This window comes from Pan paniscus, chromosome 18, assembly GCF_029289425.2.
Source record: "Pan paniscus chromosome 18, NHGRI_mPanPan1-v2.0_pri, whole genome shotgun sequence".
NCBI lineage: Eukaryota > Metazoa > Chordata > Mammalia > Primates > Hominidae > Pan > Pan paniscus.
Genome location: NC_073267.2, coordinates 4,094,865 through 4,379,207, shown reverse-complemented (window position 1 = coordinate 4,379,207; position 284,343 = coordinate 4,094,865). Strand labels below are relative to the sequence as shown.

The 284,343-nt window shown below is 47.7% G+C and overlaps 4 protein-coding genes across 19 annotated transcripts in view; 3 read left to right on the top strand and 1 right to left on the bottom strand.

Moving 5' to 3' along the window:
- CREBBP (CREB binding protein) overlaps positions 1–127,858 on the top strand; it is a 153,981-nt gene extending 26,123 nt beyond the window's left edge. The window contains exons 2-31 of one of the 6 annotated variants that reach the window (XM_008968016.5): positions 3,563–4,275; positions 43,390–43,566; positions 60,706–60,946; positions 62,238–62,351; positions 71,377–71,619; positions 72,991–73,093; positions 73,418–73,564; positions 75,471–75,588; positions 76,106–76,277; positions 76,631–76,675; positions 79,729–79,853; positions 80,492–80,671; positions 83,401–83,817; positions 85,033–85,212; positions 86,470–86,659; positions 95,457–95,575; positions 96,378–96,617; positions 97,050–97,138; positions 102,612–102,692; positions 104,736–104,792; positions 109,070–109,147; positions 109,463–109,530; positions 113,869–114,019; positions 114,694–114,840; positions 115,746–115,859; positions 117,608–117,773; positions 118,220–118,387; positions 122,517–122,678; positions 122,981–123,262; positions 124,580–127,858. In XM_008968016.5, the coding sequence (XP_008966264.4) occupies positions 3,563–4,275; positions 43,390–43,566; positions 60,706–60,946; positions 62,238–62,351; positions 71,377–71,619; positions 72,991–73,093; positions 73,418–73,564; positions 75,471–75,588; positions 76,106–76,277; positions 76,631–76,675; positions 79,729–79,853; positions 80,492–80,671; positions 83,401–83,817; positions 85,033–85,212; positions 86,470–86,659; positions 95,457–95,575; positions 96,378–96,617; positions 97,050–97,138; positions 102,612–102,692; positions 104,736–104,792; positions 109,070–109,147; positions 109,463–109,530; positions 113,869–114,019; positions 114,694–114,840; positions 115,746–115,859; positions 117,608–117,773; positions 118,220–118,387; positions 122,517–122,678; positions 122,981–123,262; positions 124,580–126,736 (7,244 nt within the window). In that variant the 3' untranslated portion in view covers positions 126,737–127,858. Of the gene's footprint in view, positions 1–3,562; positions 4,276–43,389; positions 43,567–60,705; positions 60,947–62,237; positions 62,352–71,376; positions 71,620–72,990; positions 73,094–73,417; positions 73,565–75,470; positions 75,589–76,105; positions 76,278–76,630; positions 76,676–79,728; positions 79,854–80,491; positions 80,672–83,400; positions 83,818–85,032; positions 85,213–86,469; positions 86,660–95,456; positions 95,576–96,377; positions 96,618–97,049; positions 97,139–102,581; positions 102,693–104,735; positions 104,793–109,069; positions 109,148–109,462; positions 109,531–113,868; positions 114,020–114,693; positions 114,841–115,745; positions 115,860–117,607; positions 117,774–118,219; positions 118,388–122,516; positions 122,679–122,980; positions 123,263–124,579 lie in introns of all 6 variants that reach the window. The other 5 variants (XM_063598312.1, XM_034939693.3, XM_034939692.3 and 2 more) reach the window with 5 other exon arrangements.
- Positions 127,859–136,596: 8,738 nt separating this feature from the next.
- On the top strand, positions 136,597–196,348 carry TRAP1 (TNF receptor associated protein 1). Of its 2 annotated transcripts, none has more exons than XM_034939687.3 (18): positions 136,597–136,990; positions 163,336–163,494; positions 165,176–165,258; positions 168,171–168,311; positions 174,513–174,584; positions 176,642–176,802; positions 178,159–178,268; positions 178,907–178,980; positions 179,810–179,965; positions 181,517–181,637; positions 182,547–182,616; positions 188,195–188,342; positions 189,853–190,038; positions 190,745–190,883; positions 191,340–191,425; positions 192,174–192,319; positions 195,520–195,592; positions 196,155–196,348. In XM_034939687.3, exons 1-18 carry the CDS (start codon positions 136,903–136,905, stop codon positions 196,254–196,256), a joined length of 2,115 nt encoding a protein of 704 aa, XP_034795578.3. In that variant the 5' UTR covers positions 136,597–136,902; the 3' UTR covers positions 196,257–196,348. The 2 variants fall into 2 exon arrangements, with proteins under 2 accessions (XP_034795578.3, XP_054956736.2); XM_055100761.2 differs by lacking the exon at positions 136,597–136,990 and adding an exon at positions 144,327–144,716.
- On the bottom strand, positions 188,147–242,593 carry DNASE1 (deoxyribonuclease 1). 9 transcript variants are annotated; one of them, XM_063598308.1, is made up of 12 exons: positions 242,257–242,538; positions 212,916–213,437; positions 211,152–211,282; positions 199,170–199,253; positions 198,699–198,846; positions 198,282–198,370; positions 198,034–198,117; positions 197,634–197,749; positions 197,273–197,385; positions 197,043–197,197; positions 196,569–196,665; positions 188,147–191,661 (listed from the first exon to the last, which is right to left on the bottom strand). In XM_063598308.1, the coding sequence occupies exons 5-12, from the start codon at positions 198,843–198,845 to the stop codon at positions 191,548–191,550; spliced, it is 915 nt and encodes a 304-aa protein (XP_063454378.1). In that variant the 5' UTR covers position 198,846; positions 199,170–199,253; positions 211,152–211,282; positions 212,916–213,437; positions 242,257–242,538; the 3' UTR covers positions 188,147–191,547. The 9 variants fall into 9 exon arrangements, with proteins under 9 accessions (XP_063454378.1, XP_054956738.1, XP_054956740.1 ...); XM_063598309.1 differs by lacking the exon at positions 188,147–191,661 and adding an exon at positions 195,690–196,479 and having other exon boundaries at positions 211,138–211,282; positions 242,479–242,593; XM_063598310.1 differs by lacking the exon at positions 188,147–191,661 and adding an exon at positions 195,690–196,479 and having other exon boundaries at positions 242,479–242,593.
- Positions 242,594–242,641: 48 nt separating this feature from the next.
- SLX4 (SLX4 structure-specific endonuclease subunit) lies at positions 242,642–272,487 on the top strand. 2 transcript variants are annotated; one of them, XM_034939686.3, is made up of 15 exons: positions 242,642–242,703; positions 244,696–245,830; positions 247,559–247,783; positions 251,909–252,098; positions 253,025–253,237; positions 256,202–256,404; positions 256,506–256,822; positions 257,810–258,050; positions 258,490–258,578; positions 259,584–259,730; positions 261,321–261,487; positions 262,876–265,181; positions 268,801–268,900; positions 270,159–270,572; positions 270,976–272,487. In XM_034939686.3, the coding sequence occupies exons 2-15, from the start codon at positions 245,296–245,298 to the stop codon at positions 271,325–271,327; spliced, it is 5,499 nt and encodes a 1,832-aa protein (XP_034795577.3). In that variant the 5' UTR covers positions 242,642–242,703; positions 244,696–245,295; the 3' UTR covers positions 271,328–272,487. The 2 variants fall into 2 exon arrangements, with proteins under 2 accessions (XP_034795577.3, XP_003815181.4); XM_003815133.7 differs by having other exon boundaries at positions 268,798–268,900.
- Positions 272,488–284,343: the final 11,856 nt, after the last annotated feature.

The window sequence follows — 284,343 nt, the reverse complement described above, 5'->3', positions numbered from 1 at the left end:
CTGTGTTTAATCTGAGTGGGAACTGAGGTGAGTTTTAGAATGAGAGATTCAAGAAGAAAGATTCCCAATGCCTGTGCCAGCTCTCAGTGTTGTGGCTGGAAAGTAGGGGACATCTGGTGTTGTCCTGTAAAGGAAGGCCAAGAAGATAGCCTCACGTGCCATGAGAAGGTGTTTGAACTTCTTCCATAGACATGATGGGTCTGTTAGGGTTAGGGTGAGGTTAAACTCCAGCTAAAATGGCTTAAGTGATAGTAAGTGTATTTTCTCACATAACATGAAGTTTGAAGGTGGGGAAGTACTAGGGTTGCATCACTCAGCAGTTCAGAGATGATCTCCCCACCCCACGTGTTTGTGTTTTTGGCTACAGCCATCCTTAGCGTGCAAGTGGTGTCTGCTCTCCTGGCTACAGGGTGTTTGTCACCTGCCCATGACGAGATCTGGTGAAGAAGAGGAGGGAGATTTCTTTCTGAGCATCCATTGCTGTGAGGAAGGAACACCTTTTCCACAATGGTCCTGGTTCAGTGTACCTTCAGATTCCCTTAGCTGAGATTGTGTCACTTGCAAAGGGGAACGTGATCGTGGTGGTGGGCTTATCTGGTTACTCTCCCTCCTGTGGCCAGGGAACGTTCCTCAGAGGAACCTCCCAGGCACCCACTTCAGATCATGTGGGTGTTGCCAGCAGCATGGGGCCAGGGGTATTGGGTGAGCAGACATTAGGGTCTGCCACCATGCAGAAAAAAGGTTTTAATTTTCTTTTTCGTGTGTGTGTGTATGTGTGGGTTTTTTTGTTTTTTTTTGTTGTTGTTGTTGTTTTGAGACGGAGTTTCGCTCTTGTTGCCCAGGCTGGAGTGCAATGGCGTTATCTCAGTTCACTGCAACTTCCACCTCCCAGGTTCAAGCGACTCTTCTGCCTCAGCCTCCCGAGTAGCTGCAATTACAGGCGCCTGCCACCACGCCCAGCTCATTTTTGTGTTTTTAGTAGAGATAGGGCTTCGCCATATTAGCCAGGCTGGTCTTGAACTCCTGACCTCAGATCGTCTGCCTGCCTTGGCCTCCCAAAGTGCTGGGATTACAGGCATGAGCTACCGTGCCTGGCCGATGTATGGTGTTTTTTGTTTGTTTTTTTGAGATGGAGTCTCACTCTGTTTCCCAGGCTGTCATCCAGGCTGGAGTGCAGTGGCGCAGTCTCGGCTCACTGCAAGCTCTGCCTCCTGGGTTCACGCCATTCTCCTGCCTCAGCCTCCTGAGTAGCTGGGACTACAGGCGCCTGCCACCACACCTGGCTGATTTTTTATATTTTTAGTAGAGACAGGGTTTCACCGTGTTAGCCAGGATGGTCTCAATCTCCTGACCTCATGATCCGCCTACCTTGGCCTCCCAAAGTGCTGGGATTACAGGCGTGAGCCACCGCGCCCGGCCTGATGTTTTAAAGTATTATACAGCAGCTTATTAAACCTCCTGTTATGGATAGCAGTAATAATAATAGACAGTACTTAGCATTTACCACCCATAGGCACTGTTTGTTCTCAGTCGTGTTTTACACTTATTTATTCATTTGGTCCTCACAACAGCGTTATGAGGTGTAGGGGCCATTGTTACCCCTAGTTTCCAGATGAGGAAACTGAGGCAAAGAAAGGCTGAGTAACCTACCAAGGTCACATCACTAATGAATAGGGAGCTGGAGGCAGAGCTGGAGGCAGAGCTGGTGTCCAGTGTGGGCAGCCCCAGTCTAGAGTCTGTAACCACTAGGAAAAACTGCCTCTGGGTATTTTTTGTGCTTTTTTTTTTTTTTTGGATGCTACAGATAATACTAAGATGAACATATTTCTACATACCTCTTCCTTGCACATACATGAATAGCCTGGCCGTTGTGGGTTAGAGTGCATGGGAAATGAGAGGGTAGAGATGACATGTGTAGACCACGCTTCAGAGAAAAGTTACTTTGAAAGGGACCAGAAAAAAGGGGTTGTTTTAGTTCCCATTTGTTTCCTTATCAGGAAGGACGGATTATTTTGTTTAGTCTTTTATTTCCCTTTGGGGTGAAGACCTGCTTATGTCCTTTGTTCATTTATAGTCGGGAGTCACTGTGCTTCTCATCTTCCTGTATGATTGACATTTACCCCTTTCATATACTACAAATACTTTTAGGCTCTTATTTTTAACTCTTTGTAGTTTCTGTGTATGTCTTTATTATCATTTGCTGCAGCTTCAACACTTTTAAGAAATCACTGATTTCATTTTGCGTTAAAGCTAGTTTACTTCTTGTATTTTAACTTTTAAATAATGTAATCGGCCGGGCGCGGTGGCTCACACCTGTAATCCCAGCACTTTGGGAGGCTGAGGCCTCCCATGGTGGATCATGAGGTCAGGAGATCGAGACCATCCTGGCTAATACGATGAAACCCCGTCTCTACTAAAAATACAAAAAATTAGCTGGGCATGGTGGTGGGCGCCTATAATCCCAGCTACTTGGGAGGCTGAGGCGGGAGAGTGGCGTGAACCCGGGAGGCGGAGCTTGCAGTGAGCCGAGATCACGCCACTGCACTCCATCCAGCCTGGGCCACAGAGTGAGACTCTGTCTCAAAAAAAAAAAAAAAAAAAAAAAAAAAAAAAATTTAAGATTGGCTTTACTGTCCCCAAATTGCTGTTCATCTAAGTCAAATCTAAGTCAATGCCCAGTTACTTTGTTACACACATACATTCTTTTTTTTTTTTTTTTTTTTTTTTGAGATGGAGTCTCGCTGTTGCCCAGGTTGGAGTGCAGTGGCACGATCTCAGCTCACTGCAAGCTCCGCCTCCCAGGTTCACGCCATTCTCCTGCCTAAGCCTCCTGAGTAGCTGGGATTACAGGCGCCCGCCGCCATGCCCGGCTAATGTTTTGTCTTTTTATTAGAGACGGGGTTTCACCGTGTTAGCCAGGATGGTCTCGCTCTCCTGACCTCGTGATCCGCCTGCCTCAGCCTCCCAAAGTGCTGGGATTACAGGCGTGAGCCACCAAGCCCGGCCACACATACATTCTTAAAAGCATTTTAAAATTATAATTCAGTGAATTTGGAGTCTTCCCATTGTTTTCTTTTAATTTGTATATCTGAGTTTGCCCTCAATACCACACTATTTAATTATTGTTTTAGAATATGATAAATATAGTAGGGCTGTCCTTCTCATCTCTGTTTAACTTTTCTGTCTTCAGAATTTGAAGGGTATTTTTTCTTTATTTTCCCAAACAAACTCGTAAATCATTTTGACATTACTCTTTTTTTTTTTTTAATTTCTTTTTTTTTTTGAGACGGTGTTTCGCTCTTGTTGCCCAGGCTGGAGTGCAATGGCGCGATCTTGGCTCACCGCACCCTCCACCTCCCGGGTTCAAGCTATTCTCCTGCCTTAGCCTCCAGAGTAGCTGGGATTACAGGCATGCGCTACCACACCCAGCTAATGACATGACTCTTAAGACATGCTAGTGTTCGTGCTGAATGCCCCATTAGGTTAAGATCATAGAAACATGGCAGTTGGAGAGCTGTAAAGGTTGCTTAGTTTCTCATTTCCATTTCTGTTTAATTTCTAGATTTTGGATCATTGTTTGACTTGGAAAATGATCTTCCTGATGAGCTGATACCCAATGGAGGAGAATTAGGCCTTTTAAACAGTGGGAACCTTGTTCCAGATGCTGCTTCCAAACATAAACAACTGTCGGAGCTTCTACGAGGAGGCAGCGGCTCTAGTATCAACCCAGGAATAGGAAATGTGAGCGCCAGCAGCCCCGTGCAGCAGGGCCTGGGTGGCCAGGCTCAAGGGCAGCCGAACAGTGCGAACATGGCCAGCCTCAGTGCCATGGGCAAGAGCCCTCTGAGCCAGGGAGATTCTTCAGCCCCCAGCCTGCCTAAACAGGCAGCCAGCACCTCTGGGCCCACCCCCCCTGCCTCCCAAGCACTGAATCCGCAAGCACAAAAGCAAGTGGGGCTGGCGACTAGCAGCCCTGCCACGTCACAGACTGGACCTGGTATCTGCATGAATGCTAACTTTAACCAGACCCACCCAGGCCTCCTCAATAGTAACTCTGGCCATAGCTTAATTAATCAGGCTTCACAAGGGCAGGCGCAAGTCATGAATGGATCTCTTGGGGCTGCTGGCAGAGGAAGGGGAGCTGGAATGCCGTACCCTACTCCAGCCATGCAGGGCGCCTCGAGCAGCGTGCTGGCTGAGACCCTAACGCAGGTTTCCCCGCAAATGACTGGTCACGCGGGACTGAACACCGCACAGGCAGGAGGCATGGCCAAGGTAAGTGAACTGAAGCACTTTCAATACTTCTACCTAACCGCGGGCTTTCCCTCCGAGTAATGCGTAAAATGGGACCACGTGGCCCACTCCTGTTTTTCCTCTTGGGCTCTCCACGTGCCACTCATGCTTGGAAGAGACAGATTTCTTTCTAGGATAAAGATCTCTGCCCCATTTCTGTCTTTAAAATGAGAATTCTTAAAGAAGTAGGACAGCTTGCAGGTCAGGCAGTTGGAAGGTACAGGGCCTAATGTGTCCGTGAACCTGGTAGAGGTTGCTTCCTGCCTGTGTACTGCCCACTGAGGAGGTGATCACTGGTCTGTATGCTCCTCTGTGGCCATGCAGTGAAGTATCTGTTGGCACAGTATCCATTTCACTGAACGAGAAAGCTGTGTTCCAGGGTTGTCAACTCACTCTCTGCTATGTTAACAAGGAAGAGGTGGCAGAGCCGGGGAGAAGCACAGGCATTCGGGTCCCAGAGGAAACACCAGTGCAGTGGTTCTTCAAGTGGGGTCCCCTAGACCAGCAGCAGCAGCAGCATCCCCTAGAAGCTTGTTAGAAATGCAGACTTCTTTATTGACTCAGAAGCTCGGCGTGGAGCCTGGGCTTTAAGAAGCCTCCAGATGGGTGCTGGACACAGTGACTCACGCCTGTGATCCCAGCACTTTGGGAGGCCGAGGTGGGTGGATAGCTCAACTCTAGGAGTTTGAGACCAGCCTGGGCAATGTGGCGAAACCCTGTCTCTTAAAAAAAAAAAAAAAAGCAGCAGCCTCCAGGTGGCTCCAAGGTCACGCACATCCCCCCAACACACACACACACACACACACATACACACGCACACACACACGGCCAAGAGCTCTGCTAGGGAAAGGCCTGGACTGGGATTTGCAGCCACCAGCCTTGCAGCTGCCTTCTAGAGTAGGAACTGAACTTGGAGAAGGGGGAAGGCAGATGCCTGGATAGATGTGAGACAGCTGGAAGAGCCCAGGACTGACAGGGAGGAGCGCAGAGAAGGAAGGGCAGCCTATTCCCACTGAAGTGACAAACACTGTGGATGCTCTGCGGCCAGAGGCTTCTCAACAGCAGCCACCAGGCACGTCTTCAGGCAGTGGAATTCAGCACATCCCAGAACAGAAAATCAGTTTGGGCTGTTCTTTGGATTTGTTTAGTCCCAAGTAGGGGTGAGGGAGAATAAGAGTAGAACACAGTTTCCCCAGAAGGTTGATGAGAGCATTGGGTGACGGATCCAAAAACCTGTGAATGTCGGAAACGAGAGGATTTTTTTTTTAACTTAAGAAATGAAGATGAAGTAATGCTCAATGTTTAAATTGCATTTGTCTTTTTTGAAATGTTAGTAGAGGGGAACGTGAACTTAAGTTTTACTTGTACCTGGCATTTGAAGAAGAGTCTGTATGAGTGTGTCGATTGAGAAGGAATTTCTCATGGGTTTATGGTTCCTGGAGAGATTGATCCTTGTTCCTTTTCCCAATTCATTCATCACTCTACTCCTTACTTTTAAAACTCTGTCTATTCTGGAGAGTTTAAATCATATGAAGTCGACATAATAGTATAAAGCAATGATTCCCAAACTTTTTTTTAATCTCAAGACTCCTGAATAATCTTAACAATTACTGAGGACCCCAAAGAGATTTCTTTAACGTGCAGTATACCTCTCAATATTTACTATATTAAATAGTAAAACAGAATATTGAAACACATTTCATCATCCGTCCAGTGCAGTGGAATCAAACATCACAAAGTAACTAGAAAACTAGATCTACTGTGTTCTTGGGAGAGAATCAGAGGGAAAAGGCAAATCATACCTTAGGATTTTATGGAAATAGTTTTGACATCATGGTCCCCCTGAAAGGTCTGGGACCCTGGACTGCACTTCAAGAGCTTTTGATAACATGTATGTAGAAGTTAGACTTTGTACACCTAAACACAAAGCCATTATCACATGTTAACAGATTTAACAGTAACTTCATGTCAGCCAGTATCCACAGAATAGTCACGTTTCCAGTGGTCTCATATGTTGTAATTTTTTTTTTTTTTTTTTTTCTGAGATGGAGTTTCACTGTTGCCCAGTGTCTGGAGTGCAGTGGCACCATCTGGGCTCACTGCAACCTCCGCCTCCTGGGTTCAAGTGATTGTCCTGCCTCAGCCTCCTGAGTAGCTGGGATTACAGGCGCGTGCCACCACTCCCGGCTAACTTTTTATATTTTTATTAGAGACGGAGTTTCACCATGTTGGCCAAGCTGGTCTCGAACTCCTGACCTCAAGCGAGCCACCTGCCTCTGCCTCCCAAAATGCTGGGATTACAGGCGTGAGCCACCACGCCCGGCCTATAAGTAGTTTTTATAGATTTTTACTCAAAATCTACATTTCAGTTAGTTGATATGCCTCTTAAGAATCCGTTCTCTGTTGGTCTGTGGGATCCTTACAATTTATTTACTGAAGAAACATGTTTTGGTTGTTGTCTGCTATTTATCCTGGAGAGTGTCTTCCAGAAGTTGGACTTTGCTGATTACACCTGTAACACTTCATGCTTCTCTGTCCACCCAGGCTTTTCATTCCATCCTGGGGTTCCTTTATACAGAGTGGTCTTTCTTTCAAACAGCAACTCGTGGATGACACTGTTTGGAAAGTGAGCCTCGTTAGCGTGCTGGGGACAGTTGTCTCTTGTTTCCTATAGGTATCTCAAAGCAGCCCACTAGAGGTGGATAGAGTGCATTTTTTTAAAGATGTGTCATTGCCTTTGGGTGGAATGAAAGACCAAGTAGTGGTGGGCAGAAAGTAAGAGGGAGAGACAAGTCCATTTTAAACCATTCCCTCTCTAGAACCTTACGATAGCAGAGCCAACTAGATTTTAAGATGCATAGGGAAAAGGCGCTTTTTTAAAGATAATTTTGTTTTAAGAACGATTACACAGGAAGTACATCCTATGAAATAATTAAAATAGTAGGAAAAAAGCAACATCCTCCTTACAGATAAAGATTTAAAATACATAATGAAACCAGACTACATAAGCACCTTGCTGTTTTACTTGGCAGTGTACCTTAGACGGCCTTCTGTGACACTGCACAGAGATTTTTTTTTTCTTACTGATAGCAAAGTATTCCATTATATGATACATCATAATTTATTGATCTCATCCTCTGAGGATGAACATTTGGATTGTTTCTGACTTTTTACTAGTGCAACAATGCCTGTACACATGTGTCATGGATTAGATTCTGAAAAGGAGAATGGGTCACAGACTTGTTTAAAGTTTGTTTTTAGAAAGTAAACATGCACATGGTTTAACGACAAACAACCATAAAAATACTCTTAAGAGTAAGAACCAGAGAGTTAATTCTTAATTCTTGAATTTTGGTTCTCCCAAATTCTCACCAAAGGCAACTATTATTTCTTATCTGACCTGCCAGTGATGATGTATGCGTATAGAGGCGTAGAGAGAGGGGTGTGGGTATGTGTGTGCTATCTCCCCAGACATAAAGAGTAGCATTACACAGCGTTTTCTTGTGAGTGTAGATGTTCCCCTCCCCACCCACCACTTAACAATACAAGTTGGAAATTCTTCCATGCTCCGCGTAGCTGTCAGTCATTCTTCATAGGTACAATAGGAATTCCTGATTTGGGTATATCATAATTTAAGGACTTGTGCCATGTAGGCTGAGCATTTAGGTTATTCCCAGTATTTTGCTGTTTTCACAGTTTTGCTTTGAACACATTGTACATACATCTTTGTACAGCTGAGTGACCATATCTGCTAGATAATTTATTGCACATGCAATTTCTGAATTAAAAGATACTGAGATTTTAAATCAGCATAGATAATCTCAGATACTCTTCAGAAATATTGTGCAAATTACACCTTCATCAAGAGTGATTGAGTCTCTGTCCAAATCTTGACCAACACTGAATATTACCATCCTTTTACTTCCTTGACATTCTGTTAAGCAAGTTGTCTTCTTTGTTAAGTGTGTCTTTTCATAAGGTCATGGGCAGTTGTATTTTACTGATTGTTCATAATCTTTGTCCATTTGTCTCTTGAATTGTTTGTCATTTTTTCTCATTAATTTATATTCTTAAGTCTCTTAAAACATGTTTTTCCCCTTTGTTATTTGCCATAGTCTGTTTCACCAGGAATATGGTCACATAGGTTTACAATATGTTTTTACCAAGTGTATGTTTTCAGTTTGTATAGAAACACATTTATCCATTTATTTCCTTTATGGCTTTTAGGTTTTATGTCACATTTTAGAAGTGCTTTTCCTATTAAAAAATTAAGAAATATTTTCCTGTATTTTTCTCCTTATTACATGACTTTTTTTTTTTTTTTTTTTTTTTTTTTTTTTTTTGAGATAGGGTCTCAGTTTGTTGCCCAGGCTAGAGTGCAGTAGCATGATCTCAGCTCACTGCAATCTCTGCTTCCTGGTCTCAGGTGATCCGCCTGCCTCAGCCTCCCCAGTAGCTGGGACTACAGGCGCGCATCACCACACCTGACTAATTTTTGTATTTTTTTGTGGAGACGGGGTTTTGCCATGTTGCCCAGGCTGGTCCTGAACTCCTGAGCTCAAGCGATCCACCCACCTCGGCCTCCCAAAGTGCTGGGATTGCAGGCGTGAGCCACCGTGCCTGGCCTCCTTGAATCTTTAACTCAATTTATTTTGGCATAAGGAGTGAGACACAGAGATCCAGCAGTATATATTTTTTCATGTTATAATCATCTTAGTACCGTTTATTTAGTATTGGTAATCCATCTTTTCTCCCACTGATACGATATGCTGTTTTTGGTATACACTTTATTCTCTTTTCAAACATATAGGATTTGGGTCTAATTTCTGAACTCTTTTTCTTTAGTTCCATTGACCTTTGCTTGTTCCTGTGCCAGAAACCTATTAACCTAGCTGTGTGATGAATTTTAGTATATGACCTCACTAGTTATTTCTCACACAGGTGGTTCTCAACTCTGTCTACACTTTATCAGATTTATCTGGAGAATTTTTAAAAATATGATGCCTGAACCCCACTACAGAGCAATTAAGTTAGAATCTGGGGGATATGGTAGAAGCATTCGTATAGTGTGTAGTTCCTCAGATGACTTTCATGGCAGCCAGGGTTGAGAACCCCACTGTGTTAGATAAATTTAGGACTTTTTTTCAAATTTTAAAAACAAAAAATCTTTGGGATTTTGGATTTATAAGATTCACTACAACTTTATAAGTCATTTTAGGAGGGATGTGACATTTTAACAGTTTTGTGACTTCCTGAGTCTTCTTATACATATAAATTATCTTTTCTGGGGGTCTTATGTTGCTTGGAAGCATAGTATGGTTTTCTTTATCTGTGTAATAAATCTTTCTTACTAAGTTTATTTCTGGAGGTATTATGTGGTTTTTGTTGCTGTTGGTGATGAGTTATATTTCATTATCCAACTGGCTATTTTAATATAGGAAAGATGTTATGTATATGCTACTCTGGTAATCTGGCTGCTTTATGGGGTTATCTTAATTATTCTAATACGTTTTCAGGAGATTCTCTTGAGTTTTCCAAGGAGATAGTCATCTTTTGCATTATTGATACTTTTATTTTCTCCTTGCCAATATTTTTTGCCAGTGTTTATGCTCTTAGGCATCCCTGTCTCGTATCCTACTTAAATGGAAGTGTATTTAGTGTTCTGTTATTAAGAATAATGTGAGCTTTGGTTTGTAGTCAGTAGTATATTTGTTTTAAAATTGGGGCATAATCTATTCGTCATAAAATAAATGATAATATCTAAATGTTAGGTTTTATCAAATTTCTTTTTGATACCTACCTATGTTGATTAACCTGTGATTTTTCACTTTCCATTTATTTATGTGACAGATTATCTGTGTAGGTTTTATAATATCAAATTGAACCATCTCTGTAATTGTAAAATCAAAAGTTAATGCTGAGTTTTAATTGCTAGTGCTTCATTTAGAATTTTGTTTCTCATTTATCAGTGATGAAATTGATCCATAGCTCTTTTTGTGCTTTGTCAATTTTTATATCAGTGTTACGTTAACTTGGTCAAAAAGAGTTTGAAAGTCTTTCATATTTATTCTGTGAAACAGTTTAAATCGATTTGGAATTATCTATTACATGAAGAATTGAGAGACTTCACCCCTACAGTGATGTGGGCCTGAAGCCTTTTTTTCCCTAGGAAGTGACTGAAGATCTTTGACAATAGTGCCGGGCGTGGTGGCTCACACCTGTAATTCCAACACTTTAGGAGGCTGAGGTGGGAGGATTGCTTGAGCCCAGGAGTTCAAGACCAGCCTGTGAACATAGGGAGACCCTATCTTTAAAAAAAATTTAAGAATTAGCTGGTCATGGTGGCACATGTCTGTGGTCTCAGCTACTCAGGAGGCTGAAGCAGGTGGATTGCTTGAGCCCAGGAGTGCAAAGTTGCAGTGAGCCATGATCACACCACTACAATCAAGCATACCAACAGAGTGAGACTCTGACTCAAAAAAAAAAAAAAAAAAAAAAACTTTGACAACTTTATTGCTATTTTCTATAAATATTGGCTCTTTAAGGCTTTTAGTAGTCTCTTAGGTCAGTATCGTTTTTATTTAGTAAAGTCTAAATTTGCTTTGATTTTGAGAAAAACTAAAAGATACTTAACTTTTAATCTTTGTTTAAAAAAAAGATAGGAGGTAGGCAAGTCCCATGTTACAGATTAAGAAGTGGAGGCTGCCAGTGAGTGGCAGAACCAGGCTTGCATCCACACGGTCTGGCCAGAGGCCTGTTAACACTAATGCAATGCAGCCTGTTCTTTCGTAAGTTTTACAGTTTCTGTTTTAGTAGAAAATTCTTTTCATCTAATCTTTAAAATTTGTTAACTTAAAGCTGTGCAAAAATGTGTGCAGTTCTTTGTCATTTTTGATGTTTGTGATTATTTCTCTTCTCATTCCTAATTTTTTTTTTTTTTTTTTTTTTTTTTTTTTTTTGAGATGGGAGTTTCGCTCATTTTGCCTAGGCTGGAATGCAGTGGCATGATCTCAGCTCACTGCAACCCCTGCCTCCCAGGTTCAAGCGATTCTCCTGCCTCAGCCTCCTGAGTATCTGGGATTACAGGCGCCCGCCACCACGCCCGGCTAATTTTTTGTATTTTTAGTAGAGACGGGGTTTCACCATGTTGGCCAGGCTGGTTTTGAACTCCTGACCTCAGGTGATCTGCCCACCTCAGCGTCCCAAAGTGCTGAGGTTACAGGCATGAGCCACCATGCCCTGCCATCTCATTTCTAATTTTATGTGACTCTGAAAATATTTACAGTAGGAAAAACATGACCCTTGTTGACAACATGGCAATATTAACAATACATGATATTACTATTTTTTTCTTTTGTTTACTTTTGTGATAGAAGGCATGATAAGAGTTTTTTAAAGAAAAAACAATTTCTTTACTTCAACAGTAGCAAAACTTAACATTTCGTCTTATGAGGGGAGCATGTTCTCGTTTTCTACTGAAAATAACTCATACACTTGTCCTCTAGAAAGAAAGCAAAAAAGACCAATTTAGGTAGGATTTAGAAGCCGTACAGACACTCTCTTTCCTGGCTACGGGTGTTGACAGATGTTGCTTGGCACAGAGATGACTGAAGGAAGCCAGAAGCTGGTAGAAAGAGGAAGGTGTAATTTCGGGTCAAGGGGTCCGGAGGCATTCTGATTTTAAGGTTGATAAGAATTTGTTTTTGTGACCTTAGAAATCTTTTAAGTACTTTCTTTTAACTAACAAATCTGAAACGTGACCAAAATAGTTTGTATGGTAATCCATCTTCATAGGGGGTCAGATTAGGACTTATTTTTTGAATAAAGTTTTTGGAATATTCGTCTTTTTTAGAAGGTGGTCAGAAAACCCCGGGGTTGATTTTTGACTGGAGGTGTTCCTGGAGTAAAAGTTTTAAATTAGATCAGCTCCCAGGACTCAGTCAGCCATCATTTTGGTCAGATACTATAAAGCAGTGATTCCCAAACTTGAATATTCAGCAGAGTCACTGCAGGCTTGTCAAGACAGATTTCTGCCTCCAACTTACCAAGTTTCTGATTCAGCAGATTTTGGTTGGGACCTGAGAATTTACATTTCTAACCAGCTCACCGGTGACCGTAATTGTGGTGGTCAGGGACCACACTCTGAGAATCTGTGCTCTAAAGGAATGGATTAGCAGAATATAGTCAGTAAAGAATTAATAGAACCAAGTTGGCTAAGAAATGACTAATCTACCTTCTCTATTTTGGGTAGATTATTGGAAATCTCTAATATTATTTATTTATTTTGAGACAAGGCCTCACTCTGTCACCCAGGCTAGAGTACAGTGGCGTTATCATGGCTCCCTGCAGCCTTGAACTCTTGGGCTCAAGCAGTGCTCCAGTCTCAGCCTCCTAAGTAGCTGGTACTACAGGTGTGCACCATCATGCCTGGCTAATTTTTTTGATTTTTTTTAAAAAGTTGATTCTCTTATATACACCTTTATTTGTACTAAAAATTGTAAAAAGAGCACAAAGTTTCCTCTTATTGCAACCCAAATTTTTCTTATTATTACGCTGTAGCCAAACTACCCAATGCTTTCTTTACCCACAAGTGACTTTGCTTCAAATTCTCGATGTTGGGTTTCATCTCACTGGCTTTGGGCTTCTAAAACACATGGGGATGCTTATGTCCTCTTGGCTTCGAGTCAAATTAAGCAGTAGAGCTGAAGTATACTGAAGTTATTCAGATACGTTCAAACTACACAGACCCCTTATACATCACTAGTATCATGGTAGAAAGGAAAAGATACAAGAAAAATACATCCTAGAACTCATTATCAAAATTTTTGATATATAGTCTATTGTAGCATAAGGTAGCTTTCTCAACCTGCTACATAAAATTACCAGCAAGAAAAAAAAGTACAAGAATAAGGTTTATGGCTGAAGTGGCTCAGTGTTGTAATTCCCTATTCTAGCACTCTCAAAAGTACTCCATCTGTTACACATGCAGAAACTGCAGCAGCATCTGAAATGTCCACTTCTTGATTCATTCTGAACTCCCTTAAGCCCAGTGTTTGTTAGTTCTCGTTCAAGTCTAGGAACTCTGCCGAGTAACAGGTATCTCAATTTTGCCATCCTTTCTTTCTGCATAGACAGCAGTGTTCTTAAATCTTCTCCTGTAAAGCAAGTCATCTCTGATTTCCCTGAGGATCATTGCTCCCGTATACTGTTGTTGGGGTGAGCCTTCTGGTAGAGGGGAAGAGAATTTGGTACTAGGGTTGATAGTCAAGTTACTAAGGTTCTTTATCAACATCTCAGAGCAGAAGTTTTGAGAGGCCCCTGAATCGTCCTGGGAATCTTCTTCAGTGAGCATTTTTGAAGACTCTGGGACCAGGGTTGGATTAAACTTTTGTGATGGGTCCATTGTGTCTCAACACAACACTGAGCTTCTCCTGGATCTTTGAAACCCAGCAGAAACTGATGCTGGACTCTCAAATTGCCACAAGGTAGACCAGAAAGAGCCTGAAAACCCGAACTCCAACCATCTTTTTCTTTCCTTTTTAATGCAGACATGGTGTTGCTATGTTGCCTGGGCTGGTCTTGAACTGAACTCAAGCCGACTGCCGTCTTGGCTGCCCAAAGTGCAGGGATTACAAGTGTGAAACTATCATGCCTGGCTGGAATTTCTAATATTTAATAGCAAGAGAAATAATACTGTATATTTGTCTGTTGCTTTTCACTTTTTCACGTGAAGTCATCTGATTCTTAACACAAAGAAATAAGGGAATTTTATATTAAGCATATCTTAATTTGGCCTCTTAAAAGATCACAACAAAAATAGTTTGTAGATTGAAACTATGTAGTGCCATGAATTAATACAGGGTAATGTGGGATGTATATAATTCCTGTGGGCACAGATGTTTAGTAGACATGTTAAGTAGTCTAGGACTGTCTCAGGGATCTTATTATGACTCTAATGAGAGATGATCATAGGTGTCCTATAGAATGTATGATTCAGGATGTACCTACCTTCCCATGATAATTAATTATGAATTTATTTTCTTTTTTCTTTTCTTTTCTCTTTCTTTCTCTCTCTCTCCCTCTCTCTTTCCTTCTCTTTCTTTCTTTCCTTTCTTTCTTTTCCATTCCTTTCCTTTTCCTTCCTTCCCTTCCTTCCCTTTCCTCCCTTCCTTTCCTTCCCTCCCTTCCCTCCCCCTCCCCTCCCCTCCCCTTCCCTTCCTTTCTTTTTCTTTCTTTCTTTCCCCATAGTTTCACTCTTGTTGTCTAGGTGGGAGTGCAATGGCGTCATCTCGGCTCACTGCAACCTCTGCCTCCTGGGTTCCAGCAATTTTCCTGCCTCAGCCTCCTGAGTAGCTGGGATTACAGGCATGCGCCAGCATGCCCAGCTAATTTTTTGTATTTTCAGTAGAGACAGGGTTTCACCATGTTGGCCAGGCTGGTCTTGAACTCCTGACCTCAGGTGATCCGCCTGCCTCAGCCTCCCAAAGTGCTGGGATTACAGACATGAGCCACCTCACCCAGCCTTATGAATTTCTTTTTTAAACTTTTTAATTTAATGAGATTGCATATGTATATTAAATGGATTGACACACACATAGTAGTTAGTGTACTTACTGCAGCAGCAGTAGTAATAGCGGCAGCTCAGACTGCCTTCTGCAGATGTAGTGGCTAATTGCTTTCAAGCCTGGCGTGGGCTCTGGAATAAGCTGACTCAGTTCACATCCAGGGTTCACTAATTATTAGCTATGGGAAACTTATTTAATCTCTCTGGGTTTTAGTTTTTTTGGCTTTTAAATGAGGATAATAGTAGCTGCCATTGAGAATTGTTCTATCAATTAAAAATGGATAATAATCTCTATCTTACAGAATTGCATGCCAATTAAATGAGATGGTGTATGTAACATTCTTAGTATATGCATAGGTTTACTGAAAACCTTCCAGAGAATATTGAGTAGTGAACTGGCGAGGTGCTTTGCCACATAAAATATTTGAGATAGCCACACAACATTTGAAGTGATAATGAGACTGCTTTTCTAATGTTTTCCGAAAACATTTTTTGGTAGTAAAAGTAGCTGTTGAGCTTGGTGGCTCATTCCTGTGATCCCAGCTACTTGGGAGGCGGAGGTGGGAGGATTGCTTTAGGCCAGGAATTTGACACCAGCCCGGGCAACAGATCAAAATCCTATATCAACTTTTAAAAAGTTGATGTTTGTTATACAAAATTAGCACAGAAATGTCTAGAAAAGAAAATCTTGCCTGTAAGCCTATCATCCAGTCATAGTTAGCGCTAAAGAAAACATACTCCTGATGTTTTCTCTACCAGTCTTTTATCTAAAATTATGTATCTTTTTTAAAGTCATAGTTGGAGTATTTCCAGTTAACTTTTTGGCTGATTATTTTCTGTAACAGAAACCGAATGAATGTTTAGCATAATAACAACAATGAAGATTTTCATTTGACATGTCTCCCAGGGGACCATCTTGAAGAGTAACTTAGGCATGTGTCACTTAATGATGGGGGTGAAATGCATCGTTAAGTGATTATGTTATGCTAGGAACATCATAGAGTAGTTATGCAAACCTAGATGGCATAGCCTGTTACACACCTAGGCTATATAGTGTACCCTGTTGCTCCTGGACTATAAATCTGTACATCATGTTACTGTAATGGATACTTGGGCAGTTGTAACACGGTGCCACAATGCTAAGTGTTTATAAACCTAAACATTTCTATACATAGAAATGGTATAGTAGAAAATACTGTATAAAAGATTTAAAATAGTACACCTGACCAGACACTCAGTCCCATGCCTGCAATCCCAGCACTTTAGGAGGGTGAGGCAGGAGGATCACTTGAGCCTGTGAGTTGGAGAACAGCCTGGGCAGCATAGATCCTGGTGTGTGTGGCAGGGGTGGGCGGGTGTGTGTGTAAAACACATCTGTATAAGGCATTTACTATGAATGGTGTTTGCAGGACTGGAAGTTGCTGTGGATGAGTGAATGAGTGGTGAGTGAATGTGACAGCTGAGAACGTTGCTGTACACTGCTATAGACTTTATAAACACTATATACTTAGGCCATGCTAAATTTATTTTTAAATTGCAGTAATAAATTAACCTTAGCTTACTGTAACTTTTCACTTTATAAACTTCAGTTTTTTAAAAACTTTTTTATTCTTTTGTATTAACACTTAGCTTAAAACACAAACACATTGTACAGCTGTACAAACGTATTTGTACTTATTCTATAAGCTTTTTCTATTTTAAAATTTTTTATTATTTATTTATTTATTATTATTATTTTTTTTTTTGAGACAGTCTTGCTGTGTATCCCAGGCTGGAGTGCAGTGGTGCAATCTCTGCTCACTGCAACCTCCGCCTCCAGGGTTCAAGCAATTCTCCTGCCTCAGCCTCCCGAGTAGCTGGGACTACAGGTGCATGCCGCCACGCCCACCTGATTTTCTGTATTTCAGTAGAGACGAGGTTTTACCATGTTGCCCAGGCTGGTCGTAAACTCTTGAGCTCAGGCAGTCTGCCCGCCTCGGCCTCCCGAAGTGCTGGGATTACAGGCATGAGCCACCGCGCCCGGCCAGTTCTTTAATTTTTTTAACTTTTTTGTTAAAAGCTAAAACATAAATGTACACACATACAGACACACATACACACACTAGCCTAAGCCTGTACAAGGTCAGGATCATGAATATCACTGTTTTTCACCTCCACATCTTGTCCCACTGAAAGGTCTTAAGAAGCAGTAACATGTATGGGAGACTGTCATCTCCTATAATGACAATGCTGCCTTCTGGAATACCGCCTGAAGGACCTGCCTTGAGGCTGTTTTACAGTTAACTTAAGAAAAAGTAGAAGGATTATACTCTAATAAGTGTAGTAAATACATAAACCAGTAACATAGTCATTTATTATCATTATCGACTATTATGTGCTATACATAATTGAACCATGCTTTTATACAGCTGGTAGTGCATAGATTTGTTTACACCAGCAGCATCAGAGACACCTGAGTAATGCCTTATGCTATGACAGTTTCAACAGCTACTACGTCAGTAGGCCACTGGAATTTTTCAGTTCCATGGTAATCTTCTGGGACCACTGTATATGAGGTCTGTAGTTGACTGAAATGTTGTTATGCAACACATGACTGTTCTTGTACGAAAAACCATTATCTTCGTTGCTTTATCAACTAAAGGTAGCTATTAAGATTTGGAGTTAAAGACCTACCTATATTTTTAAAATATTTTTATTATTTTACTTTGATTATTTTTGGAGTTGTAATTTATATAGCATGAAATGCACAGATCTTATATTTGTCAAAACCCTTTACCCATGTAACCCACACCCCTATCAAGATTCAGGACATTTCTCTTAGCCCAGAAAGTTCCTTTGTATGCCTCCCTTTTTCTGTCCCCACTCATCCCCCCACAATTACTGCTAATTTCTTTTTTTTCTTTTTTTCTTTTTTTTTTTTTTTGAGACAGAGTCTCGCTCTGTCACCCAGGCTGGAGTGTACTGGCGCAATCTCGTCTCACTGCAGCCTCCACCTCACGGGTTCAAGCGATTCTCCTACCTCAGCCTCCCGAGTAGCTGGGACTACAGGTGTGCACCACCATGGCCAGCTAGCTTTCTTCTTTTTGGTAGAGATAGGATTTCACCATGTTGGCCAGGCTGGTCTCAAACTCCTGACCTAGTGATCCGCCCACCTCAGCCTCCCAAAGTGTTGGGATTGCAGGTGTGAGCCGCCGCGCCCGGCTGCTAATTTCTGTAACCATGAATTGCTTTGCCTGTTCTCAGACTTCACGTAATGGAATCATGTAGTGTGATGACTTACAGTATGTGCTTTTTTATAAGGCTTCTTTTGCTCACAGCTTGTTTTCTGAGATTCATCCACGTTGTTGGCATGAACTAGTTCTTTTTTACTGCTAAATGGTATTCTGTTTTGTGACTAGAGCATAATTTGCTTGTCCGTTCTCCCATTAATGGACATTGGGGTTGTTTCCAGTTTGAAGCTATTAAGAATAAATCTTCTGCCGGGCGCGGTGGCTCACACCTGTAATCCCAGCACTTTGGGAGGCCAAGGCGGGCGGATCACAAGGTCAGGAGATCAAGACCATCCTGGCTAACGTGGTGAAACCCCCATCTCTACTAAAAATACAAAAAATCAGCCAGGTGTGGTGTCAGGCGCCTGTAGTCCCAGCTACTCGGGAGGCTGAGGCAGGAGAATGGCGTGAACCTGGGAGGCGGAGCTTGCAGTGAGCCGAGATCCCACTACTGCACTCCAGCCTAGGCGACAGAGCAAGACTCCGTCTCAAAAAAAAAAAAAAAAAAAAAAAGAAGAAGAAATCTTCTGTGAGCATTTTTGTACAGCTTTTTTTGTGGGCATAGAAGTTTTCATTTCTCTTAGATAAATAACTAGCAATGAAATTCACTGTACAAGGAGGTGTCTGTTTCTGGACTCTGTAGTCTAAGGGCAAACTATAGCCCATGGACCACATCCAGCCCCATGACCTGTTTTTATATGGCTTGCCACGTAAGGATGGGTTTTATATTTTTTAAGGATTGTTTAAAAAGAAAACAATCTGGGATGGAAACCACAGGTCATCTGCAAAGACTAAATTATTTATTAATTGGCCCTTCATAGAAAAAAAAAATCCCTGTACCTCTGTTCTAGTCTGTTCTATTGATCTATTTTTCTATTCATTTAGTTTGTTTTTTAAGAAAAGCTTTTTTGTTTGTTTGTTTTGTTTTGTTTTGTTTTGGAGAAGGAGTCTCGCTCTTTTGCCCAGGCCGGAGTGCAGTGGCGTGGTCTCGGCTCACTGCAACCTCCACCTCCCGGGTTCATGCCATTCTCCTGCCTCAGCCTCCCTTAGTAGCTGGAAGTACAGGTGCCTGCCACCATGCCCGGCCAATTTTTTGTATTTTTACTAGAGACAGGGTTTCACCGTGTTAGCCAGGATGGTCTCGATCTCGTGACCTCGTGATCCGCCCGCCTCGGCCTCCCAAAGTGCTGGGATTACAGGCGTGAGCCACTGCGCCTGGCCCAAGAAAAGCTTTTAAAGATTTTGGGTTTTTTTAGAGTAGTTTGAGCTTCACAATGAAATGAAGGTACAGAGATTTTCCATCTGTTCCCTGTTCTCCTAGTTCATAGTCTCCTCCATTTTCAACATCCTCCCCAACTCCACTGTCTAGAATGGTACAGTTTGTCACAATCAATAAACCTATATTGATACATCATAATCCGAAGTCTGTAGTTTACACTAGGGTTCACTCTTGGTGTTGTACATTCTGTGGACTTAGACAAATGTATAATGATGTGCATCATTATAGTGTCATGCAGAGTATTTTCACTGCCCTAAAAGCCGTCTGTGTTTCACCTCTTCATCCCTCTCTCCTTCCCAAAACCCTGGCAACCACTGATTGTCTCCATAGTTTTGCCTTTTTGTAAAGTTACAGTCACACAGTGTGTAGCCTTTTCTCATTGGCCTCATTCGTTTAATAATATGTATTTAAGGTTCCTCTGGGTCTTTTCATGGCAATTATCCCTTTACCTACTGAAGGACTTCATGGTTGCTTCCAAGTTTTGGCAGTTATGAATAAAGCTGCCATAAACATCCATGTGCAGGTTTTTGTCTGGACATAAGTTTTTACCTGTTTTGGGTAAATACCAGTGAGCACAATTGCTGGATCATATGGTAAGAGTATGCTTAGTTTTGTGAGAAACTGCAAAAATGTCTTCCAAAGTGTCTATATCATTTTACATTCCCACCAGTGATGAATGAGAGTTCCTGTTGCACTACATCCTCGCCAGCATTTGGTGTTGACAGTGTTCTGGATTTGGCTGTTCTAATAGGCAAATAGTGGTATCCCATTGTTGTCATTTGCATTTCTGTGATAAGATGTGGGTCATCTTTTCATACGCTTATTTGCCATCTATGTGTCTTCTTTGATGAGGTATGTGTTAAGGTCTTTGGCCCATTTTTTAAACAGGTTGTTATTGTTGAGTTTTGAGAGTTCTTTATATATTTTTGTAAATAGATCTTTATCAGATGTTTTTCTTGCACATATTTTCTCCCAGTCTGTGGATTGTCTTCTCATTCTCTTGACATTATCTTTGAAGGGGCAGTTTTAATTTTAATGAAGTCAATTTTATCAATCACAAAAGTTTCATAGATGAAACTTTCATAGTTGTACTTTAGCTTCACAGTAAGTATTAAAGTCAGGTTGCTTAGTTTCTCGTTTTCATTTCTGTTTAATTCCTAGGTTTTAGACCATTATTTGTTGCTAGTATGGAGAAGTATAATAAATGTTTCTGTATTAATGTTGTATCTTGTAACCCTGCTAAACTCACTTATTAATTCTATAAGATGTCTTAGAATTTTCTGGGACATGTTGTCTGAGAATAAAAATAGCTTGCTTCTTCCTTTTTCATCTGTATGCATTTTATTCATTTTTCTGGCTTTAATGTTCTGCCTAGGACCTCTAGTACAATGTTTTGTTTGTTTGTTTTGGGTTTCTTTTGAGATGGAGTCTCACTCTGTAGCCCAAGCCGAAGTGCAGTGGTGCTATCTCGGCTCACTGCAACCTCCACCTCTGGGGCTCAAGCGATTCTCGTGCCTCAGCCTCCTGAGTAACTGGGACTACAGGCTTGCGCCACCACACCCAGCTAATTTTGTATTTTTAGTAGAGATGGGGTTTCACCATGTTGGTCAGGCTGGTCTCGAACTCCTCACCTCAGGTGGTCCGCCCATCTCAGCCTCCCAAAGTGCTGGGATTATAGGTGTGAGCCACTGTGCCTGGCCAGCACAATGTTTAATAAAACCAATGACAGTGTTCTTCCCTTGTCTTATTCATGATCTGTGGGAAAAAAGCATTCAGCCTTTCGTTAAGTATGTTAGTTGTAGGCTTTAGGTATCATTCATTAGGATGAGGAATTCTGTTTCTAGTTTGCTGAGTCTTTTGATCATAAGCGATTACTGAATTTTGCCACATCTTTTTTCATTTATTGAGATGAATCATAGGGTGTTTTTTTTTCTTTGAATGTGAATTACGTCTTTCTGAATGTTGAACCAGCCTTGCATTCCTGTGAGATAACCCCACTTGATTGTGGAGTGTTATCTTTTTTATATATTACTGGATCGGATTTATTAAAATATTGTTCAGGATTTATGCTTCCACAGTAATGTGCTACATAACGAATTTTGGTCAGCAGCAGACTACATATACAACAGTGGTCCCGTAAAACTATAATATATTTTTACTGTGCCTTTTCTATGTTTAGATACACAAATACTTACAATTTTGTTACAGTTGCCTCCAGTATTCAGCACAGTAACAAGCTGTACAGGTTTGTAGCCTGGAAGCAGTGGGCTATACCATACAGCCTAGGTGTGTAGTAGGCTACACCATCTAGGTTTGTGTAAGTACACCCAAAGTGTAAGTTCCCACAGTGACCAGAATCACCTAATGACACTTTTCTCAGAAGATGTCCTTGTCTTTGGGCGAAGCATGATTGGTATATTCATGAGTGATATGGGTCTATAACTTTCTGTTTTTTTGGAGTGTTCTTATTTGTTTTTGGTAACAGTAATATACTGGCTTCATGAAGTTATCTGGGAATTGTTCCCTTTGTTATGAAAGTTCATTTAAGATTAGTATTATTTATTCATTAAATGTTTGATAAAATTCACCAGTGAAGCGATCCAGGTCTGGAGTTTTCCTTGTGGGAAGGTTTTAAAATTATGATTCAGTTACTTTAAATTTGAATAGCTAATAGGTATTAGCTATTCAAACTTTCTGCTTCTTGTGCTAATTTTGGTGATTTGTATTTTTAAATAATATATCCATTTTAAGTTCTTGAATTGATTTGGCATGAAGGTGTTCATAACATTTCTCTACTCTTTTCTTTTTTTTCTTTCTTTTTTTTTTTTTAACTGAGTCAGAGTCTCACTCTGTTGCCCAGGCTGGAGTACAGTGGCATCATCTCAGTTCACTGCAACCTCCACCTCCTGGGTTCAAACAGTTCTCCCACCTCAGCCTCCCAAGTAGCTGTGCTTACAGGCGCACACCACCATGCCTGGCTAAGTTTCGTATTTTTAGTAGAGGAGGGGTTTCGCCATGTTGGCCAGGATGGTGTCGAACTCCTGACCTCAAGTGATCCGCCTGCCTCAGCCTCCCAAAGTGCTGGGATTATAGGTGTGAGCCACCATGCCCGGCCTCTGTACTCTTTTCTTAATTTGGATAGAATTTATAATAATGTCTGGTGTGCTCTCTTGTTTTTCTCTCATTGATCTAGGTTGGGGTTTGTCCATTTTATTAATATTTTCAAACAGCCAGCTTTTGTTGTTGTCAACCTTTTCTTGTTTGTTTTCTATGTCATTTATTTCTGTCTTTATTTTCTTCTGCTTATGTTGGCTTTTCTTTGGGGTAGAAGTTTGTATCACTGATTTTAGACTTTTCCAATATTAACATTTGGGCAATAAATTTCTCCTTAAACCCTATGCACCTTTTTTATTTCCCCATTTCTTTGAATCCTTTAAATCCATAAACATAAAAAAGTACCCCAAATACTGTTGTTAATTGCATCTCAAATTTTAATACATTTTTTAAATTAGTTTAAAATATGTTTATATTTTACATGTGATTTATTCTTTGACCCATGGATTATGCTGAAGTGTGTTTAGCTTTTAAATATTTAGGAATTTTGCAGATATTTTATTGTTGGTTTTTAACTCCACTGTGTTCAGAAAACATGCTTTGTATGATCGTTGTCCTCTGAAATTGAAGGCTTGTCTTACGGCCCAGCAAATGGTTTTTCTTGACGAATATTCTATCTATACTTGAAAAGAATGATCAGGCGCAGTGTCTCATGCCTGTAATCCCAGCACTTTGGGAGGCCAAGGCGAACAGATCACTTGAGTTTTAGACCAGCCTGGCCAACGTGGTGAAACCTATCTCTACTAAAGGTACAAAAAAAATTAATAGCCAGGCTTGGTGGTGCGCTTCTGTAGTCGCAGCTGCTTGAGGGGGCTGAGATACAAAAATCGCTTCACCCCAGGAGGTAGAGGTTACAGTCAGCTGAGATCGCGCCACTGCACTCTAGCCTGGGTACGGAGCAAGACTCTGTCTCAAAAAAATAGAATGTGTATCCTACCGTTGTGGGATGTGATGTTTCATAATTGTCTATTAGAATAAGTTGGTTGATGGTGTTCAAATCCTTATGATTTTTTTGTTCTATTGGTTACTAAGAGAGGATTATTAAAATCTACAATTACAATTTTAGGTTTGTCTGGTTTTTTGTTTAGTCAGAACAAAATGTAAGTACTTGTTTCATGTGTTTTGAAACTGTTTTATTAGGTTAATATGTATTTTGGATTGTAATGCCTCTGGTAAATTTAGCCTTTTATCATTATGAAATATTTGTTTTTGTTAATATTCTTTGTCTTTATCTCCTTTTTCTCATATTTAATGTAGACTCCTTATGATTAGCATTCACATTTTTTTTTTCACTCTTTTTGTTTTGTTTTGTTTTGATACAGGATGTCACTCTCACCTAAGCCGCAGTCCAGTGGCGTAGTCTGGGCTCACTGCAACCTCTGCCCCCCACCCCGGGTGAGGTGATCCTCCCACCTCAGCCTCCTGAGTAGCTGGGACCACAGGCACACACTACCACGTCTGGCTATTTTTTTGTATTTTTAGTAGAGACAGGGTCTCGCCATGTTTCCCAGGCTGGTCTCAAACTCCTGAGCTCAAGCGATCTGCCCACCTCGGCCTCCCAAAGTGCTGGGATTACAGGCATGAGTCACCACACCCAGCCCACTCTTAACTTTGTCTCTTAAGTATGTCTCTTGTAAGCAGTGTAGCATTAGATCTTATTTAATTTATTCTGATAACCTTAGTCTTTTAATTGTAGTGTTTAGTTTATTTATATTTAATGTTGATAATTGTTGGGTTTAGGTTTCTCATCTTATTTGTTTTCTGTTTGCCGCTTCTGTGTTTTGTTCCTTTTTTTCTCCCTTCCTGCTCTTCTTGTAGAGGCAAATTCCAACATCTCTGTCATCTCTGTATCTGTTTCATTTACAGTCTTGTTTGTTTAAATATAGAATTCCTGGTTATGGGTCACATCTTCCTGCTCCTTGGCATGTCCAGTACTTTTAGACTGTGTAGTGGAAATGGTGGATGATAATGTTGTTGAATATGGGTTTTATTGTCCTTTATTAGTTTGTTTTGTTCTGGCAGGCTCTTAATTACTCAGATCAGTTTGATTCTCTCAAAGCTTGTTTTTAAACTTACTTAGGGCAGGTCTTGAAGCCCTGTTCCTTAGACATGGCCTTGGGGTCTCAGTTTAATTCCTGGGATGTTCAGCAAGATCTTGAAACTCCAACTGATCAGAACTTCTATGTCTCTAGCACTGTGCCACCTCTGGAATCTGTTCAATTCACAATTCCTTCGTAGTCCTGCACACTTAGTTACAGCTCCAGTAAGCCCTAGGAGGTGTTGATGATGTGATTGTTGTGTGTGGTCGCACTGGGAGATACTCTCCATTTTAATGGTGTGAACGTAACATTATGATATATAATGGTTGTCCCGTAGTGACTGTGTATTTCACACTTTAAATGTTAGCTCTCGTCTTCTGAATCGTCTGAGGATTAAGTTCACTGTAGAAACTTGGGAAGTGCCACATCTAACATTCTTAATGTAAATGGGTCCAAATCATAACTTCAAGGACCAACTTTTCCAAAATATTTTTGCTATATTTTAAAAAGAGTTATATTTATACAAATTACCATAGACAGTAATTTGCTGTCCATCTGTCACCAAGTTAAAATATCTAAGGGTTTTTATGTTGATTACCATGTAATTTTTTTTTGCATATTTCAAAATTACGTATATGACTATAGCATAAAATTTCAGTGTGATCCAGGTATGAGCAAGGATAACAATTACTATATTTATTCTTCCTGAATTACAGTAAGAGGAAGAGCAGAAAAGGACATGCCTATTGTACTGGGCACTGTGCTGGGTGCTTTGCAAACATGATCTTGCTTTTTCTCATTTTTAATAATCCTGTGAGGTGGGTGCCATATGTCTTTTATAACAAGGAGTAAAATATTCTGAACCACTTTCCTGCCTATGCAGAAAATTATTCAAGATGACACATGTTTGAAAGTGGTAGAATTTTACTTAAAATCCACCTGTGATTGACTCCAAGCCTGTATTTTTTTCGACTGCATCATTTTGTCTGTAATACAGCTGTATTCAAACTATGATGGTGAAATACATCAGACCTTATTTTCTGTGTGTGGGTCAGGTTTTCCCCCATGCACGAAATTTATAGAACAGGTAACCTGGAGAGTGAGTCTAATTTCCCAGGAGTATTTTTGTCAAATGAAAAAATTTACTGCTTATTCCTTTTTAGAAACATACCCTTGTATGCTGTAAGCTTTGCCTGTGGTCTGATTGGGTTATGGCTCTTAATCTGAAATACTAATTCAGCCAAGCAATTTTTGTAAGACCCATAAAGAAGTCAGCTTTCGCCGGGCGTGGTGGCTCACGCTTGTAATCCCAGTACTTTGGGAGGCCGAGGCGGGTGGATCACCTGAGGTCATGAGTTCGAGACCAGCCTGACCAACATGGAGAAACCTCATCTCTACTCAAAATACAAAATTAGCTGGGCATGGCACATGCCTGTAATCTCAGCTACTTGGGAGGCTGAGGTAGGAGAATAGCTTGAACCCAGGAGGCAGAGGTTGCGGTGAGCCGAGGTTGCGCCACTGCACTCTAGCCTGGGTGACAGAGCGAGAGACTCTGTCTCAAAAACGAAACAAAAAAAAAGAAGTCAGCTTTTCTGGCTAGAAAAATGTGCCTTGGCCTATGTGCAAGAGGCCAGCATAATTAATTTTCTTAAACATTATTTTTTAAAGTGATCTTGGCCAGGTGCAGTGGTTCACACCTACAATCCCAACACTTTGGGAGGTTGAGGCAGGAGGATTGCTTGAGCCAAGGAGGTTGAGACCAGTGTGGGCAACACAGTGAGACTCCATCTTTACAAAACATTTTAAAAATTAGCTGGGTGTGGTGGCACGTGCCTATAGTCCCAGCTGCTCAGGAGGCTGAGGTAGGAAGATCGCTTGAGCTCAGGAGGCCGGGGCTGTAGTGAGCCATCGTTGCATCACTGTACTCCAGCTTGGGCTACAGAGTGAGACCCTGTCTCTAAAAAAATAAAAAGTAAGTAGCCAGGCATGGTGGCTTATGCCTGTAATCCCAGCACTTTGGGAGGCTGAGGTGGGTGGATCACGAGGTCAGGAGATCGCGACTATCCTAGCTAACATGGTGAAACCCCGTCTCCACTAAAAATATAAAAAATTAGCCGGGCGTGGTGGCGGGCACCTGTAGTCCCAGCTACTCGGGAGTCTGAGGCAGAAGAATCTCGTGAACCTGGAAGGGGGAGGTTGCAGTGAGCCGAGATTGCATCACTGCACTCCAGCCTGGGCAACAGAGTGAGACTCTGTCTCAGTCAATCAATCAATAAAATAAAAGAGTAAGCAAGATCACTTTTTGAAAAATATTTTTCTTACATTATGGTAGCAAGGAAAGGTTTGATTTTTATGTTCTGAGTTTTTTAAATTTTCAACACAAGAACAAAGGATAGTATAACCAACACCTGTGTTTTCATTAGAATTAATGCCTGTTGATACTTATCACATTTCCTTCATAGTTTTTTTTCTTTTCATTTTTTAAGTAGACTTAAATTATTTTTAGAGAGAGAGATCTTGCTATTATGTTGCCCAAGCAGTGGCCATTCACAGGCTCAATTATAGTGTACTACAGCCTTGAATTCCTGGGTTCAAGCGATCCTCAAGCCTCAACTTTCTCAGTAGATGAAACTACAGGCGGTGCAACTGACTGAGTAGACTCTATGTTGAGAACAGTTTTAGACTTACAGAAAAATTAAAAGATAGTACAACAGGGTTCTATATCTCCTCCCCACCATCCACGCACTTCCTATCGTTAGCCTCTTACCTTTCCTGTGTTGTGTTTGTCATAAGTAATGCACCAATACTGATACTTGTGATTAACTGAAGTCCATACTTTAATCAAATTTCCTTTAATTTTCCCTAATGTCCTTCTGTTGTAGAATACCATCCATGATACCCCATTAACTTTTAATCGTCCTGTCTCCTTAGGCGCCTCTTGATTGTGACGTTTTCTCAGCCTTTCCTTGGTTTTTAATGACCTTGACAGTTTTGAGGAGAACGAGTCAGGTGTATTATAGGATGCCCCTCTGTACAGATTTGTCTGATGTTTTTCTCATGGTAAGACTGGGCTTATGGGCTTTTGAAAGGAAGATCTCAGCAGCCAAGGGCCATTTTTACCACGTCACTTTGAGGGTGCATTGTGTCATGGTGACTTACCACTATGGTTGATGCTGTCCACAGCCACCTGGTTGAGGTCGTGCCTCTCAGGTTTCTCCACTGTAATGCTCCGCTTCCCTCCTCCATGCCATCCTCTTTGGAAGGACTCACTATGTTTAAGGATAGGGGGTTTATACTCTACCTTCTTTAGGCAAAGTGTCTGCATAATTTATTTAGACTTCTTCAGTGTGGGAGATCTGTCTCTTCATAGTTTTTTACTAAATGAAATCAATTTTAACAGGATAAATTAAAGTGTCTTTTACATGATATGTATTCATCTTGCTCCCCGCCCGCCGAGACTGGGTCTGGCTCTGTCACCCAGGCTGGAGTGCAGTGATGTTATCTTGGCTCACTGCAGCCTTTGCCTCTGGGGCACAAGCAGTCCTCCTACCCTAGCCTCCTGAGGAGCTGGGACTACAGGCTCATGCCACTGCACCCGGCTGTTTTTTGTAGAGATGGAGATTTGCCATGTGGCCTAGGCCAGTCTCAAACTCCTGAGCTCAAGCAATCCACCTGCCTCAGGCTCCCAAAGTGCTGGGATTACAGGCATGAGCCACCACGCCTGGCCTCATCTTGCTTTTTTAAGAACAGTATTAAAATTCATACATAAAGATTTGATTCATTTATTCTAACCTGTTCATATGATTATGAATTCTTCCTTGTATTTTTTTCTGTTACAGTTTTCTCTATGCTTTTGAAGATACACAATGACATTTTAATGAAAACTTTGTCTCTTATAAGAGGTTCAAATGGTGTGGCTGAATCTCAGAAACAAGAGATTTTGTCTTAGTAATTTTTAAAATAAAGGCAAAGTTACTCACAAATTAGGTTTCCCCCCAGCATCTTTAATCATCTTTGATTACTTGATAAAAAATGCCTTCTAACTGTGATGTAGATCTCATTTTCTTTTTTTTTGTCAGAAGAGGACTGAACCCCTTTTCTGAGTGCTCTACTGAGGCAAGTGTCCAGAGCCCTCCACTTAGAGCTGGGAACTGAATGTCAGTGACATTTTCTTGTCAGCAAGTATAAATGCTTATCAACTAATTGCAATTCCAAGGCCGTACTTCCATAGATATACATCTATGTAATTATTACATATTTTTGGATAAGAATGTGGCACTGTGGTTTGTGGCTTTCAAAAAATGGCGCATGGTCTGAAGTAGTGTGATTGCAGGGATTGCATTTTTATTTACTAAGTAAAAACTTAATGCCCTTAGCAGTGAGTCATATTATTCATTTCATGTTTTTCTACCAAGTAATGAAGAATGAACTGGAAAACAAGCCACCTGAAACTCTTCCTAGAACAAAGCAAGAGATAGATAATACTGAGAAATGCCAACTTTAGACATTGTCTTGCAGTTATTGACTTTAAATTATTGTAGTAAGGATGCATGCCTGTTTTAAGTACTGTAGAAAGTCTGTTCATTTTATAGAGTCCTGTCTCAGAGATTTTCTGTGCTCTATTTTTGCAAAGAGATCTTAGAGCCACCTCAAGATTGCACAGTGCTTTGTGGTTTTCAGAGCATTTTCCCATGTGCTATCCCATTTAAACCAGAAACCGCAAGTTAGAGCGGCCCTGCGTGAATGGCAAACAGGAGTGTATATATCAGCGATGAGTGGGCACACTGTTGAGGCACAGGGAGTGATTGAGGCATAGAGATTGGGGACAGTCCAAGGAGGGGACTGAGTGTGTTTTCTCCCCTAAAAACCTGGCACATTTTGCTTAGAGAGTTACAGTAGAACGGGAAGCACTGGCCTGCTTGGCAGTTGTAGTCTCCAAGTTGACCGGGTATGGTTCAGCCTAGGCGTGCTGCTGCCGCCGCGTGTGGGCTCGGTGAGGCAAAGGCGTGTGGGGATGGGAGTGGCCAGAGGTGGGAGGCCATCACTCTTGACTTGAGTCCATCAGGATTTGAATGCAGAGATCAGAGCAGCGTTTGTTCCTGTCTGTCGATGTTATGAGTGATGCTCTTCTGAGACAGTGCTTGCCTTCTGTGACTAACCATCAGCATGAATAACCAGCTCTCTCCTGAGCTTTCCGGTTTCCGTGTTCATTTTAATTAACACGTTAGCTCTGTCAGTTAACCCCCAGCCAGATGGCTGCACATCCTACCACTTTTTTGTGGACATTTAGATTATTTGATTAGAGATAGACTTTGAAACTGCAAGATTCATGGCTATCCAGGCCCATCCCAGAGGTGTTTTCCCCCATTCCTGTTTATGACGAGGTTGCAGAGGCGTAGCCTCAGTCAACTGTGTCTGTTACCATGTAGCTCGCCTTTGCAGGCCCAGCTCTTGACCCCCTTGTTTGCCTCCCAGTCAGGACCCCTCTCCCTTTTGAAACTCCATTTAGCAGTCGATGTTGGTGGCACCTGTTAACCGCACATGTCTGATTTCCTTGTGGCTTGTGTCTCTTACCTTTGGCTTGGGAGAACGTGGCCCTGTGTGCGTCACCACTGCACAGTACCTCCCTCCTGAAAGACCTTAACACACTTCGCGTTCCTAGATGAGTGTGTGTGTGTGTGTGTGTGTGTTGCCACAGCCTTTTCAACTTCCAGTGTCCTAAAGATAAGAGCATCACTGCTGAAGAGAGCTAGGGGCGGGTGGCAACGTGATAGCTGCCTAGTGGTCTCCTTGCTGGGAAGGTCTGCTGCTCGATAGGAACTGTCTGACTAGAAGTGTGCCTTGCCATGGAAACTTGGGAACTAAATGCATTCAGGTCCATCCCTCATGCTCCAGTCTCTTGCTTGCTGCTCCCTGAAGCTCAGGCCAGATAGATCAGGATGAAGGGGCATCCCTTGCTGCCTAAACTTTGAACCAGAGTTCAAACAGCAGGGATCATTGTACCTTTGTGGTACCAAGAGCCAAACGTGGGATTTCTGAGGAGAAAAAGCAGAAGCTGTTAGAGCCACGCCTGGCTTTTTGTGTCCTGAGTAGGTGTCGACCTTGTTTGTTTCTATTTTCTTTCCTCCCGCCCTCCCTGCAGAGAGTGGTGGGCCTGTGCTGAGGCTCCTTGAAATGTCTTCTAGCCACAGGTATAAGGCATTCGAGCAAAGCCTGGCAGATTACGCGGCCACGTTGTGACCAGGGCAAATTTGATTTCAGTTACCACTCAGCGGCAATCTCTGTCACCAACAGTTTGATCTACCTAGTTTTATTCAGTGTTTAATGACAGTTTAATGTTTTAAGTAGAGTTGTGCAGCCTAACAGGGTCGTCTTGCCATTTTGGGCACTCAGAATGTTTGAATAGAGAACGACTTTAAGAAACAACTTTTCCTTCTTAAAATAATGCTTTGTATAGAGAATTTGAGTCATAATAGAAAGTATTAAGAAAGAACATTTGCTTACAAGCCATCCAGAGAAATCACTATGAAATATTTTGGTGTTCTGTCCTCCTTGCTGTGTATAGGTGTGTGTTTTATGGGGATTATACATTTGTGTCCTTTTTTTCTTTTTAATTTTGTAACTTAGAAGGAACGTTTTCTCTGTCAGTAATCAGAGTCACCTTTGTGGTACCAGTGGTTCCTTATGTTGGCCTCACCCCTCTCGCTTTTCTAGGCGCTTCCTGTGTATTCTCTCAAAACAAGGCACAGAGACTGCAGCGGACTGAGCCAGCTCCTGGCTCCCTCAGCACCCTTCCCTGTTTTGTCTCCTCGCTGACATCACCAGTCAGGAGGGACGACTGTATTTAAGAGCACTTTACTTTGCTAATTATGTTTTTGTTAGGACTCTGTACACCTCAGCTTTTGTTAAGAGGTAGAGCCACGTATTTTTGATAACAGTATATCTTCGAGTGTGCTTTACACTTTTAGATTTATGGCATTTAATAAGCTGGGCAAGATCTTCTTTGGCTGCTGCAGTCCTCCTCTTGCCACTGAGGTCCAGGAGATTCGCCATGAGGAGATGACACAGAACCCTCAGGCAGCCTCACGTCACCTCCCAGGGCTCATCCCACGAGCTGTTCTTCCTGCTCCCACAGTAGAGCTGACGGCCTGCCCAGTTCAAGAATTAGTTCTGTTTTCCTGCCCCAAAGTAGAGGAGGAACACAGTCCTCTGAAATGTCATCTTTCTTTCTCCTTTAAATTTTACTAGAAATAGTCAGCGGCTGTCTGTCTTAAAGCCTTGTGAGTTCTGTCCCATCTTTATTTCTCCTTTTCTCTGAACTGTTGCGTTACCTATACACATTCACGCCTTCCTTTATTGCCGCCTCCTTTACTGTGTGTTCTTGACGTCCCTTTTTATGAGTGAGTGGAGTGTAGATCCGTGGAAAAAGGTGCTTCTCTGCCTTGCATGAGCGCTCTATGTGGAAGGTCTGGGGAAAACATCGGGTGGCTTTGTCAGGTGACTTATTGAGGCCCTCTGTCCCACTGGGCCATAGTTGGATTGCAGTGTAAATTAATTTCGTCTTTACAAAGATTCACTCTTTTTTGTGTGTGTGTGACAGAGTCTTGCTGTGTTACCCAGGCTGGAGTGCAGTGGTGCAATCTTGGCTCACTGCAACCTCCGCCTCCCAGGGTTCAAGTGATTCTCCTGCCTAAGCCTCTCCTTAAGCGATTCTCCTGCCTAAGCCTGTAGCTGGGACTACAGGTGTGTGCCACCATGCCTGGCTAATTTTTGTATTTTTAGTAGAGACAGGGTTTCACCATATTGGCCAGGCGGGTCTCCAACTCCTGACCTCAGGTAATCCACCCGCCTTGGCCTTTCAAAGTGTTGGGATTACAGGCATGAGCCACCACGCCCAGCCAAGATTCAGTCTTTATAGAATAAAATTTTTCTCACATTTTTTATCACCTTTTCTTCTTTTTTCCTCTTTTTCCATTGCCCGTGTGAAGTTGGCTTGGATTGGCATGAAAGGGGCACTTAATCCTGAAGAGAGTCTACTCTTCTACCTAAAAAAAAAATATTAGGACTTAAAAGAATTAGGAGAAACAGTGCATCCAAATTTTATCTCCCTTTTCTTGGATCATTTTGCCTCAGATTAGCTATTCTTTGTGTAAAATACTCTGGGAAATGGTGTCCAGGGTGCAGGGCTATGGAATCCCAGTCCCTGGGCAGTGGGGATGGAAGACCTTGCTCCACGAACTCCCCAGTCTCCTGGAAAGGCTGCTGGCCATCCACTCTGGGCCCCACAGGGAGGATTGCCATGGTGAGGGCCTCCCAGTCCAGGGGTTGACAGTTAAGTCTGCAGACTCAGAACCCTCAGTTGTCACTCACTGCGAGTAGCTGCATCTCCCAGGAGTGTAGCCTTTATGTGAATCAAGCACTGATGGTTTGAAATAAAAAATGTCATCAGATTTTTAGAATCAGAAAGAACTTTAAAGATCACCTAATGATAATCTAAATGCTTCCTATTTTATAGATAAGGAAAATTGAGGGACCAAGAGGTTTGTCCCAGTTACATGGCTGATGAGGGGCAGAAACAGGATTAGAAATAGTTTCTCCAGTGACCTTGACCCGTTGTTTTTGCTTATGCATTAATGCAGACTGCACCTTGGGGAACCAGCGTCTCTAACTGTAGGGACCTGCCAAGGTGTACCAATAGTATTAGGGTGCCAGTTTCACTGCTAGAAGTTTCTGGAGCAGTTGGGTGACTAACAGTGAGGATACAGGCCTGCATTTCCACTCTTCTTCTAAGTCACATTCTGGTCGTGGCTGTGTGTGTGTGTACACAGTGGCTCAATTATGGATCACTACATCCTCGACCTCTTGGGTTCGAGCAGTCCTCCCACCTCAGCCTCCGAAATAGCTGGGACTACAAGCACACGCCGTCACACCTGGCTAATTATTTTTTGTAGAGAAGGGGGTTTTGCTACGTTGCCCAGGTTGGTCTCAAACTCTGGCCTCAAGCGATCCTCGTGCCTGGGAGGATCTTAACCCAAGAAGACGAGGAATGCTTCTTGAAAGACATTATCCAAATGAAATACAGTGAGAGTTGCTAAATACTTTGTTACTAGTCTTCCAGTTAGGACTTATCCTTCCAGGGCAAATGTTCAGACCTGGGGACCGCACATTTTCCTGAATGCATTCCAGGTTGGCAGCACATAAGACTTCAATTGAGGGGGAAGGTGGGCTGTTCACCTGCCCAGGTGCTTTAGCCCAACTCTCCTGCGCCAGGTGCACCCTGGACAGCCAAGTGCTGTCTGTGGCACTGTAATCAGTGGCGTATTTCTCCTTACTCTATATTTACCAAGTTGATATACTGGAAGGATTCCAAGAGCAAGCGAGTGATAGCAGACAACTGAATGCAGTCATGTCTTTCCATGAAAACTGCTTTTCTTGGCTTTCTTCCAACAATGGTAGGTTGCCAAGAGAAAATGCTTTTGGCTTTACAAATGATCTGGCCGTAGTCTGGAGTGGTTCTGGTTCTTTATGTCATTGAAAATGATAAATATTTCTGGCTATTCAATTATTTAGCAAACTTTTGCTCTTGATGTACTGAACTGTGTTGTTTTTTTACACCTTATATGAATTTGTGGTTTTACGTGTATACCAACTTGTGGAGAAAGATGCTGAAAAAACTCCAGCTTGAAAAATATGTCGGGTTAGGCTGAAGCCACATCAAATGGAAGTTTGTTGCTGTGTCGTGGCTGGGTTATGAGTGGTAGTTGCATCCATTTCTTTTTTCGTGGGAGTGTTCTTTCATGTTCAGTTCTTCTATGTTTTGGTTTAAATTTTAACCCAAGAATGTTAGGCTAGGGTATTTTAATCATATGTCATTATTGCTTATGATTTAAGTTTGAAATAAACACCCTGAGTTTATTGTTTTTAAAGCTAAAAAACAATGTAGAATGAAAACTGGAAACGCTTATGATTTACCAGGACAATTAGAAAATAATGGCCTTTTCAGAGTATTTCTACAAATAGCAAATGCACAAGATTGTTGTTGTCACAATGTTTTTCTGAAAATGTCCCATAATCAAATGCCAGTAATCCCAGCCGGTCTCTCCCTATCGTCCTACATGTTGGAACCACTCTCCACCATTACACGTTCTCTGTAAAGCATTCCTTTATTTCATTACTGTTTAAGCATGGTCAGGAAAGAAATCATATGTAGTGTAGAATGATTGCTCCCAAAGCTGTCTCTCACCTCCTCACCCCTAGTACTCACTGTGGCAGCTGCTCATCTTAGTGCTTCGCATATAGGAACTTGTTTAGTTCTCACGCAACCCTTAGAGGAGGTGCTGTGATCTCCATTTTACAGATGATAAAACCAAGGTGCAGAGAGTAAATCCCTAGCAAGTGGTGGAGTCGCCATTCAGATATCCCCAGAGCCCACATAGTTGACCGCAATGGCATACTGCCTCTATAGATGAAATTGTATTTGTGGCTGTGTTCCAATAAGAAAAATTTGTTTTTTTCAGAAAGAGGCATTGGGCTGCCTTTGGCCCACAGGCCGCACTTTGCCACCCTGTTTTCATAGACAGATCCTGTCTCTGTCCCGGCTACTGGTGTGAGGCCGGTGAACTTGAAGGAGACAGAGTTTCGTTAAGCGGGGAGGTGATGAGCCCCCGTGCAAGGGTGAAGCCTCTAGTGGGGGCTGTGGGGAGCGTCTGCTGAGTTCTCAGGCTGATTTAGTGTGTCCCTGCCCTTTCCGGGGGGCCCCTTCCTCACCTATAAAGTGGTAGGTTTTAACTAGTCTTATTTCTCCACTTGTCTTTGCAAAGCTTATTACTGAACATCATATTTTGGTTCCTTTTTGTGTGTTTCTGACCAGCATCAGTGACACCCCCCAAAGCCCACTTCCTCTGAGTGCTCTGCTGTGTATTGTGGCTTGAGGCGTGTCTTGAGGTGTGAGGAAAACTGCTGAAGTAGTCAGCTGCTGCAAAAATGGACTTAGTGGGCTCCTCGGAACCACCTTAAGGCCAGGTGCGGATAATCCCACCTGTGCGGATTACGCCTGTAATCCCAGCCCTTTGGGAGGCCAAGGCGGGCGGATCACTTGAGGTTAGGAGTTTGAGACCAGCCTGGCCAACGTGGTCTTTAGTAAAGATGGGGAAACCCCATCTCTACTAAAAATACAAAAATTAGCCAGGCGTGGTGGCACGCGCCTGTAGTCCCAGCTACTCAGGAGGCTGAGACGGGAGAATCACTTGAACCAGGGAGGCAGAGGTTGCAGTGAGCTGGGACGGTGCCACTACACTCCAGCCTGGGCAACAGAGTGAGACTCCATCTCAAAAAAAAAAAAAAAAAAAGAAAACCCAAACATCAAACTCGGCACTTGTTGCACTGAGAGTTTCTGATGGCCTGGCCAACTCTAGGTCAAGTTCTGCATCGCAGTGCCGTTTCTGGCCGTCCTCCTCCCCGGCCCCCCATTGGTCACATGGTGGCCCCCTCCGGTGCATACTCATAAGTGGTTATGGTCAACCCCTTCTTGTGAGTGTGCACTTCAAAAGGACGTTTGGAGATGAAAACTGGGGGAGTTTGTTCGTCGGAGTGGTTGTTCTTATGAGTGGTTGATGTCTCTGGAAGTGGACTATTTGCAAAGGCTCCCATACGTGGCTCAGGGTTGTGTGAGATGAGGAACCAGCTTGCCCTTCCCTGAAAATGAGGGGCATGGAGGAAGTTTCCTTCCTCCAAGGACAGGTATTCTTAATCTTTAGGAGATCTTAGAGTGACCCTCAGAAATGAACATCACACAAAATTGTGAACTGGTGCCCACCCAAATGCTCCCTCCCCTGCCCCCATGGACTGCCTGGCCCATTGCCTCCCCCCAGTGGAGTTTGGCCTGCAAAGAACGTGTTTCTCTGACCTTTTCGACAGAAGAGCCAGAAAATGGATGCTTGGCTTGCTACTATTGTAGAAACCTGTTCTGGGGAAATACTTCTATTTTGATGATTTCTTCTATAACCTTTCAGTCTAAACCCCTTTTCAATATCAGGAGTTTTTCTGATGATATTGAAGGACTTGACTTGACTTTTCTCTCTCCTTAAACCCTTAATTAGTTCTTGGATTTCCATTTACTAACTTTTTTATGAGACTAGATCTCACTTGAGAGAAGGGGGAGTTAGGTGAGTAGTAGAGAGATTCTCCTGGTTAGTGAGTGGAGAGAATCTTTCTGGTCTTTCTGAGCCTGGAGCTTGTTTTCTTACTAATGTTTTGATAGCTGTCATATCATTACAAGTAGAAAATGATAGTATTTGTCCCACACACTGAGGTAAACAGAGGAGGCTGTTGGCAGCCAGAAGTGACCATGGAGGCTGATGGGTCAATAATTATGTGTGCAAGTGGAAAGCTCTGGGTAAGGGCATGAGTGGGGCCTTGTACCAGAGTCAGGGTTTTCCTGGCCCAAAGATGTAGCACAGAGGACCCATTTTATAGCCAGACTGGACTTGTGTATCTGCTGTGATCACACACACCCGTTTCACCATTCTGAAAACCAACTCCGAAGGCCTGTTCTCGTTCTTCCCGACTTTTCAGCATGGGAAAGTAGCTGTCCACTCCTGTCCACTCCAACTGGTAGCTGAGATCCTTGTTTGGAAGTTTTGAAGATAGAAAGAGGACTGTTCCTGCTGCCTCTTCCGATGCCCCCTCCAGCCATTGCTGACCCTCTTTGTGCCTTGACTTTGGTCACTTGTTTGTGGTTCTTTGACCACCTCCTTCCTGGCTCTATTCCTAGGGGCTGCGTGGCATGGTGGTGCTTTGGTGTGTTCATTCATTTGGGTCCTTCCGCTGCATCCCTGGTATGTTGCAGGGGATGCAGAGAATGTTCCAGGAAGGTGAGAAGTTTTATCCTAGTTTCGTGACCTAAACAGGTTCAGGATAGATTATTACAAACATTTATGTGACAGATAATCCTCTAGAGCCGTGTGGTACTTTGTACTTTCCGTGGTATCCATGTCTGCTGGAGTAGATGGACAGTCACATTCTGCCTTTTCCCTCCTCTTAGTTGATGATGGTCACTCACCTACTTGCCAGACAGTTCAGGCCCGCAGCCACAGGATTTAATGGATGGGCCAGGCTCAGCACCAGGATTTGCTGCAGGTGCCTCTTTGTATTGTTCTTGGGTTTTGAGCTGAACTTAAAGAGGAATTTCCTCATCAGAGCCCACACTGCAGTCATGTTAAGGCTAATCCAGTTTCACCCCCATTCTTTCTTGGGGGCAGTGGTTGGAGTTGGGGAAACCTCAGGATCTGGCTTCAATATTTTTCTTATACACAGGGACTATGGATTACATATTTTTACTCTCTGAGTGAAGTGATAGAAAACAGAAGTAGGTTCTCAAAACAGTTAGTTGATTGATACGCTTGGTCACAATGCTTTTTAATGGGAAACCTGGGAGAGCTGTGAGGCATTGTTTAATTTAGTTTCATTATGGAAGCTCTTGTTCTTTTTTTGGGTACTTACTATAGTTAACTTTTCCTATTTTCTGAGATTAAACTTGAATTAAATGCTTAAAGGAGTTCTGTTAGGAAGAATAGAGTAAAAGAAACTTCTAATATGTATGGGCTGTTGTTGAATGAGGCAGAATATAAATACTTTATGGGTTTTAATTTGTTAATATATAAATTTTACTATTAACTGAACAGTTGCCTATTCTCTGTTCTGCTTTTTGAATTTTATTTAGAAGAGTGTATGGAATACAAAAAAAAAGAATGAATAAGACTTTGTATTTGCTAGCACAACAGGGTGACTATTCAAAAATAATTTAATTGTACATTTTTAAATAACTGAAAGACTGTAATTGGATTGTTTATAACACAAAGGATAAATGCTTGAGGTGACGGACACCCCATTTACCTTGGTGTGATTATTACACAGTGCATGCCTGTAAAAAAATCTCATGTAACCCATAAATATATATACCTACTATGTACCTCCCAAAATTAAAAATGAAAAAACTCTTTAAAAGATTATGTAGAGGTTCTCTAGCAGCATTAAACCAAATCCTGATGAACCTCCATTGAAAATAAAGCCAGCTTTACAAAAAAAAAAAATTTTTTTTTTTTTTTTTTTTTTGAGATGGAGTCTCCCCTCTGTCATCCAGGCTGGAGTGCAGTGGCAAGATCTCAGCTCACTGCATTTTCTGCCTCCCGGGTTCAAGCAGTTTATTCTGGCTCATCCTGGGATTATAGGCACGCACCACCATGCCTAGCTAATTTTTGTATTTTTAGTAGAGATGGAGTTTCACCATGTTGGCCAGGCTGGTCTCGAACTGCTGACCTTAAGTGATCCGCCTGCCTTAGCCTCCCAAAGTGCTGGAATTACAGGCATGAGCACCCAGCCTACCAAACTATTATCAAGTACCTGTTGGGACGTTTAAAGAAATGTAGATTTTCATTAATTAGAGTTAGACATCTTGATTTTAGTATTTCATTTTGGGCATTGGTCCTAAAAAGTATATGTTAGCCTAGTGTGGGGGACCACAGTGCTCAGTTTGATTAATGGAGAATAGATATATACTAGGAATTCAGAAATCTAGAATCTCTAGAAGCAAATGGTTTTTATTCATAACTGCAGGCTAGGACCAGTGCATGGCTCTTGAGTTCTGCCAGGAGATGGTTTGGCACCAGGAGGTAGCCTTACCTGGGCAATGAGCAGTGATACCCTGTGAGAGAGCTGACCTCTTTAGCCTGGTTATTAACTTTCTCTGATAAGGAGAGGCTGGGGCTGGCCCTGGGGCCAGAGATTTGAACCCTAACCTCCTGCATGTAGTCTGGGTTTTGTTTTTATCATAGGCTAAGGACGGGAATTTTTTCCCCTATTTTTGAGAATTGTGTAGATCCCTATGAGCTGGACGTTCCTTACATACCGTTCATGATCTTTGACTTGCCATCTTTTTTACCTTGTGAGAATCAAGGTAAAAACTTGTTGAGACTGTTTCCTTCAGTCTTTTATCTGATGGCCAAGAAGAAAAGGTACAAACACGTTTTTGATGAAATCTGTCAGAGCGCTTCCAAACACTGGGTTACCCTTTGAAATTGACCAGTTATGGCCAGGCGTGGTGGCTTATACCTGTAATCCCAACACCTGGGGAGGCTTGAGGTGCATGGATCACTTGAGGCCAGGAGTTCGAGGCCAGCGTGGCCAACATGGTAAAACCCTGTCTCTACTAAAAAATAAAAAAATTTGCTGGGTGTGGTGGTGCATGCCTGTAAACTCAACTACTTGGGAGGCTGAGACACGAGAATTGCTTGAATCTGGGAGGCGGAGGTTGCAGTGAGCTGAAATCATGCCACTGCATTCCAGCCTAGGCAACAGAACGAGACTCTGTCTCAAACACACACACACACACACACACACACACACACACACACACACACACACACACACACACAAAATAAACAACATTGACCAGTTAGAAAAGGGCCCCAGGCCAGGCAAGTATTACCCATCTGATCACACACTCATACTCACCCTGGCAGGGCTATCTTAGGAAAATTGTCAGAATATCTGGGAAGTTTTGGAAATAAACTTTCTGAAGCAAGTCAGGTGAACTTTGAGGTCCATGGGACCCCTTTCAGAGCGCGCTGGCCTCTTGGTACTTAGGTCCCCTCTTCTCTGGAGCCAGGGTGCCTGGGCATTTGGTGTGGAAGGAAGATGGTTACTTGTTCCCTTCCCCACCCCATCAGCTGTCACCCACTTTGGTTTGTCAATGCTGGGCCTAATTAATTAGAAACTTCCAAAAGACGTTGATTTTTTTGTTTGTTTGTTTGTCAAATTGGTTGACATAAGGTGTGAGCTCTGTGACAAGTGGGAAATGCATCTACGCAGCCTCAGAACTGGGCTTGGCTCATAGCAGGCACTTGGTGAATACCAGTTGACTTCGAGGATGAATTGATCGAGGGAAAATGAGTGCGGGTGTTCTGTCATATTTTGTCCGAAGTGAGAAATTTAGGAACTGGGGGGAAAAAAACTATATTTTTTGTTGTTGTTCGTGTTGTTGTATTCAAATTCTAGGCTTCTAAGAACAATGTTTCAGCGGTTTGGTTATATGTAATAAGACAAATTCTGAGAGTAGTAATTGTTCCATGGAATTAATTTAGTATAGTGGTTTCTGAAAATATAAATTCCTGCTTCAATTAAGTTTCAGATGACAGTTGAAGGAAGCTTCTTGCAAATCAGAAATGTGCTTAATATTTATCGAGCTACCATCTTGCCCAGATTAAGTCATTTGAACTTGAAATTGAGTCTGGTTTGTGGACTTGGAGAAGAATTAGTGTCTCAGTTCACTTAAGTAGAGCACCTAGTGGTGGCAAGAATGTGATTGCTTTCCAAAAGGTGAGAAATGTCACCTAGGAGGACTACATGGGGAAGGAAATCACCTGCGTATGAAATTCACAGAGCTAGAACTTTCTGGTTATACTCCTTTGGTTTTTATTTGTGTTTCTGTACAGGCATTTCAGCAGAAAGGGCCAGTTGTGTTGAGTGTTGATTTGTTTGTAGCCTAGACTTTTAGAGCTGAAAGAAATAATACGATCCATCTTGTTCAAGACGCTCATCTTACAGGCGAGGAGTTTGAAGTCCATAGAAGGAATGTTAAGTTACCCAGAGTGGACATGCTGGCGTGGCAGTCACCAGGTGAGGCTGATGGAGAGAACTGAGCTATGATTTCTTAACTGGAAACTCACCCCTGGGAGGTTTTCCCTATGCGGGGACCTTCCCAGTCCATCAAACTGACCACTACTCCAGAAATACAGAACACACAATAGACAGAAGGTGGAATATTAGAGCTTTGCAAAAAAGCAAAGACAGGCAGCCCAAGCATCCAGTTTCTTAATTAGTCGTTGTTTCTCCACAGGGAGAAAGATAAGCACTGGGATATTGCCATGGCAATTCCTGAATTGACCTGTGGAGGCTGGAGCTGGGGGTCATCAGGGAACTTGGCCCACATCTGTTGATGGAAGGAATTCCAGTTGGTTGCAGGCCCTCACGGAAGCATAGCTGAGGGATCCTCTTTCCCATTCCTGCCTTTATCTAGTATATATTTGATTTCAGTGCACTTTAATTTTATAAAAAACTTTATTATGGAAAATTTTAGGCCGGGCGCAGTGGCTCACACCTGTAATCCCAGTACGTTGGGAGGCCAAGGTGGGCGGATCACCTGAGGTCAGGAGTTCGAGACCAGCTTGGCCAACATGATGAAACTTTGTCTCTACTAAAAATACAAAAATTAGCTGGGTGTGATGGCACGAGCCCATAATCCCAGCTACTCAGGAGGCTGAGGCAGGAGAATTGCTTGAACCTGGGAGGGGGAGGTTTCAGTGAGCCGAGATCACGCCACTGCACTCCAGCCTGGGTGACAGAGTGAGACACTCTCAAAAAATATAAATAAATACATAAATTTTACACCTGTACAGTGGTAGAGAGGATACTATAACCTCTCTGTACCTATCGCCTACTGCTTGGTTAGTGATTATCAGTACCTTACCAGGCTCTCTCCATCTATGCCCTTTTCCTGCCACCTCCTCCTGCCCAGTGGATTAGAGGTGACCCTTAAGCAACTCGGGTTAAGGGTGCTGACCCTGCCAGTCGAAAGTCTGCTTGTAACCTTTTGACTCCATAAAAGTTTAACTACTACTAATCCCCTGCTGTTGATCAGAAGCCTTACCAATAGCATACACATTTGCTTAACACAAATTTCATGTTTTATGTGTTATAATACTGTATCTTTACAGTGAAGTAAGCTAGAGAAAAGAAAATGTTATTAGGAAAACCGTAAGGGGCCGGGCACGGTGGCTCATGCCTGTAATCCGAGCACTTTGGGAGGCCAAGGTGGATGGATCACCTGAGGTCAGGAGTTTGAGAACAGCCTGGCCAGCATGATGAAACCGTGTCTCTACTAAAAATACAAAAAAATTAGCCGGACCTGGTGGCACGTGCCTGTAGTACCAGCTACTCAGGAGGCTGAGGCAAGAGAATCGCTTGAACCCAGGCGGTAGAGGTTGGCAGTGAGCCGAGACAGCTCCACTGCACTCCAGCCTAGGCGACAGGGCAAGATGCTGTCTCTATTAAAATAAATAAATAAAACCATAAGGAAAAGAAAATATATGTACCATTCATTAAGTGAAAGTGGGTCATCATCAAGGTCTTCATCCTCGTTGTCTTCACGTTGAGGAGGATGAGGAGGTGCTGGTCTTGATCTCTTGGTTGGCAGAGGCTGAGGAGTTTGAAGAGGAGCAGGAGAGATTGAAAAATATTTCCATATATGTAGACCCATGCAGTTCAAACGCATGTTGGTCATGGGTCAGGTGTATTTTAAAGGAGATCCCAGGTGTTGTATCATTTCATTGCAATATTTCCACTGTGTGTTTTGAACTAAGGTAAACTTAGTTCAAATCTGATGGGGAACCTAACAGAAACTAGATACCTATAGAGTAATTAAGGATTAAAGTGAAAGAATTCCCCTTGGGTAGCAGCTTTGGAAGGTTTTGTTTTCCAAATGACTTTCTTCGGGTGTTGGTGCCATTGTTGGGGCAGGAGGGATTGAGTGAGGAGAGTGGCTGAGGGTGGGGGGAAACAGCTCGTCTACTTGCGGGATGGGGTTTAGGGTGAGGAGAGAGTGGCTGCTGGGAGCTGCTTCATGAGCCTTCTGCTTGGAGCATGTGAACCTGATAATGAACCTTGAATTTATCATTGCAATGAGTATTTCATAGGAAACTGTGTGAGCATTTCCCAGGCCCTTCCTTTTATATTGACTGCGTCACCACAGCTGATGTTACCTCTTTTTTGTTTCAGATGGGAATAACTGGGAACACAAGTCCATTTGGACAGCCCTTTAGTCAAGCTGGAGGGCAGCCAATGGGAGCCACTGGAGTGAACCCCCAGTTAGCCAGCAAACAGAGCATGGTCAACAGTTTGCCCACCTTCCCTACAGACATCAAGAATACTTCAGTCACCAACGTGCCAAATATGGTAAGTTACCCTTGGCTCTCAGTGTTATGGCTCTCCGGTGGGTGCTGTGGTCTATGGATTTTTACCATTCTCACAGTGAAAGTCTATAACTAAAAGTGTGTCAGTAGGTGATAGGAAGAGAACCCAGATTTCTCATGAGTAGCTCTCTAAATGAGTTTAACATTTTCTGTGATGAGCTAGCAACAGGAGAGATAGGTGAGGATGATTCAGCCACTCTTCCCAGGCTCCTTTTGTTGATGGAGAGAATTCACGTGCACGAATCACTTTACCTTTCTCTCCAGAATCATGAGAACCAGAGATACTGGCTTTTCTTACACTTCCTGTTTGTTAGTGGCTTGATGATGTCAGTAGAAGCCCATTGATTTGTATTACCGTCAGACGATGGACATTTATCTTCCAAAGACAGTACTCTGTTGATGAGATGCATATTATGTCCAGCACAATAGATGATTCCACGTGTCTTCATCCTCCCTGAGGTTTGAAGGGATTTTATAGATGGGAAATCTATAAAATGGGAATTATCCTTATCACTTCTCAACCTGATGAACCAAGATATTAATGGGAAAATATCTCCTTTTGCACCACCAAATAATAGAATCTCTTTTATTTCAAAACACTGAGGGGTAGTGCGTTCTTTTGTCCAGCCTCTCTTGTTCACCCCCGCTGCTGCATGTCTGGTGTGCTCTTGGTGGTGGGTGAGGACCACAAGCAGCCATCTCTCCCCACTGTGCTTGTTGCTGAGAGCCTGACCTTCCCAGCTGCCGTAGTGATTTGGGAAGATCACAAGAAAGTGAAAGGATTATGTTCAGAAAAAGTTGCTTTTTGTCTTTCGGTTTTTTACGCTTTTTATTTTGAAGTATTTGTTGTAAAGATAGCACAGAGAATTCCTATATATCTTTCACCTCATCCAGCTTCCTCTGATGCATCTTACATAACCTTGGTCTTTTCTCAAAACTAAGTAATTAACATTGCTTACAGTGCTTAGAAGTTTTGAGGTTGCTGGGAAGCAGAGAGAGCCAGATCTCTTTCTTTACTTGTTTGATAAAATCAGGAAATGGGAATAATGAGGTGTCCTGTCAGGTGCTGGCTCCCTGCTGTATGGTACCTCCATTTAAAAAGGTGGTTGAGGCCGGGCGTGGTGGCTCACACCTGTAATGCCAGCACTTTGGGAGGCTGAAGCGGGTGGATCACGAGGTCAGGAGTTCGAGGCCAGGCTGGCCAAGATGATGAAACCCCGTCTCTACTAAAAATACAAAAATTAGCTGGGCATGGTGGCGGGCACCTGTAATTCCAGCTACTCAGGAGGCTGAGGCAAGAGAAGCTCTTGAACCTGGGAGGTGGAGGTTGCAGTGAGCGGAGATTGCGCCACTGCACTCTAGCCTGGGTGGCAGAGCAAGACTCTGTCTCAAAAAAAAAAAAAAAGGTGGTTGGGTATGTACAAGTAACAAAACTTGCTCTCAAAACTGTGAAAACAACCTAACGTTCTTAGGACTTCTTTATTTCTTCTGATAATCCCCTTGTAACTTTCCTTGATATGCTTCTTTCTTTCCAATAACTTTTTGTTGCCAGGATTGTCCTGTTCCTGATAGTGCAGGTCCAGAACCTGAAACAGAGCCCAGAGGACCCTAGGTCAGCCCCTCAAGTTCAGGGAACGGTACTGACCTGCATAATGCTGGGCTCTGGCACCACACAGATCCCGTTCTCTCCTGTGCTTCCTTTTCCAGTCCTCACCGAAAGGACAGTAGTGTGGACTCTGGGGTTGGCTGTCATCCATTATGCCTGCTCAGTAACCAGGAGCACATTTTGGCTTCATAGTGAAAGCATTTGCTTTTTCCAAGACTTCTTGTGTTTTACAGTCAGGGAAACCCTGACCTAATATTTTGCTCCCTTTTCTCTTTTAAAAGATTCTCCAGCCCCACTTCCCCATCCCCTCTCCTTTATCTACAACTTAGTGACAGAATCTGTGCTCCGGGCCCCTCTGCTGCCTCCACTGCTGCTCCAGAGGGCTGAACTTGGCAGATGTGGTATGCTTGTCAAGGGCAGTTTCTGCCCGGGACTGCAAAGAGGCTGCTCATTCCCTTCACCTGCAGCAGGGCTGGAGCCGTTTGGTCTGGGGCAGGCTCCCCTCTGCCTCTGCGCTGATGGCAGTTCTCTGCTGTGAGCCGGTTGTGCCCCAGAGGATGTTCGGCAGCATCCCTGGCCCTACCCACTGGGTGCTTACAGCCTTCTCCTCTAAGCCATGATAATCAAAAATGGCTCTAGGCACCAACATATGTTCTCCAGGGCATAGTCGCCCCTAGTTAAAAACTCCTGCTCTGGAGAACTGGATAGTAATTAGGAGAAGCAGTAGCAACAGCATCTCATCCTTTTGCTTGTCTTCCAGACATCTGACAAAAGTAGAACCACTTCTGTTCCTCTCTGCCTGTCTCTCTCCCCCTCTGCTCCCCCTTTCTTTCATCCCTCCCTCTCCCCTTCTCTCCCCACCCTCTCTCTTTCTCTCTCCCTCTCTTCCTGTTTCTTGGTCTGTCTCTGGTCTTCTCAGGGTAAACTGAGAAAGCATTTTTGTCCATGGGAACTGCATTGCTTGCCTGGTGGCCACTGTCTCACAAGAACCCCTGTGGACTTTGAGACAGATCCACAAATGCCTGTTGGGGGTAAACTGAATGACACCACTGACCCTGGAGGGCACAGATCAGATGGGGCTGTGCCCACGTGTGCCTTTGTGAGGCAGCCTGACCCAGGAACAGCCTTCAGTGCTCCACATAGTGGTAGGAACCAGAGGGGCTGGTGGGAAAGTGGGGTACCAGCACACATGGTCTCCCCAACATCTTTCTAGGTAATTTTTACCATATTCCTGCAATAGCCTCTTGAGAGACATCATTCCAGGTCCCATTTTACAGCTGAGCAAGTTGAGACTCTGAGGAGTTTGGGTTGTTCAAAGCTACGTAGCTTCCTGTTTGCGAAGCCTGAAACTCTTCAGTTATGTTCTGAGGTCATGTTTTTGCAGCCCTGAGCCTGCCGGGAATGCTTCACCAGCCCGTGCTTACACAGTTTGTCTGCAGTTCCTCAGATGTGTTTTGTAGTCTTTTTGAATTTTCAAAATTATATCTGGCCTCAAAACCCACAGACTTTTGCATACTGAGGGCAAACACTTACAAAGAAATCTAGGTCTATTTACTGAAAAACTGAGGTGTCAAACATATTTGCATTTATTGTCATGCTTTAGGGGGTACCCAACTAAATTTGGTGTCCCAAACAATCCCAGTCAGGACTCCGGTGCCAAATCACCTGGTGCCCTCTGCAGCTCTTTCCTGGAGTGATTTAGCCATGTGGTCTTGGGCCAGGGAGCTCTTGTTCCTCTCCCCTCCTAGTTTCTATAGGAGTCCAACACTGGGTAGCATTGAGGAAGGGAAGGATATGATCATTCAATTAATTTGTCACATGTGTTGAAAGCCTTTTGTGGGCTCAGGTGCTGGAGTCGGCTCCCCAGAGGGCAACTGGGAGTGACACAGAGCTCACTCCACTTTTGTGAAATGGAAGATGTAGTGGCCACGGAAAACAAATCATTACAAACTGCTCCAAGAGGTCTGCGTAGCACTCAGCAGTTCAGATTGTCATAGGGACCTCTTTAGATGGAGCCATCAGAGAAGGCCACGTTGAGGAAGGAGATTTAAAGGCAAGATTGGAAAGTTGAGAAGAAGCCACAGAGACCCCAGGGTATTGGGACAGCACTGGCTTGCGTAGGAACTGGTAGAAGTCCAGAAAGGCCACCATGAGGGAAGGGAGCAGGGCGTGAGTGGAAGCTGGGGGTTGAGCAGGAACCATTTCAGGGGGCCTTGGAGGGAAGATGGGCCATCGGCTTACAGGGTGGGGTGTGATGCAGGAAGTTGAAGCCACTTTAGCTGAGTGAGGAGGAGAAGTTCAAGGGCGATCCTTCTGGAAGTGGAACCCACCTGATTCTTGGTGACGTCTTGCTTAAGCTTTGGATTGGGCTTTCTGACATTTTCACAAAATGCCGTGTAGAAGTGGGATACGTCTTAGACTGAGAACATTCAGTGACCAGAGGGGCCTCATCTTCAGGTTCTCCCACGTGGTCTCCTGCAAGAGTTATTTCTAATGTGAAGTTCGTAGGTGTGATTTTTTTTTTTTCTTTCTAAGAACTGCATTATGGAGACTTCACCATTCTTAAAGTTGAGATGCAGGAGATTCATCAGTAGTGCTGCTTATTTAAAATTGCTCATGAGAGTGATGTTACGATTTGTTGTGACTGAGTTTCAGAATTTTGGAGTGGAGGTTGTGGACAGGGCCCACGGCAGCTGCTGATCTACGTCTCTGAATGGAAGGGTGGTGTGACTGGAAGACTGTGTAGACGGGAGGATGGGAGAGTAGTCTTCTGTGTCCTGCCAGAATATCACAGCTGCGGCAGTGACACTGGTAGCACCCGAGTGGCAAGCCATGTGCTAGGATGCCCTCCAGGGCCCCCTGTATCCAGGGGTTCATTCCATTGCTGTGTCTCAGCACCTGTCCATGGCCCCACCTGCATCCGAGTGACTGGCAGTTCCTGGGCCTCACCCAGTCCTCCCAATTCACAATCTCTTAGGACGAAGGTGCAGAATCTGTGTCTTATAGTCACTCTTCACTTGTGAAACTTCAGCTTTTTTCTTTCTCAATTTCCCAATTCCACCTAATTCCCTCTAATTATAACTCAGATAATTCTTAAATACATGGGCTTGCGGTTCTTTGTGTTTTGCTGGAACTCGTGGTTTTACATGAGCTGGTCTAGTGATTCTGATGTGGAATAAAGATCATGAAAGCCACTGTCCACTGACACCGTGAGCCATTGGCGTCATGACCAGCTGTCCCACTGTGGAGTGGACTTACTTTGTTGGTCTTCATGTCCACTTTAGTACTTCAGAAGGCTTCACTAATCTTCCCCCACTCCCCACCCTTGTTTGTCATATTTTCATAATTTTCTGTCCCGTGTCTAGATGGTGATCATTGAGGGAGCAAGACTTAAACTGGCTGCATAGGGTTAAGCTTCGTGAACGCCAGGGTCTCTCTCTGTTGTCATCTTTGATGAGCTCCTCTCAGTTTTGGTTTCCTTGCACAAATGCCTGTGTTCCCTAACATTATACACAAGCTCCTTTCACTGCACAAGTAGAAATTGTAAAATCACTGCTTGTCTAATACCTCCCTCTATCCTAGGACTAAAGAGAGTCCTTACAGAGTTCTGTGGAGACGGCCCAAGACCACATGGCTAAATCACTCCAGGAAAGAGCTGCAGAGGGCACCAGGTGATTTGGCACCGGAGTCCTGACTGGGATTGTTTGGGACACCAAATTTAGTTGGGTACCCCCTAAAGCATGACAATAAATGCAAATATGTTGGAGCATAGGTTTGGACCCTGTTGCGATGTGGAAGGTTGAGGACGAGCAGCAGGAATATGAAAAAATGAGGTGTCAAACATATTTCATCATATGTCATCTCTTTACCATAACAGTGTCTATAGAAAAATTACACCATGATTATGAATTGTGTCTCACTAATTGAACTGGAAAACGTGGGGAAGGTTTGGAAGTAAGCCCTTGTCTATAATTATTAGTGATTTAAGTGTTTGTGTATTCTTAAGAGTTTACATCTATTGACTCCATCTGTATCTTGAAGATCACTGAGAAAACATGTATGCAGGGCCTTCAAATGCCGCTAAGTATAAATCTTCTATTCAAACTTATCCCCATTGGTTTTGGCAATAAGTATCAGCTGGGAAACATAATTTAAGCACAAAATAATGATATGTGATGTGTTGCAAATGAGAAGAAACTATAAATTGAGAGAAAGTAGCCAGTCCTTTGGTATTAGGGGTAGCCCCACATATTACAAGGCCTCAGTCAAGGTTATTTAACTTACTTTCTAGTATGGGTTTCCCATTAACCAGCAGTATCTTTTGTAGAGTCTGATTAGTATATTCCTTTCTTCAGCAAAACCTCCTAGGTGGAAGCATAAATCATCTCAAAGATACTCATGTAAAGTGGAGGCCTAGCCAGAAGGTTTTTTTTTTTGTTTTGTTTTTTGTCTACACAAGATGTGCTGCATACTTACTAACAGCCAGCATTGCAGCCTCTGCCTGCCTGCTGGAAGTGTATAATGAGGATAGCAGGCATTTCTGAGAAATGAAGTGACTTTTAGAAGAACCGAGTAAATACACCGCAGTAGTCCTGCAAGAAGCAACAACTCAGTAAACAGCACAGGTCATGGGTCTGGGTGAGGTCAGTCGTAGCTAGCAGTAATGCGAATATAATACTTCACTTCCTCTGGAGCGGTGTGAGCTACATCAGTCTCTGCACAGCCCAAATCACCCTAACTTCCTTTTACCTTTTCCACAACCCTTTGAGATGGCCCTGAGGTTCAAGTCACCAAAAAGACAGTCTGTCCAGTAACTAATTTGCCAAGTTATCAAAAAATTATTGTGTAAATTTTTGTTTATGTTCCTTTTTTTCCTCTAATCCTTAGAACCTGTAAATGTCGTAAGTATTCTTGAAGAATACATATGTATATATCAACAGTATTCAAGAAGAGTATTCTAAAAACTTTAAGTTTTTAGTAAATTGGTAGTTCTCTTGAACTTGGTCATTCGACTCCTGGTCTGGTCCAGCAGTCACTTTGACCGTAGGAATAGATCTGGTGCCTTCTACCTTGCAGGTTGTCTTTTTTGTTGTTTCTTTGGTTGGTTGGTCGGGTGATTTTTCTTTTTTAAGCTGGGGTCTCACTGTCACCCCATTTGGAGTGCAGTGGTGTAGTCTTCAGCTCACTGCATCCTCTTCCTCCCAGGCTCAAGCGATCCTCCCACTTCAGCCTCCCGAGTAGCTTGGACCACAGGCACGTGCCACCATGCACAGCAAATTTTCTGTATTTTTTTTGGTAGAGACAGGTTTTGCCATGTTGCTGAGGCTGGTCTCAAACTGCTGAGCTCAGGAGATCCACCCACCTGGGCCTCCCAAAGTGCTAGCATCACAGGTGTGAGCCACCTCTCCCGGCCACCTTATAGGTTTTCTTTGTGCTGTAACAAGTAACTCCCACCCCTTCTAGGTAGAATGCTGGGTTCTGAAGGCTGTGGCTGTGGGTCCAGGAAGAGAGTGGGGAGGGAGTGGCAAGTCCCTCACCCTTGGCCACATTTCTTAGGCTGAGCCTTGGCCTTGGGCTCAGGCCTTCCTGCTCCACTTAGCCATTTGCTTTCTACTTTAAATCACAGCTTTAAGATTACTTATAAATCATTCTGGATTATTTCCCTATTGAATTTAAATGTTTTGTTTTTTGTTGTTGTTGTTGTTGTTGTTGAGAGAGAGTCTCGATCTGTCGCCCAGGCTAGAGTGCAGTGGCGCGATCTTGGCTCACTGCCACCTCTGCCTCCCAGGTTCAAACTATTCTCCTGCCTCAGCCTTCCGAGTAGTTGGGATTACAGGCGCCCGCCACCGCACCTGGCTAATTTTTGTATTTTTAGTGGAGACAGGGTTTCGCCATGTTGGCCAGGCTGGTCTTGAACTCCTGACCTCGTGATCCACCCCCCCTCAGCCTCCCAAAGTGCTGGGATTACAGGCGTGAGCCACCTTGCCCGGCCTGAATTTAGATCTTAAATTTTAAGATAATCTTATTTAAAAAAAAAAATCAATAAACACAAAGCAAAAAGAAGAAAACACAAGAAACATTTCCTCTATGAAAATAGCTATGTTGTGTTTCTTACCAGTTTATCACCTCTGAGGTGATTATCGCTTCTTCCCAGGTTGGCAGCTGTGTACATTTAATGAGCATTTTCTTTGTTTTATGGCGCCACAGCTTTGCATACCCAGATGTTGTAGGTCCTTATGAGGGAACCTGAGCAAGCGGTTATTGCAGAGCCAGCCCTTGTTCTGCCTGATGTTCGCTTTGGTATCGTTTTCTGATTCTAGGTGGAGGTTGTGGAGGAGTCAGGTTTCCAGGTGGGTGGGGGAGTATCCGAGGAGCATAGGTTTGGACCCTGTTGCGATGTGGAAGGTTGAGGACGAGCAGCAGGAATCCCAGCCTGGTGTGGATCTGGGGCAGTGGCTGCACAGAGGGGTGACACTGTCCTTCCTTATTCTTTCTTGGTCAGTCTCTTGCTGTTTGGAACACAGGGTCCTTTGAAGACATGATAACCTACTCTTGGACACACAGTAAAAAATGACTTTTTTTTTGTGAGAAATGTGAGGATAAGCGTTATTATGCACATTCTGTATGCACATCTCTGTTATGTCCTTAGCATAGAATACAGGCACTATAGGAAAAATGGCATTGGGGCTAAATTGCCCAAAACCTATGTAGCAATAACAGTCCTAATAAAAATGCATGTTAGATTCTTTTAAAAATTAAGGAATAGGCTGGGCGCGGTGGCTCACTCCTGTAATCCCAGCACTTTGGGAGGCCAAGGCGGGTGGATCACTTGAAGTCAGGAGTTTGAGACCAGTCTGGCTAACACGGTAAAGCCCCGTCTCTACTAAAAATACAAAAATTAGTCAGGTATGGTGGCACACGTCTGTAAGTCCAGCTACTTGGGAGGGTGAGACAGGAGAATTGCTTGAATCTGGGAGGCAGAGGTTGCAGTGAGCCGAGATCATGCTATTGCACTCCAGCCTGGGTGACACAGCGAGACTCCATCACAAAAAAAAAAAAAAAAATTAAGGAATACCAGAGTAAATATAAAGAGTTTGCTTTTAAAGGTAGTTTGACAGTGGAGTATACACAGTGGTTGAGGCTGCCAATTATGTAATAAGCAACACATGCAAAGAGCCTGTGGCTAAACCGAGTGAAGATGACGGGTGGGGTGAGTGGGCTCAGTGAGCTTTGTGTTAACCTCCCTTTACTCAGTGGCTCAAAATAGTAACAGGCAGGGGAGACTAAGGTTTAAACCAGTATGGCTCTCACACCATACTCACCTCCTCCTTCCACATTACAAATTGCATGTGAAATGATCCTCGCTCCAGAAACACATATTGCATATATTTTAAGGCTTTTGACAGATACCATTGTAGTGCTTTCCAACAAAAGCCATGTACCCGATTACCAGCATCACACCATCTTCCCAAGGCTAGGGACTGTTACCCCGTCCTTTTGTTTTTTTTAGACAGAATGTTGCTCTTGTTGCACAAGCTGGAGTCCAGTGGCGCAATCTCTGCTCACTGACGCCTCCACTTCCTGGGTTCAAGCGATTCTTTTGCCTCAGCCTCCCGAGTAGCTGGGATTACAGGTACGAGCCACCACACCCAGCTAATTTTTTATATTTGTAGTAGAAATGGGATTTCACCATGTTAGTTAGGCTGGTCTCAAACTGCTGACCTCAAGTGATCTGCCCACCTCAACCTCCCTAAGTGCTGGATTACAGGTGTGAGCTACTGCACCCAGCCCACCCTGTCCTTTAATAGGAGAAAATGATGTCATCTTACTTTGATGAGCATTTCTCTCATGAGTAAGATTTAAAGTGCTTATGTTTAGAGACATAGGCATTTATTTGAGTTGCTTTGGTCCTGTTGTTCACCAGTTTTCCAGTCAGATTCTCTTAGAACACTTTATAAAGCAAGGTGGTCAGCCCTCTGTGGAGGAGGGGCACAGAGAGCTGCAGGATTGGTACTTTGCTGCTAGTTGGTTGGCTCATCACCCAGGCAAGGCCCTTTCCTTGGGGCCTCAGTTACTTCACCTGTCGTGTGTGGCTAGTCCCCAGAGTACTCTTCCCTCGGGGATGTGTGTGTCTTCAATGAACTGCTGTACCTTGGACCCTGAACACAGAGCCTGGCGCAGAGTGAGGAATAAAGATGGACTGGGAGGAGAAAAAATAATAGCTCCATCATGATTTGTTTTGTCTTGTGTCTTTCAGATTTAATTTTTCCTAGTTCATCAATGGCCCTTACACTTGTTCCTAGTGATTTTAGTCATAGAAAGAATGCCAGTCTTTATGTAATCTAGCCTCTCACACCTATTTAATTGTACAGTCTTCTCCTGCATTGGAGTCACCCATGGGGCTTTTGTTCTTTTTTCTCTTTTCTCAATGTTTTTGATTTTGTTTTTGTCTTTTTTTAGCAACAGGGTCTTGCTATGTTGCCCAGGCTGGGATACAGTGGCAATTCACAAGCACAGTCATGGGACACTATAGCCTTGATCTCCTGGGTTCCAGCAGTTCTCCCACCTTCGCCTCCTGAGTAGCTGGGACTACAGGTGTACCACCACTCCTGGCTTCTTAAATGTCTTTATTCTCATTGTAAAGGCACATATATGTTAGTTTTGGAAAAATTGGGAAAAGTCTAAATTAAAAAAACAAAGCAGGCTCGTCTCTTAGGGGAAAAATGAGAGGATCTGTATTTTAAGAATTTTTACTGGAAGGCCGGGTGCAATGGCTCATAGCTATAATCCCAGCACTTTGGGAGGCCAAGGTGAGATAATTGCTTCTCCAGGAGTTCAAGACCAGCTCGAACAACATGGCAAGACTCTGTCTCTACAAAAAAATTTAAAACTTAGCTGGGCGTCGTGATGCACGCTTCTGTCATCTCAGCTACTCAGGAAGCTGAGGTGAGAGGATCGCTTGAGCCCAGGAGGGTGAGACTGTGTGAGCCATGATTGCACTACTTCACTTCAGCCTGGGTAGCAGTGAGACCCTGTCTCCAAAAATAAAAAGAATTTTTACTGGTAATAGTGAGGAACACTGCTTTATGTTCTGTGACTAAAGCCTTTACTGCCTTTACGTAACAAAGCACTCACCTTAATTACCTTCCCATACTTTTACAATTTAATTTTTTATATTTAGTTCCTCATCATTTTCTTACTGATTCTTCTGATTTTGTTTTCTCAGGAATTTCCCCCCAAAATGGAATGCTTTTTGGTATTAAAATAGTAGTCACTTAAACAGCTTTTTGTTAAAGCATAAAGGTCTACCTTGTTGTTTGTAATTTGTTACCTTAAATAACAGTCATTGGATGTTTTCTCCCACAAATTCAGACAGGGCTTGGCTGGCCCATTCCCCTGCTCCACATGGCTTTGACAGGGGTTATTTGAGGTCTGCCTTATTTTTCATGGCTGCCTCTTGTTTCATTGTAAGTCTGTAGCCATAGGATGTTTAATTAGTCCACCTTTAATAGACATTTAGAATTTTTTCCAGTTTTCAATATTTAATCAGAATGTGATGCATTATCTTTGCACACATATTTTAACATACTTTTCCAATTACTTCCTTAACAATGAATAATGAGAAGTGGAGTTACTGTCAAAAGAAATGCATATTTTTCTTTTTGATACATGTTGCTTTCCAAAATTATACCGAATTGCCAGAGTACTTGAGAATTGCCGTTTCTTTATATCCTCATCAATACCAATTAGCATTTTTTAAATCTTGGCCATATAGATAGATTAAACATGCCTCATTGTTTTATTTCTATTCCTTTAGTGATTAGTAAGAACTTTTTAAAAACAGCTTTTTAAGATATAATTCATGTACCATATAGTCCTTGCTTCAAGTGTACAGTTGAGTGGTATTTAGTATATTGTGTAACCATCACCACAGTCAATTCTGAAACATTTTCGCCACTCCAAAGAGAAACCTAGTACCATTAGCAGTTATTCCCCATTTCCCCTGAACCCCCATCTCCAGCCAACCGCTAGTCTTTCTACCCCCATGGATGTATCTATTCTGGGCATTTCCTAGAAATTGAATCACAGAATATGTGGTCTTTTGTGACTGGCTTCTTTTACAAAGCATGTTTTCGGAGTTCATGTTGTAGTATGTGTGGTTACTTCCCTTTTTACGGTTGAATAATATTCCGTTTTGGATATATACCGTGTTTTGTTTTTCCCTTCATCACTTGATGGGCATTTGAATTGTATCCACTTTTTGGCTATTTGTAAAAGGCTGTTGTGAACATTTTTTACAGTTTTCGTGTGAACGTGCATTTTCAGTTCTTTTGGTTGTATACCTAAAATAGGAATTGCAGAGGTCATGTGGTAATTTTATGTTTGACCTTTTGAGGAATTGCCAGACTGTTTTCCAGAGTGGCTGCTGCCTTCTACATTCCCACACCAATGTATGAGGATTCCAGGTTCTCCACATCCTGGCCACCCTGTTGCTATTGGTTAGCATTTGACTTTTTATTATAGCCATGTGGTGGGTGTGAAGTGGTATCTCACTGTGGTCTTAACTTGCATTTCCCTAATGGCTAATAAGGTTCAACATCTTTTCATGTGCTTATTGGCCATTCGTGTATCTTCTTTGCATAAATATCTATTCAGAGCTTTCACTTATTTTTTAATTGGGCTATTAGTCTTTTTATTACTGAGTTGTAAGAGTTTTTAAAATATGTTCTAGATGCAAGTGCTTTATCAGACCTATGATTTGCAAATATTTTCTCTTTCACTTTCCACTTTCACAGTTCATTATTTTGTAATGGTATCCTTTGAAGCATAAAAGTTTTTAATTTTTTATGAAATCAGTTTATTTTTCTTTTATCACTTGCACTTTTGGTGATGTAGTAAGAAACTGCCTAATCCAAGGTTGTGAAGATTTATTCTCTGTTTTCTTCTGTGAATGGTACGATTGTCACTCTTACGTTGAAGTGTTTGCTCCACCTTGAGTTCATTTTCGAGTGGGAGGTAGAGAGGAGGCTGCCTGCATCCTTCTGCCTGGGCTGTCCAGTGCCTGTGCTCCTCCTCATTGTCATTGAGAAACGATCCCTCCCTCCCTTGCGTTGCCTCAGCACCAAGGTGTAGAACATTTTTGTATTTGTCGTTTCTTTGTATTTTGTGAGGTGTCTGCATTTTCTTTGCCCAATTTTTTAGTGGGATAGTATCCTTTCTTTCCTGAGAGCATTTGCATAAAAGATCAACCAATTTGCTCGCAGTTTTTCACTTTTTAAACTCCATTTTGTTTATGTTAAGAAGGCTTTCTCATCCTCATGTCCTAAAAGTTTTTAAATTTTTTTCTCCATTTTAAGCCATTTTTAATCACTTTAGTTCATATGAATTTTTTTTTTTTAATAAAAGGGAAGATAAGGATCAAAGATGCCTCACCACTCTTGAATGTAAAGCACCACCTTGAGGAGACAATCGTCCTCTCTTATCTGGGGTTTCACTTTCCAGCAATCACAAAATAAGTGAGTGCAGTACAATAAGGTGTTGAGAGAGAGAGAGACCACATTCATGTAGCTTTTATTACAGTGTATTGTTAGTAATGGTTCTATTTCATTATTAGTTAATGTTAATCTCTTACTATACCTAATTTATAAATTAAACTTTATCATAGGTGTGTGTATAGGAAATAATACAGTATATATAGGATTCAGTACTATCTGAAGTTTCAGGCATCCACTGGGAGTTGGAACCTGAACTCTGAGGATAAGGGGGGACTTCTATATGCTAATTTGATATACATGTATGTCTGTTTCTGGACTTAAGTAAAGAAATTAGCTTTATAGTATGTTTCAGTATCTGGCAATATAGATTGCCCCTTTATTTTTACTGTTTTTCAAAATTTTCTTGGCTCTTAGAAAAACAAAATCGCACAAAACGTAGTTTACTTTTGGGGCAGCTTCCACCACGATGGCTTTGTTCTGTGCTTTAAAGGGAGGTTCCGAAGTACTCTCCCTCCATCCTCAGTGCCTGCCTGCCAGTGGGAACTGGGCAGGGAGGTTGGGAAAGTCTGAAGGATGCTTCTGACAGATTTGGGGGCCACCTACAGTTCACATCTAACTCTCATGGCTCATTGAACACCAGCCTGGGAGAGGAGGAAATTAAGTGTGCCCCTGTATTTGTAAGTACTTTGCAAAACTAAGCTAGTCCCAGACAAATATACAGAATTCCATGGGGAAGGACAGACACAGGGACACAAGACATTTTCCATTCCACTGTTGACTCAGCTTCACCCTCAGAATGGCTTTTGAGATGCATGTTGTAAACAATATGTAGAGCTCATTAAACTGTGCATTTGTCCTCCATCCAGAGGTAGACAAATAACAGACCAAATTTTAAATTTGCCATATAGTTTCCAACCATCCTGTTTTGACATATGGTCAGGTGTAGTGCAAAAGACACTATTAAAAATACATGCCAGGCTGGGCATGGTGGCTCATGCCTGTAATCTCAGCACTTTGGGAGGCTGAGGCGTGCCGGTCTCTTTAGGTCAGGAGTTCGAGACCAGCTTGGCCAACATGGTGAAACCCCATCTCTACTAAAAATACAAAAAGTAGCCAGGTGTGGTGGTGGGCATCTGTAATCCCAGCTACTTGGGAGGCTGAGGCAGGAGAATCGCTTGAACCCAGGAGGCAGAGGTTGCAGTAAGCTGAGGTGGCGCCACTGCACTCCAGCTTAGGCAATAGAGTGAGACTCCCATCTCAAAAAAAAAAAAAAAGTACAAGCCAGTTAGGTGGCACCACACATCTGTGATCCCAGCTACATGGGAGGCTGAGGTGGGAAGATCAGTTGAGCCCAGGAGGCCAGCCTGGGCAACATAGCAAGACCTTGTCTCTGAAATTTTAAAAAAAGAATATTTTTAAGTCCCAAATGAAATCAGTGTGTTAATTGTTGGTGAATTAAGAACAGTCTGGTTATAATTTACTTGTAGAGCTAAATTTTTTGCCTAATTTTTATATAATTTTTTTGGTATGTGATATTTCTGTACTTTAAGACACAGTGAGAGGACAACTGTGTGGTCTCTTCAACAAGGTAGTGTCAGGAGTAAAAAAAGGGAAGATACAATAGATTAAGAACCTTAAAAACAACCAAATACAGGATGTGGGCCTTCATGGAGTCCTGATTTGTGAACACCAGCTCTAAAAGCCATGTTTTGGACAACCAGAGAAATTGGGATATGACTCAGTATTAGCTGATGCCCAAGAAGGATTGTTCTTTTTCTTAGGTGTAAGGATGATATCCTTTCCTTTCCATTTTTCTGTATGTTTGAAATTTTCATAAACGTAAAAGAAAGAGACCTAAATGAGGCTCATTTTGTGTTTCTCCCATTCCTCCATATCTCCATTCCTGTTGATTTCTCGATGGACCTTCCAATCCACAGGGATAAGCCAGTTGAGCAGTGGACTTAACACCAGTACTGCATGCTTGCAGGGGCAGCTCAAGGCCTGTTTGCTTACTGAAGCTTTATTTACAATTATAAAAAATAAAGGAGGGGCCAGGGATTCCAGTTTATGCCCCATAACAAGAACTAGTTAAATGAGTATAAAGTTAAAAGAGTAGCATGCTGATCATTACAAGTCATTCCAGCCCACTATCTGAGACAGTTTAGTGGTATGGGGCAGAACATGGAAAAAACACTAAGCAAAACATGTGTGTTGCAGGGGAGATACGAGGCTCTATTGATTATGGTTCATACGTAAACATTTATAGAGAAAAAAGAAGGGAAAAAAACCTATCAACGCTTTAGTAGTGGACTCCTGGATAATGGGATTTTAATTGTTGTTAATTATTTCTGTAGTAGTTCTCTGGCTTTCCAAATTTCCTGCAGTGTATATATATACTTTTATAATCAGGAAAAAATAAACATAAGAGGCTATTTTCTCTTAGGGAGTTGAGCCCTGCATTCGTGGTGTTCTGCTTCTCAGCTAGGATGCTGATTTTGCTCTGGGTCCTTCTCAGAATTGCTTTGGGTCCTTCTCAGACTTCCAAGAGTTTTGCTCCCAAGCCCAGCCACCCAGCTTTTCTATGTACTTATTTTCTAGTTCTCATAAAGGTAAAATCAAAACAGAAAACTCTATAAACTTTTAAAAGTGAGCTTTGATTCATTAAAAATTATTTTTATACTTTTCTCTCCTCTTTGTGAATATACAGTTTTGATTCATACGTTTTTAAAAAATCCGAGTGGCGTACTTTAGGGGAGGTAATGAGGGTCGTGGAAGCAAGCTGGAAATATCAGAGTACTAGAGAAAATTGGAAATCCCGGAACTGTGGATGATACTGTTGCACATTAGGAACACTTGTCTTACTGCCTAAGTCTTTTTCAGTAAGTTTATCTGAAGAATGCTTATAGTTTGTAAAGAAGAAGACTCTATGGGTCCCCTTTTCCATTTTCCTTGCTGTTAAAAGGTTTGTTTGGTCTGGCTTGTTATTTCAGGCAACTGAAAGCAAACCCTTTCTGTATTTTTAGCAGATCACCAAATCTTTGAAAATGGTCAGCTGTCTGAGTGGAAATTTTAATGAATAACAAAGCATAGGACAAGAATGCATTTCCCATTGCAGTGGGTGGTTGTATTAAGGCTAACTGTCATTATTCTTTTAGGAGAGGTAATGGTTACTGTGAAATCAAGCTGCAGGCATTGTCCTTCTAGTCATGTGATAATGAAATCCAAAAGGTGGCCCTGATTCTTTTTGCTACATCAAATGTTTGTAGTACATTGCAATTGGTCAGGCCTTGGCAAATCTTTTTTTTTGTTTTTTTTTGAGACGGAGTCTCGATCTGTCGCCCAGGCTGGAGTGCAGTGGCGCCATCTCAGCTCACTGCAAGCTCCGCCTCCCGGGTTCACACCATTCTCCTGCCTCAGCCTCCCGAGTAGGTGGGACTACAGGCGCCCGCCACCACGCCTATAGTCCTAATTTTTTCTGTTTTTTAGTAGAGATGAGGTCTCATCGTGTTAGCTAGGGTGGTCCCGATCTCCTGACCTCGTGATCCGCCTGCCTCGGCCTCCCAGAGTGCTGAGATTACAGGCGTGAGCCAACGCGCTCGGCCAGGCCTTGGCAATCTTTTTAATTAGGTTGTACCCTATGAAATTACCAGTGTTTGGCCATTTGGGACCTACAGAAACAGCAGTTTCATATGGTCCAGCTGGTATAGTACACAGCTTTTCCTGTAGTTGTGTATATTGTAGAGTGAGTTGGATTTTGGTTGCTACAGTGAAGAGCCAGCCATTGTCTTGCTTGGATGATAATTGTATACAAGTGAACTTGAATCAGCCTTGCTGCTGAGTTGGGTTGATTTCTGTGCTGCTGGATCTTCTTAAAGTCATCAGTGGGTTAGAGAACTACACCAGCCTTCTCTCTGTGGTCGGTATTATCCATCAGCTTTTGCTTTTGTTTGAGAAATAATTAATGAATATGACTTGGAACTCTGAGAGGTTAAAGTATTTTTATTATTTTGCTTTATTTTAGTCTCAGATGCAAACATCAGTGGGAATTGTACCCACACAAGCAATTGCAACAGGCCCCACTGCAGATCCTGAAAAACGCAAACTGATACAGCAGCAGCTGGTTCTACTGCTTCATGCTCATAAGTGTCAGAGACGAGAGCAAGCAAACGGAGAGGTTCGGGCCTGCTCGCTCCCGCATTGTCGAACCATGAAAAACGTTTTGAATCACATGACGCATTGTCAGGCTGGGAAAGCCTGCCAAGGTAAGTGCTGTTTTTGGAACTCCTAGTGGTAGAGGTCAGGAAGAATTTGCCTTTATTGTTCTTACAGCAGCTCTCTGGTTCATAAGGCTCCGGCAGCCTGAGTGCTGCCTTCCATTGGGTGTGGCAAGACATGTTGTGCTCACGTTCCCCACGCGACGACAGTCAGGTGCTCCAGGAAGTCTTATCTGCTGAAGAGAAAGGCGATTTGGTTTTCTGATACTCTGTGAACTTCTGCTGCTTGAAGCTGTGCCCCGTATTTGTTCTTTTCCTCCTTCCTCTGTCACGGAAGACATTGGTCACTTCTTGAGCACTGTCTTTGTTGTGAATGTCTAGATTGTGGTTTTCTTTTGGGCAATGAACATAGCACAGGCACGTGCAGGCACACGCCCTTCCTGCATCCCAACATCTGTCTTGGTGGCCTGCGGCCTTGCTCCTCTGTCCTGTGTCTTGAGGCAAGTGCGGATGACAGCGAAGTTGTCCTGGGTGACTGGCAGTGACATGGGGAACTATGCACTGTATCATCCCAGGGGAGGTGGTGAACTAGGCACTTCACGTGCCCTCTGTCTCCCCTTTTACCGCAGACACCTCATTTCTACCGAAGGAAGTGTTTCTTATTAACAGCTGTACTTTCCTTTAATCTTTATTCTCTTTCCTTCTCTTCTCATGCTCATAAACTTTAGGGGAATCTCCCCCTGGTCTCCCCGTCTCCCGTTGTGACATTTGTGAGTCCCCAGAGTAACCCTGTTGTAACAGAGAAGCAGAGAAGGGTAAGGTTAGACCTTTAGAAGATGAAGACGGAATAACCAGGGTCAGTTACCCTCTCGAGTACTTCTTCACCAAGTGCCCAGAGTCCCTTTCAGAATCTCTACAGACTTCTCATTTGCTTCTCTATCTGTATTTCTTCACTGTAGTATTTAGGTGGTTTCATCTTGAAACATAATTGAACCTTTTTATTTTAAATAGTGACATCACAGAACTATTATTTGTTCTACCTTTCATTGCAGTTGTTCGCTATTCCAGGTTGAATAGTTTTTGTTTTGTTTTGTGGGCTGCCCTTTATCACCCATCCTTCATAACATTGCTTCTAGGGGAAGTTTTGTTTGGATTTCTCAACAGTCAACTTACAAACTTTTTGGAAAACAGCCTGTTTGTAAGTTGAGGACTGCCTATACTGTGTTATGGTTACACTTGTTACCATTTTCTTATGGAATCTGGCATTATAATTTAGGTATAATTGAAAGTGTGACGATTTGGATAGAAAAATAACATCTCGTTGTTTTTCTGGTCATAGTTGCCCATTGTGCATCTTCACGACAAATCATCTCTCATTGGAAGAACTGCACACGACATGACTGTCCTGTTTGCCTCCCTTTGAAAAATGCCAGTGACAAGCGAAACCAACAAAGTAAGTGAGCACGGGGGCAGAGAAGCTTGGAGATGAGAATAGAAGTTGTTTCTAAAGAAAATTCAGAGAGTAGGTAGGGAGTGGGCAGGGGTTATGAGCCACGGAGTGCAGGGTGAGGTAGGGCGGACAGCAGCCCAAGGTACAGCCAAGCTCAGAGGGCAGGCGGGCTCTCCGTGTCAGGAACGGCTGTGATAATGTTGGACCCTGACTCACTCACTGCCTCTCCCTCTCCCTGCCCCCTGCATACACGCACTTGAAGCAGCATGGAACAGCAGAGTCACTTTGTTCACTGAGCCAACACGAAGACATGGTATTTCCTGACAGTTACTCCATACATGAGAATTTAAATTCCATGTCGCTATAATGGCAGTGACGTCTTAGGGAGGGGGATAGAGGGGATACTTCTTTTGGAATTGGAAAGCCCTTATCCTGAAGTAAATTTTGAAGGCTCTGTCAGTCAGTCTGGGTCAGTATAAAATCCCACACAGACATTTGTGAAGGTTTCCCTCTACGTGGAGCTATGGTCCCCAGAACTCTTTGTATAACTAAACATTCACTCTGCTTCACAGTGAGAGCCTCTGCCCTAGGGCTGCTGCATTGTGATCACCCCAGTCGTTTTGCCGTTGTCTAGGTTGTCTGTAGCCCTCGGCACGGCTGGTTACGCAGCGATCCCTGCTTGTTGGGAGGTCCGCCTGGGGCTCTGGGGCTCCCTGCCATTTGTAGGCTTCAGGCAGTAAGAAGGATGAACCTCCCTCCCGTTTTTCAACCATCTTCCTGTCATTTTAGAGGTAAAACTGTGGTCTTTGGGTGTGTCATTCAGTTTCGGACAGCTAGGAAGTGCCCTTCAATCTCCTGTCCCCTCTGGCTGGAGCTGTACCCTTAGCGACCCTTCCAGCACAGCACAGTCTTCCTCATCTTCCTCCATCTCGTCTGTGCCATCTTGCCACCCTCCCCTGTTTTGTGTATTACGTGTTCATTCCTCTCATTCTTCTTGATCATCCTTCCTCAAGACCCCGCAGCTGCCTGGAGAACATGTGCTGCTTTTCTTTCTGGTTGTTTCTGAGTGGCCCAGGGAAAGATGGAAAAAGTGCTTTGTTCCTAAGAGTACTGTGGAGTGGCGTGCCAGTGACAGCCCCCGTGGTTTTCCTTTTACTGAGTCCAGCCCACCTCCCTCTGGCGGCGAGGGAGTAGGCAGCGAGCTGACGCTGACCCTGCTTCCTTTAAAGCAGGGTGTCCCTGTCATAGAGAAGAGAAATGCCAGGGTAATGGGGCCTGTTATCTGCCTCCCTACAGAAGAACCACAACGAGTTTCCTTTAAAAGCCAGTTTCCTGGCCAGGCGCAATGGCTCACGCCTGTAATCCCAACACTTTGGGAGGCCGAGGCGGGCAGATCACCTGAGGTTGGGAGTTGGAGACCAGTCTCTACTAAAAACACAAAATTAGCCGGGCGTGGTGGCGCATGCCTGTAATTCCAGCTACTTGGGAGGCTGAGGCAGGAGAATCACTTAAACCTGGGAGGCGGAGGTTGTGGTGAGCTGAGATCACGCCAGTGCACTCCAGCCTGGGCAACAAGGGCGAAACTCTGTCTCAAAAAAAAAAAAAAAAAAAAAGCCAGTTTCCTAAAAGTCAGTTAAATTATTCTTTGATTGACTAAAATTTGAATTAATAAACAATTTCCCTGGACATTTTTTATATAAAGTGACATTCTGGAATCCTGGGTCTTCTAGAACCAGATATTTGGGACAGTAGTTCTAATGGAATACAGTCTGTTTTTCCTCCCACGTTACTGTAAAAGTTTTTTCTTTAGTATATTGTGATGGCTAAATTTCTTGTGTTTTAGGGCACATTTCAGTAATAGGCTCTTTAAGTGCCAAAATATTCATTGTCAAGTTTGTAGTTATACAATATTCTATGAATAATGAGCTAGAATTTTACTCTTAACTTTAATTTGGGGGTGTGGCTTTTTGAGGATCTTTTGTTTTTAGTACATACTACCATGACAGTTGTAAACTTTGGTGATTTCTCTTTTTAAGAAACACTTATGTGGTTTTTGTTTTAAAAGAAAAAAGAAGCGTATGTGGTTTTTTTTTTTTAACCATCCTTATAACTGCCTGAGTGTTGTGAAAATTGATTCTGTGCATGCTCTGTCAAGTGGTAAACCACAGGTTTTCTACTAGTCAGAATGTAAGATATTACCAGGATGATTTTATAAAGTCACAAGGAAGATTTAGATTAACTTGCTGCAAGGTTTTGGTAGTTTTTTTTACAAAAGTATGATTGACAAGGTTTCAGCAATATCCTTTTTGTAAATTTTATTGTTTTTTCTCTTCTCCCAAAGCAAATTATGCTTATCGTGTGTGAACTCTTGAGTTAGGAACCCAGAGAGGAAAATGTGAATCTGACCCTACGTTGGCTTAAGGTTGGGTTTTGAAGACAATATATATGTTAAAAATAACGTAAGGGTGATCTCCCTCAAAGGACTGAAGTAGAGACAAGTCAGTGCAATCGGCATTCTTTTCGAGGAGAATTGGAGCGCACCTGACTACTTTATAGAGAAAGGTGGGACTTGGTGGAGCCCAGTGCAAACAGAATAACAAAGGAAGAACATTTCAGACAGTGGTGACAGTGTCTGCACAGTGCACAGCTTGTGAGGGCATGCATTTGACTGGACTGGGGTTCCTGTGCAAACGAGGTGAACAGAAAGGTGGACTGTGATGAGCTCCTGGAAGCCTCAGGGACTCTGCCGAGACCCACCTGTGCTCGCTCTGTGGAGACTGCCTTAGGGGCCCCGGGACTCTGCTTTTTAGGCAGTGTTTCCCACAGGCCAGCGCTGGTCTTACCTGATGCACACTTCCTTGGTCAGCACATGCTCCACTCTCTTAACTTCTGTGATTAATGTCTCCACTGAGAGAACCTTCCAGAATCACCTGTGGAGCTAATCTGAGGTTCTTTGAAATGAAGCCCAGACCATTGATTACCTTTTTGGTCTGTGTTGAGTTTTGTTTGGTTGGTTGGTTTGTTTTGAGACGGAGTCTTGCTCTGTCATCCAGACTGGCATGCAGTGGCATAGCCAAGTCTCACTGCAGCCTCAACCTCTCGGGCTCAAGCAGTCATTCCACTTCAGCCTCCTGAGTACCTGGGACTGCAGGCATCTGCCACCATACCTGGCTAATTTTTGTATTTTTTGTAGAGATAGGGTTTCACCATGTTGCTCAGGCTTGTCTCGAACTCCTGAGCTCAAGTGATCTTCCCACCTTGACCTCCCAAAAGTCCTGGGATTACAGGTGTGAGCCACCGCGCCTGGCCTCATTCGATTTTTCCTTGAATTGTTTTTTAAAGATTCTGTAATCACTGATCTCGAGTTAACCATCCCTTATAGCAATATTCAATTTTTGTTGAATAATTAGGACTTGCCAAGATAAGTATCTTATGTCAATCCTGGCATCTGACCTCCAGTAAATTCAGTGCACAGAGTGGCATGGAGGACTGGGCTTTGGGACCCGTGAGCAGGTTCCCCTCTTGGGGCTTATGCTGCCTCACTTGTGAAGTTCTTGCTGCTCAAAGTGTAGGCCTCAGGGAAGCCATAGAGGTGCTCCCGGGTTGTAAGCAATAAAGAAATTGGGCCCCCATTTGAGACCTCTTATATTAAAACCTGCATTTTTATAAAAATCCTGGGTGATTAGTGTGCACATTAAAATCTGGGATGCACTGCTCTGGATGCCTTGAAAGACCAGGTATCTGGGCCAGTGCTGGTGAGAGGGTTTGAGTCATTCTCTGAGAGAGAGACCAGGGGTTTTCCAACCTAGAGTCCCCCAGGGACTGTTGAAGCAAGTGCGCAGGGTCGGCCCCAGAGCCAGCCTAATGCACGCACTGTCCCGGCTGCGTCAGCCGTGGCCCCAGCTGCTGCCCGGCATCTCCATGAGTGTAGCTCCCACTGCTTCACCTGGCAACATGTTCCATCTGTAGGTGCCTCAGATTGTTTAAAACACCTCCTTTTGGCCGGACGCAGTGGCTAACGTCTGTAATCCTTGCACTTTGGGAGGCTGAGTGAGACAGGCGGATTGCCTGAGCTCAGGTTCAAGACCAGCCTGAGCAACACAGTGAAACCCCGTCTCTACTAAAATACAAATAATTAGCTGGGCATGGCAGCATGCGCCTGTAGTCCCAGCTACTCGGTATCCTGAGGTGGGAGGCTGAGGCAGGAGAATGACTTGATGAACCCGGGAGGCAGAGGTTGCAGTGAGCCAAGATCGCACCACTGCACTCCAGCCTGGGCGACAGAGCAAGACTACGTCTCAAAAAAAACAAAGCAAAACAAAAAACCAAAAAAAAAAAAAAAAAAACCTCCTTTTTTTATATGGAGTCAGGATCTCCCTCCTTTGAACTGCCACTCATCGAATAGCCCATCAGGTGCCCAGTGAGTGTGTGTGGAGCAGGCCCTTTGTTCACTTGAGGGCCCTTCAGAGATTTTCACCTCTTTTGACAGACTGTAGTGGGATGGGGGACAGCAAGGAGCAGAATCTGAAGGCTGTAGAGAGAATGGTGGGCTTGATTGACCCTGACTTAAGCACCAAAGGGTCGTGGGTGATGTGTTTCATCTGAACAGCTTTTCTCCTTGCTAGCAAGGAGCAGTGTCACTGCGCCAGTGTCACTTGGCTTCTGAAGAAAGCCTTTTGCTTGAGGGTTTGTGGCCGTGCCTGATAGGAGGCTGAGTCTCCAGCCTGGCAGTGCCTGGGTTCCCCTCAGTGCTTCTCTTCACTGTCGTGCCCCACGCAGTGCATAGGAAGGTGCCAGGTAGGAAGTAGGTCCTGGCCCACGCAATGCCCGCAAGGTACGGTGGTGCCACCAGCAACTTTGTAGAGATGGCTGCAGGTCTGAATAAATTCTTTTTTTTTTTTTTTTTTGAGACGAAGTCTCACTCTGTCGCCCAGGCTAGAGTGCAGTGGCGCGATCTTAGTTCACCGCAACCTCCGTCTCCCTAGTTCAAGCGATTCCTGCCTCAGCCTCCCGAGTAGCTGGGATTACAGGCACATGCCACCATGCCTGGCTACTTTATGTATTTTTAGTAGAGATGGGGTTTCACCATGTTGTCCAAGCTGGTCTTAAACTCCTGACCTCAGGTGATCTCCCCACCCTCATACTCCCAAAGTGCTGGGATTACAGGCGTGAGCCACCTGTCTTGTGTCTAAGTGTCTTGGTATCCTTGGGAAACTGGTTCCAGGACACCCCAGGTATACCAAAACCAGGTGGACTCAAGCCCTACAGCTGGCCTTCCCCATACACAAGTTTCGCCTCCCGCAAGCACTGTGTTTCTGGCCTGCGTTGGGTGACCCCGTGGCTCACTCTCGTGCTGCTGAAGCATCAGCTGTAGCAACTACTGCTCTGCTTCATGGTCTGTCTCCCCCTACCCTCACAAAGTTTGGAGATTTGATTCGTGTCCGTTTTCACTGAATTTCCAAATGGAGTTCAGTTTTATTGAGAATGATTAGGGGCTTAAGTTGTCTGAGTAACTGAGTGCTTTGCATCAGCAACATAGACTGTACAGAAAACCTCTTAGTGGAACATTCCTTTTTTCTTTTGTTTTTTGAGACAGAGTCTCTCTGTTGCCCAGGCTGGAGTGTAGTGGCGCGATCTCAGCTCACTGCAACTTCTACCTCCTAGGTTCAAGCGGTTCTCCTGCCTCAGCCTCCCAAGTAGCTGAGATGACAGGCACGCACCACCACACTCAGCTAATTTTTGTATTTTTAATAGAGATGGGGTTTCACCATGTTATTAGCCAGGCTGGTCTCGAACTCCTGACCTCAAGTGATCCACCTGCCTCGGCCTCCCAAAGTGCTGGGATTACAGGCATGAGCCACTGCACCCAGTTACACTTGGCCGTACCCGGCCTCTTAGTGGAACATTGTTTGTGCATGAAGAGTGGCAGGTGAGTCCGAGAAAGAGCCTGCTATAAAACCTGGCCTTTTGTTCATAGGTCATAGGCTCCTTCTTCAGCAACATCAGAAGGGGTGGTGAGACTAGGGGATGTTGGGGAGCTTTAAAGAGGTCAATATCCAGGACAGGAGTGTTGCCTGATGGGCCCAGAAGAACCCAGCCACTGTGTTAGTGCATTGCAGGTGTGTTGTGACTTCCTAAAAGTTAGAGCTTTATGCTCTAGCGAGGAAGAAAGATGTAGAAATGGCCAAATGAGCACACGGCCTTGACATTGGAAGAAGTTAAGTGGCAATAATACAGAAAGGATAAATAGAGAAACTTCATCCTTAGGGATGCCAGGTAGATGGACCAATCTCCGTGCATTTCTGTTCAGTTCCAAGACACTCCATGGGCTGCGCTGCGAGGGCCCATGGTGTGCTGGCCGCTGTGCTATAGCTGGCACGTCCCCTGGACTCTGCACAGCAGGTTACGTGGCCCATGTGGCAGGTGGTGAAGAGCAAAACCGAATTTGACATTAATCCCACCTTTCAGGGATGCACAGGGAACGTGACATGAGCCTGATTTTCCCTGTCCCAGGGTTCCAAGGTGCAGTTTGGGTGCATTAGGTGATTATTAGATAATCTGTTGTCCCTAGGCTCAGGGAATGCAGAGATTGTGCCCACACCATGTCTGGGAGCCTGGCAGAGTGTACTCACTGAGTCTGTCACGTGAGTGAGTGAATACACGAAGGGTCAGTGTCTAAAGACAAGCAGGGGTACAGGAGTCACTGTGGGATTTCAGAGAGGGATTGGGAATACCACCATGGAGCACTTGGAGCACCTTGAGGTTGCAGTACAGTTGATGGTGGCTTATACATAGTGACTCCCCTTTCAGTCAGCCATCACCCTGCAGTGAATGCCTGAGCACCCTTACCCTTCAGTATTTGTGTCATTTCATCTAATAGCATCATTTGGACTTCAAATTCAGCCATGCTTAAATGGCAGAGACCTTCTTTATTTGTTCATAATTAATTTCCTTTGCTTCTGAATTTTAGAAATGATGAGTTCCAAATGCTTCTCATGGGTATATTTTCTTTTAAAATAAAAATATAATAATGTTTACGTTTAGAAAATGAATGCCTCTAACACAAAATGCAGTGAACATGTCAGCAGCTTCCGTGGGAGGCCTATGTGAGTATGAGGCGTTGGCTGCCCTGTAAGTGGCTGTGGGCTTAGGAGTGGCATTCACTGTAAGGTGGGGCATTTTAGTTAAGTAGATGGCACTTGGGGAGGTGTGGATAAAAGAGAAATGTAGTAGGAACAAGTCAATAAAGGGTTTACGGGAAATGGAAGGCTCCATACTTGGTTTCTTTTAAGTTCTTCTCCACAGTCCATCACCATGTGTGTTAAATATAGCGTAGCCCTGTTCTTCCTTACATCGCAAGGTTGTAGAAAAATAAACAATCCTACCACTGTTAACTTTGATTTCTATACCATAGTGCTTCTTAAAAATGTAGGATGTCGGTTTCAGAAGTATGGTGGACACATGTTTAAAGTTTTGGGGAGTAGTAAGTATTAGAATACTTTTAAAGGTATTGTGCATGACTTACTTCAGCTACACACTTGTCATAAAGTGCACCTTGGGAGTTGCTTTTCATTTATGTTAATGAGTGCTTGGTGTATGTAGTTGTGTCTGATGAGTGTTAATGAGTTGATCTGAATATCATTATTAGAAAAGTTAATAGTATGGAATGTATAATTACCAGGAATTTTTTTCACACATTTTAGTTTAATTAAGTTGCTCTGGTAGGTATTGGGGTTATTATAGGTGTGCTGATGGTTGAATGTGAGAATATTACTGTTACACGTAGTGGTTGGGATTTGAAAGAAAGGCTTTGTGGTCGTGTTTTATGTATCAAAAATGGTGTGTTATAGCAACAACACTATAAGATGCTATTTTTAACATGACTCTAAAATTTGTGGAAGTTAGAAAGGAACTCAAAAATACGAATAAATGGTATCATATAGAACTTCTGCCATATGATAAATTTTCACACAACAGCATTTGGGTTGTTGCGACAGATGAGGGGGCAGGCAAACAGGTAACAGGTGGGTAGGTAGGTGGGTAGATGAATTGACCTTGAAATGTCCAAGTTGATGCAAGTTTGGAGTTGTCTCTCCATTACCTTGGAAGCCCTTTGGGATGGAGCTCCTTATGTTGACACCAGTTTTTCCTTTAGTCTCCTGGGGTTAGCTAGCTGGATGGGGCAGCTTCCCTGCCAGCCAGCAGTGGGCCTCAGTAGCAGAAGCTGACTTTGGCCACGTGAGGCAGAGCCACCTCCTGAATATCAGAGGTGCTGAGGTAGCCCCTGGATAATAAGACCCATGCAGAATTGCGAAGCCTCACTCCAACCTTAATTTCAAACAGTTCAGTCAGTCAATCAATCAAGTACAGTATTTCTTGAACAGCTTCATGTAGCTGGAGAGCTCAGCATGGTGCTCTGCTGCATAGGAATCCCATCAGAAGGATATGTCCATGCTGTCATTGTTTGTGTACGTTTCAAGGACTTGCAATTATGTGATTTGGAAGAGCACATTATAGATTTATTAATCAAAACTGACCAACCAGGTATCATCTCTGCTCCTTCTCTTAAGCCCTCTGTGCCTGTGCAGGTGAGCAGTGAAGGACAGGGTTGGGGTCAACAGGAGGGGGCTCCTCTGTTCATCTCAGAGGTGTCTGCTGGTCCCCAGAGAATCAGACGTTTCCCTTGTCATACATTTGCCACTCCCTGGAACTGACTTCTTGAGGAGTCTCTAGGTTATAAGACATAATAATTTTTTTCAAGTGTTATCTGTGAGATTTTATGGTCTGTTGCATGCTAAGATAGAAACTTGACTTTTCTTTAACTTTTTGTTCCTCACTTACTGCTAGGCAGAATAAATGAGTCCTTCAGCACAGTTCCTTTCTCCCTAGCCTTGTTTACTGCTTTATGATATTCATGTATAGTATTTTGATGAAATGTATTTGCTTCTCAATAGTTTTTAAATCATTCGTGGGCTTCTCCCTTTTACTTACCTCTCTTTTTTGTCTGTCTGTCTGTTTGTCGTTATAGCCATCCTGGGGTCTCCAGCTAGTGGAATTCAAAACACAATTGGTTCTGTTGGCACAGGGCAACAGAATGCCACTTCTTTAAGTAACCCAAATCCCATAGACCCCAGCTCCATGCAGCGAGCCTATGCTGCTCTCGGACTCCCCTACATGAACCAGCCCCAGACGCAGCTGCAGCCTCAGGTTCCTGGCCAGCAACCAGCACAGCCTCAAACCCACCAGCAGATGAGGACTCTCAACCCCCTGGGTAGGTGAAGGAACTCTCAACTTCGTTCTTACTTGTCCAAATGCGGCAAAGGGAATGGAGTGATGGAACCCAAGGCAGTTTTCAGTTTGTTTTGTGTTTTTTACTACAGTGGTTGAAATAAAAAATCTCCCAGGAAAAAGCTGAAGTATCTGATGCAAGGAAAATGTTACATGCTTATAAAAAGAGCAGCATTTGCAAATGAAGCAGTGTTTTTGTTGCTTGCTGTGCCACTTCTTTCTGGACAGTTTTCATAAAGAATGTGCCATGTGCCTCAGAATGCAGATCTCACAAGTCAGGATGCTGACTGGACGCCTCATGCTGACTGTTGTCATTTATTTGTTGGAGTACTTGTGTTTGCCAGTTTCTCACACATCTTGGTTAGGGTCTACCCCTCAGTTGGAAGTGACCAGCCTGGACTTCAGCAGGTTAATGACAGGAGTCCTGGAAACTCTTGGCTCAGGCTGCTGGACATGTCAGCATTTCTTTTGTCACCCCAGCCCATTATTTGCCAGCCTTTGATCGTTTGCTCACACATCGCCATGATTTTGCCATGTCTGCATATGGTTTCCTTAATATTTTTCTTTAAGTGGACACAGTCCCTTTACATTTAGGCTTAAGCTAAGCAGTGATGTCTGTGAAGTCAAGACTGGCTGACTAGTTGTGCTAGTTTTGTTCTTTCCCTAATAGAGTAACTATTTTACACTTAAAAATTACTCCTTAAAATATGCCCAGCTAAAGTCATCTTACTTGTTGCTTTCTGGAAAACAACTGCCCTAATGAATGTCTAACTAATACTGGCCAGGAGACTGAGTTAGAATCCTGAGACCCAAGTGTTAATCTCACTCCTCTCCTGTTGATGGTATAATTTGGGACTAGCTTAACCTTTTTTAGTCTCAGCTTTCGTTTCGTTTAATAGGAAGATTGTAGACAAATTGACCTCTATATTTTTTTCCTGAGCTTAATTTCTGTAATTTTATTTTCTGATATTGGGGGTGGAGACACAGAGGTGTGTGTCAGTGCAGCTGAGTCACTCAGGAGCGATACTAATGAAGCAGAATGAAAGTAAGAGGCTGCATATGGGTCATTTATAACTTTTTCACTTAGATACCAGCTAACCTCCATAAACACACCTTACTTTGGTTACAAAGTAGAGTGGGGAGAGTGTCTACTGATTATTTGTGCACGTTGATTACCATTATTGAAAATATGACACTCAGAGTTCCTGCCGCAGTGCTTACTATAACTGGCCAGAATCACTTATTTAAATAATCACCAATTGTTTATATGGTGGCATGTTGGTTATCTGTCATCAAAACTTTGAAGTATATATTAAAATTTAACTGTTGATTGATTTCTTTTCTGTCTTTAAAGGAAATAATCCAATGAACATTCCAGCAGGAGGAATAACAACAGATCAGCAGCCCCCAAACTTGATTTCAGAATCAGCTCTTCCGACTTCCCTGGGGGCCACAAAGTAAGACCCTGTTTCAGTTCTGAGTGACAGTCCAACAGGAGCATGGACTGAGAACCACACAAAACTGATTCTTTCTAAATGTGTGGCAGAGAAAATAGTTTAAATGGGGTGGTGAGGGGTGAATGCTGTTTTCCTTTTTTTCTTTAATTATAAATGTAGAGCAGATAATAGATTAAACATAGTTTAAGTTTTATTTATTTACATCACTTGGCTCTCCTGACTTAAACTTTTAAAAGTCACATGTGGTGGTAGAAGAACCTTACTAGACAAAGTGTGTTTGAGTCACTTCAGTAGATGGATGAAGTGTCTTTATTTCCTCCTTAGCCCACTGATGAACGATGGCTCCAACTCTGGTAACATTGGAACCCTCAGCACTATACCAACAGCAGCTCCTCCTTCTAGCACCGGTGTAAGGAAAGGCTGGCACGAACATGTCACTCAGGACCTGCGGAGCCATCTAGTGCATAAACTGTACGTAACAGTTTTGCAGTTTCATAGATGTTTGATTTTATTCCTGTGTTGCCCATTGGCTACCAGATGACAGTACCCTAGGAGCCTATACAAGTCACGTGCTTATTTAGGGAGCCACTCTCACTGCTGGTAGAGTTCTGGCAGCCCTAGGCAGGCCAGAGATTCCCACACTGTATGTCCTCGGTGAGCGGGGGTGACAAAGAGAGCATTGGTGGCTCTGTACTGCCAAGGGGCACTGACTTGCAGCCCCTATCACCGAGGCAAAGACCCTCAGTGCAGCCTGGCCTTAATGTGCTTCTGCACTTTAGGCTGCGTGAGGGGGCTGGGGTTAGCTCAAGAGCCTCACCTTATTTTGTAGTTCCAGATTCTAGTTGTGGAGACCCCTCAGAATTGGAAAAGTTTAGAGTATAGATGGGATGTCATTATCACCTTACAGTTAGTTAACATAACGGAAAGTTAACAGTTAACTTTTTTTTTTTTTTTTTTGAGACAGAGTCTCGCTCTGTTGCTTAGACTGGAGTACAGTGGCACAGTCTTAGCTCACTGCAACCTCCGCCTCCCAGGTTCAAGTGATTCTCCTGCCTCAGCCTCCCGAGTACCTGGGATTACAAACACATGCCACCACCCCCAGCTAGTTTTTGTGTTTTTGGTAGAGACAGGGTTTCACCACGCTGGCCAGGCTGGTCTCAAACTCCTGACCTCAAGTGATCCGTCCACCTCAGCCTCCCGAAGTACTGGGATTATGAGCCACCGCACCCGGCCTTTTTATTGTTGTTGTTGTTGTTGAGAGAGAGAGACGGAGTCTTGCCAGGTTCCCCAAGCTGGTCTCAAACTCCTGGCCTCAAGTAATCCTCTTGCCTTGGCCTCCCAAAGTGCTGGGTGGCATGAGCCACTACACCAAGCCTAACTTTGTTGAGCTAGTTATTTTAAATGAGCTAGACTTACATTCCCTTTGAGTTTTTTCCCTTCCTTATTTTGATCAAATTTTTTTTAGTAATAAGTAGTTTAAAAATTAGGGATTTGAAAATCGTGTTACTCTGGAAATGACCCAGCACATACTTGTTAATAGCAAAATATTGATGTGTTTGATGTGTAGATAAGTTGATAGGTCAGGATTGTCTCCAGGGAGTTAACATCATTCATGTATTGATATGCTAGGCAAGAGAGGCTTGGCATTTCTCTCCACACTGTATTGCCACCAGAGATACATGATCCTGATTTTGTAGTGCTTATTTGACGGCATTGGAAGTAGCTTCAGGCCAGGTGCAGTGGCCCCCACGTGTAATTCCAGTGCTTTGGGAGGCTGAGGTGGGAGGATTGTGTGAGCCCAGGAGTTCAGGCCAGCCGGGGCAACATAATAAAACTCCATCTCTACAGAAAATTTAAAAATTAGCCAGGCATGGTGGTGTGCACCTGTACTTCCCAGCTTACTTTAGAGGCTGAGGTGGGAAGATCATTGAGCCCAGGAGTTCAAAGTTGCAGTGAGCTATGATCATGCCACTGTACTCCAGCCTGGGCAATAGAGCAAGACCCTGTGTCTTTTTTTTTTTTTTTTTGATATGGAGTCTCACTCTGTCGCTCAGGCTGGAGTGCAATGGCACGATCTCAGCTCACTGCAACCTCTGCCTCCCGGGTTCAAGCAATTCTCTTGCCTCAGCCTCCCGAGTAGCTGGGATTACAGGCATCCACCACCATGCCCAGCTAATTTTTGTATTTTTAGTAGAGACAGGATTTCACCACGTTGGCCAGGCGGATCTCAAACTGCTGACCTCAGGTGATTCTCCCGCCTCAGCCTCCCAAAGTGCTGGGATTACAAGCATGAGCCACCGCGCCTGGACGAAACCCCATGTCTTTAAAAAAAAGAAGAAAGAAAAAAAGTAGTTTGATAGATGTGTTATCCTTTCAGCGTCCAAGCCATCTTCCCAACACCTGATCCCGCAGCTCTAAAGGATCGCCGCATGGAAAACCTGGTAGCCTATGCTAAGAAAGTGGAAGGGGACATGTACGAGTCTGCCAACAGCAGGGTAGGTTGCTGTTTACCGTGCTCTGGCCTCTACAGCATCTGTAGTAGACAGCACTACATTTGTCTGCTTTGTTATCTGGAAATAGTGGAATCTATGTAGTTGGGACAGACTCCTCACCTTGAGGCCACTGACCAAGGAGACTTCCCAGATAAGACACAAATTTCCTGCAGAACTCTCTTGATTAGCTACATTGGTGCATGGAGTATATAAATTTACATTATATCCATGGGATATATTTTTCATAGTAGGTGGTGGTGTAATATTGTTAGCATCAGCGAATATTCAAGAAGTTCATTTGAATGAAATGGAACATGTATTAAGTACCTACTATTTGATATGTCCTATAAAGTCATTGGGAATTCAGCAAGAATGTGGGCTTCTGGTGTATCAGGTATTTGCATACTACTTTTGCCAGTGTACTCAATGAGGAAGTTCATTAGTTAGAACCTACAACACAGATCATTCAGTTGCTTTTTACAGTTTTAACTGTTTCATATTGAATATTATTGCTTTTTAGGATGAATATTATCACTTATTAGCAGAGAAAATCTACAAGATACAAAAAGAACTAGAAGAAAAACGGAGGTCGCGTTTACATAAACAAGGCATCTTGGGGAACCAGCCAGCCTTACCAGCCCCGGGGGCTCAGCCCCCTGTGATTCCACAGGCACAACCTGTGAGACCTCCAAGTAAGGATTTTATTTCCTACTGCCATCCCTTAGCCTGTTTCCTTGGTTTTCCTTCGTGTTTGGGGTGTATTTCTAAGAACAGAGAATTAGAATATCTGATGCATGCCCTGCAGAAGCTGTTGATGTGGCAGTGGCCCTGACCACCTGCCTCAGGCTGTGTTGGGACACTGAGTTTCTCTCTTGGGAAGGCCCTTTACAGGGTGCGCTGGCATTGGAACACACGTGCTTTTGGACCTATTGGCTGTTTTCCCTTTTAAGTTTGAAGTCCTAATAAGAAATTTCCTATTCCTGAATCAAGGATTATATTAAATAACTAGGGTGGTTTTGTTTTTGTTTTTGTTTTGCCACCATAGATGGACCCCTGTCCCTGCCAGTGAATCGCATGCAAGTTTCTCAAGGTATTGAACTGTTTGTGGTGAATCATATTTTAGTTTTACATTCAACAGCCATAACTTTCACTGTTTTTTCCTCTCCCCCTGTATATTTCTTTCTAACCCTTTCTTCTTTCCATTCCTTTTTGCTGATAAGCAGAATTCAGTTCTACAGGTAGTATGGATATGTTTATAGTATGAAGTTTGGAGATTATAGGAAAGATCTTCCAAGAGATAAGAAGCAGTATTTAGCTATTTATTTATTTATTTATTTCTATTTTATTTTATTTTATTTTTATTTTTTTGAGATGGAGTCTCGCTCTGTCGCCCAGGCTGGAGTGCAGTGGCTCTATCTTGGCTCACTGCAAGCTCCGCCTCCTGGGTTCACACCATTCTCCTGCCTCAGCCTCCTGAGTAGCTGGGACTACAGGCGCCCACCACCACGCGTGGCTAATTTTTTGTATTTTTAATAGAGACGGGGTTTCACCGTGTTAGCCAGGATGGTCTTGATCTCCGTGATCCGTCCACCTCAGCCTCCCAAAGTGCTGGGATTACAGGAGTGAGCCACTGCACCCGGCCTTAGCTTTTTATTTTACTTTATTTTCTTTTCTTTTCTTTTCTTTTTTTGAGACGGAGTCTTACTTTGTTGCCCAGGCTGGAGTGCAGTGGCACCATCTCGGCTCACTACAAGCTCCGCCTCCCGGGTTCACGCCATTCTCCTGCCTCAGCCTCCATAGTAGCTGAGACTACAGGCGCCCGCCACCACGCCCAGCTAATTTTTTGTATCTTTTTTTTTAGTAGAGATGGGGTTTCACCATGTTAGCCAGGATGGTCTCAATCGCGTGAACTTGTGATCCGCCCACCTTGGCCTTCCAAAGTGCTGGGATTACAGGCATGAGCCACTGCACCCGGCCAGCTTTTTATTTTTTTAATGGATGGTGAAGGGGGCGTGGTACGTTACTCTTAGGAAGAGTCCGAGAAAGAAGCACCCTAGATGTGGGGAGGGAGTGCTTCTGAATGCTGAGAAGGAGAAGCATGCAAGACAGTCCTAGACTGCTGAGCACTTGCAGAGGCTGAAATGGGGACGGCACGGGCTGCTCTTGGCCCTAGGGGTTAAGCCCAGCTGGATGTCAACTTCTGGAGAGAGTGTACACACAGGTCCTGTGCCAGGTTGGGGTGTCAGCAGCTGTCTCAACAACCTTGAAAGGTTCTTAAGTAGAGAGCCTCTGGTTTTTGGTTGGTTGAAGCAGTGATTTTTATTTTAGGGCAGGGAGCATTTGAAAACCTTGTAGCTCTTGACCATTGAGACCCAAGCAGGAGGACATTTTTCCAGGTTGTGAAACAAGGTGGTGACATTATCCAGAAGACTCTGAGGAAAGAGGCTTTGCTGTGGTTTGCAGAGTAGTTTGGGAGGGAAGGTAGAAGAGATAATTTTAAAAGTTGTATTCGTATTGCATCCTGGAAAAGACATAGTAGATAAGCTGATATTATGGAAAAAAACTTACCAGGGACTTGTTTTGATGGTCTAGATTTGAGGGGTGAAAGAAATCAAGGAGTCAGGCTGGGCACAGTGGCTCACACCTGTAATCCCAGCACTTTGGGAGGCCGAAGCAGGAGAATCACTTGAGGTCAGGCGTTTGAGACCAGCCTAGCCAACATGGTGAAACCCCCGTCTCTATTAAAAATACAAAATTTAGCCGGGCATGGTGGTGCACACCTGTAATCCCAGCTATGCGGGAGGCTGAGGCAGGAGAATCTCTTGAACCCAGGAGGCGGAGGCTGCAGTGAGTTGAGATCGCACCACTCCACTCCAGCCTGGGCAACAAGAGCGAAATCTCATCTCAAAAAAAAAAAGAAAGAAATCAAGGAGTCAGAGAAATTGAGCCTTGGGAAAGTGGCTGGATGCTGTGTTGGGGATTGGTCCAGGACTTCAGCCTGGATAGGAAGATGCTGCTGGTGTGGGGTATGATGCTCCTGCTGTTTACCAGCAGAATATTGGAATACATGTTTTCTAGTTATGCACTTAGCAACCTCCCTACCAGCACATCTGGGTAAATACAGATTTCTTTAAGTGCTGTTCCTTAGTAATTGTTTTTCATTGTGTTTAAAAAAATTCTCAAGGAGGGGGGAAGCTTACATTATAGACTCCCTGGAAAGTCTTCCTGGTCTGCATCGGCACTCCGTTACTTGAGGGTACCATTGCTAGGTAGCCATTGAAGGTAGTGCTCCGTGAGTCATCCTTTGAGCCTTCTCATGACTACAGCAGCGCTAAGGCAGCACCTTCCAGAAATTCTCTAAAGGGTTCTGTCAGATTCTAGTGTTGGTCCTAAGACTAATTTGAACTGGTGTTTCTTTAGAACTCAGAGTTTACAGAGTATTATTGGAAATTGGAAGGAACTAGACACCGCAGTCTGGAGACACTTACTGGCTGTGAAGTGTCTTTCAGTGATGTGGTGTTCCTGTAAACTACAGGAGGCTAAGGTTGAGGACGGCTGACCCTTGGGCACTTCTTAATGCTTAAGGTGCTTGCAAAATTAAAAGAACATTTGGAGTCTTAGCACAGATTCTAACAATGAATGTAAACCCAGCAAGGAACTGGGAATCCTCGGATGATGGGCGTCAGCTGCTCCAGAGGCATTAGGTATGGGTGTGCACAGAAGCTTGCCCTGGTCTCTGGAAACATCTCTTCTGTAGACTGTGGGGGTGCTGTCCTTTCAGGGCACCTCCTCACCCTCTTTGTTGCTATGACACTTTGGTACTGTGCCCTCTGGCTCAGCTCTACCACAGCCTCGTTTAATGTCTCACTTGTTCCTGTCTTACCAACCTTATGCCTTCATGTCCTCGTCCTTCCCTGGTACCCCTCACCATGCCACCGTCACCACCCCCACATTGATGCCGTTTTCTCTGGATATGGAGAAGTCTGTTCCTTCATCATCTTCATTGATTAATTGGGTGATTTCTTTTCAGTTTTCTGTTGCCTGTGCGTTCCATCTTATTTTACTTAGAGTTTATTTAGCAAGTTGTAATTCTGTTTTCCTGTGGGTGCTTTTCCTAATGAACCGTTGTGGGTACATTTACAGGGATGAATTCATTTAACCCCATGTCCTTGGGGAATGTCCAGTTGCCACAAGCACCCATGGGACCTCGTGCAGCCTCCCCAATGAACCACTCTGTCCAGATGAACAGCATGGGCTCAGTGCCAGGGGTGAGTGTTCTCTTTCGCTGTGCTGCAGATAGCCCTCCCTCTCACATGGAACATTATCTAAGCAGCAGAATTCATGTCACTTGAGAATCCTGTGGTTCTTGTTCCTTTGAATTTGGGTTATGCTTTATTTCTTTCATCTCTCATTTTAAAAAAATTATTACTACACAGAATTATTTGACTGTTAGTTTTTTTATTGGAATAACAAATTCATAGGAATGTGTGGCTTTGTGAGAATGTGGGAGTTCCAAGGCTGGAGAAGGCAGCCTCAGATATGTGGCCAGCAGGGAATTGTCAGCATCTGTTGACTGAGAGCTCGCTGTTCCGAGGCTGCTTTCTAAACACTTTAGAGAACTCATAGGCATGTCTTAAACTTTAAATTATAGCCTGCTATTGATTTCTATTCAGAGGACATTTTGAAGCTGGCTCATTTGAGAGATTGCCTGAGAAAGTGTGTAAGGTGCCCAGGAGCCCGGGAGTTCTTAGCAAGTGGTGGTCTCTTCCCATGAGGAAGGGCAGGATGTGAGCCCTGTGCTTGCCATCCTCTGGGGTTGTGAAGCCTTGGATCATTCTGGCTCACCTTGAAAACTCTGGCCGTCAGCTTCCGAACTACAGCTCTGGTGGTGCTTGTTGTCTCGTAGATGGCCATTTCTCCTTCCCGAATGCCTCAGCCTCCGAACATGATGGGTGCACACACCAACAACATGATGGCCCAGGCGCCCGCTCAGAGCCAGTTTCTGCCACAGAACCAGTTCCCGTCATCCAGCGGGGCGATGAGTGTGGGCATGGGGCAGCCGCCAGCCCAAACAGGCGTGTCACAGGTACTGTGCCCCACTGGGATCGTGGCTCCCTAGGAAATAAAATTCTTGTGTTAAGTTTTGGTTTTTTTTTTTCTGTCTTCCTTCGTGGAAATTAAAATTCCAGAATGCACATTTCATTTCTTTGTATCAGCTTCTCTTTATTTTCTCCACCTTTGTCCTGTAGTCCTTAACTCGTTTGGAATTTCTCTTATCCTTTCTGGGTTAACTATATGCAAAAGTGGGAATGGATTTAGAATTTTTGGTTTGTATGCTTTTGTGTTTTGATCTTTGAGTTTTTGTTTTCTTATTTTTTTGTTTGTGTATTTTAAATTCTAACTTTAACGTGACCCTGAGAGGCATTAGGATTTTAAAAAGCGAGTGAGAAGGACCCATGAATTCACTCTTGATGATTTGGCTTTAGTTTCTTTTGACCTGTCTCCACTGCCAGGTGAAATCAAGCTAACAGAATCATTTCAATAGTTCCCTTCTTGTTAAATGTTTTTAATTTCTCAATCTAGAGCTGAAGAAAATGATTTTCCATTTATTCCTTCCTTTTTTCCTCTTTTGTTAGTTGTAGTGCGTATCATTGCTACTGTATACAAAATCTACATGTATTTAAAACACACCAAATCCTCCCTAAAAGATAAAATTGTTGTTTTAAGTTTTTTTTTGTTTGTCTGTTTTAAGACAGGGTCTCGTTTTGTTGCCCAGACTGGAGTGCAGTGGTACAATCTCGGCTCTGCAACCTCCGCCTCCCGGGTTCAAGCGATTCTCCTGCCTAAGCCTGCCAAGTACCTGGGGTTACAGATGCCCGCCACCACACACAGCTAATTTTTTTTTTTGTATTTTTAGTAGAGACGGGATTTCACCATGTTGGCCAGGCTGATCTTGATCTCCTGACCTCAGGTGATCCACCCACCTCGGCCTCCCAAAGTGCTGGGATTACAGGAGTAAGCTACTGTACCCAGCCTTGTTTTGAGTTTTTAATGTGAAATAATGCTGCATAAGTCATTATTATATATTAGATTTCCTCACTAAATGATTATTCTTAACTTTCCATAACATTTCATTTCTCTAGAACAAGGATTAGCAAACTTCGTGTAAAGGGCCAGATACTAAATATTTTCAGCTTTGCAGGCCATTCAGTCTTGGTTTTCATCACTTCTGTTCTTGTAGTGCAGAAGCTGCTGTGGTACATAAATGAGGTGGCTGTGTGCCAATAAAGCTTTATTTACAGAAACAAGCAGCTCAGTGTGTTTGCCCTGGGAGATTGCCAACCCCTGCTCTAGAACAGTGATTCAGAATCATTTTTAAAATGTTCACAAATAATTCTGAAGTGTATCCCCAGTATAGAACCACTGCACTGAAACAGTTCTCTTTCAGTAACTAACGTGTGTGTGTGTGTGTGTGTGTGTGTTTCAGAGAGAATTTTTTTTTTAATTTTTAATTGTTAAGGGTACTTATGGATGTATATATTTATGGTCAATAACTTTTATTCTTATTTTTATTTATTTATTTTATAGTCCCCAGGGAAGAAGCAACTTAAAAAAAAATACCTTTTTCTAAGCTAAGCTTAGAAAATGTTCAAGAACATTGGGTACATGTTATAGAACATGAAGCTTATAGGCTGGGTCAATGTACAGTAGCTCCCCCAATCTGTCATTTCACTTTCTGAGGTTTCAGTTACCTGGGGTCAACTGTGGTCCAAAAATATTAAATGGAAAATTCTGGGAATAAACAATTCATAAATTTTAAATTAATTAGCTAGGCATGGTATTGCACGCCTGTAATCCCAGCTACTGAGGAGGCTGAGGCAGGAGAATCACTTGAACCCGGGAGATGGAGGTTGCAGTGAGCCAAGATCATGCCATTGCACTCCAGACTGGGTGACAGAGCGAGACTCTGTCTTTTTTTTTTTTTAAAAAAAAAAAAAGGTTTTAAATTGAGTGCCATTCCAAGTTGCATGATGAATTCTGTCACCATCCCACTCTGTGCCCCCAGGGATGTGAATCATTTATTTGTCCAGCATTTCCACACTGTAGACACTACCCACCTCTTAGTCACTGAGTGTCCACCTTGGTTGTCAGATCCAAAAATCTTGGTAAATATTGGATTCAGTACTATCCGCAGTTTCAGGCGTTCCAAGACTGGGGGTCTTGGAATGTATCCGAGTGGATATGAGGGGACTGCTGTAGATGTGTGTGTTTAAGCCATAAGTTTCAATGGTTGTTTTAATTATATAAATCAGACTATAAGAAACGTGTGTAGTTTTACCGTTATTGAGGAGTGCCCATTACAAGTGTATAGCTCGATGAATTTTCACAAGCAGAACACTCCCAAGAAAATGTGATTAAATTCCCATACATTTGGCTGGGCGCGGTGGCTCACGCCTGTAATCCCAGCACTTTGGAAGGCCGAGGCGGGAGGATCACTTGAGGTCAGGAGTTTGAGACCAGCCTGGCCAACATGGCAAAACCCGATCTCTACTAAAAACAGAAAAATTAGCTGGGCGTGGTGACGGGCACCTGTAATCACTGCTACTCAAGAAGCTGAGACAGGAGAATTGCTTGAACCCAGGAGGCGGAGGCTGCAGTGAGCCAAGATCGCAACATTGCATTGCAGCCTGGGCGACAAGAGTGAAACTGTCTCAAAAAAAAAATTTTTTTTTTCATACATTTAATTTTTCAAATGTTTCATCACATTTTCAAACGAGGGAAATAATTTTACCATACTCTGTCCATTTCTGGTAGGGACAGGTGCCTGGTGCTGCTCTTCCTAACCCTCTCAACATGCTGGGGCCTCAGGCCAGCCAGCTACCTTGCCCTCCAGTGACACAGTCACCACTGCACCCAACACCGCCTCCTGCTTCCACGGCTGCTGGCATGCCATCTCTCCAGCACACGACACCACCTGGGATGACTCCTCCCCAGCCAGCAGCTCCCACTCAGCCATCAACTCCTGTGTCGTCTTCCGGGCAGACTCCCACCCCGACTCCTGGCTCAGTGCCCAGTGCTACCCAAACCCAGAGCACCCCTACAGTCCAGGCAGCAGCCCAGGCCCAGGTGACCCCGCAGCCTCAAACCCCAGTTCAGCCCCCGTCTGTGGCTACCCCTCAGTCATCGCAGCAACAGCCGACGCCTGTGCACGCCCAGCCTCCTGGCACACCGGTAAGCCTCTCTCTCTCTGCTGTTTTTGGGCCAAGACTCTTAGAAATAATTTTCCCATAAAAATTGTCTGTCAGGCCAGGCGCGGTGGTTCACACCTATAATTTCAGCACCTTGGGAGGCCAAGGTGGGAGAATCACTTGAGCCCATGAGTTCAAGACTATCCTGGGCAACATAGTGAGACCTCGTCTCTAGCAAAAAAAAAATTTTTTTAACCAGACAAGCATGGTGGTGTGTGCCTGTAGTCCTGTAGTCCCAGCCACTCAGAAGGCTTAGGTGGGAAGATCACTTGAGCCTAGGAGGTGCAGGTTACAGTGAGCCAAGATCACGCCACTGTACTCCAGCCTGGGCAACAGAGCGAGACATTGTCATCTTTTGTTTGTTTACTTAAAACTCCATTGAGGCTGGGCGCGGTGGTTCACGCCTGTAATCCCACCACTTTGGGAGGCTGAGGCGGGCGGATCACCGGAGCTCAGGAGTTCGAGACCAGCCTGGCCAAAGTTGTGAAACCTTGTCTCTACAAAAATACAAAAATTAGCCGGGCATGATGGCGGGTGCCTGTATTCCCAGCTACTCGGGAGGCCGAGGCGGGAGAATCGCTTGAGCCTGGGAGGCAGAAATTGTGTCGAGCCGAGATTGCGCCATTGTACTCCAGCCTAGGTGACAGAGTGAGACTCCGTCTCAAAAAAAAAAAAATTCCATTGAGTAAGAATTTGCAAATTAGGAATTCTTTTAGTGGTTCCTTCGTGTAATGTTCATTTACTCCACCAGCACCCGTGTTCCTACCGTTCACACAGGCTGGGTAACACTGTCTTTGGGTAGGCACTTGATTTCCCTCCCTTCAGATGTGCTTAGGCATTCATAATTCAGCCTTTTACCATACACGTTAACCACCATATTGAAGGGAATTAATTTCAAAATATGAGATTTCATGATTTAGCTAGAAAACTTCGAGAAAATAAATTTATGTCAAAGTTTGAAAAGCTCTGCTGTTTCCTCTGCCTTTGTGGCAAGACCTGAGTTGTGCCTCTGGCTGCTGTTACCTCCCTCTAGAACTCATTCCTACTTTAACCTCTGTTCTTCGGTTTCACAGAAGGGCACCTGCTGGATCAGTATTGAGAAATGTTAACGGGAAATTGTAGGTTGCATGAGCAGCATAGTTGAAGATCATTTATGTTACCTTGCTTACTGAAGTCAGTGCTTTCGGTTTTTTCACAGCTTTCCCAGGCAGCAGCCAGCATTGATAACAGAGTCCCTACCCCCTCCTCGGTGGCCAGCGCAGAAACCAATTCCCAGCAGCCAGGACCTGACGTACCTGTGCTGGAAATGAAGACGGAGACCCAAGCAGAGGACACTGAGCCCGATCCTGGTGAATCCAAAGGGGAGCCCAGGTCTGAGGTGGGTGCTGCTCCCTAGGAATGCATTGACTGCGTATCGCAACTCTACCCAGGTGTCCTTGGGCGAGGCTTGGAGCCTGCCATGGTGTCCCTGACTTTAGTTAAAATATTCTGTTTGAATGTGGGTTCGGGGTTTGGTGTATAGGAAATTGATTGAAAACAGCTTGGTTTTTCATTTTTAAATATGAGGGGTGGGTTTATTTTGCCTGAAATGAAGAATACTGGCTTATATTTGAAATACTTGAATCATCCAACAGCCTTTTATTTTATGTTCTCCATTCATTTCTAGTTCTGCAGAGGTAGACTACAGAAGGGGTGGTGGATTCATTTACTAATTAACCTATGGCAGAAGCTGAAAACTGGCAGACCGTGGGCTGGATCCAGCCTGTAAATGTGTTTGGCCCACACAATACCTTAAAAATCAGGAAATTGCAAATAAAACTCTAGATTTCTGGCTTTTCTTGAAAAATGAGATGCTTTCAGCATTGTGCCTGCATCCCTGTGTGACAGCAGTCTGGTTGTGAGCACCAACTGTAGTGGGCTCTCCAATTAGCCACAGTCCCCACTGCTCCTTCCTGTCTCATACCACACCTCCTGCCTCTGAGAAGGACTTTTGGTCCCTGCCCCAACTTTCAAGGAGATTCTTATTCCAAATTAGAAATATCTGTAGTGAAAAATCTGAGTATGTGCAATTTTTAAAGCAGTTTTACATTTTAAAACTTTTAAATTAGGCTGGGAGCTGTGGCTCACACCTGTAATCCCAGCACTTCGGGAGGCCGAGGCAGGTGGATCACTTGAGGTCAGGAGTTCGAGACCAGCCTGGCCAACATGATGAAACCCCATATCTACCAAGAATATAAAAAATTAGCCGAGTGTGGTGGCACGCACGTGTAATCCCAGCTACTCGGGAGGCTGAGGCAGGAGAATTGCTAGAACCCAGGAGGGGGAGGTTGCAGTGAGCCAAGATCTTGCCATTGCACTCCAGCCTGGGTGTCAGACTCCGTCTCAAAAAAAAAAAAAAAAAAAAAAAAAACTTTTAAATTTAGGACCATAATTGCACTGACTCTGTGCTGAAGCGACTTAATGAACACCAAGTACTTTATTTCTTCTTCCGGAAGAGAAGAGGAATCATAAATGCAACTCTGACTAGAGGAAGGTTTTAACAAACCTGTTTTAGGCTTGTAAGAGTCTTCCGGTGAGGTTGCGGTAACATAAAGGTGTTTGATATTCATATGTTATCTGTAATGTTTTTCTCAAGATGATGGAGGAGGATTTGCAAGGAGCTTCCCAAGTTAAAGAAGAAACAGACATAGCAGAGCAGAAATCAGAACCAATGGAAGTGGATGAAAAGAAACCTGAAGTGAAAGTAGAAGTTAAAGAGGAAGAAGAGAGTAGCAGTAACGGCACAGCCTCTCAGTCAACATCTCCTTCACAGCCACGCAAAAAAAGTAGGCCATTTATTCATTACCTTATTAAAGCATGCTGCTTTTCCACGGTGTTAGGATTCCATGTGGAGGATTAAAAGCTAAAGTAGAAACATAATTCTATCTGCCCTTTTACCTTTCTTGCCTGCCATTCCCCAGACTTTCCCCTGCAGAAACACTCAGGCTGAGCAGGACCCCTGCCCTGTGCCTGTGGGGCTCATGGCAGGAGTGAGAGATGAGCTGCTGCTCCGAGGGCACCCAGGCTGCAGAGCTGTCTTCTGATGGTGCTGGCAGGTGCCGGGTTGAAATGTGTCTGGGTCCTTGAGCAGGTTAAGGAGCTTGGCTTTACTCATAAAAGTTTAAAGAACCAGTGATGTATGTGAGTAGGAGAATAACCAAAAAAGCCATAATTTAAGGAAAATGATCATTATGACAGCACAGGGTGACTTGGAGGCAGCAGGTTTCTGCAGGTGCAGTGAGGAAGCTGAGCATGCAGAGTGAGGGGCAGGGTGGCGCCTAGGGACCCCGTGTAGTGAGACATGGGGGAGGGGTAGGTTAGGCATCTTTGGGGTCTGAGGTGTGTGAGGTAAGCCCGCCTCACAGTGGAAGTTGGATGGAATCCATTTGAGATGTATCCACAGTAAAGAGATAACAGGATATCAGAAAATTGTCAAGTGAACCTTAGAAATGGGAGATGGGACTCAGAAAGTCCAAGGCTGCAGATGACACTTTTGGGAAAGATTGCAGAGAAATGTTAGAGACTGAGACCATGTTACTCTGCAGCTGGAAGGGACCCTGGAGAGTGTGGAGTACAGTGAATCTCAGGGCTCTTTATACTCTTAGAAATTGAGGGCCCCAGAGAGTTGTTGTGTGGATTATCTATCATTGCTTACTCTACTGGAAACTAAAGTTGAGAAATTTGAGTACAGTGGCTTACACCTGTAATCCCAGCACTTTGGGAGGCTGAGATGGGAGGCTTGCTTGATGCTGGGAGTTCAAAACCAGCCTGAGCAACATAGCAAGGCTCCATCTCTACAAAACTAAAATAAAACTAGCTAAGTGTGGTGGTGCACGCCTATAATTCTAGCTGCTCGAGAAGCGGAAGCGGCAGGATTGCCTGAGCCTAGGAGTTTGAGGCTGCAGTGAGCCCGGATCACATCACTGCACTCTAGCCTGGGAGACAAAAGTGAGATTATTGTCTCAAAAAAAAAAAAGAGAAAAATTTTAAAATATTTAGTTCATTTAAAATAGTCTGTTACATGGCACCCATAGAAAACATTTATATGAAAAACAATTTTTCCAAAACAAAAATAAGTAAGAATAGTGACGTTATTAAGGGTATCTGCCTCTGCGTTTACTGTGTTGTGATTGGTTATTTTGGTTGAAGTGTATGAAGAAAATCCTGTAGTTGGTAAAGGGAGAAGTATTTTCATAGCCCTTTCAGCTGATTGTGGATATTCTTTGATACTATACCAAAATTCAGCCAGTGAAGGTTTCTTAAAGGTTAGTTGCGACATTGAACCAGAATCTATAGCACTGGATTTTTCATACTCTGTGACATTAGAATCCATTGATCCATCTTGTACTTGGAATGGATCTTTTGTGCTTGCATGATTTTTTTTCAATTGACACTTAAGTTCTGCAGATTTTCCATATGTTGACATATTTCACTATACAGTGTCAAAAAAAAATCAACATTTGTTAATACCACCATCAGTCTCTTCAAACAAGTCTTACCAACTTAGAAAAGCAGGGCGTGCGTGGTGGCTCACACCCGTAATCTCAGCATTTTGGGAGGCTGAGGGGGAAGGATTGCTTGAGCCCAGGAATTCAGGGTCTATGATTGCACCACTGCACTCTAGCCTGGAGCTCAGGAGTTCGAGAGCAGCCTAGGCAACATGGCGAAACCTAATCTCTATTAAAAAAAAAAATTAGCTGGGTATGGTAGTGCATGCCTGTAGCTGCAGCTACTCGAGAGGTTGAGGTGGGAGAATCATCTGAGCCTGGGAGGTCAAAGATGCACTGAGCCATGATCATGTCACTGTACTCCAGCCTAAGTGACAGAGTGAGGCCCTGTCTCAAAAAATAATACTAATAATAAATTTTGAGAAGCTGTGAAGCCCATGTACAAGTTTTCCAAAACATTTGATTTTTTTATGAAAGCCCAAATTTTAGCATTGGCAACAAATACTGTCAGTTGTCCTTGAAGTAACTGGCCCTCTTTGTTCATTTCTGAGAAAATGTCTGACATATAACCAGAGCTTAGTAACTATAGCTTATCTCTCAGTCATTCCTGAAAGTTTTAATGTGTTCCACGAGGGCAGGCAGCTTCTTCAGCTGTAAATTCCGACACTTGCACAAGTACTGCCTCCTGATGTGGCCACTGTGCATATGCAGCGCACATCTTTTATTCTGTGTGAGGAGATACGCAGAATGTTTCATCACACAGAATAAAAGACATGTACCAGGTGGCCAGACGCGGTGCCTCACACCTGTAATCCCCGCACTTTCGGAGGCCAAGGCAGGCAGATCACGAGGTCAGCAGATCAAGACCATCCTGGCTAATACGGTGAAACCCCATCTCTACTAAACAAAATACAAAAAATTATCCGGGCGTGGTGGCGGGCGCCTGTAGTCCCAGCTGCTCGGGAGGCTGAGGCAGGAGAATGGTGTGAACCCGGGAGGCAGAGCTTATAGTGAGCCGAGATACTGCACTCCAGCCTGGGAGACAGAGCGAGACGCCGTCTCAAAAAACAAAAAAAACAAAAACAAAAACAAAACACACACACGTACCAAACGCTTAAGATTTAATACAAGGAATACTTTTTACTTTCTCATCAAGAATATTTTTTCAGCCAGGTGTGGTGGCTCACATCTGTAATCTCAGCACTTTGGAAGGCCAAAGTGGGAGGATCACTTGAAGCCAGGAGTTCAAGACTAGCCTGGGCAACATAGTAAGACCCTGTCTCTACAAAAAATTAAAAATCAGCCAAGTGTGGTGGTGCATGCCTGTAGTCCTGGCTACTCAGGAGGCTGAGGCAGCAGGATCACTTGAGCTCAGGGGTCCAAGGCTGCAGCAAGCTGTGATGCCACTGTTGGACTCCAGCCTGGACAACAGAGCAAGGCCCTATCTCAAAAATAAATAAATTAATTAAGAAATGAGTGGACACAGTGGCTCCCACCTATAATCCCAGCACTTTGGGAGGCGAACACAGGAGGATTACTTATGGCCAGGAGTTCAAGACCAGCCTGGGCAACGTAGTGAGACCCTGTCTCTACAAAACAATTTAAAAATTAGCCAGGTGTGGTGGTGCACCTGTGGTCCCAATGGCTCAGGAGGCTGAGGTGGGAAGATTGCTTGAGCCCAGGAGGTTGAGGCTGTAGTGAACCATGATTGTGCCAGTGTGTTCTAGCCTGGATGAGAGAGTGAGACCCTGTCTTAAAAATAAAGAATATTTTGCGTGTTGGGGTCATTGGTGTTCTTGTAGTTGAAATAGTGTTCTTGTAGTTCTTGTAGTTTCTTGGCTGGGAGCAGTGGCTCATGCCTATAATCCAAGGACTTTGGGAGGCTAAGGCAGGAGGAATACTTGAGGCCAGGAGTTCAAGCAAGCCTGGGCAACATAGCAAGAACCCATCTCTACCCAAAAAAAAGAAGAAAAATTTTAAACAAATTTTCTTAAGCATGGCTGGTATTTTTTTTCTTGTGACTGTACAGCAGCAGCAGTGTGTGTGATAACAGTAGAGTTTGGTGATGTTGGCTTTCTTTTCCTTTGTTTTTGCTTTTTAGCTGGGTGTGGCAGCATGCGCCTGTAGTCCCAGCTACTCGGAAGGCTGAGGCAGGAGAATCACTTGAACCAAGGAGGTGGAGGTTGCAGTGAGCCGAGATTATGCTACTGCACTCCAGCCTGGGCAACAGAGTGAGACTCCTTCTCAAAAAAAAAAAAAAAAAAAGATTGCTTTTTTCCCATCTGTGCAGATGTCCAACATAGTGCAAAAGGCAAATGATAATTTAGTGTTATAAAAATTGTTTCAGGCCGGGCGCAGTGGCTCACACCTGTAATCCCAACACTTTGGGAAGCTGAGGCGGGTGGATCACCTGAGGTCAGGAGTTCCAGACCAGCCTGGCCAACATGGCGAAACCCCGTCTCTACTAAAAATACAAAAATTAGTCGGGCCTGGTGGCGCATGCCTGTAATCCCAACTACTCAGGAGGCTGAGGCAGAAGAATCACTTGAACCCAGGAGGCGGCCAGAGGTTGCAGTGAGCTGAGATCGTGCCATTGCACTCCAGCCTGGGCAACAAGAGAGAAACTTCGTCTCAAAACAAAATTGTTTCAGGCTGGGCTTTGGGGTTCACACCTGCAATTCCAGCACTTTTGGAGGCTGAGGTGGGAAGATCACTTGAGGCCCAGAGTTCAAGACCAGCCTGGGCAACATGGTGAGACCCTGTCTCTGTAGAAAAAAATAAGAAAATAGCTGGTTATGGTGGTGCATGCTTATAGTCCCTCATGCTACTCATGAGGCTGAATTAGGAGGGTTGCTTGAGCCTAGGAGGTCAAGTTTGCCTGCAGTGGGCTGTGGTTACGCTAGTGCACTCCAGAAGACCTCGTCTCAAAAAAAAAAAATTGGTTTCAGTTTTGGTGAAATAATTTTCATCCTACAGCACATAGAAGGGCCTAGGGCAGTGCTATAACTTGAGCACCTAAAATGTGACCAGGGTGGCCGGGCGTGGTGGCTCACCCCTATAATCACAGCACTTTGGGAGGCCGAGGCGGGCGGATCACGAGGTCAGGAGATCGAGACCATCCTGGCTAATACAGTGAAACCCTGTCTCTACTAAAAGTACAAAAAATTAGCCAGCCATGGTAACAGGCGCCTGTAGTCCCAGCGACTCGGGAGGCTGAGGCAGGAGAATGGCATGAACCTGGGAGGCGGAGCTTGCAGTGAGCCGAGATCGCGCCACTGCACTCCAGCCTGGGCAACAGAGCAAGACTGCGTCTCAAAAAAATAAAAATGTGACCAGGGTGACCGAGGAACTGAGTTTTTTATTTTTTGTAATATTATTCATTTGGTAAAATTTCAGTAGTCACAGGGGCTGGGGACTGCGATATGAGACAGCAGCCTCCAAGGGCTCGAGAGCCGCGTTTTTGGGAGATGCTGGTGCGCTGCAACAGCCCTGCCGCGTGGAGCAGGTCCTCGGGCCAGAGGAGGGGAGCAGCGCAGTTCACATACACTCCTGACTTCACTTCTGCACATATGGGATCTTCTTACAGAAAGGTGCTGGTGAAGACAGGAGTCTGAAAATGCTCTCCTCGGCCAGGCACCGTGGCTCACGCCTGTAATCCCAGCACTTTGGGGGCCAAGATTGCACCACTGCACTCCAGCCTGGGTGACAGAGCGAGACTCCATCTCAAAAAAAAAAAAAAAAAGGAAAGAAAATGCTCTCCTCAGCACGGAATTTGAATAGTTATTTAATGAATGAATAAATGATCTACCAAAGTGACACTTGTTTCAGGCCCTGTCACTCCCGATTACCACTGGGGCGGTGACAGGGTCTGCAGGCCTTCTCCGTGCAGAGGCCCAGTGATCCACGCTGTGGGCTTTGTGCGTCCTGAGGCCTCTGTTACCACTCCTCAGTGCTGCCACTGTGGCACGGAGGCAGCTACAGATCCTATATAAACGAATGAGCACAGCTATGTGCCAATAAAGCTGTATTTTTGGAGACTAACACTTGAATTTTGTGTGATTTTCACATGTCATGAAATAGTATTCTTTTCTTTTTCTTCTGCCAAACATTAAACAATGTGAAATCCATTGTTAGCTCTTGGGCCATACAGAAAAGCAAGCAGCTGGCCACATTTGGCCTCTTGGTCATAATTTGCCAACCCCTCATTCAGAGAAATCAAAAGGCTATTCGTTACATAATTGTTTTCTCATAAAGAGTTATTCAAAGACTAGCAAATGCTGCTTCGTCTGTGCATAAAACAGAAGAAAGGAGTTAGTGGGAAGCAAGGCTGTGTGTTTCCGACACTTCCCACTGTGAAGGGTACGTTTGCACCCTGGACCAGGCCTTTGCACCTTCAAGTGCTGGGGACCGGGTGCGTGAGGATTGCTGCGTCGGGGTTTTTACCTGGTTGCCCGGACCTCAGGCTGCTGTCGGAGGTCTGAAGCAGCCACGTGCCCTGGAGAGGAGGCGGTGTCTGCGGAGGTTGGTCAAGAGTCTGGATCCTGGGCTCTGATGGGAATGAGCCCTGAGGCATGTTCTTGGTGCGCCTGTTTTCATCTCTAAAGTGAGCCTGTTAAACACATGGGTTTTTCCTTCCAACTTTTAACTTTTGCTTTCACCAGTTAGGAATCAGATAGCGCTTTCCAGAATTTGTCAAGTTAGACCATCCCCACCCCACACAGAATTGATGGCAGGTCCATGTACCTGATGCTTGCCGCTTCCCAACTGGAACTTTAAATGTTTACCATATTTTAATCTGATTTTTAAATTACAGTTTACCACTTACCTGTTGTAAGAAATCTTTTCAGCCGGGCATGGTGGCTCACACCTGTAATCCCAGCACTTTGGGAGGCTGAGGCAAGCAGATCACATCACCTGAGGTCAGGAGTTCGAGACCAGCCTGACCAACATGGAGAAACCCAGTCTCTACTAAAAATACAAAATTAGCTGGGTGTGGTGGTGCATGCCTGTAATCCCAACTACTCGGAAGGCTGAGGCAGGAGAATCGCTTGAACCCGGGAGGCGGAGATTGCAGTGAGCCAAGATCACGCCATTGCACTCCAGCCTAGACAACAAGAGCGAAACTCCGTCTCAAAAAAAACAAATCTTTTCAAGATACAAAAAACAGACCAGGCCCAGTGGCTCACACCTATAATGTTATTGCTTTGAGAGGCTGAGGCAGGAGAATCACTTGAGGCCGAGAGTTCAATACCAGCCTGGGCAACATAGTGATATCACAAGATCACTTGAGCCCAGGAGTTTGCAGCTACAGTGGCTATGATGGCGCCACTACATTGCCCTCCAGCCTGGGCGTTGGAGCAAGACTCTGTCTCTAAAAATATAAAATGAGATGGGCATGATGGCTGGGTACAGTGGCTCATGCCTGTAATCCCAGCACTTTGGAAAGCCAGGGCGGGTAGATCATTTGAGGTCAAGAGTTTGAGACCAACCTGGCCAACATGATGAAACCCCATCCTCTACTAAAAATTACAAAAATCAGCTGGGCGTGGTGGTGGGCACCTGTAATCCCAGCTACTCGGGAGGCTGAGGCAGGAGAATCACTTGAACTCAGGAGGCAGAGGTTGCCGTGAGCCGAGATCGTACCACTGCACTCCAGCCTGGGTGACAGAGCAAGACTCTGTCTCAAAAAAAAAAAAAAAAAAAAAAAAACCTGGGCATGATAGCTTAGTGCCCGTAATCTCAGCACTTTGGAAGGCTGAGGCAGGGGGAGCGCTTGAGCTCAGGAGTTCGAGACCAGCTTGGACAACATAGTGAGACCTCATCTCCATAAAAAATTTAAAAATGAGTCAGGCATGGTAGCACACACCTATAGTCCCAGTTACTCCTGAGGCTGAGGCAGGAGGATGGCTTGAGCCTGGGAGGTTGAAGCTGCAGTGAGCTGAGATGATGCCATTGTCCCCCAACCTGGGCAACAGAGTGCGACCTTGTCTCAAAAATAATAATTAAATTAAAAATTAAAGAACACCAAGAAAAAATACATCACTTATAAGCTAAGGCATCAGAATGCCTGAGACATCTTTGCCTCCAGTTTCTTCTCTGTGTGAGTGAACATGAGCCAGGTGGGGTCGTGACACGCTGACTGCTGACTGGCCGGCCTCCCACACCGAACAGCTTCCCTGGCACCTGTTCCCATACTTGTTGAGAGTTTGTATGAATGTACCATCTTGAATGTATTTGGCAGCCAGTATTTTATGTTTGTATTAGTGAAAGCAAAGAGTGTAGTAGGCAGTAAGGTGGCTGAGGGGTTGGAGAAATTGGCATTAGTAAATGTGGGAGTAAGCAATATGAAACTTTTTATAAAAATGCTTTATTTTGTAGCTCTATTACTATTTACATTTATGAGATTCAAAACCGTTTGTCTCCAGTGGCCTGAATTTAATTTAGCCAAGGATAAAAAACTTTCCTCAGAGGATCTTTTAAGGTCCCTTCCAATGAAATGGTCTTTTTTTTTTTTTTTTTTTTGGAGACAGAGTTTTGCTCTTGTCCAGGCTGGAGTGCAGTGGCGCAATCTCGGCTCACTGCAACCTCCGTCTCCTGGGTTCAAGCAATTTTCCTTTCTCACCCTCTCGAGTAGCAGGGCTTATAGGAACCGCCGACACACACCAGGCTAAATTTGTGTTTAGTAGAGACGAGGTTTCACTATGTTGGTCAGGCTGGTCTTGAACTCCTGACCTCAGGTGATCTGACCTCCTCAGTCTCCCAAAGTGCTGGGATTACATGTGTAAGCCACCATGCCCAGCCTGAAATGGCTTTATTTGCCACCCAGTTTGATGAATGAGACAGATTTGGGAGTTAGCTTTACTTTCTTTTTCCGCCAAGTTTTTAATGTTGGAAACCTTTCATGGAAGAAGCAAACTTCTCAGTGTTGTATTTTGCCTCACAAGCTGAACGCAGTTCTGACACTAGTGCGTTTTCAGAAGCTTTAGTCCTTAACGGTGATGGACGAGAGCCCCTCGAGTGCCTTAGGAGCATCGTGGCTGGGATGTCACAGCAGCCAGGATTCCGTTTTAAATGTGAGGTAGGAGGGATCTGAGCACCTTTTACAAAGTGTCTTTTCTTGATGTTTTCTCTGCAGTCTTTAAACCAGAGGAGTTACGCCAGGCCCTCATGCCAACCCTAGAAGCACTGTATCGACAGGACCCAGAGTCATTACCTTTCCGGCAGCCTGTAGATCCCCAGCTCCTCGGAATTCCAGTAAGTTAATTCATAAAAATAGATTATAACTTTGCTGGTGTGACTTCTGAGTGTCCATTGTTTTATCTCTTGAAATTAGATAAAATAATCCCCCTGCCTTGAAGATTGTTCTCCTAATATAAAAAACTGTTGTCTGTTAACAGTTATCAGTGAAAGTGTTTATTTTGTTTGATTTCACCTGTCCATGAAGCCCTGGTCCTTGGAGGAGGGGTGCACTGAAGCAAGGGAAGCACATGCCCCTGAGACTTCACTTTATATTTGGGGCCTTGTGTCACTTTTGTCTGAAAGAATTTGTGAACATGAACTGTAAAAAAATATTTGGGCTTCTCTCTTTTATATTCCTGGATAGCCTTGCAAAGGCCATGGGGACTCAGCCGATTCTATGTAGCAGTCATTACTAGCTTTGTGTTTATATTTGTCTTGTAATTTCATTTTGCTTGCTAGGATCAACAGTGAATATCTAGAAATACACACTGTTTGATAAACTTGTTCACTATTTTAATTCAGTGGATTAAAGATCTATTTTTTAAATTTTTTGTTAGAAGTATCTTTTAACAATTTTTCTTTACTTTGCCTTTGGAGTATTATAATGTGATCATACCTGAAAATACTAATTACACTTTTAGTGAGTAAAATCAGTTGCGTCAGAGGTTATTTTCTGTTCATTTCCCATTTCTTACTGTTGGGAATGGAAGTTATTTTGGTGCTTTCTGTTTCTATTATTTTAAAACAAAGCTGCCAGATGAGACTGGCATTTGGATATTGGGGGATTCCCTATACTGAGACCATTTTTTTTTTTAAGGACTATTTTGACATCGTAAAGAATCCCATGGACCTCTCCACCATCAAGCGGAAGCTGGACACAGGGCAATACCAAGAGCCCTGGCAGTACGTGGACGACGTCTGGCTCATGTTCAACAATGCCTGGCTCTATAATCGCAAGACATCCCGAGTCTATAAGTTTTGCAGTAAGCTTGCAGAGGTCTTTGAGCAGGAAATTGACCCTGTCATGCAGTCCCTTGGATATTGCTGTGGACGCAAGGTACAGTTTTAAGTTTTTCCGGAAAGTGAATTTTCCTGGTTAATCCAGCCAGAGGGGTGTTATACTAATATGAGACCACGCCTGTATACTGGGAGTGCATATGTGCAATCTGCTGTCTGGTGACACAGTTGATGCCTGAAGCGATGTGATGGGTGATCAGAGCTGGGTGTACAGGCGCTTACTGAGGGAGGCCATGGGGAAGCGTTTCTGGCTGCCCCTCTCTGCCTGTCGTACCTGTCTGTAGTGAATGTCTCTTAGAGCCAGTTCTATCACATGCTATCCCAAAATGTCTTTAAAGCTACTAAAATTGTTAGAAAACTGTCTAATATACTAACAGAAATAATTTACTAGTCTCTATAGTAGACTAGAACATTATAGGACAGTAAATGGAATGTATTTTTATATAAAAGTATTTCTCCTTTATTTTTGCAGTATGAGTTTTCCCCACAGACTTTGTGCTGCTATGGGAAGCAGCTGTGTACCATTCCTCGCGATGCTGCCTACTACAGCTATCAGAATAGGTAAGCGTCAAGCAGCATCCTGCATTATGTCTTAGGGCAAGGCACGTTCATCTGGTTATAGTTCGTGTACATTATTTCTTCCCTGAAGTTCCAATAAAAAGTGGCCCAATTTCAGGCCGGGTGTGGTGGCTCACGCCTGTAATCCCAGCACTTTGGGAGGCTGAGGTGGGAGAATCACTTGAGCCCAGGAGTTATGTTATCAGCCTTGGCGACATAGAGAGACCCCCATCTCTATTTGAAAAGAAAAAAAAAGAGAAAAAGTGGCTCGGTTTCAGTGTCTTGTTAGTCACTTAGGCCTATGGCCTCTTAGTTAGTTATAAAGCATACTTTTACAGTGTAAAAACTGTAACCTCAGAGCCAAGTCTTGCCGTACTACTTGGATTAGGTACGTTATTTCTTCAGCCATGCCCGTTCTAAAACGCAGCCCTAGAAGCAAGCGTCTGAAGTTGAGAGTAACTCTGATAAAGGTTGGCATGCCTTTTTCAAGATGTTCATAGAGTAGAAAATGTGGATTTTACTATTCTACCTGCAAATATTTGCCTGGTAATTTGGCCTGATCAGTCTCATGGAAAGACTTGCACGAGTGCTACTTCCTTTAAGGCAGAGGAAAAGGGTCCATGATCTTTATTTTTAAATTTTACACCAGCAGCACGATACAAAATGAGATCTGGTGTTTTAATTGAGTTCAAGAATGTGATTCTCTTGCCTCCTATTAATGGCCTCCTATTATAAGATGGCCATTTCAGGGTTTTGTGAGTGGTGGATCTGCTTAAGAAATACTTGCCATTCTTTTGGAATATGAAGATGGCTAAAGAATAGATCTCCTGTCTTAAAATAGGTAGAGAGTGAAAATAGTATTTTTTGTTGTGGTTTCCCACAAAATACAGCTTGCGTAGTTTTGGAGTTGTTTGAGAAGTCAGCTTATCTGTACTGCAGCGTGTAAGTGTCCATGTGCCGCCGCAGTGTGAGCGCACCATGCGTGGAGGCACAGGTCAGGAATCCTGCTCAAACTGTGACGTTGCCTCTATTTTATGAGCCAGCAGCTGGATTCTCTGTGGCCAAGATAGAGGTTTGTGCCTGTTCTTTGTCTTTAGGTTCAAATAATAAGCGTCAACAGTGGGGTTTGGCGTTTTTTATTATTTTACTCTCGTTTGGTCAGAGTAATTATGTCCTATACTTCAAAGAAGACAGAAGGCTTTTTGTTATCTGTTCACAGGCCTGAAAATTTTGGAGTTTTATGGTTATGTGTTTTAATTCTTCTATTTTTTTAAAAAAATCCATATTCAAGATAAGTAATAACTCCCATCAAAATCCTATTTAAAAAAAAAATCCTTTTGACACAAAAATGTCTCAAAAAAGGTTCCTAAGCCTTTTCTATTAGGAATAAGCCTGGCCTGCTTATTCCTAATACTGTTCAGTGTAGTGAAACACTGGTGCAAGGGGGAAGGACAGACCCTAAACTGCATCCCTGCTAGAAGTGCAGCGTGTGCAATTGTCCTGCTGAAAATAGTTTAACATTCAGAGTCTGATTTCCATCTCAACTTCCCCTTTATCAGTAGAAACATTTTATGACCAAGTTTAAAATGATACCATAGCCCCTTCCTAATGGGATCTCTCCCATAGTGACTTGCTGCTCTTTTGGAAGTTCTGGCCACTCCTTTTATGCTTTTAGCCCCATGACCTTCAGCAGACCCCATGATGTATTAATGTATTAAGCTTAGCCTTGTCTGTGATACAGACAATAGCGTCTTCCCTCGCAGCCTCATTTTGTCAAGTCCTCAATGATGAAATAATGAATAGGAATGCACTTTAAAAACCATTTGTGCCAAGCAAAATAAAGTTAATGATATCTTAAGAGAAAGGTTAATATTAACTACACCCAGAAAAATGCCACCCCTGCTACGCTGCCCAACACAGTTTTGGTCTAGAAGGAAGGTAGATTGTTTACCACTGTCTCTAAAGTGTTGTGGGGCCTGTTCCTGGGTCCGTTGGTACCCTGCCTTTGCTGATTTGCACAGATTTTGGTCTTTTACATTGAGAGCAATTAAAGTTACATGGAATTGGTAGGATCAAAGAGTCATTGATGGCATATAAAGTCATTGATGGCATGAAAGTTCTGAAACGTCTAATTTTATTTCTGTATAGAACTTCATTTTTACTAAACAGAAGTAATGTATTTTTAAGAGTGGAAATGCAAATAAAGGAGTTCCATTTTATTAGTGATAATTTTTAAAGCGTAGGCGTAGCGTTCCTCAGCCGATCACAGGCATGCTCTCTAGAACAGTGTATCTGAGTAGGTTAGCATATTATCATCCTAAGAAAGCAGTGGCCTGATTCTGTAACAAATACTTTAACTGCTTATGTTTTTATTTTCAACTTTGACTATTTATGAACACTGCAGTGTTCTTATGAATAATTGTCTTGGCACTTGTAGTCCTAAACTGGGCACTTAGAACAATAAAAAATCCTACAGATCATTTAAACAAGTGAAACCCTAATATATAAGTGAGCGTATGGTTACATTTTCACTTGTTTTCATACTTTGCAAATTTGAAAGTAACTCATGTTGGAAAAACTGTTCTTTAGCTTTCCCAGTTAGTATCTGTAGATAATATAAGTATTATCTATAGATATCCCAGTAATATGTACTGATATGGTACTTAAAACAATCTGCATTTGAAAACTTAGTCCATATATTAAATTACCCTTACAGATAAACTATGCAGTTACATTGTACTAACTTTAGCAACCCTGAAATGCATCATCACTGGATTATGTGAAGTATTTCTCCTTTGCAATTCCATATTCATCAAGCTGCTTCCTTCACACCAGGCAAAATGTCATCTAGGCGCTTCAGTTGAAAAGTGAATTTCTAAATCTTTATGTGTTTCCAGGGAGAATAAAGTGTGGACTAGGTAAGAAGGTAGGGGCAGTCTGGCAATAACATCTATCACTCATTGACTGCCAGGGTTGCTTTAGCTGATTTTACTAGTTGGGAGTGACTGCTCCCTTTTCTGTGTGTTGTCTTCCTCTCTCAGAACAGTAATAAAGTGAAGCCACGGGCCCCTCTTCCTCCCCTTCTTAAACACGAACAGGCTAAATTGTCCGTTTCTCCAGCAGTTTTGAGGCAGACAAGGAGTCTGTTGATATGCTTTGCCTCCCCGGTTCTGATCCTGGGATTTTCCAGGGTGGGAGTCAGTCATACAGGAAGAGCCTCAGTTTCCCAGCCACTGCATGGGCTGCCATTCCACCACCAGTGCCTCCCTCTGTGTCACTTTCCTCGGTGGGAAAAGATGGGTTTATGGTTCTTGTTTCCTGGATGTTGCTGGGCTTGCTGTCCTTAAATAAAAGCAAAGGATTTCTCCAGGATTTTAAAACCATTTAGACTCACCTGTGATTACGGTGGGAGTTTCATTTCAGAATGTCTTGAACAGTCCCTTCTAGTTGGCCATAGTTCTGCGTGTTTGATTGTATCATGAATGGGGCACTCAATTAGGAGTTTTACTTATAAAAGGGAAGTATTGGGGATTGAGGGAATGTCTTTTTTGTGTATTGTTTTGGTTGCCACTGAATTGGTTTATAGTTTCTGTACTTTAATTCCTTCTTGCCAGTGATGACCATACCCTCCTGCACACGGAAGTTCTTCTCCATACAGGATTTTAGGATATTTACAAAATAGTGAATGGCCAGAATATTGCTATAGTTCATTCAGGGAAAAAAAAATACATATTGAAAGAAAAACATTAATCTGCCTCTTGCCTGTCAGAGTGTTAAATCCTGACATAATTTATTAATTGAGTTAGTGCCAAATAAATTAGTCCCAGCAAGAAACCTTCATTAATCTAGTGAATCTGTCATGTTCCTCATCAACCAAACACAAAAAATTGGCTCACCTTGAGATGTGCATGCACTGAAGTTGTATGCCTTAAATTTTGCTGTATGTGTGTGGCTAGTGAAATACAACAGACAAAATGCTCAATGTATTGAATTCAGACTAGATTTGGGACTTGTGGGGGACCTGTCCTAGTGGTAGTGAACTGGGCACACGGTGGCCCACGCCTCAGTCTTCTGTAGCCGTGTGAGTGCGCAAGTGAGTGAGACTGCAGCTGCCGCGTCCCATTCTGCACTTGGTGGTTCAGCCTGGCGCTCGAGTCCTGTCGCACTGTTTTTAATACTAATCCTTCCTGGCATCTTGTAGACATAGTTTTGAGCACTAAACCGCATTCGTGCTGCCGTCGCTACCTGACACTCATTCTTCTCGCTTGTGTGATCCACCTCCACCCGCTTGTTTATTTTTACGGTATTCTTGTGTACTCATCTTGTTTTATGCAGCATCAGCCTGCATTTCTGTTGATTTCTCATTTATGTCCTTTCCAAACATTTAGTAGTTTTTATTTTAATTGTTTGTATTTGATAGCTTGAGCCCGGGCTCTATATTGTCTTACAAGAAATTGGGGTGATGGATAATTTCTCAAATGCAGATTGTTCTTTAAAGATTAACTCTAAATTCACTTAACTTGGATTGCCCCCAAGTCAGAACAGTCATTCGCTAAGTCTTTCAGATTGATGAATGATTGGTCCCAGTACCAAAAATGTCAAATCAAAGCTTAGAATTGAATTTTCAAAGATTGTTCATGGATTTACATATATTGTATTTCTTATACAATATATCACATTTCTTACTCTGTATATTCATATTGATAAATGGGTGGAAAGTCTTTGACCCTGACTGCATTTATGTTAAATGTTTGTCTAGAATATGGATTTGGTTTCATTTGTATTGTTACACAATTATTAACTGAATGATTAACATGAAAAAAAAAACAGGAAAAAATTAAAATCAGTTCTGGGTGCTCAGCATTTTCATACATTTAAAGATCTGGCTTAATACCGGAAATAAAATCTCTGAATTGCTGTCAAGCATAAATTTTCCATTTTGAAAAATAAAGCTATTTCAGTTTAAATTGCTTTTTTAAGGCCTTTTGTCAGACTGTTTTGTTCAAGTAAATTTTTCCATCTCAAACCCTGGAGTTATATTTGACTTTCTCTGAGTAAGAACAAAATTCAGATTCCTAAATTTGGGCTCCATGCAATTCTAGTATTAACAACTCCTTGAAAACATTTGCCTCTTGGAGCCGGACCGAGCCTGTCGTTGTTAGTGATGATGGCCTGTGATGTGTGCAATGAGACCGAATGCTAATCAATGCTTTGCCTTGGCTTTCTGCTCTGTGTTGTCTTGGTGTCTGCGTCTTACCTCTGTGTCTGTGCTATTTGTTCCCTTCCCTGTTTTCTAATCCTGCCTTTCCCCACCTGCCCCCTGTTCCTTTCATTGTCCTCACTGACCCATCAATCAACCAACAACGCCCCCCCTTCGTCGTGGTGCTCTGCCCTGCTCTGATTGGTGGCTTCGTTGCTTGGGTGGCTGTGTGTTATGATGGACCAGTTCACCCAAGTATGGCCTTCTTGCTGACAGGTATCATTTCTGTGAGAAGTGTTTCACAGAGATCCAGGGCGAGAATGTGACCCTGGGTGACGACCCTTCACAGCCCCAGACGTAAGTACCGTCCTGTCATTTTCTCTGGGGTGAGGGAGGGTGACCTTAAATTGTTTTTTCCTCTTACCAATGACTATAAGGAAGGTACCAGTGCCATTTTGACTTCCTTGCAGTGTTTTTTGGTTTTTTGTTTTTGAGACAGGTTCTCATTCTGTCACCTGGGTGGTGTGCAGTGGCACTATCTCGACTCACTGCAGCCTTGGCCTCTTGGGTTCAAGCGATCCTCCTTTCTCAGCCTCTCAAGTAGCTGGGATTACAGGTGCACGCCACCATACCCAGCTAATTTTTTTGTATTTTTTGTAGAGACGAGGTCTCGCCATGTTGCCCAGGCTAGTCTCAAACTCCTAGACTGAAGCACAATCCACCTGCCTGGGCCTTCCAAAGTGCTGGGATTACAGTCTGTTGTGTTGTGGGGTTTGTTTCATATTAACTATGATCACATTTAATTTGAATATGTGTATACGTATACATTTACACTGAAAAATGTGTTTTGGCTGAACCACAGTGCCACCTCTGCCTTTATCATTCAAGGCGGTGGTACTGTGGCCTACCACTGGAGACCACTGGTCTCTCTTGACCTTGGTCTGTCTTTTTTTCTAAAATAATTGCTTTTTCCTAGTGGTTCCATTTTGGGGAATTATAAATGTTCTTTATTTTAATTTTTTTTTTGAAATGGAGTCTCACTGTTGTTACCCAGGCTGGTCTTGAACTCTTGCCTCAAGCAGTCCTCCTGCCTTGGCCTTCCAAAGTGCTGGGGCCACCATGCCCGACCATGTAAATTTTCAGTTATACCTGAGAAACCAGGTATCCCCATTTGCAGAACTGGCAGTAGCAAAAAATGAGTTTGGTGTACATGCCCTGCCCTTTACATTTAGTTTATCTCCACTTAAACCTCCATCCTTTCAGTTACTGAAGTCTAATCCAGATTAATGGATTCCAGTGTTCTCCAACCCCATTTTTTGGCCTAAAGTCTAAATGTGTTTCCTTCCTTCACTAGTGCTTTACCTGTTGTTTACCAGCTCCAAAGTGGATGGGTATGACTTTGTTAGTTCACTCCTGCACAGGGTTAAACTTGTATTTCCAGTGTTTATTATCCGGCAGAGTTACCTTTGAGTGTTAGAATGGCCACTGTGTGGCAAGAAAAAGCAGATGCACAAATTGTGTTATCAACTCATTTCTATACTTAAATAACTAAAAACCTGCCAGCCACCCACCACATCTGCCCAGGTCTGCCGTTCCCTCTTTTCGTCAGACTGAGTTCCCCAGTCTTCCATGATTCCTACCACCCTACCACAGTGTGACTTCCCCCAACAGAAAGGAAGGCTTTGCCACGGGAGCTTTTTCCAGCAGTGTAGGCACTTACGCTCTACCATTTTCTTTGTTCAAATGCAGAAAAAACCTAACTTGTAAGACAAACAAACCAAAATGACTGAAATTCTACATTTTCCATTTATTTCCCTTGTCATCCTAATTCTCTTTAGTCTAGTTGTGTGATTAATAATTGGATTGTTGCCTGAGCAACATAGTGAGACCCCATCTCTACAAAAAATAAAAAAAACTTAACAGGGCGTGGTGGTTTGTACCTGTAGTCCCAGCTACTCAGAACCGGGGTGAGTTTGAGTTCAGCCTTGGCAACATAATGAGACCCCCATCTCCACAAAAAATCAAAAAATTAGCCAGTCATGGTGGTGCATGCCTATAGTCCCAGCTACCCAGGAGGATCACTTGAGCCTAGGAGGTTAAGGCTGCAGTGAGCCATGATCACGCCACTGCACTCCAGCCTGGGCAACAGAGCAAGACCTTGTCTCTGAAAAAACAGAAAGAAAAGAAATGAGAGTGGAATATGTAGAAAAAGACATTGTAGTGTTCTGCGAAATTAAATTTTCTGTTCATTCCGTTATTACATGTACTTGAGATTTTAAGGGGCCATCATGTCTTTTTGTTTGAAGAACTAGTTACAAAATAACATTCCAGAGACCCTATAGTTTATACTCAACAGATAAATTTTAGTTAATAAAACATGTTTTCTTATTTTAAAACAAGGACAATTTCAAAGGATCAGTTTGAAAAGAAGAAAAATGACACCTTAGACCCCGAACCGTAAGTATATAGCTATTTCTTTTTTACTTTCAGTTTTGGTTTGAAATCGGTAAAGTTACTCCTTATGGAGTGGGTTGTGGGTAAAAACATTGGAAATATGTTGCCGTAAGTGGAATTTCTGGTGTGAGGTTATCTTTTAGGTATAGATTCCTTTTAAACTTAAACAAAATATGTATGTCTCTGTAACATGTACTCTAGTTACTGGATTTTAACAATGATAAGATTAAATGGATGTTTTAGTTCTATGAGAACCTCTCTAATAATTTGGTCATGGGTGTCTTTAAGAAGCCATTTAGCATGAATCTTTAGAGACCAAAGGTAGGAGTATTTGGTGGGGGTAGTACTAGTAGTATCGTTTAAAGGGAAATACCAGAAAGAAAACCTCTTGGAAACTGCTTTCTCAAATAATGTAAAGCTTGGCACATGTTCTTGCCATTGTTAAGCACTTTTTTTGTTGTTGTTTTTGTTTTGTTTTGTTTTTTGAGACAGTCTCGCTCTGTCCCCCAGGCTGGAGTGCAGTGGCATGATCTCGGCTCACTGCAGGCTCTGCCTCCCGGGTTCACGCCATTCTCCTGCCTCAGCCTCCCGAGTAGCTGGGACTACAGGCGCCCACCACCACGCCTGGCTAATTTTTTGTATTTTTAGTAGAGACAGGGTTTCATTGTGTTAGCCAGGATGGTCTCGATCTCCTCACCTCAGGTGATGTGCCTGTCTCGGCCTCCCAAAGTGCTGGGATTCCAGGCGTGAGCCACCGCGCCCAGCCCTGTTAAGCACTTTTCTACAGTGATGAGTGAGAGTGCTGCATTTGCTAACCTTGCTTCATAACAGCCCTTAAAGAGACTTCAGATTTTTTTCAGTGTGGTAGCCTCTTCCCAGGTCCCCAGTGTAAAGTTCTGAGGGCACTCCAAATTGGCATGGCGATACTGGCTATTTTTTGTCCCCACGGTGAGCACAGGCTCCAGGAGCGTTGGCTACTTGGGAAATGTGGGCTGTGACTCAGCCAAGGCAAGAAACAGATCCTGCTCTCCCTATCCTGACCCTCTCCAGGGAAGCCAGTGGCTAGAGTGGCAAGCACAGATTTCTACCCAGGCCACCTCTGGAAACCCAGCTTGACTTTTGGCAGGTTACTTCATCTCTACCAGCACATGGTACACAGACAGGACGATGATGTGAAATCCTAGAGCTGTAGTCTTGGCGAGATGCCAGGGCAGAGCGCCCACCCCTCTCATGACCATCGGATTGTTTTTCCTGACTTTCCACCTTTCTTTTCACATTGTGTCTTTCTCTCCTTGGCTTTATAGTTTCATTGTTATTTATGTCTACTTTTCTTTCCTTTTTTTTTCTCCCCCTGAGACAAGTCTTGCTCTGTCCCCCAGGCTGGAGTGCAGTGGCGCGATCTCGGCTCACTGCAGCCTCCGCCTCCCAGATTCAAGCAATTTTCTGCCTTGGCCTCCCAAGTGGCTGGGATTACAGGTGCCCGCCACCACACCCAGCTAACTTTATGTATGTATGTATGTATGTATTTATTTATTTATTTTTATTTTTGAGATGGAGTTTCACTCTTGTTGCCCAGGCTGGAGTGCAATGGCACAATCTCAGCTCACTGCAACCTCTGTCTCCCGGGTTCAAGCGATTCTCCTGCCTCAGCCTCCCGAGTAGCTGGGATTACAGGCATGTGCCACCACACCTGGCTAATTTTTTTGTATTTTTAGTAGAGACGGGGTTTCACCATGTTAGCCAGGATGGTCTCGATCTCCTGACCTCGTGATCCACCCGCCTCGGCCTCTCAAAGTGCTGGGATTACAGGTGTGAGCCACCGCACCCAGCCTGTATTTTTAGTAGAGACGAGGTTTCACCATCTTGACCAGGCTGGTCTTGAACTCCTGACCTCGTGATCCACCCACCTCGGCCTCCCAAAGTGCTGGGATTACAGGCGTGAGCCACTGTGCCCGGCCAATTTACATCTACTTTTTAACTTCAAAATATATTACATTCAAGTAGTAGGTGCCAGGCAGAGGGAACACATGGATGAGTGAAGGGGTCTCTTTCCTGCTGGTTGTAGTCTAGAGAAACAGCTGGGTAATGGCACAGCCTGCAGCAGGAGACAGTACAAGTGAGTCCCAGACAGAAGGGACCCTGCCTGGGCAGAGCGGCATCACCACAGTTGCGCCTGGTTTCCTGGACAAGGTGACGTTTACATTGAAGCTGCAGAGCATTCTAGAAACAAAGGCATGAAAGAACACAGGTTGCTCAATAAAACTACAAGGCCCCTAGAGTGGGTGGTTGGTAGGCAGAGGTTAACTTCATGAAGGGCCATTACACTGTCTCTTGACGTTTAGACTTTATCCTATAATGTGCTGAGGAGGTTTTGAAGAATAGCATTGGTTCTAGTGTAAGAGGATCATCTTTGGTCTATGAGGTGAACTGAACAGAAGAGGAGAAGACATTGTTCTGTAGTAGAGAAATTAGTTAAGAGACACAAAGCAGGAGAAGGCAAGAAGCTGAAACCCCAATTAAAGCAAGAGCTTTTGGAGCCAGGCAGGGGGGCTTGCTGGGGGACTGAGGGAAGGGGAGACATCTAGTTGGCCCATAATAATTGGGAGTGGGAGAAAGGGGGAAATTCAAAATGGATGTCATGGGGTCTAGAATATGCAGTGTTTTGTTTGTTTGGATTTTGTTTGTTGTTTTTGAAACAGGGTCTTGCTGTGTCACCCAGGTTGGAGTGCAGTGGTGCAGTCATAGCTCACTGCAGCCACAACCTCCCAGACCCAAGCAGTCCTCCCAGCTCAGCCTTCTAAGTAACTGGGACTACAGGCACACACCACCATGCCCAGCTAATTTTTAAATTTTTTGTAGAGACGGGGTCTCCATATTTTACCCAGGCTGGTCTCAAACTCCCAGTAAAGCAATCCTTCCACCCCAGCCTCTCCACATGCTAGGATTACAGGTGTGAGCCACTGCACCTGTCCCCAGTGTAGTTTTGGGGGGCACTCCTTTCCCCTGACATGGGAGGGAAGAGTTGAGAGCAGGGGACCTTTGGAGACGGCACAGGAAGTGAGGAAGTTCTTGGCCGCAACCTTTGAAATTCTTAGCGTTGGGGATGAGCTCAGTGGCTGAGTTGTCAAAGACAGAGCTTGTGGAGGATAAGCACTGGAGGAAAGGAGTGCAGATTCAGAGCAGCTGCCACGTGGAAGGGAGAGGTAGCCAGACAGAGCCAGGCTGTCAGAGAGTGCCATAGGACCATGAACGGGTGCCGCCATTTTTGTGTGTGTGTTTTTTTTTCACAGTTCTGTGTGTGTGTCTTTTCTTTCCCTCCAGCAGACTGGGCAGAGAAGCCAGATGAGGGTAGACCCATGGCTGAGGGCTTGCATAGCACGTGCAATGGACAGATTAAGGGGACAAGGGCAGGGGCACACTGTAGAGGAGCTGTAGCTCAAAGCTCAGGAGCACACAGGGAATCACATTACTCACCAGTCCCTTCAGCCCCTCCTCGGAGGTATGCATTGTGGTGGCAGCAAGGGAGGGAGCTGACAAAAACCCAAGGTCTTGACCTCAAAATGTCATCTTGGCATTTAAGATTCCTGGGTTGAGGCGGTTCCTGGGGGTGACGGAGCCCTGGTGGGCCGTGGTTGTGGGCTGCCGTAGAACAGTGTGGAGGATTCGTGGGGAATGGGTGGTCCATTCTCTCGCTTCACCAGTGTTTACTTGAATAAACCCTTGTCAACTTGCCAGTAGGCCTGACACATTCCACCTTTTGTAACTGACTCAGAACTGGTGTTTTTGTGCCTCGCGCCTAGCGTGGCTGCTCTGAACTGGCCATGTTTCCCATTAGTATCCTCAACAATTTTAGACTTAAGAGCACATGTTTAGAACTCAGAGTATTGTTCTCTATTTTTTAAGTCAGTTTAGGCATGTGAAATCACCTAGAGAAGGCATTGTTCTTGCAAATGTGTAGCAGTGTCAGAAATACCGGCCTGTGAAATATGTATTTGTCGCAGCAATTTTTAAAAATAAAGTTTCCTTTCTGGTTGCAAAGGGAGATTGGGAGAAAAGAGGAATGAAGCGCTTGTACAAAGAAAAGAAGAAAGCTTTTTCCTATAGAAGATATCATACGGATGCATTGTAAAATATAGCTGAATCAGCCAACACATGCATTAATGTCAGCACTACTCACAGTAACCCAGAGAACAAGGTGTGGACGCACACACAGACTTCTACAAGTGACTCTGGTCTTGTGGTTCCATGTGCTTTAACAGTGCGCCTTCTTTGTCTCCTAGTTTCGTTGATTGCAAGGAGTGTGGCCGGAAGATGCATCAGATTTGCGTTCTGCACTATGACATCATTTGGCCTTCGGGGTGAGTTGTTTCCCCTGGCCTGGAGGGCAGTTCTGCACAGAGCCAGTGGCGGGGCAGTTGCAGTGGCTACTGCATCTCATTCATTGTTGTCAGCAAGAATTCAGCGATTAAGAGAGATGGCAGTTGGTTCTAAATTTAAGTTCTGAGCGTTTGTCCGCTTTAGGAATTGTGGAATCAAAGCAGTCTGCCTCTTCACTCTTTAATTTTATAATAATGTGATTTAAACTGCCAACAAAATATCTGAATGCTGCATTTTGTTGGTTTGACAATTTACATCATTATATACAGTCTCATCATACCACTATTATTTTGCAGTTTTGTGTGCGACAACTGCTTGAAGAAAACTGGCAGACCTCGAAAAGAAAACAAATTCAGTGCTAAGAGTAAGTTTCGGGAAGCTTTCTGTTTCCTGGACTGCACATTTTAGAAACTTGTAGAAGTCGTCCCCATTGTTCTTTGGTTCCTCTCAACACATGGTTCTGAGGTTCGGTTGTCAAAGATTTTCGTTAGTTTTTTCCCCAGTACTTTGTATTTTTCTTGTCTCATCCTTAAGGAGAGCCAGGCCAGTCATGAGGGTAAGAATGCAAGAATGTTCTTCAGGGGCTTCACTGAGAATAGGCAGCACAGCTGTGAGTCCCTGAAGTCTGTGCTTCTCAGAATGGTCATCTCAGCCACGGGGCTGCTGAGCACAGAGCTCAGAGCAGGACTCGCAGCCTTGGGCTGTGGATCTTCATCGAGTGTAAAACATCTCAGTCCACCCTTAAAGGGAATATTTGGCCTGATTGTTATATGAAAGTCAGCGTTTATGATCAGCGCATGTTTTAGATGAAAGGTTAGATGTGCAGTAAACTTTGTAAATTCTGAGAAAATTTATCAACAGATTATTCTCAAGTGGTTTAGACCTAAGACCCCTCACCCCTCGTGCGTGCATGTGTGGTGTAATGTTGGCCAGCACTCTCTAACCCTGGGCCCTATGTGGGCTGCCGTGGGTCTGTCCCATGGGTGCTGGGTTCTGCTACAGTGGGGCATGAGCCATGGCCTCTGGGAACCAGCCACCACCCCAGGAGTGGTAGGAGCCTGGCCTGCATGTGGACTTGGCTGGACATGTTACTGCAGCTGGTGGTGCCTGTGCAGAAATAGAAGGAACAACCTGTTACTGCTCGAAGTAACTTTGCATGAGTAGACTTTCTTTTTTTTTTTTAATTTGAGACATTCTCGCTCTGTCGCCAGGCTGGAGTGCAGTGGTGCAATCTCAGCTCACTGCAACCTCCACCTCCTGGGTTCAAGCGATTCTCCTGCCTCAGCCTCCCAAGTAGCTGGGACTACAGGCGCCCGCCACCTCGCCCAGCTAATTTTTGTATTTTTAGTAGAGACGGGTTTCACCATGTTGGCCAGGAGGTCTCAATCTCTTGACCTTGTGATCCGCCCGCCTCGGCCTCCCAAAGTGCTGGGATTACAGCCATTAGCCACCGTGCCCGGCTGACTTTTTTTTTTTAAGACCACATTATTATCAAAAGTTTATGGTTATTTAATCTTTATAGAGTTAATTCTCAAGTCTTGGGATGGCCTTCTGCAGCTTGACGCGCCAGGCTGGCCTTTTGCTGAGTTAACCAGCAAACCCACACAAGAACGGCAGCTGCAGCAGCGTTCTAACATTGACTTGCCGGCTGCTCCCTACGGCTGTCACCTTTCTCTGGCAGGACAGGTGACTAGCATGTTGCTCAGGAGATCCCCAATAGAACCAGGGTCATTTGGGGAGCTCAGAGTAGAAGAGAGATGGAAATGCTAGGATGGACCATGCACTGGGGGAAGGGGAGAAGGAAGCCACCCTGTAGACTTGAGACTGAGTCTAAATTCAAGTTCAAACTCTGTTGTTAACCAACATCCAAAGTTATGCAATAGCTTACACTGCCTCTGTTAAAAACTTTTGAAATATCACTCATTGATAAACTATTGTAATTCTTTTCCTTAGCTCAGTTTCTCAACTGAGGCACTGTTGACATTTCAGGCCAGGTGATCCTCTGTTTTGGGGGCTGTCCTGCGCATTATAGGATTTTAGCAGCATCCCTGGCCTCTGCCTGCTCAGTGCCAGTAACACCTTCCTCAACAATTAATTATGTCTGTCAGAAATGTCTCCAGACATTGCCAGATGTCCCCTGGAGGGGCACAGTTGCCTCCATTTGAGAGGCCCTGCTTCAGAGGATTCATTCTGAGTGAGTTCGCTAATGCATTTGAGCAAATTGGAAGTTCTTCCCTGGGCCAGAGGCTCAGTAGCCAAAACAGAATTACCCAGAGAACTAGGCCTCCATAGAACAGTCATTGCCTGAAAGGGGCAGGAGGTGACTGGGCGGAATGGCACAAGTGGCCCCAGAGCAGGTCCAGCCCCCCTCCCACCGCAGCATCCAGAAAGACCCGTGGGCATTCGGTGGATGAGCCCAAGATCTAGAAATGGAACATTACTGGAGAAAAGGGCCTAGGAGACTAGAGGTAGCTCTACTCTCAGTGTGAGCATGTGTCAGCACAGACGTTGTGGTGTCTGATCACAGAGTAAAGGTATGCTTCCTTAATCTTGCATTGAAAACCATCTCCTTCGCATACACCATATGCAAAACCAAATTCAGGTAGATTAAAAGCGAGAAAAGTACACAAAACTGCAGATGCATTCAGGATAAAAGTAAGATAATAATTTTATTGTGTTGAGTTATGAAAAGCCTTCCTTAAAAAGATACAGCCCAGAGATGAGAAAGGAAAAGGCACAAAAGGCCCCTGTCATGCGCCATGGATGAAGATACAAGTTGAATGCCAGAAAGCGAGGGGCACAATTTAAAGTGTTCATTTTTAGATTTAGCAAGTCTACTTTCACACATGTATCCTATAAAAATATTTGCACATATGCATAAAGGCACATACAAGGACATAACTGCAGCAATGGCAAGGAGTGATGAAAAAGTAGGAACAGTGGCCAAATCGAGTGATAACAGAAAAGGAGGCAGCACCGTGAGGAAGGTGGCGCAGCGTGCATCGCAGTGAGCACGGCCTGCGCCTAGACCCCTGTGCTGTCTGAGACCACCTCTGGAGTATGCAGCCATGTATGGATCACACGTGTCAAATAGCGAAGTTACTCTGGAAGAGTTTTTTTTGTTTGTTTTTTTGGGGTTTTTTTTTGTTTTTTTGTTTTGTTTTGTTTTTGCAGACAGAGTCTCGCTCTGTCGCCCACACTGGAGTGCAGTCACGTGATCTCGGCTCACTGCAAGCTCTTGCCTCCCGGGTTCACGCCATTCGCCTGCCTCAGCCTCCCGAGTAGCTGGGACTACAGGCGCCCGCCACCATGCCTGTAGTCCTAATTTTTTCTGTTTTTTAGTAGAGATGGGGTTTCACCGTGTTAGCCAGGATGGTCCCGATCGCCTGACCTCGTGATCCGCCTGCCTCGGCCTCCCAAAATGCTGGAATTACAGGCATGAGCCATCGCTCCCGACTTAATTTTGCATTCTCAGTGGAGACGGGGGTTTCACCATGTTGGCCAGGCTGGTCTCGAACTCCTGACCTCAGGTGATCCACTCGCCTCAGCCTCCCAAAGAGCTGGGATTACAGCTGTGAGTCACCGCGCTCAGCTTAATTTTGTATTTTTAGTAGAGATGGGGTTTCTCCATTTTGGTCAGGCTGGTCTTGAACTCCTGACCTCAGGTGATCCACCTGCCTCGGCCTCCCAAAGTGCTGGGATTACAGGCATGAGCCATTGTGCCCGGCCACATTTTTCTTTTTAAATCATTTTTATTCAGGTACAACTTATCCAAAAATCAGCAGCACTGGTTTGTTTATTGCAGAAAAATGAAATTTAGAAGTTTGGTCTAAATTTTCTAGCTCGCTAAGGAATCTTCTAAAATTCCCAATTTTCCTATTTCTCACTAATGTAGGAAATATTTAAAAGCCAGCAAAGAAGAAAATATCTTTTAAAATCTCATTGTCTATACGTAATCACTAAGAACCTTTTGCAACTTTCCCTTATAGTTTTTTAACCTGTATATGAGGCGTTCTCTGTCCTGAAGTAATGTCCTGCCTCTGGCTAGCTCCTGTGACAGTAGCCCTCCCGGGGCTGGCCCTGGGTGAGGAGGGGTGGCGGCGGGGAGGTGAGCCCAGGAAAGGCTGCCCTCACCAAGGCTCGGAAACTTCATTCATGCACCGCACGAGGCGATGGCTCAGGGCAGGCTTGGACGCCAATACTTTGCCAGCTCCTGAGGCACCGGACAGGCTCTGGCCAGAGCTTAATTTGTTAGCCCTAGAACATTCCACGTTCACGTCAGACTCCATAGTAGGGACTTTCTCCTCAGAGCTGGGCAGGAGGAGCCCACTGAGGGTGTGCCATCTCTGCCCTCCAGGGAAAGCAGGAAGCAACAGGGAAACATCCATCTGCTCCGCCCTAGAGCCCCTGTCAATTTTGGACCCACCGCTATAGGTCTTCTGCCCCATACTGTTAGAAAAAGATGCAGGTTACCTGGGCACGTAAATGGTTTTCAGGAGTGGAGTGCCTGAGATCCCAGAGTCCACCTTTCCCTTATATAACACTTCTGTCACAGGACAGATTAGATTTCTTCCGTGTTTGGAGAACATTAGTCCTTTAAAATATCAGCCTGTGCTGCAAAGTGGGGTGGATTCTCTAGTCTCAGTCACTGTCTCAGCAGTGCTATTGAAGCCCTCTCACCTGCTCCTTCTGGACTTCCTAGGGCTGCAGACCACAAGACTGGGAAACCACTTGGAAGACCGAGTGAACAAATTTTTGCGGCGCCAGAATCACCCTGAAGCCGGGGAGGTTTTTGTCCGAGTGGTGGCCAGCTCAGACAAGACGGTGGAGGTCAAGCCCGGGATGAAGTCACGGTCAGTGTGCCTGCTCTCTACAGTGCTCTGCGAGCAGTCCCCACGCCCGCTTGCCAGAGCCTGCTCTCTGCAAAGCTCTTGAGTTTGAGGTCATCCTTCCAAGACTTTGCAGCAGCGAATGCGTGCAGTAGCCCCCTCAGCTGCGGTTGTCCTGTCTGGGGTTTTAGTTACCCTATACAGTGCAGTAAGCTATTTTGAGAGAGAGACCACATAACATATTATAGTATACTGTTTATAATTGTCTTGTTTTATTATTACTTATTCTTGTTAATCTCTTGCTGTGCCTAATTTATAAATTAAAATTTTGTGACCAGTACAGGTGTATAAGAAAAAACGCATAGAGGTTGATACTGTCCACGGTTTCCAGCATCCACTGCTGGTCTTGGAACATACACCCCGTGGATAAGGGGGACTGCTGTATAGCCAGTCCTCCTCAGAATCCCGTATTTCATTCACAGAGGTGCAGTTCCCTAGTGAGGGAAACTGGTCAGAAAGCAGGTGCTCCCTGCTCCGGGGCTGACTGGCCCATAGGGAGGACTCCAGGCCACGGTCTGAGGAGGTGGCCATGCCTCCGCTCGTCTGCAGTGGCCAGAGTTAGAGGAGCAGGCCTGGTGTGCAGAAGCACCTTGTCAGCAACAGCCTTTGTAAATGTCCGGCTCTGGCTTTTGTTTCAGGTTTGTGGATTCTGGGGAAATGTCTGAATCTTTCCCATATCGAACCAAAGCTCTGTTTGCTTTTGAGGAAATTGACGGCGTGGATGTCTGCTTTTTTGGAATGCACGTCCAAGAATACGGCTCTGATTGCCCCCCTCCAAACACGAGGTAGTTTTCCAGCTCCTTCCAGGGCGTGTCATTCAGTGAGCTGTGTTAGGATAGACCAGGGCTCTTAAGTGTCCCAGAGGAGCCTGTGAGCCTTCATAGGGGATTAAAGTAAATCAAACCACAATTAACTAACCAAAGTAGTTAGTTTTGTTTTCCATTAAACTAGCGGGAAATGAACTGTTGAGATGACTGCAGTGAGCGTGTTTTGTGTGGCGAGTCTGTGTGGGACCCGCTCTTACCTAACGCAGGTAAACCTGGGGAGTTGGGATGGGAGAGCCTGGCACCTGAACAGAGGAAGTAGCTCTGCCACGAGGGCTTCATGTGCAGTCAGGAATCTGGGCAAGAAGGAACTAAAAGTGGCTTTTCTCAGTTTGCCCTAACTGTGGCTCTCTGTGCCGAGTGGTGCCATTCATCCTTTTGTTCAGTGACGAAAACTGAATTCCATTTAACTCATTGGCAGCAGGGTTGGTGACTGGTTGGTTTTTGGGTTTTGGTTTGTTTATTTGTTTATCACATCCTGTTTGGTGGCCAGTGTAAATACCATCAAAACAAAAACTGGCCAATCACAGCACTGTGGGAGGCCGAGGTGGGAGGATAACTGGAGCACAGGAGTCTGAGACAAGTCTGAGCAACAAAGTGAGACCCTAGCTCTACAAAAAATAAATGATCTGGGCATGATGGTACATGCCTTGTCATCCTAACTATGTGGGAGTCTGAGGCAGGAGGATTGCTTGAGCCCATGAGGTTGAGGTTGCAGTGAGCTGTGACCGCATCACCGCATTGCAGCCTGAATGACAGAACAAGACCCTGTCTAAAAAGTAAACTTCCAGGGTGGTGTTTGTTGCTTGTGTTTGATTTCAAATTTGAGGGATACCCTGAGTTAAACATGTGCCTCCTTCCCACAGGCGTGTGTACATTTCTTATCTGGATAGTATTCATTTCTTCCGGCCACGTTGCCTCCGCACAGCCGTTTACCATGAGATCCTTATTGGATATTTAGAGTATGTGAAGAAATTGGGGTGAGTTTGGATTAAATTATTTGGAACTAGTAAGAACCCTTTATTTTGTACTGTATGTTTATTCCGTGAAATAATGGGTATTTTAAGTTTTATGTGTTTTTATTTTTACATCCTAAGATCAATTCAGAATCTTCAAAGCTCCTCTTTCCAGGTGCTCCCTGAGCCTCACAGGTCTGGCTCCTGGGCACGTAGCAAGCTCTTTCCCTACCTTTACTTCCTTTTCATTCCCTTTTTTTTTTTTTTTTTAACTTTATTGAGGCAAAGTTTACATATCATAGAATTCTCCTTTTTTGGATATATGATTCAGTGGTTTTTAGTAACTTTACCCATTAGTGCAACTATCACAAGTCAGTTTCAGAACATTGTTATTGGCCTGTAAGATCCCTCCTGCTGCGGTGGATCACCTGAAGTCAGGAGTTCAAGACCAGCCTGACCAACATGGTGAAACCCCGTCTCTACTAAAAATTAAAAAAAAGGCCGGGCGCGGTGGCTCACACCTGTAATCTCAGCACTTTGGGAGGCCGAGGCGGGCGGATCACAAGGTCAGGAGTTTGAGACCAGCCTGACCAACATGGTGAAACCCTGTCTCTACTAAAAATACAAAAGTTAGCCGGGCATAGTAGCATGAGCCTGTAATCCCAGCTACTCAAGAGGCTGAGGCAGGAGAATTGCTTGAATCCAGGAGGCGGGGGGTTGCAGTGAGCTGAGATTGTGCCACTGCACTCCAGCCTGGGCGACAGAGCAAGACTCCATCTCAAAAAAAAAAAAAAAGAAAGAAAAGAAAAGAAAAAAAGAAAAATACAAAAAAAATTGGCTCACCTAGTCTGTAGTCCTAGTACTTTGGGAGGCCAAGGCAGGTGGATCACCTGAGATCAGGAGTTCAAGACCAGCCTGACCAACATGGTGAAACCCTGTCTGTACTAAAAATACAAAAAATTAGCCAGGCGTGGTGGCGGGTGCCTAGCGTAATCCCAGCTCCTCAGGAGGTGGGGGCAGGAGAGCCACTCGAACCAGGGAGATGGAGGATGCGCTGAGTCGAGATCACGCCATTGCACTCCACCCTGCGCAACAACAATGAAACTCTGCCCCCCCCGCAAAAAAAAAAAAAGAAAAAAGAAAAAAAATGTTCCTCCTGCCCCTTGCTGTTAAACCATCCCTGCCCCAGGCGACCACTAATCTACTTTGTCTCTCTGAATTTGTCTTTTGTGAATCCTTTGTGTAAACGGAACCCCGCAGTGTATGCTGTCTTGGGTCTGGCTTCCTTCTCTAGCACTTGGTTTCTGTACTCTAGACCTGCCCCATTCCCTTCTGAAACTTGAAAAGGTTAGGGGCATTTGATCAAAGTGTCTTGAACAGAATGAATGAGGTTTATGTTGACATTGACCCTCGGAGAAAAAGAGTCAACCGAACTGCCTTTACGGCGCACAGGAGGAAGGGGATGGCATTGCCTTGATGAGCCATCATATTCCCTGGTTCTTTAATGAGGCCTCAGGTTTCTTTTGCAGCCTCGGCCCTGCCCTGTGTGTGCACCCTAAGGGAGAAGTGTTTCAGGGCTAATTTGCAGGCTTGCATTTGCTCAGGATAAAGTTCCAGCCTTGCCCCCACCACACCCAGCCTTGTGGGCATTCATTCTCTCTCTCTGGTTACTTCTGTCCTGGCTTTAGTCCTTGCTCCTCTGCTATAACTCCTTAAAGGCAGGGCCGATTTCACTGGCACGTTCATCTGACGTGTGTGCGTGGGTCCTGCAGGTATGTGACAGGGCACATCTGGGCCTGTCCTCCAAGTGAAGGAGATGATTACATCTTCCATTGCCACCCACCTGATCAAAAAATACCCAAGCCAAAACGACTGCAGGAGTGGTACAAAAAGATGCTGGACAAGGCGTTTGCAGAGCGGATCATCCATGACTACAAGGTACCCGGCGCTGAAGGAAGGTGGTGGCTTTTGTCACAACTGAGGGGAGGATATTTGTGTGCCTTTTTCTTGCATTCGCATACTTGTTAATTACCTTCACTTATGAGGATTAGAAAGCAGAAAAATAAAAGCCTAAAGTGAGAACTTAGAAGCATTTTCTTCAGCTGATTGAGGCTTTCCCCTGGCCGTCTGAGAGCAGCACAGTTGGAGCTGTTTCCATCAGTGGGCATTGGGGCCTGTGCATCACTGTTGCACACATAGGGGCTCCAGCACTGTGGTGGGGGGTGCACATGTGTGGGGGTCTGCTGCACTGTGGTGGGGGGGCACACATGCATGGGACTCTGCCACACCGTGGTGAGGGGCACGCTTGCGTGGGGGTCTGTAGCACCATGGTGGGGGGCACGCGTGCATGGCCCTCATCTCACTGTTGTGCTTTGCCCACTCAGGATATTTTCAAACAAGCAACTGAAGACAGGCTCACCAGTGCCAAGGAACTGCCCTATTTTGAAGGTGATTTCTGGCCCAATGTGTTAGAAGAGAGCATTAAGGAACTAGAACAAGAAGAAGAAGAGAGGAAAAAGGAAGAGAGCACTGCAGCCAGTGAAACCACTGAGGTACAGACCCTTCTCCGAGCTCCATTGCCCACGTGTCCCGCTGGAGCTGCAGGGTGGCAGGCTGGGAGGCGTGTGTCGACTGTTAGGTCCTTCCTGTGGTGGTGTCTCCGTTCACACACGCACATCGACACCACCTGCAGCACAGGGCGTTGGTGGGCAGCAGTGTGGGCTCTGCACTCTCTGCACAGTGGATGCTCTGGGGAGCTGGGGGTCCACTTAGACTCGGAGAGGGAAGAGAGGAAGACAGAAAATGGGACATGTGGCAGTCAGGACACAACCCGCTGATGTAAAAAGTGAGTCGAGGAGGCACAGGGTTGCCAGGCCTTATTCCGTGTTTGGTGGCCACTCTGCACATGATGCTCATGCCCTGCTGCCCTCTCTCCTTGGCGCTGCCCCTGAGTGCCAGGCAGTGCAGACTGAGCCAAACAAAACCCCATCCCTGGCCAGGCGCGGTGGCTGACACCTGTAACCCCGCACTTTGGGAGGCCGAGGCAGGCGGATCACAAGGTCAGGAAACGGAGACCAGCCTGGCTAACACAGTGAAACCCCATCTCTACTAAAAATACAAAAATTTAGCCGGTTGTGGGAGGGGGCACCTGTAATCCCAGCTACGAGGGAGGTTGAGGCGGGAGAATCGCTTGAACCCGGGAGGCAGAGGTTGCGGTGAGCCTAGATCGCGCCATTGCACTCCAGCCCAGGAGACAGTGCGAGACTCCGTTTCAGAACAAACAAAACCCCATCTCCACCCCCAAGGGAGTGGCTGTGTCCTGGTAGGATGTGAAACAAAAAGAACCCAGACCCAAGCATGGTGTGCTGTGAGCGTGGCAGAGCTCTGAAGGGGAAGGAGCCTTGGGGAGGTGACGTGTGGGCCAGACCCGCCCACCACAGGAAGGTGCTGGAAGAGGACCCGCCAGGCAGTGGGAGGAGGCGCGCTGTGTGCGGGTTTGTGCGGCTGTCTGGGGAAGAGATGATGGTGGCGTGGGTGTGGGCTGTAGCTGTAGGTGCAGGGAGAGCGATGACGAACGTTGAAGGCTGCAGCCCCAGAACTTGGGACAGGCGATTGTGACCAGTGAGGAAAAGCGGTGAATGGAGGTGGCTCTTGCGTGGGCTGCTGCCATGGGTGAGGCAGCCGGGAGCCGGCTGGGGACATACTGCCACTCTGGTGCCTGTCCCATATGAGAGCAGGTCTGTGAGGTGGGTGCCGCATGGGCTGTAGGCGGAGCGTGGGGCCTGGGCCGCTTCCGCCACACACACTCGTGCTCACTGCACAGGTGGTTGAGAGGCAGCCACCTGCTGGACGGCGCCCCAGAGTGTCATTCGCAGGACAGAGGAGGCGCGGGCAGGGGGTGGCGTGGGTTTACGCCCTAGGTGGCTCCTAAGCAGAGCTCCTGGCCTGTTGTCTTCGGACTTGCTCCCGCTGGAGTGTAGCTGGTCTCACTGGTGTCTGGTGAGTTAATGCTTGAGTTCCATCTCCTAAGGGTGACACGGGAGGTTACCGCGTCCGAGACAGGCTTTGCGCAGCTGAGTTCCACCCCAGGAGGGGGCACCTGCCTGTGGCATGGCAGCAGTGGGGTTGTCCAGAAGACAGGCCTGATAGGGCCTCCTGCTGGGGCAGCCTTCCCTGTGCACCGGGGACATGCATGTGTTAGGAGGCAGGATGTTGAGGTGTCGGCATGTAGACCTGCTGTCCCTTGTGTGTTTGGTTCATGGACAACAATGGGCAGGGACATGCCTTCGTCAGCAACACCCCAGGAGCTCGCTCTGGGGGTCAGCCTTAGTGAGGGCTGGTGCGTGGGGTGGAGCACTGCTTTGCCATTAGCTCTGCTCTGCATCATGCTGTCAATTCTGGGAAATGGGGAAAGGCTCGCGATAGTGTCAGGTGGGGCGAGAAACGGAACCAGCTCCCTGTGTGCAGTCCCAGCTTCGTGAGGAATGTCGCAAACACGGAGACAAATGTGCCCAGGGAAAGCTCCAGAACACAGAACACTGCTGCTCGGGAAGACCAGAAAAACAAAACTTTTTAAAATTACTTGTCTATATTTTCTTAATTTCATGAACATATTTATTTTATAATTTTGTAAAAATAGACTTCCAGGCCAGGCGTGGTGGCTCACGCCTGTAATCCCAGCACTTTGGGAGGCCAAGGCAGGTGGATCACTTGAGGTCAGGAGTTTGAGACCAGCTTGGCCAACATGGTGAAACCCCGTCTCTACTAAAAATACAAAAATTAGCCAGGTGTGGTGGCGCACGCCTGTAGTCCCAGCTACTTGGGAGGCTGAGGCAGGAGAATCACTTGAACCCAGGAGGCACGGGTTGCAGTGAGCCAAGATTGTGCCACTGCACTCCAGCCTGGTGACAGAGCGAGACTCCATCTCAAAAAAAATAGGCTTCCTTTGTTTTAAGGCTGACACAAAAATTGAGCACAGAGTTCCAGTATATTGCAGCACCCAGTTTCTCCTGTTACTAATGTCTTACCTTAGTGTGGCACATTTGCTGCCACGGTGAGCCATTTGTTGATGTTGATGCATTATTGTTAAGTCTACACTTCGTTCCAATTTCCTCAGTTTTCCCCTGACATCCCTTTTCTGTCTCTGAATCCTGCGGAGGACCCACGTGATATTTGGGCTCCTCGGGCTCCTTGTCGGTGGGGTGGGAATTTTTTTTATTTTCATTATTTATTTATTTTTTTTTTTTTTGAGATGGAGTCTCGCTCTGTCGCCCAGGCTGGAGTGCAGTGGCGCCATCTCAGCTCACTGCAAGCTCCGCCTGCCGGGTTCACACCATTCTCCTGCCTCAGCCTCCCGAGTAGGTGGGACTACAGGCACCCGCCACCACGCCTGGCTAATTTTTTGTGTTTTTAGTAGAGACGGAGTTTCACCGAGTTAGCCAGGTTGGTCTTGATTTCCTGACCTCGAGATCCGCCTGCCTTGGCCTTCCAAAGTGCTGGGATTACAGGTGTGAGCCACCCCGCCCAGCTGGATTGTTGAATTCTCTCTGGACTGACCCCTCTCTTTGAACACCAAGAGTCTCTCTCATCTTGTTAAAAATGAAACACTCTGGCTGGGCGCGGTGGCTCATGCCTGTAATCTCAGCACTTTGGGAGGCTCAGGCGGGCGGATCACCCGAGGTCCGGAGTTCAAGACCAGCCTGACCAACATGGTGAAACCCCATCTCTACTAAAAATACAAAAATTAGCTGGGTGTGGTGGCAGCACCTATAATCTCAGCTACTAGGGAGGCTCAGGCAGGAGAATCACTTGAACCTTGGAGGCAGAGGTTGCAGTGAGCTGAGATCGTGTTATTGCACTTCAGCTTGGGTGACAAGAGCGAGACTCTGTCTCAAAAAAAATGATAAGTAGCCGGGCATAGTGGCGGGTGCCTATAATCACAGCTACCCAGGAGGCTGAGGCAGGAGAATCACTTGAACCCAAGATGACACCACTGCACTCCAGCCTGGCAACAAGAGCAAAACTCCGTCTCTCAAAAAAAATTAAGCTCTCTGTTAAAGTGTGAGTGAGTGGCAATCCTGCGTTCTTTCCAGAGGAGGAGCCTGTGGGCTGAGAGCAAGCCCACCTTCAGCCAGTCAGGTGCAGCACTGATGGCCCCAGCAGGGAGCCAGCCTGCTCTCGGTGGGCCTTGAGTGGACCCCGCAGGGGCCTCAGAGTCCCTGCTCTTGATGGGGCAGCTGCTTTTCCCATCAGCAGCTTTCCTGTCTCCTGGAAGCTCTCATGCTTTCTCGGGTGTGTAGAGCCTTCCTCAAGGCAGACAGCTGCTGACCACAGTTGTGACGTGGAATCTTCCGCATCTGGTTGTGGCACAGTGGAAACAGCCCCCACTGCCCTCATTTGTTAATTTCTGAACTCGCACTCTGGGTCTCTTTTCCCCTTTAGAGGCAGCGTGGCATAAAGCTGATAATGACACCAGCCTGGCCGAGGACAGGCCCTGCTCTGTCCCGAAGGCTGCAGCACCTACAGCCACCTGTAGCCGTTCACGTATGGGGTCTGCCTGGTGGTGACCTACTTTGGCCTGAGCTTCCTGATGCCCACGGCCTGGGAGGCCTGGGAGCTGGGCGCCCATGCCATGTGTGGAGGGGCACTTGCCTGGTCTCACAGCCTTGCGTGTTGTTGCAGGGCAGTCAGGGCGACAGCAAGAATGCCAAGAAGAAGAACAACAAGAAAACCAACAAGAACAAAAGCAGCATCAGCCGCGCCAACAAGAAGAAGCCCAGCATGCCCAACGTGTCCAATGACCTGTCCCAGAAGCTGTATGCCACCATGGAGAAGCACAAGGAGGTAGGCGTGGGCTGCGGTGCTGCAGCCGTGCCTCTGGCCGGGAGGAGGGAAAGACTCGCAGCTGGCGGGCGTGGGCCCGTGTGCAGGTCTGTGGTGGGAGGGAAGTGGCCCCCAGGAAACCAAGTGGACCAGTTGGGTGATATCATGCAAGGTGTCACCAATTTTGTTCCATCCCAAGGCATCAGGGCCATCAGGCTCAGCCACCTGCCTATTCTGCAGGCTGGGTGGCTGCGCCTGCCCTGAGCTCACCACTGGAGGTGCCATGTCCCTTGTGTGGGACTAAAGCCCCTCCTCTCCTGCAGGTCTTCTTCGTGATCCACCTGCACGCTGGGCCTGTCATCAACACCCTGCCCCCCATCGTCGACCCCGACCCCCTGCTCAGCTGTGACCTCATGGATGGGCGCGACGCCTTCCTCACCCTCGCCAGAGACAAGCACTGGGAGTTCTCCTCCTTGCGCCGCTCCAAGTGGTCCACGCTCTGCATGCTGGTGGAGCTGCACACCCAGGGCCAGGACCGCTTTGTCTACACCTGCAACGAGTGCAAGCACCACGTGGAGACGCGCTGGCACTGCACTGTGTGCGAGGTAGGCCCTGCCCCCACCCCCACCCCCGCAGCCGGCCTGGGGTCTGACGAAGCATCCTGTCCCTTTGCATGGGTGCCAGGGTTGGTGTCTATACCTGATGGTGGCTGCACTGACTCCTCCAGAACTAGGACAGCGTCACAAGGCAGAAGGCGTTGCTGTGTGTGTGTTTCCTAAACCTGCTCTGTGTAGCCACAGCCACAGGCCTGACCCTGGGGACAGCCAGAGGGAGGCTCTGCTGGGAAGTCTGGCCTGTCTGTGCCCAGTTCTAGTCTTGCTAAATGGCTGGAAACACCCGCTGTCCTGTTGGCAGCTTGGGCCCCTCTGGTCACTTGTTCCTGAAGGACCCCCTGGTCATGCTCCCTCACTCCCCTCTAGGAATTTTGACCTCCCTGTGAAATGACGTGGGTGTCCCTTGCATGGGCCGAGTCAGGCTGTGCAGGGCAGGCAGGTGACAGATCCCACCATCCCCCTCCCAGGACAGTCACCATCACCTGCCAACCCAGAGCCTCCTCACTTGCTGTGGTGTCTGTAGCGGGGCAGAGCGGGTCCTCAGCAGAGCGAGGGCCTTTCCTCTCTCCCCACCTTCACACACTTCTTCCGCTTTCCACCTTTCTCCAGTCTCCTTTGTCCTCTTTCTAGTTTCTGAATGCGGCAGTTTTCATATCTTTTTGTGAACACAGTCATGGTACCTGGTCCTAGGGCTCCATCAGGTTGCCAGGTGCGAGCAGTTTTCAGTAACTTGGGCTTGCGCGTTGGGGAAGTCCCACTGGTGCACTGCGGATAGCCCAGGCCTTCCCAGAGGCACTTCACGGCAGCTGTCGGCGCTTTGGGAGGGACCGGCCTCCCTCAGCCTTTCACTGTCTGGCTTCATAGTTTGAGTACAGGAGTTGGACAGGCTGTGGCAAGGGCTGATGTGACTCCCAGGTCAGAGGAAGTCGGAAGGAAGGGGGCTGGTGTCTACTGTCCATGAGCTTGCAGGCCAGGGGTTCTCGGGGCATGGGTCAGGTTATCTTTGAGCCTTCAGGGCTGTTGCCAGGAGTGAAGGTCCTTGGGAGCAACACATAGGCAGTCCATGCCCCCGTCCTGTCCATGATCCCATGTTGTCCATGATCTCATCCTGTCCATGATCCCATCTTGTCCGTGCTCCCGCCCTGTCCGGGTCTCCCACCTGTCCGTGCTCGCATCCTGTCTGGGTCTCCTATCCTGCCTGGGTCTCCTGGCACAGACCCAGACTTAGCGGTGGAGGGAAGCAGCCAGGATGCCTGGTGGTACTGGGTCCCATGCTGACACCGGTCTGTCCCCTTTCCTTGCTTGCAGGACTACGACCTCTGCATCAACTGCTATAACACGAAGAGCCATGCCCATAAGATGGTGAAGTGGGGGCTGGGCCTGGATGACGAGGGCAGCAGCCAGGGCGAGCCACAGTCAAAGAGCCCCCAGGAGTCACGCCGGCTGAGCATCCAGCGCTGCATCCAGTCGCTGGTGCACGCGTGCCAGTGCCGCAACGCCAACTGCTCGCTGCCATCCTGCCAGAAGATGAAGCGGGTGGTGCAGCACACCAAGGGCTGCAAACGCAAGACCAACGGGGGCTGCCCGGTGTGCAAGCAGCTCATCGCCCTCTGCTGCTACCATGCCAAGCACTGCCAAGAAAACAAATGCCCCGTGCCCTTCTGCCTCAACATCAAACACAAGCTCCGCCAGCAGCAGATCCAGCACCGCCTGCAGCAGGCCCAGCTCATGCGCCGGCGGATGGCCACCATGAACACCCGCAACGTGCCTCAGCAGAGTCTGCCTTCTCCTACCTCAGCACCGCCCGGGACCCCCACACAGCAGCCCAGCACACCCCAGACGCCGCAGCCCCCTGCCCAGCCCCAACCCTCACCCGTGAGCATGTCACCAGCTGGCTTCCCCAGCGTGGCCCGGACTCAGCCCCCCACCACGGTGTCCACAGGGAAGCCTACCAGCCAGGTGCCGGCCCCCCCACCCCCGGCCCAGCCCCCTCCTGCAGCGGTGGAAGCGGCTCGGCAGATCGAGCGTGAGGCCCAGCAGCAGCAGCACCTGTACCGGGTGAACATCAACAACAGCATGCCCCCAGGACGCACGGGCATGGGGACCCCGGGGAGCCAGATGGCCCCCGTGAGCCTGAATGTACCCCGACCCAACCAGGTGAGCGGGCCCGTCATGCCCAGCATGCCTCCTGGGCAGTGGCAGCAGGCGCCCCTTCCCCAGCAGCAGCCCATGCCAGGCTTGCCCAGGCCTGTGATATCCATGCAGGCCCAGGCGGCCGTGGCTGGGCCCCGGATGCCCAGTGTGCAGCCACCCAGGAGCATCTCACCCAGCGCTCTGCAAGACCTGCTGCGGACCCTGAAGTCGCCCAGCTCCCCTCAGCAGCAACAGCAGGTGCTGAACATTCTCAAATCAAACCCGCAGCTAATGGCAGCTTTCATCAAACAGCGCACAGCCAAGTACGTGGCCAATCAGCCCGGCATGCAGCCCCAGCCTGGCCTCCAGTCCCAGCCCGGCATGCAACCCCAGCCTGGCATGCACCAGCAGCCCAGCCTGCAGAACCTGAACGCCATGCAGGCTGGCGTGCCGCGGCCCGGTGTGCCTCCACAGCAGCAGGCGATGGGAGGCCTGAACCCCCAGGGCCAGGCCTTGAACATCATGAACCCAGGACACAACCCCAACATGGCGAGTATGAATCCACAGTACCGAGAAATGTTACGGAGGCAGCTGCTGCAGCAGCAGCAGCAACAGCAGCAGCAACAACAGCAGCAACAGCAGCAGCAGCAAGGGAGTGCCGGCATGGCTGGGGGCATGGCGGGGCACGGCCAGTTCCAGCAGCCTCAAGGACCCGGAGGCTACCCACCGGCCATGCAGCAGCAGCAGCGCATGCAGCAGCATCTCCCCCTCCAGGGCAGCTCCATGGGCCAGATGGCGGCTCAGATGGGACAGCTTGGCCAGATGGGGCAGCCGGGGCTGGGGGCAGACAGCACCCCCAACATCCAGCAAGCCCTGCAGCAGCGGATTCTGCAGCAACAGCAGATGAAGCAGCAGATTGGGTCCCCAGGCCAGCCGAACCCCATGAGCCCCCAGCAACACATGCTCTCAGGACAGCCACAGGCCTCGCATCTCCCTGGCCAGCAGATCGCCACATCCCTTAGTAACCAGGTGCGGTCTCCAGCCCCTGTCCAGTCTCCACGGCCCCAGTCCCAGCCTCCACATTCCAGCCCGTCACCACGGATACAGCCCCAGCCTTCGCCACACCACGTCTCACCCCAGACTGGTTCCCCCCACCCCGGACTCGCAGTCACCATGGCCAGCTCCATAGATCAGGGACACTTGGGGAACCCCGAACAGAGTGCAATGCTCCCCCAGCTGAACACCCCCAGCAGGAGTGCACTGTCCAGCGAACTGTCCCTGGTCGGGGACACCACGGGGGACACGCTAGAGAAGTTTGTGGAGGGCTTGTAGCATTGTGAGAGCATCACTTTTTTTCCCTTTCATGTTCTTGGACCTTTTGTACTGAAAATCCAGGCATCTAGGTTCTTTTTATTCCTAGATGGAACTGCGACTTCCGAGCCATGGAAGGGTGGATTGATGTTTAAAGAAACAATACAAAGAATATATTTTTTTGTTAAAAACCAGTTGATTTAAATATCTGGTCTCTCTCTTTGGTTTTTTTTTTGGGGGGGGGGGTTCTTTTTTTTCCGTTTTGTTTTTGTTTGCGGGGAGGGGGGTTTTGTTTGGATTCTTTTTGTCGTCATTGCTGGTGACTCATGCCTTTTTTTAACGGGAAAAACAAGTTCATTATATTCATATTTTTTATTTGTATTTTCAAGACTTTAAACATTTATGTTTAAAAGTAAGAAGAAAAATAATATTCAGAACTGATTCCTGAAATAATGCAAGCTTATAATGTATCCCGATAACTTTGTGATGTTTCGGGAAGATTTTTTTCTATAGTGAACTCTGTGGGCGTCTCCCAGTATTACCCTGGATGATAGGAATTGACTCCGGCGTGCACACACGTACACACCCACACACATCTATCTATACATAATGGCTGAAGCCAAACTCTTGTCTTGCAGATGTAGAAATTGTTGCTTTGTTTCTCTGATAAAACTGGTTTTAGACAAAAAATAGGGATGATCACTCTTAGACCATGCTAATGTTACTAGAGAAGAAGCCTTCTTTTCTTTCTTCTATGTGAAACTTGAAATGAGGAAAAGCAATTCTAGTGTAAATCATGCAAGCGCTCTAATTCCTATAAATACGAAACTCGAGAAGATTCAATCACTGTATAGAATGGTAAAATACCAACTCATTTCTTATATCATATTGTTAAATAAACTGTGTGCAACAGACAAAAAGGGTGGTCCTTCTTGAATTCATGTACATGGTATTAACACTTAGTGTTCGGGGTTTTTTGTTATGAAAATGCTGTTTTCAACATTGTATTTGGACTATGCATGTGTTTTTTCCCCATTGTATATAAAGTACCGCTTAAAATTGATATAAATTACTGAGGTTTTTAACATGTATTCTGTTCTTTAAGATCCCTGTAAGAATGTTTAAGGTTTTTATTTATTTATATATATTTTTTGAGTCTGTTCTTTGTAAGACATGGTTCTGGTTGTTCGCTCATAGCGGAGAGGCTGGGGCTGCGGTTGTGGTTGTGGCGGCGTGGGTGGTGGCTGGGAACTGTGGCCCAGGCTTAGCGGCCGCTCGGAGGCTTTTCTTCCCCGAGACTGAGGTGGGCGGCTCAGCGTTGGCCCCACACATTCGAGGCTCACAGGTGATTGTCGCTCACACAGTTAGGGTCGTCAGTTGGTCTGAAACTGCATTTGGCCCACTCCTCCATCCTCCCTGTCCGTCGTAGCTGCCACCCCCAGAGGCGGCGCTTCTTCCCGTGTTCAGGCGGCTCCCCCCGTACACGACTCCCAGAATCTGGGGCAGAGAGTGCTCCAGGCTCTCGAGGTGCTTTCTGACTTCCCCCCACATCCTGCCGCTGCCGCGCAGCATGTCCCGTGTGGCGTTTGAGGAAATGCTGAGGGACAGACACCTTGGAGCACCAGCTCCAGTCCCTGTTACAGTGAGAAAGGTCCCCCACTTCGGGGGATACTTGCACTTAGCCACATGGTCCTGCCTCCCTTGGAGTCCAGTTCCAGGCTCCCTTAGTGAATGGGTGAGACAAGTTCACAAAAACCGTAAAACTGAGAGGAGGACCATGGGCAGGGGAGCTGAAGTTCATCCCCTAAGTCTACCACCCCCAGCACCCAGAGAACCCACTTTATCCCTAGTCCTCCAACAAAGGCTGGTCTAGGTGGGGGGTGATGGTAAATTTAGAAATCACGCCCCAAATAGCTTCCGTTTGGGCCCTTACATTCACAGATATGTTTTAAATAGCTGAATACTTGGTTTGGGAATCTGAATTCGAGGAACCTTTCTAAGAAATTGGAAAGGTCCGATCTAGTTTTAGCACAGAGCTTTGAACCTTGAGTTATAAAATGTAGAATAATTCAAGTAAAAATAAGACCACCATCTGGCACCCCTGACCAGCCCCCACTCACCCCATCCCAGGAGGGGAAGCACAGGCCGGGCCTCCGGTGGAGATTGCTGCCGCTGCTCGGCCTGCTGGGTTCTTAACCTCCAGCGTCCTCTTCATCTTTTCCACCCGTAGGGAAACCTTGAGCCATGTGTTCAAACAAGAAGTGGGGCTAGAGCCCGAGAGCAGCAGCTCTAAGCCCACACTCAGAAAGTGGCACCCTCCTGGTTGTGCAGCCTTTTAATGTGGGCAGTGGAGGGGCCTCTGTTTCAGGTTATCCTGGAATTCAAAACGTTATGTACCAACCTCATCCTCTTTGGAGTCTGCATCCTGTGCAACCGTCTTGGGCAATCCAGATGTCGAAGGATGTGGCCGAGAGCATGGTCTGTGGATGCTAACCCTAAGTTTGTCGTAAGGAAATTTCTGTAAGAAACCTGGAAAGCCCCAACGCTGTGTCTCATGCTGTATACTTAAGAGGAGAAGAAAAAGTCCTATATTTGTGATCAAAAAGAGGAAACTTGAAATGTGATGGTGTTTATAATAAAAGATGGTAAAACTACTTGGATTCAAAGATGGTTCAGATTGGCTAATGACTTAGAGTTAGCTCAACGGCTCGTCATTATAGGATTGCAGATGCGGGCCGGGTGCGGTGGCTCACGCCTGTAATCCCAGCACTTTGGGAGGCCAAGGCGGGTGGATCATGAAGTCAGGAGTTCGAGACCAGCCTGGCCAAGAAGGTGAAACCCCATCTCTATTAAAATACAAAAAAATTAGCCGGGTGTGGTGGCAGGCGCCTAGAATCCCAGCTACTCAGGAGGCTGAGGCAGAGAATCGCTTGAACCCAGGAGGCGGAGGTTGCAGTGAGCCGGGATCGTGCCACTGCACTACAGCCTGGGCAACAGTGAGATTTTGTCTCAAAAAAAAAGATTGTAGGTGGTGCTGGCCGGGCTTGGTGGCTCATGCCTGTAATCCCAGCACTTTGGGAGTCTGAGGCGGGCAGATCACATGGTCAGGAGTTTGAGACGAGCCTGGCCAATATGGTGAAACCCCATCTCTACTAAAAAAATACAAAAAATTGGCCGAGGTGTAGTGGCTCACGCCTGTAATCCCAACACTTTGGGAGGCCAAGGCAGGCAGATCACGACGTCAGGAGTTCGAGACCAGTCTGACCAGCGTGGTGAAACCCCGTCTCTACTAAACATACAAAAATTAGCTGGGCATGGTGGCGCACGCCTGTAATCCCAGCTACTCAGGAGACTGAGGCAGGAGAATCACTTAAACCCGGGAGGTGGAGGTTGCAGTGAGCCAAGATTGCACCACTGCACTCTGGCCTGGGCGACAGAGCAAGACTCTGTCTCAAAAATATATATATATATATATTCAGCCGGGCATGGTGGTGTGCACCTGTAGTCCTAGCTACTAAGGAGGCTGAGGCAGGAAAATCGGTTAAACCCAGGAGGCGGAGGTTACAGTGAGCCAAGAGCGCGCCACTGCACTCCAGCCTGGGCAACAGAGTGAGACTTCATCTCAGAAAAAAAAAATTGCAGATGTTCAGTGGAGTTTTTCTCTACAGAGCATGTGTTTGATGCTATCTTTGAAATTCTAGCATGTTAGAAACATAGAATGAGCTGTCCCTGGATAATGTGGCATGGAGAGGCTTCTGCTTCTAAGATCTCAGGTTGGGCTGGGCATGGTGGCTCACGCCTGTAATCCCAGCACTTTCGGAGGCTGAGGTGGGCAGATTGCCTGAGCTCAGGAGTTGACAACCAGCCTGGGCAACGTGGTGAAACCCCGTCTACTAAAATACAAAAAATTAGCCAGGCGTGGCAGCATGCACCTGTAGTCCCAGCTACTCGGGAGGATGAAGCGGGAGAATCGCTTGAACCCGGGAGGCAGAGGTTGCAGGGAGCCGAGATCATGCCACTGCACTCCAGCCTGGGGAACAGAGCAAGACTCTGACTCAAAAAAAAAAAAAAAAAAAAAAAAAAATCTCAGGTTGAAGACGTGTAACTGTCTTCCTTTTTTCTTTTTGAGACAGAGTCTCCCTCTGTCACCCTGGCTGGAGTGCAGTGACGTGATCTCGGCTCACTGCAACCTCTGCCTTCCGAGTTCAGGCGATTCTCCTATCTCAGCCTCCTGAGTAGCTGGGACTAGAGGCATGTGCCACCATGCCCAGCTAATTTTTGTATTTTTAGTAGAGGCAGGATTTCGCCATGTTGGCCAGGCTGGTCTTGAACTCCTGACCTCCAGTGATCCACCCGCCTTGGCCTCCCAAAGTGCTGGGATTACAGGCGTGAGCAAACATGCCCGGTCCTTTTGATTACTATAAAATAGAACCAAAGATTTTATTTGAGCCAAAACATGCTTGGAGCATTGCATGGTGAAATAAGCTGTTTTTAAAAAAGAAACACACCTTTTATGAAGGAGAGGATTGCACATCAGTGGCCATTTTGCTACCAGAACGTTCTCAGCACAGGACAGTGTGTGCCGGGAAGCAGAGGCTGCGCCCACAGCGCCGTAACAGACGGGCAGGGGCATGTAGGCACGAGAATAACTTCATCTCAGACCATGAAGACATCGCAGCCTCATGGACGTATGGATTTTATGTGTTAATTCCACATGAATTACTTGTATACACTTCATAATAAATAGGCAGAGGTGGGAAAACATAGGTCCCTTATAAGACACTGAAGAAATTTAAGTGAGTGTAATGCCCAGACTAGCAAAGTAGATTCTGAGGAGCTTTGATGAGTAGATGACAGTGCTTTGCAGTTGATCTAAATTGTGCATAAAACGGTGCTTTTGATGGGCTCACATCTTTTTATAGAGGACTCCTCGAACTCCTGACCTCAAGTGATCCACCTGCCTCGGCCTCTCAAAGTGCCAGGATTACAGGTGTGAGCCACCACGCCCGGCCACTTCCTTCCTTTTTATGGCTAATATTCCATTGTATGAATAGACCACATTTTGCTGACCCATTCGTCTGTTCATGGTTACCTGAGTTGCTTCCACGTTTTGGCTATTGTGAGTAAAGCACCGGGCATTTTTCACGGCCCTCAGCTGACCCCAGTGGAAGGCAGTGGCTTCATATGGGCAGCCTCGTATCGGCCATAGAGGTGGGCAGGAGACTTGGGGGTTCTTCCCTTTCCCTCCCCAAGCAGCTCCCAGTCATTCTCCACTAATTCAAGTCAAGTACGTCTGCGTGTAAACATTTTTTCCTCTTTCTAGATTCTTGGTTTACGCGGAGCCTGAAGTCCATGTGTGGCCACCTTAGGACATGCCTTGGATCCCTCAGTACCTTACAAAGCCACAGGTCCAGCCGGGCGCGGGGGCTCACGCCTGTAATCCCAGCACTTTGGGAGGCCAAGGCAGGCGGATCACGAGGTCAGGAGATCGAGACCATCCTGGCTAACAGGGTGAAACACTGTCTCTACCAAAAATACAAAAAAATTAGCTGGGCATAGTGGCACGTGCCTGTAGTCCCAGCTACTCGGGAGGCTGAGGCAGGAGAATCACTTGAACCCGGGAGGCGGAGCTTGCAGTGAGCCAAGACTGCGCCACTGAACTCCAGCCTGGGTGACAGAGTGAGACTCCATCTCAAAAATAAAAAAATAAAAAAAAGTCACAGGGCCCTGGGCTAGCAGAGGCCCCAGGACCACAAGGCTCTGAGGCTGAGGGTTTGTCTCTGAAGGCTACAGGCCAACAGGACAGAAGGCTCTGGGGGTTTTTCTGGAACTTGGTAGATTTGCCCTCCACAGAACTTGGGGCCTGCCAGTCTTGACAGAGGCCCCCCCACCCTTAACTAAAGCCCAGGTTTCCCTCCTTTTGCCAAATATCACTTCCCCTTGTTGAAATTGGCCTGGTGTGGTGGCTTAAGCCTGTAATCCCAGCATTTTGGGAGGCCGAGGCAGGCGGATCACTTGAGGTCAGGTGTTCGAGACCAGCCTGGCCAACATGGTGAAACCCCGTCTCTACTAAAAATACAGAAATCGGCCAGGCATGGTGGCGGGTGCCTACAATCCCAGCTACTCAGGAGGCTGAGGCAGGAGAATCACTTGAACATGGGAGGCAGAGGTTGCAGTGAGCCGAGATCACACCACTGCACTTAAGCCTGGGCAACAAGCACGAAACTCTGTCTCAAACAACAAAAAACAAAACAAAACAAAAAAAGAAAAGGCCTAAGCCAGATATATTGCCCCATGGGCCAATGTGACAGCTGTTACAAAACAGAGGATTGGCCAGGTGTGGTGGCTCACGCCTGTAATCCTAGCACTTTGGGAGGCAGAGATGGGCGGATCACGAGGTCAGGAGATCGAGACCATTCTGGCTAACATGGTGAAACCCCGTCTCTACTAAAAATTCAAAAAGAAATTAGCCGGGTGTGGTGGTGGGCGCCTGTAGTCCCAGCTACTCGGGAGGCTAAGGCAGGAGAATGGAGTGAACCCAGGAGGCAGAGCTTGCAGTGAGCCGAGATCACACCACTGCACTCCAGCCTGGGCAACAGAGCAAGACTCCGTCTCAAAAAAAAAAAAAAAAAAAAAGAGATGATTTCATGAATGGAGCGAAAAAGGGATGAAATGTGAAGCCGAGACACCCCCCCACCCACCCCCATTCCCTGAGGACATGCTGGAAAGGGCTCTGCCTGGAGTGTGGTGATAGGGAACACAGGCAGGCCCATGCAGGCCTATAGGAGGAGGCAGAAGGAGTTTGGAAAGGATTGTAAATATGTGCATGTGTGTTGGTAGGGGGACCACTGGAGGATCTGAGAGATGGAGTATGATCTGGCTGCTGTGGAGGATGGGAGGCTGGCAAGAGCGGAAGCAGGGGGCCTGTCAGGGCTGCTGGAGTGGTCTGGGTGAGAGGACCCTGCTCTTCCACCCAAATCTGCCCACCCTCTTTCCATTCCCTTCTCAATTGCTTAAGCTGGGAGCTTGCCACTTTCCACCTGGAAGCGTTTCCTGACACATCCTCTTCCACCCAGCTCTGTCCCAGCCCCACTGAAGGTCACTCTCCTGGCTCCTGTGCTTCTCTGCAGCACGTGCCACGAGCTGGAGTCGCTATTTTTGTACAGTTATTAGAGTGTGGCAGTGAATCTTCAGTGTGCCTCCGAATTACCTGGGAACCTCAGTGGAGCTGCCTGGGCCCCACTCCAGGACTGAGGAGGTGCCGGGAAATCGGCATTATGAGGCTGCAGCTGGGTCTGGACCAAATGTTAGACCAGGGTGTATGGTCTGAGTCTCCAACTAGTCTCTAACCTCCAGCAAGGTGTAAAGCAAAAACAAATTCTTTTTTTTGTTGTTGTTGTTTTTTGAGATAGAGTCTCACTCTGTTGCCCAGGCTGGAGTGCAGTGGCACGATCTCAGCTCACTGCAACCTCTGCCTCCCGGGTTCAAGCGATTCTCCTGCCTCAGCCTCCCGAGTAGCTGGGATTATAGGCATGTGGTGCCATGCCCGGCTAATTTTGTATTTTTAGTGGAGACAGGGTTTCTCCATGTTGGTCAGGCTGGTCTTGAACTCCCAATATCAGGTGATCCGCCTGCCTCGGCCTCCCAAAGTACTGGGATTACAGGCGTGAGCCACCATGCCCGGCCGGCAAAAACACATTATAAGTCCCCCAACCCATGGAATGGATCATTCCTCTCCACCAAGGGGATTTCAAAGAAACCTAAAAAACTAGTTCAGGCCATAATTGGAAGGATGGGGTGGGTCCTGCCTCATTATACCCTCCACCCCTTGGAAATGAGGCACAACTGACCAGCGTTAACATTACAAAGGACTTTTTTTTTTTTTTGAGACGGAATCTTGTTCTGTTGCCCAGGCTGGAGTGGGAGTGCAGTGGTGCGATCTTGGCTCACTGCAATCTCTGCCTCCTGGGTTCAAGCGATTCCCCTGCTTCAGCCTCCTGAGTAGCCTCCGCTGTACACAGGTGCACACCACCACACCCAGGTAATTTTTTTGTTTTTGAGACAGACTTTCACTCTTGTTGCCCAGGCTGGAGTGCAATGGTGCGGTATCAGCTCACTGCAACCTTCACCTCCTGGGTTCCAGCAATTCTCCTGCCTTAACCTCCTGCGTAGCTGGGATTACAGGCATGCGCCACCACACCTGACTGATTTTTTGTATTTTTAGTAGAGACGGAGTTTCTCCATGTCAGTCACGCTGGTCTCGAACTCCCAACCTCAGGTGATCTGCCCGCCTCAGCCTCCCAAAGTGCTAGGATTACAGGCGTGAGCCACTGCTCTTGACCTAATTTTTGTATTTTTAGTAGAGATGGGGTTTTGCCATGTTGACCAGGCTGGTCTCAACCTCCTGACCTCAAGTGATAAGACCACCTTGGCCTCCTGAAGTGCTGGAATTACATGCGTAAGCCACCATGCCAGGCCACCTTTGCAGGTCTTTTCCTGATGCTGAGGGTCTAGGAATTTTTAACGGTCTGAATAAAAAATATTTGCGAAAACATTTGCCATCTATTACCTGTAAGGGTGGTCATCTATGAGACTTCCTCTACGTAATAAGAACCTTGGTCTTCACAACCTGTTTTTTGTTTGTTTGTTTGTTTTGAGACAGGGTGTGGTTCTCTTGCCCAAGCTGGAGTTCAGTGGCACGAACTTGGCTCACTGCAACCTCTACCTCCTGGGCTTAAGCAATCCACCCACCTCAGCCTCCCTTGTAGCTGGGATTACAGGCCTCTGCCACCACATCCAGTACAGGTATGTTTGGTACAGACAGGGTCTCACCATGTTGCCCACGCTGGTCTCCAACTCCTGACCTCAAGCAATTTGCCCACCTCAGCATCACAAAGTGTTGGGATTGCAGGTGTGAGTCACCGTGCTCGTGCCCACAACCCCTTATCTTCACCCAGACACTCTTTTTATTGATTCCAGGTCTGTATAACTCAACTCTTTTTCTTTTTCTTTTTTCTTTTTTTTGAGACGGAGTCACAGCTCTGTTGCCCAGGCTGCAGTGCAAGTGGCACGATCTCGGCTCACTGCAACCTCAGCCTCCCGGGTTCACGCTATTCTTCCCCCTCAGCCTCCCCAGGAGCTGGGACTATAGGCATGTGCCACCTTGCCCGGCTAATTTTTTGTATCTTAGTAGAGATGATGGGTTTTCACCATGTTGGCCAGGCTGGTCTCGGACTCCTGACCGCAGGCAGTCCGCCCACCTCAGCCTCCCAAAGTGCTAGGATTACAGGCGTGAGCCACCGCGCCCAACCAGAACTCAACTCTTTTAACCAATTGCCAATCAGAAAATATCTGAATCCACCTATGACCTCTAAGTATTTCACCCTTTGAGTTGTCCTGCCTTTCCACACGGAACCAACCTATGTCTTACATGCATTGACTGATGTCTTATGTCTCTCTAAAGTGTATAAAACCAAGCAAGCTGTAACTCAACCACCTTGGGCACAAGTTCTAAGGACCTTTTGAGACTGTGCCTCCCTCCATGCACACTCATATTTGGCTCAGAATAACCTTCTAAATACTTTAGAGTTTGACTCTTCTAGGCAAGGACAAGAAAAGTGGAATAAACGAATAACCGCAGTTTTCCTGGTGGTATTGGTCACTGGGTTCAGGTTTTGGTGTAGTAGCCAGTCAAGCCTGGAATTCCCTTCCTCATTCGCTTTAGCTTTTTGGCCAGTCTTGGTTTGCAAGAGACTTGCAGCGGCCTAGACGGATGGCCGGGATTCACAAAGGTCGCAGACACAGGAACTGCTTCTTCCCCAGCGTCGCCTCCACACCCTCGCGTGGATACTGACATCCGCCCCATTCCAGGAATGCGCACAGCTAGGCGCAGCCGGCCAGCGTGGGCCGGGAGCGGCGGGGCCACCTCCCCCACCTCCGCGCGCAAGGCCCGTCGCCCTTGACAACGCGATCCAAGGTCACGGAGGTCCCACCCCCAGGCCCGACCGTCCACGAGGCGGGTAGTACCCCGCCACGCGCCCGAGCAGGCAGCTGCCCGGACAGCCCGGCGCCCGCCGTGACGTCACCGCCCCGCGCCCGAGGAAGGCCCCGCCCCGCGCGGCCCCGTCCCGCCCCTTCCCAGCGTGTACGGTCCCGCGTGGCTGCGCGCGGCGCTCTGGGAGTACGACATGGCGCGCGAGCTGCGGGCGCTGCTGCTGTGGGGCCGCCGCCTGCGGCCTCTGCTGCGGGCGCCGGCGCTGGCGGCCGTGCCGGGAGGTGAGGGCGTCCTGGCTGGACGGGCAGCGGGCGGGCCGGGCCACGGAGACGGCAGGGGCGTCCCTGTGCTCCGGGGAGCGAGGCGCCGGCACCTGCTTCACAGGCGTGGGAGGTCGGCGAGGCCAAGCGCGGCAGACGCGTTTCCTTTCGCTCCACTCCTCGCCAGCTCCAGCTTGGCTGCCTTTTCCTCGGCTGGACTCCCCTCGCCACCCGCCCATCGGAGCCCTGAAGGAGGCTGGGGCTTGGGGGGTCGCGGGGTCGGGCGGAGCGGCTGCGGGGTCGTCCCTCCTGGAGCTTCGGTCCAGTCAGGTAGCGCACGTGCAGGTGGAGCCGCTGCGGAGCGCGGAGTCTTTGCGGGTGCATGTGGCGGGGAATGGACTCACTCGGGGTGATCGTGCGAGTTCCATGGATCGTGCTTTACCCCTTCCCGCCCCCCAGTAGCGCACTGACGGTTCATTTGTTAATTCGTTCATTGGACGCACATGTGAGCGCCCGCTCAGTGCCCGGCGCCGTGCAGGTTCTGGGGACGCCACAGTGAACAAAACCTATAGCAGTCATCCGGGTCCCCAGAGCAGGTGGACTCGATGTCGTTGACGCAGCTGTGTCCTCGGGGCCTGGAATTGATGGATGCGCCAATAAATGTTTGTAAAAAAGAGAGAATGACCCTAACCTCTGCTTTCCCAGTCCCCACTCGGAGGTAACAACAGTGAAAGTTTCGGCATTCCTTCGGGGCTGTACACAGTGTTATACGTGTAAATATAAATGTCTGCGTATAAGTATTTTTATTCTAAAAAGCCTAAAGCATGTATGCATTGTGCTACGTTGTACTTAAGAAAATTTCAACGCTCCCAGCATTCTTTCCACATCTTTTCATGTCAGTGTACACCGGTCCATGTGCCTTCCAGTGACCACACAGTATTCTGTATGATGGACGTGTCATTTGTTTAAACATTGTCCTATTAGTGGACGCAATAAAGGTTATTTCAGGTTTTACTTTTTATTACAATGCTGCATAGAATGGGTGAGTACTTAAATATTTGTTCACGTGCGGTATTTCTTTAGCCTTACATAATTAGAGTTTTAGAATTGATATTTCAGAGCCTATGCATTTTTGAAATGTTAGCAGATACTGCCAAATTGTCCAAAAAGCCCTTATCAATTTATATCCCCTTTAGCAGGCATCAAGACTGCCTATTCCAAAGGTATTTTCTTCAACGCTGAATCTTATGTCTTTTCAAAACCAGTGGTCTATAAAAGATACCTTGTGGCCGGGCGCGGTGGCTCACGCCTGTAATCCTAGCACTTTGGGAGGCTGAGGTGGGCAGATCAGGAGTTCAAGACCAGCCTGGCCAACATGGTGAAACCCTGTCTCTACTAAAAATACAAAAATTAGCTGGGTGTGGTGGCGCGCGCCTGTAATCCCAGCTTCTTGGGAGGCTGAGGCAGGAGAATCGCTTGAAACCAGGAGGCAGAGATTGCAGTGAGCTGAGATTGCACCACTGCACTCCAGCCTGGGCGACAGAGTGAGACTTCATCTCAACAACAAAAATAATAATAATTTTCCCTCAGAAAGTGATGCTGTTGCTCTCTTCTAGCACCAGTGTCTGATCAATTATTTATTTATTTTTTTGTCTTTATGAGGTGGGGTTTCACTGTGTTGGCCAGGCTGGTCTCCAGTGCCTGACCTCAAGTGATCTGCCTGCCTTGCCCTCCAAAATACTGGGATTGCAGGCGTGTGTCACCGTGCCTGGCCAACTGTTCTATTAATTTGGTTCTTGTTTCTTTTGTAGCTGACTCGGGTTTTTTCCCCCTTGGAGGTTAAGATTTTTTCTCTTTGTCGTTTGTGGTCTCGCGTCCACAGGTGTTTGTGATTCATGCTTTGTATCATACACTGTCCCTTCCATTTGAAAAATACGTCAGTTTTTAGCCCAGGGACATTTTAATTCTGTTTATCTCTTTTTCTTTTTCTTTTTTTTTTTGAGATGGAGTCTTGCTCTGTCACCCAGGCTGGAGTGCAGTGGCGCGATCTTGGCTCACTGCAAGCTCCGCCTCCCGGGTTCAGGCCATTCTCCTGCCTCAGCCTCCCGAGTAGCTGGGACTTTAGGCGCCCACCACCATGCCTGGCTAATTTTTTGTATTTTTAGTAGAGACGGGGTTTCACCATGTTAGCCAGGATGGTCTCGATCTCCTGACCTCGTGATCCGCCCACTTCGGCCTCCCAAAGTGCTGGGATTACAAGCGTGAGCCGCTGTGCCCGGCCCTTTATCTCTTTTTCTTAAAAATTCTCTCTCTCCTCTCCTCCTCCATCTTCTGGTGCGGTGGTTCAAGCATTCCTCTGCCTGAGTCTAAGAAATGGAACGTGTTCTTGGCAGCCTTCTGTGTTGCAGGTGCCCTTGTCATTGTCACCTGTGTGGATGAATGGGAAGGTAAATTGTTTGGATTGATTGAACGATGAGAGAATTTAGCTAAGAAAATACATGTCTTGTGCAACAGGGGAGAAAGAATAGTTTAGGCAGATCCACCTATGTAGAAAATCCAGACCTCTTGAAATTTTTTTCTCTTCTTGGGAAAGTGTTTCCAGGTTCTAGCATGTGCCTGGCTTCAGGTGTGCATGTCTTTTGTCTGTGGAATCCTCTCGCCCATGCTACGCTGCCTCAGTCACCCATGAGCTCAGCCCTCTTACCCTTTCAGACCTCACTGACCCCTGACACTGCCAGCCCTGTCACTTGCCCTCAGAATATCTTATTTGATTTTTTTTGAGCCGGAGTCTTGCTCTGTTGCCCAGGCTGGAGTGCAGTGGTGCAACCTCAGCTCACCACACCCTCCGCCTCCTGGGTTCGAGTGATTCTCCTGACTTAGCCTCCCACGTAGCTGGGACTACAGGCGCATGCCACCACACCCAGCTAGGTTTTGTATTTTTAATAGAGATGGGGTTTCACTATGCTGGCCAGGGTGGTCTCGAACCCCTGACCTCATGATCCACTAGCCTTGGCCTCCCAAAATGCTGGGGTTACAGGCGTGAGCCACTGCGCCTGGCCTACCCTCAGAATATTTCTGTGAGGGGTGGGCTAGGCTATCTGCTTGTGGACTTTATATTTGTCATTTTTGCCCATTACAGTTTATTCAACAAATACATTTCAAATGCCCCCGAGTCTTCAAAGAAAATGAGACCCTGCTGTCTGCAGTCATAGGTGGCTGCTGAGCAGTGTACCAGGGCCATCTTGGTGGCCTGGACAGCACGTTAGAGAAACAAGAGCTGCTTGCCCCAGGGTAAGTTTCACAGATGAGGAGCGATTTGGGCCGAGTGTCCAAGGCTGTTTTCACTGGAGGGGAGGGAGGAACGTTCCATGTCTGGAAAGCTGCAGGTGCAAGGGTAAGGAGATAGCTCTGAATAATTGGTTTGATGAAAGACTTGCGGGAGTGTGCAGGAGTGATGGTGAATGAGGCTAGCAGTTGTGTCTTTTCTGTCAGATATAAGCTTGTGCGTAGGAGCCTCATCCTGCATTCCTCAGGACAGTCACAGAGCCAGCCCTGGGCCTGGTGTTTGGGGAGCCCAGCCACGTGGCCCACCATGAGAGCTTTTCGTCAGAGCTCCAACTGTCAGAAGTGTCAGATGTGCCTGTAGAAGGATGAGGCTGCCTCCTAAAGGAGAGGGAAGAGCTGGAAAGATCAACAGCAGACGCAGTCTCCCAAAGCAAACGTGATTCTGTGGTCAGGCAGGTACGGTGACGGGTTGGTCATTTTGCATGACGAGGTGACTGCCACAATCACCAAGGGTGCCGAGTCCAGTCTCCTGGTCATGCCAGATGCTCTTGTTTTCGTGAAATTGCCAGAACATGACTGAGGCAACCACGATAGGACTGGTTGGTGCAGGCGTTAAGATCTTGGGCCTTTTTGTTCTCTGTAAGCTGGAGCCTTTGCTGGAACTTCCTGTCTTGGAAATCAGAGTTATGAGAGTAGGTCCGCTGCCAGCACCAGGAAGGTCGGGAGAGCTGGTTTCCTCACTTTGCTCAGGGCTCAAGCACTAGCTAGTTTGTTTCATCTTCCAAAAAGAGCCTCACCTGGACCCCGCTCCTGTAGGTGGTGCCTGCCTGCTGCGCCCTCCCCTTCAGTACTTCGTTTTGTTGACGAGTTTTGCCTCCTCCCTCTGCTCTCCCTTTGTTTGGAGCCTGTGCTGTTTGATTTCCGTGTCTTGTGTGCTGCACCCTTCAGGAGAATTCAGGTGAATTTCTGGTGCTCTCCGGCTGTTCTTTTCAGAGTGGAGGGGAGTAGTACTTGCTGGTCAGTTGCGACTCTGTCTGTGAAACAACTCTTTGTGTTGCTGAGATGACGCTAGAGGTGCAGCGTCCATGACATGTTTGTCGTCTGATTAAGCTGTGGTGCTGGCACTTAGACGGCAGAGGAAGGTGTGGCCCAGATGCCCAAGGCCACCAGGAGGACCTTCAGCTTAGTTAGGACCAAGGGGACTGAGTTATCTGAGTGCCTGAAAAAGAACACATCAGGCCGGTCGCGGTGGCTCTTGTCTGTAATCCCAGCACTTTGGGAGGCCGAGGTGGGTGGATCACTTGAGTTCAGGAATTTGAGACCAACCTGGCCAACATGGCGAAACCCCGTCTCTACCTAAAATACAAAGAAATTAGCCAGGGTGGTGGCAGGCGCCTGTAATCCCAGATACTTGGGAGGCTGAGGCACGAGAATTGCTTGAACCTGGGAGGTGGAGGTTGGAGGTTGCAGTGAGCCGAGATTGTGCTACTGCACTCCCTCCTGGGCGACAGTGCAAGACTCTGTCTTGGAAACAAACACATCAATCCGAATGTAAGAGATTAGCAAAGCGTTTATTGGTTACTGGGTGAGTAGTTGGCCTAAGCTAAGACAAAAGAGGAATCTCCAAGTATTTTGCTACCCCTTGGCAGGAAGAGAGGGAATGCAGGGGTGGGGGTGGGGGTGTCAGGTTGATAAGAAAACTGTAGGAAAATAAACATTTACTCCTGCCCCCCATGTCAGTAAATACCATGTGACAAAGGTGAGTTCCATGAAAGAGGCTGTTACTGAGGCCTGTGATACTTGCTTGTCTCAAAATACTGACGTATCTTTTTTTTTTTTTTTTTTTGAGACAGATTCTTTCTGTCGCCAGGCTGGAGTGCAGTGGCATGACCTCAGCTCACTGCAACCTCCGCCTCCTGAATTCAGGCAGTTCTCCTGCCTCAGCCTCCCGAGTAGCTGGGACTACAGGTGCATGCCACCATGGCCAGCCAATTTTTGTATTTTTAGTAGAGACGAGGTTTCACCGTGTTGGGCAGGATGGTCTCAATATTTTGACCTTTTGATCCGCCTGCTTTGGCCTCCCAAAGTGCTGGGATTACAGACATGAGCTACCACGTCGGGCCTGACAAAGAATCTTGATAGCGATTGAAAATGTATCCATTCACACTCAAACGAAGTAAAAAGTGCTTTTGGGTTCAAAGCCAGAGAATGTTCATGGATTGCGTTTTTGGTGCCTCAAGTGTAGCCAGCTAGAACTTTTCTTAGCACCGTCCTGCTTAGTCCTACTGAAGACCTGCCTTCTACTAGGAAGCTGCTCTTAGTCCACAAAGTGGCTTCCCTGTAGTTCCACAGCATTTAACAAAATAGATTTCAGGGAGTTTATTTGTGGTGTGGCTGGTTATTTCTGCTAAAACCACTAGGAATTACCATAAAAGCTGTCGCTTGGAGAAACAGTATCTACTTGCGGGAGTATTACTGCCACCTGTGTTTTTTTTTTTTCCAAGATGGAGTCTTGCTCTGTTTCCCAGGCTGGAGTGCAGTGGCACGAACTCGGCTCACTGCAATCTCCACCTCCCGGGTTCAAGCAGTTCTCCTGCCTCAGCCTCCCAAGTAGCTGGGGCTACAGGCATGCACTACCGTGGCCCGGCTAATTTTTGTATTTTTAGTTGAGGTAGAGTTTCACCATGTTGGCCAGGCTGGTCTTGAACTTCTGACCTTGTGATCTGCCTGCCTCGGCCTCCCAAAGTGCTGAGATTACAGGTGTGAGCCACCGTTCCCAGCCCTGCCATTGGCTTTTTAACCAGGTGAATTCCTGGAGATCAGGTAAATTGAAAGGACATGTAGCTGAATCATTGGTTTTAAAAGAATGGCTCAGTTACTTAATAGCCATATAATTAAGAAATGTGGCTAGAAGGTAAAAAATTGGCCGGGCCTGGTAGCTCATGCTTGTAATCCCAGCACTTTGGGGGCTGCGGCGGGAGGATCCTGTGAGTTTAGGAGTTTGAGACCAGCCTGGGCAACCTAGAGAGACCCCCATCTCTACCAAAAAACCCTTTTTTTTTTTTCCAATTAGCTCGGTGTGCCTGTGGTCCCAGCTACCCAAGAGGCTGAAGTGGGAGGCTCGCTTAAGCCTTGAGAAGTCGAGGCTGCAGTGAGCTGTGATCACGCCACTGCACTAGTCTGGGTGACAGAGTGACAGTGTCTCAAAAAAAAAAAAAAATATATATATATATATATATACACACACACATATAAAAGAAATTAATTTTGAGATAGCTAAATTAAATGCCATATTAAGAGCAGGAGGCTATTCAGCAATGCTGCTGAGAAGAAGACAGAAGGACGTGGGTCCTTCTAATGTAACTATGTGTGTCGGGTTAGTGATGCGCACCTCAAAGGAGAAATTAAGACAGCACATTGCCATGTTGGTTCACACTTGCCAGTATTTCAGCATTTGTCAGGCAATGGAATGTTCAAGCGAATTTTCCATGAGGCTGACTTTAAAACATTTCATTTTAACCATTATGATGAGAAGTCTTTCTAGAACACTCCATCATTTGATGGCCCATGACTGAACCTCTCTTGGATGTTTTCAGGGTCATTATTACGGGTGTTAATGTTTGGTCTTCTGTTTTAATACGTAGGCTCCCGTAGGGCCATTGAAATGTGAAGAATCCTTCGTCTATGAAGTGTCCCCACATCAAAACTGCATTGTGAGTGTTTATATTTTTGGCCTCTTACTGTGGCCTTAACTTGCAGGCCTGTCTGGAGCCCTGTTCTCTCCTTTCCCAGTTTGCAGATGTGGCTGGGAAACTTGTTAGTGTCAAATTGTTAAAAAGAGTGAGATGGATTTCATATGGGGCCAGTAGTCTTCCATGAGCAAAGCTCAGGGTGAGGGCTTCAGGCCCATATTTTGACTATTCCGAGGTGCCCTTTCGCTTTTTGTTCTTTTTCTTTATGTTCAAGGAGTTATGTTTCCTGATGAATGAAGTATCAGTATATCATAGTAGAGAACCATTAGACCAGGTCCTGGAACACAGGAAACCTCAAGAAACAGTGAGTGTTGAGAATGCCAGAGCTAAGAACTCAGACATTTGTGAGGGAATACAGGTCTTTCTGTTCAGAATGCTCATGTACTTAAGAATCTTCTCGCCGGGCGCGGTGGCTCATGCCTGTAATCCCAGCACTTTGGGAGGCTGAGGCGGGTGGATCACCTGAGGTTAGGAGTTTGAGACCAGCCTGACCAACATGGAGAAACCCTGTCTCTACTAAAAATACAGAACTAGCCGGATGTGGTGGCGCATGCCTGTAATCCCAGCTACTTGGGAGGCTGAGGCAGGAGAATCGCTTGAATCTGGGAGGTGGAGGTTGTGGTGTGCCGAGATGGCGCCACTGCACTCCAGCCTGGCAACAAGAGCGAAAACTCCGTCTTACACAAAAAAGAAAAAAAAGGGAAACAAAGGTAAACTGGGAAGGAACCGTGTGTAATCTTCCGTACCTTGCATTTTCCACTTATATTCTGGGGTTTGTTTCCTGTCGCCACAGAGCTCTGGTTTTCCATAGCGTGGATGTTTCGTAATTTATGTAACCCTCTCATGGCGGACGTTTAGGTTGTTGCTGAGTTTCCCCAAGATAACAGACGGCATTGCCAACAGTTTCTCACACCTTCACCAATGCTAGAATGACAGTATTTAAAACATCTGTCAATCTGGTAGTGAAAATGCTATCTCGTTTTAAAGTGCATTTCCTTAGTTATGAGTGTGGTAAAACATCTTTTACTAGGATGTAAAGCCATTGATGTTTCTTGTTTTTGTGAATGACCATGTTTCTCTTGAACCAATGGCCTTTTTCTTTTTTTTTTTTTTGAGATGGAGTTTTGCACTTGGTGCCCAGGCTGGAGTGCAGTGGCGCGATCTTGGCTCACTGTAACCTCTGCGCTAGGCCTTTTAAATAATTTTTAAAAATTGAGACAGAGTCGGGCCAGGCACGGTGGCTCACGCCTGTAATCCCAGCACTGTGGGAGGCCGAGGCGGGCAGATCATGAGGTCAGGAGATCGAGACCATCCTGGCTAACACGGTGAAACCCCATCTCTACTAAAAATACAAAAAATTATCTGGGCATGGTGGCAGGCGCCTGTAGTCCCAGCTACTTGGGAGGCTGAGGCAGGAGAATGCCGTGAACCCGGGAAGCGGAGCTTGCAGTGAGCCGAGATCGCACCACTGCACTCCAGCCTCAGCAACAGAGCAAAACTCCATCTAAAAAAAAAAAAAAAAATTGAGACAGAGTCTGACTCTGTTGCCCAGGCTGGAGTGCCGTGGCGCCATCTCACCTTACTGTAACCTCCGCCTCCCGAGGATAAGCAGTCCTCTCGCCTCAGCCTCACAAGTAGCCAGGATTACAGGCACGTGCCACCATGCCCGGCTCATTTATTTTTGTTTATTTATTTATTTATTTTGAGGTGGAGTCTCGCTCTGTCGCCCAGGCTGGAGTACAGTGGTACAGTCTTGGCTCACTGCAACCTCCGTCTCCCAGGTTGAAGCATTTCTCCTGCCTCAGCCTCCCTAGTAGCTGGGACTACAGGCGCCCATCACCACGCGCGGCTAATTTTTGTATTTTTAGTAGAGATGGAATTTCACCATATTGATCAGGCTGGTCTTGAACTCCTGACCTCATGATCCATCCGCCTCAGCCTCCCAAAGTGTTGGCATTACAGGTGTGAGCCACTGCTCCTGGCCGTCTGGCTAATTTTTGTGTGTGTGTGTGTGTGTTTTTAGTAGAGACAGGGTTTCGCCATGTTGGCCAGTCTAGTCTCAAACTCTTGACCTCGGGATCTGCCCACCCCCGCCTCCCAAAGTGCTGGGATTACAGGCGTGAGCCACGGCGCTAAATTTTATTTTAGAGGCAGGGTCTTGCTTTGTCATCCGGGCTGGAGTGCAGTTGTGCGATCCTGGCTCACTGCAGGCCTGACCTCCTGGACTCAAGTGATACTCCTGCCTCATCCTCCCAAGTGGCTGTGACCTCTTCCTCCCAAGGAGCATGTGCCACCATGCCTGGCTAATTAAAAAACTTTTTTTTTAGAGATGGGGTCCCACTATATTGCCCCGGCTTGTCTTGAACTCCTGGCCTCAAGTGATCCTCCTACTTCTGCCTGCCAAAGTACTGGGATTACACGCAAGAGCCGTTGTGCCTGGCCCCCAGTTTTTTTCTTAATGTGTTTGTCTTTTTTTTTTTTTTTTGAGTTAGAGTCTCACTCTGTCTGTTGCCCAGGCTGGAGTGCAGTGGCACGATCTTGGCTCACTGCAGCCTTCGCTTCCCGAGTGCAAGCAAGTCTCCTGCCTCAGCCTGTGGAGTAGCTGGGATTACAGATGTCTGCTGCGACGCCCGGCTAATTTTTGTATTTTTGGTAGAGATGGGTTTTCACCGTGTTGGCCAGGCTGGTCTCGAACTCCTGACCTCAAGTGATCCACCCACCTCAGCCTCCCAAAGTGCTGGGATTACAGGCATGAGCCACCTCACCCGGGTGTGTGTCTTTTGACTTAAATTTTTATGTGGTCCTTATATTTATGGCCTTTTGGGTTATATATTTTGTTTAGAAAGATTTCCTCTTAAGGCCAGGCGTGGTGGCTCATGCTTGTAATCCCAGCACTTTGGGAGGCTGAGGCAGGTGGATCACGAGGTCAGGAGTTTGAGACCATCCTGGCCAACACGGTGAAACCCCGTCTCTACTAAAAATACAAAACATTAGCCGGGTGTGGTGGTGGGTGCCTGTAGTCCCAGCTACTTGGGAGGCTGAGGCAGGAGAATGGTGTGAACCTGGGAGGCGGAGCTTGCAGTGAGCCGAGATCAGCGCCACTGCACTCCAACCTGGGTGACAGAGTGAGACTCCGCCTCAAAAAAAAAAAAAAAAAAAAAAAGATTTCCTCTTAAATCATTTTTTTAAAAACTCAAGAGGCCTGGCAGTTTAGGAACTGCAAAGCAAAACTACAGTGAGTTAGCACTTCCTACTCACTAGGGTGTCTATAATTAAAAATTAAAGAAACAGCAACAAAAAAACAGGTGATACAAAATGGATAACTAGGATGTGGAAAAATCAGAACCCTCCCACACTGCTGGTGAGAACGTAAAACGGTGCGACCTCTGCAGGAAAACATTCTGGCAGCTCCTCAAACAGTTAAACCGAATTACCATATGACCCCACAGTTCTACCCCGAGGCACATACCTTGTAGACATGAAAACATGTCCACAGAACAGCCTACACATGAATGTTCATAGCAGCATTATCCATAATAACCCGAAAATGAAAACAATCTGAAGGTCCATCAGAAGGTGGAAACGAGGCTGGGTGCGGTTGGTCATGCCTGTAATTGCAGCACTTCAGGAGGCCAAGGCAGGAGGATTGCTTGAGGCCAAGAGTTGAATGCCAGCCTGGACAACATAGTGAGACTCCATCTCGAAAAAAAATTTTTAAAAATTGCTGGGTGTGGTGGCACATGCCTGTGGTCCCAGCCATTTGGGGGGCTGAGGTGGGAGAATTGCTCGAGCCCAGGAGTTTGAGGCTACCTTGAGCTATGATTGTGCCACTGCACTTCAGCCTGGTCAAAGAGCAAGAACCTGTCTCAAAAAAAAAAAAAAAGAGTGGAAATAGACCAGGAGTGGTGGTGCGCCCTTCTAATCCCAGCTGCTTGGGAGGCTGAGGTGGGAGGATCGCTTAAGCCTGCCAGTTGGAGGCTACCATGCACCATGACAGTGCCTGTAAACAGCCACTGCACTCCAGGCAACATAGTGAGACCCCCACCCCACCCCAAAACAAAAGTTACAGTAAAAAGTTGGAAGCTGGGCCTGGTGCAGTGGCTCATGTCTACAATCTCAGCACTTTGGGAGGCTAACGTGGGTGGATTACTTGAGGTCAGGAGTTTGAGACCAGCCTGGCCAACATGGCAAAACCCGTCTCTACTAAAAATACAAAAATTAGCTGGGCGTGGTGGCGGGTGCCTCAGCAGGAGAATCACTTGACCCTGGGAAGTGGAGGTTGCAGTGAGCGGAGATTACACCACTGCAGAGTGAGACTCCATCTCAAAAAAAAAAAAAAAGGGCCGGGCCTGGTGGCTCACGCGTGTAATCCCAGCACTTTGGGAGGCCGAGGTGGGCCGTTCACCTGAGGTCAGGAGTTTGAGACCAGCCTGACCAACATGGAGAAACCCCGTCTCTACTAAAAAAAAAAAAAAATATATATATATATATAAAATTAGCCGGGTGTGGTGGCACATGCCTGTAATCTCAGCTACTCGGGAGGCTGAGGCAGGAGAATCACTTGAATCCGGGAGGCAGAGGTTGCAATGAGCCGAGATCATGTCATTGCACTCCAGCCTGGCAATGAGAGTGAAACTCTGTCTCACAAAAAATTTGGAAGCAACCCAGTTGCCCGTCATTTGATGAATGGAAAAAAAAATCTACACAGCGGAGTGCTCTTCAGTTATAAAAAGGAATGAGGTGCTAATACATGCTATATGTGGATGAACCCCAAAGACTTTATGCTAAGTCAAAGAAGCCAGACAAAAAACCATATATTGTATGATTTCATTTCTGTGAAGTGCCCAGAAAAGGCAAATCCATAGAGACAGACATAGATGAGTAGTTGCCAAGAGCTGGTGGGAGAGGGAAAAGAGAGTGAACATGAGTGGCTGTAGGGCTTCTTTTGGGGTGATAAAAATGTTCTGTAGTTGTCCGGGCGCGGTGGCTCATGCCTGTAATCCCAGCACTTTGGGAGGCCGATGCGGGCGGATCACGAGGTCAGGAGATCGAGACCATCCTGGCTAACATGGTGAAACCCTGTGTCTACTAAAAAAAAAAAATACAAAAAATTAGGTGGGTGTGGTGGTGGGCGCCTGTAGTCCCAGCTACTCGGGACGCTGAGGCAGGAGAATGGCATGAACCCAGGACGCAGAGCTTACAGTGAGCCCAGATGGCGCCACTGCACTCCAGCCTTGGGCGACAGAGCGAGACTCTGTCTCAAAAAAAAAAAAATGTTCTGTAGTTAGTGGTCGTGGCTGTACAACTTTGTGAATATACTGAAACCACTGAATTGTGCACTTTAAATGGGTGAATTATATGGCAGATGTGTTACATCTCAATAAAGTTATTAAATCTTTCATGTTTTCTTTCAGTACTTTTAGCTTTTATTTTTGCTTCTATGGTCCATCTGGAATTCATTTTGACTTAATAAGTGACAGCGGAAATTAAAAAAAAAAATAAGAGGTTGGTCTTGCTATGTTGCCCAGGCTGGTCTAGAACTCCTGGCCTCAAGTGTTCCTCCCAACTTGGCCTTCCAAAGCACTGGGGTTACAAACATGAGCCCCTGTGCCCTGCTGGAAATTAATTTAACCTTTTTGTGTGTGTGTTTACTTTTTGAGAGTTGGGGGGGTCTCCCTATGTTACCTAGGCTGGCCTCGAGCTCCTGAGCTCGAGGGAGCCTCCTCCTGCCTGGATCTCCCTCCCAAAGTGCTGGGATTACAGGTGTGAGCAGCCATGCCTGGTCTGGAAATTTATTTTAATATTGTAGCTTTATATTAATGTTCTTTATTATTTGATGAATTTCCTCACTTTTTTCAAAATTTCTTTGGTTATTTATGTACACTAACTTTTCCACATGAATTTTAGAATGAGAATAGTTTAAAAATGTGTTTGAAATTTTGTAAATGTGTTTATGTTTCTCGTAAGTTTTTAAGTGTTTTTTATAATGCAACGTTTTGTTTGTTTTGAGACAGAGTCGCGCTGTCGCCTAGGCTCGAGTGCAGAGATGCGATTTCAGCTCACTGAACCTCTGCCTCCCAGGTTCAAGCGATTCTAGTGTGTTGGTCTCGCGAGTAGCTAAGATTACAGGTGTGCATCCCCATGCCCAGCTAATTTTTGTATTTTTAGGAGAGACGGGTTTTCACCATTTTGGCCAGGCTGTTCTCAAACCCCTGACCTCAGCTGATCTGCCTGCCTTGGCTTCTCAAAGTGCTGGGATTACAGGCGTGAGCCACCTCACCTGGCCTGTAATGTAACTTTTGTAAATAGTTTTGTTTTTTTTTTTTTTTTTTTTTTGAGACGGAGTCTCGCTCTGTCGCCCAGGCTGGAGTGCAGTGGTGCGATCTCGGCTCACTGCACGCTCCGCCTCCCGGGTTCACTCCATTCTCCTGCCTCAGCCTCCCGAGTAGCTGGGACCACAGGCACCCGCCACCACGCCCGGCTAATTTTTTGTATTTTCAATAGAGACTGGCTTTCACCGTGTTAGCCAGGATGATCTCGATCTCCTGACCTCATGGTCTGCCCGCCTTGGCGTCCCAAAGTGCTGGGAATACAGGCGTGAGCCACCGCGCCCAGCCTAACTTTTGTAAATAGTTTTATAAGTAGGGTATTTATTTTGTAGATAGACTATTGATATATATAGTCCAATATGCAAACGATACAGAGGTATATCTGATGAAAAACTCGTCTCCGACTGACATGCCTCAGACAACACCCCTCCTGGTGGCAAGTCCATTAGCCAGTTTTTGGGTGTCCTTGCAGAGATCTGCCTGGCATATGAGAATAGCTATGCATGCATGTATCACATAACATGTATATGCATTTGAACACCATGGTAGTGTGTGCAAACCACTGTTCTACCTCTAGTGTTTTTTCTTTGTGTTAGAGGTAATTCAGCATCAGCACACATTACACAGCATTGTCCCATTTCTGTATAATCCCATGCTTTCCAAGTGTTACCTTACGTCTGTAGTTTACTTGTTAGCCCTCCGCTTGTGAGTGTGTAGCATATGTAACAGTCTTAGGTGGGTTATTTAATGACAGTCTTTGGCCCTAGTAGTGTTTCAAAGTTTTCTTAAAAGATCTTGCCAAAAAAGAAAAAAAAGGAAAGATTTTGCTTTCTTGGTAAATGCATTCTTAATTGTTTAGTTTTTGTTCCTGGGGTCTCTTATGTCATATTTTCTAACTAGTTTTCTGTATATAGGATGGGTGTTGATTTTTGTATTCTACCATCTTACTGAATGCTTTTTTTTTTTTTTTTTTTTTTTTTTTTTTTTTTTTCAAGACGGAGTTTCACTCTTGTTCTCCAGGCTGGAGTGCAATGGCAGCATCTTGGCTCACCACAACCTCCACCTCCTGGGTTCAAGCGATTCTCCTACCTTGGCCTCCCAAGTAGCTGGGATTACAGGCATGCACCACAACACCTGGCTAATTTTGTATTTTTAGTAGAGATGGAGTTTCTCCATGTTGGTCAGGCTGGTCTCAAACTCCCAACCTCAGGTGATCCGCCTACCTCAGCCTCCCAAAGTGCCAGGATTACAGGTGTGAGCCACCGCACCCAGCTTTTTAAATTTCTTTTAAAGACAGGGTCTCACTTTGTCACCCAGGCTAGAGTGCAGTGGTGTGATCTCGGCTCACTGCAGCCTTTACCCTCTGGGCTCAAGTGATCCTTCCGCCTCAAGTACCCCAAGTAGCTGGAACTACAGGTGCGTGTCACCATGTCCACCTAAGTTTTTGTATTTTTGGTAGGGACGGGGTTTCACCAGTTTGCCCATGCTGGTCTCAGACTCCTGGGCTCAAGCGATCTGCCTGCCTCAGCCTCCTAGAGTGCTGGGATTACAGGTGTGAGCCACTGCCCTGGGCCTTATTCTTTATAATGATCTCCCTCTTGAAAAATGAAAGTCTTTTCTCAAAAAACTTCTTCCCAGGTCTGTGAAGCAGCACAGTGGCCCCTTCTGGCTCTCACCTTGTACCTCGTCCTTGTTTGCCTCGAGCATAGGACCTTGTCTGTGTTTGTACCTCAGGCTCCCCTCCCTCTGTGTTTGCTGGGTCCACTTAGCCTAGTCATTGGGCCTTGGCTCCTAAGAGGCCCCTAGACTGAATTCCTCATCCGATGTGTCCATACCAGCTTTCAAGTGACCTCAACATTGACAGCAGGGGAAACATTAGCACTTTTGTGACAGCCTCATATTTTCCCCCCCCCCGAGATGGAGTCTCACTGTGTCGCCCAGGCTGGGATTACAGGTGCACGCCACCACACCCAGCTAATTTTTGTATTTTTAGTGGAGACAGGGTTTCACCATGTTGGCCACGCTGGTCTCGAACTCCTGACTTTGTGATCCACCTGCCTTGGCCTCCCAAAGTGCTGGGATAACAGGTGTGAGCCACCGCGCCGGGCAGCCTCATATTTTTAATAATTTAATATCTGTTTTGAAGAAATAAATATGGTTTGATTAACCAAAACCATGTGAACAGGTAAACCTTGAGAAGTCTTGGTGCTGTTCAGAGCATCTGCTGTCTTCATAACCACTATTAGTTGCCTGTGGGTCCTGCCACTACTTACTTGTATGACTGTAGTAAGTGCAGATGTACATATTCCCTTGGGGACGCACCCTTCTCTGTGTTCTGTTACTCACTACATAGCTCGTGGAGAGCTTGCTGTGTTCGTATATAGTTTGCTGCTCCTTTGCTTTCTGTAGCCACTGTGAAATGCCGTTCATATCTTTTGCCCCAGGTTTTTCTTCTGGACTGTCTGGCTATTTTTTCTTTTTTTTGGGACAGGGTCTTACTCTGCCACCCAGACTGGAGTGCAGGGGCGCGATCTCAGCTCACTGCAACCTCTGCCTCGGGTTCAAGCGATTCTCCTGTTTCAGCCTCCCAAAGTGCTGGGATTACAGGCGTGAGCTACTGTGCCCGGCTTCTGTTTTATTTTTTGGTTAGATTCTGTCAGTTATTGAGAGAGGAGTGTTAAGATCTCCAGCTGTGATTGTGGAATTGTTTTGTCTTTAATTCTTTCCGTTTTAACTTCATATATGTTGAAGCTCTGTTATTAGGCAAATACACACTTGTGATTACATTTTCCTGATGAATTGTTCGTTGTAGTATTCTGAAATATCCTTCTTTTTTCCTAATAATATTTTTTATTTTGAAATGTATTTTACTTGATATTAATAGAGCCACTCCAGCTTTCTTAAACACACTTTTTGGATGGTATGTATTTTTCCATTCATTTGTCTTAAGTGTATCTTTTTCTTTATGTTTAAAGTGTCTTGTAGATAGCATGTAATCAGGTCTTCCTTTACCAATTCTGACAATCCTTGCCTTATAATTAGAGTTCAGTCTGTTAATGTAAGAGTAAATATTGATGTGGCTGGATTTATTGCTACCATTTTATTATTTGCCTTTTATTTGTCCTTTTGGATTTTTTCCCTGTTTTTCCTTTCCTTATCAATGAAATATATTTGAGATTTCTATTGTGGTTTATCTAATGCTTTTTAAAGCTATTCTTCTTTGAATTATTATTTTAGTGGTTACTCTGGTGTTTGAAATATGCACCCTTGGCCAGGTGTGGTGGCTCACTTCTGTAATCCCACCACTTTGGGAGGCTGAGGCAGGAGGATCCCTTGAGCCCCAGAGTTTGAGACCAGCCGGGGCAACATGGAGAAACCCCATCTCTACTAAAAATATAAAAATTAGCCTGGCGTGGTGATGTGCATCTGTAGTCCCAGCTACTCGGGCGGCTGAGGCCCGAGAGTGGCTTGAACCGGGAGGCGGAGTTTGCAGTGAGCCAAGATTGTGCCAGTGCACTCCAGCCTGGGCAACAGAGTGAGACTGCATCTCAAACAAACAAACAAAAAAGTCTGGGCGCGGTGGCTCACACCTGTAATCCTAGCACTTTGGGAGGCCGATGTGGGCGGATCACCTGAGGTCAGGAGTTAGAGAGCAGCCTGACCAACATGGAGAAACCCCGTCTCTACAAAAAATGCAAAATTAGCCAGGCGTGGTGGCACATGCCTGTAATCTCAGCTACTTGGGAGGCTGAGGCAGGAGAATCGCTTGAACCCGGGAGGAGGAGGATGGGGTGAGCTGAGATCGCGCCATTGCACTCCAGCCTGGGCAACAAGAGGGAAACTCCATCTCAAAAAAAAAAGTTTGTAAAGAGTAGCTTTTGTGATAGATACTTTGGCATACCAAGAAATATGGATGTTCCTGTCTTCAAAGAGTGTTACTGAGAAATACAAGCTTATTCCTGCCCTAATTTGGTGAGATAAATTATACATTAACCAAAAAATTAACAGTGGGAAATGTCATATGCTGGCATATAGCAGCAGTTTCAAATGAGCAGCACAGGCTGGGCGTGGTGGCTCAGACCTGTAATCCCAGCAGCTTTGGGAGGCTAAGGTAGGAAGATCGATTGAGACCAGGAGCTTAAGACCAGCCTGGTCAACATGGAAACACCCTATCGCTAGGAAAAAAAAAAAAAAAAAATTTAGTCCTGTGTGATGGTGCTTACCTGCAGTCCCAGCTGTTCAGGAGAGTAAAGCAGGAAGGTCCCTTGAGCCCAGGAGTTCAAGACTGCAGTGAGCCATGACTGTACCACTGCACTCCAGCCTGGGTGACAGAGCAATCTCTTTTCTAATAAAGAAAGAAATAGCAAATACATGAATAAATCTTTTTTTTTTTTTTGAGACGGAGTTTCACTCTTGTCACCCAGGCTGCTGGAGTGCAATGGCACAATCTCGGCTCACCGCAACCTCTGCCTCGTGGGTTCAAGTGATTCTCCTGCCTCAGCCTCCCGAGTAGCGGGGATTACAGGCACCCAGTGCTAATTTTTGTATTTTTAGTAGAGATGGGGGTTTCACCCTGTTGGTCACGCTGGTCTTGAACTCCTGACCTCAGGTGATCCACCCGCCTCGGCCTCCCAAAGTGCTGGGATTATAGTGTGAGCCACTGCGCCTGGCCAGTATAAAATTTTTTTAAATGGGCAGCATAAAAAGTTAAGTGCAGTGAACTCATAGGAAGAGATTATTGTGAACTGCTGGGGCCAGGGAGGCCTTAATGGGAGAGAGGGCCTGCAGCCAGGCCCTGCAGCAACTCGGATGGGAAGGAGTCCCAGCTACTGGGACTGCAGCTGCAGAGTGGAGGAGCTGCATGGGCACTGGCAGTAGTGGGTAGGGATGTGGGGGGTGGAAGGGGAGGGGTGTGTGGTGTCACATTCAAACTATCAGTGCTTCCCATTTTGTGCGACCCCAAACCACCAGGTAGTTTAACAGTAAGATCTTGTAGCCTGACATTGAGGTTTGTGGTTTTTCCTTTAGGGTGTAGGAGAAACACAAAGACGGAAATTGTACAGCTAGCGTGTTTGGTATCTGGTTCAGGCAGATTTATTCCTCTAATGGTTTTTTTTTTTTTTAATTTTTAATTTTTTTTTTTGAGACAGGGCCTGGCTCCATCTCCCACGCTGAAATGCAGTGGCGTAATCTTGGCTCACTGCAACCTCTGCCTTGCAGGCTCAAGTGATCCTCCCAAGTAGCTGAGACTACAGGCATGCACCACCACACCTGGCTGTTTTTTGTAGAGATGGAGTTTTGCCATGTTACCCAGGCTAATCTCAAACTCCTGAGCTGAAGCGACCCTCCGGCCTTGGCCTCCCAAAGTGCTGGGATTACAGGCATGAGCCACTGCACCTGAGTTAGTGATTAAAAGTTGTTGTAGAAGCCGGGTGCGGTGGCTCACGCCTGTAATCCCAGCACTTTGGGAGGCTGAGGCGGGCAGATCACGAGGTCAGGAGATCAAGACCATCCTGGCTAACACGGTGAAACCCTATCTCTACTAAAAATACAAAAAATTAGCCGGGCATGGTGGCGGGCACCTGTAGTCTTGGGAGGCTGAGGCAGGAGAATGGCATGAATCCGGGAGGCGGAGCTTGCAGTGAGCCGAGATGGCACCCTGCACTCCAGCCTGGGCAACAGAGCGAGACTCTAAAAAAAAAAAAAAGTTGTTGTGGAAAGTTTGCATAACCTGAAATCAAATCTGCTTTTAAGAATGCTGTCAATTCAATTAATGTAATCTTGGCGTTATGATACTAAGTCTTGCAATTCTGGCTGGAAATATAGATTTCTTATTTTTTTCTTTTTCCCAATTGTGAGGACTTCTATATACTCCTCCCATAATGAATATTATATTAAGTCCTTTCAAAAATATAGGCTGGGTGTAGTGATTTGTGCCTGTAATCCCAGCACTTTGGGAGACTGAGGCAGACGGATCACGAGGTCAGGAGTTCGAGACCAGCCTGGCCAACATGGTGAAACCCTGTCTCTACTTAAAAAAAAAAAACCACAAAAATTAGCCAGGCATGGTGGTGCGCACCTGCAATCCCAGCTACTTGAGAGGCTAAGGCAGGAGAATTGCTTGAACCTGGGAGGCAGAGGTTGCAGTGAGCTGAGATCACGCCATTTCACTCCAGCTCTGGGCAACAGAGCAAGACCGTCTCGAGGGAAAAAAAAAAAAAATTCTGCGTATTAATTGGGGAAAAACCAAAAAGATTAGAAAAATGAAACATGAGGAAATCATGTTTAATCTTAGAGTGAGGAAGGCTTTTACAACCAAAAAACTAATTTCCTTTTTTTTTTTTTTTTTTTTTTTGAGACAGAGTCTTGCTCTGATGCCCCAGGTGGAGTGCAGTGGCGCGATCTCAGCTCGCTGCAAACTCTGCCTCCCAGGTTCATGCCATTCTCCTGCCTTAGCCTCCCGAGTAGCTGGGACTACAGGCGCCCACCACCATGCCTGGCTAATTTTTTGTATTTTTAGTAGAGACGGGATTTCACCGTGTTAGCCAGGATGGTCTCAGTCTCCTGACCTCGTGATCCTCCCGCCTCGGCCTCCCAAAGTGCTGGGATTACAGGTGTGAGCCACCGCTCCTGGTGACTAATTTCCTTAATATATAAAAAGCTCTTACAAATCAATAAGAAGATTTAAAATGTAGTAGAAAAATTATCAGAGGATACCAACAGTCCCTTAACAAAAAAGGAAATAGGAAATATTTTAAAATACGGGACAGTGCTCAGTTTTGCTTATAATAAGAGAAATGTAAGTGAAAACTACAGTGAAAATTTTATCTGACCAATAGGCAAAGATCCAAGAGTTTCATCTCAACACTGACTTGGCAGGAATGTAGGATGATATGCACTTTAGTACATTGCTGTGGGAACGTAAACTGATAGGATCTCTGTGGAGTGTGACTTGGCAGTATCTACCACTGCTTAAAATACATAACCTTAGGCTGGGCGTGGTGTCTTACGGCTCTAATCCCAGCGCTTGGGAGGCAGAGGCCGGGGGATCACTTGAGCTCAGGAGTTTGAGACCAGCCTGGGCAACATGGTGAATCCCTGTCTCTACAGAAAACACAAAAATTAGCCGGGTGTGGTGGCATGAGCCTGTAGTCTCAGCTACTCGGAAGGTTGAGGTGGGAGGATCACTTGAATCTGGAGGGTTGAGGCTGCTGTGAGCCAAGATCACTCTACTGCACTTCAGCCTGGGCGACAGAGTGAGACCCAGTCAAAAAAAAAGAAAAAAAAAAAATTAGCTAGGAGTGGTAATACACTCCTGTAGTCCCAGCTACTCAGGAGGCTGAGGTGGGAGGATCACCTGAGCCCAGGAAGGTCGAGGCTGCAGTGAGCTGTGATTGTGCCATTGTGATCCAGCCTGGGCAACAGAGTGAGACCCTGTCTCAAAATAGTAGTAACTTACACCAGCCAGTTATTGCTGTGGTGTTTCCTGATGGTGTGCTTTCTGTTTTCTGCCATTCCTTGTGTTTATTCATTGGAATTCTGCTGTGATGAAGAGCTGCTGCTCCTCCTCTGTTTAAGTGTGCACCGATGTTTGCTTGATTTGCCGGGTCACAGCTTACAATCCATTATTGTCGTTCGTTATTTTGCCGCACAGATTGTCCTAGATTCTGCCACTGGGAGCCCTTCTGGCTGGGCTGTGTGTTCTCCTGACACACCCCGTCCTTTCTCGTCCTTCTGCACACCACTGGGTGTCCTAGGCTCCTCTGTGTGCTCCACAGGGATCTCTGGTTCCTGTTTTTGGAGAGAGGTATTCACAAACCAAGATCTGGCTGCCAGGTAGGGTGACCAACCGTCCTAGTTTGCCAGGACAAAGGCTTTCCCTGGGACGTGGGACTTTAGAGTGCTGAAACTGGAACAGCTTTTGGACTTTGCTCTCTGTAGCCTAAGTGGGGGGTCATCGCGCCTGGGCCCTGTCACGCGTCAGTGGACAGAGCTGGGAAATGTGTGTGTGTAGATGTTCCGGTATCGATTTCTGCATCCAGTCTGTACACATGGGAAAGGTCGTGAGCCTGTACTGATGCCTGCACCTCCAATGCCGCCCTGCAGGGTTTATTCCTGCCCCCTTCCTTATCAGTGACTTTTCTTCAACCGTGAGGACACCAACTCAGTAGCCACAATCACCTTTTCCGCTTGATCTTGGCACATGCGTAAATCGGGCTCAGACCTGCTGACTCCACAGGGGACACATCTCCTGCCCGAGCCTGGTGATGGCGTGCTGTCCTCCGAGGTTAGTTTTACAGTAGCAGTCAAAGTGCTATTTTCTGAAGTCTCTTAGGTTAGTTCTTCTTTCAGAGTGGTGATGGCATCGTCACAGCTCTGCATATTTGCTGTTTGTATTTCATTTTGTGTTCCTGTGCGCCCTGTTTTGTTTTCACGGTTTCTTTTTCTTTTCTTTTCTTTTTTTTTTCGAGACAGAGTCTCACTCTGTCGCCAAGTCTGGAGTACAGTGGTGCGACCTCGGCTCGCTGCAACCTCCACCTCCTGTGTTCGAGCAGTCCTTCCACCTCGGCCTCCCGAGTAGCTGATAACTAGAAGTGCGCCACCATGTCTGGCTAATTAATGGTTTGTTTTTTGAGTATGAGAAACCTGACCATGGTTCTAAGAGAGACATACGAAAAGATGTATGTGGAAGTGTCATGTTCCCTCAGCTCTGCCAGCCCTCTCCCCTTCCCGCTTTCTTTGCATTCTCTGTACATATGCTGGTTGGGGGTTGAATTGTGTCTCCCCACAAAAGATGTTGAAGTCCCAGCTCTCAGTACCTGTGAATGTGACCATATTTGGAAATAGGGTCTTTGCAGGTGATCAAGTTAAGATGAGTTCACTTGGGTGGGCCCTAATCCAGTATGACTGTGTCCTTCTAAAATGGGGACATTTGAACAGACAGACATGTGTAGAGGGAGAAGGGCAGACGTCCTGAAGGGAAGACACAGGGAGAAGATGACCACCCACAAGCCAAGCAACGCCAGAGGCTGCAGAGGCTGGAAGAGGCGCAAACAGAGCCTCCCTCCCAGCCTCAGGAGGAACCAGCCCTACTGGCACCTTGATCTTGGACTTCTTGCTTCCAGGACTGTGAGAGAATAAGTGTCTGTTACTTTAAGCTACCAGGTTTGTGCCACGGGGAGTTTAATACACACCTCCTGTAGGTAACCAAGCTGTGGGGTTTGAAGGCCGGGTACAGTGGCTCATACCTGTCATCCTAGTGTTTTAAGAGGCCAAAGTGGGAGGATTGCTTGAGTCCAGGAGTTCAAGACCAGGCTGGGCAACAAAGAGAAACCTTGTCTCTATTTTTATTCTTTTTTAAAAAGAGGCCAGGTATGGTGGCTCACGTCTGTAATCCCAGCACTTTGGGAGGCCAAGGTGGGCAGATCACTTGAGGTCAGGAGTTGGAGACCAGCCTGGCCAACATGGTGAAACCATGTCTCTTCTAAAAATAAAAGCCAGGCATGGTGGTGCGTGCCTGTAATCCCAGCTACTAGGGAGGCTGAGGCAGGAGAATCGCCTGAACCCAGGAGGCAGAGGTTGCAGTGAGCTGAGATCATGCCCCTGCACTCCAGCCTGGATGACAGAGCGAGACTCTGTCTTAAAAAAAAAACAGATATGTTCACGTCCTCATCCCTGGTACCTGTGAGTGTGAGCTTATTTGGGTCATTTCAGATGTATCAGGTTGTGATGAGGTCACACTGCATGGGGGTGGGGCCTAACTCCAGTATTCCTGGTATCCATATAAGAAGAGGGAAATCTGGACACAGCCAGGACTCACGTAGAGAAGAGCTTGCCGTGTGACAAGAGACAGAGCCTGGAGGGTCTGCAAAGCATGAAACACCAAGGATGCCGGCTACTGCCAGAAGCTGGGGAGAGGTGCGGGATGGACTCTCCCTCGGCGCCTCCAGTGGGAACCACCCCTGCCCAGAACCTGGGACCTTTTTTTTTTTTGAGACAGGGTCTCGCTGTCTCACCCAGGTTGAAGTGCAGAAGTGCGGTAGTGTGATCTTGGTTCACTACAGCCTCAACATCCTGGGCTCAAGTGATCTTCCCACCTCAGCCTCACAAGTAGCTGGGACTACAGGTGCACACCACTACACCTGGCTAGTTTTTGTGTTTTTTGCAGAGATGGAGTCTCACTTTCTTGCCCAGGCTGGTCTTAAACCCCTGGGCTCAAGCGATTCTCCTGCCTTGGCCTCCCAAAGTGCTGGGATTACAGGTGTGAGGTTGTGTGCCTGGCTCAGAACTGTGGACCTTTTTGAAACTGCCTAGTTTGTGGTGCTGTGTTTCAGTAGTCCTAGGAAACAAAATACACAGTCACATCAGTTTCTGGTTTATCCTTTTTGTGTTTCTTTTACACAAATGGTGAGAAACACTGATATGCTCTGTGGGCAGGTGTTGGCACTTGGACACTTCCCTCCTGTGCCCCCAGGGCTGGCTGTGCTTTGGAAGGAGGCACAGAGACTTCAGCACCCTGGTTTGGTGTAGACTGTTCGCGAACTCCTCTAATGTCAAATACCATTTAATTCTAGAAGAAATGTCCTAGGATTTTTTTTTTTTTTAACTGTATGAATAAAGTGAACAATGCAATTACATAGGCCCAAATAACTGGATGTTTACATGGTTTGGAATTTGAATACTTTCTGAATTGTGGTAGATGTTTTTAAGGTATCTGCATAGAGATAAAGACAGGCTAGGGTTGGCGGGGCATCGTGGCTCACGCCTGTAATCCCAGCACTTTGGGAGGCCTAGGTGGGTGGATCACCTGAGGTCAATAGTTCCAGACCAGCCTGACCAATAAGGTGAAACCTCGTCTCTACTAAAAATACAAAAATTAGGCATGGTGGCTGGTGCCTGTAGTCTCAGCTACTTTGAAGGCTGAGACAGGAGAATCGCTTGAACCCGGGAGATGGAGGTTGCAGTGAGCCGAGATCACTGCACTCCAGCCTGGGTGACAGAGCGAGACTCCATCTCAAAAAAATAACAAAAACAAAAGGCCAGGTTTGTGCTGTTTGTAAGTCCAGGAATAAGCCTAAAGATTAGGCAAGTTTTGGCTGGGCACGGTGGCTCATGCCTGTAATCCCAGCACGTTGGGAGGCTGAGGTGGGCAGATCGCCTGAGGTCAAGAGTTCGAGACCAGCCTGGCCAACATGGTGAAACCCTGTCTCTACTAAAACTACAAAAATTAGCTGGGTGTGGTGGCAGACGCCTGTAAACCCAGCTACTCGGGAGGCTGAGGCAGGAGAATCGCTTGAACCCGGGAGGTGGAGGTTGCAATGAGCCAAGATTGCACCATTGCACTGCAGCCTGGGCAACAAGAGTGAGACTTCATCTCAAAAAAAAAAAAAAAAGCCAAGTTTTTGTACCTTTTAGGAGTATGAAAGTTGACATGTTAATTTTTTTTTTTTTTTTTTTTGAAGCAGAATCTTGCTCTGTCACCCAGCCTGAAGTGCAGTGGCACGATCTCGGCTCACTGCAACCTCCACTTCCCAAGTTCAAGCCGTTCCCCTGCCTCAGCCTCCCGAGTAGCTGGGATTACAGGTGCCTGCCACCATGCCCGGCTAACTTTTGTATTTTTAGTACAGATGGGGTTTCTCCATGTTGGCCAGGCTGGTCTCGAACTCCTGACCTCATGTGATCCGCCTACCTCAGCCTCCCAAAGTGCTGGGTTTACGGGCGTGAGCCACCGCACCCCTGGCTGATATGCTGATTTTTAAAACCTTGATTCCTGGATATTCTGTGTCCTTCCTTTCTACTTGTTACAAATTTGTGAAGAACAGGAGAGGCTCCCAGTTAGATGTGGTTCATTTAGGCTTAGACTGACACGGCGTGGCTGGCTGGCCACATATCCTTGACGCCATCATGTATTGCAAATCTACTGACCAAGGCAGGGTCCTGGTACGTGGTCTCTGGGGTCAGTGGGTGTTGGTGTTGGGTCGGTCCGGTCCTGTGTTGGAGTGAAAGTGTCTGGTTTCTGGGCCTGCGTCGGTGAACTGCGTGCGGCTGGGGACACATTGGCTGCTTTCCTCCCTCGCTGGGCTCTGCCGGCAACTTTCTCAGCCCACTGGACTGAGCAGGAAGTTACAGAAAACAAGTCTCCTTCCTAGTTACGAGGTAGAACCCATCGTCAGCTGTTTTTCAGTTTTTAAAGTACACAAATTTTTTTTTTAAAATCTGTTTTGGATGAAAAAGCAATGGGAAAGAATCAACTTTTAGAAGATGAGACAGTTTCAGAATATTAACATTTAAATATTTGGATCCCTTTTGGGAGGATTTTTTTTTTTGCTTGACTGTCAAGAGCAAAGAAGTGTGGCCCATCGGGGGCTTCTGCAGGGGCTGCGAGGGTCGAGACAGGTTTCAGTTTGGTAGGTTGATGCGAGGTGTCACCTGTGAGGCGAATGTGGGAAGTGCTGTCAGCAGGCATTTGCCAGCTGGGCATGGTGGCTCACGCCTGTCATCCCAGCTCTTTGTAAGGCCAAGGCAGGAGGATGGTTTCAGCCCAGGAGTTCGAGACCAGTCTTGGCAACATAGCAAAACCCCATTTCTACAAAAAATTTTTAAAAAATTATGGGGGCATGGTGGTCTGTGCCTGTGGTCCCAGCTACTTGTGAGGCGGAGGCAGGACTCAAGTCCAGGAGGTTGGGACTGCAGTGAGCTGTGATCGCAGTGACAGAGCGAGACCCCCTCTGAAAAGAAGGCAGCAGCCCACCCCCTCCAGTTTCGCTTCTGCGGTTCTGAGAAGACCCAATATCTTACACTGATGACATCTGTGAGGCCTCCTTGCCAAAACCACACCCTGACACTGTGGCATTTGGTCCTGTGGATTTCTCTTTCAGCAACAGCCCGACTTAGAGATGTCCACGCTAGCTTCTGCTAGACACCCTTGATGGGACGAATTACCATATTGTTTCTCGTGTCTTCCTAATTCTCATTCTTTCTGCATATTTTGTCTTTTCAGGAAAACCAATTCTGTGTCCTCGGAGGACCACAGCCCAGTTGGGCCCCAGGCGAAACCCAGCCTGGAGCTTGCAGGCAGGACGACTGTTCAGCACGCAGACCGCCGAGGACAAGGAGGAACCCCTGCACTCGATTATCAGCAGCACAGAGAGCGTGCAGGGTAGCCTTGGCTCGTGCTTTGGTCTGGGAGGGCTTTTTGGTTCACTGCTGTGCGTAAAGGGGCATTTTCAGGGTGGAGGCAGTGATTGGTAGAGCCACCGCCTTAGGTGTGAAATCAGAAGGTCTTGGCTGTAGGGAGTGCTGCGCCCTCCATTTCTGTCCCAGCGAGGGACTTCTGCCAGTGTCGGGTGTGTCTTGCCCCCTCTGGTGGCCACCCGTGAGTTTGCCGTCCGGCACCTCCCCTGAGTGGCGATTCATGGCACATCTGCTAATAATCATGGAAGCGGGAGGGGAAACTCAGCATTGGCCCAGTCTGCGCAGGACCGAATTCCGGAGCTGTCTTTTCATTCCCTCTGAAGTATAAAAAAGCAGTCTTTGGAGCCAGTCCTGAAGTGGCTCCATTTCTGGCTTTTAAGTGGGTCGACAAGAGTAGAATCTTTGAAGTTAAAAAGAGAAGTGAGGTTTTCTTGTTATTTTGATTTCTAAATAATTAATTTGGAAACCGCTTTTTTGAAGAATATAGTCCAGGCACAGTGGCTCACACTTGTAATCCCAGCACTTTGGGAGGCCGAGGCAGCAGGATTGCTTGAGGCCAAGTGGTCGAGACCAACCTGGGCAACATAGACCCTTTCTCTACAAAAAAAAATTAAAAAGTTAGCCAGGCATGGTAGCACACACCAGTGGTTCCAGGTACTTGAGAGGCTGAGGCGGGAGAATCGATTGAGCCCAGGAAGTTGAGGCTGCAGTGAGCACGATCCTGCCACTGCATAGCAGCCTGGGCAACAGAGCCAGATCCTGCCTCTAAAAAAAAAGAAAGAACATATAATCTGGTTCTCAGAGGCAGCCCAGTTCTCATAACCATGCACATTGGGAAACCAGGCTCAGCATTCCCTCGACGTAGCCCGAGGCATGTCTGGCCTCAGCAGTGGGAGGATTTGTCCTGCCCTGAGACCTCCTTTCTGAGAGACTTTTTGTTTTGTTTTGTTTTGAGACAGGGTCTTTCTCTGTCGCCCAGGCCGAGTGCTGTAGTGCAATCATGGCTCACTGAAGCCTCGACCTCCCTGGCTCAAGTGATCCTCCCACCTCAGCCCCCTGAGTCACTGGGACCACAAGTATGTGCCACCACCGTCAGCTACTTCGTGTATTTTTTGTAGAGATGGCGGGATCCCTCTGTGTTGCCCAGGCTGGTCTTGAGCTCCTGGGCTTAAGTGATTCTCCTGCCTTGGCCTCCCAAAGTGCTGGGATTACAGGCATGAGCCATGGTGCCCAGCCAGACTTTGTTTCTGTCTGCTTCTTTCTTTTTGTTCATCATCTTAAATGTTTGGGAGGCCGAGGCGGGCCAATCATGAGGTCAGGAGATCGAGGCTATCCTGGCTAACATGGTAAAACCCCGTCTCTACTAAAAATACAAAAAGTAAGCCGGGCGTGGTGGCAGGCACCTGTAGTCCCAGCTACTCGGGAGGCTGAGGCAGGAGAATGGCGTGAACCCGGGAGGCAGAGCTTGCAGTGAGCCGAGATCGTGCCACTGTACTCCAGCCTGGGTGACAGAGCGAGACTCCGTCTCAAAAAAAAAAAAAGTTTAAAACTCATAAACTTAAGCGTTCTTTGGAATGTGACGTAGCGTATTCTTGCACAAAAATAGAAGTTAAACTTTGTTGGTTGTGTCTGTGTTTCATTACTAGGTTCCACTTTCAAACATGAGTTCCAGGCCGAGACAAAGAAGCTTTTGGACATTGTTGCCCGGTCCCTGTACTCAGAAAAAGAGGTGCGTTCCCTGCTAACCATGCCCGATGCTAGCAAAGTTTCTTTTCACAAAGCTGTTTTTATGCCATTCTGGAGAATTGCCAGATAATATATTAGCTGTGAGAAAGCATTAAACTTTGGACAGGTCCTCATCTTAAGCTACCAGTGAGAGGAGTTTTACCAGAGTCTATTTTGGTTTCCTGGATAAGTGTATCCAGATGGTTCTTTGGGCTGGATCAACTCTGGGAATTAATTGAATTTTGCCAATAATTTTAAAAGTTCCCGAAATACAGGCCTGGTGTGGTGGCTCATGCCTGGGAACTCAGTGCTTTGGGAGGTCAAGGCAGGAGGATCACTTGAGCCCAGGAGTTTGAGACCAGCCTGGTCAACACAGCAAGACTCCGTCTCTACAAAAAATTTACAAAATTAGCCAGCTATGGGGGCACTGACCTGTGGTCCCAGCTACTCAGGAGGCTGGGGTGGGAGGATGACTTGAGCCTGGCAGACTTTGGGGCTGCAGTGAGCCATGATTGTGTTACTACACTGACCTGCACAACAGAGTAAGACCCTCTCTCCAAAAAAAAAAGTCCCCCAAATCCTAGCGTGCAGCTCTGCTGAATTCCGTCTCTGTGGAGCTTTGGATACGCTCTGAGGCCCCTTTTCCTGGTGGGACTACCTGCAGGTCTTGGCGGCTTTGGCTGCCGGAGGAAGAAGGTTCCCCAGTCCTGTGTGTATGGAGCAGGGAGGAGTTACTGAGGAAATTAAAACGCATTTGGGGCCAGGTGCGGTGACCCACACCTGTAATCCCAGCACTTTAGGAGGCCAAGGTAGGAGGATTGTGTGAGTCCAGGAGTTTGAGACCAGCCTAGGCAACGTGAAGAGACCCCATCTCTATTAAAAAAAAACCCACAAAACTCATTTGGGGTGACAGGACAAGGAAAAAGAAAGATGAAGGCCACCATCGTTGACATGCTGATTATTGCTGGAAGGCAAATGAGAATCCTGAAGAAAGTTTGTAAAGCAGCAGATTTCAAAGCTCAGAGGGGCTTCCAGGAGCTCTTTCCGGGTTTCGTACTGATGAGTGCTGCATTCCTGACTCCCAGTGACCTCCAGCTTCCACCCAGATCAGCCACCGCTTCCTCTTCACCTATGTGCTCTTGCGGACTTAATTTTTCTATTTTTATTTGTGTGGGGTTTTTTTTTTTTTTTTTGGTTTTTTAATTTTTTGGAACAGGGTCTGGGTCTGACGCCCAGGCTGGAGTGCAGTGGTATGATCTCGGCTCACTGCAACCTCCGCCTCCTGGGCTCAAGCCATCCTTCCTCCTTAGCCTCTGGCTGATATTTGTATTTTTTTGTAGAGATGGAGTTTTGCCGTGTTGCCCAGGCTGGTCTTGAACTCCTGGGCTGAGGTGATCTGCCTGTTTCAGCCTCCCAAAGTGCTGAGATCACAGGTGTGAGCCACCGCACCCGGCCTCTCTCACTGATTTTAAATGGAAGGTCTGTTTGAGGTCAGTGTGCTTTTCAGCTCCTGAGGGACAGCTGGGCCCTGAGGCCCGTTTTTCTCCGGGTGTGGTTGACCTGGTGTTTGGTGGTCCCCACTAGATGAGATGAAGCTAGGGAACCTGTTTTTGTGGAGTAGGAGTGTATTAGTCCATTTTCACGTTGCTGATAAAGACATACCTGAGACTGGGCAATTTACCAAAGAAGGAGCTTTAATTGGACTTACACCTCCATGTGGCTGGGGAAGTCTCACAGTCATGGTGGAAGGCAAGGAGGAGCAAGTCCCGTCTTACATGGATGACAGCAGGCAAAGAGAGAATGAGCAAGACACAAAAGCAGAAACCCCAAAAAACTGTCAGATCTCATGAGACTTACTACCACGAGAACAGTACTGGGGAAACGGCCCCCATGATTCACTTATCTCCCACCAGGTCCTTCTCACAACACGTGGGAATTATGGGAGTACAACTCAAGGTGAGATTTTGGTGGGGACACAGCCAAACCGTATCAAGGAGAAATGGATGTTTGAGTGATATGCCGTCATCCCTGTGCAGGAGTTGGGAAAGAAATTGTTCCTCGCAGGCCTCTTTTGTTTGTTTTTTTGAGACAGAGTCTCTCTCTGTCGGGGCTGGAGTGCAGTGGTGCCATCTCGGCTCACTGCAACCTCCGCCTTGTGGGTTGAAGCGATTCTCCTGCCTCAGCCTCCTGAGTAGCTGGGATTACAGGTGTGTTCCATGACGCCCAGCTAATTTTAATATTTTTAGTAGAGACTGGGTTTTACCATGTTGGCCATGCTGGTCTTGAGCTCCTGACCTCAAGTGATCCACCTGCTTCAGCCTCCCAAAGTGCCTGGATTACAAGCATGAGCCCCCACCCCCAGCCAGAGGGCTCTTCTTAAAGTTATAATTAACAGATGGACACATAACTTCAGGCTTGATTAAAAATCCTGAAAAGGGCCAGGCACCGTGGCTCATGTCTGTAATCCCAACACTTTGGGAGGCGGAGGCACAACGATCACTTGAGCCTGGGAGATCAAGACCAGCCTGGGCAGCATAGCGAGACCCTGTGTCTATAAAAATTTTAAAACAATTAGCTGGGTGTGGTGCATGCCTGTGGGCCCAGCTACTTAGGAGGCTGAGGTGGGAGGATTGCTTGGGTCCAGGAGGTTAAGGCTGCAATAAGCCGTGATTGCAGCCTCCAGCCTGAGTGACAGAGTGAGACTCTCAAACAAATCCTGAAAGGAAAGTCAGCACCTTCAGTCACTTTGTGACCGGCCCAGAGGAACTGCCTTTGACTAAAGCAGCAACTCTTTATGCTTTGAGAATTGACTATTCTCCTCTACCTTTTAACAGTTATTGGAAGTGCAGCTGACCAGACAGATCCTGCAGGATGAGTGTCCTTCATTGTCTGTGCCTCCCATTTCTATTCCTGTAGGTGTTTATACGGGAGCTGATCTCCAATGCCAGCGATGCCTTGGAAAAACTGCGTCACAAACTGGTGTCTGACGGCCAAGCACTGCCAGAAATGGAGATTCACTTGCAGACCAATGCCGAGAAAGGCACCATCACCATCCAGGTACCTCCCTCAGTGTCCAGGCGTGTGGCAGGCCCGGCCATGCAGCAAGGACAGGATCTGCCTTCTAGTGATGTCTCGGGTCCCAGGGACGTACTGGCCGTCCGTACCACCAGGATAACTCTGGCTATAATTTAGTGTTACAGTAGCACTCATTCATTATAGAAAATTTTGGAAAAGCAGGTAAGCAGAAAAGAAGAAAATTTGAAATCACCCCATCATCCAGCAATAACTACTGGTAACATCCTAGCATATGGCCACACAGGGTTTTGGTATATGCAGGTATTAACATATCTAAACATATCTTATTTTTAATGTACTCTTTTCATATTTTTAACTGCGTTTTCCCCTCAAAATGCCGACGAAGCAGTGCTGTGGCTGCTGCTGTAGCCTTGTGGAAATTTTAAGGCTGAAAAGTTAGGCCAAAGAGGGTCAGGTAGGGGCCCTGAGAGACATTGCATCCAAAGACAGCTGCCTCAGGACCTGTCATCCCAGGGTCACGGCGTCATTGCGGGGGTGTCTGTATCTGTGGAGAGGTGGACAGACTGGCCTCGGTGGGATCTGAGTATTCCCTTTTAGGGTGCTGGCTTGCTCTGAAGGTCATGCCACATAAATGAATGCAGGCACGCGTGAATGAATGGACTTGTGAAGGGATGGCTGTTTTAATTAAAGGAGGGGCTTTTGTGAGGTGTCAGCTTTACGCACTCCCTCTTGGGTTTAGAGAATCCAGACTGAGCCCCGTGGTACGTGCCAGCTGTTTGTCATAGCCCTTGGTCATAAGGATTGGGTGGGGAGTGGGTTTCTTCTCTCCCTGCCTTTGCTGAGCTGGCCTGGCTGTGGAATGGGCCCTGTGGGCAGGGCTGCAGCGCCCTGTGCTTCCCTCCTGTTTTCAGCACAGAGGTTCCTTGCAGATGATTGAAAATGGATGTGCTGGGGCAAGGGGTCATGGGGACATGATTCTTGGTCTTTAGCAGAGGGGCCAGTCCTCATGTGCCAGTACTTCCTGGTACTAAGACTATTTATGTTACAATAATGATTTTTGGTTTTGTCTTTTGTCTTCTTTTTTCTTAAAGAACAGTTCTAGATTTACAGAAAATTTGAGCAGGTAATTTAGAGCTCCATTATATCCTTTGGGACCCAGTTTTTCTATTCTCAATAGCCGATGGGAGCGTCATGGTCCATTTGTTTCATCTTTTTTCCTTTTTTTTTGGAGACAGAGTGTGGCTGTGTCGCCCAGGCTGGAGTGCAGTAGTGTGATCTCAGCTCACTGCAGCCTCCGCCTCCCAGGTCCAAGCAACTCTCGTGCCTCAGCTTCCTGAGTAGCTGGGATTACGGATGTGTGCCATGATGCCCAACTAATTTTTGTATTTTTAGTAGAGATGGGGTTTCACCATGTTGGCCAGGCTGGGCTTGAACTCCTGCCCTCAAGTGATCTGCCCGCCTTGGCCTCCCAAGTGTTAGATTACAGGCATGAGCCACCATACCCAGCCCATTTATTACAATTAATTAACTAATATTGATAGATTATTCTTACCTAAAGTTTTAGAAAAGGAAGCTTTCTTGTGGGGTCTCAGAGATATTATGCCATTCCATCTCTTCTACTGATATCTCAGCTACATTGCTTTTTGTTATTTTTAGGGGATTTTTTAGGGAATAAAATATGCAGCCTTAATTTATCACTGTCTAGCTTGAATTGATATTTAACACTTCAATGTAAGAATCTTACAACAGTATCATTCCGGTGGCAAAATCATCTTTTTCTTTTGATGTCAAATATTTTATGTATATACCTCTTGTAAACCCTCACAAATTCCTTTTTACTTTTGTTTGAGACAGAGTCTCATTTTATTGCCTAGGCTGGAGTGCAGTGGTATGATCTCACCTCACTGCAGTGAGGCCTCTGCCTCCCGGATTTAAGTGATTCTCCTGCCTCAGCCCCCCAAGTAGCTGGGTTTACAGGCACATGCCACCACACCCGGCTAATTTTTGTATTTTTAGTAGAGATGGGGTTTCACCATGTTGGTCAGGCTGGTCTCAAACTCCTGACCTCAAGTGATCTGACTGCCTTGGCCTCCCAAAGTGCTGGGATTACAGGCGGGAGCCACCGCGCCTAGTCTCACCATTTCCTTTTAAAATCACATTGTGCGGGTCGCCTGGCAACAGATGATTTCTGTCTACATCTGAAAAATCTATAGTTATTATTTTTTTTTTAGTAAATATTTTAGAACAGATTTCAATTTTCAGAAAAATTTTAAAGATAGTACAGCGTTGCCATCTACTCCAACACCCAGCTTCCCTTATGATTGAAATCTTATGGCCGGGTGCAGTGGCTCACGCTTGTAATCCCAGCACTTTGAGAGGCCAAGGTGGGCGGATCACCTGAGGTCAGGAGTTCAAGACCAGCCTGGCCAGCACGGTGAAACCCCATCTCTAATAAAAATACAAAAATTAGCCAGATGTGGTGGTGCGCACCTGTAATCCCCGCTGCTCAGGAGGCTGAGGCAGGAGAATTGCTTGAACCCGGGAGGCGGAGGTTGTGGTGAGCTGAGATCGCGCCATTGCACTCTAGCTTGGGCAACAAGAGTGAAACTCGTCTCAAAAAAAACAAAAAAGAAATGTTAGTATATTACATTGGTTACAGTTAATCAACCGGTATGGATATATTATTCTTAACACAAGTCTATTCAGATTTCCTTAGTTTTTACCTCATGTCCTTTTTCTCTCCCAGCATCCCACATGACATTTAGTTGTCCTGGCCCCTTAGCTCCTCTTGGCTGTGACAGTTTCTCAGACTTTCCTTGTTTTTGATGACCGGGAAGATTTTTTTTTTTTGAAATGGGGTTTTGCTCTTGTTGCCCACGCTGGAGTGCAATGGTGTGATTTCAGCTCACTGCAACCTCCGCCTCCCGGGTTCAAGCAATTCTCTTGCCTTCAGTCTCTCGAGTAGCTGGGATTACAGGTATGTGCCACCATGCCTGGCTAATTTTGTATTTTTAATAGAGACAGAGTTTCTCCATGTCGGTCAGGCTGATCTTAAACTCCCGGCCTCGGGTGATCTGCCCACCTCGGCCTCCCAAAGTGCTGGGATTATAGGCATGAGCTACCGCACCCAGCCTGACCTGGAAGGTTTTTATGTTTGTTTAGAGTCAGGATCTTCTTCCGTCTCCAGGTTGGGGTGCATTGGTGCTATCAGGGTTTGCTGCAGCCTTGACCTCCTGGGCTCAAGTGATCTACCACCTCAGCCTCCTGTAGCTAGGGCCACAGGCACATGCCACCATGCCTGGCTAACTTTAAAAAAATTATTTTTTTTGCCAGGCATGGTGGCTCACGCCTGTAATCCTAGCACTTTGGGAGGCCGTGGCGGGCAGATTGTCTGAGCTCAGGAGTTCAAGACCAGCCTGGGCAACGTGGTGAAACCCTGTCTCTGCTGCAAATACAAAAGAAATTAGCTGGGTGTGGCAGCGTGTGCCGGTAGTCCCAGCTACTCGGGAGGCTGAGGCAGGAGAATTGCTTGAACTCGGGAGGCGGAAGGTGCAGTGAGCGGAGATCACACCACTGCACTCCAGCACTCTAGCCTGCATGACAGAGCAAGAAATTTTTTTTTTTTTTGTAGAGGCAGGGTCTTGCTTTGTGGCCCAGGCTGGTCTCAAACTCCTGGGCTCAAGCAATTTTCCCACCTTGACCTTCCAAAGTGCTGGGATTACAGATGTAAGCTGTTGTGTCCAGCCCTATGTTTTCTTCTAGAGGTTTTATAGCTTTAGCTCTTATATTTAGATCTATGGTCCATTTCAAGTTAATTTTTGTGTATGGTGTGAGGTAGGGGTTGAGGTTTATGTTTTGCTTTTGGGTGTACAGTTGTTTCAGTACTATCTGTTAATAGACCTATCATCCCCCATTGAATTACCTTGGAATCTTTGTCAAAAATCAAGTAATACACTCTCTGTGCATCTCTGTTCCTGTGCTCTGTTTGGTTCTTTGATCCATGTGTCGATCCTTAAATGCCCACATCGCACTGTCTTAATTATTGTAGCTTTATAGGAAGTCTTAAAACTAGGTATTTTAAATTCTCCAACTTCGTTCTTCAAAATATTTTGAAAATTTTCTAAGTTCTTTGTATTTCCATATACATTTTAGAATCGGCTTGTCATTTTCTACAAAACCTGTGAGGATTTAGATTGGGATTGCAGTGCAGATCAGTTTCGGAAGAAATAAAAATAAATTGAAAATAGGAGCTATTAGTTGCATTTTTTCCTTTACCTTGGTCTAACATTAACCTTTCCCTTAAGGACTCTATTTAAGTTTCTGATGTATTAAACACTTAAATGAAACTTATATTTAATGACTGATATCAACTAGATACTAATTTTAAGTAGTTTTTTATTCATAATTATTACATGATCTACAATAAATGAATCAGGCTGGATTTTGGACTATTCAAACCAGCACCTCAGAAATAATTGCCCAGAAACCTCTTGGTGCCATGTTTCTTGTTGGCTGCTGGGGCCCGTGAAACATGCACACATGTGTGCACTGCAGTAACTGGTCGTGATGTGGTTTTGGCACCCATTCTGCCTGTGCTGCCTACAATGGGAAGGCTGACAGCTGGCCAGTCTCCCTGGCCTGCTGCTTGCTGTGGATTATTTGCTGAGTGGCACTGACCACCCTTGCTTTGCCAATGGAGACAGCACTGACGCCTGGTGCTAGTGGGCTCCCATGGTTCCTGCAGGCTGTCCTGGAGAGGAAGTCTTTAGAAAGGAACTTCCTAGAAGGAAGTTCAGAAAACTGTTTCTGAGGGCCTTTGTCCCAATTCAGAGATGTGGAGGCTTGGAGTGAGCTCTTTTATTTAAGGTGGTCTGCACATCATAGCAGAGCAAGCTGGGGCTGTGGCTACATTATGGGCATGTTGAGCGAGGATCTGCAGATGGGAGTCTGACGGGCTTTGAGGAAGGAGGAGCCCATGGTCAGTAAGGCCTTGTGTGTTCACCAGCGCGTTGGTCTGTATTGTGATTCAGGCTGCTATAGCCGAATACCTCAGACTGGGCAATTTATAAACAACAGAACCCTATTGCTTACAGTTCTAGAGGCTGGGAGGTCCAAGAGCAAGGGGCCAGCAGATTGGGCATCTGGCGAGGGCCCTTTGTCTCAGGCAGTGCCTCTTGCATCTTCATACAGAAGGTGGAAGGGGCAGACAAGCTCCCTCAAGCCTGTTTTCTAAGGGCCCTACTCCCATTCATGAGAGTGGAGCCCTCGTGACTTGATCACCTCCCCAAGGCCCCCCTCCCAGTGCCATCCCCTTGGGACTTAGGTCTTAATATATGGATTTGGGTGACACTGGCACTCAGAGCAGAGCAGCTGCAACACGATAGGCCAGATAGAGGCTCCAACGCAAGGGCTCTGCCTTCCCGCAGGAGAGGCGTCCGTGCCCGCTGTTCCCATGGTGGTAGGGTGGGAGTAGGGGCCGCGTGCAGAGCTGCGTTCCCAACACCTGCTTCCTGGTCTCCTCAGTCAGATCATTCTGCTGGATTGAGAGAGCCACCAGAGAGGATCACTGTTCCCCAGAACCACAGCCAGGGAGAAGGCGTGGGGGCCACATCTTGATGGTGGGAGAGCTGTGCTTTTCCTAATTGCTGGTGTAATATTTTCTTTTCGGAATGGTTTTTAACAAGCAAAGCAACTTTCTGCCGTCCCTTCCTGTTTTCTCTGGTGAGGCCAAGCTGCTATGACTAGAATTAGTCTTTTCGTTTTTTCTTTTTTTTTTTGAGATGGAGTCCCACTCTGTCACCCAGGCTGGAGTGCAGTGGCGCAATCTCAGTTCACTGCAGTCTCTGCCTCCTGGGTTCACTGGGCTCAAGCAATTTTCCTGCCTCAGCCTCCGAGTAGCTGGAACCACAGGTGCTCGCCATCATGTCTGGCTAATTTTTTTTTTTAGTAGAGATGGGGTTTTATCATGTTGGCCAGGCTGGTCTTGAACTCCTGGCCTCAAGTGATCCGCCTGCCTTGGCCTCCCAAAGTGCTGGGATTACAGGCATGAACCATCACTCCCGGCCCCTAGAATTAGTCTTTTCTGATGAGCATCTGGTGCTACCTGGCTGGGCCCTGTCTGGCCAATGTCATTGACACCACTTGAGTCCCTGGGACTGCTGGTGCACTCACCCGGCTCCCCAGGTGCTGGGGGCTTGGCACTTAGTGCGTCTCTCTCCTCAGGATACTGGTATCGGGATGACACAGGAAGAGCTGGTGTCCAACCTGGGGACGATTGCCAGATCGGGGTCAAAGGTAAGCGTGGGCCCCCCACACAGCCTCCCCCTTCCCCTCAGGGTGCAAGGATCCCTCCAGTAGGGGTGGCCCTGGGTGCCAGATTAAGTAAGAACGTTGTCAGTTGCATGCCACGCAGTGGGTACTGTGGGAACACCTCATGACATGACAGCCATCCCTCAGTATCTGGGGGTTGGTCCCTCAGTATCTAGGGGTTGGTTTCAGGACCCCCCTTGGATAGCAAAGTCTGCAGATGCTCCAGTCCCGGATTAAATTGGTGCCGTATATTGTAGACACATCTTCTTGTGTGCTTTAGATGGTCTCTAGGTTACTTATAATACCTGATAGAATGTAAATGCTAAATATAGATATAACATAGTTATGTTTTTTATACTACTTTTTATCATTGTGTTGTTTTTTATTTTTTTTCTGAGTATTTTCGATCCTTGGCTGGTTGAATCTGCAAATGTGGAACCCGTAGATAGGAGGACCAACTGTATTGGCTCACTGCAACCTCTGCCTCCCGGTTCAAGCAATTCTCCTGCCTCAGCCTCCCAAGTAGCTGGGATTACAGGCACGAGCCACCACGCCTGGCCAATTTTTTGTATCTTTAGTAGAGACGGGGTTTCACCATGTTGGCCAGGCTATCCTCCAGCCTCAGCCTCCTGAGGCGTGACTACAGGTGCATGTCACTATGCCCAGACCCACAGAGCAGTTCTGACCAGAACCATCAAACCCACAGACGTCGCATCCCAAGCCCGTTCTCATCATGGCGCTGTGTGAGAGGGGACTGATCCCTCTGACCCTCTCTGCATCAAGCCCTCAAGGCTCAGGGAATCGACTTTGCAGAAAAGTGCTGTGAGGCAGAGCAACACATTTGAACTCAGACCAACAGCCTGGGAACCTCCAGCGGTCGCCCTTTTCCAGCTATGGGCAAAGCACTTACTTCAGTCTCCTCATCTGTAAGATGAAAACACTAGGTCGGGTGCGGTGACTCATGCCTGTAACCCCAGTACTTTGGGAGGCCGAGGCAGGTGGATCACGAGGTCAGGAGTTCGAGACTTGCCTGACCAACAGGGTGAAACCCCATCTCTACTAAAAATACAAGAATTAGCTGGGCGTGGTGGTGGTACCTGTAATCCCAGCTACTCGGGAGACTGAGGCGGGAGAATCACTTGAACCGGGGAGGCAGAGGTTGCAGTGAGCTGAGATCATGCCACCGCACTCCAGCCTGCGCGACAGAGCGAGACTCCATCTTAAAAACAACAACAACAACAACAAACAAAAAACCTACCATAACTGTGACTTGACCCCCACATTACGTCTTTTGTTGTATTTCTCTCGAGGTTGGTCTGCTGTCCTGTGTAGCGGCCACCAGCTGCATGTGGCAGTTTAAATGTAAATGCATTCAAATTAAATAAAAGGGGACATTGTGCTCCTCAGCTGCACAGGCCACATTGCAGGTGCTCGGCAGGCTGTCACATTGCACCTGGCAGAACATTCCTGTCGTTGGAGAAAGTTCCATCGGACAACGTGGGCCAGGGCAGTGGGCGTGTGTATTTTACTTGATTTTGGCCTTAGGACCTTTGGCAGTATTATAGTAGAAAAATTAAGTGCTGTGCGGTGCTTACAGACGCATGCGCGTGATTTCTACTCTTTTTCCCACAAAGTGTAGAGTCCAGGAGACTTGAATATGGAAGCCAGTTTGGAGCCTCTCCTCACTCCTGGCCTTCCTATGGAAGGAGCTTATTCAAGGGAAAGAGCTTATTCAAGCTGCTCTTTCCCCACCCCCAGGTGTGACCCACAGGCCTCCACCTGTCTGGGACAGGCAGGACTATGAGCTTTGGGAATCAAATGGAATACACACTTGTCCCACTGCTGCCAGCTGGTTGTCCTAGGGCTAATGTGTCACCTCTCTGTGACTTAGCTCTTCACGTGTAGAATGGGGTGGAAAAGTACTCGGTGTGGCTGTTTTCAGGATGAAGGGGTCTTAGCGGTGCTCGCAGAAGAGCCACGGTGTTGGGAGTGTCTGCTCTCTGGAGGGGAGGCTGCCTCACTAACTGGCCTCTGCCCCACAGGCCTTCCTGGATGCTCTGCAGAACCAGGCTGAGGCCAGCAGCAAGATCATCGGCCAGTTTGGAGTGGGTTTCTACTCAGCCTTCATGGTGGCTGACAGAGTGGAGGTCTATTCCCGCTCGGCAGCCCCGGGGAGCCCGGGTTACCAGTGGCTTTCAGATGGGTGAGTGACGAATGTCGCCTGACAGGCAGCTCAAAGCTGAGCTGGAGCCCTTAGCATGGAGTTTGGAAAGGGATGGACTCAGAAAACGTACACAGGCATTTTCTGGGCTTTTTATGTGAAATCTGACTCTCCCACTTTGGGGAGTTAGTGACTTTTGTGGCTCCAGGTGGCCTATGGCACCTGTCTGGTCCCATGTGGTTGGTCACCACCACTGCGCTCGGGAAGGCAGGTCCGGCCCGCGCTGAGCTCCTTTCTCAGTGGCTGAGCTGCAGGACTGGCCTGTCGCCTGGTGGACACTCTGCAGCCTCCTGTGACCGACCTTCTGCAAGAGCTCATTCTGCTTCCTCCCGGCCCTGGCATTTCCTGGCTTTGTCTCCCCAGCCCACCTCTGCCTCTATAGGGTGAGGAGCCTGCTGGGGGCTTTTTTTTTTTTTTTTTTTTTCCTTTGGGACGGAGTTTTACTCTTGTTGCCTAGGCTGGAGTGCAATGGCACAGTCTTGGCTCACTGCCACCTCCGCCTCCCAGGTTCAAGCAATTGGCCTGCCTCAGCCTCCTGAGTAGCTGGGACTACAGGCGCATGCCACCACGCCCAGCTAATTTTGTATTTTTAGTAGAGACAGGGTTTCTCCATGTTGGTCAGACTGGTCTCGAACCCCGACCTCAGGTGATTTGCCCGTCTTGGCCTCCCAAAGTGCTGGGATTACAGACGTGAGCCACCACGCCCGGCTCCGAGGGCTTTTTAGCAGGTGAGCCGCTTCCAGCCAGCCGAGGCGTCCTCCCTCCGTGATGCCATTTCTGCTCCACAGTGTGTGCACTGTGCTCAGCTTGACTCCCCACTCTCCCAAAACTAACATTCCTGTTTAATTCCATGAGAGCGGGGCTCAGAGTAAACTTGGGCCAAGGCATCAACACGGCCCTGCCGGGGGATTCCCCCCTCCTGTGCTTCGGAGATGGTTTTCTGCTCTTCTTAGGGGGCACCTGGCCCCCTGGCCTTTGTTTTTGCCCCTGGGCATCTGGCACCCGATTTGGAGCTGGGCCAGTCCCCCACAGTGCCCCAGGCCTGCTTTTGGGGTAAGCCCAGAAGCTTCTTCGAAGCCCAGGGTCGGTGGAGGACCCCCGCCCCCCCGCCCCCAGCCCGAGGGAACCAGGAGAACTCTGCCGCCTGCGACAGGCTCATCGTTCCTGATGGGCATGTGATGGCCTGAGTGGTGCGCTGGGGTCAGAAATGGGGCATTTGAGGTGTGTTGTCTGTTGTTTGGGCTCTGCCTGTGAAACCCTCGGGAACCGCTGGAGTCCCATGCAGGGTATGTCCCAGTGTCACATCCACCTGGCTTTTCCTTTCCTTGCCTGCCTTAGCTCTGGAGTGTTTGAAATCGCCGAAGCTTCGGGAGTTAGAACCGGGACAAAAATCATCATCCACCTGAAATCCGACTGCAAGGAGTTTTCCAGCGAGGCCCGGGTGCGAGGTGAGCGGGAGCCCGGGCCCAGGCTCACTCTGGGATCCATGTGTGGCCTGGAGGCCACCAGGTCAGCAGGCATTTTCCCGGGTTCTACCTGCATGAAGGGTGCACAGGCAGAGCCGTGAAGGGCCGAGCCGCTGCGGGACTGGGAGGGGGGCTGCCCGCCAGGGCTGCGTAGCATCGAGCTCCTGCTGGGACTGGGATGAGGCTGGCCTGGCTGGGGCGGACCTCCTCCTCCTTCCTCTGCGTGGCCCTTGGCCTTTAGTGCACCTGGGGGTTTGGCGCAGTCCTGTCCCAGGATGTGGGCGTGGCCTTCCCTCTTTGTGTCCTGCTGGACACTCAGGGAGGCCCTGAGTACCCCCAGGAGTCAGCCCAGAAAGCCATGTTCCAGCCACAAGCTGACATTGCAGTCTCGCAGCAGCCGGGGCCTCCACAGCTCTGGTTCTCACGTGGGCTCCGCTGCTGCCCCCGTGAGACTGGGGGGAGGACAGGTGTCCCCACTGCGCCCTGTTTCTGTACCTGTGAAGTGTACACAGCATGGAGGACCCTTCCCAGCAGGCTGGCGCTCATCCTGGAGCTGCTGCAAAGCTTGCGTTTCCACAAGCATTGTAGATGCGGTGTGGTTTTTCTTTTGTCCCTTCCAGATGTGGTAACGAAGTACAGCAACTTCATCAGCTTCCCCTTGTACTTGAATGGAAGGCGGATGAACACCTTGCAGGTGAGCCCTGAGTTCCTCTAGGGACTGGTCAAACATGGAGACAAATCTGTACGTTTCAGGGCAGCGGAGAAGAGATGAGCCCAGGGGATGCGGCCCAGAGTCACAGGGCGAGCTGCTCTGTGGAGATGAGACCTGGGTGTGGGGATGAGGCAGGGGCCCAGCTCTACCACAGCCCTGCCCCTGTGCACCGGGCAGCCGGGGTCAGGGGTCAGGGTTCACTGAGGCGTAACGCCCATCCCAGCTGGCTCACCACATCAGTGTGCAGCCATGGTGTTCAGTGCAGCCACAGAGCTGTGCAGCCACCCCGCATCAATTCCAGAACATCCCATCACCCCAAAAAGCAGCCCTTTCCCCACTGCCCCTCCCCCAGTCCCAGCAGCCACGGTCTCCTTTCTGTCCATTGTGCTGCCTGTTCCAGACGTTTCTCCTGGATGGAGTCACGCGGCATGCTGTCCTCAGTGACTGACTTCCCCCTCGCGGCTCAGCTGTGGTGCAGCGTGGGTCGTCATCGCTCTCACGGCCCACAGTGTATTCGTCAGCTCGCCCCTGCTGGGCAGCGTCATCCTCTCCCACAGGCCCCCTCAGGGCCCGGCTGGTCCTCCTGACATGTTGTCCTGAGGAGCTCCTGCCCCAGAGCCTTGTGTGTCTCCCCTGCACTACCCGGCATAGCCCAGTGGTGGGGCTGGAGAGGGGTCTACACCTGAGACCACCGCCCGTCTGTCCCAGGAGCCTGTCCAGGGACAGGCGCTGCACTGGCTCAGGCCTGCACGGTGGTAGAGAAGACGTGCGTGGTGAACACGACGCCCTCCCCGCCGATCTCCGTTTCCAGGCCATCTGGATGATGGACCCCAAGGACGTCGGTGAGTGGCAACATGAGGAGTTCTACCGCTACGTCGCGCAGGCTCACGACAAGCCCCGCTACATCCTGCACTATAAGACGGACGCACCACTCAACATCCGCAGCATCTTCTATGTGCCCGACATGGTGAGGCACTGTGGCAGGCCCACGGCCCTCAGGGTGACTCTGTTGTCCCCTGTGACATCAGCTCTGCAGATGTCACGATTAACATGGCAGTGTGAGGGCATGAAAAACATAGGTAGTGCTGGGTGTGGTGGCTCACGCCTGTTATCCCAGCACTTTGGGAGGCTGAGGAGGGTGGATCACCTGAGCCCAGGAGTTCCAGACCAGGCTGGCCAACATAGTGAGACCCCATCTCTGAAAAAAAAGAAAAAAAGAACAGATGCCTCTGGATGGGTAACCACAGAGGTTTCCTCTGTCTCAGGGGTCACACATGGCGAGGGAAGGATTGATGGGCATCTCAGTGCAGGCTGGGGTGGAGGCTTGTGGACTGGGGTGTGCCTGGGGAGGGCCCTCAGAGCCTACATCATCTGCTGTGGATCAGTGGATGCTGTCCTGACAGGCGCTCTGGGAAGGGCCTGTGGTCTGCCTCTCCGCTGGCCTCTCTGTGTGCTTCCTCCACACCCTCCAACTCCCCTGGTTTCCTTTACCACATTGAAGTTCCCGCAAATCCTGCCGTAAGGAGACCTATTCGGGGCTGAGAGCCAGCCCGTCCTGCCCCCAGGCTCTTCTGTCCTTGGCTGCCTGGAAACTCTCCTAATGTCCTGCACAGCTGGCATCCATCTTGGAAAGAGCCAGCCAGGTGTGGCCTCCAGGGGCTTGTTAGAGTCTCAGGCCCCACCCAGGGCTCCTGCGTGGGAGCCCACATTTTAATAAGATCTCCCCGCATTTTAACAAGGTCCCCCTGCGTTTTAACCAGATCCCTCGGATTTTAACCGGATCCCCCCCATTTTAACCAGGTCGCCCCACATTTTAACCAGGTCTCCCAACGTTTGAACTAGATACCCGCTGCATTTTAACCAGATCCCCTGTGATGAGTGAGGTGTGGGTCCCGGCTCGGGAAGTACCAGTGTGGAGCAGGTGTGGGCAGGCGTGTTCCATGAGGGCCACACAGGAGCTGGTCCCGGCTTTTCGGGCCCGGTCTCTGTCGTAGCCACTAACCCTGCCGGGTGAGGAAGCAGCACTGCCCTGCTGCCCTCTGAGCACACAGGGCCGGGTCCCATGAGCTGCGTAGACACTGAAATTTGAGTTTCATCTTCACATCTCATGAGATCATCCTTTTTGAAATCTTTCCTCAACTGTCTGAAAGTGTAAAAACCACTGTTAGGCTACACAGAGGTAGGCAGTGAGCTGGATTTGGTCGGAGGGCTCTTTGCTGACTCCTGACCTGTAGCAAGGTTTGGCTGTGTTCAGTGTGTTCAGGGGTACGTGCAAGGTTCACTCTCTTGTGTCCTCCTTAGGGGGTGGGCTGGGGAGGGCGGCAGCTGCCAGAGAAGGCCTTTGGCCCTTGCAGAGCCACAGTGTGGGGCATCGTGGGGCCCCTGCACTCAGAGCAGACGCTGGGGGAGGGCGAGGCGGGAGTGGGCGCTGGATTCATCGTGTCCGCCCCCACCTCCCAGCCAGGGCCTGCCTGGGGAGGGTCAGTGCTGCATGATGGCGTGTTCTCCTCACCCCCAGAAACCGTCCATGTTTGATGTGAGCCGGGAGCTGGGCTCCAGCGTCGCACTGTACAGCCGCAAAGTCCTCATCCAGACCAAGGCCACGGACATCCTGCCCAAGTGGCTGCGCTTCATCCGAGGTACGCTGCTCAGAGTCCGTGAGCAGTGCCCCTGTGGCCCAGTGTCGCCCGCTGCATCTGTGAGGGACCGTGCTGATCCCATTCTCAGCAGCCCTCTGCAGCGAGAGCACCGCCGTCGGCCTGCGCTGCCTGTGTGTCAATCGCGTTTACAGACCCCGGGAGCTGCCCCACCTCCCTACGTACATGACTGATCTGGGGGGAGCACTGGGGTGTTCAGATTGAGGTCTTTCCATATGTAGGGATATTGAGTTTCAGATTGATATGTGAGTTGTGTTACGTTTGAGTGAGATTATAGTTTAAGAAAGACTTCAGTATTTAAGCCTTGGTACACAGAGGTGCGAACCATCCCTGATAGAGTTTTGTTTGTTTGTTTGTTTGTTTGTTTTTTGAGATTGTCACCCAGGCTGGAGTGTGGTGGCGCAATCGTGGCTCACTGCAACCTCCTTAAGTGATTCTCCTGCCTTAGCCTCCCGAGTAGCTGGGATTACTGGTGCTTGCCACCACACCCGGCTAATTTTTGTATTTTTAGTAGAGATGGGGTTTCACCATAATTGCCGGGCTGGTCTCGAACTCCTGACCTCGTGATCCGCCCACCTCGGCCTCCCAAAGCGCTGGGATTACAGGCATCAGACACTGTGCCCAGCCAGAGTTGTGATTTTTAACATAAAGCCCAGGCTGTCATTTTCCGAGTGTTATCCCGAGGCTGTCCCGGCCACCCACAGCCCAGGTCACTGTTCTGGGAGGTGGCAGGACGTAGAGGAAGCTCCGGCAGTGCCGCCTCCCTGCTTCCCTCTTAGCACACGTGCTGGGTTGAAGGCCAGGCCTGAAGACAAAGGGCAGGTTAATGGGGAATGTTGGGTGGTGTGGAGGGCCGCAGCCCCGGGAGAAGCTGACTGCCGTGTCTCCCAGGTGTGGTGGACAGTGAGGACATTCCCCTGAACCTCAGCCGGGAGCTGCTGCAGGAGAGCGCACTCATCAGGTGAGCCTCGGGCCGCGGGGAGAGGACCCTGCTGGGGACAAGGCCCCTACCTGCTCCTTTGCCCCCAGAGGGCCCTAGCCGTGGCCCATGGAGCTGAGAGCAGAGGTGGTCGGGGAAGCCTGCACATGGCGGCCCTCAGGAGCCTTCCAGGTGCTGGCCTGGCCTCTGAAGCTTGTGGTCCAGAAGGTGGGGGTGGCTGGTCATGGCTGAGGCTGGAGTCTGGATAGGGGGAGGGGCCGCAGAGCCAGACCTGCCCACCTGTGCCCCAGGGTTGTGACTGCAACCCTGCAGCAGGCCAGCCCTGTGTGGAGGGGACTCCAGTGTGCTGGCTCCAGGTTCTCCATCAGTAGCTATCACTTCCCCACTCTGGCCCCAGGCTCACCAAATAGTCTTTATTCAAAACCTCGCTTACTGGCTTTTTTTTCCCCTAATGCAAGTAGTATTTCCTTACTAGAGCATATTCAAGTGACCTGTGCTCTCACCTAGAGATGACTGCTGTGACGGTTTAGGGTGGGGTAGATTGGCAGCCACATAGGGCAGGTTTCAGAGGGAGCCTGTGGGGTGAGGATTCAGCTGGAATTTGGAGCCCTGGAGGTCTCTCAAGAGCCCACCACGTGCAGCATGCCATGGAACGGGCCTTGTTGGAGCCCCCAACGTGCCTGCAGTGTTTCTCTGCCCACCGGTTTCTCTCCAGTGTTGAAATGGAAGCAGATCCTCAGAAAAAGGATGAGTCTGGGTAATTGGTGTGTGTTGGGGCTGCGCTGTGGGCATGGCGAGAGGCCCACACCGAGAGGCACTGGTCCTCAGAGATTCTGTCCTGTGCCGCGGGCAGGAGCAGGTCTGGGGAGATGGTGGGCAGTGTGGTTTCCTGCCTGGTGGGTCCATGCCCAGCCCTGCGAGGTCACATGGCCTGCCGGTGATGTCCTCCCGCCTCACCTTCAGAGGCAGAAAGCCATGGAGATTTTTTTCTTTTTTCAACCAAGCAAGCCGCAGTGATGTTTTATTGGTTGACTGATAGGGTCTTTCTTGTTGTCCAGGTTGGAATGCAGTGGTGTGATCACAGCTCACTGCAGCCTCAACCTCTTGGGCTCAAGCAATCCTTCCACCTCAGCCTCCCAAGTAGCTGGGACTACAAGTGTGAGCTACCATGCCTGGCTAATTTTTTTGTATTTTTTGTAGAGTTGGGATCTCACTATGTTGCCCAGGCTGATCTTGAACTCCTGGGCTCAAGCGATCCTTTGGCCTCAGCCTCCCAAAGTGCTGGGATTCCAGGCATGAGCCACTGCACCTGGCCACTTAGATTTTTTTTTTTTTTTTTTTTTTTTTGAGACGGAGTCTTGCTCTGTTGCCCAGGCTGGAGTGCAGTGGCGCAGTCTCGGCTCACTGCAACCTTCGCCTCCTAGGTTCATGCCATTCTCCTGTCTCAGCCTCCCGTCTCAGCTGGGACTACAGGCGCCCGCCACCATGCCCGGCTAATTTTTTATATTTTTAGTAGAGACAGGGTTTCACCGTGTTAGCCAGGATGGTCTCGATCTCCTGACCTCGTGATCCGCCTGCCTTGGCCTCCCAAAGTGCTGGGATTACGGGTTTGAGCCACTGCGCCCGGCCTGTTTTTGTTTTTCATGCAATTGAATTCATATTGCTTATACTGTTTCCTTTTTTCTACCTAGTTTATTTGCAGCACTTCCCATGTTGTTTTTTGGAAGCACTTTTAATTGCTACATCATGGGACATCACAGGGATGTACCATAGTTTACTGATCCCGTCCCTCGGGGCTGCACAGCTGGGCTGTCTCAGTGTTTCTGCAGTTATGACACTGCAGTGCACATGTTTATCTTTGTTCTGAAATCTTTTTTTTTTTTTTTTTTTTGAGACGGAGTCTTGCTCTGTTGCCCAGGCTGGAGTGCAATGGCGCGATCTCGGCTCACTGCAAGCTCCGCCTCCCGGGTTCATGCCATTCTCCTGTCTCAGCCTCCCGAGTAGCTGGGATACAGGCACCCACCACCACGCCCGGCTAATTTTTTGTATATTTAGTAGAGACAGGGTTTCACTGTGTTAGCCGGGATGGTCTTGATCTCCTGACCTTGTGATCTGCCTGCCTCGGCCTCCCAAAGTTCTGGGATTACAGGTGTGAGCCACCGCGCCTGGCCTGTTCTGAAATCTTTACCTGCAGCTATATTTCCTTAGGATAGAATACTAGGGGTGGGGTTACTTGGTCGGAAGATTTAACTATATAAAAGGTATTTTCCTTGCTGACTAAAGAGATGTTATATAATCAATGAAAAGGGGGCCTCAGTCCTTGTTTCCCCACACAGCCGTGCTGGCTTCTGACAGCAGGACCCCGCCTTGCTGCCGACATGACCACAGGGCAGCAGTTGTGCTGACCTCAGCAGGATGCATCCCCGCCCCACAGCAGCAACTGTTCTGTGGTCGTTAGAGTCGTGCTCTTTGGTGTACTGACCCTGTGCACTTCGAGTGCGCCTGTGGGTTACTGGTGATCTGCCCAATGTTTCAGTTCACTTCAGTGAAGAGAGGGCTTGGGGCTGACTCCCGGATTATTATTGCTGGTGCTGGAGTTGTCCCCACCTTGTCCATCCCCATCACCCTGCCCAGGAGTGGCCACAGGAGGGGAGGTTCCAGGCACAATGTCCCTGGGCTGGATAAGGCAAAGGACACCCACTGAACCGAGGACACGTCTGGCCTCATCTGGGAAGCTCACGGATGAAGTGGAGGCAGGGGCCAGGCCCTGTGGAGAGGGAGCTCCTGGCGTCCCTGCGGGCCAAGGCGGCTGCGTTCCTCTCCCCATCCTGAATGTGTTTCCTGAGTATTTCTTCTCCACTGAGAACTGTGCTGAGCCTGCATAAACACGTGTTTCATCCTGTGAGGGGAGCCGTGAGTCCTCACTCATAGTTGTGGAAACTGAGTCACAGAGGGGTGGTCCTGCTCAGTAAGGGAGCTGCATTCCTGGCTGTGGCAGGCATGCTGGCCCACTGGTAGTGCCCGAAGCTGCAGAGCAGGGGTCCTCATCCCAGCTTGTGGTTGTCAAAGGTTGCATTGTCAGTCTGAGAACTCATCTCGATCAGAAAAGAGTCAGCCGAAATTAGAGCTTTTGAAAGAATCACAGGCTTAAAAGTTGGAAGCATGGTACCAAGAACATGTTTTTCCTCGAACCCTGTGAGAAGTTGCCTTCTCGATGCCTTTGGGGTGCATTTCCAACAAACAAGGATGTCCTTCCCTTTGTAATTAACAGATGTTATAGGTATTTTGAAGCTATGTAAATGTCACATTCTTCATGAAACTCTCAATACATTCATTTATTTACTTAAAATATTTATGTGTTGGCCGGGCGCGGTGGCTCACGCCTGTAATCCCAGCACTTTGGGAGGCCGAGGCAGGCAGATCACCTGAGGTCAGGAGTTCGAGACCAGCCTAGCCAACATGGTAAAACCCCGTCTCTACTTAAAAAATAGAAAAATTAGGCTGGGCGCAATGGCTCACGCCTGTAATCCCAGCACTTTGGGAGGCCGAGGCGGGTGGATCACGAGGTCAGGAGTTACCAGCCTGCCAAGATGGTGAAACCCCATCTCTACTAAAAACACAAAACTTTAGCCAGTCGTGGTGGCAGGCAGGTGTAATCCCAGCCACTCGGGAGGCTGAGGCAGAGAATTGCTTGAACCTGGGAGGTGGAGATTGCAGTGCGCCAAAATCACGCCACTGCACTCCAGCCTGGGCGACAGAGCGAGACTCATCTCAAAAAAAAAAAAAAAAAAAAAAAAAATCAGCCGGGTATGGTGGCAGGTGCCTGTAATCCCAGCTACTTGGGAGGCTGAGGCAGGAGAATTGCTTGAACCTGGGAGGCAGAGGTTGCAGCCAGCCGAGATCATGCCACTGCACTCCAGCCTGGGGGACAAGAGCAAGACTTCGTTGGATTGAAAAAAAAAAAAAATTTATGTGTTATATTTATACTATTTGTAATTTATTTATATGGGCTGATTTCCTGTTTTATTCAAGAGTTTATAATCTTGCTATCATTAATACAATTTTTTAATTTTTATTTATTTATTTATTTATTTTTGAGATGGAGTCTTACTCTGTTGCTCAGGCTGGAGTGCAGTGGCGAGGTATTGGCTCACCGAAACCTCTGCCTCCCGGATTCAAGCGATTCTCCTGCCTCAGCCTTTCAAGTAGCTGGGACTACAGTCACCCACCACCATGCCCTGGTAATTTTTTGTATTTTTAGTAGAGACGGGGTCTTACCATGTTGACCAGGCTGGTCTCAAACTCCTGACCTCTGGTGATCCGCCCGCCTCAGCCTCCCAAAGTGGTGCGATTACAGGCAGGAGCCACCGTGCCCCGTTGATTATTCTTAACACGGTTACCCATTTGACCAATCCCCCTCCATGTAACCAATCTACCATTGCCACTGCCCTCTTCTGCGGGTGTCCCTGTCACCTACTTGGGCTCTGACTCTTCACGGTGGGCTGGTCACGCCCCCAGCCTGGACACCCTTCTCTGGGGTTCTTGGGCTCTGACACCCATACCAGGCTCTTCCCAACCATGGCCCTGCATAGACACCTTCCCTGGGCTCTGCACCGCATCCTGGGCTACTGTCCCCCCGCTCCCAGGCATGAAGGCATGTCCTGTCCCATTCTGCCCTGTGGCTGAAGGACTCAGTCACTGGGGATGGAGTGTGGGAGGAAAGGCTCTAAATGAACTCGAGAGAGTGTTGTTCCCATGCTCTGGATTATTGAAATACATTGTAATTTACCTGCTTAAAGGAAAGACTAAATATTAAGAAGGAAATAAAAATATCCCTAATCCCAGTGATAAAGTTGTTCCTAATTTTAGGCCATTATGTAATGCTGCAGTAAATATCCTGATCCCTAAAATCCCAATTTTGAAAAATTAGAGTATATATATATTCAGTATAAATCCCAAATTACAGTGTACATATATAGTATATACAGTGCTGCTCCTAATGATGGAAAATTGTTATGTACATGTAGAATGTGCATTCTTTGCCTGTATCTATAGACGTACTGTAATTTACCCATATTGGGATTTTTCTGGGTTTTCTTTCAACACAGCTAACTTTCTCATGTCATTGAGGATTATTAAAAGATGCAGTTTTTTTTAATGGCCATTTAGCATTACATAATTTTAGCCTATATTCTTGAACATGAGGTTGTTCATAATTGTTATATTTTATGTGCCACAGTGAAAATCCTGGTACATAAATCTTGGTGTGCTCACATGTTTCCTAAGGTGCAGTTCCTATAATTGGAACAACTGGCTCAAAGGTTGGAAGCGTTTTCCGGGCGTGGGTATCTGTCTCTGGGGGCATCGGTTCTCCTACTGCCTCCAGGGGGTGTCTGCACTCCACCCTGCTGCCTCCTGTCCAGCCACTGCCCAGGGTTTCTGTCTTTCTGCTCAGTCTTTTTCAGTTTGGCCAATAATGGTACCTTGTTGTTTTCACTTCTTGGATTCTTAGTGGGGCTGAACATTTTTTCGTACCCTCTGGCCATTTGTATTTCATAGAGGCTGCTTGTATGTATTAAATGCATTTTTTTTTCTGTAGGAAACTCCGGGACGTTTTACAGCAGAGGCTGATCAAATACTTCATTGACCAGAGTAAAAAAGATGCTGAGAAATACGCAAAGTTTTTTGAAGATTACGGCCTGTTCATGCGGGAGGGCATTGTGACCGCCACTGAGCAGGAGGTCAAGGTATAGGAGCTGTGTTCCAGGCCTTTTTCTGGGCCACCTTGTTCCTGGGGCTGCTGAGGAAGCTGGTGGAGGTGTCCCCTGATGTGGCGACGGTGCAGCTGGGTACCCTGGCTGCTGCTGCTGCTGCTGCCACCAGGGTCAGGAAATGGAAGGCCAGGCTTCTGGGCTTCTGGCACCTTCCAGGCACGTCCTGACCCTCCCGCCAGTGCTGTGCTGTGCTCTGAAGGGCTCAGCCTCACTGCTGTCTGAAGGTGCAGCCCAGGGAGTGGCAGGAAGAGGGTGTGCACACACTGTCTCCCCTCAGAGGATTTTGGGGGCTGGGGAGCCACAGATAGGTGGGACAAGCCAAGGACTCCGATCCCATGGGTGGGGAAGTGGGTGGTCTCAATGTCTGTTGAGGGACTATTCATCATGTACTGGATATCAGTCTCCAAATACTATGCTACAGGGGCCAGTCGTTCAGTTAATCCAATAGTGGATGGCTGAAAAATGAAACATTTGTTCCATAAACATTTTTTGTCCATTTTTTATTGAGATACAATTTACATAGCATCAGATTCACAGAATTCACCTTTGAACACGTACAATTCAGTGGCATTTAGTGCATTCCCAGTGTGGTGTGGCTGCCTCCACTGTAACCCCAGAACATTTCATCCCAGGACCCCATCCCGTGCTGGTGTCCCTTCTCCCCAGCAGCAGGAGGAGGGTGACCACGTGTGTGGGGTCCCAAGGAGGCTGTGTTCTGGTTGTTTGCCGACTTCGGCAGCTTCTGACACAGGCCTCTTCATTCTCATTTATCTCCATTTGAGTTAACAGCACACAGGTAAGAGAGACATTTCTAGGTCTTTGTAGGTGTGCACGTGTGACATGTCTTATCAATGCACACCCACCATGTATGCAGGGGTGGCCTGGGCCCTGCTGGTTGGGTGTCCAGCTCCTTGCTTTTCCCTCTTTCTGTTTTCCCCCTGCGTCCTTCCAGCTGCAGCTCCCATGAGCTCTAGAGGTCACAGCTGCGTTCAGCTGATGGGGAGGAGGGCAAACCCCTCCCCTAAGGGCCCTTCTCCAAATCCCACTGAAACCCACTGGCCAAAGCCAGTCTCTGCCATAGCCAGCTGTGAGGAGGGCCGGGAACCGTGGACTTCACCCGTGTCCGTGTGCCCACCAGACACTGACTCTGTCACTGAGGGCAGAGGGAAGGCGCTGGGTCCAGGCCGGGCTCTGCTGTTGGGTGGGGTTCCCTCCCAGGGCGTGGTGCGCATAGCTCCCTGGAGAGCCCCTGGGCCATCTGGGGCAGGACGTGCTTCCTAAGCCCCCAGAGCTCCCAAAAGGGGCCTGATGGGCAGAGCAAGGCCTGGTCTCGGACAACCCCCGAGTCCACTACCGTCCCTCGGGTCAGGGCCAGCCTGGAGTGCCAGGAGGCCATGGGCGTCGGAGGGTTTGCGCCCAGTTAGTTGGGCAACATTGAGCCCATGGGCCTGGAATAAGTGGTGACCTGCCCCGTCCCTTCTAGGAGGACATAGCAAAGCTGCTGCGCTACGAGTCCTCGGCGCTGCCCTCCGGGCAGCTAACCAGCCTCTCAGAATATGCCAGCCGCATGCGGGCCGGCACCCGCAACATCTACTACCTGTGCGCCCCCAACCGTCACCTGGCAGAGCACTCACCCTACTATGAGGCCATGAAGAAGAAAGACACAGAGGTGCGTGAGCGGTGGGTGGGGCGGGCTCCGGGGGCTGCATCCTGGGGAGGGTCTTGACCTTCTCAGCTCTGTGCTGGGTGAACCTGCCCAAGACTCCCGGCAGGGCTGCACAGTGAGTCAGGGTCACGGGCACAGAGGCCGGACCGACTGTGACGGCTGTTTCCCACTTGGAGGTCACATGTGGTTTTTTTTGTTTGTTTTTTTTTTGAGACGGAGTCTTGCTCTCTTGCCCAGGCTAGAGTGCAGTGGTGCGATCTCGGCTCACTGCAACTTCCGCCTCCTGGGTTCAGGTCATTCTCCTGCCTCAGCCTCCTGAGTAGCTGGGACTACAGGTGCACACCACCACACCCAGCAAATTTTTGTATTTTTAGTAGAGACGGCATTTCACCATGTTGGTCTGGAATGCCTGACCTTGTGATCTGCCTGCTTTGGCCTCCCAAAGTGCTGGGATTACAGGCATGAGCCACTGCACTCAGCCACATGTGGATTTCCTTATGCGTGGAGTGCTTCTGCCTTGAAGGCAGTCAGAGCCTTCCTTAGACCCAGTGTCGCAGTAACTGTCATGCAGGCCTAGGAACCCCAACTGCCCCGGTGTTCCCCAGTGTGGCCCGCTTGGCTCCCCCAGCCCTCCTGCCGCCCACATCCTTTCTTCTGTGGTGGCTGGAGGCCCCCGGGGCCTGATGGAGCTGCTCTTGGCCACCTGCAGGTTCTCTTCTGCTTTGAGCAGTTTGATGAGCTCACCCTGCTGCACCTTCGTGAGTTTGACAAGAAGAAGCTGATCTCTGTGGAGACGGACATAGTCGTGGATCACTACAAGGAGGAGAAGTTTGAGGACAGGTCCCCAGGTCGGCATCCCCAGCTCTCTAGGCGTGGGGCCGGTTTCCACTCCCTGCACGCCTCTCCTGCCCTGCAGCGAGGGCTTCCTTTGGGTTTTCGTCAGTTGACCTGGGCTCAGCCACCCCCGAGAAGAGCCTTGTGGGAGCACCCTGGTGACTGGAGGAAGGTGCCTCCTGGTTTAGATATCAGGGGTCTGTCCAGTGCTCCTGCCACGGTGGCTTCTGGAGCTGGCCCAGCTTCTTGAGAGGCTGTGTATTTTTTTAAAGCCCTAACCAAGTTGTATGGGCCTCAGGCAACCTGAAGCATCCTTTGAGGTTTTACTTTTAGATGAAAAGCATCTTGCTAGCTTGTGTCTCCATCCTGGTGGGAGAGGAGGTGGGAGCTGGCAGCATGCTGCGTGGCCCCCATGGAAGCCGGGGAGTGGGGGTGCAGGCCTGAGCTCCCTGTCGCCTGCTCTTCCGCAGCCGCCGAGTGCCTATCAGAGAAGGAGACGGAGGAGCTCATGGCCTGGATGAGAAATGTGCTGGGGTCGCGTGTCACCAACGTGAAGGTGAGGCTTTCCCGGGGATGGACCACCACTTGGCCGCAGTGTCCCTAACAGGCTGGCCAGCTGGTGGCTCCCAGTACCTGGCCCGTTGGGTGTCCTTCCAGCAGCAGCAGAAGCCCATGGTGTCAGGTGGAGACCCTGTGGGTCCCTGCTCGGCACGTGTTGCCCGGGAGTGCCGCTGAGGCAGGAAGGCGGTGTCTTTCTCCCAGCCCTGCTCCAGAGCAGGTGTGAACTGAGAACTGAAAAACCAGCATCCTGAGTGGGAGCTGCAGTGGCTGAGGACATGGGGGTTCCAAACAAGGGACATGCTACCCCAGCCCTCAGGAGCTCACATGCTCACTTGGGTTCTTAGTTGGGGGTTTTGGGTGGGCTTCAGAGAGCTAAGACTCCCCCCGCCAACCTGTCTAGCTCAGAGTGAGAAATGAGCGTCCCATGCATGGTCACTTGGAGGAGGGGCCTCATGCAGGGTGGGCTGGCGTGGAGCAGAGGACGATGGATTCGGGCAGCTCCTGGAGGCAGCAGCGGGGCAGCAGGGTGGTGGAGCCCCTCGGGCACAGTATCTTTGCGTGGGGCATCAGCTCAAGGCCCACAAGTTAGTGTGTAATGGGGAGGGAGCAGCGCTGGTCCAGGGGAGTCCTTGAGACCCCGCCTGCTACCTCGTGGTCTGGGTGACCTTCACCCCTGGTAAGATCCTGCCAGCCCTCTCACATTGGGAACCTCTATCACCCTCAACCCCGGGCTTTGCTCACAGGTGACCCTCCGACTGGACACCCACCCTGCCATGGTCACTGTGCTGGAGATGGGGGCTGCCCGCCACTTCCTGCGCATGCAGCAGCTGGCCAAGACCCAGGAGGAGCGCGCACAGCTCCTGCAGCCCACGCTGGAGATCAACCCCAGGTGAGGCCATGCTCCTGGCCCTTCCAGCCTGTGGGATTCCCCAGAATTCTGTGTGTGGTGTTCTTTTGTTGTGGAATGTGACACAGAAGAAAAGTGCGTGAGGCCTGTGGATATGTGGGTAACTATAAGGAGCTGTATGCAGTTTAGGCTGCACCCATGTGAAATGGAACCTGGCCAGCCCCTTACCATCCCCAGGTGTCGCCTGGGAGGTTAGCCACATCCCAGCCTGTGACCATGTCCTCGTTTTGCTTTATGGCTTTGCCACCTGTGCGTGTCCTGGACATGCTCAGTTTTGCCTGTTTTGAGCTTTGTACGTGGATCTTGGTGTTTGCTGAAGTCTCACGTTGCTCACTTGGCATGAGGGTTGCCCATGCAGAGGGGCTGCCACAAGTTCATTTTCATAGCTGAATAATGTCCGCTGCAGAAACCCCCCTCGGCACAGCAGACTCCTCCGTTCTGCTCTGCTGGGCCTCCGGTGGTTCTTGGTCAGAAGTTGTGGAGAGCCAGGCTGCTCTGAGTATTCTTGTCCACGTGTCTGGGGCTTGTGTGGGTTTCTCTGTGGCCCCGGTGGTGGGAGCTGCTTCCAGGGTGCACCGAGAACCCCTAGCCCTGACAGTGGCTGAGCCGTAAGATTTCCCTCGTTTCTTCCTGCTGTTCTTTATATGCCCTTTATCTGTTGTAAATGTCTTTTCACCTGCCTTTAGGTATCTTTTGATGAGTAGGTATTCTTAATAGAACATTTACGTTTTTGTTAGATGCTTTTTTGGGATCTTAAGAAATCTTTACAGAGTCATGAATTCATTGCTCCTACGTTTCTTTCTTTTTACAGTATCACTTCTTTGCACCCATGAATGTGATCTATTTAGGTCTTTAACATCCTTTGGTACCTTACATTCTCTCTGTAGGGTTCTGGTACCATTTTTAAAGAATTATTCTTTGATGTGTCTTATTGGGTATTTTAAAATTTCATTTTCTAACTTGTATATGAAGTTTCATATGAAGTTTCTTTTTTGGGGGGAAATTTTGTATGTAGCAATTTTTTAAAAAATGAAGTTACATAAACAAGTTACCAAAAATAGAAAACAGCAAAAAGGAAATCAAAATCCATAGACTTACCACCCCCCCCACAATGTAGCCTAAGTAGTATTTTAATTTTTGAGACAGGGTCTCACTCTGTCCCCCAGGTTGGAGTGCAGTGGGGCCATCTCAGCTCACTGCAACTTCTACCTCCTGGCCTCAAGCAATCCACCTGCCTTAGCCTACCGAAGTGCTGGGATTACAAGTGTGGGCCACCACCCCCAGCCAGTTTTTGTTTTGTTCTTTAGTACATGTCTAGTTTTTTTCTTTTGTCATTTTACAACCATAACTTTTAAAATTATACTGGAGGCGAGGGAGATGCATTTTCCTAGCCATGGCACTCCTGGGGAAAGGCTGACTTGGCTTATGGCTGTCAGTGCACAGCAGCGCCAGTATGCAGAATGCCTGTGCCTCTGCTGGAGCAGCTCAGTGAGGCGGACACCAGGTCACTTTAACTAGTTTTGGTGCCAAACTAGTTTTCTAAGATAGATAGATAGCTGCAGAAGTGCTCGTTTCTGTCTATTGCCAAAGGACACTTCACTTCACATTTGGAGACAGGGTCTTGCTCTGTCACCTAGGGTGGAGTGTACCAGTGGCGCCATCAGAGCTCACTGCAGCCTTGGCCTCCCAAAGTGCTGGGATTACAGGCGAGAGCCACTGTGCCCAGCCAGCTTCACTTTTATTTGTTTTAAAATTTGGTGTTCTGTCCACATAGTTCAGAATTCAAAACTGCTTACAGGGGAAAATTTCCTCCTACCTGTGTCCCCAGTGCAGCCAGCATTAGGGCTTTTGTATTTCTGCAGAGATTATGTGCACTTGTGGGCTTCCAAGGGGGAACTTGCTGTGCAGTGGGTCTTTGCCTTGCTTTCCCTTAGGGTAACTAGGTGACCTCCACATTAGCATATTAAGAATGTCTTTTTTTTCCAGCTACATAGACTAGAAATGTGAGGATGTGCATTTGAAGTGTTTCCTCTGTTAGGTTGGGTGCGGTGCCTCACACCTGTCTGTAATCCCAACATTTTGGGAGGCCTAGGAGGGTGGATCACTTGAGGTCAGGAGTTCGAGACCTCATCTCTACTAAAAATACAAAAACTAGCTGGGGGTGGTGGTGGGTGCCTGTAATCCCAGTTACTTGGGAGGCTGAGGCAAGAGAATCTCTTGAAACCGGGAGGCTGCAGTGAGCCAAGATCATGCCATTTCACTCTAGCCTGGGTGAAGGAGTGAGAGTCTATCTATCTATCTAAAAAAAAAAAGTGTTTAAAGGGATGCAGTTAGGAAATGGAATGGCTGAGTCTCAGCATATCATCCACATGTGGTTTTCCCGACTCCAGCTGTCCTCTGGAGAGGTTGTACAAATTTACAGTTCCCCAGAGCCCTCGGTTTTATCAGACTTCTAAGTGAAAAATTATAATATTCATGTTAAGGTTAAATACTACATGATGCTTTTTCCTATGCAGAAAAATATTGTTCTGATGTCAAATATGTCGATCATTCTTTACTTTTTGGTTTGTGGTTTTGCTTGGAAAGGCTTTCCCCTTCTGAGATTATGAAACATTTCTTCCCTAGAATTGTGCTTGTCATCTTTGATCCCTCTGGAATTTACTCTGGTCTAAATGGTTTTCTGCATGGCTCCCAGTCATCCCAGTGCTGCTGGATGGAGTGATCTGTCACCTCCCTCTTCTGTGAAATACTGTCCTCATCAGACACTCAGTGTCCACCCTCGTTACGTGGAGTTGTTTGCCTTCCCCCTTTCCAGACCTAAACTGTTTTATTTACTAGAGCCCTATAATATGTTTCAACATGTGGGTCTTCCTCCCTTCTCTTTTATTATTTATCTAGGAACCAAGGCATGTCTTCACGTACTAAGCTCCTTTTGTCCCTTTAGTGTATATTAATCTTGGAGTTTGGCTACCTTACAGCATTTTCTAATACTGACACTCCTGATTCTCTTGGGTTTTCTGGGTATATAATGATATTATCTATAAATGATCATTAACATACCTTTAAAAAACTACAGACAGTCTTACTGTGCTTCTTTAAATATCCTGATAATCCCAAAACATGAAGGGAGGGTCACAGCACATGGTACTGAGCTGCTTTTTCTGGTGGGTTCTGTGTTGCAGGCACGCGCTCATCAAGAAGCTGAATCAGCTGCGGGCAAGCGAGCCTGGCCTGGCTCAGCTGCTGGTGGATCAGGTGAGTGCAGCAGCTTAGGATGACTGCAGGGACCCAGGCTACCAGCCCTGCGAGCCTGCCTTCAGGGTGGAACAGTGGTTTCCTCTAAAATCCTGTCTTTTTGTTTGTTTGTTTGTTTGTTTTTTGAGATGGAGTGTTGCTCTGTTGCCAGGCTGGAGTGCAGTGGCGTGATCTTGGCTCACTACAACCTCTGCCTCCCGGGTTCAAGCAATTCCCCTGCCTCAGCCTCTTGAGTAGCTGGGACTACAGGCATGCGCCTGGCTAATTTTGTATTTTAGTAGAGGTGGGGTTTTCACCATCTTGGCCAGGATGGTCTCAATCTCCTGACCTCGTGAGCCACCGTGCCCAGCCAAATTCTGTTTTAAAAACGGAAAAATGGCCAGGCGTGGTGGCTCACGCCTGTAATCCCAGCACTTTGGGAGGTGGGGGGATCACCTGAGGTTGCAGTGAGCCGAGATCGTGCCTCTGCACTCCAGCCTCGGCAACAGTGAGACTCTGTCTCAACAAAAATTGAAAAGGTGCCCCATGCCCCTCATAATGGGTTTCTCCTCTTGCCTTTCAGATATATGAGAATGCCATGATTGCTGCTGGGCTTGTTGACGACCCTAGGGCCATGGTGGGCCGCTTGAATGAGCTGCTTGTCAAGGCCCTGGAGCGACACTAACAGCCAGGGGGCCAGAAGGACTGACACCACAGATGACAGCCCCACCTCCTTGAGCTTTATTTACCTAAATTTAAAGGTATTTCTTAACCTGAGTGTGTGTTGGGCTTTTTTTCTGGGTCCTGTGGCAGGATGGGTCCTCTCTTCCTGCAGTTCAACTGGTGTGGGGAGGGGCTGCTCACTTCAGCATCACCTCCACTGGATAGTGGTCACTGATGGCTTGGGCCTGCAGGCAAGTGGGCACAGGGTCTGGGCTGAGCCTACCTGAGCTCCTGTGTCCCATCCTCATGTGGCTGTGCAAGGGAGGACACGTACCAGTTGGTCACTCAGGCCATAGGCAGCCTGGAAGTTAAAGGGAAGAGCCGAGTCGGGAACAACAGCGCCTTGGAGCAGCATCCCTGCAACCACGATCCTGATGGGTGTTGGGAAGAGAAAGTAGGTTCCCCTTTCACACATGGGCCTGGCTCAGCGCCCGCAGGAACTAAACTAAGAGCCCTGGGACCTGCCAGTGCAGGTCTGTGGGTGCCCAAAACTGCACACCCTGGCCTGTGCCCCTCAATGTGGAAACCACATGACAGCCTAGGTGTCTGCCTCTCCTCTTATCCCCAGATGTGCTTTTCCAAAAAAACCTAAAAATCGTGGCTCTTGTTATTCTGTTCCCTGAGTGGATCAACTGAAGCTCAGTTGGGTGAGTGTTCAAAGGCTTCAAGGCTTCTGAAGCCGGACCTATGAGTCACGGCTGCCCTTGGAGGTGCCCTCAGTCTGCCCTAAGCGCGAGGCCCTGCTCACCTGTCATAGGCACAGTGCGTGGGCGTAGCTGTGGTGTCAGCGCTGTCGGGGATCAGCCACTGGAAGGCGGGGCTTGTCCGCAGGCGGATAGATGACCACTGGGAGGGTCTCACATAGCTGCAGCCCGCATTGAAGTCGCCCATCAACATGACGTCCTACCAGGAAACGCTGCCTGTGGCCCTGGGACACGCGGAGGCCGCTGGTGCCCACTGCCCCTGGGAGGGCCTCACCTCCAAGCCCCATTTCTCTTGGACATCCAGGTAGACGTCATAGAGAGCGTCGATCTCGGCTACTGCGTCTCCCGGGGCCGCATGCAGGGGAACAATGGCAAACTCCCTGACCTCTGTGGAGACAGCCACATCCTCGTGTGAGGCACACTCCCTGGGGGCAGGTTCAGTCACCATGTCAGCTGGAACTATGTGTCATGACAGTCCCCCTGGGGGGTGGATATTTTCCAAATGACTTGAATGGAAAACCCAAGCCCCAGGGACTGGGAGGGCAGTGTGTGACAGAGGCATTCCAGGTTCCCTAGGAGGGGGTGGAGGCCATAAGCGCCAAGCCGAGCCCCACCCTGGCCCAGGCAGCACCCACCTGTGAACCGGGAGAAGAACCTGACAATGGCTGGCTCTCGGTTGAAGGTGTCGTTCCCGCAGGGCTCGCAGCCATCATCGTAGTAGTAGCTGTCCACCGCAGACACCTGGTCAGGCCTGCGGGAAGGCCGGGCAGGAGGAGGTGACCCCAGGCTGGAAGCTGCCCCACTCCTGCTTCCCAGGAGGCAGGCGTCGCGTCCCAGGCGACAGGAGGGCGGGGGAGCCAGGCACCTGCTCAACCCATTGGTCCGGGACCTTGGGGTGTTTTGATTCCACCCTGGACCCTGCTCTGCAGCCTCAGGTTCTTGCCATAGGACAAACTAATAGGACAAACTACTTCCCTGCTCTGTTGGGGCCCTCCCAGGTGAGGGAGGGGCTTCCTGGCTTTCTGGACCACCCACCTGTACACGAACAGGTAGCGCTCCTTATAGCTGTTCCGTCCCAGTGGCTCACTGACCACGTAGTGATAGGTGTCTGGTGCATCCCTGGAATGAAGAAACAAAAGGTCCCAGTGGCGGGGGCCATAGGGGACCCCTCTGGCTGCCGATAGCGAGGCTGTGCCCAGGTCCCCACCCTTGGGGCCCAAGTGAAGTGAGGCTGTGCCGTGGACGAGATGTCACCTTCCTATGACCCTGCCACTGTCACCCACTGATTGAGGTTGTCCAGCAGCTTCCCCACGGCAGTCAGGTGGCTGTCTCTGACCTCCTGGACCAGGGCGATGTCATAGCGGCTCAGGATCTGAGGGCAGGGCCACAGTGGTGCTGAGCAGGGCTGGTGCCACCCAGGGACCCTACAGCGCCACAAAGGAAGCCACAGCTGATGCTCGTGGCATTGCTCGGTTTAACCGCAGCCTCATGTTTCTGCCTGGGCTCCTGCTGCCAGCCAGGGACAGCACAGCAGGGATGAGGACCTTGGCCCACAGCCAAGAGCCTGTTCCACCGTGCTGGGAGCAGTGGTGCTCAGTACCCCACACCCGACACTCTGTGGCTCCATAGGGCTGGCCCTGCCCACCAGCCCTAGACTCCAGAGCTCCTCTGCTTTTGGGGAGAGGCCGCCCTGGCCTCACCTGCACAATGTAGCTGACGAGGGTGGCATTGGACATCTTGGTCTCCCCAAATGTCTGGATGTTGAAGGCTGCGATCTTCAGGGACACGGCCCCCTGCAGTAGGGCCGCCAGTGCCAGCAGCGCCCCCAGCAGCTTCATGCTCCTCATCCTGGGAGAGCGCAGGGCACAGAGACAGAAGTGAGACGTCATCCCTGCCACAGCACTCCAGCCTTCTGGAGCCCAGCTGGCAGGGGCTGGTGGAGCTCAAGGTCAGGGGGACGCAGGCGGGGGAAACCCTTTCCTACAACGTCCAGAAAGCCAAACAGGTGGCACCACGTAAAGGACCCCAAGTCACTCCTCCATCCACCAGAAAACCCGCCCGGGAGGGACGCTGGAGCCTCCACCTCACTCGCTGCTGGAGGATGAGACTCTAAGCCTCCCTCCCTGCTCCAAACCGGCCAGTCACCCAGAGGCACTCCACCTGGTGCTCACCTGAGATGATGGTGATGTCCTCAGAGATGATGAGAATGCTGTCAAGAATCTGGAATATCCTTTGATGACAATTTTCTCCTTTTGCTGCTTAAAGAAAAAAAGTAGTCTATGAAGAAAGGTCTCTGAAGAAGCACTTCAAGGCCCTGGCAGTGTTGCTGGGCTCCGGATCCTGCACAGGCAGTGCGTGTCTGGGAGTTTTAAAAGTTCAGGCAGCTGTGACCTTCCCTGGGGCAAATGTGAGCCGTCACCTGAGAGTGCAGAAAACAATGGCTCTGTGTGGCTTTCCGCATAGGTGGGTTGCTGGCATGTGTTTCTTTCTGTAAGCACAGGTTTCTTGCTGCTGTAAAAACTGCACCTGATAATCACGTTTGCACTTAGTTTTAAAATGTCTGATAACAAGGCCAAAGGTTCCTATCCTGTGTCCCTTGCACGTGTGGTGGCCCCCATTTTCCAGGATAGGGCAGGGATGGGCCAGGTATGTGCGGGAGGGTGGGGCTGGGCTCCAGTCTCCCTGTCTCTTGTCTGGGGGCCCCAAGGTCACTTTGGAGTAAGAGGCCAAAGCCACATCCAAAGTTGCAAATGGAGCCCCCTGGTGGCTGGACAGCCATGACTGCTCTGTGGCCCAGGACACGCCTGCCTTCCTGATTCATCGCCATCAGGCGCAGGCAACTCTGCAGGAGGCTGGGGAGCTCGGAACAAGCAGTGGTGGGGGCCTGCAGCACCAGCGCCGTGGGGCCAGGACAGGTGGGGCCTGCAAAGCCCACCCCAATTGCCAGCCAAGCAGTGGGGAGCCTTCTTGAGGTAGACAATAGGCTGTGTGTTTAGGCTCAGGGGATCCCGAGTGACCAGGTCACAAGAGCAGGGCAGCAGCTAAAGGCCAGGCCTCAGGTCCAGTAATTTCTTGGTTCTTTTGTTTTGGGTTTTTATTGTTTTTGAGACAGGGTCTCACACTGTGTTGCCAAGGCTGGAGTGCAGTGGCACAATCATGGCTCATTATAGCCTCGACCACCAGGGCTCAGATAATCCTCCCTCCTCAGCCTCCTGAGTAGCTAAGACTATGGGTACGGCCCCATGCCTGGCTAATTTTTAAATTTTTTTGGTAGAGATGGGGTCTTGCTCTTTTGTCCAGACTGGTCTTGAACTCCTGGCTTCAGGCAATCCTCCCGCGTAGCCAGGACCACAGGTGCATGCTACCATGCTCAGCATTTTTTTTTTTTTTTTTTGAGGCAGAATCTTGCTCTGTTGCCCAGCCTGGAGTGCAGTAATGCTATCTCGGCTCACTGCAACCTCTGCTTCCTGGGTTCAAGCGATTCTCCTGCCTCAGCCTCCTGAGTAGCTGGGATTACAGGCACGCACCACCACACCCGGCTAATTTTTGTATTTTTAGTAGAGACAGGGTTTCACCATGTTGGTCACACTGGTCTCAAACTCGTGACCTCGTGATCCGCCTGCCTCGGCCTCCCAAAGTGCTGGGATTACAGGCGTGAGCCATCGCACCCAGCCTGTTTTTTAAGTTTCTCATAGACACAAGGTCTCCAAGTCCTGAGCCCAAGCAATCTTCCCGCAAATGCTGGGATTACAAGTGTGAGCCACCGCACCCAGCCACTCATTTCTTGGAATCTTTGACTTTCCATTTGTATTCATTTCCTGAGACTGGTGTAACTACCACAAGTTTGGTTGCTTAAAATAACAGAAATGGATCCTCTCACAATTCCGGAGACTGGACGTCTGAAGTCAGGGAGTCAGTAGGACCTTGCTCCTCCTGGAGGCTCCGGGGAGGGGGATGCTCCTTGCCCTCCAGTTTCTGCAGGCTGCCAGCAATCCTTGGCCTGCCTTAGTTGTGGCTGCATCACCCCAGTCTCTGCCTCTTCTTCTTAAGATCTGTGCACCTGCATTTGGGGTCCTCCCGGAGAGCAGGGAGGATGTCCTTATCTCAACAGCCTTTACTCACATCTGCAAGTCCTTTTTTGCTACAAAAATCAACATTCAGAGGTTCCAGGGCTAGGGCACAGCTATCTTTTGAGCCACCCCTGGGTCTTGCCCACTTGGAAGGGGCTGTGCTGGCCCTCCAAGGACAGCCCTGCACGTAGCATCTGTGGTCCCCCTGGGGGAGGAGGGCCTGGAAGGCTTGGCAGAAGTCCAGGCGGGATTCAGGCATGAGAACTGCAGGAAATGAATACAAATGGGGTCTGCAGGAGGCCTCAACGGCAAGAGTCAGCAGGGGCCAAGGTCGAAAGTCAGGAAAGTGCTAGGTCTGGCCAGCTGGCCATGAAGCAGAAGGCAGGCCCAGTGGGGACTAGAAACAGGAAGGTAAACCACCCTCCACAAGACTGGCACCCCATTCCATAAAGACACGCCAACAGACGCCTCTGGCTGGCAGCACTGGTGCACTCATCTGTCCCTCCTATTGAGACGGCGTCTACCAGATGGAAACACCACCACTCCTCAGGCTGCCAGAGGCCCCATTGCAGGCTTTTCCAAAGGTTTCAGCAATGGTTCTTCCCTGTTTTTAATCTCTAAGTCTAGGACAGCCTCCAGCACATCAAAACCCAGCCCCCAAGCAAGGCCACCGGAGTATTCGGTGTAGGGACTAGTCCTCTGCCTTTGGTGTTTGCCTTTCCTGGACACACATCTGACAGCGACCCATCACGGGGAAGGGAGTAAAGCTAGAGGGCGGCCACTGTCCTCCACCAAGAAACTGCCTGGTGCAGCTTCCGGCGGGGCACAGGGACACCAATTATAGCTCACAGAGCAAGTGCCCAACCCCCTACGTGTGGTCAGCACGTGGGACAACGGTTCCCCTCTGGTCTGTCATCCCCTCCTGGCTCTTGACCAAATGCTGCCCCATCTGCTTTCAGGAACTCCCAGGCATAGTGCCCCTGCTTCCTCTACCTGCCAGAAGGAAGGCTGGAACTTGGGCCTCGCTTGTACAAATGGCGAGTGCTGCCTGCTGTGTGGCTGCCCTCAGGACGGGCTTTGGTGAGGGCAGCACAGCCCTGGAGGAGCCTGGTCTGACATGGGGCCTGTCTGGGATCACCGTTGGGCCTTCAACCGTCTGGAGCCTCTATGTCTTCCTCTGATAGATTCCCAGAACAATCATTTCACCTTCTAAGAAGCCATCCTGCCCCTGCGGCCTGTGGCTTGTGGAGTCTCCAGCACTCTCACTTCTCCCTCGTGGATCTCTTTTCTGTCTGTGTCAGTCAATGCTGCCATGTAACAGCCACCTGAAAACTCAGTGTATACACATGCATTTCTCTCACACTGCCAGGTCTGCTGGGGTGGCTCTGCTGCCTGGGCCTCATCCTGGGGCTGGGCTGGAGAGACTGCAGCTCCCTGGGCACCCTCTTCCCACAGTGTGGAAGGTGGAGGCTCCCAGGGCACAAGCAGAACACGTGCCGCCCTAAGGCCAAGGCGGAGCTGGCTGCTGTCGCTTCTGCCCACATTCCATGGGTGCTGTCGAGCTGTAGGTCCAAGCCCCACATCAGGGGAGTGAGTGGGGTACAATCCTCCCATGCTGGGCCCCACTCTGGAGATAGGCCTGGGGAATGCCCAAGAAGGAAGCCCAGCCCTTCTGGGATTTTCACATCCACAGAGAATGGGTGCTGGCAGCCAACGGCAACGACGAGAAAAGCTGACCGCCTTCTCAGATCAGGATGAGGTGTTTTTACACCAACCCCGAGGATCTGCAGCCTTCTCAGGTTAAATTAAACTGTCACAGACACAGGAAGGGAAAAGAGCACATAACAACAGTTATATTGACATCTAAGCCAGGTCACATGCTCTGATTTGGCTGAAATTACAGGATAAAGGAAAAATCCTATAGGCACCATGGCTGGAAACAAATGGCCTCAAAGGAACACTGGTGGCCGTGGCTTTGTGCAACCACAGCCCGTGTTGTGTGACCCAGCGACGTGCAGGCCAGGGAGGATACCCTTCTACTGATCAAGAGGGAAAGCGGGAAGGACGCACAGCTGTGGTTTCCAACCTGCACGGAGGCACCCCCATGAACTCACAGAGCACCATCGGATCCTCCTGAATTTTGAAGGAAGCAGTGATACTCTGCTCTGCTCAAGGCCATTCATGGTCTCAACATTAACATTACCTTGCTTTATAGGGTATCTTCCCTCTCTCTGCCAGGCTGGGTTGTGGCAGTCACTGAACAAGCAATTACTGTGAAGGTCGATGTGGAAAAATGAGGCAATGAGGGTGGCGGTGTTCTATCAGATTCCAAGTTGAAGAGGTGCTTGACAGGCACACACATCCCATGACTAAACAAATAACATGAACATTTGTCTTTATGTATTACCTTTCTAGACATCCACTATAAGTTGCCAGGACACAAATGCTTATTATTGGGGTTTACTTATTTAATAAATGGAACTGTGGGGGATTTCTTTTTCTTTTCTTTTTTTTTTTTTTTTTGAATGACCATATAATCTGGACTTACTAACTTTAGGTAACAGTAAGTTAAAAGATAGAATAAGGTTTCATATTACAGGAATTCAAAAACTGACCATATAATAAATGATGAAGAAAACTAACAATAGACAGGACAATGTTCAAATAGCTCAATGGGGCCAAAAGATCAGCGTATATCCTGCATCATCTTTCATACAATGTCTCAGCTTTTTTTCCCTCAAACATAAAGGCAGATTAATACAAATTAGCCTTATTTAGAATATTCATTTACATTTCCTTCTGAAATTGATACTTGAGTGGAAGATGTATTAATAACTCGTGGTTTCTACTGAAATTTAAGAATCCACCAGATGATGCTCAGATTTAGACGATGCTAGAGTAAGACACTACTGGGTGATGATTTCAAAGTCTGAGCTGCAGGTAAAATCTAAAAGGACATACGTAATAACAAATGTTTTCTAATTTAAAAGACATATAGTAAATATCCATGAATTAACTCACACAACCTACTTACAAACAAAACTAGAATAAACACAACTTGTAGGAACCAACTCCGGTTGATTTCGCCACTTAGCGGGAGCAAGTTCTCAGGCGGGTCATTTTATTTAAGGATGACTTGAAATTTTACAAGACCACCTTAGCTCCCACATACGAAAACTCTTTAAGAATTTTTTTTTTTATCAACTAGAAGTTGGGGAAAACACACTGAGAAATAAAATGATACAGCTCCTCACACATTTGAAGGCCCATATCATGCCTAAATTTCTACCGATTTAACTTAAGAAGCTCCTCGCCCTGAGAGATTCCTTTATCCCACAACACTTGACTCAGATGGGGCAGAGGGTCCCAAGACACTACCCAGGCCACAAGATAAAAAACACAACCTGTCTCCTCCGGCACCACTGTTAGGGATTTCTTTTGGCTTACTATTAAAATAATTATTGAACCTTAATCAAGGGTGCTCTCAACTGAGAAAGTGTGAAGCTTCTGATCTGACATAATGCATATGCCTGAGTTAGATTTCCTACTTTACTGAATATAACTTCTTTTCTATCCTTCATCATTCACCACTGCTTCAACGTTCTGTCACAAAGAAATTCTCAGTTCTACAAATTGCTACTGAAAAGAATAATTGCAACAGATTAAACATATCACTGTGTTTCAACACATAAGTTCATGTTGGCATAAAATAATTATCAGCCACCTTAGGGGGATGCTAGGAACTCAACTTGTTCTTCTGCAAAAAGGCAAATAAAGTCAAAGGATCAAGGCGGTATTCTGCCTTTCCTATGCAAAAAGGACTGCCCAGTAACCCATAGCTCGAGAAGGCTCTCTTTAGATAGGTGGACTCCAGCTAATACACGAGGAAGGAATGCTAGACCTGAAAGTCACCATTTTGCCATCCCTAATCTCAGCCCTGATGTAGTGGCTGCTAACATCACAAAAGACAGCCTCTGTCCCTTCTAATCCAAGACCACACACAGCAGCACTTAGGAGAGTTCTTGCCAAAACAATCTTGAATCTGATCAAACCTCTAGATCTAAATGAGAGCTTAAAGCAAATACAAGGACAGAGGCTCATGTTCAACAGCACCACGGGGACACGGTACGACCCAGACTGGGAAATCATAGACGGCAAAGGACAGGCTCATCAATAGATTTCAAAATGAAAAGAAGAAGAGAGGCAGAACTCATAGGTTAAAAAAAGTTCACATTTTGAGATGGATGATAAATGATAATAAAACTTGAGATATATCCATAAACAAAATGTATGGACCTTACTTAGATCCTATAAAACATCCAATCTTTTATTCATGCAAACAGACATTTGTGTAACAAATTACATAAGAGGCAATCACGGAAAGCAGAACACTGACCCACAACTGGGAAGTATTAATAGTAAACTCTTGAGTTTGTAATGGCTCTTATTGGTCCTTATGTTTTGTTTTTAAAGAAATTATTTTAGGAACAGGGTCTCACTACGTTGTCTAGGCTGGAGTGCAGTGGCGCGATCTTGGCTCTGCACTGCAGCCTGCCTCTGGGGTTCACGCGAGCTTCGCCTCTGGGGTTCACACCATTCTCTGCAAGCTTCACCTCTGGGGTTCATGCCATTCTCCTGCCTCAGCCTCCTGAGTAGATGGGACTACAGGCGCCCGCCACCACGCCCGGCTAATTTTTTGTGTTTTTAGTAGAGACGGGATTTCACCATGTTAGCCAGGATGGTCTCGATCTCCTGACCTTGTGTTCCGCCCGTCTCAGCCTCCCAAAGTGCTGGGATTACAGGCGTGAGCCACCGCGCCCGGCCACTGCAGTGGCTTTTCACAGGCACAATTGTAGTGCACTGCAGCCTGGGCTGAAGGGATCCTCCTGCCTCAGCCTCCTGCCATGTGCCATCACACCTGGTTTTGTTTTGTTTCTTTTGAGACAGGTTCTTGCTCTGTTGCCCATGCTGGAGTACAGTGGTGCCATCTTGGCTCACTGCAACCTCCGGCCTCCCAAGTTTGAGCAATTCTTCTGCCTCAAGCCTCCCTAGTAGCTGGGATTACGGATGTGCGCCACCATGCCTGGCTAATTTTTGTATTTTCAGTAAAGACGGGGTTTCGCCATGTTGGCCAGGCTGGTCCCAAACTCCTGGCCTCAAGTGATCTGCCCGCCTCAGCCTTCCAAAGTGCTAGGATTATAGGTGTGAGCCACTGCGCCCAGCCACACCTGGCTAATTAAAAAAAAAAAAAAATTTTGTTCTTTTTTGGTAGAGATGGGGTGGGGATCTAACTGTGCTGCCCAGGCTGCTTTCCAACTCCTGGGTTCAAGTGATTCTCCTGCCTTGGCTTCCCAAAGTGCTGGGATTACAGGTGTGAGCTATAACACCTGGCCTTATATTTTACAGTCACATACTATTAATAAAATATTGAAAGATGAAGTGGTACAGTACCTGGGATTTGCTTCAAAATGCCAGCCCTGAGGCTGGGTAATGAGTACATGAAGATGTGTAATACTAGTCTCTAGTTTTGAATATGTTGAAATTTTCTGGCTGCGTGTGGTGCCTCATGCCTGTAATCCCAGCACTTTGGGAGGCCACAGTGGGAGGACTGCTAGAGCTTAGAAGTTCAAAACCAGTCTAGGTAACATGGCAAGAACCTGTCTCTACAAAAAATTAAAAAGTTAGCCAGGCATGGAAGCACACATCTGTGGTCCCAGCTACTCAGGAGGCTGAGGTAGGAGGATTGCGTGAGCCTGGAAGGTGAAAGCTGTAATGGGCCATGACTGCACCACTGCACTCCAGCCTGGGTGACAGAGCTACTAGACCTTGTCTCAAAAAGAAAAAAAAAAAAAAAAAAAATCCCACGATTAGTTTTTACAATTCTACAAATCAAAAGCTTCTTAAGCAATACTGCTAGATGTGATGCAACATCCAAAAATAAGGTAACCATTAGTTAATGTTAAAAATGAAACCACACACAAAAAATTAAATGCCCAGGTTTCCATCTTAGAAACACCGTCTGGTCACGCCTGCTCAGGAAACACTCCCCTGCTGTCCTCTGAAGCCAGGGCTTTGTCTCACACTTCAGCCGTGGCTGGGACATCTCCCCTCAGACAGGTCTGATGGGCATCAGGCATCATAAACTTGCTGCAGCCACAATGGCCCCAGATTACTTCCTTGGCCTTCCCTGCTCATGTCTATGGTGCCACCACCATCCAGGTGCTAGAATACCTGAGATCATCCTAGGTCCCGCCCCCCTCGGCCCCGCCCGCACCATGCACCCTGAGCCTGCACGTCCTCCAGATTCTGCAGCCTCCACACCACCCGTCATCACCGCCTCTCCCTTTGGCTGCCCTGCTTCCAGGTACATGTCCCAGCCGTCCCCACAGCTCTCAGAACATCTCGCAAAGTAATTTAGATCTCTTTACTCCCCTACTTAAAATCTGTCACCAGTTTCTCATTGTCCCTAACACGAAATCCAATGCTTTCCATGACCTATGTGATTCTAAGCTCTGAGCCTTCCGCTCTGCCTGCAGAGCTGGGGCCTTCTTGTCATTCCAGTTTCAGCTTAAATGTCACCTTTTCAGACGACATCCTCTCCCCACCCAACCCCTACACCCGCCATGGCCCCAGGTTCATCTCTGCTGGCCCATATGACTCATTTGCTCTGGTGTGTTTACTCAGGCACCTGTTTACCCTCGTTTATGGCCGGCTTATTTATGGCTGGCTTCCAGGAACACAAGGTTCAGAAAGCGGTGGCCAAGAAAGTAGTGGTCTTTCTTGCCCATGAAAATATTACTGGAGCAGAGGAGGCGCTCCACAGCCAGCCACTGGACACAGCTGAGCCACAAGCCCACCTCCTACCCAGCAGCTCCAGGCTCCAGGCTCCCCGCAGACCCCCCCCAGAGAAAAACCTTGAGAACCCAGCACAGTGGACACTGCAGGGCATCCAGGTGGCACTTGGACACTCTGGGCACTGGGCTTGAGCTGACAGGAAGCTCCCAGGGGTGCAGTGGCTCCCACAGCCCTACAAGACCTACCTGCCCTCGGCTGGCTCTACTCGGGTTCTTTCTCTCCTCTCCCTTGGGAGGTGTTTGCTGGCCCCAGGGACAGAGCATCTTAGAGGACAAAGGGCTACTATCCTGTACTAAGGTAAAAGGCCAGTGTCTTTGCCGTGACAATGTTTTAACCCCATGTCCCACAACCTGAGCAGGATGCAGTCATCACAGCCCAGTGCACTGCCCTTGGTCTGCGCCCCAGCCTGGTTGCGCCATCCCTCATAAATTAATTTCTGTTCATAATAAAGAAAGCATTAACCCAGGATGGGAAATTTCTCAGAACACCACACATCAGAATCACAAAGACTCGCAACAGCTGCCCAGTCACGCTCAGCAGGCAGCAGACCGCCCCTTCCCCACCCTGGCCTGCTACGGAAGGTCAGCACTCGCCTTCTGCCTTCCACGAGGTGTGGGCCTGAACCACAGCATGTTGGCTCAGCCTCCGCCGGCTGCCCCGTCCCTCCCCACACGCTCCCAGTGCTGCCGCTTTCTGCATTCTGCTTTGAGGAGAGATGCAAATGAAAAGAAGTTTGTCTAAAAAGCCACTTTCTCACCAGGGAGGTTAACACACCCGCAGCCTGAGTCCCTGAGGACAATGAGAACTCATGTTCCCAATGAGGATTTAAACAAAGCCACAAGGCGAACTGCAGCTGGACTCCAGTGTGCTGATGTTTCCAACAAGGGTCGCAATGAAAAGTAATCCCCCAACTCCCCAATTCCGAAGCCACCTCGGTCTCTCCCAAGTACAAAGGCCTTCTCAGCAGGGCCCCCTCCCTGGCCAAGGCTAGGGGGCCACAGAAAGGAAAAGGGAGGGCGCCCTCAGGGTCCAGGAAAAGGACACACAGTGTAAAGTGGGCTGGTTGTGGTGGTATTTGCAAGGGATTTTCTTTTTACTTTTTTTTTTCTTTTAAAGAAATGAGACAGGGTCTCTCACTCTGTCACCCAGGCTGGAGTGCAGTGAGTGGCACAATCTTGGCTCACTGGAGCGTCCCAGGCTCAAGTGATCATCCTGCCTCAACCTCCCAAGAAGCTGGGACCACAGGCATGCGCCACCAGGCCTGGCTAATTTTTTGTATTTTTTGTAGAGATGGAGTTTTGCCATGTTGCCCAGGCTGGTCTCGAACTCCTAAGCCCAACTGATCCGCCTGCCTTGGCCTCCCAAAGTGCTGGGATTACAGGCATGAGCCACCATGCCAAGCCCCACTACGTATTTTCTATTGACCTTTCTTCTAGAGCACTAATCCTTTTTTCAGCTGATTCCAATCTGCTGGTAAATACACCTACTGGATTTTTTCTTTCTTTTTTTTTTTTGAGATGGAGTCTCGCTGTGTCGCCCAGGCTGGAGTGCAGTGGCACATTCATAGCTCACTGCAGCCTCCACCTCAGTGGAGGTGCTAGCAATACTCCCTCCTCAGTCTCTCAAGTAGCTGGGACCACAGGCATGTGCCACCATCCCCGGCTAATTTTCTAAAGTCTTTATGTTTTTGAGACCCAGTATCACTCTGTTGCCCAGGCTGGAGTGCAGGGGTGCAATCTTGGCTCACTGCAACCTCTGCCTCCCAGATTCAAGCGATTATCCTGCCTCAGCATCCTGAGTAGCTGGGATTACAGGTACCCACCATCATGCCTGGCTAATTTTTGTATTTTTAGTAGAGAGAAGGTTTTACCATGTTGGCCAGGCTGGTCTTGGACCCCTGACCTCAAGTGGTCTGCCTGCCTTGGCCTCCCAAGGTGCTGCGATTACAGGTGTCAGCCACTGCACCCGGCCTAATTTTAAAAAATTTTTAGTAGAGACAAGGTCTTGCTATGTTGCCCAGGCTGGTCTCAAACTCTTCACCTCAGCCTCCCAAAGTGCTGGGATTACAGGTGTGAGCTACTGCACCTGGCTGAATTTTAAATTTCAGTTATTGTGCTTTTCTGTTTTAGAACTTCCATTATATTTTTTATGAATTCTCATTCTATGAAACAATCCATCATCTTATCGCTATTATTTAAAATAGCTGTGCTTGGCCGGGCACGATGGCTGACGCCTATAATGCCAGCACTTTGGGAGGCCGAGGTGGGCAAATCACATCCTGGCTAACATGGTGAAACCCCATCTCTAATAAAAATACAAAAAAATTAGCCAGGCGTGATGGCGGGCGCCTGTAGTCCCAGCTATTGGGAGGCTGAGGCAGGAGAATGGCGTGAACCCGGATGGCAGAGCTTGCAGTGAGCCGAGATCGCGCCACTGCACTCCAGCCTGGGCCACAGAGCGAGACTCCATCTCAAAATAAATAAATAAATAAAATAAAAAAATAAAAAATAAAACAGATGTGATTAACATACTAAAGTCCATGTCCAAAAACCGTATCTCAGTCTCCTGTGGGTCCGTCACCTTTCTTCCCCTGGTCCCCTTTCCCAGTGTACCTGGTTGCCTTCAACTGAGTGTCAGGGACTGTGCGTGACAGAAGGGCGGAGGGTCTGGACATGTCCCCCGACAGGGACAGCTCACCTGCTCCGCTCCGTGGTGGGCAGCAGTGAGACAGTGAATCAGGAACTCCACCCACACTAAGCTCCTCTGCAGTCTTTGGAAAGAACAGCCCAGCTGTGGCTTGTCCCGGCGAGGCAGGGTTGGTCCCAGATGAGAGCCTGGGATATTTCTTAGGGCCCTGCACCTGATAGGCCCCAACCTATTCCCTAACTCCACGAAACTGCCAAAAATCCCACTCTGCTTTTCAGCCACTTTCTGCTCCTCTGCCCTAAGCAGCTTCATCAGCAAATGGCTAGAGAGACCAGTGCCTAATGTCCGTCTCTCTTCTCTGGCTCCTTCGCTCAGGGGTCTTGGTCCCTCAGGTCCAGCCGCCTCGGCAGCCCCGAGCCCCTATCTTGGTCTCCCAGCCCCGGGATATTTCCTGCAGCTCTCTGGCTCCTCTGCCTCTCAGCAGCCGCCCATGCCCAGCTTCTCAGCATCCTGCCCAGCCGGTGCCCCAGGGAGAAGAGCCTGTGCGGGAGCAGGAAGTGGGGCTCACCTCCCCAAGCTTGCCTGTGTTGTGCTGCTGGGCGGCTCTCCAGGCCTTCAAGCTGGGGCCTTCTGAACAGTGGCCGGCTCCTCGGGTCCTGGGCAGGAGTGCTTCGCCTTGAGCTCTTCCACACCAGACGCAGAGCCTGCGGGACCTGGAATGAGTCATTGAAAAGGGGAGGGGCTGAGGACACGGACTGATAACCAGCCAGGCTGGTCCAACTAGCATGGCCACAAGGACAGCTTCCAGCCACAGATGTCCCATCCAGAGATGTGCCCGACAATGAGAGTGCCCCAGGGACACAAGGCCGTTTCCCTCTGCCCAGCCAAGCGTCCTCTAGGACAGAAGACCTCTGCATCCTCATTCCTCTATTCCTCTATTCCTCACCACGAATCACATGTCACTCACACTGTAGTTACCCTCTTCTGTTAGATGCAAGCCCCACGAGAGCTGGGCTCAGCCGGCAGCACCGAGAGCAGGGCCTGGGCCGTGGCAGGTGCTCACGGAGAACATGCTGGATGAAAGGTGTGTCAGAGGGGGGCCTTCTGCTCTGGAGCCACAGTTTAAGAGCTCCACTCTCTCCAGCTGCTGGTTGCCCCTACTCAGTGTGAGCCCAACCAAGGCCTCTCTGAGGAAGGAGGGAGGGGACAGGCTTCTGTCCCATTTGGACTCTTCAGCCTCCACATCCCATGGCCTAGCAGGATGGTGGAGTAACCACGGGTGACACAGGAGTGCCCAAGGATGGCTCCTAATGGGAGGGCATGGCAGTCTGTGGACTAAGGCAGCTGTCACAGCAGTGCTCAGAAGATGCTGCTGCCAGATAGCAGAGAACTCAGAACCATTCCACACAAAGAGGCCCCAAGCAAAAGGCTGAGAGCTGTTGGGCAACAGATCCTGAGGGGCTGACGTGGGCCTGTCTCCACGGCCAGGAGGGGCTCCCACCCCGAGCCCAGCAGGAACTTTGTGCTAGTCTGCACTAGTCCACAGTCCTGGGGCCACTGCCAGTGCCATGACGCAGCCCCCACGACACAGCCGCCACCATGGCTATAGCCAGACCCTCGGGTCTGAGGCCAAGGCCAAGGCAGTGCTGTATTTCTTCCAACTCTGCCCACTCCTTTCCTGGGTGGGACGGCTGGGAAGGCTGGTTCCACAGTTCTCCCCAGATCCCTGTGAGCCACTGGTCCCCAGCCCCTGCTCTCCTTCCAGCCCCCAGGCTCCCTGAGGCAATGTGGGCCTCCCAGTGGGCAGCCCCACCCAGGGTGTGGGAGGCCATGGGCCCCAAGCTCCCCTGGGGACTTCTCCCACTGCCCTACCCTCAGGAAGCCATGAGCTGTCACCTTCTCTGTAACCAAATTCTTCTCTGGGGGCCGGGACACGTGCAGAAAGCACTTTGTGTTTTCTCAGGGCACCTGTGGGGCTGAACTGCATGGAGAAGCCATTTCACAGGGAAGGAGTCACACAAAAGAGGCCTTCCCGCAGGGATGGCCTCCAGGACAGATGCTGCCCAAGCCTGTGGTCGGTGGAAGATGCTGTCCCTCACCCTGCCCCAGACTCCCCACCAGCCACTGAGGGGCTCCCCAGAGGGCCTGCCTGTGCTGGGCCCTTGAGCGGGGGCAGACAGAGGCGCTGCCTCCATTCTCCCTCCAAGGTCCCAGCCCTGTGAACAGGAAAGCACCCCAGGAGGAGAGCAGGCAAGGCGTCTACAAGCCTCAGCCTCCCCAGGAATCGCAGGGCTCTGGGGAGCGGCACTGGTTCTCACCTCTCACCACGTAAATGCGTCCACTCACCTTGCCAAGGCGGCTTCCTAAGCTCCTCCCCTGTGGCCCACATGGAGGGGTGGCTGCTGGTCAGGGCCACGCCCCCCACAGCGTGGAGCTACAGCAGGGCCATGCTGGCCACCACTAGCCACCCCGCCACAGCTGCAGCTGTGGATGGGGCCTCACGCAGGAGCGCAACAGCACCTGGGGGCTGGGGATGAGTCTAGCTTGGTGCTGATCCACCCAAATCCAGAGTGACCACATCCGAGTGGCCCTGTTGGGCCTGCTCCCCACTGTCCAAAGTCCACTGGAGTCACGGTGGAGCCATCGAGACAGGACAGTGGCTCTGCCCTTGCGAGCTCATGGGTGACGGGCTCCTGTCCTCGCTTGAGCCCATGAGGAGGTGCTGATCTTCGGAGGTGCCTGGGCCCAGGAGTGACAGCCACAGGAAGCTAGTGACATGCAACTTGCTGGGGAGGCCACTACCCAGGCTGGCGCTGCACCACTCAGCAAGCTTTTGCCGTCTTGCTGTTCCCATTCATATTGTGGTCACTAAAAAAAGGAAAAGGGGAGTGTTACTCATGCCCATCAGCTCACCCAGCACCACCTATTCTGAAACTTCAGCAAACTCCTGACAGGCTGTTTTGTTTGTTCTCTGTTTATATACTCATGTAGGATGCAGCAACAGGGAACCCTGAACACCTGGAAAACTGGACAACATACTTTTGCCTTCAGTTGGTGGAAAACAGTGCAGGACAGTGATTCCAAGATAAGGGAGACAAGAGAGCACATCCTATGACTGCACCAATTACAGCCAGGAGGCGGGTTCCAGGCTGCAGCGCAGGCAGGGAAACTCAGCCGGAACCTGCAGTCTTTCTGAGTTGGGAAGACAGAGTTCAGAGCTCAGGGAGGCCAAGGCTGCTGCTATTTGCAGGGCAGAGTCCTGGGGAGGAGGCAGCTGCAGAGGTAGAGCCAGGATCTGCAGAGGGTCTCCTGGAGTCTTTAGCTGAAAACAGATCTGTGCCTGGGTGAGAAAAACTATATGAGAAGGCCCAGGAAAGAATCCTGAGGAAGTAGCAAACAAAACAATCCCCAGAGTTCACACAGGGAATATTTTGTGTTCCCACAAGCCACTGTGGAGAGATCTCCTAATTCATGGGGTATTGGGTAGACTCCACAGAAGGGCATCAGCCTTAGTAATAGAACTAAGTCAACTGCAGACTAAAGCAGCATTGGACCCACTGAAAAGTTCAGAAGTCTCTAAAGGATCGCTGCTTCCAAGGGACTTAACTGCATTCCAGACCCAAACCCAACATTGTTCAAAGGAATTCAACAAAATTCACCAGCCAATAATTTATTTCATTTTTTGCAGAGACAGGGTCTCACTATGTTGCCCAGGCTGGTCTTGAACTCCTGAGCTCAAATGATCCACCTGCCTCAGCCTCCCAAAGTGCTGGGATTACAGGCATGAGCCACCACACCTGGCCTAGCCAACAATTTGAAATTCACAATATTCAGCATCCAATTTAAAAAATAACCAGGCCTATCAGTCAGGGTCCCACCAGGGGACAGAAACCACACGGTAGCTTAAACAAGGGAAGTTTAGCATAAGAATTATTAACTATTTACAGGGAGTTGACTAAGAGGGAACAAAAGAGAAATCTACAGAACATCCTAGAGTAAAGGGAGGTAACTAAGGGAAGGATTCAGACCTAGGAGAGGGTGTGATCAAAAGTACGCACTAGATGATGACGTTGACTGGGCTGTCCCAGGACAAAGCTAAGGGCCAAGAACCACTTGCGAGGACGCTAACACAGTGAGCTGGAAGGCTGCTTGAGGAGTGCTGGAAAGCTGGGGGGTTGGTGTGGGGGTGCTGTTGAACTCACCAGAAAGCTGCCAGGCGGCTAGCTGGGGTGCTATGGGACCTGCCTGAAAGCTGCCTGAGCACCCTATATGTCCCACATACCAGCTCATGTCACAGACAGGTGTAAGCAAAGCACAAAGAACCAAGAAATGCCCTTTCCTCTCAACGCTTTCCACTGACAAAGACCAGCATGGGGCAAGGGAGAAATGTTCCAGTATCACAAGTGGCAATGAAGGGTGGATTTAGAGTTGAGACGCAATAAACTGATAACTGCTATAACAGACATGCAAGAAAGAGAGGAAAATATGACCTATAACCATACACAGTCAATAGAAACTGACCTAGAAACGACAGAGATAAAGGAACTAGCAGACAAGGACAATAGTTCGGCATATATTTAAGAAGGTAAAGGGAAACATGAGCATGATGAGTACATGGAAGATACAGAAAGATCCAAATGGAACTTCCAGAGACAGTAAAAACAATACCTGAAATGAAAAGATGCACTGGATGGGATTAACATCAAATAAACACTGAAAGAGAAAAGATCCATGAATTTGAAGACATAGCAATTGCAACTACTCAAATAAGGCAGAGAGAAAAAAATTATTGGACACTATCAAGCTGTCTAATGTGCACATAATTGGAAGTCCTAGAAGAAAAAGAAAGAGGAGACAGAAATATTTGAAGAAATAAGCAAAATTTCCCAAATATGATGAAAACTATCAATTCACACATCCAAGAAAGTCAATAAAACCCAAACAGAGGCTGGGCGTGGTGGCTCACGCCTGTAATCCCAGCACTTTGGGAGGCCGAGGCAGGCGGATCACGAGGTCAGGAGAACGAGACCATCCTGGCTAACACGGTGAAACACCGTCTCTACTAAAAAATACAAAAAATTAGCTGAGTGTGGTGGCGGGCGCCTGTAGTCCCAGCTACTCGGGAGGCTGAGGCAGGAGAATGGAGTGAACCCTGGAGGCGGAGCTTGCAGTGAGCCGAGATTGCGCCACTGTACTCCAGCCTGGGCGATGGAGCGAGACTCCGCCTCAAAAAAAAGAAAAACCCAAACAAAATAAACCTGAAGAAAACTGCACCAAGACACATCATAATCAACTTGTAGAAAACCAGTGTTAAATTAAAAAGTCTTAAAAGCAGTTAAGCTAAAAAGCATATTATGTACTGATAAATATAGGTAAGAATGACATGATACTTCTGCTGTAAGCGGAAAGACAAAGAAGTAACATCTTTAAAGTACTGGGAAAAAAAACCACACACACACACACACACACACACACACTCACAAAAACCGGTCAACTGGAATTATTTTTATCTACCAAAAATATCATTAAAAAATGAAGGCAAAGGACTTTCATTCTTCAGTCAGGCATGTCAGGAGCTTAGAAGTTGTCACTACCATCCTTACAAGAAAAAACACTGAACTGGCAAACAACCCCTTTTAGCTGCATCAGAGAACTGAAGTTACAGGGCAAATGACTGCCCCCGACACTGGAGACAGGTCAACAGGTTGAAGTGGAGCTTACCTGAGCAGGAGCCCAGGAGTGGAAACGAGGGTAGGAAAATTTACACAGCAATTCATGAACTGCTGGAGACTCAATGTGGACTTTACCTCCATGAGCCCTACCAGGTTCTCACAGTCAAGATCAGAGAAAGATCCTCTCATACTTCTGGCGGGGGAGGGGGAAAGCAGCCATGTGGACTATGTCTAGAGCTTTCTGTTCTTAACAAGGCCTGTCCTCAAAGGAAACTATTTTACAACAGCCTAACTTAATTAGGTTTTATAAGATCCTCATCAGCCTAAGGGAAAGGTTGACCCAACTTAAGCACCCCTAAGCCTTCCACAGGAAGGAAAGAAAGGGCCCAACTCCAGCCCCCTCTCCCTTCCTGTTTCACCTAAGGAGGCAAAAACCCCAAACTGAGAAGTGCTGGTAAAAGTCACAGGCCAGGGGCACAGGCTCACAAAAAGACTGAGACCTAGTCACAGGACTTAGGACACTTCCCCTCCTTCCCACCACGTAAATAGGGCTCCTATATAATAACAAGAGAATAGAACGGAAAAACCTGCGTATCTCAGACTTTATTTAAGAAGTCTCTACGGAAACCCAAGGAAGGAAAAACAGACACAGGAGGAAATTTTAGTTCTGACACCTATAGTTACAGCAAACAGTAGACAGAGCCTAACGCCTAGCCAGATAAACTAAAAAACTCACACCAAAGGCTGATTTTCCTCAGTTACTTCCTTTTCTTTTTTTTTTCTTTTTTTTTTTTTTTTGAGATGGAGTCTCATTCTGTCACCCAGGCTGGAGTGCACTGGCTCAATCTCTACTCACTGCAACCTCTGCCTCCTGGGTTCAAGCGATTCTCCTGCCTCAGCCTCCCAAGTAGCTGGGATTACAGGCGCCTGCCACCATGCCCAGCTAACTTTTGTATTTTTAGTAGAGACAGGCTTTCGCCATGTTGATCAGGCTGGTCTCGAAATCCTGACCTCAAGTGATCAGCCTGCGTTGGCCTCCCAAAGTGCTGAGATTACAGGCATGAGCCACTGTGCCTGGCCTATTTTTTTTTCTTTTTTTCCCCAGACAGAGTCTCACTCTGTTGCCCAGGCTGGAGTACTGTGGCATGATCTTGGCTCACTGCAACCTGCACCTCCTGGGTTCAAGCAATTCTCGTGCCTCAGCCTCCTGAGTAGCTGGGATTACAGGCGTGTGCCACCATGCCCAGCTAGTTTTTCTATTTTTAGTAGAGATGGGGTCTCTACGTTGCCCAGGCTGGTCTTGAACTCCTGGGCTCAAGCGATCCTCCCCGCTCAGCCTCCCAAAGTGTTGGGATTACAGGCGTGAGCCACCATGCCCGGCCTCCTCAGTTCCTTTTAACAAGTACATCAAGTCCGGTTTTCAACAAAAAAATTACAAGGTATACTACGATTAAAAAGCAGACTTTGAAGAGATATAGCAAGCATCAAAACCAGACTCAGAAATAGCAGAGATGTTAGAATTATCACAGCTAACAACTCTGATTTAAAACAACTATGATTAATATGCTAAGGGCTCTAACGGAAAAAGTAGATGATATGCTAAAACAGATGGGTAATTTCAGCAGAGATAAAGACTCAAAGAATCAAAAGGAAATGCTAGAAACAAACAAAAAAAACTGTAAGAAAAGTGAAGAATGCCTTTGATGGATTCATCGATTAGATACAGTCAAAGGAAAGAATCAATGAGCTTGAAAAAAAATGTCAGTAGCAACTTCCCAAACTGAAACGCAGAGAGAAAAGAATGAACAAGATGGAACAGAATATCCAAGAACTGTGGGACAATTAGAAAGGCATAAATATGCATAATGGGAATCCAGAAGATGATGACAGGCAGAAATGAGCAGAAAAAATATCTGAAACAATAATGAACAGAGAATTTTCCAAAACTGATGACAGATGCCAAACACAGATCTGGGGAGCTCACAGAATACCAGGTAGGATAAATAGCAAAAACCAAAAACAGAACAAAACTACATGTAAGCATACAATAAACTACAGAAAATCAAAGAGAAAGAGAAAATCTTGAGAGAAGCCACAGGGAAATAAATTCCTTTCCTATAAAGGAGTAAGGATAAGAATTACATCAGACTTCTTTGAGAAATTATTCAAGGAAAAACAGTAGAGGGAATATTTATAGTGTTGTAAGGAAAAAAAAAACCCTACTAACCTAAAAATCTGTATCCAGTAAAATTACCCTTCAAAAGAGAAGAGACTTTCTCAGAAGAATAAAAATTAACAGAATCTGTCATCAGTAGACCTGCCTTGCAAAAAATATTAAGAAGTGTTTGAGAAAGAAGGAAAATAATACAGGTCAGAAATAAAGACCTATAAAGGAAGAGCATTAGAGAATAAATAAGTGAAGGCAAAATATTTTACTTTTCTTACTCCTTTTTTTTTGAGACAGAGTCTGGCTCTGTCACCCAGGCTGGGGTGCAATGGTGCGATCTTGGCTCACTGCAACCTCTGCCTCCCAGGTTCAAGCAATTCTCCTGCCTCAGCCTCCTGAGTAGCTGGGATTATAGGCACACGCCACCACGCACAGCTAATTTTTTTATTTTTAGTAGAGATGGGGTTTCACCATGTTGGCAAAGGCTGGTCTTGAACTCCTGACCTCAAGCGATCCATCTGCCTCAGCCTCCCAAAGTGCTGGGATTACAGGCAAGAGCCACCACGCCCGGTCTACTTTTCTTATTTTTAACTGATAACAGTTTGTTCAAGGTAATAACAACAACAGCTAGGCATGGTGGTGCATGCCTCTAGACCCAGTTACTCAAGAGGCTGAGGCAGGCTAGCTTTAGTCCAGGAGTTCTGGGCTATTTGGACTGAGTGTCTGCACTAAGTTTGGCATCAAAATGGTGACCTCCCCTCCTTAAGGACCACCAGGTTGCCTAAGGAGGGGTGAATAAGCCCAGGTCAGAAATGAAGCAGGTCAAAACTCCTGTACTGATCGTAATGGGATTGCACTTGTGAATAGCCACTGCACTCTAGCCTGGGCCACATAGTAACACTCTGACTCTATTATTAATATTTTTAAAAGCTGGGTACAATGGCTCACACCTGTTAATCCCAACACTTTGGGAGGCTGAGGCGGGAGGACTTCTTAAGACCAGGAGTTCAAGATCAGCCTGGGCAACAGAGCAAGACCCTGTCTCTACTAGAAATTAAAAAAAAAAATTATCTAGGCATGGTGGTGCACACCTGTCGTCTCAGCTACTTGAGGGGCTGAAGAAGGAGGATCATTTGAGCCCTGGAGTTCAAGGGTGTGGTGTGCTATGATCGCACCACTATATTCCAGCCTGGACGACAGACCAAGACCCTGTCTCGGCCAGGCGCAGTGGCTCATGCCTGTAATCCCAGCACTTTGGGAGGGTGAGGTGGGCAGATCACGAGGTCAGGAGTTCGAGACCAGCCTGGCTAATAGACTGAAACCCCATCTCTACTAAAACTACAAAAAATGAGCCGGGCATGGTGGCGGGCACCTGTAGTCCCAGCTACTCAGGAGGCTGAGGCAGGAGAATGGCGCGAACCTGGGAGGTGGAGCTTCCAGTGAGCCCAGATTGCGCCACTGCACTCCAAGCCTGGGTGACAGAGCAAAACTCCGTCTCAAAAAACAAACAAACAAACAAACAAACAAACAAAAAAACCCTGTCTCGACAACAAAAACAAAAACAAACCTGCAAAATGTATTCAATGATTGGGTCAATAATCATCCTTACTGTCCCTTATGATATTGCTGTCAATAATTTCACTTATGGCCGGGTGCGGTGGTTCACGCCTGTAATCCCAGCACTTTGGGAGGCCGAGACGGGCGGATCACGAGGTCAGGAGATCGAGACCATCCTGGTTAACATGGTAAAACCCCGCCTCTACTAAAAATACAAAAAAAATTAGCCGGGCGTGGTGGTGGGCACCTGTAGCCCCAGCTACTTGGGAGGCTGAGGTAGGAGAATGGTGTGAATCCGGAATCCAGAGCTTGCAGTGAGCCGAGATCGAGCCACCGCACTTCAGCCTGGGCGACAGAGCGAGACTCCGTCTTAAAAAAATAATAATAAAAATAATAATTTCACTTTTGAATAAGTGAAATTAATGACAGCAATATCATAAGGGACAGTAAGGATGAACTGAGAATACTCTGTTAGAGGGAACTTGTACAACCCATGAAGTGGCATAGCATCAGGTGAAAGTGGAATTGGATTAGTTGTAACTGTAAATACTAAACTCAAGGGCAAAGACTTTTTTTTTTTTTTTTTCTCTTGAGATGGAGTCTCGCTCTTGTCAACCAGGCTAGAGTGCAATGGCGCCATCTCGGCTCACTGCAACCTCCACCTCTCGGGTTCAAGCCATTCTCCTGCCTCAGCCTCCCGAGTAGCTGGGATTACAGGCGTCCACCACCACGCCCGGCTAATTTTTTGTATTTTTAGTAGAGATGGGGTTTCACCATGTTAGCAAGGCTGGTCTCAAACTCCTGACCTCAGGTGATCCACCCACCTTGGCCTCCCAAAGTGCTGGGATTACAGGCATGGGCCACTGCGCCCAGCCAAGACTTTTTAAAAGTATATAATAAGAAGCATAATTGGCATGCTAAGAGAGGAAAAAATGTAATCATATAAAATGTTCAATTAAAGCCAGAGAAAGCAGAAAAAGAGTGGAAGACCAAAATAAAAAGAAAAGGGAAGAATAAAAGCAACAGAAAACAGTAATAAATATGGCAGATATTAATCTAACTGTACCAATAATCACTTTAAATGTCAATGTTCTAAATACATCAAATAAGAAATAGAGAATGTCAGAATATATTCAAAAATAAGACCCAAGCATGTGTTGGGTCAAAAATGAACAGAAATAAAGACTTTCTCAGAAGAACAAAAATTAAGGGAATTTGTCATCAGTAAATCCACCTTGCAAAAAATGTTAAAAGAAGACCCAGGAAACTCACTTTAAATATAAAAACACAGGTAGATTACAATTAAAGAGATGAGGCTGGGCACGGTTGCTCACTCCTGTAATACCAGCACTTTGGGAGTCTGAGGCGGGCGGATCACCTGAGGTCAGGATTTCAAGACCAGCCTGGACAACATGGTAAAACCCCGTCTTTACTAAAAATACAAAAATTACCCAGGCATGGTGGCAGATGCCTGTAATCTCAGCTACTTAGGAGGCTGAGGCAGGAGAATTGCTTGAACCCAGGAGATGGAGGTTGCAGGGAGCTGAGATCAAGCTACTGCACTCCAGCCTGGGCAACAAGAGTGAAACTCTTGTCTTTAAAAAAAAAAAAAAAAAAAGAGAAAAAATTAAAGAGATGGAAAAAGACATACCAGGAATCAAAAAGAAAGTCCCAGTAGCTATACTAATTTCAGGCAGAGCAGACTTCAGAGCAAGGAAAATTATCAGGGGTAGAAAAAGGACATTACAAAATTATAAAGGAGTATTTCTCTAAGATGAGCTAACAAACCTTATGTGTATACGCCTAACAACAGAGCATCAAAATCGTCAAAGCAAAAACTAAGAACTGCAAGGAAAAGCAGATGAATTCACTATTATAGTTGGAAACTTCAACATCAATCTATCAAAGTGGACAGATCCAGCAGGCAGAAAATCAGTAAGGACATAATGAACTCAACAGCACCATCAAGCAACCGGACAGAATTGACATCTATAGAGCACTTCATCCAACAGCAGCAGGATACACATTCCTCTAAAGCTCACATGGAACATTCACCAAGATAGATCACATTCGGGTCCATAAAACACACCTTAGCAGACTAATGCATTTAAACAATTATGAGTTTATGTTTTGGGACACACAGTATATAATAATGTAATTTTGTGACAACTGAAAGGGGTGGAGATGAAGCTATAAAGAAGCAGAATTTTTGCATGTTACTGAAATTACGCTGCTATAAATTCAAATTACAATGTTACACAAAATAAAATGAGAAAATAGTTACACGTTACTACAAAAAGAAAAAAGAAAACCTACAAAACTCCAGCTAAACACGAAAGAAGACACTAATGCAGGTAATTAAAGATTTTAAAATCCATGGCCGGGTACAGTGGCTCATGCCTGTAATCTCAGCACTTTGGGAGGCCGAAGTGGGTGGATCACCTGAGATCAGGAGTTCAAGACCAGCGTGGCCAACATGGCAAAACCCCATCTCTACTAAAAACACAAAAATTAGCCGGGCATGGTAGTGCGTGCTTATAATCCCACTACTAGGGGGCTGACGCAGGACGATCCCTTGAACCTGGGAGGTGGAGGTTGCAGTGACCTGAGATCATGCCACTGCACTCCAGCCTGGGCAACAGAGCGAGACTCCGTCTCAATCTAAAAACAAAACAAAACAAAACAAAAAAACCTATAAGGTGGCTGGGCACAGTGGCTCACACCTGTAATCTCAGCACTTTGGGAGGCCGAGGCAGGTGGATCACCTGAGGTTAGTAGTTCGAGACCAGCCTGACCAATATGGTGAAACCCTTTCTCTACTAAAAATACAAAAATTAGCTGGGTGTGGTGAGGGGCACTTGTAGTCCCAGCTACTAGGGAGGCTGAGGCAGGAAAATTCCTTGAATTTGGGAGGCAGAGGTTGGTTGCAGTGAGTCAAGATTGCCACTGCACTCCAGCCTGGGCAACAGACCAAGACTCTGTCTCAAAAACAAAACAAACAAAAAACCCCAAAAAATTAGCTGGGTGTGATGGCATGCGCCTGTAGTCCCAGCTACTTGGGAAGCTGAGGCAGGAGAATCGCTTGAACTCAGGAGGCGGAGGTTGCAGTGAGCCAAGATTGCACCACTGCACTCCAGCCTGGGTGACAGCAAAACTCCATCTCTAAAAAAATAAATAAATAAAATCCTATAAGGTATATAGAAAAGAAACAGCAAAATGACATAAGTCTTTCCTGATCAGTAACTAAGTGTAAATTGATTAAACTCTCCAATCAGAAGACAGAGATTAGCAACGTGGAAAAAAACTACATTACCCAATTATATGCCATCTATAAGAAGCTTACTTTTTTATTTTTACTTTTATTTTTAGAGAGACAGGGTCTCTCTATGTTGCTCAGGCTAGATTTGAACTCCTGGGCTTAAGCAATCCTCCTGCCTCATCCTCCCAAGTAACTGGGACTACAAAAAAGAATCACTTTAGATCCAAAGACACAACTAGATTGAAAGTCAAAGGATGGAAAAACATATTCCATGCAAACAGTAACCAAAAGAGAGCAGGGCTCTATTACTATAAGACAAAAGAGACTTTAAATTTAAAAAAAAGATTAAAAAAGGACATTATATAAAGGTTCAATACAGCAAGAAGATAAAATTATAAACAGATTACAACTAATAACAGACCATCAAAATATATAAAGCAAAACTGACAGAATTGAAGGGAGAAATAGCCAGAAACAGTGGCTCATGCCCGTAATCCCAGACTTTGGGAGACTGAGGTGGGCAGATGTCTGAGCTTTGGAGTTCAAGGCCAACCTGGGCAACATGGAGAAAACCTGTCTCTACAAAAAAGTACAAAAATTAGCCAGGTGTGGTGGCGTGTGCCTGTGGTCCCAGCTACTTGGGGCGCCAAGGTGGGAAGATCGTTTTGAGCCTGGGAGGTCGAGGCTGCAGCGAGCTGTGATCACGCAACTGCACTCCATCCAGTCTGGGTAACAAAGTGAGACCCCGTCTCAAAAACAACAACAACAAAAACAACAAAAAACAAAACAACAACAACACACACACACACACACACACACACACAACAAAAAACAAACAAGGGCTGGGCGTGGTGGCTCACGCCTGCAAGCCAGCACTTTGGGAGGCCGAGGTGGGCAGATCACCTGAGGTTAAGATTTTGAGACCAGTCTGGCCAACATGGTAAAACCTCATCTCCACTAAAATAAAAATACAAAAATTAGCCGCGCATGGTGGCGGGTGCCTGTAGCCCCAGCTACTTGGGAGGCTGAAGCAGGAGAATCGCTTGAACCCGGGAAGCGGAGGTTGCAGTGAGCCAAGACTGTGCCACTACACTCCAGCCTGGACAACAGAGCAAGACTCTGTTTTAAAAACAAAAAAACAAATTAAAAAATCCCTACCAAGACTAAATCACAAACAGAAAATCTGAAGAGACCTGTAACTAGTAAGCAGATTTAATCAGTAATCAAAAATCTCCTAAGAAAAGTCCTGGACCTGAAGGCTTCACTGATTAATTCTACCAAACATTTAAACAACAACTAGTAGTACCAACCCTTCTCAAAACTTTTCCAAAAAAGTGGAGAGTAAGAAATACTTCCTAAATCATTCTAACAGGCCAGTATTACCCTCATATCAGAACCAGGCATTCAATAAAAGAAAACCACAGACTAATATCCCTTATGCACAATGATGCAAAACTCCTCTACAAATACTAGCAAACTGAATTCAGTAGCATTTTAGAAGGATTATACACCACAAACAAGTGGGATTTATTCCTGAAATGCATGGATGGTCCAACCTACAAAATTCAATGTAACATACCACATTAATGGAATAATGGGAAACATATCACATCATCTCAATTGCTGCAGCAAAGGCATGTGACAAAACGTAACACCCTCTCAAAATGAAAACATTCAACAAACTAAACGTACAAGGGAAATATCTCAACATAAAGCCATATTTGAAAAACCTACATTGTTAAACCCGAGAAAGCTTATTACAATTTTTTTTTTTTTTTTTTTTTTTTTTTTTTTTTGAGACTTAGTCTTGCTCTGTCGCCCAGGCTGGAGTGCAGTGGCGCAATCTCGGCTCACTGCAACCTCCGCCTCCAGGGTTTAAGCAATTCTTCTGCCTCAGCTTCCCAAGTAGCTGGGATTACAGGCACCCACCATCACACCCGGCAAATGTTTGTATTTTTAGTAGAGACGGGGTTTCACTATGTTGGCCAGGCTAGTCTCAAACTCCTGACCTCAAGTGATCTGCCCGCCTCGGCTTCCCAAAGTGCTGGGATTACAGGCGTGAGCCACTGCGCCCAGCCTAAAAGTTTTTAAAGAAAAAAAAAAACAGAGCCAGGCACGGTGTCTCACGCCTGTAATCCCAGCATTTTGGGAAGCTGAGGCGGGCGGATCACGAGGTCAGGAGATCGAGGCCATCCTGGCTAACACGGTGAAACCCCGTCTCTACTAAAAATACAAAAAAATTAGCCGGGCGTGGTGGCGGGCGCCTATAGTCCCAGCTATTCGGGAGCCTGAGGCAGGAGAATGGCGTGAGCCCGGGAGGCGGAGGTTTGCAATGAGCCGAGATTGCGCCACTGCACTCCAGCCTGGGCGACACAGCGAGATTCCATCTCAAAAAAAAAAAGAAAGAAAAAAACAGAAATGCATATTGAATGAACATCATACTCAATAGTGAATGACTAAAAAATTTTCTTCTAAGATGAGAACATTCACCTTTACCACTACTATTTAACCTAGTACTGGAAGTTCTAGCCATAGCAATTAAGAAAAAAATATATATCCAAATTGGAAAGAAAGAAGTAAAATTAATTCACAGATTTAATATGATATGTAAAAAACTAGGCCTAAACATTACACACAAAAAATAATTACAATAACAGAATCAGCAAAGCAGCAGGATACAAAGTCAGCACACAAAAATCATTTGCATTTCTATATACTATCACTGAACAATTTGAAAAGGAAATTATAAAAACAATTCCACTTACAATAGCATTAAAAAGAATAAAATACCTAGGAATTTTAACTAAGGAGGTAAAAGATTCATACAATGAAAACTATAAAACATTGCTGAAAGAAATTAATGAAGATATAAGTAAGGAAAAACATCACACTTTCATGGGTTGGACGATATTGTTAAGACAAGATATCTTAATATTGTTAAGATGTCAATACTCCCAAAAGTGAGCTACTGATTCATATGTAAACTGAAGCAAAATCCCAATGACTTTTTTTTTTTTTTTTTTTTGCAGAAATAGAAAATACATGCTGAAATTCATATGGAATCTCCACGGACCCCAGATAGCCAACACCATGTTGAAAAAGAAAAACAGATTCAGGATTCACACTTCCTGATTTCAAAACTTACTAACAAACTGCAGTAATCACAACAATGTGGTACTGGCAGGAAGACAGACATACAGACTATTGGAATAGAGTTGACAGCCCAGAAATAAATCCTGGCATATATGGTCAAATGATTTTGACAAGGATGCCAAGACCATTCAACGGGGAAAAGATAGTCTTTTTAATAAATGTTGCTGAGAAAACTGGATATCCACATGCAAAAGAACATGGATATCATATCAAAGGCATAGGAAACAAAAGAAAACACAGACAAGCCAGGTGCACTGGCTCATATAACACTTTGGGAGACTGAGGTGGAAGGATCACTTGAGCCCAGGAGTTCCAGACCAGCCTGAGCAACATAGTGAGGCCTTGTCTCTATAAAAAAATAAAAAATAAAATTACCCAGCCATGGTGGCACACACGTATAGTCCCATACTTGGGAGGCTTAGGTGGGAGGATGGCTTGAGCTAGAGTTCAATGCTGCAGTGAGCCGTGATCATGCCACTGCACTCCAGCCAGGGTGACAGAGCAAGACCACCCTGTCTAAAAAAAAAAAAAAAAGGATATGTCATGCAAACACTAATCAAAAGACAGCTGGAGTGGCTATATTAATGTCAAACAAGCAAAGTAGACTTCATAGCAAAGAAAATTACCAGTGATAAAGAGGGCCGGGTGCAGTGGCTCACGCCTGTAGTCTCAGCACTTGGCCAACATGGGAGGATCACTTGAGGCTAGGAGTTTCAGACCAGCATGGGCAACATAGGGAGACCCTGTCTCTACCAAAAAAAAAAAAAAAAAAAAATTTAAATAAGCATGGTGGCATGTGCCTGTGGTCCCAGCTCCTCAGAAGACGGAGGCAGGAGAATCACTGGAGCTCAGGAGTTCAAAGCTGCAGTGAGTTTTGATCACATCACCGCGCTCCAGCCTGGGTGACATAGCAAGACCCTGTCTCTAAAAAACATAAAATAGAATAAATAAAAGAGGGCTATTACATAATGATAAAAAAGATCAATTCATCAAGACAGCATAATCCTAAGTGCATACGCATCTAACAAAAGAGATTCAAAATACATGAAACAAAAACTGACAAATGAAGAACATACAAATCCACTATCAGAGCTGGAGACTTCAACACTTCTCAATACATAGAACCAGTAGAGAGAAAATCAGCAACCTGAACACCATCATCAACCAACTGCATCTAACTGACATCTAGAGGACACTCCACCTAACAACAGAAAAATATATAGTGTTTTCAAGTGTTCAAGCTTGGAGCATTCAAGACGGACTATATTCTAAGCCATAAAAGTCACAAAACAAATTTTTAAAAATTGAAATCATATAAAGTATGATCTCTGACCATAATGGAATTAAACTAGAAACCAGTAACAGAAAAATGAGGGAACTCTCCAAACACTTGATATTAAGCAACATACTTCTAAATAACCATGGCTCAAACAGGAAGTCCTTACCACACTAGCTATTGTCTAGCAGTTATCTTCATTTTGTTCATGCTGCTGAGTTTAGTGATCGCTCACTGTGGTTTAATTTGCATTTTCTTTGACTAAATAAGTTGAACACTTCTTCATACACCTGTTGGCCACTCAAGTCTCTTGCCTGTTTTTCTATTTTTTTTTTTTTTTTAGGATTTCTTTAGATATTAATCCTTTGTCATTGTGCATATGATACTAGTCCTGTGCACATCACACGCATCTTCTAGTCTGTGATATCTTTACACCCTTTTTGAGATAGGGTCTTGCTCTGCTGCCCAGGCTGGAGTACAGTGGCAGAATCACGGCTCACTACAGCCTTGACTTCTCAGGCTCAAGTGATCTTCCCACCTCAGCTTCCAGAGTAGCTCGGACTACAGGCGCATGCCCCGACACCGGCTAATTTTTAAATTGTTTGTTCAGACAGGGTCCCACTATTTTGCTCAGTCTGATCTCAAACTGCTGGGCTAAAGTGATCCTTCTGCCTCGGCCTCCTGAAGTGTTGGGATTACAGGCATGAGCCACTATGCACAGCCCTTTACACCCTCTTAATGGTGCATTATAAAGGTTCTTAATTTTAATGTCATATAATTTGTCACTTCTTTATGGTTAGTGGTTTGTGTCCCTGTTTAAGAATTTTTTGCCTACCCCAAAGTCATGAAGATTCCCTCCTATGCCTTTTTTAGCACCTTTATTCTATATTGGCTGTTTCATTTATTTATTTATTTTTTGACACAGGGTCTTGCTCTGTTGCCCAGGCTGGAGTGCAGAAAGGCGATTATGATTCACTGCAGCCTCGACCTCCTGGGCTCAAGCGATCCCATTTCAGCCTACTGAGTAGCTGGGAGTAGAGGCATGTGCTACCATGCTGGCTAATTTTATTTAAACAATTTTTTTTTGCAGCGATGGGTCTCACTACACAGCCCAGGCTGGCCTTGAACCACTGGGCTCAGGCAATTCTCCCTTCTCAGTCTCCCAAGTTTCAGAGACTACAAGAATATACCACCATGCCTAGCCCCATTAGTTTGTTTTATTGTTTTTTGTTTTGGAGACAGAGTCTCACTCTGTTGCCCAGGCTGGAATGCAGTGGTACGATCTCGGCTCACTGTAACCCCTGCCTCCAGGGCTCAAGCAATTCTCCTGCCTCAGCCTCCCAAGTAGCTGGGATTACAGGCATGCACCACCACACCTGGCTAACTTTTGTATTTTAGTAGAGACGGGGTTTCACCATGTTGGCCAGGCTGGTCTTGAACTCCTAACCTCAGGTGATCCGCCCGCCTAGGCCTCCCAAAGTGCTGGGATTACAGGAGTGAGCCACTGCCCCCGGCCCCCATTAAGTTTTAATAAGAAAAACTGCAGGCTGGGCATGGTGGCTCACACCTGTAATCTCAGACTGTGAGAGGCTGGGGCAAGCAAATCACTTGAGCCCAGTTCGAGACCAGCCTGGGCAACATGGCAAAACCCTATCTCTACTAAAAATAAAAAATAAAATAAAAAAAAAATTAGCCAGGCGTGCTGGAAGAAACCTATATTCTCAGTTACAGAAATAGAATACAGGCTGAGGTGGGAGGACTGTTTGAGCCTGGGAGGCAGAGGTTGCAGTGACCCAAGTTCCCACTACTGCACTCCAGCCTGGGTGACGACAAAGTAAGACTCCCTCTCAAAAAACAAGAAAAGAAAAATTGATTGCAAAAAAATTGTTACACAATGTTTGCTGGTTTGGGCCACCACTGGGAATGGCTTTGCCTGTCTAGATGTTCGGATGCTGAGCACAGTCCACCCAGTTGGACTGCTCCAGGTATAGTACACAGTGGCTGCTAGATTCAGGGTCTTATGGGAACAGCTTCAGCCACTGTGAACCCAGCCAGGGGCGGCAAGGGCATTCTGAAGGTTTAGAGCTCGGCATAAGGGACACTAACCCAGTGCCTAGAGCACCACCAGCTGCCTTACGCAGCTGGCCAATAACAATTTTAATGTAAAAATAAAAACTCTAGAAGAAAACATGGAGAAAATTACTTTATAATCTCAAAGTAGAGAAGACCTTGCTAACCAAGGACACAAAAGCCACTAACCTTTTTTTTTTTTTTTTTTTTTTTTTGAGACAGAGTCTCACTCTGTCGCCCAGGCTGGAATGCAGTGGCGCAGTCTAGGGTCACTGAAACCTCTGCCTCCCGGGTTCAAGCGATTCTCCTGCCTCAGCTTCCTGGGATTACAGGCGTGCACTACCGCGCCCAGCTGATTTTTGTATTTTTAGTAGAGACGGGGTTTCACCATGTTGGCCAGGCTGGTCTTGCAATCAAGTGATCCGCCTGCCTTGGCCTCCCAAAGTGCTGGGATTACACGTAGTGAGCCAACGCACCTGGCCTCCATACTGTTTTCTATATAGAGGTTATAGTAATTTACAGTCCCATTAACAGCATATAAGCATTTCCTTTTCTGTGCATCCATGCCAACATCTGTTGTTTTTTGACTTTTTAATAATAGCCATTCTGACCAGTATAAGATGGTATCTCACTGTGGTTTTGATTTGCATTTCTCTGATTACTGATGTGAGCACTTTTTCATGTTTCTTTGCCACTTGTATGTCTTCACTTGAGAAGTATGTGTTCTTGTCCTTTGCCTACTTTCTCTCTAATTCCTGGCCTCAAGTGATCCTCCTGCCTCAGCATCCCAAAGTCCTGGGATTACAGGTGTTAGCCACCACGCCCAGCCTTTGCTCACTTACTAATGGGTTTTTTTTTTTCTTGTTGAGATCCTTGGAGATACTAGGTATTAGTCCTTTGCCAGAGGCTTAATTTGCAAATATTTTCTCCCATTCTATAGGTTGTCTATTTACTCTGTTATTTCTTTTGCTGTGTAGAAGTGTTTTCATTTAATTAAGTCCCATTTGCCTATTTTTCTTCTTGTTGCATTTGCTTTTGAGGTTTTAGTCATATATTCTTTGCCTAGGCTAATATCCAGAAGAGTTTTTCCTAGGGTTTCTTCTAAGATCTTTAGAGTTGCAGGTCTTATGTTTAAGTCTTTAATCCACTTTGAGTTAATTTTTGTATGCGGTGAGAGATAGAGGTACGGTTTCATTTTTCTATATATGGTTAGCCAATTTTCCCAGCACTATTTATTGAATAGCGTGTCCTTCCCCCACTGCATATTTGTCAACTTTATTGAAGATCAGTTGGTTGCAGGCAAGTGGCATTACTTCTGGGTTCTCTATTCTGTCCCACTGATCTATGGTACAAAAATATGTACAAGTACCATGCTGTTTTAGTTACTGCATGAGTAGCTAGGACCACAGGTGTGCACCACCATGCCCAGCTAATTTTTTGGGGGGGACGTGGGGGGCAGGTACATTAGAGATGGAGTCTTACTATGTTGCCGAGGCTGGTCTCAAGCTCTCAAGAAATCCTTTCCCCTCACTCTCCCAAAAGAGGCCTTGTAGTATAATTTCAAGTCAGGTAATGTGATGCCTCCAGCTTTGAAGAACCTTTGTTCATTACAAGGCATCATTAAGAGAACGTAAAGGTGAGTCAAACACTGGAAGAAGGTATGTGCATACAAGAAAAGTCATTTTACTACAAAAAACTGTAAAGCTCTACATGGAAAAAATTTTATTAAAAGTCAAAGCCAAGCCAGGTACAGTAGCACATAGGTGTAGTCCCAGCTACGTGGGAGGCTGAAGTAGGGGGATCACTTGAGCCCAGGAGTTCAAGTCTAGCCTGGGCAACATGGTGAGACTCCACCTCAAAAAAGAAAAAAATTTTTTTAAAGTCAAATGATAAAAACTGGTAAAAAGTATCTGTAACATTGTAACACTATATCCATTTCCACAATATAGAGTTCTTACAAATCAACAGGAAAAAGATTAATCACATAATCTTACAAATCAATAGGAAAAAGATTAATCACACAATCTAAAAGAATGCAAAGCCCACAAACATAAGGTCATAGGTAAACAAGTAGCTTTTAATCATGTGAAGAAAATACTCGTTTCCTCAATGAAAGAAATGTAAAGTAAAGCTACAAGACACCAATTTTTAACCGCTGAAATAGTAAAAGACAAAATGTTTCATGATATATTCTGTGAGTGTGTGGATATGAGTAAAAAGACATTCATTGTTAACGGAATGGAAACTGATTCAGCCTCCGTTTTTTTTTTTTTCAGTCTTGCTCTGTCACCTAGGCTGGAGTACAGTGGTGTGATCTTGGCTCACTGCAACCTCCACCTTCCGGGTTCAAGCGATTCTCCTGCCTCAGTCTCTGGAGTAGCTGGAATTATAGGGGTGCGCCACCATGCCCAGCTAATTTTATATTTTTAGTAAAGACGGGGTTTCAACATGTTACCCACGCTGTTCTTAAACTCCTGACCTCAAGTGATCCACCTGCCTCGGTCTCCCAAAGTACTGGCATTACAGGCATGAGCCACCACGCCTGGCCAATTTGACTTCTTTAGAAGGTAACTGGGTAACACCCCAAAACACTCTGATTTACCCATATCCTTTGACCCAGCAATTCCACTTATGTTACAGGAATATCCTACAAATATATGTGCAAATCTGTATAAAAGTATATACAAGTATGTTCAATGCACCATTAGCCATTGTAGAAGGAAATGAAGGCCATCTAATGTCCCTTGATAGGTGATACAATGAAGTATGAATGTATCCAAATGATGACATATAATGCAACTGCTAAACAAGATGATAGATTTATATGTAATAAGGAAAAATCTCCAAGACAGTTCATTAAGTTGCAAAAACGAGGTTCAGAACAATGGGTAAAATGTGCTACCGTTTATTTACATTGGGGAAAAGCAGGGATATATATTTATATTTGTATGCGCACAGAATTATCTGGAATATTTCAAGAAGCCTCTGAGGAGGGAGTTTGGAGGTCAGGGGGCCAGAAGTAGGAGGGAATTTTTGTACCCTTCTGAAGCTCCTGGACAAAAAAAATTAACAATGTCCAGGTATTCTTTTCTAAAACAGGTAAACCAGGCAAGAGCAATGGCTCATACCTGTAAACCCAGCACTTTTGGAGGCAGGAGGATCACCAGAGGCTAAGAGTTTAAGATCAGCCTGGGCAACACAGCAAGACCCCATCTCTACAAAAATTTTTAAAAGTCAGTTGGGTGTGGTGGCACACGCTTGTACTCTTGGCTACTCGGGATACTGAGGCAGGAGGATTGTCTGAGCCCAAGAGTTCGAGTCTATGCTCGTGCCACTGCATTCTAGCATGGATGACAGCAAAACCCTGTCTCTAAAAAAAATATAAAATAGGCCGGGCACAGTGGCTCACACCTGTAATCCCAGCACTTTGGGAGGCCGAGGCGGGTGGATCACGAGGTCAGGAGTTCAAGATCAGCCTGGTCAATATGGTGAAACCCCGTCTCTACTAAAAATACAAAAATTAGCCAGGCGTGGTGCAGGCGCCTGTAATCCCAGCTACTCGGGAGGCTGAGGCAGGAGAATCGCTTGAACCTGGGGAGCGGAGGTTGCAGTGAGCCGGCATTGCACCACTGCACTCCAGCCTGGGTGACAGAGTAAGACTCTGTCTCAAAATAAATAATAAACTTTAAAAAAAAAAAAATCAGGCAAACCAAACAAAACACACATACCCTTTAGCCTAGAAATCCTAGATTTAGGACTCCTTCCAAAAGAAATAAAAACACACATATATAGGTTATAAGTACAAAGACATTTATTGCATAATCTATAATGATAAAAACTATAAATATATCTTTATCAACAGGGGAATGTTTGATTAAATATGGAATATAATATGGCTTCCTATCTACTGACTTAGAGAAATGCTCATGATGCAATATGCATAGTATAATTCCTTTTTTTTTTTTTTTTTGAGACAGGGTCTCACTCTGTCACCCAGGCTAAAGTAGAGTGGCATGATCACAGCTCACTGCAGCCTCGAAGTTACAGTGAGCTATGATCAGGCCACGCTGCACTCCAGCCTGGGTGACACACTGAGTACTCCATCTCTAAATAAATAAATAAAAGGTTTCTTTACTAATTATACGAAGCCTTTTGATCTCTGAAATGCTTGTTACCCAGTCACGTGACTAAATGATGTGATGAATGATGTGACTCAATGAATGTAATGTGGTAAATATGACATGTAAACTTTTTAAAAGAAAAGCCATACACAGGCCTGGCGAGGTGGCTCATGCCTGTAATCCCAGAGCTTTGGGAAGCCGATGCAGGTGGATCACTTGAGGTCAGGAGTTCGACAGCAGCCTGGCCAACATGGTGAAACCTCATCTCTACTAAAAATACAAAAATTGGCCAGGCGTGATGGCACATGCCTGTAGTCCCAGCTACTCAGGAGGCTGAGGCAAGAGAATCACTTGAACCCCGGAGGCGGGGGTTGCAGTGAGGCGAGATTATGCCACTGCACTCCAGCCTAGGTGACAGAGCAAGACTCTGTCTCAAAAAAAAAAAAAAAGAAAAGCCATACATATGAATTTTCGTTATATTTATAACCAATCTGCTGACTCGATGAAATATTTAGTAGAGCTGTAAATGGAAATTAGAATTTTTTAAAAATACTGAGGGCCAGGCGTGGTGGCTCACACCTATAATCCCAGCACTTTGGGAGGCCAAGGCAGGAGGACCACTTGAGCCCAGGAATTTGAGATCATCCTGGGCAACATAGCAAGACCTGTGTCTACAAAAAAAATTTTTTTTTTAAATTACCTACAGGCGGCCAGGCGCAGTGGCTCATGCCTGTAATCCCAGCACTTTGGGAGGCCGAGGTGGGCAGATCACAAGGTCCGCAGATAGAGACCATCCTGGCTAACACGGTGAAACCCTGTCTCTACTAAAAATACAAAAAAGTAGCTGGGCGTGGTGGCGGGAGCCTGTAGCCCCAGCTACTCGGGAGGCTGAGGCAGGAGAATGGCATGAAACTGGGAGGCAGAGCTTGCAGTAAGCTGAGATCACACCACTGCACTTCGGCCTGGGTGACAGAGCGAGACTCTGTCTCCAAAAAAAAATAAATAAAAGAAAGAAAGAAAATTACCCACAGGCCAGGCATTGTGGCTCATGCCTGTAATCCCAGCACTTTGGGAGGCCAAGGTGGGCAGATCACTTGAGCGCAGGAGTTTGAGATCAGCCTGGGCAACATGGCAAAACCCTTTCTCTACTAAAAATACAAAAAATTAGCCAGGTGTGGTTTTACATGCCTGCAGTCCCAGCTACTAGGGAGGCTGAGGCAGGAGGATCACTTGAGCCTGGGATGTGGAGGTTGCAGTGAGCTGAGATTGCCCCACTGCACTCCATTCTGGATGATAGAGTGTAACCCCATCTCAAAAAAAAAAAAATTACCCAGGAGCCCTTCTAGCTCTAGCTACAGGTAGGCTGAGTCAGGAAGATAAGGAAGTTGGGAAGATCAGAAAGATCACTTGATCCCTGGCAGTCTGAGGCTGCCATGAGTCATGATTGTGCCACTGTACTCCAGCATGGGCAACAGAAACGAGACCTTGTCACTAAAAAAAAATTACAAAACGGAAATAAGCAAATGTTCAGTGTAACATGTATTCCATTCTATACTACATTTTGTTCATTCATGCACTGAAGGGCATTTAGACTGAATATGAGGTGTACACGTTTTTGTTTGAGCATTTTTTCTTTTTGACGGAGTTTCGTTCTTGTTGCCCAGGCTGGAGTGCAATGGCACCATCTCAGCTCACCATAAACTCTGCCTCCCAGGTTCAAGTGATTCTCCTGCCTCAGCCTCCCAAGTAGTTGGGATTCAGGCACCCACCACCAAGCCCGGCTAATTTTTATAGTTTTAGTAGAGACGGGGTTTCACCATATTGGCCAAGCTGGTCTCAAACTCCTGACCAGAGGTAATCCGCCCACCTTGGCCTCCCAAAGTGCTGGGATTACGGGCGTGAGCCACCGCGCCCGGCCCTTAAACGCTTTTTCAATTTTTTTGGACATATCCTTAGAAGCGGAATTGCTGAATCATATGATGATTTTATCTTTAACTTGTTCAGGAACCTCAAACTGCTTCCCACAGCAGCTGTACCATTTTACATTCCCTCCAGCAATGTATCAGAGTTCTAACTTCTTTACATCCTCACCAATACTTTTTTTTTTTTTTTTTAGGAAATGGCTGTCCTACTGGCCATGAAGTGGTATCTCACTGCAGTTTCAATTTGCACTTCTCTAACGATTCATGATGCTGATCATCTTTTCATGTGCTTGTTGGCACCTGCCACTCTTAGGAATGTCTATTCAAGTCCTACGTCCATTTTTTTTTTTTTTTGGTCTTGGCTTCTTCACAGGACAAGTTCTACCACGCCCATTTTCTGAGTTGTCTTTTCATTGAGTTGTAAAAGTTCTTTCTATATTGTGCTACTAGAATGTCTTAGTCCATTTGGGCTGCTCTTACAAAATACCACAGACTGGGTAGCTAATAAACAACAGAAATTCTCACTGTTCTGGAGGCTGGGAAGTCCAAGATCAAGGTGTTGGCAGACTCTGTCTGGTGAAGGCCCACTTCCTCTAATGGCAGAAAGGGTAGGGGGTTTCTCTCTTGGGCCTCTTTTCTTTTTTTAAAAAAATTTTTGTAAAAATGGAGTCTCACCTTGCTACCCAGGCTGGTCTCAAACTCCTGGGCCCAAGCAATCCTCCCGCCTCCGCCTTCCAAAGTGCTGGGATTACCGGCATGAGCCACCACACATGGCCACAAGGGCCTCTATCCTTATCCTTATGCACTAATCCCATCACCTTGCGGGTGAGGCCTTCACATATGAATTGGGTGGGGGGAGACATAAACATTTGGACAGCAGCATAGATTCTTATCAGGTATATGATTAACAAATATCTCCCATTCTGTGGGTTTCCTTCTCATTTTCTTGATAGTGTACTTTTACACAAAAAAGTTTTTAATTTTGATGAAATCCAATTCACTATTTTTTGTTGTTTCTGCTTTTAGTGTCATATCTAGAGTCTACTGCCAACTCCAAGGTCATAAAGATTTACCCTTGTAGTATTCTTTTTTTTTTTTTTTGAGATGGAGTTTCGCTCTTGTTGACTAGGCTGGAGCGTAGTGGTGCGATCTCGGCTCACCGCAACCTCCATCTCCAGGGTTCAAGCGATTCTCCTGCCTCAGCCTCCCGAGTAGCTGGGATTACGGGCGCACGCCACCACGACCGGCTAATTTTGTATTTTTAGTACAGACGGGGTTTCTCCACGTTGGTCAGGCTGGTCTCAAACTCCTGACCTCTGGTGATGCCAAAAGTGCTCGGATTACAGGGGTGAGCCACCACGCCCAGCCTACCCTTGTATTCTTCTAAGAGTTTTATAGTTTTCACTCTTCCATTGGGTCTTTGATCCATTCTGAGTTAATATTTGTACATGGTATGAGGTAAGGGTCTAACTTCATTCTTTTGCATGTGATATCCTGTTATCCCAGCTCCATTTGTGGAAGACACTACTCTTTCACCATTGACTAGTCTTGGCATCCTTGACAAAATCAATTGCTCATAAATATAAGGGTTTATTTCTAGACTCTCAATTCTCTTCCACTGACCCATATGTCTATCCTTATGCTGGTACAGTACCACACAGTCTTGATTACTATAACTTGTAATAAGTTTTGATATAAGGAAGTACGTTCTTGAAAAAGAACAAAGTGGCTATTTGGGTTTTGGGTATTAAGAGCCCCTTGCAATTACATATGAATTTATTTATTTATTTATTTAATTTATTTATTTGAGACACAGTCTCACTGTATCACCCAGGCTGGAGTGCAGTGTTGTGATCTTGGATCACTGCAACCTCCATCTCCTTTTATTTGAGACAGAGTCTCACTCTATCACCCAGGATGGAGTGCAATGTTGTGATCTTAGATCACTGCAACCTCCATCTCCTGGGTTCAAGGGATTCTCCCGCCTCAGCCTTCCAAGTAGCTGGGATTACAGGTACCTGCCACCACACCCGGCTAATTTTTATATTTTTAGTAGACATGGGGTTTCACCATGTTAGTCAGGCTGGTCTCGAACTCCTGACCTCAAGTGATCTGCCTGACTCAGACTCCCAAAATGCTGGGATTACAGGCGTGAGCCACCGCACCCGGCCAATTCCATATGAATTTTAACATCGGTTTTTCCACTTCTGCAAAAAAATTAAAACGTTGTTGGGATTTTGATAGGGATTCTGCTGGTAGATGCTTTGGGGGGAGTTTTGCTGTCTGAAACCTCCCTTAAATTTGTCTAGCAGAACATATAGAGCAAAATCACACAAAGGCAGCAGTGGCAGGCAGCACACTGAGAGAAATGCAGTGCAACTCATCTCGAATAACTTTTGTATACTTATACACGTAAAAACAGTTATTTCCTCTCCTGATTTCACCAATTTTAGCAGTCTAGAAAATGTGACTATACAACAGTAAATAAAAGTTAACATGATCAAAGAACTCAGGAGACAATTCTTTCCTTGTTCAATCTGCTGTCTCCCCAACCCCTGTCAAGATAAAGGAGAGGGAGGTGGACAGGTTATGGCTTTACAATTTATAATCAAACCACAGACCTGGGATAAGGGCCCTTCAATTCATCCTCCCAACTGTTTAAAACATGAACTCAGTGGAAGATGCCAGAAGCTTTAAAAAAGGAAATATTCCAGGAGGGTAAGGACGTTATCATCACAGCATCTTCAACCTTTGCCTTTTTGCCCTGAACCCAAAAATTACCGACTCCTATGAACTGGGAAAACAGCACATCTATTTGGAATAACACAGTTTTTTCATGTACTTCTGCATCCATTTTCTCTTTCAGATAAACCCTGTAAAGTTTACCAAACACAAGGACTGTCTGCACCTTTTAGTATCTGACATCTTCTTTCATCTCCCTGGTTGTTCTGACAGTGCAGTGGGTTTCCGCCTCAAATGCTTACAGGGAACACACAATACTATTCCTACTGAAATAACATCCATCTAGTAACACTGTTTCTGAACACTGCCCCTCAACTTAGTCATACTGGGTGACTTCTAACAGCATGAACCCCAGGGCTTCTGCTGGAGTAACAGTCACAATAGGGTCCAGGACAAGGTGGCTGCCATTGTTCACCTTGAGCCCAAAGAAGCAGCTGCCCCAGTTATGGATGGCTTTGTTCCTTGAAGGGAGGAATTATGTATAATTGGAAATCCCATGCACCACCCTGACCCAGCTCTTGCCATCTCTCTTATACTTAGCCTACAGTGTTTGTTCAGTTGGTGCTGGTTAAATGCAGTGCTTCTCAATCTGGAGACCATCAGAATCATCTGTGAAACTTTCAAAAGACACAGGTTGAAAGATTTATTCAGTAGGCCTAAGAGTGGTGTCCCAGCTTTTCCAATTAAAAAAAAATTCCACAGGTGATTCAGTTGAGAATCTCAGGTTTAAGAAAACTCTCTTTTCTAAACCACACTTCAACTAATTTATTTTATGTAAATAAATAATATAGCCAGATTTGGGGTTGGGGGAAAGAGGTAGCAAAGACTTTCTTCACCAGGACTCTAAGAGATTTAAATCCTAAATAGGAAACAGGCACTTCATTTTCAGTCTGACTGGAAAACAGTAATTTCTACCATTACAACTATCCTTCATATCGTCCCAGCCATGTCCATGTTTATTAGCTGTTTAAAAAAATTTTCTGTATCCTATGATATTTTGAAATCTTAAAAATCTTGCTGGCAGGGAGACTGCCTCTCCCAGGTCTAATTCCTCAAGACAGTAAACAACTTACTTGGGAGCATGCCTCTCACAGGCAAGTCAGCCTCCCCCTTTATCTAACTCTCACACACCAAGCCAGTATTTCTCCTGCCCTAAATCATCCATGGCCAGGTACCAAGCAACTAGAGACCACCCAAAGGCAAAGCGTGATGGAATTATTTAAATTATCCAATCCTAAAATGTTTACTCTGCCCTGACTTGCTATTTCTGAGGAACCCCATTAAAGGTTCTGGCCTAGACTTTCTCCTTGTTCCTATTTCTTCCTCCTAACCAAAAGCTGATGCCTCCCTTGTGGCTCTGAACGTGGTGGCACGCCTCCTTGAGAAATGTAAGAAAATTATTTCAGGCCAGGCGCGGTGGCTCACACCAGTAATCCCAGCCCTTTGGGAGGTCCAGGCAGGAAGATCGCCCGCCTGAAGTCAGGAGTTTGAGACCAGCCTGGCCAACATGGTGAAACCCCGTCTCTACTAGAAATACAAAAAATTACGCCGGGCGCGGTGGCTCACACCTGTAATCCCAGCACTCTGGGAGGCCAAGGCGGGCAGATCACGAGGTCAGGAAATCGAGACCATCCTGACTAATATGGTGAAACCCCGTCTCTACTAAAAATACAAAAAATTAGCCAGATGTGGTGGCGGGCGCCTCTAGTCCCAGGTATTCGGGAGACTGCGGCAGGAGAATGGCGTGAACCCGGGAAGCAGAGCTTGCAGTGAGCCGAGATCACACCACTGCATTCCAGCCTGGGCAACAGAGCGCGATTTTGTCCAAAAAAAAAAAAAAAAAAAAAATTAGCCAGGCGCGGTTGCGGGCGCCTGTAATCCCAGCTACTCCGGAGGCTGAGGCAGGAGAATCGCTTGAACCAGGGAGGTGGAGGTTGCACACACCACTGCGCTCCAGCCTGGGCAACAAGAGCCAAACTCCGTCGAAAACGAAGCAAGGAAGGGAAGGAAGCAAAGAGAAATTATTTCAACAGCACTGGCCTCTCCATGTCGTCACTCAGTCTCCTCTATAAATTCAAGTCCCAAGACACCCTGCCCTACCCTTGCCTCTGGGCTGCTTATCATTCTTGTTCTGTCTTCTTTATCCAGTTGGAAACCATATTACAAACTAACTTAGATTTCCAAGCCAGAGACAAGTAAACACCTCCTAAATCCTTCATCAAGGAAAACGTCTTGGAAGGTTTTGAAGCTCAACATTCAGAATCAACTGTAGTCTTACCCAGTAATTCCACTCCTAGAACACAAAAACTTGTGTTATGAACACGAATGTTCATAGCAGCATTATTTCTCACAGCCAAAAAGTAAAAACATCCATATGCCCATCACCTGATACATGGATAAACAAAACATGGTCCATCCAAACACGTGATTATGCAGCCATGAAAAGGCATGCAGTACTGATTAATCTACATGGATGAAATCTTGAAAACATGCTTAATAAAAGCCCAGCAGAAAAAGCCAAGTATCACATGATCCCATTTACATAAAATGTACTGAATACGCAAAACCACAGAGACAGAAAGCCGATAAGTGATTGCCAGGGGATGGGGTCGGGGGAATTGCGGAGTGACTACGAATGGGTACGGCAGGTTCGATTTGGGGTTTTAAAACGTTCTGGAATTAGCGACGATGGCTGCAAATCCTGTGAACGTACTGGAAACCACTGAACGTACACTTCTAGTGTGCATTTTATGATATTGTATCTTTTAAAAAACATATTGTCTGCCCTGCAAACTGATTCCTTTACACCTCTCCTGTGTTCATTATTTCAGTGACTGGAGGCACACTACTCTCAGATGCTAAGGCCAGAAACCGGCAAATCGTTAACAACTGCGTCTTGACTATGCTCCATATTTCTCCATTCTTTTCGTTCCACCTCCTAATTCGGGCCGCTCTCACTTTTCATTTAGATTATGTAATAGCCTCTTAATGGGTGTCCTGGCCTCATCTGTTCTCACCGTAATTAGGCCTTTAAAAACAAAATCTTACACCGGGCGTGGTGGCTCACGCCTGTAATCTCAGCGCTTTGGAAGGCCGAGGCGGGAGGATCTCTTGAGGCCAGGGCTCGAGACCAGCCTGGGCAACATAGTGAGACCCCCTCCCCGCCCCCACCGCCCGTCTCTACTTAAAAAAAAAAAAAAAAAAAGCCGTGACCGGTGGCTCACGCCTGTAATCTCAGCGCTTTGGGAGGCCGAGGCGGGCGGATCACCTGAGGTCAGGAGTTGGAGACCAGCCTGGGCAACAGAATGAAACCTAGTCTCTACTAAAAACACAAAAATTAGCTGGGCGTGGTGACTGGCGCCTGTAATCCCAGCTACTTGGGAAGGTGAGGCACAAGAACCGCTCGAACCCGGGAGACAGAGGTTGCAGTGAGCCGAGATCGCGCCACTGCACCCCAGCCTGGGCAACAAGAGCAAAACCCCATCTCAAAAAACAAACAACAAAAAACCTTCAATGGCTCCCGACGACCCCAAGTTGAAGCTCAAACCCTTAATACGACGTGTAAAGTCCCTCAAATGCCAAGCCGTGGCAAACCTCTGCTACCTTTCCCCCAGGCCCTGGCTGGCTTCACCCTAGCCCTGCGGAAGAGCTCGGGCATCCCCTCCAGGCACCTGAAGCGCGGTACAATCCCCTCTTCACGTAGCTAACCCTCCCCGAACTCCAGGCCTCTACTCTCACGCCACCCCACCTGAGAGGAAGCTTCTCGGGCCCCCAGGCCAGATTTGGTGCCTCTCCCGGTCCCCCTCACACCGTCCACTCTCCGCTCCACAGGCAGGTATGCCCAGAGGGGGCCGCCATTGTATCCGCGAACATTTCCTGAGCCAGCTGGGGAGGAATCAGACTTTATCTCACAGCTGCCACAGTGCCTTAAACTCACCCTAACGCTTTCTCAACAACTAATAAACTCCACCTGAAGCAAGCGCCGCTTCCGCCTCGCCCCGCCTCCTGCCGACCGGAAGCGCTGGCCGCCGCGGGCCCGCGCCCGGCGCCGCAGAGGAAGACGGGAAGCGAGGCTGCCGCACCACCGCGCGCGCCCGCTCTGCGCCTGCGCGCAGGCAATTCTCCGCGGGGGCGCGGGCGGCGCATGCGCAGGCGCGCGAGTCTCCGTTAAGAAGGTGCCGCGGCGGCGCCGGAGGTAGGAGGAGCCGGGCTGTGGGGCTGGGAGTCTGCACCCGGGAGGCGGAGGTCCTGTCATTTCGGGCCGTTCTCGCTTTCCTAAGGGAGAAGAGCCTTTCTCGCCCGTCTCCCTCGCTGGCTCCGTGGCCTCGGCAGGCCCGCAGCCCCGACGGAGAGGCAGGAGCCGCACTCGAGTGGAGAGGGGCCGGGGCCCGCCTGGAGGGAGGAGGGTGGCGGATCCGGATCCCCACGGTGGTCTCGGTCCGGGCCAGTCCGGGGATCGGGGTTCTCCGTCTGACTTTAGAGCCGTTAGAGTCTTTGGCAGCCCTTTTCCCAGACGGGGAACCCCTCAGCCCCTTTCCGTAGGTCGCCGGGTTGGGGGAAGCGGGAGGGTCCGCCCCTTACCGATCCATTCATTCATCCCTCGCCTGCTGTGAGCCGTGGGCTGCGGTAGGTACGAAGCAAGGAGGCACAAGTCCCCTTCCCTCTGGAAACCTGCAGGCTTGCAGGATCCGTTATGTCATTCAGTAAATCTTGATTGGGCACCTATAGGAGGAGATAAGACTGTTGTGAGGTTCATATCAACAGAGATACGGAGATCAACACAGTTGTGGAGGGTGGAATTTGTTCCAGCCGCTCCCCGCATCCAACAGGATAAAATTCACTTTGCCTAGCCTGACCTTCCAGGCCCTTCTGAGCCAATCCTTTCCTCTCCCCGCAGCGTTTTCTCCTACACCTTTCTCTCTACTCCCATTATACCGAACTCTTTGCAATTCATGAATTCAACAAGTAGTTGTGGAGCACTTATTTCAAGTCAGGCACCAGATCAGCCAAAGAGGTTGCAAAGTAATAGATGGATCTCTACCCTCCTGAAGTGTTGAGCTTAATGGGGGACAGATAATAAGCCGATGAATAAAAACACAAGAGCGGATAGTTTCGAACCACACTTCCTGGGTTTGATCCCAGCCCTGCCACTGTGAAAGCTGTTTCTGAACTGGCTTTAAGCCAGTTCCTCGTTCTGCTTGCGCGTGTTTCCTTGCCGTAAAGACAGGATGACAAGAGATTCCACCATATAGGCTTCTTGTAAGGATTAAACGAGTTTGACTTGGAAAGCAATTGGAACAGTGCTTGGCACACAGTAAGCATTCAATAGATATTATCTGTTTCATATGATTATAACCTATGACAGATGCCATTGTGAAAACAGTGGACGATGATAGGGATTAACGGGGATGGAGTCGGTCCATAAAGGATTAGAGGACACTTCTCTAAGGGGAAGACACAGAAGAGAATGCGCCAGCCATACAAAGTAGATTCTAGGTAGGAGTATTTTCAGCTCTGGAAAACAAAATGATTAATTAGATTCCTTGGACAGTGGAGATTGCATTATTGTATTTGAAAGGAATAACTTTCTGCCATTGGGTCATTCAGTTTTGATTTTTGAACCCCACTTAGCTGTGTGCCAAAGTAAACAACCATGCTCACGAGGCCCAGCCTTTGCACACAGGCGACATTCCAGTCATCCAGGTTTGGAGAGCCTTGCTGGGTTGAGAAGATAAGTAAAAGTGACCTTTTCTCTCCTGAGTGTTCATGAGAATATAATGTCTCTTTCTGTCTCTTATGTTGCAGTATTTACAGAAAGAGCCTCTTTAACAGCCAGGGGTCTTAGATCAGTGTAGGAGATAGTTTTCCTAGATTTGGGGATCATCCTGTTTCTGTGGTGACTGCCTTTTATGGGGTTTGCTCCCTAAATTTCAGTTAAGAAAACACTCTCCCAAGATGCACGTATTTTAATACCTGTGGAAGAACATGCTTTGACAGGTTTCTAGGTCCTTCTGTCGTGATGTCTGATAGGACGGTTAGACCATGTTAACCAGGCTGGACTGAGTATTTGACAGTATTGTTACTCCGAAGACTTTTCCCTCACCCCACATGCCCTTGTCCCTCCCTGGAAGAACTGGCATAAAATGACAATGTCTGATTACACTTACATGCTTTTGGTTTTCCACAGATGTGTAATTAAGTGAACCATATATGTTTCATCATCATGGAGATCTTGGAGAATTATCTGAGCACCAGGTTCATATGTATTCGATCTCAGAGGCATCTATTGGACAACAAAACACTCTTTCAGTTGTGAACTTTATTTATTTATTATTATTATTTTTTGAGACAGAGTTTTGCTCTTGTTGCCCAGGTTAGACTGCAGTGGCACGATCTCGGCTCACTGCAATCTCCGCCTCCCAGGTTCAAGGGATTCTCTTGCCTCTGCCTCCCGAGTAGCTGGGATTACAGGCGTCTGCTGCCACGCCTGGCCAATTTTTTGTATTTTCAGTTGAAACGAGGTTTCACCATATTGGCCAGGCTGGTCTCAAACTTCTGACCTCAGGTGATCCACCCCCTGCCTCGTCCTCCAAAAGAGCTGGGATTACAAGTGTGAGCCACCGCGCCCGGCCCAGTTGTGGACTTTAACAGAGGGAAGCTTTAAACATGTTTAACCACAGGCCCAATTTGAACAAAGATACTTCAATCATTATAGAGAGGAAAACAGTACTTTTTGTTCAATTGTGCAAACTCTCCAAGTATCTAATGGAGAAGTAGAGAGGAACCCATGAAACTGAGTGTGAATGAGGCTCAGCTAGGCTTCTACTTGGGTTCACTTTCTCATCTGTCTGCCTGTCCTGGGATTGACCCTCGCTCCTCTGAAGACCAGCCTGAAAGCCTTAAAATTGGTCAGATGATGGATGAGTCTGATGAGGACTTTAAAGAACTCTGCGCTAGCTTTTTCCAAAGGGTGAAAAAACATGGAATCAAGGAAGTGTCAGGAGAAAGGAAGACACAAAAGGCTGCCTCAAACGGCACTCAGATAAGAAGCAAATTGAAAAGGACCAAACAAACTGCTACCAAGACCAAAACCCTTCAAGGCCCTGCAGAGAAGAAACCTCCATCTGGCAGCCAGGCCCCTAGGACTAAAAAGCAAGGGGTAACCAAATGGCAAGCAAGTGAACCGGCCCTCTCTGTGAATGGGGAGGAGGGTGTGCTTGCCTCTGCTCCAGATCCACCTGTGCTCTGGGAAACAGCACAAAACACCCAGACGGGTAACCAGCAAGAACCATCGCCAAACCTTTCCAGAGAGAAAACCAGAGGTAATTTGTACTCTTTTAAACCAGGGGCTGGAAAACTTCCTGGAAAGGGCCAGATAGTAAATATTTTGGCTTTGTAGGCCACACAGACTCTGTCACAACTACTCAACTCTGCTGTCATAGTGAGAAAGCAGGCGTGGACAATATGTAAATGAACAGGCATGGCCATATGCCAGTAAAACTTTATTTACAAAAACAGGCAGCCAGCCACATGACCGTAGTTTGCTAACTTTTGGTTTTTTATTTTTTAATTTTTAAGCTTAAAAAAAAAATTTAGAGCTGGAGGTCTCACTATGTTGCCCAGGCTGGTCTTGAACTCCTGGACTCAAGCAATCCTCGTGCCTCAGCCTCTCAAAGTGCTGGGATTACAGGCGTAAGCCACTGCGCCCGGCTGACTCCTGGTTTAAACAACAGTCAAGAGAAACATAACCCGTGTGAATTTTTCACATGATTATGTTTGGAGTCCTCTGCTCTTTCAGAATTTCCTATGAAATTCTGTTATATGATTGACATGAGTTACACAAACAACACAATAATGCTGCTTCTCTTGTTTTCTTGAATTTATTCCAAAGTGGGTAAGTTGGACTGGGCCAGCCAATTTGGATAGGCTGCTGAGAGGGCCGCATGAGGACTCTGTGTGGGCTCAAGTCCCAGGAGAATCTTCAGGTTCTTTCTTTCTCTCTCTGAAGACCTTTTAATCTTTTCCTTTGTTATTGTTATTGATTTATTTACTTACTTAGTTTTTAGAGACAGGATCTTGGTCTCTCACCCAGGCTGGAGTGCAGTGGTGCTATCATAGCTTACTGCAGCCTTGACCTCCCAGGTTCAAGCAGTCCTCCCTGCCTCAGCCTCCCGAGTAGCTGGGACCACAGGCACCCACCACCGTGCCTGGATAATTTTTTAACTGTTTAAAGCAGTTTTCTTGCCCTGCTGCCCTTGGTATACTGAGCTATATGCTTACTACACATTCTTCATGCAAAACTGAAAACTAGCCTTGCATATATAATACACCATGGGCTCTCTGAGCTCCTGAGTTCTGTTTCTAAATTTCCCTTGCCCTCACTTCCTGATCTTAATAACCTCTCAGTAGAGTGGTGGTAGAGTCTCAGGTCGCATAGACTACTGGAAGGCATCAGCAGTGTTGCCTCACCAACTTTACTGGTCTCTCGTGCTCTTTGCCAGTCGGATGAAATCTATGCATGGTTCCCCCAAAACACGTATCCATGCACGTATCTGCAAAACTGGCACACAACTTCATGGGGTTCATGGATCCCCACTGAAGATCATCCGTGGATCCCAAGTTAAAGAAGAACTGATCTAGGACATAAACCTTTGTCATTAATATTTCTTTAATAATAGCTTTATTGGGGTATAATTGATATTCCATAAAATTCACCATTTAAAAGGGTATGGTTCAGTGGTTTTTAGTATATTCACAGAGTTGTCCAACCACCACCACTACCTAATTTAGAACAGTTTTATCATCCTAAAAATAAACCCCATGCTCATTAGCAGTCACATCCCATTCCCCTCCTGTTATTGATATTTATGTCTATATTGCCATAAACAAAGAGGTTACCAACAAGCAACCAGTCCTCTTCACATTTGTGAGTCAAACCTAAACTAGTTGATAAAGGACTCTTGAAACTTGCGTCTAACCTGTATCTGGTAGAAAAGTCTTTTATTTCTCCAGCTACAACAGATGGTTGTGAATATTTTCCTCCTTGCCAGAGAATGTCCCCAACAGCGACTCCCAGCCTCCTCCTTCCTGTTTGACAACAGCAGTGCCAAGTCCCTCCAAACCCCGCACAGCTCAATTGGTCCTACAGCGAATGCAGCAGTTCAAGAGAGCAGACCCCGAGCGTTTGAGACACGCTTCAGAAGAGTGCTCCCTCGAGGCTGCGCGGGAAGAAAATGTCCCAAAGGATCCTCAAGAGGAGACGATGGTGGGGAATGGTATGATGAGTGTGTTTCTGTCTTCCACACAGAGATAAGTTAATACAACTCTGAGGAAGGGAGGCGGGAAGGAATCAGCATTTGTTGAGTTTCTTCTGTGGATAGGCTCTCTGCTTGATGTTTTACCTTTGCCACTTCACTGGATCCAGCCAGAGAATGAAGAGTCTCTGGGATCATTTCCCACCTAGCTTCCTTGATAAGGTACCGTTTTTTTTTTTTTTTCTGAGACAGAGCCTTGCTCTGTCACCCAGGCTGGAGTGCACTGACATGATCTCAGCTCACTGCAACCTCCGCCTCCCAGGTTCAAGCAATTATCTTGCCCCAGCCAGTGGGATTACAGACGTGTGCCACCACACCTGGCCAATTTTTGTATTTTTAGTAGAGACAGGGTTTCGCCAAGTTGGCCAGGCTGGTCTCGAACTCCTGACCTCAGGTGATCTGCCTACCTCAGCTCCCCAAAGTGCTGGGATTACAGGCGTGAACCATTGCGCCTGGCCCTCTTCCTTTTTTTTTTTTTTTTTTTTTTTTTGAGATGGAGTCTCGCTCTGTCACCCAGGCTGGTGTACAGTGGCACGATATCAGCTCCCTGCAAGCTCCACCTCCCAAGTTCACGCCATTCTCCTGCCTCAGCCTCCCGAGTAGCTGGGACTACAGGCTCCCACCACCACGCCTGGCTAATTTTTTGTATTTTTAGTAGAGACGAGGTTTCACCTTGTTAGCCAGGATGGTCTCGATCTCCTGACCTCGTGATCCACCCGCCTTGGCCTCCCAAAGTGCTGGGATTACAGGCGTGAGCCACTGTGCCTGGCCTCCTTTTTTTAAAAATTATGACTTTTTATTATGAAAGCTTTCCCTTTCAGTTTTTTCCTTTTAAAAAGATAACCCTCAGTATTCACAAAGAACTTTTCCTTTCAGAAAAGGTTTTTTTGTTGTTGTTGTTTTAATTACAATGAAGCCAGGCATGATGGCTCATGCCTATAATCCCAAAACTTTGGGAGGCCAAGGCAGGAGGACTACTTGAGGTCACAAGTTCGAGACCAGCCTGGACAACATAGTGAGACCCCCATCTCTACAAAAAAATTTTAGGGGCCGGGCGTGGTGGCTCACGCCTGTAATCCCAGCACTTTGGGAGGCCGAGGTGCGCAGATCACAAGGTCAGGAGATTGAGACCATCCTGGCTAACACAGTGAAACCCCATCTCTATGAAAAATACAAAAAATTAGCAAGGTATGGTGGTGGGTGCCTGTAGTCCCAGCTACTCGGGAGGCTGAGGCAGGAGAATGGCGTGAACCTGGGAGACGGAGCTTGCAGTGAGCCGAGACTGCACCACTGCACTCCAGCCTGGGCAACAGAGCAAGACTCTGACTAAAAAAAAAATTTTTTTTTAATTAGCTGGGCATGATGGTGCACAACTGTAGTCCCAGCTACTCGGGAGGCTGAGGCGGGAGGATTGCTTGAGCCCAGGAGGTTGAGCTGCAGTGAGCTGTGATTGCATCATTGCACTCCAGGGCAACAGAGGGAGACCCTGTCTCAAAAAAAAAAAAAAAAAAAAATTACAATGAATCCCCTAATCCCCTATACCTCAATCTAGATTTAACAAATGTTAACATTTGGCCATTTGTTTATGTCTTTATAAACATACTTTTTTTTTTTTTTTTTTTGAGATGGAGTCTTGGTCTGTCTCCCAGGTTGGGGTGCAGTGGCGCAATCTCGGCTCACTGCAACCTCCACCTCCTGGGTTCAAGCCATTCTCCTGCCTCAGCTTCCAGGTAGCTGGGACTACAGGCATGCAACACCACGTCCAGCTAATTTTTGTATTTTTAGTAGAGTTGGGGTTTCACCATGCTGGCCAGGCTGTTCTGGAACTCCTGACCTTGTGATCCGCCCACCTCAGTCTCCCAAAGTGCTGGGATTACAGACGTGAGCCACCGTGCCTAGCCAAGCATACATATTTTTCTTCCATATTATCTGAAGGTAAATTATAGACATTAGGATCCTTTACCCCTAGATTCTGCTGCATAACCACAATACCATTAGCACGCTTAATTCCATAATAGTGCCTGGCGTCCAGTTCAAACTCAAATTTCTCTGGTTGTCTCAAGGTTATTTTTTGTAGCTGGTTTCTTTTTTTTCTGAACAAGGATTCAGTAAGTTCACACACTGCATATTGCTGTAGCTCAGCAGTATCCTAAGGTCTAGATTCTAGAATAGTCCCCCATTTCCTTTTGTTTTCCATGACACTGACTTTTTTTTTTTTTTTTTGACAGAGGCTTGGCTAGAGTGCAGTGGCACAATCTCGGTTCACTGCAACCTCTGCCTCCCGGGTTCAAGCTATTCTCGTGCCTCGGCCTCCTGAGTAGCTGGGATTACAAGCACCCACCACCACACCCGGCTAATTTTTTTGTATTTTTAGTAGAAATGGGGTTTCACCATGTTGCCCAGGCTGGTCTTGAACTCCTGAGCTCAGGGGATCTGCCTTCCTCAGCCTCCCAAAGTGCTAGGATTACAGGTGTGAACCACCACACCCAGCCCTATGACACTGAGTTTTTGAAGAGGCTAGGCTAATTGTATTATAAGATTTCCCACTTTCTGGATTTCTTTCTTTATGGGATCGTTAACTCCTTCCTCTAACCATTGGGTTGCCCCACTCTGAGTAGATTAGAGGCTCATTGGCTCCAGGTGAGACAGGGTGGCGACAGTGCCCCATGGCTGCTGTGTACTTGGTGTGGCACCGGCCCAATAAGCGTAATAATGCCAGGTGCTCCTGTTCTCCATCCCCAAAACAATATGGATTCTCATCTCTGATGAAAATATACAAAAGGAAAAGAAATAGGAAGAAACCATTATCGGCAGACCTACAGCTAATAAGTATGCAGGATCTTGGCACTGCATTGCAGATTTCACTGCAGTAGCATGGAGGAGTCTCAGGCCACCCCAGGGTCCACAGCAGGCAGTGATTTGATGTCCTGCCGAGGCATCAGTCCTGGACGCACACGTGAGGTGCAGAGGAGGCACCCAGCTGGTGTGAGCTCCGCCCCTGCCCAGCATTTGACTCATTTCTCTCTGTATCTTCACATCACACCCAGCGAGTGCTCAGAAAGAGATAAACCATTTGTTTGTTAAGAAACCAAACCAGGCTGGACGCGGTGGCTCACGCCTGTAATCCCAGCACTTTGGGGAGGCCAAGGCGGGCAGATCACCTGAGGTCAGGAATTCAGGACCACCCTGGCCAACATGGTGAAGCCCTATCTCTACTAAAAATTAGCCAGGTGTGGTGGGCACCTGTAATCCCAGCTACTCAGGAGGCTGAGGCAGGAGAATCACTTGGACCCGGGAGGCAGAGGTTGCAGTGAGCTGAGATCGTGTCGTTGCACTCCAGCCTGGGGACAGAGTGTGAGACTCCATCTCAAAAAAAACAAACAAACAAAACAGGGCACCAAAATGAAGGTATGCTGTTTTGCTGGCCTCAGTGGCAGGCACTGGTAGGCCACAGCCATGAAGAACTTGGGGATTTATGAGGCGTTCAGATGGGCCACCCTGGGAGCCATCTCAAGACCAGAATCAGTCCATTCTTGAGTCTGATGCTAAGTAAGAGATGCTGCCTTTTAATCGCCAAAGGCATTTCACTCTGCCCTGGTTTTATCATGGGCAGTAAAAGGTCAGCAGGAAAGGGTGAGTTTTGAAGAGAACATCTAGCTTTGTTGGAATATGAGCCTTGTGAACTTGCAATGCCCGAGGTAGCCAACTTCAGCAGAAGTGGGAAAGTTTAGGTCCTTGCTACTCAGAGTGGTCCTGTGGTGCCAGCATCGCCAAGCCTGGAGGCTGCTAGAAATGCGGAGAGTCTCAGGCTGCACCTGGACCCCTTGAATTTGAATCTGAGTGTCGACAAGCTTCCCAGGTAATGCATATCCATGTTAAAGTTGGAGACGGCTGTTCCCGGAGTGCTGATTAGTGCCCGGTCTCACTGGACAGTGTCCAAGTCACCAGCCTGCAGAGTGGAGCTGGGATCTGGTTTCTTTGTGTTCCACCTGCTCCCCATGGTCTGCAGGAGCTGACAGAGCAGAGGTCTGAGGGTGAGCTTGTCTTTGGAGTTTATTCTCACGGATCTTTGGTGCTTCTCCACAGTGTATGGGCTTGGGCCCCCTGCCCCAGAGAGCGACGCTGCGGTGGCCTTGACCCTGCAGCAGGAGTTTGCACGGGTAGGAGCATCGGCACATGATGATAGCCTGGAGGAAAAGGGTTTGTTCTTCTGCCAGATTTGTCAAAAGAACCTCTCAGCCATGAACGTGACCCGAAGGGAACAGCATGTGAACAGGTGGGGGCAGCTTGGGCCGTCGCCTCTCCCGTGTACGTGACCAGAATCCCCAGGCACCCCAGGGCTGGAGTGCGGATCTCCACACCTTACCATGACAACAGCACCTCAGCTTTGTTGTCAACCTACCCCTTTTTAAAAATAACTTCGTTGAGATACAATTCACAGAACATATAGTTCACCCATTTAAACCGAACAAATCACTACTTTTGGGATATTCACACAGTTGGGCAACTGTCACCACAATCACTTCTGGATTATTTTCATCACCCCCAAAAGAATCCCCACACCCATTGGCAGCCACTCCCTATTGCCCCTCTCTCCCCTGACAACCACTAATCAACATTCTGTCTGGATGGATTTGCCGATTCTGAAATTGCACAGTTGTCCTTTTGTGTCTGCCTTCTTTGACTTAATATGTTGTTTTTGAGGTTCATCCATGTTGTAGCATGGAGCAGGCTTCATTCCTTTTTATGGCTGAGCAGTATCTTATTGTATGGCTAGACTGTGTTTTTCCCATTCTTACATGAGGAATATGACCATGCTTTATCCTTTCATCCATTGGCGGACATTTGGAGCATTTCTACCCTTTGGGATTGTGGATAGAGCTGCCGTGAACATGGGTTTCATGTATTTGTTTGGGTACCTGCTTTCAGTTCTTTGGGGTCTCTACTTAGGAGTGGAATTTCTAAGTCATCATGTAACTGCATTTAATCTTTCCTTTCTTTCTTTAGCCAACTTTGCTGACAGATACCTAAGTGTAGTGTCTAGGGGCTGACTGCCGGGAGACGGAGCCAGGCTGTGTAGAGGGGATTGGCTTTGGGGAACTTGCTTTGACCACAGCACGTCCATGTTGACCTGGACCCACATTTGCTCCAATCCACATTCCCGGGGAGGGTGGTTCTCCTGTATTGACTGTTTTCCTTCAGGTGCTTGGATGAAGCTGAAAAGACACTAAGACCTTCTGTGTCTCAGATCCCTGAGTGCCCGATTTGTGGGAAACCGTTTCTTACCTTAAAGAGCAGAACCAGTCACTTGAAGCAGTGTGCTGTGAAGATGGAGGTTGGCCCCCAGCTCCTGCTGCAGGCTGTGCGGCTGCAGACAGCACAGCCTGAGGGTAGCAGCAGCCCGCCCGTGTTCAGGTAAGTCGACGAAAAGGAAGAAAACCAAGCCAAATAATGCTGTGTGCACTCAGGGCTTTTTCTATTTAAAAAAGCTTTTTATGGGCTGAACGCAGTAGTTCACACCTGTAATCGCAGCACTTTGGGAGGCCGAGGTGGGCAGATCACCTTAGATCAGGAGTTCGATACCAGCCTGGCCAACATGGTACAATCTCGTCTCTACTAAAAATACAAAAATTAGCTGGGCATGGTGGCACATGCCTGTAGTCCCAGCTACTTGGGAGGCTGAGGCAGGAGAATCACTTGAACCCAGAAGGTAGAGGCTGCAGTGAGCCAAGATCGTACCACTGCACTCCAGCCTGGACAGAGTGAGATCCTGTCTCCAAAAAAAAAAAAAAAAGCTTTTTATAGTGTTGGAGGGAAAAAGAGCCCTCTTTGATTCTGGAAATGAAACACTTAGGGTGGAAATCGGGCACAGTCTAGAAGGGAGTGAGGAGGGGACAGAATCTGCATTCTGGAAGGCTCTGGACCTGCCCCTTTAGGTGGGTGCAGAAATGATCTTCGCACTGTTTTCCTCAAGGTCCTTCCTGAGTTTCCAATCCCATGATCCCACAGTCGGTACCCTCTAGTGCAGGGGTCCCCAACCCCCCGGCCTCGGACCAGTACCGGTCTGTGGCCTGTTAGGAACCTGGCCACACAGCAGGAGGTGAGCAGCGGGCAGGCAAGCTTTACTGTCTGAGCTCCGCCTCCTGTCAGATCAGTGGTGGCATTAGACTCACAGGAACACAAACCCTATTGTGAGCTGCGCATGCGTGGAATCTAGGTTGAGCTCTCCTTATGAGAATCTAAAGCCTGATGATCTGAGGTGGAACGCTTTGATGCTGAAACCATTCCCCTACTCCTGTCCCATGGAAAAATTGTCTTCCATGAAACCAGTTCCTGGTACCAAAAAGGTTGGGGACTACTGCTTTACCACATCTAAGAATTTGGTAGTCACTTTACTCCATCCATTTCGTTGTTGGACAGCATGGTTTCCACCTCAGCACAGTCCAGTTTTCACACTGTTAACATAAGATTACTCAGCACAGTTCACAGATTTGGTGATTGGCCAGGCACGGTAGCTTACACCTGTAATCTCAATACTTTGGGAGGCCAGGGCGGAAGGATCACTTGAGCCCAGGAGTTCAAGACCAGCCTGGACTACATAGCAAGACCCATCACTACAAAAAATTAAAAAATTAGCTGGCTGTGGTGCTGCACACCTGTAGTCCCAGCTACGTGGGAGGCTGAGGCGGAAGGATCACTTGAGCCTGGGAGGCCAAGTTTGCAATGAGCTGTGATTGCACCACTGCACTCCAGCCTGGGCGACAGGGCAAGAACCTGTCTTCATAAAACAAACAAAAACAACAACAAAGTTGGTGAAACAGAAGTGTAGGACCCTATTTTTTAAAAATCTTGCATGAATTAATGCTTAAAAGTTAAAATGAGTTGCCTTGCTCACAGCCAGGAAACAAGTCCTCAGCATGCAAACCACAGCCACACAAGTGCCAGAGGGCTGGCCCTGCTCCACGCTGCCCTGCTGCTGAGGACGCTAGAGCTGACACCAGGTTCATAGTGAACAAAGGCATCTTGGACCTTTGACTCCTCCAGGTTTGAGACCACTGTCAGGAGCAAAGGGAAGGCCAAAGGCGATAGCTCTTTGTCCCGCCCACTGCTTTGCACACAGGTCATGGGCAGCCGAGCTGGGTCGGGGCTGAGATGGCAGAGGGGATTCTCTTGGTGGAGGAGCGCATCTGTATTTAGCATGGCAGGGGTGCAAGCCTTGAGGCCTTAGAATAGATGTCATCTAAGCCATTGTTTCTTTCTTGGCAGGACCACACCAAAAGCACCTGCTCAGATAAAGTATGTCTGCCTTTAGAATACCTCCAAGTACTGAAACTAGATGTATGTGGATCCGTTTAGAAGGTTGTCAGAGTAGAAAACTGCAGGAGCTGGATGCCCTCATGGGGTCTTTGAACCCCTCCCTCCCCAAAGGCCAAGCCTGTGGTCATCAGAACGCATGCCCTGGCCAGAGTGCCTCATACTCTTTCCCCACAGCCCAAACCTGGCCTGCTGGGGAGTGAGGAGGGGACACAGTCTGTGTTCCCTTCACAGAAGCAGGGTCCCAGGCTGCCCAGGCAGCTCCTTTCCCTCTGGGAGGCTGTGATTATCCACGTTCCTGGGAAGGTGAACTTGAGCCATCCCTGGCACCCTGGAGAGCATGAGCTTTTGCAAAAGCCAGAGGCATGACTGCATTGCAGGGAAGGTGGGCCCGGTTTGTGCTAAGTTCCTTTGTCACCTCTGCCCTCCTCCTTCTTGCCCAGCTTGTTGGGAGTCACCCAGGCAGCCTAGGTTCTCTCCAGCCGGAAACTCCTGTTCATTTCCTCCAAACCAAACGAGCTGCTGCCCGTTGAAAGTGCAGAGTCCCGGGGCGGCTGGTATAATGTTGACCATCGGCAGCCTAAGCTGGGAAGCCCTTCCTTCTGGCCATGGGCAGAGGCACTGCCGTGGAGCCCTTGCAGGAGGGAAGGGATCCTTTTCTGCCGGTGTGGCCAGGACCGTGTAAGAAGCATCGGAAGTATTGATGGGTAAAGGTGGTGGGAGTCCAGGGAGCCTGCTCAGAGCCATCGATTGTTGACTCCATTGGATGGGCTTGGCCACATGAGGATGTGCAGGTACCACAGATGGCTCCGTACATCTGCCATGAGCCTGCTGGACAGCAGCACGTGAAGGAACCCAGACCCTCCTGTGCCTGGGCCATGTTGAACTTCCGGCCTGGGATTGAATGAGTTCACACAAGGCAGTGGAAGTGGGGGATGCATCTGCCTGGCAGGTCCACATCCGTCACTTTTCTCTCAGGCCCAGCCCTCTCCAGACCAGTGTGACCAACCTGAGAAGCGTGCACTCCTCTAGCCCCAGTAACTTTTCTCTTTGGCTGTTTTCTAGCTTCAGTGATCACAGTAGAGGTCTGAAACGGAGAGGACCCACCAGCAAGAAAGAGCCACGGAAGAGGCGGAAGGTGGACGAGGCACCGTCCGAGGACCTGCTGGTGGCCATGGCTCTGTCCCGGTCGGAGATGGAGCCGGGTGCGGCTGTGCCAGCCCTCAGGCTGGAAAGTGCCTTTTCTGAGGGGATAAGACCAGAAGCAGGTTTGTGTGACCAGAACAGTGACCCTGGGAGAGGCCACCAGCAGGTCCCGGGTGAGTGGACCGACTCCACCGTTGATGGTGTCGCTTTTGTTTCTCTCTAGAGAAGAAAAGTCGCAAGAAGAAACCCCCGGTATCCCCCCCATTGTTGTTAGTCCAGGACTCTGAAACCACAGGCCGACAGATAGAGGACCGTGTGGCCCTGCTCCTCTCTGAGGAAGTGGAATTGTCTAGCACGCCACCACTTCCTGCCAGCAGGATTTTAAAGGAAGGGTGGGAAAGAGCGGGCCAGTGTCCTCCTCCACCTGAACGCAAGCAGAGCTTTCTGTGGGAGGGCAGCGCACTGACTGGGGCCTGGGCCATGGAGGACTTCTACACGGCCAGGCTGGTCCCTCCTCTCATGCCCCAGTGGCCTGCCCAGGTGAGTCCCTCCCCTCAGGCACATGGATAGGCTTTTGGGGGAGGTTGGCAATCCCAGAACTGCAACACTGGGTACCCACAGCCAGGTGATGGAAAGTCCAGGAAGGAAAGGCAGAGGCGGGAGGAGGCCAGAGGGGCACTTGGTGGCTGCAGCTTTCTTCTCTGTCCAGCAACTACATGGTACTCTGGGTAGGATCAGGGAGGACCCTTGGTGTCCACCAGAGTGTGTTCCTGGAGTTTGTTGAAAATGCAGAGTCCCGGCCGGGCGCAGTGGCTCACGCCCGTAATCCCTGCACTTTGGGAGGCTGAGGTGGGCGGATCATGAGGTCAGGAGTTCGAGACCAGCCTGGCTAATATGGTGAAACCCCATCTCTACTAAGAATACAAAAATTAGCCAGGCATGGTGGCACACACCTGTAATCCCAGTTACTTGGGAGACTGAGGCAGAAGAATCACTTGAACCGGGGAGGCGGAAGTTGCAGTGAGCCGAGACCGTGCCATTACACTCCAGCCTGGGCAACAAAGCGAGACTCTGTCTTGAAAAAAAAAAAAAAAAACAGAGTCCCAGGGCAGCTGGCAAAAATGCCTCAGATGGAGCCTGGAAACTGGCATTCGAAACACACACTCCAGACAGTCCTGCAGCAAGTAGCCCTAGAGTCAGTACGCACCTGCCTGAGGCGGCTTGGAGGACTTCAGGAGGGTGGCAGGCCTGGGCCCCCCTGGCCTCTGACGAGCCTTTGTGCAAACAGATGCCACAGGCCTGGCCTTGGCCGTGACAGAGGAGGAGCATGTTGACATGAGTGCTGGGGAAAAGCATCCCAGGACTGCTCCAGGCTGTGGCTGGAGCCCCGGGGACAGTCCGTCCCCACAGCCCACATCCTTCTCTGTAGTTTTAGGTCCAGCCGTGCATACCACATGTGTTGGCTTCTGCAGTGTGTGCGTCAATGACAGTGACCACGTGGTCACTCTCCTTACTGGCTTCTTTCAGGGCCTCATGCAGGAGCCCGTGCCGCCTCTGGTGCCACCTGAGCACTCAGAGCCGAGCGAGCGAAGGTCACCCGCTCTCCACGGCACCCCCACTGCAGGCTGTAGCTCCAGGGGCCCGTCGCCTTCGGCCAGCCAGAGGGAGCACCAGGCCCTGCAGGACCTCGTGGACCTGGCGAGGGAGGGACTGAGCGCCAGCCCGTGGCCCGGCAGTGGGGGCCTGGCTGGCTCGGAAGGGACTGCAGGTGAGATGCTGGGTGGGACTCTAGGGCCAGCCCTGCCCTCCCGGGCCTCCCCTCCCCGCGGCTGAGGCTGCCATGGACTGGCAGCTCTGACCTGGTGGGAGAACACACAGCCTCTGGGCGCTTTCATTTTTTCTCAAAGGTGAATGTGGTGTAGACAACTCTGTCATGATTTTCCTTCCACTTTAACCAAAGACAGAGCTGTCTGCCCACAGCGAGTGAATCCTCTGGGTGAACTGTCTGTTTTGCTCTTCTCTTACCGCCCTGGTGGAGTGGTGGTGAGACAGGGTGTGCGGGTTTGCTTTGCATGAAGGTGTCCTCGGATAGCAAGCACCTTCCGAGGCACTGCAGGGGCTGGCTCAGCCTGTGGTCAACGCTGTCTTCTTGGTGGTGGATGTGGCTGGGCTGTGACGTTCCTTTAACCTGTGAATCCTCCACTCAGGGTTGGACGTGGTGCCCGGCGGCCTTCCTCTGACTGGGTTTGTGGTGCCATCGCAGGACAAGCACCCGGACAGGGGCGGCCGCACCTCGGTAAGAACTGGCTCTGGCCCGCGCTCTCTGGTCCCGGCCATCCCACTTGCCATGTGTGTGGTGGGGTTGGCTCACCGCTGGCCTCTGGCCCCCAACGCAAGTGCAGTGGCCTCTCAAGGCCTCTGCTTTCCAGAAGGCCGCCACATCCTGACATCCGTGAGCACAGCCACGGACCCACAGCCGCCCCAGCGCCCCTCTGGGGGCTCTGCCACGAGACTTCTGCCTTTTCTGTCTGTGACTCCATGGGGCACCTTGGGGTTGAGGCCCCAGAGCCTGCCCTGTCCTGGGTCCCAGGAGTGTAGAGGGACCACAGTTTCTCAGCGCGGTTGCCCCATCCAGGCACGCTCTGCTCGTTCCTCAGTAGTTGGGAGCTCACCAAGGGCTTGCTCTCCCTCCCCTCTGTGCGGGTCCTGGGCTCCAGAGCACAGCTGAGCAGCCTGGCCTGGCCTCCCTGTCAGTGCGCTGTCTGGGGAAGAACCGGGGTGGGAGCTGGCTTTTCCCTAGAGTGGAGCTCCTCCCATTTGCATGTCAGTGTCAACCAAGCACTTCATGCCAAGGCCAGCCTAGGGACATCATCACAGACTGGACCCGGCTGTCCTCTTGGCCAGGTCCCCGAGCTGCTTGGATTCAGGGTGCTTGTCCGTCACAGGGGATGGGTGCACCTCCTCAAAGCCCAGGTATCCCGCAGCCTGTCCCACTCAGTGCGGGAGCTGCCAGTGCTGTGAGTTCACATCTAGCCCCATGTCTGGCATCTCCACGGGGGCCAGGGAACCCACTGGCAAGAACCAGAGGAACAAGCTAGTGCTTTGCTCTTCTGTGCTACTCAGGGCCTTAGGGTCACTCAGAGGTTGAGGCCATCGTGGGAAGCGTTTTGGAGAGGAAAGGAGAATGCAGGTCCTGGCTCCCGGCCCACCCTAGTGCCACCTCCATGCGGGGAGCTTCCCACTGCCCAGTTAGCGGAGCAGAGGTGGGGAGGTGACGGCTCTTCCTCTCCTCCTGCTTCAGCTCTCCCTCGGGCTGCTGGTTGCTGACTTTGGTGCCATGGTCAATAACCCACACCTGAGTGATGTCCAGTTTCAGACGGACAGCGGGGAGGTGCTTTACGCCCACAAGTTCGTGCTTTATGCCCGATGCCCGCTCCTCATCCAGTATGTAAGTACGTGGGCCGCCGTGTGCCCTCCTTTCCTCTCTCTCCCTCTCTTCTCCTGTCTTTCTCCAACCAGGTCTTCCCATGTCTCAGGTGCCCTTTCCACCCCCACACTCTCCCTCACTTCCTGCCCCACCATGTTCTCACCTTCTCCCTCCCAACCATCCGTTTCTGCAACACGTGGAGAAGAGATAAAGACCCACGCTTGAGGTTAGGAGTGGGTGTGAGGGGATGGCCTCACAACTGGGAAACATCAGTGTTTTCGTTCTGTTGAATGAAAATCCATTGTTTGGCCGGGCGCGGTGGCTCACGCCTGTAATTCCAGCACTTTGGGAGGCCGAGGCGGGCAGATCACAAGGTCAGGAGATCAAGACCATCCTAACACAGTGAAACCAGTCTCTACTAAAAATACAAAAAAATTAGCCGGGCATGGTGGCGGGCGCCTGTAGTCCCAGCTACTCGGGAGGCTGAGGCAGGAGAATGGCATGAACCTGGGAGGCGGAGCTTGCAGTGAGCTGAGATTGCACCACTGCACTCCAGCCTGGGCGACAGAGCAAGACTCTGTCTCAAAAACAAAACAAAACAAAAAGAAAATCCATTGTTTCCCAGAATTGTTTTCTCTTTTCTCTATTTGCATAATTACAAAGGCTCATAACTGATCTCCTCAGGGATGAGTTGCTGATGAACCTTCTGCCTTCTGACTTGAAAGCATTTGACTTGAGTGTGGGCAGGAACTCAGGGAGCTATTCTCAGTCTCTGCCAAAGTTCTGGATCCCATATGTGTCTATCAGGAGGACTCTTAACAGGGTCCTGGAATATCTAGTCCCAATACGATTTGACAAAAGAGGAGTGTTAGGCCTCACCTGTAAAATTATTGGCCAAAAATCTGCATAAACAGTGGCTAATGCTTTTCCTGGGGCATGGAGCTGCTTATAAGACTAGGGACCGGGCACGGCGGCTCATGCCTGAGATCCCCGTACTTTGGGAGACTAAGGTGGGAGGATCGCTTGAGGCCAGGAGTTCAAGACCAGCCTGAACAACACAGTGAGAGCCCATCTCTACAAAAAAATTTAAAAATTAGCCTAGGGGCTGGGCGCAGTGGCTCACGCCAGTAATCCCAGCACTTTGGGAGGCCGAGGAGGGTGGATCACCTGAGGTCAGGAGTTCCAAGACCAGCCTGGCCAACATAGTGAAACCTTATCTCTACTGAAACTATAAAAAATTAGCCGGGCATGGTGGTGGGCGGCTGCAATCCCAGCTACTCGGGAGGCTGAGGCAGGAGAATACGCTGGAACCCAGGAGGTGGAGGTTGCAGTGAGCCGAGATCTCACCACTGCACTCCAGCCTGGGCAACAGAGAGAGATTCCAACTCAAAATAATAAAATTAATTAAAATTTAAAATTAGCCTAGGAGTTCAAGGCTGCAGTAAGCCATGATCACACCACTGTACTCTAGCCTGGGTGACAAGGGGAGACACTGTCTCTAAAAAGAAAAATAAAAAGACTAGTGACTTGCAGGACACCCCAGACCGTCTGCTTTGCTCCAAGTTACAACTCTCTGATCAGTAAACCCTCTGTGTTGCATTTCACCTGCAGGTGAACAATGAAGGCTTCTCCGCTGTAGAGGACGGGGTTCTGACCCAGCGTGTCCTGCTGGGTGACGTGAGCACCGAGGCCGCCCGCACGTTCCTGCACTATCTCTACACTGCGGACACTGGCCTTCCTCCTGGCCTTAGCTCTGAGCTGAGCTCCCTGGCCCACAGGTCTGGATTGCCCCCCAGCTTTTGAAATTAACTGACGAGGACTGGCAGGTTAACAGCTCTGGAGGGTTGTGCTGCAGAGGGCTCGGGGCTGAGGCCAAGAGAACTAACAGTCCTGTTTATACCTTTTAATCCCAAGTCCATGACCAGTGATGACCCTGTGGAACAGGGCATGTTAGGTGAAAGTCAGGCCAGAACAGACCCTTGCAGGGGTGCCAAGCACTGGATCAGGAGGACTCTGTTGAGTCCCGTGGTTTTTAACCCCCTAGGTGTGATAAGAGAATGGCCCTTGGCTACAGCGCCCCCCAACACTGCTGCTCAGTGATTGTTCCACCACTAGACCTGAACAACAGCAGTCCTTTCCAGAGTCCCATAAAACGGGCATGGAGAGAATGCTTAGGCTGCATCCCAGATGCCGCAGCTCTCCTGGCTTGTCCAGCCAGCATCTTAGGAGAGAGGCAGCAGCTCAGAGGGACAAGTGTTGTGCCTCTGGACAGGGCCTGGGCCGCTGATCCAAGCCTGCGTCCTCCCTCTGCTGCTTTCTTAGGAAAGGAACAGCTCAGCCTCTGGAGTTGGAAGTATACTGACTAGGCCACAGAGCCTTCAAGCAGGTGGCTGGCTGGCTTGCCCATTGGCCTGGGCTGACTCAAGGACTTGGTGTGCTGTGGATTGTGTCTGATGCCATGTCTTTTCATTTATTTTTTATTTTTTGGAGAGACGGAGTGTCGCTATGTTGCGCAGGCTGTTCTTGAACTCCTGACCTCAAGCAATCCTCCTGCCTCCGCCTCCCAAAGTGCTGGGATTATGGGCATGAGCCACCATGCATGAACTTTTTTATCCTTTTAGAGACAGAGTCTCTTGCTGTTGCCCAGGCTGGCTGGCAGTGGCATGATCACCGCTCACTGTAGCCTTGAACTCCTAGGCTAATTTTTACATTTTTTTGTAGAGATGGAGACTTTCTGTGTTGTCCAGGCTGATCTCAAACTCCCGGCCTTGAGTGATCCTCGGCTTCCCAAAGTGCTGGAATTTCAGGCATGAGCCACAATGCCTGTCTCTGACACCATATCTTAAGAGCCTCTGAGGCAGCACAGACTCCCCAGTTTTGTAGCTCTGCCAATCCCTGTTACCTTACATTCAGTCCGACACACCCCTTTATGTCTGCAGCTATAGTTAGGAAGCCCTGCTTTAAGTGTTGTCAGTCCCCGGTTTCTGGAACTAAGTGGCCTGGGTGTTTCTGGCAAGGAGTGTGGACACCGTCTTCAAAGGGAGCAGGGCCTGGGTCATGGTCATTCCTCCTGGTGAAGACTCTGCTCTGGTCCGCCACCCCACTGGGGCACCCGGAGCCCATCTCCACGCAGAGGGGCAATGACTGTCGGTGTTTCGTGTTGCAGGTTTGGCGTGAGTGAGCTCGTTCACCTGTGCGAACAGGTGCCTATTGCCACTGACTCAGAGGGCAAACCATGGGAGGAGAAGGAAGCAGAGAATTGCGAAAGCAGGGCCGAGAATTTCCAGGAACTCTTGAGGTCAATGTGGGCAGATGAAGAGGAGGAAGCGGAGACTTTGTTGAAATCCAAGGACCACGAAGAAGATCAAGAAAACGTGAATGAAGCAGAAATGGAAGAAATTTATGAATTTGCAGCTACTCAGCGAAAGCTTCTCCAGGAAGAAAGGGCAGCGGGTGCCGGCGAGGACGCTGACTGGCTGGAGGGTGGCAGTCCGGTTTCTGGGCAACTCCTAGCAGGTGTCCAGGTGCAGAAACAGTGGGACAAGGTGGAGGAGATGGAGCCGTTGGAGCCAGGAAGAGATGAGGCCGCCACCACCTGGGAGAAGATGGGACAGTGCGCTCTCCCGCCACCCCAGGGCCAGCACTCAGGGGCACGGGGAGCAGAGGCCCCTGAGCAGGAGGCGCCAGAGGAGGCGCTTGGCCATTCCAGCTGCTCCAGCCCTTCCAGGGACTGCCGGGCAGAGAGAAAAGAAGGCTCTCTTCCGCACTCAGATGATGCTGGGGATTACGAACAGCTCTTCTCATCAACTCAGGGAGAGATCTCAGAGCCGTCCCAAATAAGTGAGCCCGAGGAACAAAGTGGTGCTGTCAGGGAAAGGGGGCTGGAGGTTTCTCATCGCCTGGCTCCCTGGCAGGCGTCTCCACCGCACCCGTGCCGCTTCCTATTGGGGCCTCCCCAGGGCGGGAGTCCCCGCGGGTCTCATCACACAAGTGGGTCGTCCCTGTCAACACCCCAGTCCCGTGGCGGAACTTCCCAGGTGGGCTCCCCAACCTTGCTGTCTCCAGCTGTGCCATCAAAGCAGAAAAGGGACAGGAGCATCCTCACGCTGTCTAAAGAGCCAGGGCACCAGAAAGGCAAACAGCGTCGGTCCGTGCTGGAGTGCAGAAATAAGGGGGTCCTGATGTTCCCAGAAAAATCTCTGTCTATTGACCTAACCCAGTCAAATCCTGACCATTCGAGCTCCAGATCTCAGAAATCTTCATCCAAACTGAATAAAGAAGATGAGGTCATCCTCTTACTGGACTCGGATGAGGAGCTGGAGCTAGAACAAACCAAAATGAAGTCCATTTCTAGTGATCCTCTGGAAGAAAGGAAAGCTCTAGAAATTAGCCCTAGGTCCTGTGAGCTGTTTTCCATCATTGATGTTGATGCAGATCAGGAACCTTCCCAGAGCCCACCAAGAAGCGAAGCTGTGCTGCAGCAGGAGGATGAGGGGGCGCTGCCAGAGAATCGGGGCTCTTTGGGCAGCAGAGGGGCTCCCTGGCTGTTCTGTGACCGTGAGAGCAGCCCCAGCGAGGCCAGCACCACAGACACCTCGTGGCTGGTGCCCGCCACCCCGCTGGCCAGCAGAAGCCGTGACTGTTCTTCCCAGACCCAAATCAGCAGCCTCAGGAGCGGGCTGGCCATGCAGGCGGTGACTCAGCACACGCCCAGGGCCTCAGTAGGAAACAGGGAAGGGAAAGAGGCCGCACAGAAGTTTTCTGTCATCAGGCCCCAGACACCACCGCCCCAGACACCGTCCTCATGCCTCACTCCCGTCTCTCCAGGAACTTCTGACGGCAGAAGGCAAGGCCACAGAAGCCCTTCCCGTCCCCACCCCGGGGGCCACCCGCACTCCTCTCCACTGGCTCCACATCCCATCTCAGGGGACCGCGCCCACTTCAGCAGGCGGTTCCTGAAACACTCGCCGCCTGGGCCAAGCTTCCTGAACCAGACCCCAGCGGGTGAAGTGGTGGAAGTCGGAGACAGTGATGATGAGCAGGAGGTGGCCTCCCATCAGGCCAACAGCAGCCCCCCACTGGACAGTGACCCCCCAATTCCAATTGACGACTGCTGCTGGCACATGGAGCCCCTCTCGCCAATTCCCATTGACCACTGGAACCTGGAGCGGACCGGCCCCCTGAGCACCAGCAGCCCCAGCCGCAGGATGAACGAGGCCGCCGACAGCCGTGACTGTCGCTCCCCGGGACTCCTGGACACCACCCCCATCCGAGGAAGCTGCACTACCCAGAGGAAATTGCAAGAGAAGTCCTCGGGCGCGGGCTCCCCGGGGAACAGCAGGCCGAGCTTTCTGAATTCGGCTCTGTGGGATGTTTGGGACGGGGAAGAGCAGAGGCCTCCAGAGACCCCTCCTCCGGCCCAGATGCTAAGCGCTGGTGGAGCTCAGAAGCCCGAAGGGTTAGAGACACCCAGTGAGTAGCCAGGAGAGCTGGGGAAGGGGACTGTCTTTGTTACTATTTTACACTAAGAGGGTGGGAAGATCAGTCATGAGACCCAGGGCTGCCCTCTGAATGCCTGCTGACCTGAGGCACGACACTTCCGCTGCCTTCCAGACTCCCCTCCACAGTGGAGGAGAGCCGGGCTGGCTCTCATGCTACACTTCTTAGCCAGTAAGTCAGTGTTTCCCAAACTTGCCTGGCTCCAGTGCTCACCTGGGCATGTGTTAAAAATCCACATCTGTGGACCCTTCAGAACACGGAGCCGGCACCTCCAAAGGCCACAACTCATTCAGCAAGTATCGGCATGCCTTAAGATTGGACCAGGGTGGTTCTCCAGAATGTTAACCGTAGATTGACTGCAGGACCCAGCAATTCCACTTTTACCTGTATATCCAAAAGAATTAAAAACAGGGACTCAGACATGCATGTTCATAGAAGCGCTGTTCACAATCGCCAAAAGCTGGAAGCAACCCAAATGCCCGTCAGGAGATGAACAGGGAAACCAAACGTGGTCCATCTAGACCACTAGAAAATGGAATAGTGTTCAGTCACAAAGAGGAGTGAGGCACCACACGCTACCACGTGGACGACCTGGAAAACATGCTGCCGGGTGAGAGAAGCCAGACACAGAAGGTCATGTACTGTCTGCACTCATGGATATGAAATGTCTAGAATAGGCAAATCCAGAGAAAATGCAGGTTAGTGGTTGGCCTGGGTTGGAGGGAGGGGGAATGGGGAGTGACTGCTTATGGGGTACAGGGTGTCCTTTTGGGGTGCTGACAATGTTTTGGAAATAGATAGAGGTGATGGTTGTACAACACTGTGAATACTTAATGCCACTGAATTATTCCCTTTACGATTTTTTTATGTGAATTTCACCTCAATTAAAAAAACAATCAGGTGGGACAAGTGTGAGAGGCTGTTAGGCCTGTTCTTCCTGGTCCTCCCAGGTGCAGGGATGCCACCTCCCTGCTCATTTCAGTCCCCGGGGAGAGTCAGAGCCCCAGGTGTTGGCCCCCTCGGTGCTGCTGCTCCCGTCCAGGCACCTCCAGGGAGTGCGAGGATAGGCCGGGCTGGGCTGAGCATGACTGGGAGAAAGGCCAGGCTGTGAGTGAGCACCTGCCTGCGGCCTGGGGGCCCATTTCCTCCCAAAATCCAGATGAATGAGGCCACTGATAGTGTCCTCGGCCCTCAGGGGCTTCAGAAGCACCTGGAGAGCTTCTTATAGCACGCACGCACGTGGCCCAGCCTGCCCCAGAGCCTTGCTTCGGGAGGGTGACTAAGAATTTGCATTTCTAACCAGTTCCCAGGCAGTGCTGTGAGAACAGCTGCAGGAGGCTGCACAGCAGATCTGAGGTGGGCTTCAGGACGAGGCTGCGGCCACAGGAAGAATCGTGCCTTTCTCAGGAGACAGAGCCTGCCGCTTTCATCGGGGGCTCAAAGGGCTCCATGGTCATAAAAGGCAGAAGAACCAAAGTCTGACTGTTCCCAATGTGTCACCAGGCTGGAGTGCAGTGGGGCTATCTCGGCTCACTGCAACCTCCACCTCTCGGGTTCAAGGGGTTCTCCTGCCTCAGCCTCCCGAGTAGCTGGGATTACAGGCACCCAGCACCACGCCCAGCTAATTTTTGTATTTTTAATAGAGACGGGTTTCACCATGTTGATCAGGCTGGTCTTGAGCTGCTGACCTCAGGTGATCCACCCACCTCGGCCTTCCAAAGTGCTGGGATTACAGGCGTGAGCCACCTCGCCCAGCCTATTATTTTTTAAAGTAACAGCTTTATTTAGATATAATTCACATACCATAATATCCACCCTTTTAAAATGGACAGTTCAGTGCTTCTCAGTACATTCACAGTGTTGTACAATTGTCCCCACTCTCTAATTCTAGAACATTTTCATCATCTCAAAAATCCTGTACCCATGAGCAGTCTCTCGCCTTCCCCTTCCCCCAGCCCTGGCAACCAAGAACCTACTTTCTGTCTCTATGAATTTGCCTGTCCTGGACATTTCATATAAACAGAGCCATATATAACTAATATGTGGCCTTTTGTGTCTGTGTCTGGCTTCTTTCAGTTAGCATACAGTTTTCAAGATTCATACATGTTGTAGCATGGATCAGTATTTTATTCCTTTTTATTCTTTTTTTTTTTTTTTTTGAGACGGAGTCTCTCTCTGTTGCCCAGGCTAGAGTGCAGTGGCACGATCTCGGCTCACTGCAACCTCCACCTCCCGGGTTCAAGCGATTCTCCCGCTTCAGCCTCCCGAGTAGCTGGGATTACAAGCGCCCATCACCATGCCATGCCCGGCTAATTTTTTTGTATTTTTAGTACAGATGGGGTTTCACCATGTTGGCCAAGCTGGTCTCGAACTCCTAACCTCAAGTGATCCACCCACTTTGGTCTCCCAAAGTGCTGGGATTACAAGCCTGAGCCACTGTGCCTGGCCTGTTTTTGAGTCAGGGGTCTTGCTCTGTCACCCAGGCTGAAGTGCAGTGGCGCAATCACAGCTCATTGTAGCCTCGACCTCCCAGGCTCAGGTGATCCTCCCACCTCAGCCTCCCGAGTAGCTGGAACCAGCCACAAACAGCTGCCCACATTGGTGACTTGGGCCACCACACCCAGCTAACTTTTTTTGGGTTTTTTTTTGGTTTTTTTTTTTTGTAGAGATAGGGTTTTGCCATATTGCCCAAACCCTCTGTGTTTTTTGTTATGGCCATCCTAGTGGGCGTGCAGTGGTATCTCACTGTGGTTTTGACTTGCATTTCCCTGATGACTAATGATGTCGGGCACCTTTTCATGTGCTTATTGGCCATTTGTAGATCTTCTCTGGAGAAATGTCTGTTCACATCCTTTGCCCTTTTTTTTTTTTTTTGAGACAGAGTCTTGTTCTGTCACCCAGGCTGGAGTGCAGTGAGTGGTGTGATCTCGGCTCAGCAAGCTCCGCCTCCCAGGTTCACGCCATTCTCCTGCCTAAGCCTCCTGAGTAGCTGGGATTACAGGCACCCGCCACCACGCCCAGCTAATGTTTTGTGTTTTTAATAGAGACGGGGTTTCACCGTGTTAGCCAGGATGGTCTCGATCTCCTGACCTCGTGATCCGCCCGCCTCGGCCTCCCAAAGTGCTGGGATTACAGGCATGAGCCACCACGCCCGGCCCCTTTGCCCATTTTTTAACTGGGTTTTTTTAATTGATGAATTATTTTTAAAAAGCAAAACTGATGTCTAAGCCTGTTTGAAGAGTATCAGTGTGGCCCATTGTCTCAAGTTGTCACTGTGGGTCAGACATTTTTAAGTTTACATGCATAAGTTTTAGTCACGTGCCGGGCTGTTGGGTTCAGTGGCCCCAGGAGCTCTGTTCACCCGGCACCCGTGTTATACAAGGTGTGGTCCTCAGTGCGTGTCACCGATGCTATCATTGGGAAGCCCCTGCTCCAGACAGGGAAGGGGTGACCACTGTTGCTTTCATGGAGCAAAACGATGCTTGGGTTATCTTCAAGTGCATTATTCCTCTTGGTCATGCTACTGGGATCAGATGTGGGAAATCCGTGTCCCTCATGCTAAAACGTGTGCTTCTTTTGTTTTACCCAGAAGGTGCTAATCGGAAGAAGAACTTGCCCCCCAAAGTGCCCATAACGCCGATGCCACAGTATTCCATTATGGAGACGCCGGTGCTGAAGAAGGAACTGGATAGGTTGGCCGTCTTCAAAGCTTGTTGCCCACAGTGGTCTTTTCCCTCCCACAAGTAACTGGGTTTCACACACCTGGGGGCGGAAGGGCCCCCCGTGTGGTCTCTGGGTCTGGTGGATGCAGCTGGCCTGGGCTTGGGAAGAAAGGTCTGCAGTCGGCTCCTTAGGGAGCATGCGTGACTGCTGGGTGCCGGGGTGAGCCGCCCAGTTCTCTCTGCGTACCATTCCCCAGGGAGGCAACACACAGGATTCGTGCATGTCACCCCTGGGCAGCAGGTCCCCATATTCCATGTGGATGGAAATGGCCCCCTAGCCAGAGCAGTCTGAGTGAGGAGGTCTGATTTTTTATCTGAAAGACAGAGTCTTGCTCTGTCGCCCAGGCTGGAGTGCAGTGGCGCAGTCCCGGCTCACTGCAACCTCCACCTCCCGGGTTCAAGCGATTCTCCTGACTCAGCCTCCCGAGTAGCTGGGACTACAGGCACACGCCACCACACCAGGCTAATTGTTGTATTTTTAGTAGAGACGGGGTTTCACCATGTTGGCCAGGCTGGTCTCGAACTCCTGACCACGTGATCCACCCGCCTCGGCTTCCCAAAATGCTGGGATTACAGGCGTGAGCCACTGTGCCCGGCGGAGGCCTGATTTTTTTTAAAAGAACATTTAACTCTCACATCCACATGACACTGCTCTTCCACTCGGGCACCCGGGGAAGCTGCTGCTGCCACCATCCCTCAGAACTGGGAGCAGCATATCTTTTGTTTATTTTTTATTTTTGGAGACAGGATCTCACTCTGTTGCCCAGGCTGGAGTAGAGTGATGTGATCTTGGCTCACTGTAGCCTCAGCCTCCCGGGCTTAGGCGATCCTACCTCATCCTCCCTAGTAGCTGGGACTACAGGTGACACCACCACGCCTGGCTAATTTTTGTATTTTTTGTAGAGGCGGGGTCTTGCTATGTTGCCCAGGCTGGCCTTGAACTCCTGAGCTCAAACTGTCCTCCTGCCTCAGCCTCCCAAAGTGCTGGGATTGTAGGCGTGAGCCATTGTGCCTGGCTGGCAATGTTTCTTTTGGAATATTCAGAGTAAGCTTAGTTGGCGCCTAGAACAGACACTAACCTCCGATGCTCACAGAAGTCAGGCATCTATGGTTTGTCACACAAGCCATTCGCTGAATGCATTGGGTATCACTCTTTGCTAAGATAGGGAACGTGGAGCGTGGACCAGCTGTGTGGGTGGGTCCTGAGATCCACCTGTCCCTCCGTCAGGTTTGGAGTCCGCCCTCTGCCTAAACGCCAGATGGTTCTGAAGCTGAAGGAGATATTCCAGTACACTCACCAGACCCTGGACTCAGACTCCGAGGACGAGAGCCAGTCCTCACAGCCGCTGTTGCAGGCGCCTCGCTGCCAGACCCTCGCCTCCCAGACCTACAAGCCTTCAAGGGCAGGGGTCCGTGCCCAGCAGGAGGCCACCACAGGACCTGGGGCCCAAAGGCCCAAGGGACCTGCTAAGACCAAGGGCCCCCAACATCAAAGGAAGCATCATGAAAGCATCACACCCCCAAGCAGGTCGCCCACCAAGGAGGCACCTCCAGGCCTCGATGATGACGCCCAGATCCCAGCCTCTCAAGAATCCGTGGCCACCTCTGTGGATGGCAGTGACAGCTCCTTGAGCTCACAGAGGTAACTGGATGGATGCGATGGGGTCAGTGGCCTCATGTATCCTCTGGCCCGTGGGCGTGAGGGTTGGCACGAGTGAGGCCTAATGGCCAATCTTCAAAAACCCCCATCACCTTCTGGGTTTGACCTATGGGAAAACCAGGTGGGTTTAGGGGGCTGGTTCCCTGACCCCAGCCCTGCGCAGGCCTCCTGGTTCCTGCCCCACATGCTAGACATTTCTGGCTGGGGCAGGATCCCGCTGGCGTAGCCTGCAGGGATCTCTCAGGCCCGTCCTGCCTTGCTGGGGATCGTGCCACAGGCCAGGCTCCACGGGACCCGTAGACACCCTCCTTCCTTTAAAGAGGCTCATGGTCTCAGGGGCTGGAGAGAAAGGGGTTGCAAAACGTCCTTGTCTGGCTCTTTTCAGTTCTTCCTCCTGTGAGTTTGGAGCGGCATTTGAGTCTGCAGGTGAAGAGGAGGGCGAGGGGGAGGTCAGTGCCTCGCAGGCAGCCGTGCAGGCGGCGGACACAGACGAGGCGCTGAGGTGCTACATCCGCTCCAAGCCGGCCCTGTACCAGAAGGTGCTGCTGTACCAGCCCTTTGAGCTGCGGGAGCTGCAGGCAGAGCTGAAGCAGAATGGCCTCCGTGTGTCCTCGCGCAGGCTGTTGGACTTCCTGGACACCCACTGTATCACCTTCACTACTGCCGCCACCCGCAGGGAGAAGCTCCAGGGCAGGAGGCGGCAGCCTCGGGGCAAGAAGAAGGTGGAGCGGAACTGATGGGGCCGTCCCGACCCCACCCCAACCTGCCATCAGCAGCCCCCACCCCCGCCATTTGCAGGGAAGACCTGGGACACCCAGCGTGGGTCAGGCCTCCACAGGCATTTCTGGGCCTGGGGACCACATCAGCTCTGCGCTGTGATGATGACCACAGCCCAATCCAGGGCTTCCTCTGGGCTCTGCTTTCTAGGGTGGCATTTGGAGCATGTCACCCACTGGATTTAGAGACTCCAGCCCCTTCCTCTGTCCGTGCTCACAGTGTGTCTCCCTTTTTGGTTTTCTTTTTTTTTTTCTTTTTGAGACAGTCGTGCTGTGTCACCTAGGCTGGGGTGCAGTGGCACAATCTCGGCTCACTGCAACCTCCGCCTCCCGGGTTCAAGCAATTCTCCTGCCTCAGCCTCCCAGATAGCTGGGACTACAGGCACACGCTGCCACGCCCAGCTAATTTTTTATATTTTAGTAGAAACGGGGTTTCACCATGTTGCTCAGGCTGGTCACAAACTCCAGAGCTCAGGCAATCCGCCTGCTGCGGCCTCCCAAAGTGCTGGGATTCCAGGCGTCAGCCACTGTGCCCAGCCCAGTGCGTCTCCCTTTAACCCAATAGGGCTCTCAGGTGGCCCAGGGGTCAGTGGACCATCACCAGCTGGCCAGGGCATGGCCTATTCTGCCACATTTGCCACCCTCTGAGCCCACCAGTCCTGGGCACAGCTGCCCTACACGTCTGTCCTGAGATGGACGTCAGGTCCAGCCTGCCCCGGCAGCCCGGGCCCGTCCTCCTCAGCACTCAGGCCAACCCCAGCCACCACCAGCCTGAGACCAGGTTGTCCTGAGGCTCCCTGCACTGCCACAGCCCAGATGCAGTTCTCCTGACCCAGCCGTGCTACCCGGACACTTGTCATTGTTACCAGCAGTCTCCAAACTGGACAGTGCACAAGGGCCAAGAACAACTCTGATGCCACCACAAAACAAACATGTTCACTAGCGGGTTCCATTCTTTGGGTTAAAGCTGTCTCCAGCCTCAGGAGCAGTGTGGAGGAAGATGAGGGCCAGGAAAGAAGGAAACCTTGGTTTCTCCATCCTTGTGAATATCCTCGTCTGTTTCAAATACAGTGCAGTCAGTTTTATATGATGTGCAATAAACCAAAAAGGCTTTATTAAAATCTGGCTGCCACACTCCAGGGAGATCACGAGGGAAACGGGGGACCTGGAGGCACTGTGGCCCCTCAGTCCCTGCCCCACGCCTGCAGAAGCCCCCACCTTGCACCTGCCCTTTACTTTGGAGTAACCTGGGCCTGCTGTCTCCTCATTTCAGTTCCTAGACCAGAGATGCAGATGTTCATCCATTAATCCACACACCCGTATCCAACAGAGCCCTGGCTGGGTGCCAAGCTGCAGCCCCCGCACCTCAAAGTGGGGCCCAAGCACCCCCAGCTGCTGCCTCAGCCGGGATTTGCTACAAAAGCAGATTCAGGCCCCACCCCTGCCGCCCAGCCCACCCCACAACTCACCGAGACAGCACGTGCCTTTACCATTGCGTCCGGTGCAGTGGAGGAGACCGACGCTGGCCTATCCCGGCCTGGTGGGGAGTCGGGCTCCAGTGGCTTGAAGGGCCGTGTCAGGGACAGCCTCCCAGAAGAGGGGTTTGTGAGCTGCGTCTTAGGGCTGAACAGCATTTAGGGGGTGAAATGTGATTTCTGGCGCACATACTATGTCCTGGCACGTGAACCAGCGGAGAGGCCCAGGCCTCCCAGCTTACGGTGCCCGGGGCGAACAATTTGAGAGGCTGAGATCAGCTGTGATCAATCTGAGGCTGGCCTCTGGCCTGTTTCGGAAGGCATCACGCGCTGCTTCCTTGATGGGCTGATCCCCCTCCCTGGTGTTAGGGAAGCGAGAGGGAGTGGTGCAGGTGGGGGACTCGGGGCCCCTGTCCAGCCTCGCAGGGTTTGTGGTTTGGGGAAGCATGTGTTATGTGCCATGACTTGAAAGTTCAGAACTTCAAGGCTGGTAAAGATGGGTTGGGGGAGGGGTTCCAAGTAGTTAACAAGCTGGGTTAGGAGCCTTGAGTGCAGTGTGAGCCCAAGGCCAGGGGAGGCATGGCCTGGGGACTGGATTCGAGCCTTGCGGTGACCTTGGATTCAGTTGGGGCTGCTGGACGCTCCCTGGGCTGACAGCGCTGGGCAGAGGCTTGGTTTATGCACTGCCACCCAGCCAGGGGACTGGATGCTGGCCCTGAACCTGTACAAAGCAGCATTTCCTTGTCCTGAAACAAGCTGTGAAGCAGCTGATTCCTCCAGAGGGAAAGGGTTGAAGGAGTCACTGCAGGAACCCACAAAGGCGTGGTGGCATCCAGGAGTAGACCTGGCCCCTGCCACAGCGATGACGCTGACCCGGGCAGCATAAAACTAGGTCCAGTTGACAGATGGAAAATGCCTTCTCACAGCGCCTGCAGCAAGACTGGCAGGCAATGGGGCCTCTTCATGGACAAGGCGAGAGAGAGTTACCTTCCAGGAGTGACTGAGAAGGAAGCTGGCATGCCGGGTGCGGTGGCTCCCACATGTAATCCCAGTGCTTTGGGAGGCCAAGGTAGGAGGATCACTTGAGCCCAGGAGTTTGAGACCAGCCTGGGCAACATAGTAAGGCCAAGTCTCTACTTTGAAAACAATATTAAAAACATTTCTAAAGGGGGAGAATAAAAGACTGGCAGCAGAACTTTCATTGGTAACAACTAAATCAGAAAACGGGTCTGTCTATGCCTCACTGTAATATGAACAGGCCTCCAGGCCTGTCCCACTTTTGGTGGCCCCAACCTGGCATGGCTTGGGCACAGCCCCTCAAGGCAGTCACAGGGGAGCCACACCCCAGCCTGGGCCCAGGCAAGGGCACTTACAAAGAAAGAGCCTGCAGGCAGGGGCCTCGTGCTGTTGCTGAGTTAGGAAGGGCTGAAGTCGCTTCCTGTCCGGCTGACCCCAGCTCTGGGTGGACAGAAAGCCCCAGAGTGAGAACAGTTAGGGAGCCCCCAGCCCAGCACCCCCCACCTCCACCAGGAGCCAGGAGGACGGCCCACCTGGTACTCAGCAGAGCGGGCAGAGTGGGGAATGGGACCAGCCCTGTGTGGACTGATGGACATTCCTGCGAGGGGGAGGAACAGGGGCGGGGCGGGGCGGGGCTGGGCTGGGCTGGGCTGGGTTGGGCTGCTCCCCAAGATCCCGTGGATGAGGCTGTGTCCTCTCAGGCTCCGCATCCATCCCCCTGAGCCACGAAGGGAGGCAGTGTGAGCCTCTGGCCCCTTTTATGTGACAGATACCCACCGGGCCCTGTGGTTTCCAACATCCTGTGGGCGGCCTGGTTTCAGGCGCCTTTGCTGCTCCCCACAGCCGAGGCTGCAGCTGCTGGGTCTGCACTCTGCCTGCCTGGAGCCTCGGGCAGCCTTCTCGAGGGTCCATCGTGTCCTCCCAGCACCCAGCAGGTTCCTGGGTGCTCAGAAAGCATTGTTGGGAGGGAGGGAGAGGAAGGAGGGACAAAAGAAGGTAGGCAGGCAGGGGAATGTGCAGGAGCACTTCTGGTCTGCTGCCTCAGTTCCCTCCCCCCCATCACCCACACAGGCTCTGGGGAACCAGCTAACCCTCCTAACTCCCCTGAGCCACAAGCTGCTCTATGAGTCCGGACCCACTACTCTCCTGCTCTACAACCATTGCTGGCTCCCACTTGCTTGCTGAGGAAAATTCAGACCCCAGGACCCCTGTCCCTTGGCTCCCACCTTGTCACCTCCTTCCCTCAGTGGCCCCATGTTGCTTGCTCCCTGTCCCCAGCGGATGTCCCATACTTTTCCTTTATTGTAATTTTTCTCATGTGGCTTGCTCTGGGCCATGTCCTTCCCCCTCACGCCCTTCCCTGTCAGGGCAGGCCACCCACTGAGGTCCACTTCCAGGGGCCAAGTGCGATCTCCTGCCACGGACGGCAACATTCTGCTGTTTCCTCTTAGGGTACAGGTGACCTGCCTCTGGGGAGCCCTTTGCTCACAGGAAGATGTTATGGGGCACAGCTGAGTCAGAGGTGCCTACTGGGTGACAGAGAGAAAAGAAAGCAAGAGGTGTTAAAAGAGGGAGCACAGTGGCTCACACCTGTAATCTCCGTGTTTTGGGAGGCCAAGGCAGGAGGATCACTTGAGCCCCAGGAGGTAGAGGCTACAGTGAGCCGAGATCACACCACTGCACTCCAGTCTGGGTGACAGAGCTAGATCCTGTCTCAAAAAATAAATATGCTGGGCGCAGTGGCTCACGCCTGTAATCTCACCCCTTTGGGAGGCCAAGGTGGGTGGATCACCTGAGGTCAGGCGTTCAAGACCACCCTGACCAACATGGCAAAGCCCCTCCTCTGCTAAAAATACAAAAATTAGCGGGGCATGGTGGCGCATGCCCGTAATCCCAGCTACTCAGGAGGCTGAGGCAGGAGAATCTCTTGAACCTGGGAGGGGGAGGTTGCAGTAAGCCGAGATCGTGCCATTGCACTCCAGCCTGGGCAACAGAGCAAGACTCTGTCTCAAATAAATAAATTAAATAAATAAATAAATAAGGAGAGCCACAGGGGTGGCCTGGAGGTGGCAGGGCGCAGTCCAGTCCTGCTGGGGTCACCCTCTAGTTGCGTGACCTCAGGCTGCTCACTTGATTTCCTGACCACCCTCCTGAAAACAAGCATTTATTGATGGCGGGGCAGCTTCCTTTTTGGCGGGATGGAGGTGATGTGTCAACAGCCTTGGCACCAGCCACTTTATCCTGAGCATGCCACCTGCAGGGACACTTAGTCCCAGAGTCAAGACCCCCAGCATCGCCCCCGCACTTAACTTGCACGGGGGCGGTGACCAAGCCAGGGAGCCCCGGCTCCTCGATGTGTCTGCGAGGCTGTTGGCTGTTGAAATCAGACAGGAAGGAAGAATGAGGTGGAGCCCAGCACAGGAAGAGGTGAGCACCCGGAGCCACAGGGACAGCCGGTGGGCTCGGCGGGGCTGCAGAAGGTCGGGGCTGCACTGCTCTCGGCCCCCCCACGGTTGGTTGGTTGGCGTGGTAAGTGCCCTGATCCCCGGTCCTGAGAACTCAGGCTGGCACAGGGATTCCCAGGGCATCTACCACCACGCAGCTGGAGCAGGGCTGAGCCCAGGAGCATGGAGATGGACGCCCCCAGGCCCCCCAGTCTTGCTGTCCCTGGAGCAGCATTGAGGCCCGGGAGGTAAGTTGGGTCCAGGTGACCTCAGTGCAGGGCAGGGGAGGGAGAAGGGATGCTGGCAGGAAGGACAGTGGCCTTAAGGCCTGAGCTACTCTGGGGAGGGGGACTGGGGAGACTCCACGAGACTCCAAGAAGGTGTCTCCTGGGGCAGGACTGGCTCATGCTGTAGAAAAAAGAGATGTGGCCAGGCACGGTGGCTCACGCCTGTAATCCCAACACTTTGGGAGGCCAAGGTGGGCGGATCACTTGAGGTCAGGACTTTGAGACTAGCCTGGCCAACATGGTGAAACCCCATCTCTACTAAAAATAAAAAATAAATTAGCCAGGCATGTTGGCAGACGCCTGTAATCCCAGCTAGTCGGGAGGCTGAGGCAGGAGAACCGCTTGAACCCGGGAGGCGGAGGTTGCACTGAGCCGAGATCGAGCCACTGCACTCAATCCTGGGTGACAAAGCGAGACTGTCTCCAAAACAAAACAAAACAAAACAAAAAAGAAAAGAAAAAACAGACAGGTGCCTAAGAATGGCCCAGGACAGGTCCCAGGGACAAAACCCAGCTCCCCCAGGAACCAGTGATGGCCCAGGAGAAGCAGGAAGCATCTTGAAGGTGCTGCGGGCAGGCAGTGGTGATGCTGAGCCACGGCCTGGGGGAATCGGCAGACCTGGGCACCCTTCCTGGCACTGGGACCCCCCATGGGAGGCTACTTCTCTGGGCCTCAGCGCCCCACCTGTAGATGGAGGTGACAGCACAGGAGGGGCGAGGTCATGAGGGGCAGGGAGGGTGCAGGCGCCGCCCCCAGGTGAGTGGGCAGCCCCAGGGCCTCTCCTGCCCACAGCCTTGGGTGAGACAAGGGTCGAGAGAGACGGCAACCGCAGAGGCCTTCTTGGAAGAAGTGCCACTGCCCTGGGCCAGCCTGGGTGTTGGCTGCAGGGTCTTCCCCTATGGCCAGGCTCCAGAGGCCCTGGTGTTTTTCTGGACCCCTCCCTGGAGGTGACCCCGAGCCTGGGGCTCACTGTTGGCCATCACAGGCTGCAGGCTGCACCCCTCTTCTTCTGTCCCAGGGTGCTGGGCTCCCCAGGGCTGGGCCTCTCCACCCCTTGGACTCCAGGGGTCCATGCAGTGAGCAGGGTAGGGCCCTGAGGTGCAGGTGCCACTCCCTTCTTCCTTCGGGAAGGCTTTTGAGCTCAAGTGATGATGCTGGGGCCACCTCGAGAGAACCGAGTCCTGAATTCTGAGGCCCTGGGAGGGGGCAGGGGCAGGATGTGGGAAGAGAGGAGCATCCAAGCAGCCGTGGTGGGAGATACTGGCAGCCCAGGTAGGCAGCCAGCACTGGGAAGTCCCACCTGGGCGCCAAGTGGCAGGGAAGGACCCAGCAGGTCCCGGCAAGGACTGAGGCACAGATCAGGTGGGCGGGTGATGGGCAGAGGCAGCTAGTCCGTTGGGACTGAGGCTTCTCAGGAATGAGGCAGCAGGCCACTTGCTGAGCCTGAGGAACTGGGCCTGAGCCCACACCACACCAGGAAGGCCTCAGGTTCACCTTCGCTCACAGACAAAGCTCTAGGGGTGAACCCTGGTGCTACCTGGGAGGCTCCCGGGGAGGAGGCAGCAGTGGCACCTACTCGTCCCTCTGGCCTCGCCCTGCTCGCGGCAGCTCAAACCAGCTGTGGAGCGACCTCTGGCCTTCAGATCCCCCAAAGCAACCCGAGGCCCACCTGTCCTCAGTCTCTCTGTCTTTCAGCTGCGCTCACAGGGGCCGCCTGACCATCCATAGTGGCGTCTGCGGCCTCGCGACCTCACTCGGCTGAGAGGTCTGTGGAAGGCTCCAGCCTGCCAGGGGGATGTCAGGGCTGCGTGCAGGGCCTGGCAGCGGTGGCAGCCAGGTAACCAGCCCCCATCAGCCTTTGGGGCTGGCCCTGGGAGGTGCTGGCAATGGCAGGAGGGTTGGTTCACCTGCACCCCCTCCTCTGTCCTTCTTAGGGACAGTGTCCAGGATGAAAGCCACGTTTCGTCTGAATGGGGCCTGAGCAGGGATGCCAGATCAGATACAGGACACTTGGTCAAATGTGAATTTCAAATAATCTATTTCTTTGGTATGTCTCCAGTATGACATAAGCTATGCTTATACTAAAAATTATATGTCGTTTATCTGAAATTTAATTATCTGTGGATATCTCATATTTTATCATTATTTTTTGAGACAGTCTCGCTCTGTCACCCAGGCTGGAGTGCAGTGGCGTGATCTTGGCTCACTGCAGCCTCCACCTCCTGAGTTCAGGCGATTCTCCTGCCTCAGCCTCCAGAGTAGCTGGGACTACAGACATCCACCACCACGCCCAGCTAATGTTTGTATTTTTAGTAGAGACGGGGTTTCGCCATGTTGGTCAGGCTGGTCTTGAACTCCTGACCTCAAGGTGATCTGCCCACCTCAGCCTCCCAAAGTGCTAGGATTACAGGCATGAGCCACTGCGCCCAGGTTTGTCTTGAATTTTAATTTGCTGAATCTGGCAACCCTGGACCCAAGGTCATGGGGCCACAAAGATGGGTGTCTGATCAGGAGGGAGTGCTGACCCCCAATACCGAGAGACTAATGAGGCCACAGAGGCAGGGGTGCTCGCCAGCCCCCTACACCCCGTCCCCGCCTTCCCAGGCGCTTGTGAGTCCTGCCTCGCCCCAACCCCTCACTCCTGCCAGCACCGTCCCTCCCTCATTCCTCTCCCAGCCCGGCTCGGGTCCCGTGGTTCTCAACTCTGGTTAGAATCACCGGAGGAGCTTAAACTAGATCCACGTGGGGGCCCTTGCCAGACCAATCAAATCTCTGGGTGGTCAGGCTGAGCATTGGTTATTTAAAAACCATGCTCCACAAGGCCAGGTGCAGTGGTTCACACCTGTAATCCCAGCACTTTTGGAGGTCAGGAGTTCAAGACCAGCCTGGCCAACATGGTGAAACCCTGTCTCTACAAAAATACAAATGGTATTGATGGTGGGTGCCTATAATCCCAGTTACTGAGGACCCTGAGGCGGGAGAATCACTTGAACCCAGGAGGCAGAGGTTGCAGTGAGACGAGATAGTGCCACGACACTCCAGCCTAGGCAACAGAGTGAGACTCTATCTCAAAAAAAAAAAAAAAAAAAAAAAGATAAAATGGTTACAATGGGCCAAGCATGGTGGTCCTCACCTGTACCTGTAATCCCAGCTACTTGGGAGGCTGAGGTGGGAGAATCACTTGAGCCCAGGAGGTCGAGGCTGCAGTGAGCCAAGATCGTACCACTGCACTCCAGCCTGGGCAACAAAGCAGGACCCTGTCTTTATTTTTTAGCGACAAAGCAAGACCCTGCCTCTATTTTTTAAGGAAAATTATTTTTAAAATGGTTAAAATGGTAAATTTTGTGTTATGTGTATTTTACCAAAATTTTAAATCAATCAATCAATAAGACTCCAGATGATGCCCCACCAGAGCTGAGACTTCTTCCACGCAGTCCTCTCATCCTCCGGGCCACTCCCGCCCCCAGCAGCAGGGCTGGTCACCTGGCGGGTGCACATGGACACCCAACAACAGGAGGCTGTGTCCACCTGGGCCACACCCTAATGTCACACAGTGAAGGACAGAGGCCCCTGTATCCTGGCCTCTGGCATATCAGGCAGACAGTAGCACTGCTTCATTTGGGCTGACATACCTTTGAATGTTTAGATAATTGCTAGCTTTTGTGTGTGTGTGTGAGACAGGGTCTTGCTCTATCACTCAGGCTGGAGTGGAGTAGTGAGATCTCAGCTAACTGCAGCCATGACGGCGGGAGTTAAGCGATCCTCCCACCTCAGCTTCCTGAGTAGTTGGGATTACAGGCATGCGCCACCGTGCTCAGCTAATTTTTTTTTTTTGTACTTTTTATAGAGACAGGGTTTTGCTCATGTTGCTCAGGCTGGTCTCAAACTCCCGGGCTCAAGCAATCCACCCACCTTGGCCTCCCAAAGTGCTGGGATTACAGGGGTGAACCATGGTGCCCAGCCTCCATCCTTCCTTTTGATGTTTTTTAATTTCTCTCAGTAATGTTTTATAGTTTTCAGTATAGAGGTCTTGCAAATTTTTGCTAGATTTATTCCTAGATATTTGATTTTTTTTTTTTTTTTTTTTGAGATAGAGTCTCGCTCTATCACCCAGGCTAGAGTGCAGTGGCACCATCTTGGCTCACTGCAACCTCCGCCTCCTGGGTTCAAGCAATTCCCTGCCTCAGCCTCCTGAGTAGCTGGGATTACGGTCACCCACCACCATGCCCAGCTAATTTTTGTATTTTTAGTAGAGACGGGGTTTCACCATGTTGGCCAGACTGGTCTCGAACCCCTGACCTCAGATGATCTGCCTGCCTTGGCCTCCCAAAGTGCTAGGATTACAGGTGTGAGCCACCACGCCCAGCTAATTTTTGTATTTTTAGTAGAGATGGGGTTTCACCATGTTGGCCAGGCTGGTCTTGATCTCTTGACCTTGTGATCCATCCGCCTCAGCCTCCCAAAGTGCTGGGATTACAGGCGTGAGCCACCACGCCCGGCAAATATTTTAATTATTTAATATCAAACTAAATATTTAATTATTTAATATTTTAATTCAATTAAGGCAAATTTACTAGTCTCCCTCTTCATGAATTCTGCTTTTTTTTTTTTTTTTTAAAGCCAGGGTCTTGCTCTGTCACCCAAGCTGGATTGCAGTGGCACAATCATAGCTCACTGCAGCCTCAGCCTCCTGAGCTTAAGGGGTCCTCCTACCTCAGCCTCCCCATAGCTAGTTCCACAGGTGCCCACCACCAGCCCCATCTATTTTTTTTTTTTTTGTAGAGATGGTGTGTCACTATGTTGTCCAGGCTGAGACTTCTGAGTTTTACGTCTCACTGTAAAAAGCCTTTACCTAAATAATATTTTAAAATATTATCTCATATTTTCTTATTGTGCTTTTATGGTTTTGTGTTTACAACTTTCAACTCCTTAATTGACCTGAAAATAAATTTTGTGTTTAATGTGAATTACAGCTGGAAAATATTTTTCATAGGCTGGTCAAGTGCCCCAATGCCATTTTCACTGATTTGAAATGCTATTTTTGTCATGTTACCAAACTTCTTAATGTGTAGATATTATAAATATATATTTGTTCCTGGCCTCTATATCCTATTCTGCTGACTTATGTATCTAGTCTTGTGCTAGCCCACACATTTTTTACATATATGGAATATATACATCTTCTATTTAATAATACAAATGGAAGACTCTATTCTAGAATGCAAGGTTGGTTCAATATCAGAAAATCATTTAGTGTAGCTCCTGGATTCCAGGAGAGATCTGATATCCATTGCTCATGTCACTCCCCCCAGTGGCTCCCCTCCATACTTAGAACAAATCCAAACTCCTTACAACAACGGTGACTGGCTTTTCCAGCCCTGAGGGGGTGGTGCCACTTGCTCACTTACCATGTTCCAGCAACATTTCCTCTAAGCACTTGCTGTTTCCTTGGCCTGAAATGCCCCTCCCCTAGCTCTCTGCGTGACTCTTTCTCACCCTCTCTACTCCTAGGTAGCTTTTTCTCAGAGGCCTCTCACAGCAGCCTTCCCCAGCCGCCAATTACCACCTCTGCTCCTCCTCCCCCTAGAATTCCAGGCTTCTTTGTCACTCACAGTTTATTCCACTCACAGCACTAACCACCAGCAGAAACTGCCTTGCTTATTGACTTGTTTTCCTTTCCATTGTCATTATCCCTTAGCCGTCGAACCCCAGGTCAAGGACTTGATCTAACTTGGTCACCTTCACATCCCTAGGGCCTAGAACATACAACAGGCTCTCCATAAATATTTGCTGGTTGAATAAATGAAGAGAAATAAATCATATGTTTATATCAATATACGCTAAAAAGTAATTTGCTAATTTAACAGATATTCCTCATCTTAAAAAATTTTGCCCAGGCGTGGCAACTCACACCTGTAATCTCAGCACTTTGGGAGGCTGAGGTGGGTGGATCACTTGAGGTCAGGAGTTGAGACTCTGTCTCAAAAAAAAAAAAAAGTGTAAACTACCTTAAGAGGCAGTAGATTATACAGCACACGCACTGGTGTCAGTGAGGAATTGGTTTCTATCCCAACTCCCACTTCCCAGCTGTGTATCCTTGGACAAGTCACTTAACCTCTCTGAGCCTCAGTGTCTTCATCTGTAAAATGGGAGAAATAATGGTATTGAGAGTTATTAGAAATAAATTATGGAAATATAGTGCTTAACAGAATATGCAGAACACAGTATGCCTTCAGTAAATATTACATAATAGTATTTGAATGGTAATAGAACAAAATAAATCTTTCTCTATTGGAGAAGAAAACTAGAAATCTGTCACAAACATCACACCTAAGAGTTTGGGCAAGAACCACTCCTGGTCTAGTCTAGAGTAAAACAAGAAGGCCTGCAACAACCTCATTGCTCCAAGGAAGGGGTAGGCCTGGCCAATGTGGTAAAATTGTTCAAAATAAGAGTTATAGTTTTTGGGCTGGGCACGGTGGCTCACACCTATAATCCCAGCACTTTGGGAGGCCAAAACGGGTGGATCACTTGAGGTCAGGAGTTCAAGACCAGCCTGGTCAACATGGTGAAACCCCATCTCTACTAAAATACAAAAATTAGCCAGGCATGGTGGTACGTGCCTGTAATCCCAGCTACTGGGGAGGCTAAGGCAGGAGAATCACTTGAACATGGGAGGTACAGGCTACAGTGAGATCGTGCCACTGCACTCCAGCCTGGGTGACAGTGCGAGACTCCACCTCAAAAAAAAAAAAAAAAAAAAAAAATATATATATATATATATATATATATGGTTTTCAGAAATAAAGAGATAAAAATTCTTCTTGCTGAAGAATTTTTTTTTTTTTTGAGATGGTGTCTCTCTCTGTCACCCCGGCTGGAGTGCAGTGGTGCGTTTTCGCCTCACTGCAACCTCCTCCTCTCGGGTTCAAGCGATTCTCCAACCTCAGTGTCCCCAATAGCTGGGATTACAGGCACACGCCATCACACCCAGCTAACTTTTGTATTTTTAGTAGAGATGGGGTTCCGCCATGTTGGCCAGGCTGGTCTCGAACTCCTGACCTCAAGTGATCTGCCCACCTTGGCCTCCCAAAGTGCTGGGATTATAGGTGTGAGCCACCACGCCCAGCCTTGCTGCAGTAATTTGAAAACCTGAAGAAAATTAACTGGAAAATGATGAAAACCAATGTGAATATTTAATATGTTGATGAGACATGTGATAAAATAAAAATCAATCATCTTTTATACCAACAATATTCATCATACGACAAAAACTGTTTTTAAAAATACCTAGATACAAATAAGGAACTGGCAAGACCGAGATGAGAAAAAATATAAAGTTTTACAGAAGGATCTAAAGAAGGACCTCAAATTACCCACATGGACCCATACACATGAGGCAATGTCAATTCGATTACCATCTTTTTTTTTCTCCTAAGACAGGGTCTCACTCTGTTGCCCAGGCTGGAGTGCAATGGTGCAATCTCTGCTCATTGCAGCCTCAACCTCCCAGGCTCAAGCAGTCCTCTCACCTCAGCCTACTGAGTAGCTGGGACTACAGGCGTGAACCACCATGCCTGGCTAATTTTTTTATTTTTATTTTGTAGAGCTAGGGTCTCACTACTTTGCCCAGGCTGGTCTCAAACTCCTGGGCTCAAGTGATCCTCCTACCTCAGCCTCCCAAAGTGCTGGAATGACAAGCATGAGCCACTGTGCCTAGCCCAAAATCCCATCTTTTTTATCCCTCTTGGTTT

What these genes read in the sequence shown, in the direction of transcription:
- TRAP1 (XM_055100761.2), top strand. Translation starts at nt 144,545, where the DNA reads ATGTGGTGGCGCATGCCTGTAATCCCAGCTACTTGGGAGGCTGAGGCA. An exon ending in TACCAGTGGCTTTCAGATGG is followed by an intron (nt 176,803 to 178,158) that starts GTGAGTGACGAA and finishes TGCCTGCCTTAG; the next exon opens with CTCTGGAGTGTTTGAAATCG. An exon ending in CAGCGAGGCCCGGGTGCGAG is followed by an intron (nt 178,269 to 178,906) that starts GTGAGCGGGAGC and finishes TGTCCCTTCCAG; the next exon opens with ATGTGGTAACGAAGTACAGC.
- DNASE1 (XM_063598308.1), bottom strand. Translation starts at nt 198,845, where the DNA reads ATGAGGAGCATGAAGCTGCTGGGGGCGCTGCTGGCACTGGCGGCCCTA. An exon ending in CTGCTGGACAACCTCAATCA is followed by an intron (nt 198,118 to 198,281) that starts GTGGGTGACAGT and finishes TCTTCATTCCAG; the next exon opens with GGATGCACCAGACACCTATC. An exon ending in AAGAGAAATGGGGCTTGGAG is followed by an intron (nt 197,198 to 197,272) that starts GTGAGGCCCTCC and finishes GTTTCCTGGTAG; the next exon opens with GACGTCATGTTGATGGGCGA.
- SLX4 (XM_003815133.7), top strand. Translation starts at nt 245,296, where the DNA reads ATGAAACTGAGTGTGAATGAGGCTCAGCTAGGCTTCTACTTGGGTTCA. An exon ending in ACAGGGGCGGCCGCACCTCG is followed by an intron (nt 258,579 to 259,583) that starts GTAAGAACTGGC and finishes CTCCTGCTTCAG; the next exon opens with CTCTCCCTCGGGCTGCTGGT. An exon ending in CTGAGCTCCCTGGCCCACAG is followed by an intron (nt 261,488 to 262,875) that starts GTCTGGATTGCC and finishes TTCGTGTTGCAG; the next exon opens with GTTTGGCGTGAGTGAGCTCG.